The sequence below is a fragment of the Pipistrellus kuhlii genome, unplaced genomic scaffold (assembly GCF_014108245.1).
Source record: "Pipistrellus kuhlii isolate mPipKuh1 unplaced genomic scaffold, mPipKuh1.p scaffold_m20_p_15, whole genome shotgun sequence".
NCBI classification, from domain to species: domain Eukaryota; kingdom Metazoa; phylum Chordata; class Mammalia; order Chiroptera; family Vespertilionidae; genus Pipistrellus; species Pipistrellus kuhlii.
The window spans coordinates 15,225,737-15,514,094 of record NW_023425460.1 but is presented as its reverse complement, the minus strand read 5'-3'; the positions used below and the strand labels follow the sequence as shown (position 1 = coordinate 15,514,094).

The 288,358-nt window shown below is 37.6% G+C and overlaps 3 protein-coding genes and 3 pseudogenes across 18 annotated transcripts; 4 read left to right on the top strand and 2 right to left on the bottom strand.

Moving 5' to 3' along the window:
* Positions 1–59,538: 59,538 nt before the first annotated feature.
* NRBF2 (nuclear receptor binding factor 2) lies at positions 59,539–77,097 on the top strand. Of its 4 annotated transcripts, XM_036438370.2 has the most exons (4): positions 59,544–59,765; positions 68,356–68,440; positions 73,732–73,772; positions 75,769–77,097. In XM_036438370.2, exons 1-4 carry the CDS (start codon positions 59,736–59,738, stop codon positions 76,477–76,479), a joined length of 867 nt encoding a protein of 288 aa, XP_036294263.1. In that variant the 5' UTR covers positions 59,544–59,735; the 3' UTR covers positions 76,480–77,097. The 4 variants fall into 4 exon arrangements, with proteins under 4 accessions (XP_036294264.1, XP_036294263.1, XP_045437780.1 ...); XM_036438371.2 differs by lacking the exon at positions 68,356–68,440 and having other exon boundaries at positions 59,539–59,765; XM_045581824.1 differs by lacking the exons at positions 68,356–68,440; positions 73,732–73,772 and having other exon boundaries at positions 59,551–59,765.
* An 8,400-nt stretch (positions 77,098–85,497) lies between these two features.
* Positions 85,498–269,257, bottom strand: JMJD1C (jumonji domain containing 1C). 13 transcript variants are annotated; one of them, XM_036438351.2, is made up of 27 exons: positions 269,049–269,253; positions 239,262–239,309; positions 228,640–228,804; positions 170,092–170,205; positions 139,786–139,891; positions 136,203–136,327; positions 134,703–134,846; positions 134,422–134,608; positions 132,533–134,211; positions 128,950–129,122; positions 126,174–128,377; positions 121,328–121,529; positions 114,487–114,701; positions 112,248–112,400; positions 110,969–111,058; positions 109,971–110,098; positions 109,582–109,795; positions 107,054–107,268; positions 105,833–106,108; positions 101,726–101,894; positions 100,573–100,663; positions 99,743–99,873; positions 99,268–99,390; positions 94,420–94,559; positions 93,102–93,278; positions 86,745–86,876; positions 85,498–86,414 (listed from the first exon to the last, which is right to left on the bottom strand). In XM_036438351.2, the coding sequence occupies exons 1-27, from the start codon at positions 269,214–269,216 to the stop codon at positions 86,325–86,327; spliced, it is 7,659 nt and encodes a 2,552-aa protein (XP_036294244.1). In that variant the 5' UTR covers positions 269,217–269,253; the 3' UTR covers positions 85,498–86,324. The 13 variants fall into 13 exon arrangements, with proteins under 13 accessions (XP_036294244.1, XP_036294245.1, XP_036294250.1 ...); XM_036438352.2 differs by having other exon boundaries at positions 126,177–128,377; XM_036438357.2 differs by lacking the exon at positions 93,102–93,278 and having other exon boundaries at positions 269,049–269,257.
* Positions 152,688–153,021, bottom strand: LOC118719202 (annotated as a pseudogene).
* Positions 174,337–188,432, top strand: LOC118718982 (annotated as a pseudogene).
* On the top strand, positions 224,143–228,300 carry LOC118718981 (annotated as a pseudogene).
* Positions 265,588–266,098, top strand: LOC118719201 (60S ribosomal protein L27a). Its single transcript, XM_036438369.2, has one exon. The coding sequence runs from the start codon at positions 265,615–265,617 to the stop codon at positions 266,059–266,061; it is 447 nt and encodes a 148-aa protein (XP_036294262.1). The 5' UTR covers positions 265,588–265,614; the 3' UTR covers positions 266,062–266,098.
* Positions 269,258–288,358: the final 19,101 nt, after the last annotated feature.

The window sequence follows — 288,358 nt, the reverse complement described above, 5'->3', positions numbered from 1 at the left end:
CACCACCCCAGCCACTCCGGGCCTCTGAGCAGCATGGGAAGGCAGGAAGGTGGGAAGGTGGGAAGGCTGAAGGCAGCTCTGGGCCGAAGGGAAAAGATGGCTCAGCGGGAGTAAAAGCAGTGCTGGCAGCTAGGGTAAGGAAGGCCCATTCTTGAATGAATCTTCATGTATCAGGCCTCTAGTTATTTACTAAGCTACTAAAGCTTAGCATATGCTCGTGCTGTGGCCTAACAATTCTATATCTGTCCCTAAGAGAAATGAGAGCATACAGCTACCCAAAGAAATGTACAAAAAGTCTGTGGCAGCTTTTTCATATTAGCAAAATAACTAGAGCTAACATACCCAGTAATTATCAAATAAATAAATTTCAATATATTTGGAATATTCGTATAATGGAATACTCTACAATAATAACAAGACAAAACTATTGCCATGCATAACCACATGCATGAATCTCAAAGATATAATGCTGAGAGAAAGAAGCCAGACACAGAAAAGTGCATCCAATATTATTTCATTTTTATTAAATTCAAGAACAAGTCATTAAAGTTCAAAAACATATTTTAGTAGTGCTCTTTTTCCAAACACAGAAATAAATCTATTATGATAGAAATCAGAAGAGTGGTTACCTCTGGGAGTGGAGTATTGACTAAGAAAAGGCCCATAAGTGCATTCTAGAATGGCAGAAACACTCTGTATCTTGATCTGAGTGGAAAAGTAAAAAAAAATCTTCAGGCTGTACAATAAACATTAGTGCAATTTAGGTATGTTATATGACAATCAAAAAGGGGAAAAGAAATGTCAAAAGCTTACTGCCTAGTTGGACAACCAAGTGGCATTTCGAAAACTCTAAATGTAAGTGCTATGGGAGAGGGGCAAGCTAGAAGGGGTTTATGGGGAGGGGGGGGGGGCATAGGAGGAGGTGCCAAGTGGAGAGAAGAAGGTAAGATTGATTCAACAACCACATGAGCATGAATTGACTGCAGGATTCTCAGAGGAAGCTCAAGTAGGCAGTTAGAAATAGAAAGCTGTACTTTAAACAATAAAGAATTTTTAAAAATAAATAAATATATAAAAGGAGTCAGATTGACCTAATTATTTTGGCTTTTACTCTTACAAAGAAAATAAGAGCTCCTGAAAGTATAATCCTTGGTGTCTTTTAGAATAACTTCTTGATAAACTAGTGTTCCCTTCTTCCTGGGACTTTGTTATCAAAAAATATAATTTGTTTAAAAAGATGGAGATATTCAGTGCTTCTCAGAACTGTCAGCTCAAGGCCAAGTCTTCATAATTCCATACAAAATTATTCATATGTTTTCAAAGGGAAAAGCGATGAGAAATGGGATAATATATTAAAGGAAATCAAATAAATTTACAATAAAAGATCATTAGGAAATGAAATCTTGCCAGCCTAGACAAATGGGCTCCATTATTTCATTTAAGTCAGACTAAATTACTGTCCATGTATCTATTAACACATTTATAAGTGTCGAAAATTGAGATGTTAAGATCTCGACTGTAGGTGTAAAATCAAAGTGATTTTGCTAAGTTTAAACAATCTTTTATTGTAAAGGAAAAATTTTTTAAATAATATAAATGTCACAGGGAGGTTTTCATAATTCCTTTTTTAAAACAGTCAGTGATTCAGGAGGTTAAAGAAAGTTAGACACTATTTACACAATTAAGCATGACAATGACTCTGCCTCTGAACTTCTTGATATGCAAGCTAATTAATGTATTTTTTTTTATTTAAATGAGTTTTCGGATACTGAAAACATCTTATATGGTACAATGACTTCACAGGGCCCTAAACACTTGCAGAAAATTGAACAAAACTTTCTAAGAGAACTCTGTACTCTGCAACGCACATATACACTGATACCAAATGCACATATAAACTAATAACTCAAACACATTTGATAAAATAAACAAAAACACCTTTTTTTTCCCAAGTAAATTGCTAATACTGGGTAAAAATGAAGGGACATCGCCCTGACTGGTTTGGTTCAGTAGATAGAGCATCAGCCTGCAAACTGAGGCTTCCCAGATTCTATTCCAGTCAATGGCATGTATCTTGGTTGCGGGCACATTCCCAGTTGGGGATGTGCAAGAGACAGCTGATCAATGCTTCTCTCTCATCGATGTTTCTAACTCTCTATCCCTCTCCTTTCATCTCTGTAAAAAATCAATAAAATATCTTTAAAAAAGAAAAAGAAAATTAAGAGACATTAGAATTACTCCTTCATGGTAAAGGTCTTGTAGGTTTAACAAATCATTTATTAGAAAAGTTATTGATAGGTGAATGAACTGATTCCACTACTATCCTGGAACCTTTATAATAAAGTGCTTCCCAAATACCCACTTTAAAACTATAACCCAGATGAGCCCACCCTGTTTTTGCCCCAAGTCCTTTATTTTATAAACTCACTTTTCCCTTAAATATTAAAAAGTATATACGTTTTCATGGTTTTTCAATCTAAGTGATGGTAGCAGATCTTATTGCGGTTCTTGAATGTTTTCCCAAATTTCTATAATGAAAACAACTTCAAGTGCCATAACCTTTCAATCCCCAAGACTTACATGAGCAACTCTCCCTCTAGTTTTCTGCTCCCACTTGGTCTCACTAAACAGTCTTGTTTCCTGTGTTTCACATCATCCCAAACATTAGACAGGGTCCTTTTGGCTTAACTTCCCAAAGCCACTTCTAACACAAAGTTACTATCTGTAGCCTACTGTTAATAAAGGGATGGTAATAAAGACATGTTAACAGTTAATGTTAGGCATCCTTGTTTTTAAATTCCCTTGACTATCCCTGTCATTAATCATCCTTTCTCCTTGGGCCATGACCTCCCAATAGGCTTCTGGGCCCTCTCTCTCACCAAACCCGCTTCACAGCTCCCCACTGAGTTCCCCTTCCAGGCCCCGAATGGCCCTCTTTCCTGGGAAACTCAGGAATTCCTCTCACCTATTGAGCACAACACATTAGCACTCTCTTTGTTTCACCCTCTCCTTGGAGAACAGCTCCAATCACCTTTCAAATCAAATATGTCCCTCAGGTTATTTCCTTAAAAAAAAAATTTTAAAAAAATCATCCCGAGATAAACTATGGCATTCCCCTTATGAGATAAAAAAAAAAAAAAAAGAAGAAGAAGAAAAAGCAGAGGCAGGTTTTATAAATAGCAATATTTTTTCCCCACCATGCCAGAATGCAAACAGTTTGTAGTCCATGCAACAGGATATTAACATGAGAGATTTCTGCCTTGATTTGGGGTAAGACCTAATGGCAAATCAGTGCCAAAGCTTGTAGAATTCTAAATTGAAGCTGAGCCATCTAGGAAAGTCTTTCCAAAGGGGTAGCTAAGTATAGTGTGTGTACCCCTAACCCAAACCCCTCCTAAAGGCTATCAAGGAATTGAAGTTGCAAAAGGGGAGAGAATTTATTTGGAGGGAGTTTTTGGTGTTCTGTGCATTCTCTTCCTCCCTCCGTGGGAGAGGGTGGGGCAGCTTGTGTGCCAGTTAAGCCAAGTGAAGGGGAAGTTTCATGAGTAACACTCAAAAAGCCCAGTGTGCCTCCAGAAGATCAGGGAGCAAAAGAACTGTGAGGTTGCATTGGAAGAAAACTGTCCACCAATGGCAGGGCAAAAATGCACAAGTGTTTCTTGTGAATCAGATGGGATCAATGGAAGGGACTCATCCTGAGGCTGGTTGAACAGGACTTCCTCAAGGAGTAAAGTAACCAATGCGGAGAGAGAGGGGTGCACCATGGGAAGCCCAGGAGCTGAAAAAGGAATTCTGGGTGATCAGTCAGAAAAGTGGATTTTCTTATGCCAAACCTATAAACAGGTTTTCTCAGTATAAATATCTCGTGAAGCCCTAGCAGGTTTGGCTCAGTGGAAAGAGCATCAGCCTGTGGACTGACGGGTCCCAGTTTTGATTCCAGTCAAGGCCATGTACCTCGACTGCAGGCTGATCCCCAGCCCTGGTCGGGGCATGTGTGAAGGCAACCAATCATGCTTCTCTCTTACGTTGATGTTTCAATCTCTGTCTCTCTCCCTTCTGCTTTTTAAAAAAATAAATGGAAAAATATCCCCAGGTGAGGATTAACAAAAAACAAACAAAACCTCTTGTGAAGAACCCATGAAAACATCAAGTGGGAGGTGGGGGGAGAGAGATCTACATTGGGAATATTACTTAGCATAGCCAGTGGGCCCGATAACCAAGTTACACATGTGCCAATCATTAAAGATGTTTCATGGGCCTCACCTCTCTTCCCTCTCCCTGCAAGATCCAGTTAACCCTGGAAGATCCAGAAACAACCAAGTGAGTGGGACAGCAGAGGGGAAAAACAAGATAGGGATGAGTGCAAGAATTCAACCACATTCCACCTCCCTAGATACAGGTTTTTGAACGTTTTTCCAAATTTCTACAATAAAACAACTTCAAGTGCCACAACCTTTGTGAATTTGGTTGATACTTCTATTATAGAGAAATATAGATGCATACAATACAGCTAGAGAATAGGACTATCAGACAGTTATAAATAAAATTCCATCTCATGTTGAAACTGTTTTTTAAACGATATAGAATGGACAGGCTTATCCACTGCAAATACATCTGACTCTGAGTGTTCACTTGCACACATCTGGCTGATGGAAAAATTGAAAATGAATAAGGATAATTTTTTAAAATATATTTTATTGATTTTTCACAGAGAGGAAGAGAGAGGAATAGAGAGTTAGAAACATCAATGAGAGAGAATCATCGATCAGCCGCCTCTTGCACACCCCTTACTGGGGATATGCCCGCAACCAAGGTACATGCCCTTGACGGGAATCGAACCCAGGACCTTTCAGTCCACAGGCCGACGCTCTATCCACTGAGCCATACCGGTCCCGGCAGAAAATGAATAAGGATAATTAAAATGACCAAAAACATCTTTTAGGTAATTAAAACCATCATGTAATGAGTGGTCTTATAATTAACTTTCTAAAATAAAACTGTAATTAGTGTTGTTCTGAATAGGAAAAGAACTGGGCAAAAAGAAATAGATATTAATAACATAGCAGGGTTTTCACACTGAGAAATAAGTGTATCTAGAACACACAAATATTGATGATTTTTCAACCTTTGGGTTTTAATAATGTAATTTCAACCTCTGATGAGAGCTAGAAAAGCTAAACAATAATGAAAAAATATTACTTGAAAACAGATAAAAGCTAATGAGGATGTAAAAGTATATGCTTTTGTTTAAGTATAAACTGATAAAAAATATAAATAAAATAAAAACAAAATTTGTTCTTAGATTTAATCTTGTTAAAATTTGGTGTGTAACGTTTTTTATATGAATACGTGTTTGATTTGCTTTTGCACAGTAAACATACTTTTAAATATTTTATCTTGCATCTTCCTTTTGGGTTTCACTGACCAATATCAAGAGCAGTTTTTCACAGCTAAATAATCTCCCATCAGGTGGTAATATAATTTATTTAACCATTTATCAATAGACATTATGTTTCTCTTCATTTCTTCATATATTGTTCCAGCATTCATAATTCTGGAATGCTTCTTTGATTGTTAAAACAGAATTAAATTCCTAGAAGTGTAATAATTGGGTTGAGGGCATGAAAAATCTGGTATATGTTGTAAATCTGGTATATGTTATAAAATTTACCTTCAGAAGAATAATACTAATATAAACTGCTAGCAGCATTTTCTGAGAGTGTTTCTTTTACTATAGCTTTGCCAACACTGAGTGTTAACTGTCTCATCATTCTCAATTAATTACAAAATAATAATGTTCATTAATTAATTAGACAAATATTTATCAAGTGTCTATGTAGGTACACTGGCAAGCAAAACCAGGCCTAGTCTTTGATCTCTTGAAGTACATCATTTGGTACAAGACATAGATATTGAATAATTAATTATGCAAATTAAAATATAATTATAAACCAAGATAACTACACAAAAGGAAATTAATAGAGTACTAGGAGGGTGGTTTGAGATAAGGGTCAAGACATAACTGGAGAGTGTAGCATGAAGATGACATGATTGATTTTGAATTTCTAAAAGTATGTAAGATAGAGAATGTATTATTGGACGATCAGAGTGGATCAGGGAAAACCAGTTAATCGGTAACTGCAAGAAGGAGAAAATGATAGTTCCAACTAGAGTTTTACAGTAGAAAGTTGAAGAATATATCATAAATATCTTAATCTGAATGTGATAAGTATTAGTAAGACTGAATGCTCTTCCATGTGTTTATTGTCATTTTATGTCCATATGTGAGAAGGGGAACCAGTGGGCCTGGGAAAGCCTGTGAGAACTGTTCTTATATTTTGCTCATTTTCAGGTGATGTTTTGAGCATTTTCCTGATTGATTTGTGAAAGCCTTTTATTGTGACCATATTTCCATCATAATATCCTAAACAACCAAAGAAAAGCTAGTGGCTTAAACTACAAGTCCCTATTTCTCCTCTATGGGCCTGCAGGTCTGCTGCAGAAGATCTGCTTCAGGCAGCCCAGGTCCTGGTCTGGTCCACACCTCTCATTCTGGGACCAGTGCTGCTTCTGGGCATGCTCATGCCTAAGAGAGATGGCAGAAGCACAATCGGCCAAGCCAAACAATGCAAGCATAGGAAAGCCTCTGTGTTTCTTTTTTATATCTGCTTCCCATTGGCCAAAGCAAGTCAGGTGGCAATCACTAGGATGGGATGTTTACTCCACCTATTTTACTTGGAGGCTTCCCAAGTCACATGACAAACTGGGTAACGTGTAATCCTGTTACAGGAAGGAACTGGGAACCATAACCTGATCTACCAAAAAGACATTTGTCATTAGCTCTTTCTATATGTATCAATACTTTTTCACAGGATTTTGTTATCAGCCATTTTTTATGACATTCAAAAGTTTTGAAGTTTATGTAATCAAAGTTATAGATGATTCCTTTGCGTTTTTCTGCGCTAAGTATCGATTTGAAAATCTATGCCTATTCTAAGATTTGATAAGTATTTACTTAAATATATTTCTAATTGTTTTCATCATTTCATTTCTACACAGAATTATTTTATCCACCTGAAATTTATTTGGGGCATATGATGTGAAGTAATGATCTAATTTATTTCTCCCAAATAAGAAATTGCCCAAAACTATTTTAATTAAAAAAAAATTGTGTACAATATGAAGAAAACTATTTTGTTGGAGGCTATTAATGAAACAAAAATTAAATAAGTGAATACATGTAGCATACTCGTGGATAAGAAAGTTAAATATTGAAGTTAAATATGAAGTTGTCAATATTAAATTGCCATTCAAATTCAGTAAAAATTCCAATAGATTTTTTTTTAAGACAGGATAACTAGTAGATGTCTAGAAGAGTAAACAGATAAGAATAAGTCATGGAAAGCAAAATGTTTGAATTATAATTATTAAATATTATGATTTAGATGTCAAGAACAGAAAGACCAGTATAATAAAATAGGCTGTTGCCTAAAAATAAAAGCCTTTTAAAGTGAGGCAGCATGCATTTATTCCAGAGATGGACAAAATAGCTATTCAGGAAATCACTGATTCAGGCAGACCCCATTTAGGGGTCGATTAGGAGACAAAGGCAGAAGGTATTTATAGAAAGAGAAGGGGGCCGAAACCAATTTGGCTCAGTGGATAGAGCGTCAGTCTGAGGACTGAAGGGTCCCAGGTTCGATTCTGGTCAAGGACATGTACATTGGTTGTGGACACATCCCTCCTTAGAGGGTGTGCAAAAGGCAGCTGGTCAATGTCTCTCTCTCATCAATGTTTCTAGTTCTCTCTTCCTCTCTGTAAAAAATCAATAAGATATATATTTAAAAAAAAAAAAAGAAAGAAAAAGAAAAAGAAAGAAAGAAAGAAAGGGAAAGGGAACAACTACATCAGAAGAAAGAAGGCATTTCTATTGGTGCAGATAACATAGCATAGTAATACTAATTCTAAACAATTTTAATCTTCAGTCTGAAAACCCTCAGCACAGTAGTCTAAATATCTGCTTTCGTGTTATTTTGCACACAGTTCTTTGGGACAGAATTTTGTTTTAGGACTAAGCTAAGGTTATTTTGTCCTGTCTTAACATTATACCAAAGGTTTGCGGTATAAGTGGTGCAAGGCAGTTCCTCTGGGATGGCAGCTCTAACTCCATTTTATATGTTTTTATTCATTTCAGAGAGAAAGGGAAAGGGAAAGAGAAATAGAAACATCAATGATGAGACAGAATCATTAATAGGCTGCCTCTTGCATGCCCCAGACTAGGGATCAAGCCCCAAACCCAAGCATATGCCTTGACCAGGAATCGAATCATGACCTCCAGGTTCATGGGTTGATGCTCAGCCACTGAGCCATCCCGTCCGGGCTCTGACTCCATTTTAAAGTGACTTCATTTCTTACTTTTTGTCATTTCCCCTTTTTTGATCATGATCTTTTCTTGAAAGCATACGCTGATCAATCATTAGAAAGCAGCACTGGTCAGCTATTAAAAGTTGGTGACTCATTTTGGTGATGGCATGCCCCTGTGAATCAGGAAAGCTCACTCCTTGTATGGCTCTTATAGAAGGAAGTGGTTTTTGGAAGCCTTAGACCACATTTGAGCAACAAGAGCACCAGACCAGAGGAAGGATTTCCATCACTTCTTTAAGGGAAACCACTTTCTGTAGTTTCTTAAGGATTTTCAAATAAAGTCCCATAGGCCTTAGTGGTCATTTCAAACCATTGAATAAACCATATCTGAATGGTGTCTTTATAACATCAAGCTATGAAAAACAAAGGTTTATAAAAGCAAAAAACATCTTTTTAATTTTTTAAATCCAATTTAATTTTTTTTTAATTTTAAAGATTTTTTTAGAATATGTCTTTATTGGTTTTAGAGAGAGGGGTAGAGAGATAGAATCTTTGAGAGAAACGTGGATTGCTGCCTCCTGCATGCCCCCTACTGGGCATGTGACCTGACCAGGAAACAAACTAGTGACCTCTTGCTTCCTGGGTCGACACTCAACCACTGAGCCACACCAGCTGGGCCAAAAATTTTTATAATAACAAACAAAATGCTAAATTCAACTTGAAGAATCTTATCTAGCAGGCAGTCAGTTAAAGATATTAAAGAACTATGAAGTGCCAATGGACACTGTATTTACAGGATTGATGTTAACAGGCATTCAGCACCCTGGATTGTGTGTAACCTTTTGCACATTTTGACCTTAGAAGTAGGTTTAAAAATAATGCTAATGTTGATTTTTTTAAAAACACACACACAATAGGGCCATGGCCAGTGTTGCTCAGTGGGTTGGGCATTGTCCCATGCACCGAATGGTTTACCAGTTCAATTCCTGGTCAAGGCACATACTAGGTTTGTAGGTTTGATCATGGGTAGGGGGTGTGCAGGAGGCAGCTAACTGATGCTTTGTTCTCATGTGGATGTTTCTCCCTCTCCCTTTCTTTTTAAAAAAGAAAAATCAATTAAAAATATTTCAAAAATAGAAATAAATGGTAAAAGATCTAAAATCAAGATATAAAATTGTAAAGTCTCAGAACATCATTAATAAAGAGAAGATCTTTTAAGCTAAAGAATCAAGAATCCTAATATCAACAGCAGCACTGAAAGGCCCAATATAATGGAGCATTTCTGAAAAAAAAAAAACTTCTAACCTAGAAGCTGCACTGAGCTAAAACAGTGGGCTCATTAAAGACATTTTCAAAATTACAGTTGACCTTTGGACAAAACACCTGAACTACTTAGGTCTATTTATATGTAGGTTTTTTAAATAAACATATTGGAAAATTTTTTGGCAATTTGGAAGAATTTGAAAAAACTTGTAGATAAATCATGTAGCCTAAAAATATTTTTTAAAGGATAAAGAAAGTTAGGAATGTCATGAATGCATAAAATATATGCAAAGACTAGCCTATTTTGTACTACCATAAAATATACACAAATTTATTATAAAACATTACAATTTATCAAGACGTATACACACAAACACAGACTGTACCTCTATACATGGTGCCATTCACAGTCAAGAGAAATGTAAGCAAATGTAAAGATGAAGTATGAAGTCATAATTGGGTAAAATTCACTGTAGTGCATACTGTACTGCTGTAATAATTTTATAGCTACCTCCTGTTGCTATTGCAGGGAGCTCAAATGTTGTATCCACTCAGAATGCCATGTGACCCTAATCACCTCCACCTGAGCAGTTCATCTCTCCAGGTAATCATATCACAGCAAAAAGTAACCTCTTGTACTTCTCCTGTATTCTTTATTGTGTTTAGTGCAATAATGCTATAAGCTATAATAATGCTATAATGCTATAATAATACCGTGGAACCCATCCAAAGTGTCACTGGTCATGCTGAAAGTGCTCCCAAAAGGCAGAGAGAGGTCACCCCGTCACAAGAGTAAGTTGAATGGCTTGGTATGCACTAGTGATTAAAGATCTGCAGCAGCAGTTGCCTGCCATTTCAAGATAAATGAGTCCAGAGTAAGGACCATTCTTAAAAAAAGGGGGGGAAAATTGTGAAACCATCACTGTAGCTATACCAGCAGGTGTGGAAACCTTGCACCTTTTGCAAAAATACCTTTTTATCTCATATTGAAAATGCAGCTTTTGTGAGAGAGCAGAATTGTTATAAGAAAAGCATATGTATAGACTCTAACTGAAATCATTATATGACAACTTGAAACAAAAGGAAGATGAAAGCTCTAAAGCTGGAGAATTTAATGCCAACAAAAAAAAAAATGGTTTGATGGTTTTAGAAAGAGGTTTGGCTTCTAAAATGTCAAGATAAGAGAAGTAGCTCCTTCGAACCCAGAGACAGCAGGTGAGTTCCCAGATGCTAATATGAAAATCAATGAGGAGAAAGGTTTTTAATGCGAATGAAAGGGCCCTGGTGGGGGGGGGGGGGGGAGGGGGATATCACAAAGGACATTTATTAATAAGGAAGAGAAGCAAGCACCTGACTTAAGGCAGGAAAAGATAGCCTAGCTCTACTGTTTTGTGCAAATGGAGTCGGGCTTATGATCAGGAGTGGCCTTTCCTATAAAGCTGCTAACCCTGAGCCTTGAATGGAAAAGATAAGCATCCAACGTTCAGTCTTTGGGTTGTACAGTGAGAACGCTTTTTCTGGGCTGATTCCATCGATGCTTTGTTCCTGAAGTCAGGAAGTTCCTGGCCAGTAAGGGGCTGCCTTTTAAAGTTCTTTGTCTTCTTTAAATATATCTTGTCAGAGAGCATTGATCAGCTGCCTCCCGCACGCCCCCTCCTGGGGATCCAACCCACAATCCAGGCATGTGCCCTGACTGGGAATCCAACCATGAATTCTTGGTTAATGGGTGGATGCTCAATCCCTGAACCACACCAGCCAGGACCGAGGATTTATTTTTATTGACTTGAAAGAAGAGATCATTTTAAGGGGTAAAAAAAAAAAAAAAAAAAAAAAAAAGGAAATGAGAGATTACGTATGTATGTCCCCACCTAAAAGTAATTTATGGATCTGGTGGAGAGTTTTGAAAAGAATTAGTGATAGATTTTTAGAAAACTAAATATATTTTTAAAAGCCATTATATTCGCCGAAACTGGTTTGGCTCAGTGGATAGAGCGTCAGCCTGCGGACTGAAGGGTCCCTGGTTCGATTTCAATCAAGGGCATGTACCTTGGTTGCGGGCACATCCCCAGTGGGGGGGGTACAAGAGGCAGCTGATCGATGATTCTCGTTCATCGATGTTTCTAGCTCTCTATCCCTCTCTCTTCCTCTCTGTAAAAAATCAATATATATATATTATATATATATATATATGCCATTATATTCTAGAAATAATAAAATAATATTATATTTTAAAAAGGAAATGCCATATTAGTAGCCTACATGTATTATTTTACATAGTCATAAAAATCAAACACCAAGTAAGGATTAAACAAAAACTGATGGGTTTATATTAAAGAATGTGTATAGAGAGGGAGGTGTGAAAGAGTGCTAACTCATCCTCCTTAATTCAAAGTCAATAGGCAATTTCTAAAGTTGAAAGTCAAGAAATAACAGTATAATATTAATATCTAGAAATATGGAGGAAAATGGCAAGAAACAGTTGGCCAATTGAAAATTACTATTTTGAATGGGGAGGAATAAGGAACAGGTGTTTCATGTTATAAGCCTTTGATTTTTTTTTTTTAAGCATTTGACTTTTCAACATATTTAAGTGTATATAAGCATTCTTCAATTCATTTTTTTAATTTGTAAAGGATTAATAGCAGTTTTCATTTATATAGCTTCTGCTCCCCCAGTTAACACTTTATAAACTTTAATGTAAATAATAATCATAGAAACAATGATATATGGTTTATGTACAAAATCTGGATTTCCTTTAAATTTTTTTTCCTCCTCCAACTGAACTCTCTGACATTAGGACAAACGCTGGAGGGGCAACGCTCTCCCAGACAGAAGTGCTGGCAGAGGCCATTGTTCCTTTTCGGAGCCCTTCCCCCACAGAGCCAGCAGGGAGGTGACATACCTGAGTCCCCATCAACCAAGCTATTTCCTTGTCCAAGCACCACCAATCACCTTCACAAGCAACACACTCAAAGGACAGACTCACCAGAGTCTCACTGAAGTGAGTCCTGCGTGGAGGAATGGGCCCCTGCACAACTGATTGTCTACAATGGTTGCAACCAGTCCTGGCAGCCGATTGGCCTGAGGGTAAGTCCTCCCATTAATGTGCAAACTGCAATCAAGGTTCAACTACAACAGGCACACAGCCCACTTGAGGGGCACACGCTCAGCTCAGGTGAATGGGATGGCTGTGCCATGGAACCTACAGGACACCTGCTACATTAGGCCACTCTACCAAGCCCAGGAGACATAGCAGCTCTACCTAATACATAGAAACAAGCACAGGGAGGCTGCAAAAATGAGGAGACAAAGAAACATGTCCCAAATGAAGGAATAGAGCAAAACTCCAGAAAAAGAACTTAACAAACTGGAAACAAGCAATCTACTAGATGCAGAGTTCAAAACACTGGTTATAAGGATTCTCGATGAACTTAAGGGAAGAGTAGAACTTAAAGAGAATTTCAATAGCATAAAAGGGACATGGAGCCCAGCAGGCATGGTTCAGTGGTTGAGTGTCAACCTATGAACCAGGAGGTCACAGTTTGATTCCTGGTCAGGGCACATGCACCGGTTGCCAGCTCAATCCCCAGTAGGGGACATGTGGGACATGTGGGAATCTTAACAGAAATTTTGCAGGCCAGAAGGGATTGACAATAAATATTCAAAGTAATAAAAAGAAAGGACCTACAACCAAGATTATTCTGCCCAGCAAAGCTATCATTTAGAGAAGAAGAACATATAAAAAGCTTCCCAGACAAGAGCAAGCTACAGTTCATCAACACCAAACCAGTATTACATGAAATGTTAAAGGGTCTTCTTTAAGAAGAAGAAGGGGGGGAAAAGATTTTAAAAAAATATGAACAACAAAATGGCAATAAATATATATCTGTCAAGTGATTCTAAAAAAACCCCTCCAAAACACCAAAATAAACAAGCAGAACTGAAACAGATGCATAGATACCGAGAACATTTTGATGGCTACCATTTGGTAAAGGGTTGATGGGTATGGGTGAAAAAGGTGAAGGGATTAAGAAGTACAAATTGGTTGTCATGGGGATGTAAAGTACAGCATAGGAAATATAGTCAATAATATTCTAATAACTATGCATGGTGTCTAATGGGTATGTGATTTATTGGAATGACCACTTAGTAAGTTATATAATGTTTAATCACTATGGTGTGACCTTTAATTAATGTAATATTGTATGACAACTATAATTGAAAAAATAAAACATGATTTAAAATTTTTTATTGAATAAAAAAAAAAACATGTAGTTGAGCCTTGATTGTATATGGTGCCAAATAAAAAAATAATTTTAAAAAAATTCCCCCCTCCAACTATTAAAATCTTTCAAGATCTCAAATAACCTTAGCCCAGCTGGTGTGGATCAGTGGTTATTCTATAAACCAGGAGGTCACAGTTCAATTCCCAGTCAGGGTACATTCCTGGATTGCAGTTTCAATCCCCAGTGTGGGGCGTGCAAGAGGCAGCCAATCAATGATTCCTCTCATTATTGATGTTTCTATATCTCTCTCTTTCTCTCTTCCTCTTTAAAATCAATTAAAATATTTTGAATAAAAATAAAAATAACTTTAGCTATACAGGAAAACCTTCATTTAATATTTGTATTTCCTTTACAGTCACTTTATTTTGTTAGATGTCTTCCTTAATTGTCTCGTTAAAATTTTCCATTCAATCAAAGCCTATGAATAATTCATAACAGCTAAATACATGGGATAAGTGCTTCTAGCTTTCAGAGTCTACAAATGTCATCGGCAGGGAAGATGTAGTTTTCCAATGCCAGTCCTCCAGGAATAGCAATTCAAAAGTTGCAGCCAGCAGGTTCTCAGGCTCTTTGATCCAATAGTTTTAATATATGTAGGTCGTGTCATCAAACAGGATGTCACCTCGCTCATCATGTCATCTGGCTTCTTCCATGTCCCAGCCCTTGCCCTGTCATCACCTAACCTGTAACTTTATTTTCAACAGTCACAGCCCTAGAGTCTCAGATGCTTTGTAAAAACAGCCTCATTATCTGTAGTGTTGTAACAGCAGTTAGAAACTGAATGACATTCAATTAAAATGATATTAGCAGCTCAGGAGTGATTTTGTTTAATTTACTCCTACTCAGATGTAAAAACATTAGCGACTTTTTTAATTGGAACTCATAATGTCTAACTCCTACTCGAACGCAATGAAATTAAAGACTTTGGTGCCTAAATACCGCTTAATTTACTCCTACCCATCTATAATGGCATTAAAGATGCTTTAGGGTAGATATTGTTTCCAATCAATTTTATTCAAAAGAAATCTGAGCTCACAGGTACTATTATTAAGCATGTAATAAAATAACATAAGAAATATATCTTTACAATTGGGGATAGAGTGGTTTTCTGTAATATTAAAAAGTAATCATTTTCATTTTAATGCAAGGATATTAAAAAGTAATATCTTAAATACAAGATGTTGTAAAGTTTTTTTCAATTGTTTAATAAATATGTGCATCACAGCCTGTTAAACAAATGTGCATTATTACATATAAATATGAAATAAATTTTATTCAGTTATAGCATGTGATTGGCTCATGCCTGATAAAAATTTTTACCTTCCATATGGCTTAAAGAAAAGCATTTTTTTAAAGCTAATGTTAATAATTTTTAAAAATTGTTTTCCCATCATCAGTTTAAAGATTTTTTAAAAACCTTCATTTTTCCCAAAAAGGCTATTTTTAAACACAGTAGAATTTTGGGTCCATATGTACTTGGGACAGAATAAGTATTCAATAAATAATTGTGGAGAGGGGCAATAAAAATTATTATAAACTAGAGACCCAGTGCACAGATTCATGCACCGATGGGGTCCCTCAGGCTGGCCTGTGCCCTCTCACAATCTGCAAATAGACAATATTTATAAAGCCCCTACTATGTGCCACACATTGTTCTGAACACTTTAAATGTACTCACTTATTTAATCCTTTGAATTAAGTAATGCTAAATAATATTCTTGATTTACATATAAAAAGAATAAAATGATGGGTATTGCTGTTAACATTCTTTGAACTGCCTTTAGTTTGGAAAGTCTTTTAAGAACTTGTAAATTCTTACCCCATAATCCTTCCCCATACAATTAATTAGAAAAATTATATTAGAAATTAGAAAGTGAGCAATGAGTCCACAAATACCAATACATATATGCATACATATATAGGCTATTTCAGCCCAAAAATATGACTTAATTTACTTAGATAACTCAGAATAATTTCTCAAGATGTATCTCTTGGGCGGGGAGGAATAGTAATGTTTTAAAGGACCTAATGACCAATATTGGTGTATCCTAGTCACAGTTTCTGGTCGTGATCACTGATGGTCACAGAGTTAGAGGATAGACATCTTAGTCTCTTCAGTAATACTGCTTTGGCTGAAATGCATGGCTCCTCTCAGACAGGTAGGCAGGGCCTAAGGTTAAGAAATGTTTTAATAATAGATGTCAGGGCAGTTATGTAACTGCCTAGGATTGAATTCTCACTCTGCCACTTGTTGATTGCTTGATCTTAGGCATAATAGTTAATTCTCTAAGCCTCAGTTTTCTTATCTGCCAATGAGAATAATAAGCTCCATTGTTTTCCCCCAAAACACTAGTCACTTCATATTTCCTATTTAGGTGAATATCACTCAATATATTTGTAATTTTTAATCCAGACTCTGAAGAGTCATTCTAGATTGATTGATATCTTTCTCTCTCTTTCTTCCCACTTCCAATGAATCACCAAATATATTTTATCTTCTAAGTATTACTCATTCAGAGCATCCTAGTTGCAATGAGACACAGTAGATATTCATGATAATAGGATAAATACATGAGCATTCATTCACCAAACATTTATAGAACTCTGGGTTTTTGCCAGGAGGTGCTAGGCTGCCAAAGATGCAGAGGTAATAATCTTTGTACTCAAGGAGCCTCCTGTTCAATGGAAGAGATTAACAGTAAAATCCTGGTTTTAATATGGTATAGCTCTTTACAGCACTATGGGATATGGTCATGCCTTATTGCAGACATACCAATTAGGAGTGCATCTGGCCCAGAAAACCCAACTACAGTGGTTATACCAAATATGGGTGTATGAGAATGGCAAGCACTTAAAATTGAAGGGGTAGTTTGGAGGGAATCAGTGTAATCTGGAATCTGAATAATAAATATTGATTTTTTTTCTTTATTTTAATGTCTGAATTCCAGGCATCAGTCTGCTAGTGAAAATTTTCACTCTTCTAGATTAACTCTCATATGACTTTACCAATGAGCAGCACATCTCTTGCTCAGTCTGCAAAGGTACAAATTCTAGGTTGAAGCTCAACCACTGAGCCATACCAGTCAGGCCAAATTCTAATTACTCCTCAAACCACACCTTGCCAAGACAATTTTAGTCAATTCATTTCAATCAAGTCTCCAAATTTTATGGGAATCCAACAACCCATTTTCACATAAACCAAAAAAAAAAAAAAAAAAAAATTACAGAAGCAATCTTCTTCACATAGATAAAAAATGTATGTTATGGTAAAGATAAAATTTTAAAATATCAAAAAAATAATAATTAGAAAAAAAATCAAGAATTAGTGTTGGTTCTTTTAAGAGAAATTATTTACTATTTTTTAAAAAGACCATGATTAAGAGTGTCAACATATAGCACTGACTGAGCTTGACATATAATTTTCAGTGATATAATTCTGTTAGTCAATGTGTTTCCTTGAGCCTTCACAGACAAAACGATAAAAACAACAAAAAGAAGAAGTAGTAATTAATAATAATAGTAGTACCAGCTATGGTAATAAACCACATTGCAGTAGGAACAGTATTTCTCCAGCTCTTAGCTCATTCGTTATTTTAATACCATCAGCACTCCCTGGAAAGTTCAAACACAATAATTTCCAGGCATCCCCAAGGGGTTCTCACAGGCTCTTAGCTCTGGGGAGTCACCTTCCATTTCCCTCCTGTTATGAACTGAACGTTTATGTCCCCCAAATTCATATGTTAAGACACTAACATCCAATGTGATAGTATTTGGAGATGCGGCCTTTGGGAAGCAACTAGGTTTAGATGATGTTATGAGAATCAAGTGCTCATGGTGGGATTGGTGCCCTTATAGAAGAGAGAGACCAAATAATCAAATCTCTCTCTCTCTCTCTCTCTCTCTCTCTCTCTCTCTCTCTCTCTCTCTCTCTCTCTCTCTCTCTCTCTTTCTCTCTCTCTTTCTTTCTCTCTCTCTTTCTTTCTCTCTTTTTCTCTCTCTTTCTCCTCCCCCTCCCCCCATGTGAAAACATAGTGAGAAGTTGGTCTAATAGCCAGGAAAAAGGATTCACACCAGGAACCAAATTGGCTGCCACCTTGATCACGGACTTCCAGAAATGTGAGGAATAAAGATGTCTGTTGTTTAAACCGTCTATGGTGTTTGTGAAAGCAGGCTGAACTAACACATCTCTTCTCTTGCTCCAGCTCTCTATGGCCATGAGTGAGGCTCCTGAAAATCCCAAAGGCCCTACTGAGAGCTGCTGTCCCTACTATGGGTGGGGGCACTCATGGTCCTGAAGTCAGGTCAAACTCTGTCACAGGAATGGCTCCCAGGAGACCATGAGGATATTTTTCAGATAGACCCTCTCTCTAGGAATCAGGCACAAGACGACACAGGACAGGCTAAAGAACGTTCTGCCTTGCTTTGCTCAGGTAGACTTCGGTGTATAGAGCATTGCTGTGTCCCCAGAACTGTCCAATACTCTACAGAAGGTCTTTGACACAGTAGTGTTGGTGGAATAAATGCACACACAAGTATTCCTTTTGGAAGGGCCCTCATTTTTTTCCTGGGAGACTTCTTGGTCCCTCGTGTAAGTAACCTCCTGGCAGAGAAGTATGTGTGAGGTAGGAGGATGTGTATTATTATCTCCATTTCACGGATGTAAAAACTGAGATGCAAAAAGGTTTAGTAACTTGCCTAATAGCCCACTACCTCACTATATTTGCTAAGTACCTCTCATAGGTTTGTTTTTTATTTTGTTTTACCTTATATGAGTAATGCCTTGCCTTAAACAGCTTTGCAGCTCAGTATTTATTCAAGGAAATGGCGGAGGAAGGGGGAACAGGGACTGGAAGGGGATTAACAAATAGATTCATGGTGAAAAAGCCCAGTTTCTGAAAGTCTGTGATCACACTCCTCTCAAAGAATGCCCAAGGGCACTCAAGCTATTTACTTCTCCTTCGAATAAGAAGAGTGTGAGCCTTTAAAAATTTCCCACACTGCCTGACCCAGCAAACTTTTGGGAGGAAAAAGGAACTCTCTATTAGCTTCCAGTCTGACTTCTATGCTTCTGCTCTGAATGTTCAATTGTCAGGCAGGATCCTGGGGTGTATGAGTATATAATTATACTGTGCAGCCAAAACCAAGTAGGTCAGATGTTGGGGTCGTTTCTGTTTTATTATGATCTTCAATTTTTAGTCAAATGGTTTAAACTTTGAATTTCTTATGCTTTTTGGAAATATAAATTTTACATTCCCAAATCTGTTCTCATGTAAAGTGTTTAAAAGGGGGGATGGTTTCAGTATTTTATTTTACAATTTTATAAATTTATTTTCCTATGTGGTACAAACAACTGCATTTTACGATTAGCCTCCACAAATGTTTAATGGGTATATTTTTCTATGGGTATTAAGCACATAGCACTTGTATAAATACCAGACATTTAAGAACTCCAGGAGCAACTGGTAGCAGCCCCACCAGTGAGAAGTTTTGCTTCCCTTCTATTAACGGAACCATTTACAACAATATCGATGGATCTGGAGAGTAGCATGTAAGCAAAATAAGTCAGTCAGAAAAAGTCAAGAACCATATGATTTCACGCATGTGTGAAATCAACAAATGAACAAATAAGACAAACAACCAAATAAAAACTCATAGACACAGACAACAGTATGGGGATTAGCAGAGGGAAGGAGGGTGGGAAGATAGCAAAGGATAGAGAGGGTCAAATATATCGTGACAGAAGAAGATTTGACTTTGGACCGTGGGCACACAATGCAATACACAGATGATCTATCATAGAATTTTACACTTAAAAGCATCATAATTTTATTAACCAATTTCATCCCAATTAATTTAATTTTAAAAAATAGACTTTGATATTTTACTGTCAAATGTAGTCCTATATTGCAATGGGTTTAAGGAGAATGCTTTGGTCAGAGAGTTAAAAAAAAAAAAAAAAGACCTTCTAAATATATATTATCTTCAGAAGTTATCACTTGCATGTAAAAGACATAAACCAAGAAGGAGGGGTGGACAGAGAAGTTAATGTCAGCCAGGCAATGGCATTTGTTAAGCTGGAAGTCACTTTCTGACTCTTTGATCCATGCTACGGGGATAAAGTTGAGTGACTATTCTGGCACGCAAGGACATTATGTTGATCTATATGATATATATATAATATATATCATAGTGCTTCAGTACTGTGAAATACTAAAGTGTTTAGTATGAAAAGTCTTATTTTCATAGTTACCCCATTTGAAGTTATTATAGGTCGATGGCCTTTGGCCTCCTACTGTGGGTCTTCAGAGTCCTCCCACGCCCTCGCTTCCTTTCTTTTCATCTCCTTCCTGCTTGAAAGTCAAAACCCTCATCTTTGAAGACCAACACTGGCACTATGCTGCCCTGAACCTCCGGAGCCTCCGACTTACAAATGCAGAGAGAGGCCAGGCGGGAGCAGCCAGAAGGCAGAAGACTGTAATCTGCTGTAGTTGGTCAGGAGAGCAGTTGGGAGATCAGAATTTGGGCATTTTGGACGCATGGAGATAAAGCAACCAGCAAACCGTCCTTATACTTTTGTGGCAATTACATTCTCTTCATGACACAATCATTTGTACATGTTGTTGACTGTAAATTCCCCGAGGGAAAGTACTGGAGCTTTCAAACCTTTGTGTTCCCACATCACCAAGCCCAAGACCATATCCATAAATGAAAATGAATAGTTGATGGCCGAAACTAATAGTTTGGCTCAGTGGATAGAGCATCAGCCTGCAGACTGAAGGGTCCCAGGTTCAATTCCGTCAAGGGCGTGTACATTGGTTGCGGGCACATCCCCAGTCGGGGGTGGGCAAGAGGCAGCTGGTCGATGTTTCTCTCTCATCGACGTTTCTAACTCTCTATCCCTCTCAATTCTTCTCTGTGTAAAATCAATAAAAAATATATTTTAAAATAAAAATGAATAGTTGATGAATTGGGGTTTGCTGAGTTGCTTACAAAATATGCCACCTGAGCAGTAACCTTGATTTAGCAAAGTGTCTGTATTAAGTGCTAAGAAAAATATATTAACTATGAATTTAAAAACTAAATAATTGTACCTGGCAGGCATGGCTTAGTGATTGAGCATTGACCTATGAACCAGGAGGTTACAGTTCCATTCCAGATCAGGGCACATCCAGCGGTTGTGAGCTCGATCCCCAATAGGGGGTGTGCAAGGAGACAACTGATCAATGATTCTCATCATTGATGTTTCTATCCCTCCCTCTTCCTTCCTTTCTGAAATCAATAAAAAAAAAAAAAATAATGAACAAAACAGTTGTTTACCTGAAAATAGGGCTCTTAAAAGAGAAGAATTTTTAGAGTATTATTTGCCCAATGATCCTGAAACAAAGGTGATTAGAATTTCTCATAAACGTAGATTAGTGTGAAATTTGTTCTACTTTAAGCTGCTAGTTTCAAAGATCTGTAACCTTCTCAACGGCAATTAACTTCCACAGCGAGGAGCTTGCAGTCATGACAGGCATAGTGGGGACACTTGCCTGGAGGAGGGTTCACAGGCGTTAATGTGAGTGCACATGGCCCGAGATCTTATTGAAATGCAGGTTCTGGTTCAGAAGATTGTGGGGGAGGGAGGGCAGGGCTGAAACGCTACATTTCTCACAGGTGAAGCCCACCCTGGCCCACCAACCACACTTTAAGAAGCAAAGTCCTAGGACACAAAGTACTTACTTCGGCGACTTCACATGCTGACCAGTGGTGTTCAGGTACTAACTGCAGGGCCAGGCAGCTCCTAGTGAGGGCCATTTCCTAGTTCACTAGATTAGGATTAGGGGCCCACGATCCCTCCAATGGCATTGTCATTAGGAAGCTGTCAATCAGGCAGACACAGTGACAGAGGGAAGCTGGAATCCAGAGATAAATCAAAGTTTAGGAGGTAAAAACGCAGTGGATAGAGGTCCAGAAGACTCTATTAGAGGATGTCTCATAGAAAGATCAAAAGAAATAAATAGATGCATGTAGGTAAAATCGGGCAATTCTACGCTAATCCTGTGTTCTTTAGATCTCCATGGAAACATGAGTTTTATGTGCAGTTTACCTTATTTCTCTTGCTAATAGCCTTTTGAAAGGACTCCAGCTGGTTAGACAATAGTGTGGACATAACCTGGACAGTACAAAATATTTAGTATGTAGGTTTAGTGAAATCATTGGGGCCAGGTGTTGTTGTTTTTTTCCAGAATTTAAACTTTTTTGGATTTTGTGCATATAGTGTATGCTACTTCACATCCCCAGCCAGGGTCTGGGGAAAACTGCCTCCCAATAATATTCTACAGCAAGACATATGGACATTCAGTCACACTGAGTGGGAGAAAATGAGGAATCTAAATAGTGTTACATCCTTTCAGGACAGGTTTTGTTGGCAAACAATTTACTAAACTAATCTTGTGATTTGAAGATTTGGGGATTAACAGTTTAAGAGAATATGGACATCTTCACAACCCCTCAGCATCCTATTTGGGGTGTTTTGTCTTCTTCAGACAGGCTGTGCCTATATTACCTTTCCTTACCTTCTCAAAATCAACTTCTTAATGTCTTCTCAATTATACTAAGGTGTAAGTGACTAATAGCCAGTTCGGTTATACTTGCATTTTAACAGGGTAAAATGTTTTGAGTTGAAATTTCAAGTATGAACCAATGTTTTGAGTTGAAATTTCAAGTATGAACTAATAATTACTTTCACCTAGGAATTTAGAATCCAGGAAAGTCTAATTAAGTGGGAAAAAATTAAGTAGTTCAATTCATCAAAATAAACTTTACCTTACCAAAAGTTGTTCCCTGCCTTTAGCTAAATTGACTTTGAGTTTTTTAATTTACTATGCCATTCACTTGCATAAGGCATAGGGCTCTCCAGAATTAAAAGTGCTTTTGTGATCGTTATCTCATTCCATGTGTATTAATCTTTCTCTCTCTCTCTCTTTCTCTCTCTCTCTCTCTTTTGTTTTTTTTTGTTTGTTTGTTTTTTTTTGTTTTTTTTTGTTTTTGTTGTTATTGAGGACACTGGTTTAAATAAGTGACTTGTCCAAGGTCACAATGTTGAGAAGTAGCTGGAAATCAGGACCAGAACTTCGATCAAATTAGACCATCTCTAAAAAATATTGATTAGAAATTAAGGTGGCAGCGTTTATTCCCTCCCAGTTAGTGAAATGCAAATGTGATCTCCGGTGCTGGGATTCACTGTAGAAAAATAAAAGACATAAGAGAAAATACATCTGTTCTTTATTAGAAGGACCCCATTTTATCTGACAGTAGCTCATAGACCAACTTTAAGCAAACGGTCAGCCTGATATTCCTTGAGGTGTTACCGTCTCCTTGATTTCTAATAGCCACAAGGTCTTGGACTCTGGGTCCCCAGGCCACATTTGTTTAGTTCTCATTTATTTCAACTCTCTGAGCCTGGAAGTCTGGGTGTCCTAGAAATGGCACAAGATCGATTCCACCATGTATTGCACACATTGCCCAGCTCACAATAAGTACTCAACAAATGCTAAGTGAATGAATAAATGCCCTGTAATTACAAGATTCCCTCCTGTCATTTTGACTGAGTCAGTAACTCCCCTCCCTCCACTGCCTCAGTAGATACAATTTTCCCCAAAACAAATGTCTGAATCAAAGCGTGGGAGGAAGGTTAATTTGCTTCAAAGAATGGATCGGGGAGTTGCTTTAAAAAATAATGCAACTGTGTCTATGGGAAAAGCTTCAAGAGAAAATATAGTGTGTACACAAGCAAAATGGAAGCTAAAGCATATTGTATATTTATCTTCCCTAGGAAATGTCTTACACTCGTATTTTACTTTCTCTGGGAGAAAGGCTCCCTTGACTACACACCACTTGCCTTCCTCTTTTACGTTGTAGTAAAAATTTGCCAGGTTGCATACCTCTTTCTCAGCAACGATATTCCTTTTTATGCTTCACTTAACAAAAGGTGTCCGTGAATCAGCTCGAAATCTCAGTTCATATTTAGATGACGCATTTTCTTCAGCGAACAACAGTCCACAGTTAACAAATGCCAAACAGGAAGGGCACATCTGTGAAAAACAAGCCGAAGCTGGAAGAATGAATAATGATGATGTGTGGGTTGTGCTTTCTATACAGCAAACGCTGGGAAGACCTTTCTGTGAAGAGCCATCTGATCACAGTTGAAGAGGCTTTGTCCTCCTCACCTCCCACACCCTTTGTATCAGCAGCTCCACGGGGGGAAGGAGATCGCTGGTAAAGATTCCTGGGTCAGTAGAAACTCAGGTATCGACTCAGAATCAACAAAATCCCAGGGCAGAGCGTCTCATTCTCACCACTTGTGGCTCTTAGTGAGCAAATCCTAGAGAGGAGTGTTTTCTTCAAAGATAGGAAAGCTGTTTTCACTCTGTGCTTCAAATTGACAAATAGAAGCTTCTAGGTAATGAACTAGATACTTACATGGAATACTGGCTTAATTGGCATTTAATGGAGATTTTTATTATAAAACAACTTCATTTTTACCACAGAAGTCTTATATGGGGGCTCCCAGTTTTAGTCAGCATACATTCCTATCATTTTTGGAAAATGTGTAAGTTTGCTTCTAGTTTGAAGTGTGTGTGTGTGTGTGTGTGTGTGTGTGTGTGTGTGTATGTGTGTGTCTGTGTATCTGTGTGTGTCTGTCTTTTACTAAATAAGCTCTGTGTTCAGTAAAATAATAAAATTTGAGTTTGATTAGGAAGTCATCAAATTAGCATTCACTTTCTTGCAGTTTTTGATTCTTGGCAAAATTTATAACTAACTTTTCTTGACTATTTAGATCCTTCTCTGTCATAAAATTGTCATAATAATAAAACCCCTCCTTTCCATATGGAATTCCATTAACAGTTTGGCTGTTTCATCCATCATGAGAAGAGTTTGCTACTGAGGAAGAAGCTAACAGTATTAACCCTGGAACCTCCCACCTCCTCTCCCCATCCCCAAACTCAATTAAACCAGCATCACACCAAGACACACACACAAAAACTGCCGCCTATTTACATAACACAATGATCGGGTAATAAATCAACATTAATCATGAATGTTGCAACAAGTCACTGAAAATGATGTTTGACCTCACCGTGGACCGGGCTCATCCATCCATGAGCAGCATTCATTTCCAACTGGGAGCAACTTCCCACTCCCAAGGACAGGGTCAAGCCTTTCGGATACATACAACAAGCAGGTCTGATCTTTCCTTCCGGGTATCCTTTCCTTTTTCCCTAACTCAATTACCTCCTTATTCTGAATCAGTTTTTTTCCTAGAAATGATTCCAATTCCTGTAGCCAATCGTCCACGTGTCCATTTTCTCTAAAAGCCCTTCTTAACATCTACCTTCTCGTGGTGCAGTCCCTGCTAAGGTAGAGGTTAGCTATAATGAACAGCATAGTCCTAGGCTGCCTGATTCCATCTACAATTATTCTGTACTACATTCAAAAGAAAAATTAAAGTTTTGGGCTAATTTCTGGGTAGTGTTTTATGAGTTACAATATTTAGGAGGAGTTCTTCAAACCCTTTACAGTATGAGCTGCATGGTGTCACCTCTGTCTGCTGTCCCATAGCCTTGTCTTCCCTGTAGGTCTCTAGTTATAAAACTACTCCGGTCCAAGGCTGGTCAAACAGCAACAGCCTCACCCTAGAGCTCAGAATGAAGTCATAGTCCCACAGGCGGCACCCTGACGCAATCTTGACATCACATCACACTTATTAGTTATGTATTAACTAGTAAAGGCAGGTTTGTTGGTTTCTCTTCTCAAAAATGCTTTCTCAAGACTCTGAGCCTTTGCACATGCTGTTTGGATTTTTTTTCTAGAAGCACTGACTCTTACCCCGCACTCACATTCCCACCCCCAATGTGTATCTGGGAAACTGTTATTTACACCTCCAGTCTCCCCTGAGGACTGCGGGCTCCCCACCGTGGGCTCCACCACTCTGCTCTGTGCTCCACTCACTTTGTTCAGACTCTGTTTTGAAGCCTGTCCCTGCTTGCCTCTGTGTAAGCTTCTGCCCATCATGAGACTGTGAGCTACAGGGAACTAGGGACCATATCATTTCATTTCTGTAGCCCAGGACTCAGCCCAATGCCTGTTACGAGAAGTGTTCAATAAAAAGTGTAATGAACTGCCCAGCAAGTGAGACTCAGTGGCTGAGCATCAACCTATGAACCAGGAGGTCATGGTTCGATTCCTGGTCAGGGCACATGCCTGGGTTGTGGGCTCGATCCCCAGTATGGGGCATACAAGAGGCAGCTGATAAATTATTTTTTCTCATCCTTGATGTTTCTCTCTCTCTCTCGCTCGCTTCCTCTCTGAAATCAATAAAAAAATAATTTTAATGACATATTTAAATCGGTATTTTACACAGTCATAGGTTAAACATGTGCCATTTCCCCCATGGCAAGCTGATTAAATAACTTAGATAATGTTTTTAACACACATCATTACACACAAAAATTAGAGTAAACTATGAATTATTCTGTCAACTTATGATTCAATGGAACAATGTATATTTTTCATAGTTATTAATATTTAGTGTCTTTAAGCAAATTAAAAAATCAAGCTTAACAAAGGTTAAAAATATCTGATGATACACAGATAATTGTAAAAGTAATACATATTAATGAAGTTTGTATGACGGATTTTTTTTTTCTTTTTTGGTTAATCACTCACAGAATTATGTCAAACATATATCAAGACTTTGGCTCCTTTTTCATCCAACCTTCCAGCATTTCATTACTATAGTTACCTGATTAATGGATGCAATAATATATATGGCATGATATGATATGTTCACATTAAGTTTTAATCAAATATTACTAAATTCAGAAAACATTAAGTAAATCATGACTGATGAGGCAATATTGCTGTACTGTTATATTGATGACTCTCAAACTTCACTACTGAGAGTAACAGATTAAGCACAAGAAGTGAATTTTATGAGGAAATATAAGGATCTCGACTTCCACAGTTGTGTTTGGTTAATTGCTTTACAGCCACCAGAGGAGACGCTAGATCCATCACTTCCACCAGTGGCACAGATCCTGTAATTCCTTTTCTCAGTTTCAAAATTTATATTTGCATTGAAAGACGGGTCCATTCATTATCCTTGGGGATTTGTTGTTTTCTAATCATAGTTTTAAACTAAAAGTTGTTGTTCCACTTACATGCAGTATCACAAACAGTCAAATTAATAGAAACGGGAAGTAGAATGGTGGTTCCCAGGGGCTGGGGGAGGGAGCAATGGAGAGTTGTTGTTCGGTAGGTATAGAGTTTCCATCCTACATGATGAAAAGGTCTGGAGATGAGTTGCACAACAGTTTGAATATACTTAACACCATTGAACATGTTTCATATGGTAAATTTGATGTTGCATTTTTTTTTTTTACCACAGTCTTTTAAAAAGCCATTGCATTGTAAATAGAATTTAGATCAGTATTGGGTTCTTTAATCTTGCTAAGGAGGGGAAGAAATGAGAAATATCATTTGTTGGATGACAGATGCACATAGATGGATACACTGTCAAACAGCAGCAGCCTCACCCTAAGGCTTGGAATTAAGTCCTAGTTGAGCATGCAGCAATCTGAAGCAATCTTGACCTCTCTATCATATCATGCTTCCTCCCCCCCGCCCCAGATTAACTAAATAGATATTATATAATAAAACCCTGAGTACTTTATATGTAATGCCTCATCTAACCTTACAGCAAGGACACAATATGGGCATCCTTATTCCAGGTTCATGTGAGTGGCAAGACAATTAGGTTCCAAGAGTTGTGTTCTTCTTATGGTAGAGATTCGCAGCCCTCATCCATATCCCATTCTCCTCCTTTACCTGGACTCCCAGAGGAAAGCAATCCTGGCCCTTCCTGCGCTAAGTAAGTTCATAAGACTCATGCAAGTCCCATTGGGGCTAGGGCAGTGAGACATCCCTGTGCGACTCTCCAGGCCATTTTCTGCTGTGACAACTCTGGCAACCAGGCCACAAGATGGGATGTCTGAGTCACCTTGAAGGAAGATGCCTTAGAGCAGTGTTTTTCAACCTTTTTTGGGCAAAGGCACACTTGTTTCATGAAAAAAATCATGAGGCACACCACCATTAGAAAATGTTAAAAAATTTAACTCTGTGCCTATATTGACTATATACAAAGTAATTCTCTTGAATAGGAATCAAATAAACATAAAGAAAGTATTTTATAATTACTTTATTATGAAATATTAAGTAAACAAAATAGTGAAAAATTATAAAATTCTTGTCTTGTCTGCACCTACGGCACACCAGGCAACATCTCGCGGCACACTAGTGTGCCGCGGAACAGCGGTTGAAAAACGCTGCCTTAGAGAATCCACTTAACTTGGTTAGGCTTTGTGTGAGGGAGAAGTCAACTGGTATGTGCTAAGCCACCAGGACTTTGAAGACTCATGTTATTTCGGGATTGCCTAGCTTGGCTTGCCTATGACACTGCTGTAGATGAAATATGGTTGGTCAGGGATAGAGCTACAAGCTGAAAGTATTGGTTTATATGATCATCAAAATGTTTTCTTACCTTAGCCTTGTCAACTGAGTTCATCTTTTACAACTACCTAGCCTCCTATTCACCTAACTTCTCCTTCTTTTCTTTCTCCTCTCTTTGCTCCTCCTCCTCCTCCTCCTTTTCACAGAAGAATGGAATTTTGAGTCTCATGTCAGAACAATCTGGAATCAAATCAGTTTAAACCTCCTCACACTAACAGTAGATGCTGTTCTTGACCAAGTGGTTCCTATCCTCCAAGGCCAACATACCATATTCCAGTTTTCCTAAAATGTGGTACTACAAATTCTTTCAAGTGTTTCATGAATTAGCACTTGTTATTCTATTTTCATATTTTTTATTTTTTTGGCAGTTACATATTTTATTTGAAAGTATATTAGAAAACATCAAACTGGTGACTTCATGGACAAGGTTAATGGAGATATTGATGTTTCAAAAGTAGACAGATGTTTTTAGGAGCTCACCAGTATACAACAGGGCAGCCTGTGTAAAAATAATAAAGCTGAGCCCTGGCTGGTTTGGCTCAGTGGATAGAGCATCAGCCTGCAGACCAAAGGGCCCTGGATTCGATTCTGGTTAAGAGCATCTACCTCAGTTTCAGGCTCTTCCCCGGCCTGGGCCCTGGTCAGGGCTCGTGCAGGAGGCAAACAATTGATGTGTTTCTCTCACATCAATATTTCTCTCCGTCTTTCCCTCTCTCTTCCACTCTTTCTAAAAATCAATGGAAAAATATCCTCAGGTGAGAATTAAAAAATAATAATTATTGAAATAACAATGAAGCTGAGAAAATGCTGCCGGATGGTACCCCAAGCCATGGTGGGAACCTTCCAAGTAGGGTTAGTGCTAGTCATGCCAGGTGGCCAGCTATGCCTCCTCCCTGCCAGCCTTTGGACAGAAGGAACACACCCAGTGGTGTTTCCCATACAACCAGGCCAGGTAGGCATGTCATCCAACTCTGCCCAAGGTTTTCCTTCCAGCCTCAGTCAGCGTCAACGAGAGTGCAAGAGGCTATCAGACAGGGCGAGGAATAGTGTTTGATCGCTAATTTCCATCTCCTTTTCTTATTGGAGCCCAAAATCTCACTATCAGAAGCAGATCTGGCTGCTGGTGGGTGCCATAAAGGACCCAGCTGCTCTGAGCTGGCAGGAGGAGGAAATAAAGGGATGGCACCTAGGCAGGGGCGGGGCCTCTCTTGCTCAAATAGCGCTGTCATGTTTGGCCTGGGCCCCCGCCAGGTTTTGGGGAGGGGGCAAGTCATTCACCTGGGCGCAGCCTCAGCACCTGGGTTCTCTGGTAAAAGGTGGTGTAGAAATGCCGACATAGGCAGATTGAACCAGCCTCCCACGTGCTTAGGTGTTCAGCATAAACTGAAATACGTGAATAGCTTGCCCTGATCAGAACTCCAAAGACTGCTTAATGTTAGTAACACTGCCATAGTATCACTGTCTGTGCTGTACTGTATTCAGATAAAGGCTTCCCCTTGCTTCCCTCCATCCCCACCTTTTCTGCATCCTTCGCCTTCAGTTTGACCCAGGGTGATTCACAGTCCATTCTGGTCCTTATCTCCTACAGAGGGAGTTGCAGTTTTCTCACCACCATTGGGCATGTTGCCTCCTCCCTCAGCCAGGGATTGTCACGGAACACCAGGCTGAATCTTGGCTCCGTCTCCTTTCCTTTGGTCTCCAATAACAATTCCACAAATCATCCTTCCTGTGGCCCTAAGTCAGTTATCAGGCCCATATGGAGGAGAGGGAAAGGAATCATGGATGTGGGACATTGATTTCCTTTCCTCTGACACCAGCCTGGCCCGGAGCATGGAAGACAAGGCCCATGACCTGGGTCCTCAGGGTGGGATGTGGGCAAGGAGGTGAAGGTGGCCCACTCAACCTGTGAGACATCATGACCCAGTGGTTCTCTGCCACCACTTCACAAACCATCTGCGGGCCAGAGAGTCCACGGGGAGGGTTGGGAAGAGGAGTAAGGGACACAGCAGGAACTAGAGGCATTTTTTTCCAAAGAGATTTTCTAAGAACAGAAAAATAAATCAAAAGCACACCACTAGACTGCCTGGGAGCCTTAAGCTGTTTGTGAAGGGAGCTGTGTGAGCAAGGAAACTTTGAATTTACAGGTGAGTTAGAGGCCAAGGTGAAGAACATGTGACCCAAAGCAGGGGGAGGAGAGGAGGGAGAACAAATAGAGATGTAAGATAAAGACTTGGAAAGCTGAGCCAGTTTAGACGACAGATGGAAAGCCCCCTGCTCCCCAGCGAGGGTTTGGGCCTGCCGGGGCAGCACAAACTTCTGCCCGGGCCCTCAGGGACTCTCACCCAGCACCCTGCGCTGCTGTAGGACATGGGTTGGGCCTCCTATTGTTGTCTCAGTCCACACAGCAGAGCCTCTGTGGGGCGAGGGAAGCCAGCAGAACGTGGGCTGACATGCTGAGGAATGCCAGGGGGACATGGCTTCCTCTTGGCCTCACACCCCAGCCACAACTCACTCGGTTCCCACCTGGACTTGGGGTGACGGAGCAGATTATCTGAATTATCTCATAAATATTCCATGCACTAGCCAGAGCTATTATTACTTTGGGTGCCGGTCTATTTTGTTTCTAAAACACAATTAGGCCGAAACCGGTTTGGCTCAGTGGGTAGAGCGTGGCCTGTGGACCAAAGGGTCCCGGGTTCGATTCTGGTCAAGGAAATGTACCTTGTTGCAGGCACATCCCCAGTGGGGGCCGTGTAGGAGGCATCTGATTGATGTTTCTGACTAACTATCCCTCTCCCTTCCTCTCTGTAAAAAAATCAATAAAATATATTTTTAAAAAATAATAAAAATAATAAAAATAATAAATAAAACACAATTAGTCCATTAACAAACGTGCAGTTGCATCTTTACAATTGGACCTTTTAAATGATTTGAAGCCAGAGCCTAGACATGCAAGACTTTTATTTATTTCTTTGCAACACGTGGCTTCATAAGTACAAATAGCCTTCGATCTGTGAGTTCTGCCCGTTGTGGTGGGAAAGGAAGAATCGTCAGGCACACCAGCACATAGGGGAATCCCTTTTGTTTAAGAAATGCTTCTTCAAAGGAATTGGCACCCCTGCCTCCCTTTGAGGATGTGGCTGTGTGGGAGGCTCTGTCGGTCTCCCTACAATGACAGAACTGAGGAGCCTGTCTTGGGTTGGTGCTTCCCTCAAAATGCACAGTCTGGGCAAAAAATACAGACACAAAGCATGCACAGAGGAGAAGTCAGTGCCGAGCAGAGTGTGGGCTGAAGAATCCTGCCTCCTAAGGAGGTGACAGTCAAACGACGCTGGCTCATCATGTGTGTCAAAGGCAGCGCTAGGCAGGTAAATAGCAATTAAGCATTTCCCTCCCACACACAAATTCCATGCTGGAAATGCTGGTTCTGCAGGAGCCTCTTCCACTATTGGGTCCATTCATATCCAAGCCTTTCTGAGAAGGAAACAAACAAGCTTCTGATGCAGCAGGCACTGTTTCGGAATGTTTTTAACAGCGACCACAGGAAATCTCTAACCTTTCCATCATATTCCCTGGCATTTAATCACTCACACTTGTTTTATTTTGTTTTCTATAACATGAAGTGAAAAGCCCATTGTCCCACAGTAAGCACAGAATCATTGGGCAGTGACTAAATATTTATTACAAGAAATCTTAAGTGAGCAAGACCTCACTTGAATAGGACATGTGCTCCCCTGAGTTCTGCATTATTATCTAATGCTTTTGTGTTCAGAAACGCAGAACCAAAGTATTCTCATTTGGACAAAGTATGAAGTTATATAAAATCCTACAAATAAATGGATTCTATGAGGTAATATCAAATAAATTAAGACAATGTATACACACACACACACACACATATATATGATTTAAAACATATATATATATAATTTAAAACAATTTCTATCAAGCAAGCTACAACTATATTAAAACTGTGATAAATTTCAAGTGGTAGTTCCTTAAGGGAAGGAACGAAGAGCTGAAGCAACAACCATAGAGGCTTTGTCAGTGAATGATGAACAATAAGGAAGACCTGATACAGTATGGTTTTTATACAGGCATTGCTTTCTAACTTATCCTTAAAATGTAATGCAAATAATACTTTGAATGAGTAGAAGATGTACCCAGATTTGCCAAGTGCTACTTAAAATGCTGTCTTTCAAAGTTGCTGCCTGTGTCAGTCAATGACATGCATAGCTATGTTACCCAATGTTATGACCTATGGGAAAATTTAGCCTTGCCTGTGTAGGCTCCTATCTCAGATAATGTTACCTCTTATCACAGTAAGACAACATAGTAAACAACCTCCTCGTCTTCCAACTACACCAGGAGTAGTAACTGCATTTTTATGTAAGCCAATTATGCTCTGGGATCGTTTACCGGTGTGAGGGAGGGAGGGAAAGAGGAAGAGTGAAGATAGTGATACAATTAAATAAAACAAATTGTGGTTTGTCTGGGGTTTTGGTCTACAACCTGCCAGGAAGTGAGTGAAGGAGATGTCACTGGCAGGTGGCAGGTCTTGGAAGAAGGCTTCTCTGCAGGCTGGGTAAGTCAGTGCAGTGCCAGCCTTATATGTATAGGTAAGCAGGGCAGCCACCTACATGGCATAATTGGAGGATACAACAAGGCCCTCTGGCCGTAACATCGCTCTTCCACTAGCTTGCAACAGCCAGTACTCTCCTCAATCAATCAATCCATATTAACCACTCAATATAGCACATAGGTAAAATCATTAACACTTATTCCATGCCCGATGTTTGCTGAGCACAACAGCAAATACGAGATATTGTCCCTGACTTTAAGACCTAAACATTAGGTAAGAGAGACAAAAATAAAGTAGGTAAGATAATATCAAATACTTTAAGACAATATATAATTAAAACTTTGTGATGTCCTATCTGGTTTGGCCCAGTGGCTAGAGCGTTGGCCTGCAGACCGAAGGGTCTCAGGTTTGATTCCAGTCAAAGGCAAGTGCCTGGATGGTGAGCTCGATCCCCAGTAGGGGGTGTGCAGGAAGCAGCCGATCAATAATTCTCTCTCATCATTGTTGTTTCTATCTCTCCCTCTCGTTTCCTCTCTAAAATTAATTTTTAAAAATATTTTTAAAAGTGAAAAAAATATTTAAAAAGAATAGCTGTGACCCTGGCCTGGTGTCCTGCAGTAACTTGGAGAGCAGCCAGGGCATCGGAAGGTATATAAGAACTGAAAGGTGAAAAGAGGTGAGGAGTTACTGATGAAAGTCTGGAAGGAGTTCTTGGTGAAGGGAATATCACTCGAGAATGTCTGCACTTTAATTAGACAATTGCAAAACTAACTCAGTCATGCTAGAGTTATCTTTTCATTCATAGGATGACTTAATCCGCAGAGTTGAAAGGGCGTTGGGGATAGATACTTTTAATCAGCCATCAGCCTTCAGAGAGGTTTTTCCCCCAGAGTGTTTTAAACTAAAGGTAATCTAATCTCATTTTTTAAATGCGGAGAGGTAAGACCACCCTAATTTACTTTCAATCATGAAATAGCTTTTTGTTTTCAAGAAATTATTCCCTGACTCAGTGCCCCCCAAAGTCTAGCTTTGACTGAGGTGTGTGCCTATCTGTATTGTTCTAAAACTAATTTGCAGAGAGCATACTACTAGGCTCTGTTCTCATAACCACCTTCAAGCACCAATTGTCTTTCCCCAGAGGTTCCTGGCTTCCTTCTTGACCCAGTCTCTTCTTCTCTCTGTCCCAGGTCATACTGGAAAGCATTTGACGGACATTGAGTCACAGAGGGCAGGAAGCTTAAAATCCCACCCCGTCCTGCATGGTGCAGGGCAGCTGGCTACTGTTTGGTTGGTTGGTTGGTTGCTTGGTTGGTTGGTTGCTTGGTTTTTAAATCTAACTTGAACTGCTTATCCCATTCAACCCACTTCCAATTTTTATGGATCATATGAGATCAAGAGCTGTAGATTTATAAAGTTCCTAAGCTTGACTGAACAATATTTTTCCAAGTTTTCCTTTTTTTTTCTTTTTCAGTTTTGTCCGATAAAGTGGGTGAAAAATTGCCTCTGCATTATTCTTTATTGTATACATAACAAACTTTTCAAATATAACTGTCTTCTGTGAGTGGAGCATTATATGGGAGCTTAAAAAAAAGCACTTTGTAGACAAAACCGGTTTGGCTCAATGGATAGAGCCTGTGGACTGAAAGGTCCCAGGTTCAATTCCAGTCAAGGGCATCTACCTTGGTTGTGGGCACATCCCCAGTGGGGGGGTATGCAAGAGGCAGCTAATCGATGATTTGCTCTCATCGATGTTTCTAACTCTCTATCCCTCTCTCTTCCTCTCTGTAAAAAAATCAATAAAATATATATTTTTTAAAAAGCACTTTGCAAATGAGTAAATAAATGGATATTATTGAGAGTCATGGTTCTCATTGTGGAAGACAGAATATACATTATGAGATGAGAGAAAACAAAAAAGAATCTTAAGAAGAGATTACTGGAACTAGAGATATTGGTGTGCATTATGATTTCTAAACTATGTTTGTGTATATGTATGTACTTATTCACTTTGGCACATCACCTATGTAGTAATCTCATTGAGAATACAGAACCTCAATTTAATCACAAGGAAGCCTCAAACACAAAATAGCAATGTTATATTTATTTTTAAAAGGGGAGGGGCAAGTTATATATATATATTTAATGTAAGTATCAGAGAAGACAAGGAACAGTTGTAGGATTTGTTCCAGATTAGAGGAGGCCAGAGAGACTTGACAACTAAATGCAATACCTAACCTTAGACTGGATCTACTGGAGAGAAAATCTATGTATATAAAAGCCAAGCTACTGGAATACCAGAACAACTAGTCACTATGATGCACACTGCAGTGGCCAACCAGCCTGATCAGGGCTCCAATCACCACCGCTCCCTCACTATCTGGCCCAGCCCCAATCAGCCCCTATTGGGGCTGGGCCAGATGGACCCCACCCATGCACAAATTCGTGCACTGGGCCTCTGGTATATTATAAAGGACATCACTAGATAACTGAAAAAATTGAAATATAGATAGTAGATTATTGAACAGCCTTTTATCAGTGTAAAGTTAAAAGGCAAATGATGATATAATCATTCTTGGGAAATACACACTGGAGAATTTATGTGTAAAAGGCCATGATATTTGTAACTTTCTCTAAAAGAGTTTAGAAAAATACAGAGAGGGGAAAAAAGAGAGTTCAAGGAGCACAAATAATAGAGCAAATGGCATAAGTGTTAATAAAAATAGGTTAATCTGAATAAAAGGTCTAGAGGTGTTTCTTGTAACTATTTTACTTCTGGAACTTTCTTTCTTTTTTAATATATTTTATCGATTTTTCACAGAGAAGAAGTGAGAGGGATAGAGAGCCAGAAACATCAATAAGAGAGAAACATCGACCAGTCGCCTCCTGCATGCCCCCTGCCGGGGACGTGCCCGCTACCAATGTACATGCCCTTGACCGGAATCGAACCTGTGACCTTCCAGTCCCCAAGCCGACGCTCTATCCACTGAGCTAAACCGGTTTGACTGGAACTTTTTTATTATAAGTTTAAAAGTTTCCATATAGAAAGCTTTATTTTTTAATATATATTTTTTTATTGATTTCAGAAAGGAAGGGAAAGGAGAGAGAGATAGAAACATCAATGATGACAGAGAATCATTGATCGGCTTCCTCCTACAAGCCCCACACTGGGGAATCGAGCCTGAAACCTAGACACGTACTCTTACCAGGAATCTAACTGTGACCTCTTGGTTCATAAGTCAATGATCAACCACTGAGCCATCCTGGCCTTGCCAAATAAAAGCTTTAAAAAAGGCTTTGATATTCTGTAGCTCTAAGAACACAAAAATAAAGGAAGTAATTTCATGGGATGTTCTATCATCTTTTAATTATAATTGCAAATTAAATGTCTTGTTTACTTATTTGAATGTAAGAACTTACTTGAAAAATATTTAAAGAAACCTTATTTGAAAGTGACATTTTTAGGTGTTGCAAACCTCTGCTGGGTCATCAATATCTTGGACTAAGTGCCATGAAGCCTTGCAGAGAGAGAGAGTCAATAGATCTTCCAGCTTACAACAGAAACTCCCTACCCCACTGTACATTCACTCCACACACATTTATCAGTGTCAAATCTCACACCACGTGCCCCTCCTCAAACTCTTTCCCTTAGGTTGAAAGGACAACCCTATCTCCCCACCTGGATTACTTTTAGACTTTCTTCCCAAGCCGGGAATCACAGAGAAAAACAGATTACAGTTTGGAGTTCAAAGCCTGGCAAACTAAGTGCACTACAGAATGTGGTTGGCTCTGTCTTCTGTGACAACTCTAATTTGCATAATACAGACGAGAGGGGCATATTTCCATTATTACACCTTTCATTTCCTAACAGTATCTCCCACTGCCAGAGATGTGCTTGCTTTTGCCCCTCAGGGTTTTGTTTTTGTTTTTTGGTTGTTTGGGAGTTTTGTGTGTTTTTTTTACAATTTAATTTTAAACCACTTATGTTAGAAGAAAGTTTCCTTGAGCAGTCACATTGTAGAAATATATGATCAGTATTTTACCTAAAATGAATGTGAAATATTTTTTAAATGTTTAGAGAAGATGAATGTGAAAAGTTGTGTGTATGTGTGTGTGTGTGTGTGTGTGTGTGTTTAGAAGTATTTATTTGCACAAAAGACAGACATGGACTCCAAAAGACTTCATTCTAGATTATCAAAATGCTCTAAAGAAGAGACTGAAGAACTTGTTCTTTCACACTGAACACCTCACTTGAGGCTCACGTGCAGGAAAATCTCCCTGAATGCTGGTCACTGAAGACACCTAGAGGACTTTCTTAGAAACTACATGGGAACAGGACAGCAAGTGTTCGGAGGATACTGTTGTTGCCCCTGGTGTTTCAGGAGCCTGCTGGGGAGGAGGGGAACAGAACTGGGAACCAGGCTTTTGGCTCTGAAATCAGGAATTAGATCCTCAGCACATGCAGGAGGAATGTCTCTCGATGCTTAATGTGCTGCACTAGCTCCATAGGGCATGTTCTGTGATATTCCTGTTGAATAGATAAGGCTGTCATCGACTAAAACAGAAAATCAAATATCCCTTACATGTGGAATCTAAAGAACAAAACAAACAAATTAGAAACAGACTCATAGATACAGAGAACAGATTGATGACCACCAGAAGGGAGGGAGGTTGGGGGGGCTTCGTGAAAAGTTGAAGGGATTGAGAAGTACAAATTGGTAGTTACAAAATAGTCATGGGGATGTCAAGTGCAGCATGGGGAATTGTCAATGACACTGTAATAACTGGGTACGAGATTTATTGACGGCATTGCTTTGTAAATTATATAATGGTCTGACCACCATGTTGTACACCTGAAACTAACATAAAATGCTGTTGAATGTCACCTGCCATTTAAAAATGCTACTTGTGCCTGTGGATTATGTAAATTTTAAAACATGTAACACTCCCCTTTCACTTACCAAACGCCTGAGCTTTGCATGCCCTGTGGTAAAAAGGAGCGATGACCCATCTTATCCCTTTGGCCCATCGATCTCCCAGCGTTCTTTCCAGTTAGGAGCAGGCTGGTGGAAACAGGGTCTTACTGCTTTGGGAACCTGGACTGCCCTATCTTGGTGGGCAACCACATGCGGCTACAGCAAATGTACAGGCCTGTTCAAACACCGCTATCACTGTAACAAGAACAACTATTTTTAACACAAAATTCCATGGCCCAGGGAGAAGTTTACATATTTCAAACAATATTTATTAACAAGAAATGCAGGCCGTGTCTGAAACTCCTTTACAATGGATTTTAACAGGGCCTTCCGGTGGAGGTATCACATTACTTTATGAGAAATTTTACTTTTCCTTTCTTATGAAGGGATCAAACTACATATTGATCAAGGGTATTACTTCAGGAACAGCTGCTTTACTGATCCAAATATTGATTACAAATACTTGAGCTTTCTGCCTGAATTTTTCCTTCTTTTTGGGGGGATGATGCTTACCAGTGTCTGGAAGTACTTACCAACAACAAACCCAAATGCGAGGCTGCATTTTTATGTCCAGACAGGGTGTGGTTGGACATGGACTTGGAACTGGGGGAAATGTGCGTTTGGCAATTTTCAATGTCTTTTTCAGGGAGGAGAGCAATGAATAAATTTCCACCGAGGTCAGGAGGACATATGGGGATGATGTTATTGCTCCATCTTGCTTGAGTACCTATATGGAATGGGTAGAATTAAGCTGTGTGAATAATTGTGATGTCCATACATAATGTATTTCAGTCTGGGGCTTGAATGATACAATTCATTTAAATCCGTGTAAAAAAAAATAACATAGTGAAATGGTTTTGGATGGTTAATTAAGAACAAATGCTATTAAGAGATTTTGAATTAAAGTGGGACCAAGCCGAAACCGGTTTGGCTCAGTATAGAGCATCGGCCTGCGGACTGAAGGGTCCCAGGTTCGATTCTGGTCAAGGGCATGTACCTTGGTTGCGGGCACATCCCCAGTAGGGTTGTGCAGGAGGCAGCTGATCAATGTTTTTCTCTCATTGATGTTTCTAACTCTCTATCCCTCTCTCTTCCTCTCTGTAAAAAAAAAAAATAAATAAATAAAAATAAAAATCAATAAGATATATATTTAAAAAAATAAAATAAAATAAAGTGAAACCACGTGACCATTACAGGAATATTTAATACGAGCACGGTGATTCAGAAGACTCATAAAGGTAGAAGAAACAAAGGCTTATTTCAAATAAATAAAATAATTTAAAAAAATTTTTCTTAGAAAGTATCCTGCATGCCTAAAGCAGCTAGGATCATAGATGCTTTTTTTCTCTCTCTCTTTTAAGTAGTCTAAGAGATTTTCTCAATCTTAATTTACTTATTTTAAATACTAGATACTAGATCATCATGAGTTCAAATTTTTGGGAAAAGAATAAGATTTATTATAAAAAGCTTTCTTCCCATTCCTGTCTCTTAACAGCCAGTGTCCTGACTCAGAAGCAATCAATGTTATCAATTTTTAGTGTATTTATTTTATGTTATACACACACACACATACACATCTTTCCCTTTCTTTTTGCACTTGCATGACATTCTAAACATCATATTCAGTACCTTTCTTTTTCCACTTAAAGTATCTTTGAAAACATCAAGTAGTGCGGAGAGCTCTCATTCTTGTTTATAGCTGTATAGTATTCCTTGGTATGGACATAGCATAATTTACTTAATGAGCCTTGGAGTAAAATTATGAATCAAATGACATGTACATTTGTATTGTTGGTAGATACTGCCAAAGTTCTACCAAAGAGGTTATACCATTTATATTATAGCAGTATTGTATAGAAGTTTTCCTGACCTCCCCCTCCCCACCAACATATTGACTTTTTAAAAATATATTTTATTGATTTTTTACAGAGCGGAAGGGAGAGTGTTAGAGAGTTCGAAACACTGATGAGAGAGAAGCATCAATCAGCTGCCTCCTGCACACTCTTCACTGAGGATGTGCCTGCAATCAAAGTACATGCCCTTAACTGGAATTGAACCTGGGACCCTTGAATCTGCGGGCCGACACAATCCACTGAGTCAAACCGGTTACAGCCAACATATAGACTTTTAAAAAATACCACCATTGCTTAGCTGGTTGAGCATCAAGCTATGAACCAGGAGGTCACAATTCAATTCCTAGTCAAGGCACATGCCCAAATTGTGGATTACATCCCCATAGGGGGTGGGCAGGAGGCAACTGACCAATGGTTCTCTCTCATCATTGATGTTTCTATCTTTCTTTCCTCTCCCTTTATCTCTGAAATCAATAAAAATATATGAATATAAATAAGTACATTATAAAAAACAAAAACACCTTCTTCTCTGAGCCTGAATGTGGTGATTTTCTAGGCTTTCCCTATTCTCAGTCTAGTCTGCAAAAAAATCCCACTGCTTTTCTTTTCTTTTTTCTTTCTTTCTTTTTTTTTAAAAAAATACTTTTTATTTCAGAGAAAGGAAGAGGGAGAGATTAAAACATCAATGATGACAGAATCATTGATGGGCTGCCTCCTGCATGCCCCTTACTGGGGATCAAACCTGAAACCCTGACATGTGCCCTTGACCAGAATCGAACCAGGGACCCTTTAGGCCACAAACCAATGTTCTATCCACTGAGCCAAACCAGATAGAGCCCTACTGCATTTCAACATCGACCCTCTACTGCCATCTGTCAGTGTCTCCACCTCCCCCAGGACCCCAGTACCTTGTGTTCACCCCCACACCTCTGTGCAGGAATGTCTTTTCCCATCAATACCAGCCTTCCAACCTAGCACCTTTCAAAGCCAAGTTTTACCTTCACCCCCTCTATGAAATGCTGCTCAGTCATCTGGCCCTCACTGAGCACTTCTGAAAGTGTCCCAAAATAGCCCTAGCTTGTTTGGCTCAGTGGATAGAGTGTCAGCCTATGGACTGAAGGGTCCTGAGTTCGATTCTGGTCAAGGGCACATGCCAGGGCTTCAGGCTCGATCCCCAGTAAGGGGCATGCAGGAGGCAGCCCATCAATGATTCTCTCTCATCATTGATGTTTCCATCTCTCTCTTCCTCTCCCTTCCTCTCTGAAATCAATAAAAGACCTATTTTTAAAAATAAAATAAAATAAAATAAAATAAAATAAAAAAGAGCCTCCCAGAATAATTACAGGCCAATGGAGCAATGGAGCTCTCTCAGCTCTCAGGACAGGCAGGGTCTGGGGTAAGAGTCCCTGGATTGGTCCTACTGGCCAAGTCTGTGTTATCAGTTCACCATAGGGTTTACACAAAATTATTATTCTCTATGCATGCAAGACATGGAAAATGAAGGGAAGTTTTCTAGGTTTCCAAATTCTTACTGGGGTTTTTCTTCATTTGCTCTGTATTGGGATGAGAAAGTTGACTCTTGACTATGGCAGCTGGGTTTTGCTCAATGATCTAATGGGAAAATATTTTTCTTTAAATAATATATATATATATTTTTTTAAAAATATATATTTTATTGATATTTTACAGAGAGGAAGGGAGAGAGAGACAGAGAGCCAGAAACGTCGATGAGAGAGAAACATCAACCAGCTGCCTCTTGCACACCCCCTACCGGGGGATGTGCCCGCAACCAAGGTACATGCCCTTGACCAGAATCGAACCCGGGACCCTTCAGTCCGCAGACCGACGCTCTACCACTGAGCCAAACCGGTTTCGGCTCTTTAAATAATATTGACCTAGACTTCCAATCCTATGTTAAATAGTAGTTGGTGAGGTTCATAGATGGGAAAACTGAGACCCAGAGTGATGAGTAACTTGTCCACGGTCACCCAGAGGAGCTAAGAGTACAGCTCAGCCTGGACCATCAGAGGATGTCATGAACCAGACACTAGGATGAATTCCATCCTGTGCACTGAGGTGCACAACACCAAACTCCAGTCTATCTAACTCTGTGCCTGACCAGCTTGCCACACTGCTCCAGTGAAGGCTTGCTGACAGACTGATGGGGTCTGTTGAGCCTAGAATGGCCTTGCCTCATGCTTCAGTGACAAAATAGGTGCCATGAGGCAGCCGGCATCATTATAGGGCCCGTCTCTCCCCACCACTGTATCTGTGTTCATCTTTATTCATTCCTTCCTATTCCAGGAAGGAGGCTAGGGGACCTCTCTTCTCTAGGCCCAGTGCCAGGATACCAAACCCTCCTTTCCCATGACTATTCCCTCTCCTGTGTCTTTGTCCTCTCCCTCGCAGCAAACATAATCCAGTATCTCACACCTTTAAAAAAAAAAAAATCATTCTCTGACCTCCCCACCCCCTTCTCCCATCTTCTATCCCTCTGGGCCCTGTTCTCCTTCACAGCCAAGTGTCTCAGGGCAAGTGTCTCCACACCCAGCTCTGCTCTGATGAAGTCTGAAAAAGCTCTTCTGTTCCCTCTGACCCCAGAGAGAGTCTCACAACAATCTACACTTCCACAGGCACTCCATCCAATTATTCCTGGGTTTTTTAATGAACTAATTTTATTTATTTTTCATGATATACTTACCTCTGACTATACATATTTGTTCAGTTTGAATGAATAAAAAAAGAAAGGAAATCCTTACCCATCAAAAGAAAATAAGCGCCTACCAGAAGCACCAGGTGAGCACATGATTGAACTGGTTAATGTGATTTGCTTCAGGTTCCTTGTTTTTTTCTGTGGTCACTTCCGTTTTTAGCCACTCTCAGCCATTGGTAAATACTATCACTGCTTTTTTCCTTCTACAGTTGCCATAAATAAAACCTACCCTCCTACTTCCTAAACATTCCTGAGACTGTAACCACCACCTCCACCTTAGGTAACCTGTTAGGTAATCAGGAAGATTCTCCAAACCCTCCATGGAGCATGAGGGAAATAGGCTAAGCTCTAACAGCACTGGCACCCACTGCAGAGATGGAAATGGAAAACCCCACCAGAGATGGCGCCCTGATCACAGGCCTCCATGGATGAACCTTGGCTGGGTGGTGTCAGCTGTGTTGGCAGTAGAACTTGGTAGGCAAGGACACCATGCATCAGTATCTTGATATCCGGGATCAGGGGCTGTGAGAGGAATCTTATTGGTCAGTACTGCTTTTTGTAAATATCTCAAAAGGGAGGCACTATAAGAAAAGGGAACACCTTAATAGTTCATTTTTCCCATAGGTTTATTGTATGTCAGACATCACACATATAATTAATTCATTTTAAATCTCACAACTGTAATAAGGAAATATTAATATTATCCTCATTTTTTATCCTCCTTATTTTTAATTGGGGGAAATTAAGGCACAGAAAGACTAAATTACTTGCCCAAGGTCACACAGCTAAATAGTAGAGCTGGAATTTGGACGTAGGTGATCTGAATACCATTTAGCAAGCATTTCCTATACCAGCTCTCTTTTAGCATGTGCTGGTGGTGAATTTTCCCCTTTGGCCTTGGCTGAGCTTAGAGACATCATCAGAGAGACTTTCAGATGAAAACTGACAGAAGAATTAAGGCAGGGAATTAACTAATAAGAATTAGTTCACATAAACATTTTGTGCAAATAAAATATGCCCCCACTAGGTGGACCATAATCCCAAGACTTGTTGAGGAGACAGTATTTGTGTGTCAATTATGAAAAAGTACCTCTCAAAGGAACCCTCATGCACTGTTGGTGAGAACAGAGATTGGTGCAACTACTATGGAAAACAATATGGATGTTCCTCAAAAAATTAAAAATAAACCTGCTTTATGACCCAGCGATTCTACTTCTGGGTATATATTCAAAAAAAACAAAACACTAATTTAAAAGAATATATGCACCCTATGTTCATTGCAGTATTATTTACAATAGCCAAGATATAGAAGCAACCCAAGTATCCACCAATAGACAAGTAGATAAAGATGTGGTACATACAATGAAATATTACCAGACCATAAAAAAGAATTAAATATTCCCATTTGTGACATGGATAGGCCTAGAAAGTATTATGCTCAGTGAAATAAGTCAGAGAAAAACAAATAGCATATAATTTTACCTATATGTGGAATTAAAAGAACAAAATAAATTAACAACCAAAGTTGACTCATAGATGTAGAAAACAAACTAATGATTGCCAGAAGGAGAAGTGTGATGGATTAGGTGAAAAAGTTGAAGGAAATAAGTGCATATTGACAATTATTAAATAGTCATGAGGATGCAGGGTACAGCATATGGAATATAGTGAATAATATTGCAATAAATATGTATGCTGCCATGTGGGTACTGGAAATATTAGGGGAAATGCTTTGTAAAGAATGTGATTGTTTGCCTGGTTGGTGTGGCTCAGTAACTGAGTATAGACTCATGAACCAAGAGGTTAACAGGTTCCATTCTGGGTCTAGGCACATGCCAGTGGGGGGCATGCAGAAGGCAGCCTGTTGATGTTTCTCTCTCATCAATGTTTCTATCTCTCTATCCCTCTTCCTTCCTCTCTCTCTAAAGAAGTCAATAAAAGCAGCTGAAACCAGTTTGGCTCAGTGGATAGAGTGTCGGCCTGCGGACTGAAGGGTCCCAGGTTCGATTCCGGTCAAGGGCATATACCTTGGTTGCGGGCACATTCCCAGTGGGGGTATGCAGGAGGCAGCTGATGATGTTTCTCTCCCATCGATGTTTCTAACTCTCTATTCCTCTCCCTTCCTCTCTGTAAAAAATCAATAAAATATATATTTTTTTTAAAAAGAACTCTGGTTTTAAAAAATTAAAATAAATAAAAAAGAATATGACTGTAAATAAATAAATATGATTGTAGCCCTAGCTGATTTGGCTCAGTAGAAAGAGTATAAGCCTGCAGACTGAAGGGTTCCGGGTTTAATTCCAGTCAAGAGGAACATGCCCAGATTGCTAGCTGGATCCTCAGTAGGGGGTGAGCAGGAAGTAGCCAATCAATGATTCTCTCTCATCATTGATGTTCTTTCTCTCTCCCTCTCCATTCCTCTCTGAAATCAATAAAAATATATTTTTCAAAAAAGGAATATGATTGTTTAACCTCTGTGCTATACACCTGAAACCAATACAAAACAATATTAAAAATAAACTGTGATTTTTTTAAAAAATCAAAAAAAGAAAAAAGAAAAAGTACTTCTCCATGCAGAAGAAGCCCATGTCAGGGCATAAGGATTGGCAAATATAGCAAAGGTTGGATTTCAATGCCCACAGGATCCCTCAACTGTGGGCCCTTAACATTCACAACTACAGGTAGTGGTTCCAAATTAACGGCAAGAGAAAGAGACAACACAATTATCATGTAGCTCAGTACTGCCACATAAAACTATATTTACAGATTATGTCAAAGATCTAGAGGAATTAAAATGAAGTCATGTGTCTTCAATCTGTACCTTGATGGCCGCATCAAACTATAAAGTCAATAAGAGGTCAAAGTTCATTTTGATGCTCAAATGGCCATAACTCTAAATACACCCTCTCAGCCCTCTTCAAGCAGAACTTATCTCCCCCCAACACAAGTAATTTCTGGAAATCCCCAAAGGAGAGCCTCACATGTGCCTACAACCCAGATGGCAGTTCTAGGCACCACATGGTGCTCCATTACCTCCTCCTCTGGCTCCCATTTGCCAACATTATCGGCTTCTCTGAAAACTACAGAAGAAGCAAGCCTTGCCAAGATTTTTTTGGAAGCCACCAAAGCTACCAGTCCTCGAGTGCCATAAGAACACTGGGATGCCGAGACTGGTTTGGATCAGTGAATAGAGCATTGGTCTGCGGACTGAAGGGTCCCAGGTTCGATTCCGGTCAAGGGCATGTACCTTAGTTGAAGGCACATCCTTCATGGTGGGTGTGCAGGAGGCAGCTGGTCGATGTTTCTTTCTCATCGATGTTTCTAGCTCTCTGTCCCTCTCTCTTCCTCTCTGTAAGAAATCAATATAATATATTAAAAAAATGAAGAAGAAGAAGAAGAAGAAGAAGAACAACAACAACAACAACAACAACAACACTGGGAGCAAGAGGGTAAAAGAGTGATCTCCTTCCAATTCTGCATCACATCTTCTTACCTAAGCCCCAAAGAGCTCTGACTGCATCCAGAATCCCCTCCCCTAAATACCCCATGCTCAGTATCTAAATAAGCCTTTCTGTCAGTTTCTAACCTTCACTTATTAAATTAGAGGGTCTCCATCAAATCCAATCTGAGGAACTGAACTGGAAACAGACTCTATCAGCATCCTCTCCACTTCATCCATCTATTCCTTCATCCATCCATCCATTTAATTGACATTGATTTAGGCCAACTCCCTGTCTGACACTGCTCTAGGCACTGAGGATAAAACATTAAATAAGACAAATAAGGTCACTAGTCTCACAGAGTTTGCATTCTTGAGTGGGTAAGCAGAAAACAATAAAATCAATTAATCGATTGATTATTAGCTAGTGCTGATTGCCATGATGAAAACAAAACAAGGTGATAGGATAGGGAGAAACCAGGGAGCAACTTTGTTTTAATTTAATTTATTTATTTTTGTTTTTCAATTATACTAGTAGTTGACATTCAGTATTATTTTATATTAGTTTCAGATGTGCAACATAGTGGTTAGACATTTACATAATTTAATAAGTGATTTCCCCTCCCCTTCAGCAAGTCTAGCACTCACCTGGTACCATATGTACTTATTACAATATTATTAACTATATTCTTTATGCTGCACTTTACACCTCATGACTATTTTGTGACTACCAATTATACCTCTTACACCCATCACCTTTATCATCCAGCCTCCAGCCCAGTTTTTATCTGTCAATTATAAGTCTATTCTCTGTATCTATGAGTCTGTTTCTGTTTTGTTTATTCCTTTATATTATTCTTTAGATTTCACATATAAGTGAAATCAGATGGTATTTGTCTTTCAGAGCTACTTTGGATTAACTCAGTATTTTTTAATCCTATCAAACCCAACAATCTCTATTCATAACAAATATAACAGCATTTATGGTTTTAAAATAAAATCCACATTATATATATTCCTAACTGTAATAAAGAGGAGAAATAAAAGGATGTAATTTGTAATAAAATATGCATTTCAACATTGAAATGACTGAGCCTGACCATACTTGAAAACATAATGAGGCCATCAGATGTTTGCTTCTATACACTGAGTCATCATGAATACAATAGCCACAATGTCCACTGATTACAGGAGTGTTACAAGTGACTCAAATTTTACCGGTGATGTTGTCTTTGGTGACATGATTTCTCTAAATAGGGAACAACTCCGGCTGATGCTTCAAACAAAACAAAGGAAAAAGGCCTCAGGAAAAACCTGCTAACACCTTGATAGGGACTTGCAGCTTCTAGAATTCAGAGAAAATAAATTTCTATTGTATAAGACACCCAGTCTGTGGTTCTTTGTTAAGCAGCCCTAGAAAACTAGTACACTCCCTTTTGGAGTTGGCCTGAATTAGAATGGAGCCAGGTCAACAGGCTATCCTAGTAACAGATGCCACACCACACTTCTCCCCATGGATCACCAATGCTTGTTACTCCTAAGTCAGATGTGTTATGTCTGGATTCTCAGGAGAATACATGGCCCCTCATACACAAAAATGGCTGATAAGTCCATCTACAAGATCTTCAGACATGCTTAGATGTGCAAATTTAAATATTAGTCTCAAGCTGCAATTACGTTCATTGGATGGGGGGAAAGGATGTGATAGGAAGAAGCAATTAGAAACACTGAAAATGAAAAGATGAAACTTGTGGTTATTTAGTATAAATATCTTGATAACCCTGAAAAAAACTCACATGTTATTTTATTAATTTACTATTTATCCAAAAATATTATATATATTTATTGAGTGCCTATAATGTGCTAGCTGCTATGTGAAGAGCTAGTGCTACACTGGGCAACAAGGAAGACAAGTTCTGCTCTTGAATGCTTCTAGTCAGAAAAGGAGGCAGAGAACAAAACAGATGAGTACAGTATCATGTGATGACGACTGTTAAAAAACAAAATTCAAATAAGATCATTGAAGAGCTAATTGGCTTTATAAATCAATTCATGATCAGGCTGCATCCCATGGAGTAACTAAAAGAGGGCTCCCAGATGTTGGACAAAATAGAGGGGTTTTATAGGGAAAAGAGTAGGGCAAGAGACCTATGAAAGAAGTGAAAAGAAGGCTAGCCTGGTAGCACAGTTGGTTATTGCAGGCCTAGTGGGTTAATGCATGATCTTCCCTCTGTTTCCTCACAGCATGCTACCGCTCTTTCATTACAGTCTTGTTGTGAGAAAACCACAGGCCCAAAATGTGTCACTCATGCTTTTAGTCCAAGATACCAAACCTAGACTTACTAGCTGATCTAATAATAGCAATTTCAACCTTTCCCAGAAATATAATCTTAATTAACCAGTCTGGAATTTTCTGGTCAAGTATGGTAAATCTACCACATGAGCCCTTTCCATCCTCCCTCTCCAATCTGTGTGATAAAAACACTTCCTGCCGAAACTGGTTTGGCTCAGTGGAAAGAGCGTCGTCCTGCAGACTGAAAGTTTCCAGGTTCGATTCCAGTCAGAGGCATGTACCTCGGTTGCGGGCACATTCCCAGTAGGGGGTGTGCAAGAGGCAGTTGATCTATGATTCTCTCTCATCGATGTTTCTAACTCTCTATCCCTCTCTCTTCCTCGCTGTAAAAAAACAATAAAATATATATATACATACATACATATACAAACACTTCCTTCTTCTTCAAATAAAAATATATCCAGGCCTCCAAATAATCTCTTCTTTTTATTTTATTTTTTATTGATTGATTTTAGAAAGAGAGAAATATGGAGTTGTTGTTCCACCAATTTATGCATTCCCTGGTTGATTCTTTTTTTTTTTTTTTTTAATCCTCACTGGAGGGTATTTCTTCCACTCATTTTAGAGAGTGGAAAGAAGCGGGGAGGGGAAGAGAAGACAGAAACATTGCCTCTCACAGGCACCCTAACCAGGGTGAGGAACCTACAACTGAGGTTTGAGCCCTTGACCAGAATCAAACCTGGAACCCTTCGGTTTGGGGGCCAGCACTCTAGCCAATTAGTCACCCTGCTAGGTTGATTTTTTAAAAATATATATTTTTATTTATTTCAGAGAGGAAGGGAAAGGGAGAGAGAGATAGAAACATCCATGATGAGAGAGAATCATTGATTAGCTGCCTCCTGCACTCCCCCAATTGGGGATCGAGCCCACAACCCAGGCAAGTGCCCTTGACTGGAATCAAACCCAGAACCCTTCAGTCCACAAGCCAATGCTCTATCCACTGAGCCAAACTGGCTAGGGCTAGTTGAATCTATGTGCTCTGACTGGGGATTGAACTGCAACCTTGACATATGGAGATGTTGCTGACTTCTCCCTGTGTCTTTTTTTTTTTTTTTAATATATATTCTTATTGATTTCAGAGTGGGAGAGGAAGAAATATTTTAGAAAGCTAATATGATACTTATACTCTATATTATATGATAGAACAGGGGCTGGGCAGTCTCTCATAATAAATATACACATTAAAAAATCTCCAGTGACCCATGTGAATATAGCACTATAAACTGAGTTTTTATAGTACTAATTTGGTGGCAAAATCTAACCTAATGGTCACGAGACTATTCATTATCCCCCTTAATGATATATTCACATGGTTCACACATGGCAGTCAAGCTGTAAAACAGTCGGAGTCCTGAGGACTTTAGAACTGGAAAGGGAGAATTCAGTGTGAAATAACCTAAGTGTCTGGCCAAAGCTGACGTCTGGCCAGCCTCCACGTACACTGTGAAAATTCTCTGGCCACAGTCCTGTTGTCCTAACATCTGAGGTTGCATCATACTTCCCACAGTTGCTTCTGGACCAAATGTCAACAGCATGTGATGTAAACAAGTCAGGGTAGAGAGTATAAGGTGTCTGTCCTATTCTTTCTTCCTTCCCTTCTTTTCTCTCTCCTTTTTCTACCTCCTTTTCTTCCTTCCTTCCTCTTCACCCCCACCCCAAGGGTTTTTCAGTTCCCTGAAAGGTAGAGAAGGCCTTGTGAAAAGACCGTCTTAGAAGTAACGAGTATAGTGAAACGAGAAGTAGGTAGAAGATTCCACGAGTGGTAAATTTCCATGTTTTTTTTCCCCCCTCGGGCTGCTTTGCTGCTGCTCACTTTCCTGAAGCCCTCACATGGCTTCACAGGACTCAGTTGGGAGTCTCCTGTGCTCCCGGTGGGATGGCAGCAAGGGGCGTGGAACACTGGGGGACTGAGGAGATTAGCAATGGACTTAAGAATCTTGGCAACTGGGTGCTGTAGGCAGCAGGAATGGCACCAGGTGTTCCATCAGTGGGGTCAGATGGGACCTGGGTTCAGCAACCTCAGCACTTGAGTTCTGGCTAAACAAGAATTCAGAGCCAAGACCCAAACAACAAGAGAACACTGAGTAATAAATTCACAGAGATAGAAGAGGTAATTCCTAGAAGAAATGGGTTTAGGAAACAAGTTATAGAGGCAAAGGAAGGGACCTTGGAGCTTGGGAGTGAAGAAGCCTATGGTAACACTAGAGGCTCGGTGCACGGGATTCATGCACTGGTGAGTGGTGTGGCCTACAGGGATAATAGGCCTGCTGTGGGAGATCGGCTCACACTGGCTGATTGGCTGTGGACTTGCCCTCTGAATGGCTGCTCCCTGGTCTGGCATCTTCTGTGGAGCCCGAGCGCTCGCCTCACCAGGGGACATGGTCAGGGCCTGACCAGGGACAATAGCACTGAGAGGAGGTGGAGTAGGCCCCAGTCCCACGGCAGCCACGAACTCACCTCCCAGCCTCCAGGGTCAGCTCTGTGAGCCCAGTGGCAGGGCTGCACGGCCTGTGGGAATCTGAAGGAGGTGGCAGGGAGTGAGGAGGAAAAGCCTGTGGTGATGAGGCAATGATCACAGCCCAGGTTCCTGCCCATCAGCCCAGGATTCACAGAGGAAGCATCCACTCATCCCAGTCAGCCAAGTGAGTGGCGCTCCTGCTCCTGTCGTAGGTTCTGCCCCCTGATGGTCAGTGCATGTCATAGCGCCTGGTCAACCAGTTGTTCTGGTCATACTGCCATTCAGTCACTGGGCTTTTATTATATGGGACCCCTGGGGTAGGGAGGGGAAGGGATGGAGATTTTAGGGGAGGTCCCAAGGGAAGATCTCAACAGAATATTCAGCAGCTTTCTTGGTGTGACCTTTCAGGATTGTGGTCTCCAGTGGCTGGTTGATCAGTGTATTATCCTATGTAGCTGACATGGGGTCTCTGGTCTGGTTTTGTTGCTTTTCTGGACCTGGAGTGAAATACAACTAAGTGGGGAGAGGGGAAGGGGCTGGTAGGGGATCACTGGGTGGAGGGGCACATATGTAATACCTTAATCAATAAAGAAATTTTAAAAATAAAACAAAAACAAAACAAAAAATGAAATACAAGTGAGGCCTAGATGCTATCTCTAGGGAGGAAAGGTCATAGGGCCCAACCTGCTGACCCTTGATATGCTAGGGGAGGAAAGGTCACCCTGGGGCAAGGTCCCACCCCACAATTGTTCTTTGCTAGAAAACTGGGGCTTTCTGCCCTCATGACCTTCTGTACCTTGCTCGGCTAAGATCTGTCTAACTGCCTGCCGCATGTGGAAAATACTTTTTAAAAGGAGGCTGAAGGCAAATCTCTCCTAGAAAATTTAAGGAAGAACAGTCTCTGCACTTTTCTGCCTTATAACCGCAATCATTCCCCCCCTACTATTCCATTTCTAAGAAGAGTCTACATTTATTTAAGGGTAACCAAACCCTTTCATCTTCCAATATTTCAGGATTCCCTTGATCCCTTCCCAATATGTGACCACCCTGTTGGAAAAAAAAAGTCTAGATGGACTAGCATTATTTGCATCAAAGGGGCAGAGCAATAGGTAGGGCTGAAAGTGTGGGGTCCTGTGTAATTGGGGAGAGTGCATGAAAGGATTTGATTAGGGCTGTCATGTGTTCTGAAATACCTAGAAAGAAAATATAGGTGAAAAGGGAGTCCTTCATGCTTGACAGATCAACAGGTTAGTTATTTTTTTACAAACGGAAACAGGCAGCCTTGCTGGTGCACTAGCAGATTCGTGGTTCTGTTGTTGGCAGTCAGACAGACAAGAAGAGAGCAAGGACAATGGGCCAGCAACAGAAGGTCACCAGCATAGAAAGCCCCAGGTGCCTAGCAATGGACAACCATTGTAGGGTGGGACCTTGCCCCCAGGGCAACTTTTTTCTGCCCCTCGCAGATCAAGCTGGTCCTGTGGTTTGGATCCTCTGACCTTTCCTCCCTAGAGATAACATCTAGGCCTCAGTTATAGTTCTGTTCCAGGCCCAGATAAGTAACAAAACCAGCCTTGGCTGACCTCAATGCCAGCTGCACTGGATAACGACCCCCCTGCCCTGGTGCTGGCCAATCAATCAGTGGAGACCACAACCCTGAAAGGACACACCTGGAAGACTGCTGAATATTCTATTAAGATCTTTTCCTGGGACCTTCCCTAAAAATCCCTGCCCTTAGAACGCTTAGGGCTGAGGATTTAGTGTGTCTCCCTCCAGAGCACGCCCCTGCCTTCCCCTTTTCTCCCCCCTCTTTGCCCCAGGCACCTTACCATTAGCTTCCCCACTCCCAAGCTCCAAGGGCTCTTCTTTAACCTTCAATTGCGTGTTTCCTAAGCCCATTCCTTCTAGGAATTTCTTCTTCTACTTCTGTAATTTACCAAATGAATGTTCCCTTGCCTGGAATTGTTTCCCAACCAGAGCCCAAGTGCTGAGGTGCTGCTAAACCCAGCTTTGGTCTGACCCCCACCGGTCAGACACCTGATGCCATTCCGGCCAACAGTTCAAGGACATTTGGGATTCTGGAGAACTCTCTTCTGCTCCCTCACTTGTGAAACTCTGACTTAATACAAAATTGATTCCATCATTGCTTTTCTGCCTTTATTTGACTAACTTTCCGCGGTGTCAGCTTACTGGATAAGAAACCTGCCCTGAATTTCTACTTTCCTTGGCCTCCCCTCTGTTGAGCTTTGTTGAATAGAATGCCTGACTCCTGCCTAGCTTGGCTCTCTTCATCCTGGCTCATGCTGAAGCAACTGGACAGCTTGGCTCAGAGTCCAAGGAGTTGGAGCCTGCGACCTTACGCCAACCCCTGTTCCTCCTCTGTGCCTGCCCAGTCTGGTTTTTGAATAGTTCTTGGCAAAACCCCCAGAGGAGAATAGAGCCACTAACAATAGCCAATTCCCTTTTTAGCATGAAGCTCTTGATACCCAGGACTATGAGTTTAGGAAAACCCAAAATAACCTATGTAATTATAGTGGGTTACCCTGACAGTCTATTTCTGCTATTACCAACATTAGAGTCACTCCAGTGGATATTTAGCTGCTGGTAGTGGAAAGAGTGCTGGGCTTATAGCCAGACAGACCTAAATTCAAGACCTAGCTTGACTATTTACTAATTGTATGACACTGGGCAAGTCATTAATTTGAGCCCGTTGAAATCGAATGACCAAATGTATACATTAAGTGCTTGGAAACATGCAAAGTGTTATACAAAGTTGAACTATTGCTATTGAGAGATGAGGATAACTTAAAGTTTCAGAAAAAGGAGAAATTTAAGTCTTCAGCCCTAGCTGGTTTGGCTCAGTAGATAGAGGACTGAAGGGTCTCAGGTTCAATTCCAGTCAAGGGCACATGCCTGGGTTGCAGGCTCGATCCCAGTAGGGGGCGTGCAGAAGGCAGCAGATCAATGATTCTCTGTCCTCATTGATGTTTCTATCACACTCTCCCTCTCCCTTCCTCTCTTAAATCAATAAAAATATATACAAAGAAAAATATATATATTAAAAAAATTAAGTCTTCAAGGAACACTTGAATCAACCTGGAGCAAGACGTTGAACACCATACCCAGTCTTAAAACCAAATGATTTAAAATTATAGTTTTCATTTCAAGTTAAAGGCTGTCTTTCCTTTTGTTCATGATGAAATTGAAATGGGGAAAGATTGAGTGGTTTCTTTCATGTGAAAAAGAAAAGCCACAGGCCAAAATGGAGTCACTTGTGCTAAAAGGCCATGATATCAAATTTAGATGTAATACCTAATCTAATTGGAGTTTCAACCTCTTCTAGGAGTGGAAGTTTACACCCTGTCACTCTGGAATTTCCTGATCCTTAATATTGAGGTAATCTGCATATAAAACCCCACCTCGCCCCCACCCCTGCCTAGGGAAATTGTCCTTGCCTTACACATCCAGTCTTCCTTTTGTTAATCCTCACCATTGATGATTCCATTGATTTTTAGAGAGAGGAAGAGAGATAGAGAGATTGGTTGTCTCTGGGCGGGAATTGAATCTGTAACACAGGAGGGTGACCTTGACCAAAAATTAAGCCCCAGACATTAGATGCTTGGGCCAAAACTCTAAGCCACACCGGCCAGGGCTCCACTCTTCATTTCTTAGCTCCATCTTCTTTCTGCCATAAGGACCTTCCTTCCATTTTGTACAATCCCTAAGAGTACCCTTCTGTTTGCTAGATGGGATGCTGCCTGATTCATAAATCACTTAATAAAGCCAAATTTACTTGGCTGAATTTTGTTTTGCAACAACATCAAGAAATGCTATCATCAGAAGATAAATCCTCATATTATTAAGTACAGGAAAGAGGGTCATCTGCTTGCACGCTAATGGGTGGTTTTCCCTGTAGTTAATCCATTGTTTTTGTCCCTTATGTTTTTTAAAATATTTTTTTATTGATTTCAGAGAGGAAGGGAAAGGAATAAAGAAAGAGAAACACCTCTGATGACGGAGAATCATTGATCGGATGCCTCCTGCATGTCCCCTACTGGGGTTCGAGCCTGAAACCCCAGGCATGTGCCCTTGGCTAGAATTGAACTCGGGACCCTTCAGTCCGCAGGCTGACACTCTATCCACTGAGTGAAACCGGGTGGAGCTGTCCCTTACATTTTTATCTTACATACAATGAAAGAGGTTGGCTATTCAGACTTAGTCACATTTTTGTCCTATATCACTCTGTGCATACATGAAAAGGGAATCATAGTAAAAGACATTGGTTAAAGGTTTCCTAAGGAATCCTGGCTGGGTAGTTAAGTTAGTTAGAGCATTGTCCTGACATGCCAAGGTTGAGGGTTCGATTCAGGGACAGGGCACATACAAGAATCAACCAGCCGAAACTGGTTTGGCTCAGTGGATAGAGCGTCTGCCTGCAGACTGAAAGGTCCCAGGTTTGATTCTGGTCAAGGGCATGTACCTTGGTTGTGGGCACATCCCCAGTAGGGGGTGTGCAAGAGGCAGCTGAACCATGATTCTCTCTCATTGATGTTTCTAATTCTGTCCCTCTCTCTTCCTCTCTGTAAGAAATCAATAAAATATATATATTTTTAAAAAGAATCAACCAATGAATGCATAAATAAGTGGAATAATTTTTCTCTCTGTTAACATAAGAAACATTCAAACCTGTAAAGAATTTTTGTGAGTTTATTTGAGCCAAAGTGTTGACAATTACCAGGAGGAAGAATCTCAACAGATTGAGATAATGTTCTGGAGAATGGCAGTTTTGTATATTGTTTTATACCTTATAATCAAAAGAGGAGACCTGCCCTAGCCGGTTTGGTTCAGTGGATAGAGCATTGGCCAGAGGACTGAAGGGCCCCAAGTTGGATTCTGGTCAAGGGTCAAGGGCATGTACCTCAGTTTCAAGCTTGATCCCCCACCCTGGTTGGGGCACATGTGTGAGACAGACAACCAATTGATGTCTTTCTTACATCAATGTTTCTCTGTTTCTCTCTGTCCTCTCTCTCTCTCTCTCTCTCTCTCTCTCTCTCTCTCTCTCTCTCTCTCTCTCTCTCTCTCTCTCTTCCTTCTACCCTCCTCTAAAATTCAATGGAAAAATATCCTTGGGCAAATACCTTCATGTGGCTCAATGGTTGAACTTCTAGCTATGAACCAAGAGGTCACCATTCAATTCTCAGTCGGGGCAAATGCCTGGGTTGCAGGCTCCATCCCCAGTACGGGACATGCAGAGGCAGCCAATCAATGATTTTCTCTCACCATTGATGTTTCTATTTCTTTCCTTCTCCCTCCTCTCTGAAATCAATAAAAACATAAAGAAAAAAGAAGAGGAGACTAAGTGGGTTACATGAAATCCACTGGTGACAGATTAGGGAGGCAGGAGAAAGCAAAGCAGGGATTGGATAAAAAGTAAAATGATAGACACATACTTATTTTACTTAGGTGGGTGCAGGCTAGTTAACAGTCAACAATTAACTCAATAGCCAAAACCGGTTTGGCTCTGTGGTAGAGCGTCGGTCTGCGGACTGAAAGGTCCCAGGTTCGATTCCAGTCAGGGGCATGTACGTTGGTTGCAGGCACTTCCCCGTTAGGGGGTGTGCAGGAGGCAGCTGGTCGATGTTTCTCTCTCATCGACGTTTCTAGCTCTCTCTCTCTCTCCCTTCCTCTCTGTAAAAAATCAATAAAAATATATTTAAAAAAAACAATTAATAACAATGAGGGGATTTGTGGTATCTGCAGAGCTATATTTGTGCTTTGAGGGGTCCGAAAAAACGGAAATTACTTTGACATTCCAATGATGAATTATTGTAGATGCAAAAAGACAATAGATTCAGTTAAGATAAAGATTGACCTTTGTAAGGGAAGATACTGGGCTAGGGCAATGGTCGGCAAACTCAGTCAACAGAGCCAAATATCAACAATACAATTGAAATTTCTTTTGAGAGCCTAATTTTTAAACTTAAACTTCTTATAATGCCACTTCTTCAAAAGAGACTTGTCCAGGCCATGGTATTTTGTGGAAGAGTCACACTCAAGGGGCTGAAGAGCCGCATGTGGCTCTCGAGCTGCAGTTTGTTGACCACGGAATGTATGAATTGAACCTCATGGCATGCCAGGAACTTCTTCAATGTGGGAAGTCCCTCAGTGGTGGCCCATTTAGGTATGGATTCTTTCACATGGGATGCATTTTCCATATTTCAGAGAATACCAGGACCAGCTTTTAGATGTTTTCTTAGAGTTCTCTGGGTCTATCTTGCTGAGTCACAGTGGAGATTTAGCATTAACTGGACATTTCTCATCTCTGATACAGTAATAGGAATGTCCACTGTGCCCTCAGCTGGGACGGCCTGGTGATTTCTGTAACCCTCCATTGATGGCCTCAGAAGATAAATGTGCTTCTCCAATAGGTAAAGAAGTCTTCCATGTGTCTGAAAAGATACACACCTACAAGTAGAAAAAATAGCCAGCAGCAAGCTTTGGGTCTTTCTGCTGTTTCCTAAACTTCAAGGAAAGCATCCAAAATAGGCCTAAAATCTTTGTATGCTTGTAACCTCTTCCTTTGATGACCTGGCTATGCACAGCATGCATGCTCTTCATAGCCTGGAGCTGGTCAGACCAACAGCTTGACAGGCAAGTGGCAGAGAAGAGGGTTGGCAGATGTCATGTTTGTGTACATTGGACATGGTTGTGTACACCTATCATGCCTTCTCTTTTGCTGATCTGGGTGAAATTGATCTCAAATATTGGTGTGTGCTTGAATATGTGGACGAAAGGGGCCACATGCTAACTTGACACCTTATAAAGGATGGCATTAAATAGACTTTAACTAAAAGCAGTTATGGTCTGTATCTTCTCTGACAAGGTCAACCTTTACCTTAACTGAGCTTATTGTCTTTTTGCATCTATGATAACATACCATTGAAATGTTTAGGGTAACTTGTAACTTCCCTTTTTTTGGACCCCTCAGGGCACAAACTAATGTGCTGGGTGCCAGGACAGATTACACAAAATCCTTCATTGTTATTGTTATAATGTTAATTGTTGACTGTTAGCTATCATGTACACATTTAAGTGAAAGAAGTATGTGTCTATCATTTTATTCTTTATCCAGTACCAGAGGTTCTCTCCTCCCTTTGCTTTCTTCTGCTTCTCTAATCTATCACCAATGGATTTTGTGTAACCCACCTATGTCTCTTCCTTTGATTGCAATGTATAAAATCTCAATCTGTTGAGATTTTTGCTTCCCGGTAATTGTAGACCATTTGGTTCAAATAAACTCAGAAAAATTCTTCACAGGTTGAATGTTTTTACGTTAACAAATATACCATACTCTCCTTTTTGTCTAATTGTCATTGAAGTTTGCCTTAGAGTTATTAAACACAATTACTGTGGATTGATTAGTAGTGACATGAATTCACTACTTCTGGTTATAGTTTTATCAAGAAAATTCTGCCTCCGGATTTTACCCCGAAAGGATTGGCAATAATTTTCTTGGCCACATACCAAAGAATCACAAGTGTAATGACTTAAAAGCAACACATATTTATTACCTTACAAGTTACATGAGTCAAGAGTCTGGCTTTTGATGGGTCTTCTGCTCAGGCGCTCAAAAGGCTGCAATCAAGGCATAGGCCAGGGTTGGGGTGTTACCTAAAGAGAGGGGTTCTCTTCCAAGCTCACACAGCTTTTGAAAAAAAAAAAAATTCATTTCCTTGAAGCTATGTAACACACGGTACCTCTATCACATCTCTCTGTTTCCTTCCAGCATAAATCACAATTATTTTTTACTAAAGGTCTGGTGCACAAAATTTGTGCACTCAAGGGGCATGTGTGGGCAACCCCTCAGCCTGGCCTGCACGCTCTCCCAGTCTGGGAACCCTCATGCGATGCCTGACTGCTATGGAGGCAGGAAAGGCTTCTGCCATCACCTCTGCACTCACCAGTCATGAGCCCAGCTTCTGGCTGAGCAGCACTCCCCCTGTGAGAGCACACTGACCACCAAGAGGCAGCTCCTGCATCAAGTGTCTGCCCCTGGTGGTCAGTGCATGTCATACCTAGTGGTTGAGCAGTCTTAGCATACATTCGCACATTATGCTTTGATTGGTTGAATGGATGACTGAACACTTAACATATTAGGCTTTTGTTATATTGATTGCCAGTGAATTTTTTTTACAGAACCCAGCACAGTGGTTTGGCGCATAATTGTTAAGTCAAGTATTATATTCGGCTATTTGTGACCCATATTATTTCTTTTATTAGCTTGTCAGCAACTTGAGGGCAGAGCACTGATTCATTCATGTTTGTCTCTGGGAAAAGGGGTGATCTAGTCCAGCACATGGTTTAGCATTGCTCAAATCTGACTTATAAATAAGCCCAAGCAAGATAGAAAAAATAAAAACAAAAACAAACAAAAAGTAAAAATAAGTCCAATTAGAGTGAACTTGGGAAAAGTCAGGCTGGAAGGAAACTGGGAGAAGCCAACAGCCACTCAACTCCCCAACAACACCCATGTGCCTGCAGAAGAGACAGCAAAAAAGCTGAAGATAAGCATCTCGCGAGAGGAAAGACAGAACGCGAGAGAGTGCACGTCAGCCCGCGACCCGCCTACCCTGAACCCCGCCCACCGGCCGCCCTCACTCCCACCTTGAACCACCGCATGTGACGTCACGACGCGTGCGTGGCCCCGGCGCAGGGGGCGGGCCCGCGGCGCCGGAGGAGGAAGTGGCGCGGTGGTTGGTCCCTCTGCTCCCCTCGGCTGGCTCCCGGGGCGCGGAGAGGAGCCGCGGTCCCGCTCGCCGCCCCACGCTCCCCGGCTGCGCTCCTCCATGTGCTTCGGCGTCGTCGCTCCGCTCCCTCAGGCCGCCTCTTCCGCCGGGGTCTATGGAAGTGATGGAAGGACCCCTCAACCTGGTGAGTGGCTCTCCGAGGGTCGCGTCCGCCCTCGGCTCCTGTACCTCACGGGGCCGCTCGGGGCCGCCGCCGACCCTGGGTGCACGGGTCGCGGGGTTTGGCGGGGGTGGCGCTGGAGGCTGGGGGGCGCCGGCGGGCGTGGCCCACGGCGGCTCCGGGGCGAGCCGTCCCCCGGACGTGGACCCCCTCAGGGATCCCCGGCAAACTCCCGCGTCCCGTCCCCGCCGCCTCCGGGCGCCCCCTGCCGCGGGGCCTGAGCCGGGGGGCGCCCGCCCGCCCGCCCGCCGGGGCTGCCCCCTCGTGAGGCCTGAGGAGCCCGATGCCTCCGAGCGCCACGTAAACACCGCCCTGCAGCCCCGAGAGGCTCCGAAGCCGGAGGTCGGGGCGGCAGTGGGCTGTGAGCCTGGACGAACTTCTTCATTCGCAGACTCTGAAGTCCGAGCCTCTCCTCCGCTTTGGAGAGAGGGAGCAATGCGAATCCCTCTTCTTACCCCGTCTATCCCCCTTATTCCATTTCTCATCCGTATCCAGATGCATAAGCTGAAAGGCTCCCTTCCCGAGTGAGTTGGAGACAGCTGGAGGGGAAAAGCAGCAACACACACACAGGGTCGTCCTTGTTAGCTCAGGTTCCTCACTTCAGTGTTTCCCAAACTTCTGTCATGATGAGAATCACCTGGTGGAGCTGTTAAACTACAGATTCCTGATTCCCAACTAAGAAGTGCTAAACTAGAATATTGGGGAACCTATAGGTAAAATTGTATACTTAACTAGTGCTCTAGCATTTTTGGGGGGGATTTTTGGGAACATATAGGTAAAAGTGTATAGTTAAGTATACAATTTTAGGTTCCCAAAAATTCTACTTTAGCACTTCTTAGTTGGGATTCAGGAATCTGTATTTTAACAGCTCCGCCAGGTGATTCTCATCATGAGAGAAGTTTGGGAAACACTGACTTTAGGCATCCTGACAATACACCCATGTTTGCCTTTCTCAGAAAAAGGACTTACGTTTTGAGGCTTCTCAGGTGTTGAGGTTTCAGCAACAGCGAGAAACCTGTTCTTTTCTGACTGGCCACTACATCCTCTGGTTTCCCAGAGAGAGTGCCTGTTTTGGGTACTTGAAGGTTGTAGAGAGACAGAAGGGACTTTTTTTAAGAGTCACAGGTGGGAGATTGAGTTGCAGTGGTGAGCATAGGGAGAATTAGTTTCTCACGTTGGGACCCTGCAGCCTGGAGTCGTGGAAGAGCCCTGGGCTGGATTTAAAAACCCCTCCATGGAGAAGCGGCAGGACCTGGTGGTTTTAAGAATATGGGTTCTGGAGCTGGACTGCTTGGATTTGAATTCTGGCATTGGCACTCAAGAGGGCGGATTAGTTGACCTCACCGAGGGTTAAAGTAACTACCCTGTTTCCCCAAAAATAAGACAGTGTCTTATATTAATTTTTGCTCCCAAAGATGCGCTAGGTCTTATTTTCAGGGGATGTCTTATTTTTCCATGAAGAAGAATACGGTCCACATTTATTGTTAAATGAAAATAAAGGAAATTTATTACCTGTATACTGTACGGTAGTTCAGTAGTTGTCAGCACAAACCAGACAAACTGAATCCTACAGTATCAAGAATTTACTCCTTTATTCAGTGACAATCATGTCATCATCTTCTGGAACATCATCATAACAATCCAATTCCTGAATTTCCTGGTGAATTTCTTCTGACTCTATTTCTTTCAGAATCAGTGGACCAAATATTTCATGTTTAGCCTAGGGGGGCCTTATTTTCGGGGGGATGCCTTATATTTCACTCAGAAGGAAACCTGTAAGTAGGTCTTATTTTTGAGGATGTCTTATTTTTGGGGAAACACGGTAGGTGTAAAGGGCAGAACAGTATGTGGTGCATAGGACTGTGTAAGAGTTAGCAATTATAGTCACCAGAATGTAAACCCATAATTTAAATCTTCCTTGTAAAATAAAAGATTTGGGCTTGTTGAACTTGAAAAGTTTAAAATTCTAGGGCTGGAACTAAAGCAATGGTTTCCAAATGACTGGTGCCAGGTTAGCTCCTCTGAGAAGCACCTCCCAGTTTTATTAAGTCCATCCCTTCCCCCATTGGTAAGAGTTGTTTACACATAAAAACAATTTGACTAGATTTGTGAGTGGTTTTTTTGGTTGTTTTTTTTTTAAACACACAATGGGAAAATGTATTGCCCTTGTTTTTAAGGTGACATATAGTTTGCAGTGAAATATAATGGATGGTTCAGTATTTAAACGTAACAGGAATATTATTAGAAATAACCAGCAGTTTACAAAGTGCTCCAAAGTTCATGTCCTTGCAAAATGACCATTGGCTCAGTTCCAGTTAGCTTTACTTTATTTGGCTGCAGGCTCCAGCATAACCCCTGCCAAACTCCCACTAGTCTGTGGTAGTTTACCAGAAGACTGGACTTGGGTGAGAGTTGTAGATGGAGCAGGAGAATCACCAGTTTAGGAAAGTTTAGTTTAGTGGTGCTAATAGTATTATCTTTTTATGGAGAAGTTAAAAAAAAAAATTTAAATGTTTTTTTTTTTTATTGATTTCAGAGAGAAAGGGAGAGGGAGAGAGATATAGAAACATCAATGATGAGAAAGAATCTTTGATCAGCTGCCTCCTGCACACCCCCAACTGGGGATCAAGCCCACAACCCGGGCATATGCCCCTGACTGGAATCGAACCCAGGACCCTCCAGTCCAACAGGCCGAAGCTCTATCCACTGAGCCAAACCAGCCAGGGCGAGAATTTTTAAACCCAGTCTTGTTAAGCAGGCTAGCACAATTCAGTAACTTTGTAGTCAAGTATTAGAAATTTTTGCATCTTGAATTTTTAAACCAAAAAAAAAAAGAGAGAGAGATCTATAATGTATTTGTGTCACTGGTCTAAGTAATTACTTAATTTCTTAAAAATGTCAGATAGTTTGTAGTTTTTGGTTTGTTTGCTGCCTATGTAGGAAGTGATGTCAGACCTTAATTTATACATGACTGTTGCTCATGCTTTGCTTACCTACTCGGCACACTCAAAGGACACAATTGTATTCTGTGTCTTTGGCCTCAAGAGTGCTGAGAATGTTGAGTAACTTAGCTTCCCTCTAGAGTGGTTAGCTTTTCTCATCTAAGAAAAGGAATCAGATAAGATTCCAAAGAATGGCCTTGTACATACCTAGAATCTTTGTAATTATTCCATGTTAATTATATTGGCAATAAGTTTTTAGTTGTTAATCCTCACCTCTTTCATTTTTTTTTTTTAGAGAGAGTGGAAGGACTTACCCTAGTTACTAAGGGCTAGGGTTGATATCAGACACTTTGTTATTTATTTTGTTTTTTAGTACTATGTAAGATATTCCCCATTTTACTAGTATGGATGAAGACATTGAAATGCAGAGTAAGGGCCCTGGCCAAGTAGTTATGTTGGTTAAAGTCTTGTCCTTTTTTAAAAAATATTTTTTATTGATTTTTCACAGAGAGGAAGAGAGAGGGATAGAGAGTTAGAAACATCGATGAGAGAGAATCATCGATCAGCTGCCTCTTGCACACCCCCCACTGGGGATGTGCCCGCAACCAAGATACATGCCCTTGCCTGGAATCGAACCCGAGACCTTTCAGTCCGCAGGCCGACGCTCTATCCACTGAGCCAAACCGGTCCCGGCTAAAGTATTATCTTAATATATCAAAGATTTCGGGTTCAATTCCCAGTCAGGGCATATATGAGAAACAAACAAACAAAAAAATCAGCCCAGCCTGCATGGCTCAGTGGTTGAACATTGACCTATGAACCAGGAGGTCATGGTTCAATTTCCAATCAGGGCACATACCCAGCTGCAGGCTTGATTCCCAGTTTGGGGTGTGTAGGAGGCAGCCAATCAATGATTCTCATTGTTTCTCTCTCATCCTATCCCCTCTGAATAAAAACATATTTTTTAAAAAAAATCAGCTGATGAATGCATAAATAGAATAAATCAATGTTTCTCTCTGTCTCTCCCTCCCTTCTCCCTTCTTCACTTCCTCTCTCTCTCTCTCTCCTCACCCTCTAAAAATAAATCAAATTAAAAACTTTTTAGTCTTAAAATACACACTACTGTTTATTTTTAATTAAGTCTTTATTCTTAAAAGTATTACATATCCCATTCTCTCAAACCCCCCCCACCCCCAATTGACCCTTTCTGGCCCACCCCCAACCCACACTACTGTTTAAAAATAAGTGCAGAGTAAGGGATAACAATGGGATTTGAAAGCAAGTTTCTAAGTAAAATACTGAACTTTCTCTTAGATCAGTGCTTGCCCATTTTCCCCCCCATTTGTTTTGACTGTGATTCACAGAAAATTTTCATAATTACTAGTACACACATATGTGCATGTTACTTCAGAGTTGCTATGCTACCTTATGAATGTATCTCCCAGAATTGTGTAAAACACAGGGATCCTCATAAATGTCACCCAAAACAACAAAAAAATTGAAACTGTATGATGCCATGTATGTGCATATACACATACATGTGTACGCATGGTGCTATATTTGATATACAGTAATATTTACTATTGGAGTTAAGAAAATGCTGTTGTGACCCACTAAATTGATTTCACAACTCACTAGCGGGTTGTATCCTGTAATTTGTCTTCACAGCAGATGGTGATGGTTATGAAAAAAAGCTAGGCTCAGTGGATAGAGTGTTGGCCTGGGAACTGAAGGGTCCCAGGTTTGATTCTTGTCAAGGGCATGTTCCTTGGTTGTGGACACATCCCCCAAGGTGGGTGTGTAGGAGGCAGCTGATTGAATCTTCTAATTCTCCCTCTCCCTTCCTCTTTGTTTAAAAAAAAAACAAAAAAAAAACATATATATATATATATATATATATATATATATATATATTTTTTTTTTTTTAATAAATAACTGGAAATTTAAGAAAAAAAGATGCAGCAGAGCTGTGTTTGGGAAAAATTAATCCTTACACTTAAAATAAAAAACAGGTGTTCCTGGACTTATTCTAACACTTGAGCAGTTATCTTAAGTATAATTATATATATATATTTTTTTTAAAATATATTTTATTGATTTTTGTACAGAGAGGAAGGGAGAGAGATAGAGAGTTAGAAACATCGATGAGAGAGAGTCATCGATCAGCTGCCTCTTGCACACCCCTTACTGGGGATATGCCCGCAACCAAGGTACATGCCCTTGACCGGAATCGAACCTGGGACCCTTCAGTCCCCAAGCCGACGCTCTTATCCATTGAGCCAAACCGGTCCCGGCTTAAGTATAATTATATTATTTTACTTTGGCATCCAACTCAATACTTGACTTTTAGGAGCTACTGCTTGCCAGTGGGAGACTCAGTGAATTGGTTAAGAAAGGGGGGGGAAATGAAATTTCTCTTTCTCTGAAGACCCTACCTACTAAAAGGTTCAGGAGTATATTAGATTTTCCTCTATTACCTTTTTTGGTGTTCTTTCTCTTTTCAATTTTTACATACAGCTTTCCCCTAGGGACACAGAAATATATGAAAAATAAAATAAGGTAAATACTGTTTTCTTTGGGAAAGAAGATAATATAGAACCTGTATTTTTAAAGGAAGTAGCATATAGAAGTAGAATGTACTTTTTGGTGAGGGCTGTCACTTAGTTGTAGGTAGGATTTTTGTCAGTTGGAGGTGATAGCAACCCACTTCACATTTGCTTAAATTAAATTGCCATATTTTCTAGGTCTAGCCTGCATTTGAGGAAGGGTAATGACAAAGGGTGTGAATACTAGGAGGGCAGGGACTTTGGGAGCCATATCAGAAGCTGTTTATCACAACTGTTGATAGAGAAGCAGAGAAAATAAGTACATGCCTTAGCTGGTTTGGTTCAGTTGGTTGACCTGAGGACTGAAGGATCTCAGGTTCATTTCCAGTCAAGGGCACATATCTTGGATGCAGGCTAGATCCCAGGCCCTGGTCAGCGTGTGTGGGGAGGCAACCAATCGATCAGTCTCAGCAAAACCATTATTACTTGTTTCATTTTTGATTCTTATAAGTATATTTCCAGTAGGACATGATCTCATTTAGGGGAAATGGTGAACAACCTAGACTGATGAACAAGAACAGATCCAGAGATAAGGAGCCATGGGTCAGAGTCCCACATGTGTCAAACACGAGGCCTGCGGGCCAAATCCGTCCCACCAGGCCTTGCAATGTGGCCCGCACCGCGCTGTCATCACTGCACTCCGCTGCGTTTCCATCACAATGACAGTTTATGACTGTTCAGTAAACCATTCGGCCCGCGATTTAGGCTGGATTTTAGATTTTGGCCCCTTCTCTGATTGAGTTCGACACCCCTAGGTCAGACTGTTGGACCTCAAAGGGAGAGTGGGGATAAAAGGGAGAGATCAACCAAAGGACTTGTGTGCATACATATGAGCCTAACCAGTGGTCAAGGACAATATGGGGTGGAGCCATGAGTGGGGAGGGAGGAGATTGGAATCTGGGGTTGAGGACAAATATGTGATACCTTAATCAAGAAATGAAAAAAAAAATCGATGTCTCTCTCTCACATTGATGTTTCTCCTTCCCCTCCTCTTTCTCCCCTTCCCTTCTTTCTAAAAATCATTGGAGCCTTGCCAGTGTGACTCAGTGATTGTGTCAACCTCAACCAGGCAGTCATGGATTTGATTTCCAGTTAGGGCACATGCCTGGGTTGTGGGCTTGATCCTCAGGGTAGGGTGTCAGGAGACAGCCGATCAATGAATGATCCTCTCATCATTGTTGTCTTTATTTTTATGAAATCAATAAAAATATATATATATTTAAAAGAATCAGTGGAGAAAAATACCCTCAAATGAGGATTAACCAAAAAGAAAGAAGAAAGTACAAAAAAATCCTCACAAAGATATTAAGAAAATATCCTGTGGGATTGCATCAAACTAAAAAGCTGTACAGCAAAGGAAATTATCAAATGAAAAGAAAACCTACCGAATTGGGAGAAAATATTTGCAAATCATGTATCTGATAAAAGGTTAATACCCAAAATACTCATAGAGCTCAATAGCAAAAATACACACAGCAAACAATCTAAAGAAAAAAATGGGTAGCCACACAAGAAAAATCTTGCCATTTGCAACACGAGGGCATTATTCTGTGGAATCAGTCAGAGAAAGACAAATAACATGTGCTCAAACACTGAATCATGCCAGTTGGGCCAGATTTTACTTTGTTAAAAAGTAAATTGAGGTAAAGTACCCATAACATAAAATTTATCATCTTTATTAAGTGTCCAGTCTAGTAGCATTAAGTATATTTAAACTGTTGTGAAACATCTTCAGAACTTTTCATCTTGCAAAGTTTAATCCTATTAAACAACTCCTCACTTTTCTCTCTCCTCAGCCCTTGGCAGCCACCATTCTTTCTATTTCTATGAGTTTGAATCCTTTAGATATTTCATATAAGTGGGATCATACAGTTTTTTCTTTTTGTAACTTATTTTATATTTCATTAACTTAATATCTTCAGAGCTTATTCATGCTATAGCATGTGTCAGTTTCCTTTAAAACATAAAATAAACACAAACACACACACACACTCTCACACACTCTCACACTCACACACACACACACACACACACACACACACACACACACGAGAGGGCCCGATGCATGAAATTCATGCAAGAGTGGGCCTTTGCAGCCTTGGCTTTGTCCAGAAAGTCGTGTGGAAGGTCTTCCAGATGGCACGTCAGTTAATTTGCATATTATGCTTTTATTATTATAGATTTTTATTGATTTCAGAGATGAAGATGGAGAGAGAAAAATCAATGATAAGAGAAAAATCATTGATTGGCTGCCTCCTGCATGACCCACAAAGGGAAATCGAGCCTGCAACCCAGGCATGAATCCTGACCAGGAATTGAATTGTGACCTCTTGATTCATAGGTCAACTCTCAAACACTTAGTAACACTGACTAGGCAATTTATTTCCCTTTTAAGGCTGAATAATATTCCCTTGTATGTATATACCACGGTTTATTCATTCATCTATTGGTGGACATTTGGGTCGCTTCCACCTATTGACTATTGTGAACAATGCTGCTATGAACATGGTACAATGCTTTTCACTTTTTTAAAATAAGTTTTGCTAAATCATCTGTGAGTTTTTTAGTGAGGAAACATTACGTAGCTTTAAGACTTGTTGATTATTTGTCTTTCTCTTTACCCGCTAACTGTTTAACTTTATGTGAGATATAACCCATCTGGATCTGTTGGATCTCTTAAAGAGAAGGAAACACATTTACGAAGTTGTGGTAAATTTTAAAATGTAACAGAGAGGTAAAGAGCCCAGTGACTACTCACTTAATGCATTTATCTTTACATTTGGGGGCACTTTAGTCACTTGTTTTCAGAACTGTTGCATTTGTCTTTGTTGCTTTGGTGACTTGTACCTAGAAAAATTTCCACCATAATATTAAATATAGGTATTGTAATTACTCAACTGTCCGATGTATACATTTTATATTTTTAAAAACATAAATAGTAACTTTAAGGTTGAAAGGGGAAAATGAATTATAGAAGAGAAGCAATTAGAAATGTTTGTCTTCTAGGCTCATCAACAGAGCAGACGAGCAGATCGTTTATTAGCTGCGGGGAAATACGAGGAGGCTATTTCTTGTCACAAAAAGGCTACAGGTGAGTATCCTCTTTAAGAAGTACTGAGTCTAAAACTGTAGGACAGTTATTTCCTCCAGTATTTCTCAACACTTTATTTGGAATGAAAATAATAATGATGTGCTGTGACCCTTAGACCCCCTGAACATCAGCTTGCATTTTTTAAAATATATTTTTATTATTTTGGAGAGGAAGGGAGAGGGAGAGAGAGATTGAAACATCAGTAATGAGAGAATCATTGATCGGCTGCTTGCTGCAAGTCCACTACAGGGGATCAAGCCCACAACACAGGTATGTGCCCTTGACTGGAATTAAACCTGGGAACTTTTGGTCCACAGGCCAATGCTTTATCCATTGAGCCAAACCAGCTAAGGCTGCTTGCATTAATTTTTAGTGTGTTGGATTTCCAAGTTCCTTCCAACCCAGACTTTTCTTTCTTTTTAAAAAATATTTCTTTATTGATTTCAGAGAGGAACATCAATGATGAGAGAGAATCACTGATCGGTTGCCTCCTACACACCCCCTGCTGGGGATCAAACCCGCAACCCAGGCATGTTCCCTGATTGGGAATCAAACCGTGACCTCCCAGTTCATAGGTTGACGCTCAACCACTGAGCCATGCCAGTCAAGCCAGACTTCTTTCTAAACCATGAAAGTTATACGTTCCATATTGGTAAATGATTTTAGGACATGGCTTTCTGAGCCCAAAGATCCCTAAAGTCAGATGTCTGCCAGTATATCTTGGTTATATTATAGAAAAGGAGTCTGAGTTTTAAAGCTAGCCAATTTGGGTTCTAAAAGTACAATAATAATTAGTTTGACTCCAACCAATTTATTTGCACTGAGTTTCTGTTTCTAAGATCTTGATAATGCAAGATGCATCAAACTCTTTCCTGATTTTTCTTTTGCTTCTCTTCTGAATATTTCATCCATATATTCATGTATATTCATGCTTGTAACATTGTGCTGGTGATTTAGGTGTAAAATTTATAGTATAACTGGCTTCTTATTCAAACACTTAATTTTATCCTAGTCAGGCATACAACCTAGCATATGTTGAACTCAAATAGATCTTTGGGGTGTGTTTTGTACAGGTTTTTGTTGGCTGAAGAGCATACATAAAAGCTTTGGGGAAAGGACTGTTTTATTCATGTTTCATCCAAAATAGTATAGCTACCTTTCTTAGAGCAAACTATCACCTGTCTGCTAGAGGAAGTTACTCTCCTTTCCCTTTAGGCCAGCACGATAATCAGAGCAATGTTATTTCCTGGTAGAGTCTGCCTCTCCTGTATTACCTTACTGCTGAAAAACAGACCACATTGTGGACTGGTTTGGATAAGTCTTATGTCAGTAATTTTTGCCTATAAATCAGTGATTTTCAGAGAAAATTTCAAGTAATTTTTTTTTTTTAAAGAACTAGTTTTGTTACTAAAGTTACCACTTCAGCTATATAGCTAAGCACATAGTATGTACCCCATAAATCTTTGTGACTTTTTATGGTGAGTTTTATGGGGGCTTTATACAACATTTAGACTTGATAGCTGGCTCTCTCTAAGTCTTCCATAAACCCTACTGGAGGCCAGTGCGTGACATTCATGCCTGGGTAGGGCCCCTAGCGGCTTCCTGCCACTGACGGGGGCCTCCCACCGTTTGCCAGCTGGCCCTGCCCCCTGGTCAAAGTCCTGGTCTAATTCCCAGTCAAGGGGACAATTTGAATATTAGGCTTTTATTACATAGGATTTTGTTTTGAATAGATTGTTAAATTTGTATTCACTATAAAGAAAAGATAATGAAAAGATAATGTATTATACTACCCTGTTTCCCCGAAAATAAGACAGTCTCTTATATTAATTTTTGCTCCCAACGTTGCGCTAGGTCTTATTTTCAGGGAATGTCTTATCTTTCTATGTGCTGGGTCTTATTTTTGGGGAAACACGGTAGTAGCCCTGCGCACGAATCTGTGCATCAGTAGCTCGCTGTTACCCTCTGATAGCTCTCCGCCTGCTGCCCTGCCTTCCTGTAGCTCCCTCTGTATCCGTGTGTGTGTGTGTGTGTGTGTGTGTGTGTGTGTGTGTGTCCCGCTTTCCCCTCATAGTTTGCTGCCCTGCCCTCTCCTGCAGCTCTCTGCTGCCCAATTGTAGCTCGCTGCCCCACCCTCCTGCAGTCGTTATGCAGTTGTTGTTATGCTTCATGGCGTAACGACCATTTGCATATTACATCTTTATTATATAGGATTTAAGAAAACCGCCGAAACCCATTTGGCTTAGTGGATAGAGCGTCGGCCTGTGGACTGAAAGGTCCCGGGTTCGATTTCAGTCAAGGGCATGTACCTTGGTTGTGGGCATATCCCCAGTTGGGGGTATGCAGGAGGCAGCTGATGGATGCTTCTCTCTCATCGATGTTTCTAACTCTCTATCCCTCTTTCTTCTTCTCTGTGAAAAATCAATAAAATATATTAAAAAAAGAAAAAAAAAAGGAAAAGAAAACCATGTTGTAGATGAATGCCACAGTGAAATGACAATTTTAGTAAAATAACCCAGAGTGGTCATGGTTACACATCTGTAACATATTAAGATGGAGTGACTAGTACATGTTAGGTGTTGAACAGTAGGATGTTCTGAATATATAAAAGGGAGAAAAGTATTTTTTTCCCCCTAACCTATATCCATGTCTTTATTAGAAGACTTAAAACTAATGGGCTTTAAACACCTCTTCCCACTTTGTCTATATCTAAATTCTGTGACATTCTCAGGAGTAGAAAGATAAAGGCAGCCTATTGGATCCCATTAACTTTAATTATGGAGATAGACTTATGAGCCAGTTTGATTGGGAGTTTAAACTTGGTAACTTACATACTTACATGCATAGCCCGTGGACACAGGCACAGGATGGTGAAGACGCGTGGGCAAGGTGGGTTGGTAGGGGCTGGGAGGAGGGAGGTCAAGGAGGGTAAACAAGAGACATCTGTAATACTATCAACAATAAAAATATATATTAGAAAATAGCCTTGTGTTGCATTTCTGAGTGGAGTTGTCAATGTACTAACTAATAATACTAGTTTAAAACTGACATGGTTGGAATGAGCTCAATTCAATGTTTTGTAAGTTGACATCCAGGGGTTATAATAGCAGTGTTTTGGGAGGTGTGGATGTAGATGCATTTTGAGAGGAGGGAATGTAATGTTTGGAAATCATTTTAAAGGTATGACAGGGAAAGGTTCACCTGAGAAAGACTCAGAGGAAGGGAAGCCAGAACTGAGAGAACTTAGGGTAAAAGAAGGGGACTCTGTTCAGCTGTCAAAGATCGGAGGAGATTCTGAGACTAAAAATTTACCTTGAGGTTGCATAGCTATGGACTCAGAGCCTGTATACTATGATGTAGAGTTTTGATAGTGTTTGTTTTGTAAATGTGTTGAAATAAAGTGGTAACTTGATTCACTTTCCTTTTTGGAAAAGGTAGGATCTACTCTTGAGGTGGACAGTAACTAAATTAGATGAAATGAGCATTCATCGGACAGATAAACTGAGATACCAAATCTCAGGAAGAAACAGAGCTGTCTAAATGTGGCAGGAGGTCGAGAGAAGTTGTTCACTTTTTACCATGTAATATGAGAAAAGGAAAGGTTAATTGGCTACAAACTCCCAAGGATTTGGTCTTGTTAGAAAAATTGTTGCTTTAAACTAGGGGTGTCGAACTCAATCAGAGAAGGGGCCAAAATCTAAAATCCAGCCTAAATCACAGGCCGACTGGTTTACTGAACAGTCATAAACTGTCATTGTGATGGAAACGCAGCGGAGTGCAGTGATGACAGCGCGGTGCGGTCCACATTGCAAGGCCTGGCGGGACGGATTTGGCCCGCGGGCCTTGTGTTTGACACATGTGCTTTAAACCCTTGATTAACAGCTGTAACTGGATTGGTGAATTCTTCTTTATTAGCTTTCTGCAGTCCAATTCCATAAGTGAATTTCATTTCTTTCCCAGATAGCAAAAAGAGCAAAAGCTTAAGTGGGAAGTTGATAATATCCATTGACAATGCTTAGAACTCAGAATGTACATTTGAGATGAGCAGACCTCAGAGTGGAGTATTTCTGTGTATTTGGTTGAAAACAAGTCTTTTTTTGGAAAGGTACCTATCTTTACTCCTGCAGGAGGGTGCACACACACATGGTCTGGGAGCACAGGCACATGAGCAGGCAGTCCGCCCCGCTTTTTATTCCGGATGCAGCTGACCTGTCCCTTACTCTTGATTGGAGCTTATGCTCAGTCTTTCGTGATTGGCTAATTTAAAGGAAGGGGTTCACTTTTGCCAGAAAACAAGTCTTGACCTACCTTCCCATTAGACTGTGGTGACTCAGAGTAGATTAGTCTTTGTCATTAAGAGGCAATATTTTGTTCTGTGTGCCCCAGATAAGTTGTACAATTTGTACTTTGGTACCGAATTCATGATAGAATAGTAAAATATGTATTCTTCAGATTTTCTTAGTTTCTTTCCCCCATCATTTGTTTAATATTTCCTTTAAATATTAGCCTAGTGTTGTAATTGAAGCAAGCATTTTAACCAGATTTGTTAGGTTTTTGTAAGATAAATGTTTCTTAAGTTTCTGCCTTGGTGGAGTCGGAGCATTTGTTCCTTTTGTGACTCTGGAGCAAATCCATGACCATGCAATCAGATTAAAATGTTTTCCTTTTAAAAATAAAATATTTTAATTGATTTCAGAGATGGAGAGAAAGTTAGAAACATCAGTGATGAGAGAATCATTGATCAGCTGCTTCCTACACCTCCCCTACTGGGGATCAGGTTCAAAACCCGGGCATGTGCCCTTGACTGGAATTGAACTTAGGACTCTTCAGTCCGCAGGCTGACATTCTATCCACTGAGCCAAACCAGCTAGTGCTAAAATAACCTTTTTAAAGGCCAATATTTAAAATCTGGGAAATACTTTAAATCAGCGGTCACCAACCTTTCGGACCTCATGGACCACCCGTTGGCGACCACTGCTTTAAATGACAGTGTGGCTGCTGTTGAATTCTTTGTGCTTTGGCGGCTCAGTGTCCTTGGGTTTCCTTTTCTCTCATGTTACAGTTTTAATGTTCTACAAAGGGAGGCATTCCAGTTGTTAAGTTTGGTTTTGCCAAATTGTTTGACATCTTTTTTTCTTTTCAGGAACAGGGTAACTATATAATAAATAGCAGAGTTGCCTCCATGATCATTTCTCTTTGTCGCATGAGGAGTATTAAAACTCTTCTTTGCCCTGTTAATTACAAAATGACAACACTCATATTAATGTGCCTCTTTTTTTTTTTTAAACCAGCATATCTTTCTGAAGCCATGAAGCTAACACAATCTGAACAGGTGAGACATTTTCTTAATATTTACAAGGGTAAGAAGGATTTCTTGTGAAGAGTTGACTTGTGTATAAAACCAAGCATTGGGCTCCTCTCAAAACACTAATCAAAATACATTGTGGGGCAAAAGTAGGTTTGAAAAATAATATAATCATTAATAAAAATGCAAGAATAAATTTGTGTACTCTCAACTGTAAACCTACTTTTGCCACACCCCGTATATAAAATAGGCAAAAGAAAAGTATTTTAGAAAGGAAATGAAAAGTAAATGAACTGTGTTGATGTACCAGACATATCAGACATTGTATTCAGAAACTTCTGTCCTTTTTGTGGTTACTTATGGATCTCAGATTGCCACATGTGTCCTCGAGATGCCTCTTAGGGCTTTTCCTGATCATCAGCTCATTTGACCAGGAGATCACAGTAAGTTAGCTGGCCTGGGCAATGGGACCAGTTGGCCTCCTTGCTTCTCAAAGATAATTTAAATCTGAACTTAACCTTTTCCCGAGTTCCTAAGCAATTCTGGTAATTTTTAAAAAATCCTTATTCAAGGATCTTTTTCCCATTGAGTTTTTTAAAAAGAGTGAAAGGGAGAGAGGGGACAGGGAGAGAAACATGGACGTGAGAGAGATACATAGATTGGTTGCCTCCTACTTGCGTCCTGAATGAAGCCAGGGATCACACCTGTCATCAAACACACGGCCCTTTGGTCTGCAGGGTGATGCTCTAACCACCGAGCAACCAGCCGGGTTTTGTTTTGTGGCTGTTCCCCTGGCCCCACCCTGCCCTGCCCAGGTTTTTTTTGTTTTTGTTTTTTTTAGTTTTCAGGTAGAAGCCTAGAAGAGGGATTGCTGGGTCATGGGCCTATTTTTAATGTTTTGAGGACCCAGCATCAGTTTTCCACAGTGGCTGTACCAGCTTACATTCCCACCGGCAGTGGAAGAGGGCTTCTTTTTCTCCACAGCCTCTCCCATAGTTGTTACAGGTGTGAGGTGGCATCTCGTAGTCTTTTGGTGTTTTTTTGTTTTGTTTTGTTTTGTTTTGTTTTTTCACCGGAGGATATTTTCCCATTGATTTTTAGGGAGAGTTGAAAAGGGAGGGAAAGACAGAAACATTAATAATGTGAGAGAAGCACATTGATTGATTGCCTCCTGCGTGAGCCCTAATGAGGGCCCATGCTGGGGGGATCCTGAAACCAAGGCATGTGCCCTTGACGGGAATTGAACCTGGGACCCTTTGGTCCACTGGACGATGCTCTGCTCAGGGAGCCACACCTGCTTGAGTTGGTTCTGGTACTTTTTAACTTTGTTTCACCAATGGCTTTAAATTGTTTTCTGTGTTTGGGGAGGGCTTCCCTAGGTTTTTAAATTACCGTTACCTTTATACAAAGATGATTTCCTGATTATATAAGTAGTAGATACATAGGAGGTGTTTGGTAAATGGTTTGTTTAATTGAATTAAGGAGATCCTTTCTGAAAGAGATATCAGTGGCAAAGAAAAAACACAGAGCTCCTCAAACAACCAAGAGCTCCTATCACACACACTTCCCTTTGATTATAGAACTGCTCCTGTTAGCCATGTAATATAGATGTGCACCGAACGTTCTGAGCACCCTGTCAGTGAAAAGACTTTAGCTAGTTATAGAATTGATGTCTACAGAGGAAAGTTTTCTGTTTTTAAGCTGAGTATCAATGGGATTGCAGAGAGTTAAGGCACGATTAAAAAAAAAAAGTCTTGATTCAGTATGTTGATTAGGAATAGTACTTCTGACTTGCTGAGTGAATGGTGTTCTGTTTATATTCATAAGGTATCGTAAGTGTAAACTTACCTAGAAAGAACTAGCTATTTTGAAAAACTTTTGAGGTTTAATTAAAACGCAAACGTAGTATATAGATTTTAAGTGTTATCAGGCTGTTCAGAAAGGTGGGTCTTGGAATAGTATTTGCTGGACATTACCAAAGAGACTCAGAATGTTAAATGGTGCCTTTCTTTCTTTGTAACAGGCTCATTTATCACTGGAACTGCAAAGGGATAGCCACATGAAACAGCTCCTCCTCATTCAGGAGAGGTGGAAGCGGGCGAAGCGGGAGGAGAGGTTGAAAGCACAGCAGAGCACAGACAAGGATGCCGCTGCCCATCTTCAGGCGTCACACAAGCCCTCTGCTGAGGAGGCAGAAGGCCATAGTCTCCTCCTCTCTCAGAACTACAGCCCTTCCACGGAGAAACACCTGCCTGAAATTCAGAGGGTCTTTGACAGGGATCCAGACACACTGCTATTTTTACTTCAGCAAAAGAGTGAGCCAACAGAACCATGCATTGGAAGCAAAGCCCCGAAAGATGATAAAACCATTATAGAAGAGCAGGCAACCAAAATTGCAGATTTGAAGAGGCATGTGGAATTCCTTATGGCTGAGAATGAGAAATTAAGGAAAGAAAACAAACAACTCAAGGCTGAAAAGGCCAGACTTCTAAAAGGCCCAGTAGAAAAGGAGCTGTATGTAGATGCTGATTTTGTAGAAAAATCAGAGTTATGGAGCTTGCCGCCACAGTCAGAAACTGATACAGCCTCTTCAACCTGGCAGAAATTTTCAGCAAGTACTGGGAAAGCCAAGGATATTCCAATACCCAATCTTCCTCCCTTGGATTTTCCTTCTCCAGAACTGCCCCTTATGGAACTCTCTGAGGATATTCTGAAAGGACTTATGAATAATTAAAACGGAAGGCCATAAAAGAGGTGAGAAGAGGAAATAATACAGTTAATCCAGAAGAAACAAAAAAGGGAAAAAGCACATACAAGGGTAATCCTGGAAATGCTTCATTACCCGGCACCGGCGGAGAGGAGGCAGTGCAGGGCTCCGGAAGTGGTCACTGTGAAATACGCCGCGTATCTGACTTACTGACTCAAGCTAATGATTCCAGACTTGGCAGACACTAAACTCTCGGAGGTTCACTTTCTCCTAATACAAACCAAATGGCTACCTGGAATAATTTTTTCAAGCAACAATTGTTTTTCTTATCTTCAGGGTTAAAATGTGTAAAAATATGTTATGTGTAATTAATCTGTAATGCCATAAATGATAATGCAAAACAAATAATTTGGTGGCCTGGGAAGCTGCCTTGTATTTGAAACATGCTTTCTATCATGCATTGACTGTATGCATTTTGTTATGCACATTTCATTTGTTCAGTAAGGTGTGTAAGACACCTTTCTAGATGAAACTGTGTGTGCCACACTTTGCACTACTCATAACATAATGATAACCTCAAGACTATCAGGAAAAATATTTAAATTTCCATTTTATGAAGAACCAAATTATTAGTTATGCTTTTTTTTTTTTTAATTACCAGTTTACATAATTAATCAGGGTGCATTTTAAGTTCTAACTTTTTTTTGTTTATTGTATAATGCATCATTTGAAAATACCAAGGAAATAATCCTTTGTTTTTAATGATGCATGAGTGGAAGTAATGCTAGTTGGCAGTATTTGATTGTAAGAAATAATAAAGTAATTGTATTTTATACCTTTGGTGAATGTGGTTGGTACTTGAAAAGCAAGTTTTATATGGTTTCTATGTTGTAAATTTTGAATATGAATTTGAAGAGATTCTGTCAAAGGATTACTTTGGTGTGTTACAGATGTCCTTCAGTGTTTTGTAGTGCAGTTCCTCTCCAGGGAGAAAGAACAAGGAAGTTCCTGAGTTCTAAATGTGTTGCCAACCTTCTCTTGTCCCAGCACACGTGAAAAACGCTCAGGTGGGAGCCGCCATTCCTGGGCACCTACCCCCCAGCCACAGGGAGTGAGGTGGTGGTGAACCGCTCACATGGGCATTCTTCTCTGCAGAGTCCAGGGGCTCCGGGATGAGAGGCAAAGAGCATAGAAGGGAAACACATTGGAGTGTAAGCACTGAGTTTGTTTAAAGCATAGTCTTGGCTTATTGTGTGGAATTGCGGACGGGACAGACATAAGGAGGAATAGCAAACTGCCTCCCCTGAGGAAACCAGGGACAGTGGGGCTGAGAGGTAGGGTTGGCTTATATGTTTAGTGATGAAGCTAGCAGAAACAGGATGACATGAAGTGACCATGCAAAAGTCATTTTATTTTTCTTGCTACAGATGAAACCAAAAGTAAACTGACTTCTTAAAATATCTTAAAATGAGTTCCACTCTCTGTTAAAAGTTATATTAATTGGTTCTTCTCAGTGTTGTTGCCTATTTTGCTTGCCTAGCCTTATAAAACTTCAAATTTAACAAGTTTGTGCCAAAAATAAACTATTAGCCTAGCCACTTCTTGTTAAAAAAATATTTATTAGGGCGACACTTTCAAATCACATTCCTTTTCTGCCACTACCTTCTTCCTCTCCTACCCTGGCCTCCCATGACTGTTAGCATGATGTGCGTTTTGCAGGACCTTGCTCTCTGCATTTCCACTAACAACTGCACATTAGGTGAACTAATCTTTTTCTTTGAAGTTCTTTTTCACACTATTTAGTATTCTTGTTATATCTGGTTTTTAAGTTTCGTGTTTGCCTCTTAATAGAATGTATGTGCCTTTTGACCAAGGTGACATGGTATCTTTTGCAGCATCCTAACACAGGGTCTTCTGTAAAGTAGATTCTTAAAAAACAAACAAAAAACACCTGTTTTCCTCAATTGTAGGTCCTAGTCTCTGGGTTTGTGGCCCATCTCTGATTTGGGGTTTTTGGGTGTTCTTGTGTCTTTTCTGTCTAGTTTAAGGCTCTGAAAGGGACTTCAGAATAGCTTGCTTCCCCGTAAGGAATGCATTATTCATACATAGCAAGTTTAGCAAGTCTTGTCTTTCCTCATCAAGTGGTGGCCTCTGCCACTGGACCCAGATAACTGGGCATTAAAAAAGTCCAGGAAGCCTACTCCTGAGTTCTTCAGCTTTTCACAGAGTGACACTAAAACACTGCTTTCAGAAAGTAAGTGGAATGTAGTAAGCATCTGAGCTGTGCCGCTGTGGTGACATAGTAATCCATATTTCCTTGACACCATGCTTAAGAGAAAAGGGAATCAGAAGAAGGTATTTTCAAATAGTCCCTTCAAAGCTGTTCACATTTTATCAAGGTTATTGAAATAATGAAAATATTTTGTCTCTAGGTGAGTCAGTTAAAAATGTTAAATACATCATCTTTCTGCTTAGTACTCTTTGTTTTAATGTATTTTGGATGTTGTAATTTTTAGGGCCTTTAAGACCTGTTCTACAAAGAAAAAAAATTTAGTCCCAGAGAGTTATGTGAAGTTTTATACCAGACTGGGAGTAGAGCCAACAGGAAGGTGGTCTTACTAGCAGTCCCGTGCTGTTTTTACTGGGCTACACTGGAGCTCAATTGTCTAGTTTTCCTACTGTGGCCAAGGGAACTGGTCATTCAAGTTTCTCCTCAGCTACTGATCATTTGGAAAAGTTGAGTTCATCCTTACTCTCAACTGTAAGAAACCTAATGTGCATTTTCTGTTGTATCCCTTTTTGTTAATTCTCACCCCAGGATATTTTTCCATTGACAGTCTTCCATATATATATATATATATATATTTATATAATTTCAGAGAGGAAGGGAGAGGGAGAGATCCAAACATCGGTATGAGAATCATTGATTGACCGCCTCCTGCATGCCCCCTACTGGAGGTATGTGCCCTTAGCCGAAATCAAACCTGGAACCCCTCAAGTCCACAGGCTAGGGCCAAATCAGCGAGGGCCGATTTTTTTTTTTTTAAATATATTTTATTGATTTTTCAGAGAGGAAGAGAGAGATAGGGAGTTAGAAACATCAATGAGAGAGAATCATCTATCAGCCGCCTCTTGCACACCCCCCACCGGAATCGAACCCGGGACCTTTCAGTCCGCAGGGACGCTCTATACACTGAGCCAAACCGGTCCTGGCTGATTTTTCTTTTTTATAGAGAATGGAAGGAAGGGGGAAGGAGGAGGAGGAGAGAGAGAAACTTTTGTTGATGTGACGCATCGATTAGTGGGGAATCAACCAATTGATCAAGGTATGTGCCCTGAACCAGAATGAACCCAGGACCCTTCAACTCTACCCACTGAGACAAATAAGCTAAGACGATATCCCTTTTCATTTGTGGGGAGTTGAGATTCAAGTTTTGTTTTAAAAGATGAATACTAGTGTGAGGCAGTCTGCCATATATTATAACTTATTTGCAGGGTCAAGACATGAATTGTAATAATAGCTAGTTATTGAATCATTCTAGACCGGTAGGCTTTATATGTAAAGATCAAAGTGACCTTTATTATATTTTTGTCATAATCTTAGTGTTTTGGAGACCTCTGTGGGAGCAACGTGGCATGGCTGTTTATAAAAGGTTTCTTCAGATTTGTCTCATCTCAGATGGGCTCATGTCCTTTTAATAAGCACGGATGAACAGTGCCATCTGGTGGGCAGTGAGGAATTTCTCTTGGGTTAAGGAGGATTTGGTGGGCCACAGTTTAAAAGTCCCTAGTCACTAATACTTAAATAGTAAATATTCTAATATTCAAGAGTGGTTTATGGACATGTATAGGCAAAAAAAAAGTAAATAAAAAATCTCAAATCAGTGTAATCTGGCTAATGAACCATCATCTTCTGCCTCTAAAACTTAAAGCATTGCCCTAGCTGGTTGGCTGGTGGATATAGAACTTTGGCCTGCAGACGAAAGGGCCCCACGTTTGATTCCAATCAATGGCACATGCCTGGGTTGCAGGTTCGATCCCCAGTGTGGGACATGCAGGAGGCAGCCAATCAATGATTGCCACTTACTGATGTTTCTATCCCTCTCTAAAATCAATAAAAAATATATTTAAGAGATGATGAGAGAATCACTGATAGGCCACCTCCTGGATACCATACCCCTCCTGGGAATCAAGCCTGAAACCAGGCATTTGCCCTGACCTGGAATCGAACTGTGACCTAATTCACAGGTCAACGATCAACCACTTGAGCCACATAGGTCAGGCAATACTCAATAAGAACTGAGATTTTTTTTTTGTAGTGATTTTTAAAATTTATTTTTTATTAAATTATCTGTGTACATATTTTAACATTGCTCCCCCCTCCCACGCGTGCCCTCCCTCCCCAGAGTTTTGTGTACATTGGTTGTACTTATATGCATGTATACAAGTACTTCGGTTGGTCTCTTATCTCCCCCAGATCTCCCTACTCTCCCCGTTGTAATTTTACAGTCTGCTTATTGCTTTACTGTCTTTAGAACTGAGATTTTTAAAAGAAGCAAACAGTTTGAGGTCGACTCGGTGGACATCCTTGTTTACCTTTCAACATAATTTATGCAGAAAATGACTTTCTCCCCAAAGTCCAGTTGCCAGTAGTGGCTCCAATTTCACTGAGCCCACAGAAAACACCAGGAACGCTAGTCATGTGGAGGAGTAAATATTTCACTTTAAAATCTCGATAAACTGCTGCTGGTTGGGAAGATGTGAATGGAATACTTAGAAGCAAGTGTGGGCTCCCAGCTCAGAAAGCACTGCGGTGTACCAGTATGTCCTGTGCAGTTCCTCGGAAGTTCCACTAAACAGCAATGAACAGCAATTTCCCATGACTATACGATTTCTAGAGTTGGTACGCTTTAGAATACATAACCATTTGCCATGGAGCTCAATGTAAATGAACTAAATTGCTGTTTCCATTTCCCCTCTGGGAGGGTGAGATGATGGATCAAGTCATATGATAACCAACAGATGTGCCAAATTTTTAACGTCTTAGAATTTTGTTTCTGAAACCCTATGGTCCACTGGTTTTAGAAAGCTTTAATTTGAAGACTATCTGGTGTAGTTCAACTGTAACAGTTGCTTTGAAAATGCAAATTTGTTCCAACATGATTAATATGTAGAGAACAATTTGAACGTAAGAATTTTGTGTTTGCTTAAGGGGTGATTTTGTCTGCAAGAAAAACCATGCGGAAAACTGCACCTCCTTAATCCTCATGGCGGTACTGAGACAAGCCCATCTACATCTGGTGCTAAACTTTCTAATTTCAGACAACCTTCCTTCCACCACTTCTCAGCCTTAGTCACAAGCTGCAGCCCTTCCGATGCCCACTTCCAGAGCAGACGCCAAGGTAAAGTGTCTTATTTATTTGTAGTGCTAATCCATTGCTTAAACATGGAACGTGTAAAAACCACTATTTTATTTTTGTCTTTGATGCATTACTGATAGTTTTTCAATGTTGGACCCAAACCCTGGCTTGTCCCTCTTTAAGTGCTCTGGTGTTTACTGGACTCTGCATAGTGCAGTGATTTTTTTTTTTTTTTTTGGCGGCCTATACCTTTTCCTTTCCCCTTTATACGTGGAGAAAGTTTGCTAACACAATATTAAAAGTTTCTGTTCAACATAGTTTCCGCAGAAAGTTAATTATAGTTATAATTTTTACGTTACTATAATTACATAAGTTATTTAAAAATTTAGGTGTAGAGTTCCCATATATGCCACATATGGTTACCCATTTCCAAACATTAGAAGACTCATAAGTATATTAGGTTGGCTAAAATTTCATTTAAGAAAAGCACCTGAAGCTAGATGCTGATGTGAAAATAATTTATGCTCTTCATAGAGAGTATATCATACCTATGACCTACCCTGGAAGCCATCAGTTGAACTTGATCCTTGATAGGGATTTGTCTACTTAACATTCCTTCACCTTTTATAATCCTCACCATGCTGGCAGGGGACTTTCCTGACTCTCCTTGGGAAAAGAGTCCCCTTCCGTTTGGCACTACATTTCGTATTTGTTCACTGAAGCAGCTGTTCAAATCTTTCATCGTCTCTCTAATCTGAAGTCATAGTCTAGGGGGCAGGAAAGCAGTGACCCACACATCCTTGCTATATACCTTCCTTGACCTGGGGGCCAAGTTCCTTTTCACAGACCAGATACAGGAAAGATAAGCACTCCTCCAGTTTTAGCTGCAGCTGGTTGGCTCACTTACAGAGAAATGTGAGCAGCTGAAGTCAGCTGTGAAAATCTCCCCACTCAAGAAAGGGAACTCACTTTGCATGCAGCCAGAAACCCAGAGCTTGCCAAGATTTCATTTTTGTTTCAGACACTGCTTTCGTGAAAAGAGCCAGATTCTGTGAGAGCCAAAGTACTTGGTATACTACTAAGCCTCCTGTATCTTCGATACGGTTTCAAGGTGTTAACTATCGAGGTGTCATAGCTTTTGTAGTAAGGAAAAGTCTGAGTCTGAATCTCAGGGACAGACCTGGTGGCATATAGCTTTGTATCTTGGCCACTTGCTATACCCGATACATAGTGCATCGTGTACTGAATAGCTGTAGAATACGAATTAAGCCATTCTTTTTCCTCCCACGGCTGACAGTCCTGATCTGGTCTGAGAGAGCCTATGTGATAGGTTGTTGTCAAGAAATAGAACATTCTGGCCGAAACCGGTTTGGCTCAGTGGTAAAGCATCGGTCTACAGACCGAAAGGTCCCAGGTTCGATTTCGGTCAAGGGCATGTACATTGGTTGTGGACACATCCCCGGTGGGGGTGTGCAGGTGGCAGCTGTCGATGTTTCTCTCTCATTGACATTTCTAGCTCTCTATCCCTCTCTCTTCCTCTCTGTAAAAAAATCAATAAAATACATTTATAAAAAAAATCAATAGATGAAAAAATAGAATATTCTGAATCCATGACTAAAGTTTACACACACAGCAAAGTAAAGCTATGAGAACAACTTCTGAAGCTCACTTAATCTTACCCAGATATCATTAAACCATATCCCTCTACCAGAAGGAAGTAACAGGAAACTAGACAATGATTTTTATGGGTGCTACGATCCCAAAATGTGTGGCAGAAATGTATTTAGACACATATAATTTATTTTTTTTGAAATATATTTTTATTGATTTCAGAGAGTAAGGGAGAGGAGAAAGACAATGATGAGAGGGAATCACTGACCCGCTGGCTCCTGCAAGCCCCCTACTGGGGTCCTACAACTCAGGTATGTGCCCTGACTAGGAATCGAACTACGATCTGGTTTATGGTTTGACACTCAACTACTGAGCCAGGTAAGTTGAGGCATATTTTGAAAAAATGGAATTTAAAAGTAAAAAACTGGGAATTTTCCAAAACACTCAGTGATGAGAAGTGGAGGGCTGCACACACGAACACATTCCTTCCTGCTTCCGCACACCTGCCTCACCTGCACATTAGCCGTAGAAAATGGTAAAAGAAATAGCTGTTTTGGAGGTCAAACCCAATGCCATCCAGGAAGAAGTGATAAAGACTTCCCATCAACCCTGTGCCAGGTGGGGCATTACTGTGACATGTAATTGTCCCACTTCTGGCTGAACCTTGCTTGGAGTGGAGGGTGGTGTAATAGCCGACCAGGAGCTAAAAGATGGAGGATATACCTGGATAAAAATTAAGTAGCCTGCAAGGTTACAATGTGGATTTACTACTTTTTTCTTTTAAAGTAATGTGCTTTCCAGTTGGGGAAAAAAAGGCTGTGGGAGACTTGACTTGGGGTGGTGAACACAATATGTTGTACAGATGTGTTGTAGAATTGTGCACCTGAAACCTGTATGATTTGACCAGTGTTACCCCAATAAATCCAATAAAAAGGGAAAAAAAAAAAGGAAAGGCTGTCCCTTAATATTCTGCCAGTGCCAGTGGAGAGCTACATATTTCAAATAAAATTCAAATAGGACTATGTGAACCTCAAGCAACTAAGTGATTAATAGTCACTATTAAAATCAAGACTCTAAATCAAAGCAACTTATCAGGGTCACACAACAATCAGAATTATATTCTATCCAGTGAACCGACTTCAGGTTCTTCCAATCCCCAGAAGTTATTGGCAGGAATCTCTGCTATGATACTTATATTTGAAATTGCGTACTTTTCCCCTGGCCAGTGTGACTCGGTTGGGTGTCGTCATATGTATTGAAACATTGCTGGATTCCAGTGGGGGATGTGCAGGAGGCAGCCTATCGATCAACGTTTTGCTCTCACATAGATGTTTCTCTTTTGCTCCCCCCCTTTTCCTCTATAAAAATTGTAAAAAAAAAAAGAAAGAAAAAATTGCATACTTATAATCATAGCTTTTAAAATTCATGTATAGATTCCCTGCTCTCCCCCCCCCCCTTTTTTTTACTAAATGTTTGATAAGTAAATGATAGTTACCTGCATTCTTGTTTTGTTGGGACAAGTAAGCTGAGGACACTTGTTTAATATTAGAGACCAGATGCACAAATTCATGCACTGGGGGTGGTTTGCCCTTCAGGCCAGTCTGTGCTCTCTTGTAATCGGGACCCCTTGGGGGATGTAGTAGCAGAGCGCCAAGAGGCAGGCGGCCAGGGAGGAGCCAGAACTGAGCCTGGGTGCCATGCCACTTGTGCTCATTCCAGCCTGCTGCGCCTGCCACTGCCAGTGGGTAGTGCCACTGCAGAGTGGGGACAGGCTTCTGCCACCGCAGCTGCTCACCAGCCGAGCCCAGCTTCTGGCTTTTGGGCACTCTCCCGTGGGAGCACGCTAACCAGGGGCAGCGCCTATATGGTCTGCCCTTGGCGGTCAGTGTGCATCATAGCAACTGTTGACCGGTTGCTCAGGATTTTATATATATATAGATGGCTAATAAAGTTGGAAGAAAGCTGGAAAAAAAAAGCTTACAAGGATAAAAGGTAAGGGGGAAATGTTTCAGAAAAGAACACAATACCACAAGAAAATGCTGTTAATCACTTTGATACGGATGAAGCAAGCCAATTTTTGATAAAGTCCTTTTAATGGAAAATGTAAAACCCCTTTCAACTTCCATGTACAAAGCCATATGTAACACTTGCACTTAACAAATAAAAGCAAGCCAATGTTTAAAAAAATACATCATTAAATGTATATATGTATATATTTACATAGCATATTAAGTTTAATATTTAGCTTTAAAAGTCACATAAATTTTACCAAAATGAGACAATTTTAAATAAATTACACCTTTTGAAAATGTTTAATTGTACAGTCAAGAACTTCAACAAAATATCGAAGTGTCTGTATTTAGTATCTGCTTTATATACTTTATATTTTACAATTTTTACAATTATTTGGCAGTAATTTTCTGATTATGACACGAATGCTGTGCGATTCAGCAATTTCCCAAATGCAGGCAATAGCTGGTGTTTTGTCCTATTCTCACAGTAACTGTCTCAATGTAGTGAAAAATATCAGTTATTTTAGTAAACTGTACAAGGTCACATTTACACTTGATCAACAATATAGCATAGAATTTTGTATTTTTTTTTCCAAAAATAAATACATCATTTTAAATCTGGCATTTTCACAAACATCATATACACTATAATACAAAAGCAGCTATGAAGTGCTGCTTTTTAAATGTAGCTTGTTTTAATAACTAACATTGAATCATAGGAGCTGTGACTTACGCTATACCGCTGTGATGTCAGTAACAAGTAATTACTACAAAGAGAATTTCTTGGCACTGATGGTTTTATGAAGCTCAAGTCAGTGTGCATACATATCATTGTTCAAGAGCAAGTAATCCCACTTCAATGGCCTAAAAACAGCAAACTGGAACACACCTAATTTTCTTCCATATCCTCTGCTTCCTCTTCATGTATTTTCAAAGCTCTTACCACTTCCTTGACTGCATGATACAAGATGTTTTTAACCTGAAACAGATGTTTTGGAGTTATGCTAAGATTTAAAATTAACAAATATTAACTGCTATATTAAAAACTTTTAAAGGAAAGCCAAATTCAAGGGAAATAAATGTCAAAGATAATAAAAAAATGTCAAAGTTAACTTCTGGTTGTTAAACCAAAAGTTAAAATCAGGGCCACTAAAAGTTATACAATTAAGTGCATAGTGGGGTTAATCTTTGGTCATTACCCAAATGTGAAAAACTAGGCCATGATGGCCTATACTGTTATGCATGTATTAATATTTCTGAATATAAAAAGTCTGCAGAACAGAAGCTAGTTAGAAAATTCATCTCTTACCTGTAATTTATCATCATAATTGATTTCATCCTTCAAAAGTCTCAATTCCTGTGTTAAATGAAATGATTGTACGAGATGTTCTGGAGACACAAAGTCTTCAGTTACCTGAATACAGCTGTGAAAATTCTGAACCTATCCCCAAAACAAAAGCAGTGAAATGTAATTTTAGGAGGTGAGGATAGCGAAGTTATCTGTTAATAACAATGGACAATTCACCAAAATATAAATGCATTTCAAAGCAGAAGTCCACACTTTCTCAAAAAGTTCTGCCACTGAACAACTTCATGTAAAATGACTGTAATTGGAATGTTTTTAAAAGATGAAAAGTTTTCCAGGAATCCTTTAGAGAGGCTGATAATCAGATCTTAGATCACCAATTTTGTTAAGGCAGGTTTTTGGTTACCTATAAACAAACAGTGCAATCCATCTGGATGTTTGTTGTTGCTCCTTTGGCTGCTAGCCTTTTCAGCACTTCAGTTAAGTTTAAGAACAGAGAGTAAAGAAAATGAAACTTAGTTTATTTTTTTTAGGAACTGGGATGGAAACTGTAGTTTCGGATAGATTGATAAGAGTTTTAGAATTTATGCTAGTATTTTGTAGAATTGTGCCGTTTTTCCCAAATTAACCAATTAAAAATATCCTTCAATCTTTGGTGGCATCAGTACTATAACTGCTTTTCAACAGTTGTCTCTCTCCTGACTAAATTGTTTTCATAAGAAGCAGGTAAATGTTCTGTTACTTGTCCAACATGTACAAAGCATACTTCACTCTTCATAGAACTCCTTTTTATTAAGGATCAGTATAATGACAAAGGAAGGACCAAGTTGATCTAATCTTGAATTTGTGATGTTTCTTGGTTGTCTTCTCAAGATTATTAAAAGATGTAAGATTCACAGGAAATGAAAAATAAATGCGAGCTGAACACTTAAGACATTTCATTTTTAAAAAAATATATCTTATTGATTTTTTACAGAAAAGAAACAAGAGAGAGAGTTAGAAACATCGATGAGAGAAAATCATCGATCAGCTGCCTCTTGCACGACCCCTACAGGGGATGTGCTGGCAACCAAGATACATGCCTTTGACTGGAATCGAACCCGGGACCCTTGAGTCCACAGGTTGACACTCTATCCACTGAGCCAAACTGGTTTTGGCTATTCCATTTTTTTAAAGAATAGAAATAAATTTAATTAGGAGGAGTGAGAAGAGGGAGATAGTAAGAGTGAGAATAGAGACTGTGGAAAAACCTAATTAATGATAGGGAAATGGAATTCCAATTCCTCCTCTGGGCATAATGATCATCTGAATAGCTGCTGAAGTGTGCAGAGTTCTTTAAAAACTAGCACTGTGCCCCTATTGGTAACTATGTAGATAGCATATAGATCTATGAATATAGTAGGTTGCTGGTTCCTTAGTCTGGAGGATGAACATAGAGGATGCCTCACATTTTCAGCATTGCTGTTTAGTTTCACTACACCTGCAGTATGTATCTGTAGAGTAGAAGCTCTGTATTTCAGAGCATGAAACTATGGATAAGAGGTTCAGCATCTGTTCCAAGATTTAAATATAACAAAATTTTTTTTAATCACAAGTGAAATTTGCTCTCTATAATCTAAGTGAAATTTCTACATATTTCAAAACAGGTTTTCCTATGTTCTTACGTGTACAGTCAAAACTGGAAGTTAGCCTAGCAAGTTTGGCTTCATGGATAGAGTGAGTGTTGCCTGTGGATTGAAGGGTCCTGGGTTTGATTCTGATCAAGGGCACATGTCCGGGTTTCAGGCTTGATGGGGAGGTGTTTAGGAGGCAGCCAATGGAGAATTCTCTCTCATAATTGTTTTAGTCACTCCTTTCCTTTCCTCTCCTTTCTCCTTCTCCTTCTCTTTTTCCTTTTCCTTCTCCTTCTCCTTCCCCTTCCCTTTCTGAAATCAATAAAAAAAATATTAAAACAAAAAAACCCTGGAAATTAGATTCCATTCTAGGTAAATATTCTAAAGTAGCCAAAGACACATAAGGAAAAGGCCAAAATTTGCGTATTTGTACCAAGAGCACACACAATATATATAAAAAATGGAAAGTCACAATTTTCATCTATATTTATGTAAAAACTATGTTGCATTTTCAGGCCTTCAGGCCTCACAAATACTTAAGTGAATTATTCTGAGTATGAGAGAGAGCAATAAAAAACAACCCAGAAATCCCTGTTCTCATGAAGCTTATATTCCTGTAGGGAGTTAAAAGCCAATCAAGAAAGTTAAGTAAAATTATGAAGCATGTTAAAAGGTAATGACAGCAATGGAGAAAAAGCAGGGATGATGACTGGTAATTGGGGGACATAATTTGCAGTTCTGTTTTATTTATTTATTTTTTTTAAATATATATTTTATTGATTTTTTTACAGAGAGGAAGAGGGATAGAGAGTTAGAATCATAGATCAGCTGCACTCCTGCACACCCCCCACTGGGGATGTGCCCACAACCAAGGTACATGCCCTTGACTGGAATCAAACCTGGGACCTTTCAGTCCGCAGGCCGACGCTCTATCCACTGAGCCAAACCAGTTTCGGCAATAATTTGCAGTTTTAAACTGGTGTATTAGGTAAGACCTCACTGAGAAGGTGATATTTGGGCAAAGCCTTAAAGAATGTGAAGAAGTGCCAAAACTGGTTTGGCTCAGTGGCTAGAGCGTCAGCCTGTGGACTGAAAGTCCCAGGTTCAATTCCAGTCAAGGGCATGTACCTTGGTGACCGGCACATCCCCAGTCGGGGGTGTGTAAGAGGCGGCTGATTGATGTTGCTCTCTCATTGATGTTTCTAGCTTTCTACCTTCCTCTCTGTAAAAAAATCAATAAAATACATTAAAAAAAATGTGAAGAAGCAAATTGTACAGATATTGAAGAGGAAAAGAATTTTAGGCCAAAAAATAACAAATACCGTGGTCCTGGGGTAGGAACATGCAAAAACCACAAAGAGGTCAAGGTGGCAAGAGAGAAGAACAACAGTGGGAGAGAAAGTGAGGGGTATGTGTGGAGTGTGTACCCACAAGTGTGAAATAGGATAAATGTACAGATTAAGGCCTGTGAGGCTCTGAGCAGAGTGATGTAAACTAAAAACTAGACTTTTTAACAATTCTTTTTGCCTATTTTGAAAAACTCTGACTCTTCTCCCAGCCCCACCCCCAAAGGAAGCAGATATATCAGAAAGATGTATATTCATGGAATCTCCGTGGTAACAGTGGTTGCCTCTGGAGGAGAGTTCCTGCAGGTAGAGTTGAGAAAAAAAACTGGATTTAACCATGAACTCTTTTGTAATGTTTAAATGTTTAAAAATCATATAAAAGTATATTTTCAAAAGAAATATATTTTAGAACTGAATGTTCGTATGCAAAAAATTTGAATCTTGATCCATACTTTATACTATATATAGAAAAATTAATTAAAAATGGACCATAGAACTAAATGTAAGAATAACAACTAGAAAAATTCTAAAAGAAAGTGTAAGAGAAAATCGTTATGATCCTGGGCTAGGCCAAAAAAAAAAAAAAAAAAAAAAAAAATACAATAGATACAATATTACATAAAAGAAGAAAACTGAGCAATGAACTTCGAAATTTAAAATCTGCTTTTCGGAAGACACCATTAGGACAAGTCACATAATTGGGAGAATATACTTGCAAAGCACATAAGAACACTCAAATCTCAGTAAGAAAGAAGAAAATGCAATTATAAAAATAGACAAACTATTTGAACACACATTTACCAAGATAAATACAGATGGCAAATAAGCACAAATGAACAGATGAGTAATATATTTAGTTATTAAGAAAATGTAAATTAAAGAGATACTAATGCACATTTATTCAAATGCTTAAAAGCAAACTGACAATAAGTAGAGGAAATATAACTTATACATCTACTTTGGGGAATGGAAAATGGTACAACCACTTTGGAGATCAGCCGGGTGATTTCTTATCAGTTAATCATACATTCATCATGACCAGGCAATCCCACTACTCAGTATTTACCAAACTGAAATAAATCCTATGTGCATGCAAAATCCTTATGTGAAGCTTTATAGTGGCTTCCTTTATTATTGCCCTAAACTGGAAACAACCGACATGTTCTTCAATTGGTTAATGTATAAAAACCACTGTGGTACATTTATGTAATAAACAGTTAACTATAACTAGCAAGAAAAAGGAAAAAAATACTGATATACACAATATGGCTGAAACTCAAATACATTATATAAAATGACTGAAAGGATACATATTATACGATTGAAATTATGATAGTCTTATATAGGCAGAACTACAGGGACAGAAAACAGGTAAGCGGTTGTAGGAATATCAGGCGAGAGGAAAGGTTGACTAAAAAGGTGCACGAGGAAATTTCTTGGACTGATTGAAGTGCTCTATATTTTGTGTTGTGACCTATTTATTTGTCAAAAAGTACAAAACACTACACTAGTAAGAATCTATTTTATTATAAACAAACTAGAGGACTGGTGCAGGAAATTCATGCTCTGGGAGTTGGGGGGGGCTATGTCCCTCAGCCAGCCTGCACCTGCTCCCAGTCCTGCTTGCTGCTCCTTACTGTTTGGTACACTGCTCCTTAGTGCTGCCTTGGAGTGTGAGCCTGTCTTCTGGCTGAGTGGTGCCCCCACCTGTGGGAGCGCAATGATCACCAGGGGGCAGTTCCTGCATAGTGTCTGTCCCCTGGTGGTCAGAGTGCATCATAGCAACCAGTTGTTCTGCCATTTGGTTGATTTGCATGTTAGGGTTTTATTATATAGGATTGGAACTTAATGAAAAACAAAAACAAAACAAAAAACACCCTGCACCCTCCAGTTCAACACAGAAAATGGACATATAAGAATTTTCAAGGAAACTTGTGTTATCTTTTTCTGTTTTCTTTTTTTACTGTTTGAAGCATTACAAAGAGTAGATATGTCTCCTCCCCCTCTCCTCCCTTATCTCCCCTGAAAACTTGTATTATCAAAGAATTATTCCTACTTAAATATTTACTATACTTTTATCTTAAATAAGCTACTCCTTTGAGGGCATTTCCCCTTTGGATACAGATTAGCCATCCTATATAATAAAAGGCTAATATGCAAATTGTCCCCTCAATCAGGAGTTCGACCAGGGGCAGGGCTGGCTGGCCAACTCCTGTAGCCCCTCCCCTGGCCAGCCCAGCCCCAGGCCCTCTAGTTTTCTGATAAATGATCCAACATGTCTGAGCTATTCATGTAACTTCAGGGGAAAATAAAACAATTTAATATATTTATATTTTGTTATAAAAAATGCTATTTGAATAATAAGAGTGATAAATCTAAATCTAACCTTGAACCAGATCTCTTAAAGACTAAGCACCTTTTACTTGTTCCATAACAATAGTGTCACAGATGCTAAACAGACAGTAGTAGCATATATAGTTATAGGAAACTCCTTGGTAAAACTACACATAATATATATCCCAATTACGAGGTGGTGGAAGGGTATGAAATCAATTTTGAGGCAAACTAGCTTTTGGGGTTCTTGGTTTTCTTTGTACACTTTTGTTACCGCATGGCCTAACCTCATCTGTGGTAGCTCCAGATAGTTAAGGAAACCTAATGGATGCTTCCAATCTGTTCTGTACCAGGTGCCACACAATCCAGCCACAGAGAGAAGTATGTGTTTAGTTTTCAAGTTTCGTGGATCAATAGTTATAAAATTTACATACCATCTTTCTTTGGATGTCATTGCTATGTTGGCGACCTTAAAAAGTAGGAGGGACTCTGAAAGCCTGAATTTGGAAATAATTTAGCCAATAAAATTCATTCTACTCATACTGGGCGTGTTAAAAAAATGTATGACCTTGCCCAGAGGCATGGCTCAGTGGTTGATTAGCGACCTATGAACCAGGAGGTCACAGTTCGATCTCTGTTGGGCTGTATGCCCAGGCTGTGGCTTGCAGGAGGCAGCCGATTCTCATCATTGATGTTTCTATCTCTCCCTTCCTCTCTGAAACCAACAGGAATATATTTAAAAAACATGATCTCTAAGATTTAATACACACAGTCCTCCACTATTAAGTTTCAACTATAGAGAACCAAATATATAGTAAAGTGTTGAATTAATGTTGTCAATAGGTCCAATGACTTTAAAAGTGAAACCACATATAATGAAGCCAATTTTACCAGCCTAGTTGATATAAACAAGTTAAATTCCTATGGCATATGAATCGTTATGTGAGGAACTGCCGTATTTCTTTTTCCCTTAAGTCTTAAAAATTGTATTTCAATCCATTAAATCAGAAATAATACAAAAATGGAAATATGGCTGATGTTTAAGCAAGTTAAAGGTTTATCTATACCTGATGAAGTGTTCCTGCTGGTAAGACAATGGCATCACCAAGGAACTGAACAAGAGTGCAGGTTTTAACTCCATATTCCTCAAGCAGTCTTTGACGGAGCTTTTTGTTCACATACCAACTTTGATCACGTATTGGATCATGTTCTGGTAGAACTTCAAGTCCTTGCTCTTTTGAAATCTGAAATATGGATTGAAATTAAAATATGCACCCCAATTTCAGTAAGGGAAATGGTAAATCCACTTCCATTAAATTTCAATTTTCTTTACAAAGTCTTTTGTTCTTACAATCATATGGGATGATTGAGCTTAAGTTAGAGAAAATATTCTACAACCATTTGAAAAGCCAGAGGATATTAAGACATTGCACATTGATAACATTTATGCAGTGCTCTAAAAAAGGCACATTCCCTTCTCATCTCCTTCCACTGTGAAGTTTAGATTCCTTCCTTATAACTGTTTCAAGAGTACAATGTAGAGATGAGAAAAAGCTTAGTTCAGAAGCTTTTCCTGAAAGTCAAATAATTAATAAGTATGGACTTCATAAAAATTTCTTGATCTGCTCTTCTCTTAAGGTACTTTTTTCCTTTTAAGATAACCTTTATCCTATTAACTTCCTAACTCTTGACAAATCAACTTAAAAGGAACCATTTACTAATCACTGAATACCTTCTTTTTTAAAAAGCATAATTTGTAATATTTTAAATTAAAATACTGGTAAGTATTCTGGTATAAGATAGTAGATACAGGGCTATAGCCCTCTGCACTGACCAGAGCCCTATGTCCAATCAGAAGGAAAATGAAGTACTATAAGAAAAGCAGCAATTATGGCCCCCTAAAAAAATCTCTATAATTAGAAAATTTAGAAAATATTTGAACAAAGGGTGTTACATTCATTTAGAATGTCCAACAACCAAAATAAAGGTACAATTACTAAAAGTTTCAGTCTATTCAAGTAAGTTATATCTCAGCAATCAGATATGACCTGCCCCCGGTGAACAGCAAAAAGAAGTCAATACACAATAAAATAAAGACAGACCCTACGTTATTTAATGACTAGAAGCTCAGTGCACTAGCCTGGCCGGTGATCAGGGCCGATCTGTGGGGCGACCAACGGGGCAATCTGGGGGCAGCTCCTACATTGAGCATCTGCCCCCTGGTGATCAGTGTGTGTCACAGTGACCGGTAGTTCTGCTATTTGGTAAATTTGCATATTAGGCTTTTATTTTATAGGATCTTATTTTGAATGCCAAAAAAGTTTTATTAAAAATTAGTCTTTGCTTAAGGTGAAGAAATAAACAAAATTGCGAACTAAATTATACCTTCTGAAGAAATTCCCTTATCTTGTCAATGTCTTTCCCAGCATAAATATGCCACAGAGCACCAGGTATTTCACTTGAGTCCTTCAATCGTTTTCTTAAAATGTCATCCAAATCTTCTTCTTCAAATTTCTTGAGTACTCCTAAAACATCAGAGAATATTTTCAAATTGGTCAGCAAAGGCTACCAGCAGAAAGCCAAGTCTCCTAAAATTGACCTAGCAGAGGCAGCACAGTGCTTGATAGACTGGGACTTTTAAAGAGGAGACAAACCTCAAATGTTTCCTAATTCCTGGGAGATCTCACATATTATTTATCTGTAATCAAATGCAAATGTCCTACATGCTGTGGTTTTGAGGAAATAGCAGATCATTCTTTTGAAATGTTGGCAAACCAAAAACTGTACACACACACACACGTCTGGACAGAAAAGAAATGATAACTATGGTTATCTCTGAGTCTTCTTTTCCAAATTCCCAGTTTTACTATACTGACACATTTTTTAAAAAAAATATATTTTATTGATTTTGTACAGAGAGGAAGGGAGACAGATAGAGAGTTAGAAACATCGATGAGAGAGAGTCATCGATCAGCTGCCTCTTGCACACCCCCCACTGGGGATATGCCCGCAACCAAAGTATATGCCCTTGACTGGAATCGAACCCGGGACCCTTCAGTCCCCAAGCCGACGCTCTATCCATTGAGCCAAACCGGTCCCGGCTATACTGACACATTTTAAAGAAATGTTCTTTGAAGAAATCTAGTGCCTGCTACAATGAATACATCAGATGTTTCCTAATTTGTGACTGCAGAAATAAAAGCATTTTTATCTTTAAAATTATCTGTAAGGATTTCTTAACTCAAACATTTATTGTATGTTTACAAGTGCCAGACTCCGTCCTAGAATGTTGGGGATTATAGTTAAGACAGTCAAGACCTCGTAGAGTAAAAGAGGGTATTAATAAATGTAGACAAATAAACAAGAATATCATTAGTGAGTGCAGTCACAAGATGGGTTGGGTTCTGTTCTCAAATATAATTCTGATAATATATATTTATAAAATGCCAGTTAATGATTTTTTTAGTTATTCCTTATCTGGATATTTTTCCAATGATTTTTAGAGAGTGGAAGGAAGGGAAGGAATAGAGAGGAGAGGAGGGGAGGAGAGAGAAGCACAGATATGAGATAGACACACAGATTGGTTGCCTCCATTCACATCCCAACTGGGAGTCAAGAACGAAACTGCAACCCAGGTACCTCTCTTGACTGGAAATCAAATTCTTCAGTGTGGGCCAATGCTCTAACAACTGAGAAAACTGACCAGGCCCAGTTGATTGTTTTTAAATATAGTTTTAAGAAATATATATATATTTTATTGATTTTTTACAGAGAGGAAGGGAGAGGGATAGTTAGAAACATTGATGAGAGAGAAACACTAATCAGCCGCCTCCTGCATACTTCCCACTGGGGATTACCTGCAACCAAGGTACCTGCCCTTCATTCTGCGGGTATATGCTCTATCTACTGAGCTAAACCGGTTAGGGCTTAAATGTAGTTTTAAAAAATAACTATTTAAATTGATTTTTTTTTTTTTTTAAGAGAGGAAGGGAGGGATAGAAAATTAGAAACTTCGATGAGAGAGAAACATCGATGAGCTGCCTCCCGCACCTTCACCCCCAACCAGAGACGCGCCCGCAACCAAGGTACATGCCCCTGACTGGAACCGAACCCAGGACCCCTCAGTGCGCAGGCCAACACTCTGTCCACTGAGCCAAACAGGTTAGGGCTAAATTGATTTTTATTTGATTCTTTTTATTTTATTTTATTGATTTTGTTACAGAGAGGAAGAGAGAGGAATAGAGAGTTAGAAACATCAATGAGAGAGAATCATTGATCAGCCGCCTCTTGCACACCCCCTACTGGGGTTGTGCCCGCAACCAAGGTACATGCCCTTGACCGGAATCAAACCTGGGACCTTTCAGTCCGCAGACCGACATTCTATGCATTGAGCCAAACCGGTTTCGGCTGATTTTTATTTGATTCTTGTAAGTGTATGACTGGGGATCAAACCTGCAACCTTGGCTTATCAGGATGGTGCTCTAAGCAGTCGAGCTACCCAACCAGGGCTAATATGTTTCCTTTAACCAAATTATAATTTAACAACCTTAGATAAAAGTGTTTCAATTACTTTTTCTTTAACTTTTATTGCTCTATAAATTAAAATAAAATCATAAGAGAAAGTTTATTCTGTTTAATGAAGATCTCTAGTGGGAGATGATAATAATCAATGAAGTAGCTTTAACCGGTTTGGCTTCAGTGGATAAAACATCAAGAGTCCCGAGTTTGGCCGAAACTGATTTGGCTCAGTGGTAGAGTGTCGGTCTGTGGACTGAAAGGTCCCAGGTTCGATTCCGGTCAAGGGTAGGTACATTGGTTGCGGGCACATCCCTGGTAGAGGGTGTGCGAGAGGCAGCTGGTCGATGTTTCTCTCTCATCGGCTTTTCTAGCTCTCTCTCTCTCTCCCTTCATCTCTGTAAAAAAATCAATAAAATATATTTTAAAAAAAAGAGTCCCGGGTTTGATTCCGGTCAAGGGCACATGACATGCCTGGGTTGTGGGCTTGATCCACAGTGGAAGGCATGCAGAAGGCAGGTGAACATTGATTCTCTTTCATTATTAATGTTTCCATCTCTCCCTTTCTGAAATCAATTAAAAGAAAGAGAAAAAAAGAGTACAGTGAAATACAAAAGAGATAATTAACCCTGTGGCATCTCTGGCTTTGAAAGGATAAGTAATTTCAACCACAGGTCACACATTTCTGTGCTGCAGCTGGGACTATAACTCAATTGTCCTGACTCTTAAATCCTTGGGTATGGGAGAGGCAAAGGGTTTTTATCTATTACTAGAAGCCTGATGCATAAAATTTGTGCATGGGGGGGGGAGGGAGAAGGGGGAGAGAGAATCCCTTAGCCTGGCCTGCACCCTTTCCATCTGGGGCCCCTCAGACCTAAACTGACAATCAGACATCCCTCTTGCAATCTGGCACCACTGGCTCCTAACCACTCACCTGCCTGCCTGCCTAATGCACCTAACTGCTCCCATGACTGCCTAGTCACCCCTAATGGCCCTACCCTGATGGCTTGGTTGCCCTCAACGTGCATACGGCTGGGTTCCCTCAGCCCGGCCTAAGCCCTCTTGCAGTCCAGGAGCCCTCAGGGGATGTCCTTGGGGGAGCGGGCCTAAGCCAGCAGTAAGACATCCTTAGCTCTGCTACGGAGGCGGGAAAGGCTCCCAGCCACTGCTGCTGCACTTGCCAGCCATGAGCCCAGCTTCTGGCCGAATAGCACTCCTCCTGTGGGAGTGCACTGACCACCAGGGGCAGCTCCTGCACTAACTGTTTGCCCTCTGGTGATCAGTGTGGGTCACAGTGACTGGTTGTTCTACCAATTGGTCAATTTGCATATAGCCTTTTATGATATAGGATAATTGATAATCAATAGCAAAGGGACCTGAGAAACAATGTAAAAGTGAGTTTCTATAGTTTTGGGAGAATTTAGGATAGAATGTATTATAGAAGCTGTCAAATATACAGAAAAGTTTAGTGTATACTATAATGAAACTCTTGGCCACTAGCCACTAAGCTATACAAGCATTCTGGGCTCCAGATATAGATATGATGATCTAAGTCAGCGTTTTTCAACCGCTGTTCCACGGCACACTAGTGTGCCGCGAGATGTTGCCTGGTGTGCCGTAGGTGCAGACAAGACAAGAATTTTATAATTTTTCACTATTTTGTTTACTTAATATTTCATAATAAAGTAGTTATAAAATACTTTCTTTGTGTTTATTTTATTCCTATTCAAGAGAATTACTTTATATATAGTCAATATAGGCACAGAGTTAAATTTTTTAACATTTTCTAATGGTGGTGTGCCTCGTGACTTTTTTCATGAAACAAGTGTGCCTTTGCCCAAAAAAGGTTGAAAAACACTGATCTAAGTGATAGCTGGATGCCACCCATTTCACAGGAAGTGCATATAAACTAGAAAATGCATAAAATTAAATCTATAACTCTATGAACAGTATTAGGAGTCAGGGAGTAGTTTCATAGGAGTCAAGACCAGTATCTGAAGGTGACATAGTGATTAAACAGTGCCATTTATTTATAGAGGTGGCAAGTAATGAAAGGACCAGAAAGAAAAAATTTGCCAGATGTGAGAGCCACAGCACAAGTAATTTCAGTGGCGGAGCAGGTACAGAGCCCTACCTTATTCAGATGAAATGTGAAAGGGAGGCAACAGACACAGCAAAGAATTTGTTATGACAGCAAGAGTAATAGGATGATGGCAAGAACGACATGGTTTGGAAGAAGTTTTCTTTTGAAAAGGAAGGAATGGTCCAGAGTGCACTCCTACTCTGAAGAAAAGAAGCTAGGTAGTGGAGAGGGAAAATTTAAACGCCTATTTCTATAAAGAAGGGAATAACAGATAAATAAAGTTTCAGAAAGAAATCCAGAGGATGGAATCTAAAACCTATACACTGGATAGAATGTTATTTCTACTTTAAAAAGTGAGCTTTAACAGTCTATTTTCATTAACACAATATTTAATGCAAAGGGAAAGAGCAAATAAAAATATCCTTTTTTTAAATTACAATTTCTATTATGTAAAATAAACAACACACGGGTAAACAATCCCTTTTCAAGTAAAAAAGATTAGAATATCCCTATATCCATTGTAATTCTTTTTGTAATCTTGGCTGTTAACTCACAGGCTGACATTCTGGATAACACTATTGTGTGTGGTTATTCAACTGTTATTCCAAACATCACTATTCTTTAAGTTTCATTACCTGCTTTTGAGAGAATGCCATTTCCTTTTGCTATGCCAACATAGACTAGAATATTTACAACATCAGAAACTTCGACATGGAGATTTGTTGTTCCTATATCATGATCTTTAGCAGCAGCTACACCTGTATATGAAATAAAATTTTACTTGACTATTTTACATATCCCAAAACAGCTTTATGAGGAAAATTTAACAGTTAGTTTTACTCTCCATGATTCAAAACCTCCCCCCAAAAGTCACAATCCTGAAATATTACATAAAAAGTTAAATCAATAGAAAATGGAAATATTTTGAAAGGAATTAGCAGGTACTTATTTATATATGGATATTAACTCCTAATATATTGATTTAGAAAAATATTTCAATGAGTCATTAAAAGGATATATTTAGTGTAACCTAAAAATTATTAGACAATTTATCTATGGAGAGAAGTTAGTTAAAATTCCAAGTTGACGGAAATGCAAATATATACCTACCATAGGCACTGCACAACCTTGGTCCTAGATCAGGGCGCACAAAAAATGCTGGCAGATGAGAGGCCAAATTGAATTTTCCTTCTGGATTACAATATTCTGGCAATGGCAGGCTTTTAAAAAAATCTTCATACCTGAAAAATATTGGCTTATTTTTAACACAGACATATTTTTAAGTGCTTCCAAATATATAACTTTCACCTTGTTAAAAAACTTAAGGCCTCTGATAGGTAACACTTTTCCTGTTTAAATGAGTGTATAATACATCCGCAAGCAAAGAACAGAAGCCATACTGAAATGGCAATGCTGCCTAATCAACACAATTAAACACCATGAATAGGGAAGTCCCAAAGAATGCATCCTTGCCATGAGCATTCTTTCCTTTACTGTCCTAAAATAGACTCTTCCCTGCTGAGACTACAGAAATTCAATTTCTATTTTATTTATAAAATCCCCACTAGAGGATATTTTTTTCCATTGATTTTTAGGGAGAGTAAAAGGGAGGGGTAGAGACAGAAAGAAACATCAATGTGAGAGAGACATCAATTGGTGGCCTTCTGCATACGGAGATTGAGCCTGCAACCAACGTACATGCTCTTGAACAGAATCAAACCCACGACCCTTCAGTCCCAAGGCCTATTAACTCAACCATTGAGCCAAATCAGTTAAAGCCAGTTTTGCTTTTTAGTTTATTTTTAATTGAGGAAGAAAATGCTTAACAGTCACTTTTTTTGTTGTTCCTTATCTTCTGGGTATAAATCTCAGCTCAACTTCAAAAAGCTAAGTCAAAAAAATTTAATGAAACAACAAAAAACAAACTTCAAAAGATATACCTGGCTGGCATCATACTCTTGAATTCTTCTCCTGAAGGGCAATCTTTTAATTTTAAAATAACTGTTTCTCCACTTTTCGTTTTTTGCCGTTCTATAAAAAAATACAATTAATTACAAAAAAGGTAATCTTTGCCTTTTTATTTTTATTAATGTTTGGAGAGGAAGAAATGTAAAAAGTGAATGAATACATCAATTGTTGCACAGTAGGTATTTAATGAATGCGTGCATAATTGGCTTTTATTTCTTATGTACTTAGTTTTAAGACTTTTGTTCCTTATGCATATAAGTTCTTTAAAAAATACTACTACAATTTTTATTAAAATTACCTTTTTTTAATTTTCAGTGTTTTATATAAATTTCATAACTCAACTTCCAAAGGTTTATGAGGTTGCCAAATAATATTCCTCATGTGATATAAGTAACCATAATTAAAAGACTTGTTTATGGCCAAAAGAAATTAGATGTGGAATCAAGAATAGGATTCAGTCTCCTTTTTCCAAGCACAGCTGGTTCCTGACTTAGGATGGATCAACTAAACCATTTTTCAATGGTGTGAAAACTGGCATTCACTAGAAACTATTTTTCTAATTTTGAATTTTCCTCTTTTCCTATACTAGCTATGTGGTATTTTGTGTTTATTTTGCCCACTGTATGTAAGCTAATGTAACACTTACGGTAGTCTAGGCTAAAAGCTTGACATTCTATAGGTTAGGTCAGTGTTTGGCAAACTCGTTAGTCAACAGAGCCAAATATCAACAGTACAATTGAAATCTCTTTTGAGAGTCAAATTTTTTAAACTTAAACTTCTCTTAATGCCACTTTTTTTCAAAATAGACTCACCTAGGCAGTGGTATTTTATGTAAGAGCCATACTCAAGGGGCCAAACAGCCGCATGTGGCTTGTGAGCCGCAGTTTGCGGACCACGAGTTAGGTGAATGCATTTTGACTAATTTCAACTTACGACTTTATCAGGATGTAACCAATTGTAAGTTGAGGAACATATGTACTTGTTTCTTTTTATTAGACAACAAAGTAATATAGAAGTTTAAAAGATTAAAAATCTGTTAAATTGTATTTACAATTTATTGTTTTGGGGGAATACTAGTATGTTTAACAAAAAAACAGTAAACAAACAAAACAAAAATCAACGTACTTGAAACTTCTTCAAAACCATCCCAGAATTCCTTGACATTGCCATTTGAAATAATGCTGTCTTTGCAGTTCAGAAGATCAGCTTGGTGGTCTCCAAAATCAAGACTAATTGATTCTGACTTCCATAAGCTCATGTTCATTTTCTTATGTACACCAGAAACCACTGCAGGCTTATAAATAGATAAATAAAAGTTGAAAGATACATGGACACTTCCAAAATTAGACTCCATAAACACATACAACAAATGTTCAGTTTTAGTACTAATGACAAATTGAGAGAATAAGTGCTATCAAAAATGGGCCCTGACTTGGAAAGGGGTTCACAATACAGAATATGATTAAAAAGAAAAAGTGATAAGGGAATTCTGTGTATAATACAGTAAAAATTTCACTTCTAGACAGTATAAATATGATTTTTGGTTGCTTTATTTACAGATTAGTTTTTAGACACAATATAACCTACTCATTTGTATGTATGTAATATATGTATTAAGATTTTTAAAGCAAATTATATAAAAAAATCCTTGAGCTTAAAAGTTGATATACAGTTGGGACTAAAACATTTTTTGTTATTATATGTTTATTTCTAGTCTGCAGTTGCAAGATTTTTCAAAGAAAAGAAATGGGAAAAAAATAGTTATAGAGATAAAGAACCATTGAACGGACTATAGCGGGAAGACAAGGAAGGTTGGGTTGATGAATATAAATATAACCAATGGATACAAGGCATGGGAGGGTGGGGTAAGGAAGGCTAGAGGGAGATCAAGGTGGGGGAGGGAAAGGGAGACATATGTACTATTTATAATTCTTCAAATAATAAAAAATAATAATTAGTAATAATTTAAAAAGTTGATATACATTCTAAGTTTCCATTACTTAAACCACAGTTACATTTTTTTACCTTGACAAGGATCATAATAAATAAAAATATTAAACTAGGCATAACATTACATCTCAAGCCTAATGACTATTCTCTGAAAGTGAATCCCTCCTTTGAAATCCTATGAATTAAAAATCCCTCAAGGCTCTCTAAACTAAAAACCAACAATTGAAGCTTTATAGCTTTTAAAACTCCAATGCTGATGATTAAAAAACAAAACACAAAAAACACAAATCTCTTAGGCAACATGATGTATTCTCAGCCTGCTCCCTCGCCCCCACCTTAATTCCTTTATTATAAATGAAGATGAAAGTCTGGGATATAGAGAACACAAAGGTGTGACTTAAAAAGTCTTTTGTAAAAGAAGTTTAAGTACACTTAAATTAATAAAATAATTAAATTTAGGGAACCACAGAAGAATAACCTCTAGCTAGGGCTCTTATAACAATAGTCATCTCAAAACCAAAGAAAATAAAAAACCACCCTAAAATCTGGTTGACTACATGGATGACTGCTCCATTAAATTTACTTTAATGGGCTTAATGATATGTCCAACTATTATTAAAACAGTTCAGCAATTAGATAATTAACTATTGTTGGCAATTCACATATTAATTCTTAGCACCAATTATGCATATTCAATAACTCTTTTATCCAAACCTATGCCATTTTATCTGATGGTAACCAGCAGCTTAAGAAAAGATTTCTTAAACTTATAGGGGCAAGTTACTTAGACTATTCTGAAAAAGAACCCTTAGACTGCCATCATCCTCATCTTCCAAAAATTCTGAAAACTCCATGCCTCTCATTCCCCTCTAATTCAACTATCTGCTTGATGTCATTTTTAAAAAATAAATCTTTATTGCTCCTGCTTGATGTCATTTTAAAATGTCAGTTTAATTTGATTACTGAAGTAAATCTATTGTCTGTAGGATAAAGTACAAATTTTTTAAGTATGATATATAAAGGCCATTCATAATCTGAAAAATCAGATTCATAATCATAACTCTCATTTCTTTACCATTACTCCAAAGAACTCTTATATTATGTTCCAGACAAACAAAACTACTTACTAACACTTCTCCCAAAACCTGATGCTTTTGTTTAAAGCATCTCTAGCCTATTGTCTATCTAGAAAAATTTCACTTAACTCCTAGGGCATTAATTCAGATCAGCCTTTTTGAATTAGTACTTTAGTTTAGTCATTCTCTATTTTGGTTTGTATAGTTACCTTGAACAAACTTCTTAGAATATTTAACATGTTTATAAAAAATACTTGTGACTATTTCAAATCCACACAAAATTAAGTGGTCTAAACTATAACCCAGCAATGGTGTTGAGCTTTGAGAGACAAGCCTTGCTCTTCAAAAAAAGAAAAAAAAAAAGAAAAAAAAAAAGAAAGGAAGCTAAATATTGTGTGCTAACAGCCTTCTTTTATCCATGGCTTTTGAATTAGCAGATTGAACCAACCGTGAACAGAAAATAGTAGGAAAAATAAAAGATGTTCTGTTGTTGCTGATATGTACTATGTAGTTAAGGCTTACGATGGTTTCCTTTGTATTAAACACATAAAAATACTTTTATCTTTTCATTATTACCTTAACAGTATCATATAGGAACTATATACATAGCATTTACACTGTACTAAGTATTTTTTTAAAATATATTTTATTGATTTTGTACAGAGAGGAAGGGAGAGAGAGATAGAGAGCTAGAAACATCAATGAGAGTCATCGATCAGCTGCCTCTTGCACACCCCCCACTGGGGATATGCCCGCAACCAAGACACATGCCCTTGACCAGAATTGAACCTGGGTCCCTTCAATCCCCAAGCCGACGCTCTTTCAGCTGTACTAAGTATTATAAGTAATCTAGAGATAAAGGATGTGAGATACGACATCAAATGTATATAATGTACAGGTATGTATTTTTTCTGGGGAGAGAGAAACTAAACTGTCATTAGATATTAAAAAGAATTACTGACCTAAAAAAAGATTAAGAACTGTATTAAAACAGTTCTTATTCATATCTTACTAATTTTTATAGAACTTACTCATATTCTTTTTTTTTTTTTAATATATTTTATTGATTTTTTTTTTTTTACAGAGAAGAGAAAGGGACAGAGAGTTAGAAACATCAATGAGAGAGAATCACCGATCAGCTGCCTCTTGCACACCTTCTACTGGGGATGTGCCCGCAACCAAGGTACATGCCCTTGACCAGAATTGAACTGGGACCTTTCAGTCCACAAGCCAATGCTCTATCCACTGAGCCAAACTGGTTTTGGCAACTTACTCATTTTCATATCCTTTGTGGCAAGCATAAAGAATGGCTTTTATTAGGTGCTCAATAACTCTGAGGAATGAAGAAAGTGAAGCAAAATAGCAATGATGTTTTTCAGAAAGCAAGAAAAAACTGAAGGTGGTAGTCCTAAATCATGCAAATTCTTAATTTTGTTCATAATTTGTGCATTGATGTCATATACTGCCATTTGAAATGTGTATCAAACATTACAACAAAACTTGGTTCAAACATTAATGAAAATTATATAATGAAGTTTGTCATTTAGGACTAGATGAACTAAGTTAAAAATAGTCTATGGGTAAACATTAAAGGCAAAAATACCTATACTTTTCATCAGTTCAAGAAAAAAATGCTAATATTATTACCACTTTAATAGCAGATATGAAATCTATTAAGTAGACTAAAAGAGAAGTGTCAAAAAAAGGAGGTACCAAACTATGAAAATACATTGGCTTTTTTTTAAAAAAATAAATGTATTTTATTGATTTTTTTTAGAGAGGAAGAGAGAGGGATAGAGAGTTAGAAACATCGATGAGAGTGAGTCATCGATCAGCTGCCTCTTGCACACCCCCTACTGGGGATGTGCCCACAACCAAGGTACATGCCCTTGACCAGAATCGAACCCGAGACCTTTCAGTCGCAGGCCGATGCTCTATCTATTGAGCCAAACCAGTTTCGGCTACAATGGCTTTTTAAGTCAGCTGACAGACAAAAAAATCAGCGTTTTCCTAAATTCATATAAATCTGGCCAAAAATAAAAATTCAGAAACAATCAATCTGGTAATCTTGTTATATCTTACTTCTACTCCAACTGTATTAAGTACTATCCCACCCTTTTTTTCTATTTCAAAGAAGAGAACCATTTTGCCTCTTTAGCTTCAGTTCCTCTATGAGTGTGCACTAAAATCAGCTTAAAATACTCACTTGTCCATGTTTCCAACACTCTTTGAAAAGCTTCCAATTATTAGTATTTTTATGATCCTTAAGCCAAAGAATATGCTTCTCACAGATCCAAGAATGTGGTATGTCACTGTACAATTTGTTTTCATCCGTGGCAAATTTTCTGCTTTCTCTAGGCTCTTCTTTAAGATCTGGTTTTACATTTATCTTAGCAGCTTTATTTGGTGGAATTTTGTTTTCAACAACTGAAGCAATTATGTCATCAAGAATGTTTGGCATGGTCCTTCCACTTTTACCACTCTATAGGGGGGAAAATTATATTTTGAGAAGAAATGCAAATAGTTTAAAATTATCTTTTTTACTCTTCACCAAAGGACATACTTAGAGTAAGATGGAGAGAAAGAAAGAGAGGAGAGAGGAGAGAGAAGAGAGGAGAGTAGAGAGAAGAGAGAAGAGAAGAGAGAAGAGAGAGAAAGACATTGATGTGAGAGAGAAACATTTCATAAGTGCCCCAACTGGGGACCCAAGTGGCAACCTTTCGGAGCACAGGATGACACGGACCAACTAAGCAACTCCAGACAGACGAAACTTTCATTTTGATTTACTAACATAGCACACAACTAACACACATAACTTATTTGTCCTCAAGAATATGTAATCATGTCACTGAATATGGATCTCTAGTCCTTACACTGTTCCTGCCCTTTGAGGTGGGAATCAGAATTTTGGTGGTCTCCATGTGAGGCCAAGTCTGCAACAACTGGAACTGTGGCTTTCCTACTTCCTATATTGTTTTTAGGATTGGGGCAGAGGAAACAAAGAGGTAGAATTTCCAATATACTTTTAATGGCCACTAAAAATGTATGCCTATCTATACAGTTATCTGTATTTTTCTCTGGAGAACCATGAAAGCAAAATTGATTTTTGAATATTTTACTTTAACTAACCAAACATTTACCTCCATGTTCTCCCCTCTCCCCTCATTAGATATATCATTTTCAGATTCTGCAGGAGTATCTTAGGGCTCTTCTGGCATCAAAATGCCACTTATCTAACCTTATTCATTCATCTTGGAAAAACCTAAATCTCCAACTTTCAAGTTTTGAGTTATAATGCAAACAGGAACATGCCAAATAATTTGGTGTATTTGATCTGACTCTATTTACTATGTAGTTCAAAGCTGAGTATCCAAATCATCTAATCGTAAGGCCCATATTAAGGTAAAAAATGTAGCATTTCACTCACTGAGGTTCCCATCGAATATACTGGTGCAAAGGCAATGCCAGCATCTGTAGAACCCACACGTAGTTTGCCAGCTGTTGTGGTCAGTAAATCCCGTAAGGTTGAGCCTTGTTCATTATTCTGGGACACTGTAGGTGATGTTCTGCTATTTGGAGAATCAGGACTGTCTTGTTCTTCCTCTTCTTTAATTTGCTTTTCAAGGGCAAATTCTTTATTTTCTGAAATAAAACATTTTATAAAATTAAACATGCTGCTAAAGTATCGAAAAAACAGGCACTCTGTATTTTATAGTGATACATAAAAACTATACACTAGTAATTTATTCACCTCAACACACACCAAAGGATGGGCTGGATCCTTCAAAACCGAGTCAAACGGTTTGAATATAAAAAGGCCTTCCTCAAAATCTTAGACATGAGTTTATACTTGCCACAAATAAGAACACTATAGCTGAGAAAGGAAGGAGGACTAAGTATAACAGCTAATAATGTGGATTTTTTTCAATAGATGGAGTTACACATATGATGATATATATGCAATTTTATATGTATGCTATTTTGTTGTATTGACAGCAAGCTTCAAAAGTTCGTATATCAAATTTTCTGAAGGTGTTAACATAGATATTTTTATGCTTAAAAATGTTGAATTTTGTGCCAAAAGAAAAGCATTTGCTAGAAGTTATAATTCATTATTTTGAAGAAAAGTGCTGCTTAATACTTCACAAAGCTTATGGTGAACATGCTCCATCTCAAGATACTTGTGAACGCTGGTTTAAATGTTTTTTGTTTTTTTTAAATATATTTTATTGATTTTGTACAGAGAGGAAGGGGGAGAGATAGAGAGTTAGAAACATCGATGAGAGAGTGTCATCGATCAGCTGTCTCTTGCACACCCCCTACTGGGGATGTGCCGGCAACCAACATACATGCCCTTGACCGGAATCGAACCTGGGTCCCTTCAGTCCCCAAGCCAACGCTCTATCCATTGAGCCAAACCAGTTTCGGCTTAAATGCTTTAAAAGTGATGATTTCTATGTGAAAGACAACGTCCAGGTCAACTGAAAAGGTTTGAAGACCAACAATTACAAGTATTCATGAAGAAACTCAAAAACAACTTGCAGAAAGATTAAACGTTGCTCAGTAAACAATTTATGATCTCAGTAAACAAGCAATGAGAAAGATTTTAAAGAAAGGAAATGGGTGCCACATCAACTAAACAAAAAACAAATGGAAAACCAAAATGTCATCAGTAAAACGTTGCTTCAACAGCACAAAAGAAAGTCTTTCTGCATTGAATTGTGACTTGAGAGGAAATGTGGATTTATTTTGAGAATCCCAAATGCACAAAATCATGGGTTGATCCAGGTCAACCATCAACATTGGACTGCAAGGCCAAATCGCTTTCTATGCGTTTGGTGGGATCAGGAAAGTGTGGTGTATTAGAGCTTCTAAATCCAGGTGAAAGTGTTAATACTGATCACTACTGACAACAATCAATTTGAACCACGCTTTGATCATGAAACTACCAGAATGTCGCAGAAGACACACAAAGTAGTTTTGCTTCATGACGACGCACCATCACACACTTCAAAACCAGTTAAAGATACGTTAAAAGATCTTGCCTGGGAAGTATTAACCCACCCACTGTGTTCACCAGACCTTGCTCCTTCAAGATTACCACTTGTTCTGATTGATGGCACATGCACTTTCTGAGCAGCACTTCAAAACATACAAAGAAGTGGAAAATTGGGTCTCTGAATGGTTTGCCTCAAAACAAGAAAAGTTCTATTAGGACGGTATCCACAAATTACCTGAAAGATGGGGAAATGTGTAGCTAGCAATGGATATTACTTTGAATAAAGCACTTTTGATGTTTAACTTGAAATTACTGTGTATTCTTTGATTACAAAATCCACGTTACTAACCGGTACACCAGTTATATGTGAATAACAAATCTACTGCCCAGAGGCTTTATTGATATGCTCATCCCAGAAATGATTTTACAACTAATTTTGATGTAATCACAGGAAGGTGAGTTCCTAATAAGAGAAGACAAAGGTTTTACTGAAGCTAAGCCATAATGGGGAAAAAAGACAAAAAAGTAAATTGTTTTATGTGAATAGTACATTAATGTATAAAAGTACATTATTGGTTATATTATAATACTCTATTATACAGCTGACCCTTGAGCAACATAGTTAAGGGTACCCACAATACCCCGTGCTGTCAAAAATCCACATATAAATTTTTATTTCCTTTGATACCTATGGAAGATTGGTCCCAGGACACCCCACCCACCACGGATACCAAAATCCATGGATGCTCAAGTCTCCAATATAAAATAGCATAGATTAATGCATATAGTTGGCATTCCACATCAGTGGACTCCCAATTGTGAATCATAATTCACAATCAAAATTCACCTGAACAGTACAGGTACTTATGGAAAATAATTCATGTTAGTGGACCCACACGTTTCAAATCCATATTGATCAAGGGCCACTGTATACTTAGATAATTAATGACATTTACCTTTTTTTTCCTCTCTGGACTTTTGTTCTGCAAGATCTGCTAACCAGTGTAGTGGTGACTGGGATTCTGGGGGACTTAACTTGCTGTCTGTGCTTACATCACTCCCTGGACTGCTACCGCCATTACCCTCAGACTTCTGAGGAGTATTTTGCTGCTGAGATTCAGGCATGCACAGAGAAATTTTATTATTGTGATTAAGAACATTCTGTAAAACCTGTAAGAATCGAACAGCAGAATTTTAAAAATTCTATCTCCTTAATTAATCCTTAATTAAAAGGAGTCAGATTTTATAGTAATAAACAATTTAAAAAATGTGTCTTAAATTGAATATAAAGTGTCAAAGCTAATTAACCATGCATTTATTTAAATAATTAGAAATTTATACTCACTTGAGACACACCATTCATTGTAGGAAAATTACCAACTTGTATATTCTGTTTGTTAGTACAATGACAATGGGATTTAATACCATACTTTTCTCTAACGGTGTGCATCACATCTAGAAGATCTGTCAAAACTACAAAATATAATGGTGGTTAATTAAAAAGTTACAACTAATGTTAAAAAATTATACATTCCTCCCTCCTTTTTTTGGGGGGTGCCATTTAATTTTTTTCTTCAATTCTCCTATCTAGTACAGGTTTGATCATTAAACCAAATTCATATTCTCCATTCTTTACTCTCTTACAATTCAGTATTCAAAAAAAGTAGAATAACTTTTTATTATAAATCTAATAAATGTTTCATTAAACTCTAGATTTCCCCTTCTAAAAAATAGTTCATCTGTGATTTACTTAGTTATGGCTGGGCTTATTAGCTTTATTAAATGGAGAATTCTAAGAACAGAGCACAAACAATTTAATATGAAATAAACACTACCCCTTTCTGGCCGGTTTGGCTCAGCATTGTGGACTGAAGGGTCACAGGTTTGATTGATTCCCAGTCAAGGGCACATACTTTGACTGTGGGCTCAATCCCCGACCTCATTGGAGAGCATGTAGGAAGCAACCAATGGATGTGTGTCTCTCACATCTCACATTACTTTTTCTCTCTCTTTCTGTCTCTCCCTTTCCCTTCCACTCTCCTTAAAAATCAATGGAAAAATATCCTCCATTGAGAAACAACAAAAACAGAAAAAAAAAACACATTACCTCTCCATTCCATTTAATCTTACATATGCCCAAATAATCTTGAGCAACTAAGTGCTATTACACTAAGTAAATACCGTGTTTCCCCAAAAGTAAGACATCCTCCGAAAATAAGACCTAGCATATGGAAATATAAGACATCCCCTGAAAATAAGACCTAGCGAAACTTTGGGAGAAAAAATTAATATAAGACACTGTCTTATTTTTGGGGAAACAGGGTAATGTATATTTATACTTACCAGAACTGGGTATAATTTGAGTTGGCATTAAATGTTTGTGATCATGAGGCTGTCCCTTCACACACTTTATCCAAGCATATAGTTCTTTATCTGTAAGATCACAACATATGTACTTTCATATCATTCACAGTTATACAAGTATAGAATTGATGGCTTATATACAAAGACCTTAACAATTATATAAATGTCAATGGTAAGATTCAAATGTACGGTACTTAAAAAAAAAAAAGAAAAAAAGATAATTCCACCATTCGAAGAATTTTATAAAAATAAGATATTTAGCTTTTTCTAAAATGACCATTCTTTATTATCATTAATGTGTTAGTTACCTCTTTCTACTCTGTCTGATTCTACCTTCTCTGTACCTAATCTCCTTTGATCGTTTTTTTTCTGTGCCAAACATGGCTTTTGCCCAATCTTAGTACATTAGACTGATATACGTTCATCACTAACTCACTTTTCTTTTATGCTTCAAAGACATGGAAAGAAACCATCATGAAACATGTGAAAAAGCCATTACTTGATAGCTACAGAAGAAAAACTGTGACGTCTTAAATTGCAGTGCATCGGAGAGTAAGATAAAGAGATAAGTAATTAATGAGTTAATAGCTGTGGGCCAACTGATAGACTGCTCACATTCTGAATGTAGTTGGAGCTTTGCATCAATTTCTGTACTGATCATCAGCTGCCACTGCCTCCTGCTTATGAAATTTCAGAACTGTTGCCAGTAACCAATCAAAAGGAATAACTATTTCTTCTTTACAAACTATGTACTTACTCTAAACTGTCCCCCATTCATCTTCCCATGGTTGGGGCACATGCAGGAGACAACCAATCATTATGTTTCTCTCACATCTATATTGTTCTCTGCCTTTCCCTCTCTCTCTTCCATTCTCTAAAAATCAGTGGAAAAATATCCTCGGGGGTGAATTTAAAAAGTAACAAAATAATTTTTAAAAATCTGACCATTAGTAAACTGTGGTTACTCCTATTAAAAACTTCCTAATGTATTATGGAAGAACGGAAAAACACCCACACTTATCTAATTTCCAGATTCATGATCCTAGAGAAAACATTATAAAAAATTTAACTTAAAGAAATCAACCAATGAACCTGTATGCATATATGTATAACCCATGGAAATGGTTAAGGGCTTGGGGGTAGGGGAGAGGATGGAAGAGGGCAGGATAAGATTAAAGAAAATAGGAGGACCTATGTAATATTTTCAACAATAAAGATTAAAAAAAAATTTTTAATTTATATGAAGTTATGAACTGACCTCTAGAACTCTTCCTTTCCTTTGCCTTGTAACAATCTAAGCAAACGACAAATCCACATTTTTGGCAGACCCAATGAATGTTAAACAACGTTGCTTCACATGCATCACACATCTCTCGAACTCCTCGCACTGCCCTTTTCCAGGCAATTTTGGCTGAAATACAGAGCAACAAAAATATAAGGGTAAACATACTCTTTTTCATGCAATTTTTGCTGAAATACACAAAAATAAAAACATGAAGGCAAATCAAGAACTTTGAAGGATATACAATGTCCCAAAAACTGCTTAGAAACTTTATAGCTGATAGGTCAATTGATGTTTCTTTCTTTTCAGATTTAACCCATTGAAATTAATAATTCAAAATGTACATATGTTTTTGGGGGATACACCCTATACTAAAAATCAAAGGCAGATTTTTTAAAAAAATGTTTTTATTTATTTTAGAAAGAGAGGCAGATAGAGAAACATCAATTGGTTGCCTCCCATATGCACCCCGACTTGGAGCGAACCCGCAAACTGGGTAAGTCCCCTGACAGGGAATCAACTGGTGACTTTTCAGTGGATGGGACATGGAACGATGATCAATTAACTGTGATGCACAAGCCACATTGGCCAGGCAATAGCAGATTTCTTGAAGTAACTAGTAATTAATCTTGACATATTTGACATTTTGTACTACAAAATTCTCTGGTGTGAAGGATTATCTAATGGAGTGGGTGGCAATCTTTCGGACCTAACAGACCACTAGTGGTCTAGGGACCACCGGTTGGCAACCGCTGATCTAGTACACTGTAGAATGTGTAATACTTATGTACTAGTACTCTAACCCCAGTACTTTTTAGTTACTGAACCAAAAATACCTCCTGGGGGTGGGAGTGGGGTAAACCACCAATTTAAAGGAAGCCAAAGAAGCTAACATTTAGAGCTCTTACTATTGTAGGTACTTTACATAAGTAAACACAATTAACCTGACAACTTTCTAAACAAATCTATAAAGAAGTTATTCCTATTATATAGTCATACAGTTAATCAGGGAGTAAAGTTGAGTTTTAAATATACATCTAACTCTAGAGACTAAGATGAACTATACTAGATTAAAAACTTAAATAACTGGGATGAATTATTTTTTCATTTGGCAAATGCTGTAACTTCCCAATTTCATATCCAAACTGTCTTTGTCAATGGTAAACTATGTCATAATGGCAGAAACAGTAAAATGCTATTGTGATTTCACAAACTGCTAATCCATTCATTTCAACCCTAATTGGAAAAAAAAAAAATTTATATATATATATATATATATATATATATATATATATATATATATATATATATATTTAATATAGTCATAACCAGTTTGGTTCAGGGAATAGAGCGTCGGCCTACAGACTGAAGGGTCCCAGGTTCGAATCCGGTCAAGGGCATGTACCTTAGTTGCGGGCACATCCCGAGTAGGGGGTGTGCAGGAGGCAGCCAATAGATGTTTCTCCCTCATCAATGTTTCTAACTCTTTATTCCTCTCCCTTCTTCCCACAGTGTTATACAAATGCCAATGATAAGTAGTACCAATTTTAGGTTATTTCAAGAAGTAACAATTTCCCGGAACTGGTTTGGCTCAGTGGTAGAGCATCGGTCTGCGGACTGAAAGGTCCCAGGTTCGATTCCGGTCAAGGGCATGTACCTTGGTTGCGGGCACATCCCCTGCAGGGGGTGTGCAAGAGGCAGCTGGTCGATGTTTCTCTCTCATTGACGTTTCTAGCTATCTCTCTCCCTTCCTTATCTCTGTAAAATATCAATAAAATATATTAAAAAAAAAAAAGTAACATCTTCCCTATTACTCAACTTATCAACTTAGCTGTTATTAATTTTTACAGAGAGAAAAGGGAGAAGGAGAGGGAGAGAGAGAAACAGCGATGAGAGAGAATAATTGATCAGCTGCCTCCAGCATATCCCTTACTGGGGATTGAGCCTGCAACCCAGGCATGTGACTTGTTCGCAAATCGAACTTAGGACTTCCTGATTCCTTATGATGCTCAACCACTGAGCCATAACGGCCGGATTAGAATGTATCTTTTACCCTAAGTATGTATAGGTGCACTTGTACATAAAAAGTGTTATCATCAAAATTAAAAGTCAACAAGACTAGGCAGGATTAGAGACTTCTCCCAAATAAAACATACTTCAAATTCTTAAAATCAAATTTATACAACTTCATGTTCTAAGTATATAATTTCCTTACCATCTTTTTTCACCCAGGACAAAGCTGTTTTTTCAGATGTTACTAATTGACAGAACTTATCACCTATTATATCCAAGATGTATTTAGAAGTTTCTATGTCTAGTTCATCATCTTCATAATTTTCGTGTGTCCATAAACTCATAGCTTCATCATCATATTGGTCAGGAGAAGAGAAACCATCTATTCGAACAACTCCATTTTTACTAAATGACAATCTGAAATATTAAAGCATAAAAGAATTATTCACCAAGATAGAAGTCTAGGTATTTTAAAGTTGTACATTTATAATAAATTTATATTTTTATATTAAACTAGAGGCCCGGTGCATAAAATTCATGCATGGGTTGGGGTGATGTCCCTCTGCCAAGCCTGCATCCTCTCCAATCTGAGACCCCTTGGGGGAAGTCTGACTGCCAGTTTAGGCCCCATCCCTGTGGCAGTCAGACATACCTCTCATAATCCAGGACTGTGGGCTCCTAACCACAGGCCTGCCTGATTAACCTAACCACTCTGCCCACCAGCCTGATAGCCCTCTAATCGCTCCCTTGCCAGCATAATCATCCCTAACTGCCCTCCCCTGTTGGCCTGATTGCCCCCAACTGCCTTCTCCTGCAGGACTGAGGGTACTGGGGACTCCAGCTGGATGAGGTGGGGCTGAGCGGACTGAGGCTGGATAAGATGGGGCTGAGGGGACTGGGCACTGCCCATCTTGTGAGGGTGTGATGGTCAATTAGCATATCCCTTCTTTATTAGATAGTATATTTATAATTTAAAAAGAAAACACAGTAGTTCACATACACACACTTTATTTATTAATTAAATTTAACCAACTTAGATGATTCCCATAGTGTTATACAAATGCCAATGATAAGCAGTACCAATTTTAGGTTGTTTCAAGAAATAACATTTTCCCTATTACTCAACTTATCAACTTAATTTTAATAAAACAAAAACTATGTCCAAGTATTTGATGAGAAAAAGACTTACAATGATAGCTAAATGTTTTCTAGAGCACTGCAGTTATTTTATACAAAATCTAAATCAGGAACCTCTCAAGTTGACAATGCTAGAAATTACTTAAGACTTTACTTGGAGGATTAAAAAACAAAAACAAAAACAAAACAAAACAAAAAATAAAACAAACAAAAACGCCAAGTACCTACACAGGTTGGGGCAAAATAGGTTCAGTTGTGAGGGCACTTAACAGTCTATTCTTGTACTAACTATTGTATTTTTTTTCCATACAACTACCTGTAAACCTACTTTAATATTTTTCAATAATTAAAATGACACTTTATTAACCTGATTTCAAGGAACAAGGGTGAAACTTTTTTTTAAATAAATCTTTATTGTTCATATTACAAATGTTCCTCATTTTTCCCCCTCCATTGCTCCCCTCCACCAGGTTCCCACCCAACCCTCTGCCCTTTCCCCACCCCGCATTGTCCTCATCCATAGGTGCACAGTTTTTGTTCAGGCTCTTCCCACACCTCCCACTCCCCTTTTACCCTGAGAATAGTCAGTCCACTCCCCTTCCATACCTTTCATTCTATTATATTCACCACTTAATATTGTTCATCAGGTTTTTTAATTCACTTGGCTTTTAGTTTCAATTGTTGAGTTATCTATTTGTTGATCATAATTTTTATCTATATTTTCTTCCTCTTCCTAAAGAACCCCTTTCAGCAATTCATAAGATTCTGGGTTGGCGGTGATTAACTCCTTTAGCTTTTTTTTTATTTGTGAAGCTCTTTATCTGGCCTTCGATTCTGAGTGATAGCTTTGCTGGGTAGAGTATTTTTGGCTGTAGGTTCTTGCTATTCATCACCTTGAATATTTCTTGCCATTCCCATCTGGCCTGCATGGTTTCTGTTGAGAAATCAGCTGACAATTGTATGGGTGCTCCTTTATAGGTAACTACCTGCTTTTCTCTTGCTGCTTTTAATACCGTATTTTCCGGCATATTTTCTGGCGTATGACTTTTGAAACGAAAAAAAGTCAACCGAAAATTGGCCAGAGTCAGAGAGGCGGTCTATTAAAAAAAGAACTGGTGTTGCCTCGGAAGTGGGGGGTAGTCTTATACAGCGAATATAGGCCTAAACCTATGTTTTAACTGTAAAATTAGGTGTCGTCTTATAAGTCGGAAAATACGGTATTCTGTCTTTTGCTCTTGGAATTTTAATTATGATATGTCTTGTAAGTCTATTTCTTTCCCCAGGTGGGGGAAGTTTTCTGTCACTATTTCTTCCAGTATTCTTTCGGTATCTTGCTCTCTCTCTTCTTCTGGGACCCCATAATTCTGATGTTGGTTCGTTTGAAATTGTCCCAGAGGTTTCTTACACTATCTTCAACTTTCTGGATTCTCTTATCTTCTTGTTTCTATGAAGGAGTGTCCTCTGGCTCTTTGTGTTTCAAATCTTTGACTTAATTCTTGCGATCTTCCATTCTGTTTTTAGGACTCTGAATATTTTTTATTTCAGACAATGTATTATTTCTAGTTGATCCCTTTTCATATCTCCAAAGGTCTCGTTTATTTTATCAGCCTTTTCTAGGAAGTTCTTGAAAAACCTTATAAGCGTGGTTTTGAACTCTATATGCAGTTGCTTCTTTCCCTCCATTTCTTTTGTTTGTGATCTGTTTCCTTGTCTCGGCATTTTCACAGCTTCCTTGAGTCGGTAGGGTGGCTAAGGTGTCCTATATGATTCAGTGAGTCAGCCTCCCAGTTACCTGAGGAGGACAGTCTTGGTGTAGCCCTTTGTGGGCTGTGTGTACAGTCTTGTTGTTAAGCCTTGCTTGTTGTTGGTATCACTGGGAAGCGTTGATCTCCAAGCCAACTGGATGAGGATCAAAAGTGTCTCAGCTAGGAGGGTTTCTGTATTCCACTTGAATGGGGCGGAGTCTCAGGGTGGCACAAACTTTGTTGAATCCCGCACGATTGGTTGCATGCACGTGCACCTCTTTGGTATAGCCAGGGGTCCTCAAACTTTTTAAAGTGGGGGCCAGATCACGGTCCCTCAGAGAGCTGGAGGGCTGGACTATATGAACTACTAATTCCTACTGTAGCACCTCGGCTGCGCTCACTGCCCAAAAAACCTGGCGGGCCGGATCAGACTCCTCTGCGGGCCGCATGTGGCCCGCGGGCCTTAGTTTGAAGACGCCTGGTATAGACGCAGACAAGCTTTGGATTCCTGTCTGTCACTCCCTAGGAGAGTACTATTCACTGCAAACGAGAAAGCTAGCCACTGGAAGGGCTTCTGTGCTCCGCTTGGATGGGGCGGAGTCACAGGGTAGTACAGACAAGCTTTATTCAGCCCCTCCCTATGAGGGTCTGGTTTCTGAGTCGCACAGTAATGGCTGCTGGCTCCACACACCTCTGAGAGATCTCTGCCCACTGCCTGACGGTCTGGCCTCTCCCTGTCTGGGGCCGTCTATCAGAGCAAAAGGGTGGTTCTGATTTCCTCCTGAACAAAAAAGCCAGCCACGCTTTAGCTGTTCGCCCTCTCCATGAGCAGGAGTGAGCCAGTAGTGAACTCAGCCCGCCCTCTCCGCACTCTACAAGCAAGCAGGCAGCGAAGTCGGGTGGCCGCCTTTTCGCGCGCACAGTTCTCTGTACCTTCACAGTTCCTGAGGTTCAGTGTACCTTCTCTCTCATTCTCAGACGGTAGAGCCTCCTCTCAGCCAGCCGTCCTGCGCTTCAGGGCAATGTTTCCCCTGTTTTTCAGTTATAAATTCAAATTTGTTGTGGTAGGCTGCATTCAGGTGTCTACCCTATGCCGCCATCTTGGTTTTTCCAAGGGTGAAATTCTTAATAAGTTTATTAGGAACCCATAAGTGTGTTCACTGCCTTTTAGCTTCTGACACCCAATTAATGTAACTACTGTAAGTACTCAGTACAGAGAAATTTAGGATAAATGGGAGGCAAAATTGCCTTTTCTTATAGCTGGTGGGGATTATTCAATTATTTTTGTAATTAGTCGCAAACATGGGATACTGAAAGTTCATTACAAGTCATTCTGTACTTTTCTAATGATACCAACGTCTTTGCTTCTTTTACACATTCTTTTCTTACCTTACCCTTTTTCCTTTTAAAAAGCCAATATCTCCCTTTATTTTAACCCATCATCTTATTTCAGCTTGATATTATATTTACCTATATATTACATTCCAAACTTTCTACGAGTTTATCTTTTCAAACCACTTTCCTTTGATTCCTTTTTTGTACTTTCATGTGTATTATCATCTATAACTATTTTGTTGAGAATTATTGGGTAGAAAGATCATGAAGTAAAGAACTAAGAAATAAAACTTGTCTTCCTATAAATACATACTTTAGGGATCTCTACTGAGTTATCAGCACTGAATACTTGCAAAGCAAAGTACCTCCTAATTTCTTTAGGAAGATGATGCTAATGATTAGAAAAATAACTGCAGCTAACATTAGAGTATACCATATGTGCTTGGTATTACATTAATGACTTTGTGTATTTACAATCTTCATGAAACCCTTCTGAGGTACAATACCTCTATCATGCATATTATGCAGATGAGTGAGGCTTAGCCATAGTCCTACCTACCATTATAAATCATACAGGAAATAAGAATGATTTAAGAATCTGAGATATTAGTCTCTACTTCCTAGGGTAAACCAGCTATTCTTCATTCACCTCTTACAAATCTACCTGTGAGATTCAGTATTAAGGTATTATTGGAAATGTTAATATTACCATTATTTATACTTTGGTTATATAGTCATGTAATATTACAGAATAATAGTAACAATATCAGGTGTTAACAGTTAATAATGTGGATTTTGTGATCAAAGAATACACGGTAATTTCAAGAGAAACATCAAAGTGCTTTATTCAAAGTAATGTCCATTGCTAGCTACACAATTTCCCATCTTTCAGGTAATTTGTGGATACCGTCCTAATAGAACTTTTCTTGTTTTGAGGCAAACCATTCAGAGACCCAATTTTCCACTTCTTTGTATGTTTTGAAGTGCTGCTCAGAAAGTGCATGTGCCATCAATCAGAACAAGTGGTAATCTTGAAGAAGCAAGGTTTGGTGAACACAGTGCGTGGGTTAATACTTCCCAGGCAAGATCTTTTAATGTATCTTTAACTGGTTTTGAAGTGTGTGATGGTGCGTCATCATGAAGCAAAACTACTTTGTGTGTCTTCTGCGACATTCTGGTAGTTTCATGATCAAAGCGTGGTTCAAACTGATTGTTGTCGGTAGTGATCAGTATTAACACTTTCACCTGGATTTAGAAGCTCATAATACACCACACTTTTCTGATCCCACCAAACGCAGAGCATTGTCTTCTTTCCAAAGCATTTGGCCTTGCAGTCCAATGTTGATGGTTGACCTGGATCAACCCATGATTCTGTGTGTTTGGGATTCTCAAAATAAATCCACATTTCCTCTCCAGTCACAATTCAATGCAGAAAGACTTTCTTTTGTGCCGCTGAAGCAACATTTTACTGATGACATTTTGGTTTTCCATTTGGTTTTTGTTTAGTTGATGTGGCACCCGATTTCCTTCCTTTAAAATCTTTCGCATGCTTATAAGTGATCATAAATTGTTTACTGAGCAACGTTTAATCTTTCTGCAAGTTGTTTTTGAGCTTGACATGCATCTTCATCCAATAATAGTGGTAATTTTTGGTCTTCAAACTTTTTCAGTTGCCTTAGACATTCTTTGTCTTTCACATAGAAATCATCACTTTTAAAGCATTTAAACCAGCGTTCACAAGTATCTTGAGATGGAGCATGTTCACCATAAGCTTCACGAAGTATTAAGCAGCACTTTTCTTCAAAATAATGAATCATGACTTCTAGCAAATGCTTTTCTTTTGGCATAAATTTCAACATTTTAAGCGTAAAAATATCTATGTTAACACCTTCAGAAAATTTGATATACGAAGTTTTGAAGCTTGCTATCAATACAACAAAATAGCATACATATCAAATTGCATATATCAACGTATGACTCCATCTATTGAAAAAATCGCATTATTAACCAGTTCACCTGGTAAATTTTTAAACTTACACTATAAAACTTGAGAAATGATACTAATAATTCCTTTCTGTCCTATTACAACTTATAATTTTATAGCTACATATATGTTTAACAAGATAAAGGAATGGGTATTCCAATATAACGCACTGACTTTAATTTCATGTCTACATTATTTACCTAGATTTATATAATATTTTGATTGTTAGCTAATGCACAGATATAAATGGGACATTGTTTTGGCCAGGTATATACTAGTAAATGTTTAAAAATCTTTATATGACACAAACTGTTTCCTATCACTTAAAAAAAAAACAACAAACTAAACATTTCTCATTAGGGAAGGATAAATCTCTCAGTAGCAAAAGGCCATGAATACATATAAACCGTGTAAATATGAATTTATTCCAATAAATAGCCATTTTTAAATTCAGTAATAAGTTTAATATCCTATATAATAAAAGGCTAATATGCAAATCGACTGAATGGCTGGTTGCTATGATGTGCACTGACCACCAGGGGGAGTGCCACTCATCCAGAAGCTCTGAGCTCCTGGCTGGTGAGCGCAGTAGTGGTGGTGGGAGCTTCTTCTGTCTCTGCTTCAAGTGGGCAGTAAGGAGTGAGAGGTCCCAGACTGCAAAGATGGCACAGACTGGGCTGAGGGACCCCTCCCAAGTGTACGAATTTCGTGCACCGGGCCTCTAGTTCTTCTATAATGTTTCAGGAACATGGCGGCTCCTATCTCCAAATAGGATCCTCCGAATGCATAATTTCCAATATCCATAAACATATTTTCCCACAATTACATATTTTTTAACTTACCGTCTAAAGTAGTAAAATCTACAAAACACCGGTGAATGGGTTGGTTCTTCTTCTTTCTTACTCCGAATAAGTCTACATTCTCGGCACTTTTGCAAATTAGGCCCTATCTCACAGCAGGAATCATCCTGTAAAAAGGATTCCCCAGTTTGCTTCAGCTTCTTGACTTTACGCCAATCTTTTAAAACTGAACGAGGGATGCCAGCTGTAAAACCAATAGGAAAATATTAGCAAGATTATACTTTAGCAAAGTATACTCCTTTAAGTAAGATTCAAGTCAATTATATAATTGTGATGACATATTAAAAAAATATATATTATAGAAAAGTAAAGACATTACAGTTCCACTCTTAATAGCTATAATAAAAAAGTCCAGAGCAACACTTTATATTTGGTTAGTATTTTACTAACCAAATGAAATCTTCTGCCAGTATACTCTAAATGCAGATCCTGAGTAAATCTTCTAGTTGATTCATAAAGCTAAAAATACAACACTTCTACACAAAATATTTGGGACATGTAGAAGGAAGCTCCTTCAAGATTCACAGGAAGAAGTTAAAGACTAAAGGCTAATACTTTTAGAAACAATAGGCTAGTTTCAGCATATTTAAGTTTTTGTGTGGTTTATTTTTAAAATCCTCATCCAAGGATATTTTTTTCCCATTGATTTTAGGGGAGAGTAAAAGGGAGTGAGGAGGGGAGGAGAGAAAGAGAGACATCAACACGAGAGAGACACATCAGTTGACTGTCCCGCATGCGCCCCTACCCAGGCTGAGAAACCTGAACTCCAGGTCCATGCCCTTATCAGGAATCCAAACTACCACCCTTCAGTCCACAGGTCGATGATCTATTAATAATCACTGAACAAAACCAGCCAGGGCAAAATACTTATTTTTGCAATAATCTGATTCTCGAAAGTATGGTTCATTAAGTCAAGAAACTGATAATTTCCTAACACCAATATTTAGGAGAAGAGGCACTAAGTTATTCTTCCTAATAGCTCTCTCTCCTTATTATAAGGTCCTCCATTTGTTATCAATGTATTGGTGAATTTTGTAGAAAAAGAAAAAGATTTGAAAGAAAAAAGCCAACATTAACTTAGCTATCTTTTTTTTATGACAGAAAAAAAGGGTACCACAACCCTAAAGAAAAATAAAACTGCAGAAAATTCATAATATATATTGTTGTTCCATCACCTTTATTAACTTGAACCTAATTGTTGTAATAAACACTGGCTCAAGTAATCAATCATCTGTAGAGTAGGAAGAACTCAAAACATTATACACTAATTAAAGCCTGCCTACTTGCCTATTAAATTTTTACTAATCTATTAACTTAATAGCAACCTATCTTGGGACAAGCAGTATTTGTTGACTCTTATGTGTTTTTTACTGTGCAAATGTATAATGCATCTATTACATCAGACATAAGATTTACATAGCTTACTATTTCTATCATAGTAAAGGAATAAATTTGATTTCCTATTACGCTTTCTAATCATGCCTACTTTGTGAATCAAAGGCAGTACAACTATTCTGAGACTGTATTCTTCTTGCTGAACTTTTTAGCAGAACCCTGGTCCTGAGTTTGCACTATTGCTTACCTGTTAACCTCTACTGTAGGCAGCACAAAGCAAGACCACACATCTTAAAATAGAAAGTATTGTGTTTAAACTCAAGGGCGGCACATTTAAAATCAGCATGTCATTAAGCACTTCTATGATTGATACCAGATTCTTTACAATTATAAGTTCTCCTATCTTCTGTCTTTAATTTAGAACAAGGAGCAACTTGACTAAATCCACTAGACAGAGAAATGCATGTGTGTACACATATACCACTCATGGAATAAAATGTTTTCCAGAAGGCTTGTATAAAAGGCTTTTGTACTTCTTTCATTGTGTATAAGACAGATTTGTCCTATGGACTATATAAATAGTCAGAGCTTTCAGAAGTCAGAAAGAACAACAGAAATGGTACACTGTTGATAAATTTTTATTTGGTACACTTGCTTCCAATCACTTACTTTTAAAAGTGCAATCTACTTTTATTTGACTGGAAAATAACTATTAAGCAAATATGCTTTCTTTTTATTGTTAATCCTTACCAGAGTATATTTTTTCCATTGATTTTTTATTTTTTATTTATTTTTTATTTTTAGAGAGAGTAGAAGGGAAAGAGGAGACAGAGAGAGAGACAAAAACATACAGAGACAAAGACATACAGAGAGAGAGAGAGAGAGAGAAGGGGGGAGGGAGAGGGAGAAACATCCTTGCCAGAGAGACACATTCATTGGTTGTCTCCCGCACATACTCTGACCACGAGATCAATACCCTCAATCTTTTGGCATACAGGCTGACACTCTAACCTCTTATCTACACCAGTCAGGGTCCAATATGCTTTTACATTCCAAATAATGGAACAGTCAGAGTATGGATAATCATATCTTTGTGAACAATTTAAATAGTATTATAATAAGAAGCCAGAAATTTCCAATCAAATCTCTATGCTGTGAAACAAAATAAACAATAAGAGAGTTGTTGTTTTTAAATGAATTACAAAGACACAAAGATCCAAATCAGACCAGTTGTTTTGTATTACATTTTTGATTATACTTAAGCCATTGATTTTATCACAGGACTTAGATTTATTTATTTATTTATTAATTAAATATATTTTATTGATTTTGTACAGAGAGGAAGGGAGAGAGATAGAGAGTTAGAAACATTGATGAGAGAGAGTCATCAATCAGCTGCCTCTTGCACACCTCCCACTGGGGATATGCCCGCAACCAAGGTACATGCCCTTGACCGGAATCGAACCAGGGACCCTTCAGTCCCCAAGCCGACGCTCTATCCATTGATATCCGGTTTCGGCAGGACTTAGATATATTTAAATTTGATGGGCAATTTCAGTTCATAAAATTGTTGTGTTTAAAGATACATTATCTACTCAGGTTGAGAAACTAGATTTATAAACTCCCAATTTAGAGAACTTTCTAGATAGTCCAGAACAATAGCAAATCAACTCTGCCGATAATTAAAAGATGGCATTTAACAGTCATGTAATTGTATTTTGGACTTGGGAATAAATGGGACTTAACATAGCCTCTATGATTAATTTCACTAAGCATAACAAATCGGGGTGGAGAGAATGCTGATTCTAGCCTTTGTCTTAGATTTCTTACATAGGAAACAAGTACATTCAATCTCAAAAATGAAACCAGAATATGTACTTCATTAAGAGTTAATTTTATAAATTTAATTTCATTAAGAGTTTTCTAATAGGAATCCTGGAAGGTTCCTATTTTTGTTTTTTGTATGTTTAAGTATTTGACTACCTAACACCAAAGTAAATGTTTTATGAAGAAAGAGAAACAATATTGACCACATTTAGCCTCTTAAGAATTAATTGGTGGAATTAAGTAGAACACATGATATAGAAAAAGCAAAACTATACAATCCAATACTCAAATGGCAAATATTCTTTATCAATTTCCCTATCTTCGTTTTTTTCTGACTATATTTGCATTTCAGTCTCTCAATCTCTGTCTCTAGTTGAGCTAATTTTTCTTTGTTCCTCTCTTTTTGAAAGTCCATCCTTTTCTCTGATTCCATTTTCCTGCTTTTCTCTTTCACTTTGCCTCTGATTTCCACAAAGGCATGTGGGAAAACCTCATTCATGTGAAAAGGCCCAAATAAGAGCCTTCAAGCATCCAAATGCTCGTGAAAGAACTTCTTGAATGTCCACACTGTCACAGATATTTCATATACTGTATGTGGATTAATACATGAATACAGTGAGACCATTATATGCTTTCTGCAATGTACAACTGACCTAAAAATAAATAAGCAAACTGAGAAAAACTATTACAAGAGAAAAAACAAACAAACATATGGAAACACTTTATAGTGAATATTACTAGTATCACTTATTTTGCTATTGTAGCCACAAATGAAACAAACATCAGTTTTGAAAGTTTTACTTATTATGCACATTCTTCTTGAATACAAAAATGAACACAGAAAACCATAATGACCCTCACACCCCACTGTTAACTTTTAGCTATTGTTAAGAACTGCTTGAATGAGTGGCATTATTAAATAGAAGATAATTTCAGTATGGTTTTAGTTTTGTCATCAGTGAGAGAAGCCAAAGCTAAGAGGCCACATCCACAGTACTCTGAATTCTCTTCTAAATATGTGACTTAGCCCAGCCAGCGTGGTTCAATGGTTGAGCACCGACCTATGAACCAAGAGGTCATGTTTCAATTCCTGGTCAGGGCACATGCCTGGGTTGCAGTCTGGATCACCAGTGCAAGAGGCAGCTTATTAATGATTTTCTCTCATCATTGAGGTTTCTATCTTGCTCTCTCCCTCTCCCTTCCTCTCTGAAATCAATAAAAATATCTTTTTTTAAATGTGACTTAAAGAAAGCATGTGTAAATAAGATTTATTTTTCAACTACATATATCTTGTTATAGGTAAATACTTAATATTTGAAATCCACTTTTGATGTGGCAGCTATAAATACAATTTGACAGTTTTTAGAAATGTTCAAAATTCTGAGTAACTGCTAGATTACACATTAATTTTTTGCCAGTATAAGTGCTAGGTAAAACATATTTCTAGAAGACTCTTCAAAATGGAGAGATATATATTCTCTCATTTCCTCTTATAGAATACTTATAAAATGTAGAAATGAGCTCAGTGAGCACACACATAATGCTAGAGCATACAAATAAAGTCAAAAGATGCTTTTAAGCTCACTAGTCTTTAGAAAACCACACAATTATTCCAAGAACATATAGCATATTTTATCTGAGATTAAAGAAAAATAAATGTACTTACCACCACTACTATTGCTCTGCAATTTCAATTTACTTTTTTCTTTAGCACTCCTGCTGAGAACCCCATTGGGTTTTATATCTTCCTCCATTTCACCTTTTCTCTTCTGCAAATCATTCTGCTTCTTTTTGTAAGTTGGCTTAGGTTGTCTTTTAGTCCTTTGTTCTGACTTGCTTTCACTTTCATCTGAGTCTCCACTTTCAGAACCAGATTCATAAGTTCTTTTGGCTTTTCTCCTAATGACTTTATCATCTTTTATATATTTATCAACTATGATCTTACTATCTACACTATTTTGTATATCATTAGATGTAGAGGCTATTAAATTAACAGAACATGGCTTAATAATTTCTGAAACCGAATTCCCTGAATTTTCAATTTTATTAGTATTTTTATCTTCTTCTGAATGTCTAGTAAGCCAGGCTTTTTTAAGTTTAGTATGGTAGTTTGGTTGACTTGCCTGGGATGCTTGCCCATTTCCTACAGAGTTTGCTTTGTTTATTGTATTACAGACTACAGTGCTATCCAAGACAAGGGAGGCTGAAGATGTCTGATTTTTCACCGCATTAGGCTCAGTCTCACTAGCATTACTACTTTTATACTGAGCTGCAGCCAATGCTGCCTTGTGCTTTTTTAAATGAATAAAATCAGTTGTGCCTGAGAACCCAGAACTGGGCTGAACAGCGCTTCCTGTCTTACTACTGGCTGGTGTAACTGGAGCTGTGGTGCTGACCTTGCATTCTTGTGTGGGAGCCACTGAATGACTGACACTTTTTGAAGAGGTACAGTCTGAGGATTTAGAGGGCAAAATGGTATTTGATAAAGAGTATATTATTCCGGAACCACTCCAGCTGGAAACACTGGTGGTAGTGGCAGATGTGAATATATCCATTTTGGTGTTACACATTGTATTTACAGCAGACACAACTGAACTGGGAACACTGCCCTGTGAGACTGCCTGAAAGTTTTTTGCAGATTTTATGTGAGCACTGTCTGAATTCACACTTGGCAGAATTATTCTTCCAATTTCTCCAGCTTCTGATGGTTTGAGGCAATCTGTTTGATTTGCCTCAGCTGAAGATCTTCCGCTAAGTCGATCTTTGGATGTTAACTGCATTGCCGGCACACTGTCAAGTTTTGTACTAGATGGTGGACGTACAATGACAGATGCCATAGCAGCTTGTGACTTTCCGCTGCTTTTCTCTACATGCCATTCAGCTTTCTCTTTGCTAAGGTTATTATTAGATTTCCACATTTCTGTCAAACTCTGTTCAGAAGAACTCTTAAAATTTGCCTGAGATTCTTTTGGCTCAGGAATTAGAGTTGGAGGCTTTTGTGATTCTTGAACTTTCCCACCAGCATTTACAGGCATCACTGGAGTTAAAGTTGGAGGGGAAAGGCTACTATAGCTGCTTTCCTTTCTATCCAGGCTGTGATGAATTGGTGGATGAAATACTGGTGCTCTATGTAAAGCAGGCATACTCCGAAGTGTATTTGTAGAAGAAACTGTCAAATGGGTAGGACTTCTACAGTCATTTCTGAAGGTTGTCACTGAGTGAGAAGCAATTTGATGAGAAAGGTGATCTGGTATTTTGCCTACTAAACCTTCACTTTCCGGTTGGTGTTTAATCAAAGGTGGTGGCTTTGAAAGAGATGATATAAATGAAGTTAGAGTTTGAGGATTAGCAGCCGATACAAGGGTATTATTCTGTTTTTCTGTGTAAATATTTGAAACTTCTTTGGATGGGTATGACCTTGGTGGTTCATTGACCACACTATTAGACAATGTAGTGAAATAGTTACTTTGGGGCAAACTCTGAGGCACTGAGTGCTTCATTTTATAAAGATCTGATACTGAGCATTCCACATCTTTGTCTTGTTTGATGACATGGCTTTTAGGGCTAGAAGATGACGATGCTACTCTGGGATAGTTCTCTCTCTCACCCTCAAGCCCCTTGATTTTAGTTGTAAATGGAGCAACATCAATACTTTCTTGAAGAATTCGGCGGTGTTCCTCCTTATATTTGTTTAGTCTCTCTCCAGTCTCCTGGGGTAGTCTCTGTAATGGATTCATCACAGGATCCACAAAATGTCTATGCAAATGACCATCTTTTCCAGTCTGTGACCTAGTTAGTTCTAGGTCATTTTTTGCTGATGTAGATGAAATAGAACGTAATGGTTCAATAAAAGCTTTCCTCTCCAATTCTCTGTAAAGAAAATACACAACGATATGATGTCAGATAGTTATTAGTTTTATTAGGGTGATCACTTCATAAATTGTATAAATGTCTAATCATTGGGATCTGAAACTACTAGTGAACACATCAAATATAATGAAAAAGTAAAAATTTATTTTAAAAATACACAGGTTTCTGTAACAACTTTTTCTTGGATGATCTAAAGATAGGTTCTATGCAATATCATCTATAATAATAAAAGTGTAATATGTTTATTAGACCGACATCCTTCCAGATGACATTCCGGAGGAAGCTGGGGCTGCGAGGAAAGCCGGGGTCCCGGAGGGAAGCTGGGGGAAAGAAAGCCCACTCTTACACAAATCTTGTGCATTGGGCCTCCAGTTCTATTACACAAGTGAAACACGATTTTCTATGTATTCTAATATTATCAAGTAAATTAGAGTGTATATTAAAACTGAAAGAACAGTACTTATTCAAAGCCCAGTTTTTAGAGATTAACTTAAAATAATTTGCTTAGAAAGTGAATTAAGAAATCGATAAAAGATAAGGCATTTGTAAATTTTAAGCATTGGTGAACTTACTCTTTATGATGATCTACTAAACTTTTTGTCAATGGTGGACTGGAATGTGTTGCAATTTTAAGAGGCCGATGAGGCTCTGCACTGGAAGGTCTGACAGGAATGTGACTAAGTAATCCAATACCATCTGCTGAGGTCACAGGGGTGGGTTGATGTAACCAAGAGCTGGGAGAATTCTATTTAAGAAAAAAAGTCAGACTTCAGTTAATAAAAAAAGCTTAAAAAAAAGCATCACAGTAGGACTAAAATAATGATATACTTATGAAGCAAGTGACTTTATCTAAATCCACCTAATGAAAAATATTCAGACAATAGGTAACCAACATAACTATATGAATATTTCCATATGTCAAAAGTAACCAGCGTTAAACTAGTAATTTCTAGAAATTTATTATTGAATGTAGATTTTAAAAAAATATATATTTTATTGATTTTGTACAGAGAGGAAAAAAGAGAGATAGAGTTAGAAACATCAATGAGAAACAGTCAACGATCAGCTGCCTCTTGCACACCCCCCACTGGGGATTTGCCCGAAACCAAGGTATATGCCCTTGACTGGAATCGAACCTGGGACCCTTCAGTCCCCAAGCCGATGCTCCATCCATTGAGCCAAACCGGTCTCGGCTGAATGTAGATTTTTAAATTATTGCCTTTAACATATATAGAGAACACTGCTTATACGATTGCCTAAGATTCTATCAAAAGAATATATTGCTAATAAAACACCAAAATTTGTTATTCCTAAAATACATTTAGTCACAAACAGAACTTCTAATCAAGTTCATTTGCCAACTCTGTCATGAAAACAATAAACTTTTTCAATGTGATAATTTATTTAGAATATATGGCAGAAAATTATATTTTAAAACCCAATTATAATCCATCCCATCTAATAATAGAGTAATATGCAAATTAACCATCACTCTGCTACACCGACAAGCCACGCCCATCAGACAATCAGAGGGAGTATGCAAATTAACCCCAACTAAGATGGCTATGGCTACAGAGAGCAAGAAGTTAGGGTTAATCCCGAAATGGAGGAAGCCAAGCTCTCCACACATACTGGCGGGCCCAGGCCTCCAATCAAGGGTACAAAGTTTCACTTATAGAAGTTACATAAATTCCAACTGAAATGGCTTCTGCAGAAGGCTTGGCTCCGCTCCAGGCTACAAGGTTTCAATTGTATAACAGAAGATAAATAAACCTCAGATACCAGGGCCTCCGTTTAGGTCACCAGGGGGCGTGACCAGCCTGCAAACCACCACAGGCCTCTCGCCCAGGCAGCTCCACACCCCAGGGGAACCCCCACCCTGATCCGAGACACCCTTCAGGTCAAATCAGCTGGCCCCCACCCATGCGCTAGGCTTGTAATAAAAGAGTCATATGCAGATTGAACAATCACTCCAACACACAAGATGGCTGCCCCCATGTGGTCAAAGATCCTTCCCCCCATATGGACAACATGGCTGGCAGGGGAGGGCAGTTGGAGGGGCGATCAACTCTGCAGGGGAGGGCAATTAGGGCTGACCAGGCCGGCAGAGGAGCAGTTACACATCTATCAGGCTGGCAGGGGAGTGGTTAGGGGGTGATCAGGCTGGCAAGCAGAAGCGGTTAGGGCCAATCAGGAAGGTAGGCAGGCGAGAAGTTGGGAGTCAGCGGTCCTGAATTGTGAGAAGGATGTCAGATTGTCTGTTTAGGCCTGATCCCACCAGAATTGGATCTAAACGGCAGTCGGACATCTCTCAAGGGTTTCCAGATTGGAGAGGGTGCAGACTGGGCTGAGAGATACTCCCGCCCCCATGCATGAATTCTGTGAACTGGGCCTCTAGTTTCACTATAAACTGTCAGTTGTTGGGTCATTAAACTTGGACATGTGGAGTTATAAAAAAATTGTTTTCTCATACTGAATATGTTATAACATTGTTCTCTATGTTAAGAATTACAACTATCAAGAGATATAGTTAGAAATTTTTTATACTATAACTCATTGGCATTTCTTCCAGAACATGATTTGTTGAGTCAAGATACCGGGAAAATATAATCCTTTGATTTTAAAATAGAGGGAATAAATTTTATATCTCTAAATGATAATGTTAAAGTCATATGATATAATGCCAAAGATATACTGCTGTCAAATTACTTCGATTAAGAAATATTATCATATATAATAAAAGCCTAATATGCAAATTGTCCCCTCAGGGAGTCATTCAACCGCTCGCTAAGATGTGCACTGACCACCAGGGGACAGTGTGGAACATGGCGGGTGTCAGTGACACAGCGCTGGCAGGTAGTGGCAGTGGAGCCACTGCCAGCCCGAATGGGCCCTGACGAGAGCAGGACCGTGGCTAGATGTGGAGCAGGTGAGCGGGCACCAGGCTGTGTCTTTCCCTACCTCTTCTCTCTCTCTTTCTCAAAAATAAAAATAAAAAATTTAAAAATCAATGGAACAATGTCCTTGGGAGGATTAACAAAAAAAGAAAAAAGAATTGGGCTTAAAAAGGAAAATCCTATTACATTCTAACAACATGGATGAACTAACTTTAAGATTACGCTATGTGAAAAAAAAAGCCACCAAAGGTCAAATACTGCATGATTCCAATCAAAGGTAGCATCTATCTAAAGCACTTTGAATCACAGAAATAGAATGTAGAAAAGTGTTTGCGAAAGACTGGGGGGACAGTGAAGGGGAGGAAAATTAATGTTTAATGGATATAGAATTTCAGTTTTGCAAGATGAAAAAATTACAGCAGTCTGGTTGCACAATATTATGAATATACTTAATAGTACTACTGTACGCTGTTGTTAATGACTAGGTTGGTAAATTTAATGTTACCTTTTTACCACAAAGTAAGTATGGAGGAAGATAGCTAGGTAGAAAAAGTTAAAGAAAATTCTGGAGTATTTTTGAAGAGCATCCTTGGCTGCCCCAAGGACTAAGTAGTCTCCTGAAGTTTAACAGGGACTCCTACTCCCCTTTTTTACATTGGGGCTGGTAATGCCCTCAACACTTTCTTAGTATAAAAATGAACTGGATAGAGAAACCACATAGTCCATGAAGAAATGAAATCATTAAACTATTACCTTCAGCAATACTCTATTAAGTAGAAGGAATTTAAGCCCCAACTTTACTGCCTAATATACGGACCCTTTAACTTTGGCTGCCTTTACAATACAAGGAAATTAGAGTCATAGCTTATAATATAGCATTAACATAATGCATACAGCTGGGGAATATAACAATTTATCTTTTAAAATTTGATAATATATATAAAAATCCTAACAACTATATATAATTTTTATTCCAGAAACTCCACTTATAGGAATTTAGCTTTGCCAAACAATTATGGATATGTACCATAATTAATTTTTGAAGATAATCTTCATAATACGCATAATAAAAACAATCCAAGAAGTTTTACTTCAAATTGGCTTCTTAAAAAATAGACTTTGAAGTTTCATTATAATTAGAAAAATAACTTAAAAAATGTTAATGAATTATATAAAGAAATCTAGACAATTAATGAAATGTTTAAAAAGCACTTGTACTTATATTCATGGATATGTGGCTAACTACAATATAACTTACCCTTCTTAATGAAGATTCAGCATTAACTGCATTTTCTGGGTGAACCCACTTGGAAGAAGGCAGACCAAGTCCTGAGTATGCATGTGTTCCATTTGGATATTGCCAAATAATTGGATAAAGACCAAGCTGACTATACGAAGCAGAAGGATGGGCTTGTCCAAGAAGATGAGGTGACTGGTGCTGTAACAACTGTTGCTGCTGTTGGTGTGCTAGTGCTAAGTGGCTCAGGCTGCTGGCATGAGCAGTCTCTAATCGTGGGTGGCCACCAAGTAAGGAGGCAGTAGGCACTCCAGGTAACACAGCAGGTAGTAAATGAGGGTGATGAACAGAATGATGTGGACCACTGGTCAGAGGGTGAGAGTTAATGGTAGGCAATGGAGTTTGACTGGATGATCCGGCCAATAAGTGGGTTGCAGGAGTTAAGGCAGGGTGATGGGTACCTGGATTTAAACAGGTTCTATGAGATGAAGAATGAAGAGAAAAAGGATGCTGGTTTAAGAAAGGTGAAATGTGATTAGCTCCTGTTTCTGACCCAATAAGTGCAGGATCTCTATAAACTGTGAAATGCTCATTTTTATCAATAATAAGAGGGCTCTTCGTAGTTTCTAATGTATTGCCTCGAGTAGGAACTGGATGAAAACTGCATCTTGATAATTCATGTTCTATCTTATTTGCCAGTCTTCTTTCACCAGTGGTATGGCTGTTGACATAAGTAGCCTTAGATTTAACAGAATCAGGAGAATGGGTAATTTTAGGTTTAACAACTTCAGGTGAGGGATTAGATTTTGTTTTGTGACCATCTACTGAAACATTAAATTTAGATTTTATAACCTCTGGGGGCGGACTTCGCTTACGTGGCTTATCTTCTATTACAGAACCTACACTTACAGAAGTCGTGTAAGAGGCATGCTGATTTTTTTCTTTTTCCATATTTAAATGATCATTTCCTGAAGGAGCATTCTTAACATTTGATTGGGTTATATCTACTTTAACTACATCACTGATCCAGCTATGGTCAGAATCTTGTTTTGATGCTTCCAAATATTTTGCATTTACAATCAAATGTTTTGAATCACTAACATTAGAATCCATTTTCTGAAGTGTCTGAAGACCAAAGGTATTTGAATTTTCCTGAACCACCTTTTCAGAATTAGTGTCACTTGTAATATCAATAACACATTTTGGTGTGGATGGTCTGGATACAAACTGCTCCTTTGGCAATTCCACTGTATGTGTTTTATCCGTTTTTTCCTGAAGAATTAAATCATTAGGATTATGATCAGAAAGTGTGGTGTGTTCTGATGAATGGATAATCATTTTTTCTTGAAGCTGAGAGTTAACAAACGTCTGCTTCTCCACTTCTTCATGTTTTGTATCTCCTTGTATTTGATCCCAGGGAGGCTGGCTATCTATTAGTGTCTCCTCTCCTGTCTTCTCGTTATTTTGGAATTTTCCTTCTTCTCCATTAATCTTCGAAATGTTCTTATTTTTTAACTCATTCTCTGGTTTTGGCTCTAAGGAATTATTTACTATCCTCTTATTTGAATTTTCTGAGTCACTGTTCTCAGAAAAGTCTGAAACATTGTCGGTTCGTAGTCTTTTCATATTTTGCTTCTTTTCATCCTCCTCAGGTTTCCTTCTTTTGTTCACCAACTGTTTGTTTTTACCTTTAGGATTTTCTGCAAGATTAAAAAAAAGAGGTTTTCCTTTTAATACTAATATTAAATAAGTATACTTTAAATGTATTTTGTTTTATTTGTTCTCATTCCCTAAAACACACACACACACACACACACACACACACACAAACACACAAAAAAACAAATAAAACACAAACAAAAAACAAAACAAAAAACAAACACACACACAAAAAAACACCCAGGTCCTACCTCCTCGCCCTATATAATCATATTTTTCCTCCTTCATCTTCTCTTCATCTGGTATACTGCTATCAGAGCCCTTCCTCTTATTTGAACGAATACTTCTTTGTTGCTGGTGTGTATTTTGTTTTGGTACAGCAGCTTGGGAGTTCATTGTTGGTCTGGGACTATTTGCCTGGGCACGTGTATAATGACCCTAAAACAAAACAATTAACAACGACTTGTTTACCATCTTATCCTAAGCAATCTACGGGAAATTTTTTTACAGTAATCTAGAACAACATACATACGTGAACAGCGTTGCTATTTTGACTAGCACGAGACCTTCGTCGTGATGTAATGCCAATATTTTCACCTTTTAACAAGGAGTGAACAACATCATCTAGAAAGGTCATTTGAACCATAGAAGGGTCGACATTCTGTGGTTCTAGTACCTAATCCATAACACAAAAAAAGAACAAAAATTAAATCCAGTCAGCTAGCCAATGTGTTATCAGGCACATTCGTCAAGGAGTAGAAATATCTAGAAATCAGTTAGGATTTCTTAATTTATAAGATACTGCTATACTTACAATAAGCTAATTTTAATCATCATAGATAAAATTACTTCAACCTTCTTCTCAGACCTACTATTATATCTGCCAAAATTAAAAAGCAAATATATTTATTGCAAGTATACCTTGAAAAACAAATGAGTATGATGCCAAGTCATAAAATGTATTTTAAAAATAATTTTCAAAAAACGTATAAAATAAAACTAAGAAGATAGAGCTTAGAGGAAAAGAACAAAAGTGTAAATAAATAATAATAAATTTTAAAAGACAGGTTAAAGAAATAATTTTAAAAAAAATTAAGGGTGCTTTTGTTCTTCACTGAGAGGTGAAAGTTCATCACCTTTTCAGGAAAAAAATACCATTTAAATAACAGTATTTTGACAAGATTTTTACCAAAGCTTTCAAATTGTTTATAAAGGGGCTCTCATTAATTATGATACCCTCTACAGGTAAGAAGGTGTAAGTATCTTTTTTTTTTCCCCCAGGAAAATAAACTACAGCTTTAAAAGATTTGAAATTAAGACTTTCAGACTACTATTGTATTTACTTACTTATTTAAAATCTTTATTGTTGAAAGTATTACATATGTTCCTTTCCTTCCTCACTGACCCCTTCTAAATCCCGCCCCATAATTCCCACTCCCCTTTCTTCACCACTTTATTGTCTGTGTCCACGGGTTATTCATATATGCACACTAGTTCTTTGGTTGATCTCTTCCCACTCACTCTAGCCTTCTCCTCTGAAATTCTTCAGCAGACTGCTATTTAAAAACTTCATTTGAAATTTGTATTCTTAATACTCACCAAAAAACTTAAGGTAGCATACCAATTCTGAAATTTAATGTGAAAAGAACTACAGCATACATTAAAAGTTTTCATAATTGAAAATAAAACATTTAGGAAAGATTTTTATTTCTGGAGAGACGGGAAAGCTGACTTTACAAAATATTTTGCTGACCTAAGCATTAAAAAATATCCTACACTATTCAATTAAAATAATCTGATGTCTCTATTTAACAGACTGATTCTATCAGTGTTGAAATAAATTTGGCATCATTATCTCCGTGACCTAAAGACACTTCTATGTAACATCAATATATTTAAACTTACTAGGATTATATGACTAAAATAACAGATGAAAATTATATAGTGTCAGCCTGTTGATCCATTTTTGGGGGAACATTGAAAATTTGAATTGAATATATCTGTTTCCAGAAATATTAGTTGTACTATTTACCTGATCATTCATAACGATCATGGTGCGAGTGAAGAGATCATGATGAGTAATTATGCCAGTAAACCACTGGGTGGCAGAATCTTGTCTATATACTCTCACTCTGTATCCATTTAAGGAATAAGGACCTAAAAAAAACAAAAACAAAACAAAAAAAACCCCAAAAACAACACAAATAAAAATAAAAAATAATCCAAGAAATGGGGATATCTTAAATGGAGACATTTTCATTTAAAAAAAACTATCTTTTAGGAGAAACATGAGTTGTGACATAAATGGGCACTACTCACTTGGATATAAGTGAGTATATATTAGAGACAGATCATTATCAAGTTATTATTAAACACACTCTCCTAGACACAAATACTTCCTAACTCAATGGAAATAAAATACCTTTAAGTCAAAAAGAATGTCTCTCGGATCGTAAATTAATAAGAAGATTGTACAAAATGTAAAGTTATTGTGATCTAGAAAGTAGTAAGGTTACAAAGCTACTGTAACAAGATTGGGGTACATAGCTACATGGCTAAAATGGAATGGGTAATGTGGAACTTGTTGCCTCAGTCTCCTAGTTGCCAAACTTTACTATAAGAAACTATAAATTTTGAATTCTCTGTGATAAATAGGAAAACCTGCTAACAGTCTTAAAAACATGGAGAGATTGTTAAGTGAAATTTATAAATATGGAACTAAAATGCTTTATAAAAAATATGGCATACTTTAGTATTAAACTCACTTCTTAAAAAGGTATCTACATGTAGATATACTATTCTATATGAAAGTAGGCATATTAAAACAAGTCAATCCACAGAATATACAGGATGGGGGCAAAAGTAGGTTATATTGTGAGCATACAATATACAAAATTTATTCTTATATTATTATTTATCGATTATTGTATTATTTTCCTTATGGACAACTGTAAACCTACTTTTGCCTCCTCTTGTCCTATCTAATAAAAGAATAATATGCAAATTGACCATCATCCCAATACACAAGATGTCTGTCCCATGTGGACACAAGATGGCCACCACAAGATGGCCAGCAGGGAAGGGCAGTTGGGAGGGACCAGGCATATAAGGGCCTGCAGGGGAGGGCAGTTAGGGATGACTAGGCTGGTAGAAGAGGGAAGTTGGGGGCTACTAGGCCTGCAGGGAAGGGCAGTTAAGGGGACCCAGGCCTGTAGGGAAGAACAGTTAGGGGGCCAGGCCTGCAGGGGAGGACAGTTAGGGTAGACCAGGCCTGCAGGGCAGGGCAGTTAGGGGCAAACAGCCTGGCAGAGGAGCAGTTAGGCATCAATCAGGCTGGCTGGGGAGTGGTTAGGGGGTGATCAGGCTAGCAAGAAGAAGTGGTTAGGGCCAATCAGGAAGGCAGGCAGGCGAGAAGTTGGGAGTCAGCAGTCCTGGATTGTGGGAGGGATGTTCGACTAAATGGGCAATCGGACATCCCTCTAAGGGTCCCATATTGGAGGTGAAGGTTGGGCTGAGGGACACACACACACCTCCATGCACGAATTTGGTGCATGGGTCCTCTAGTACCTATATTATGGAGATTAAAATTTCTCCAATTCACAGGTACCAGTGCACTTTAGGAAATAACTAAATAATGACCAATTTTCAATTCCCATTAGCATACCATCTATCTTAACTACTTGTTCCCACCACCAAACAATTTGGAGTTAGTCTTACTTTTTATTTTTTATAAATATGGTTGTAAAAATTGATTTTAGAGCAAGAGGAAGCGGGGGAGAGAGAACAATCAACGTGAAAGAGAAACCTTAACCTGTGTTATGTGCTCTGACCAGGGATCAAAACAGCAACCTTTTGGTGCGAGGGATAAAACTCAACCAATTAAACTGTATCCATCAGGGCACTGCCTTAATATTTTCACCTCTAAGAACATGATAAGGAAGAAAGGTTATTTAAAAATATTAGCCTGGTTTCTCCATTAAATAAATTTAAAAAAATAAGACAGGACATAACAATCAATTTGTGGATTTTTTTCAATCTCCTTATTTTGAATCAATCCTGTTAAAAATAATTTAAGGCATTTAAGAAACGAATGGAAGTTTTAACCCAAGTATTTATTCAGTACTTGATATTAAGAAAACATTTTTTCCCCAGCATAATAATGATGTGATGGCTTTAAAAACAGAATGTGGTGATATCTAAAATTTTATAAAAGTAAAATAAGAGTATGGATGTGACAGGATCTGCCATGGTTTTATAATTCCTGGGGCTCGGATATAAGCACATAAGTTCACTGAAATATTATATTAATGTTTGTTTTAAATTATCCATATTAAAAGTTTAGAAAGTATTTAGCTTAAGAATTTAGTAAGTAGATGATCTGTTGCCATACCTACACAAAGCAAAACAGCCACAACTTTGGGGTTATCTCTCTTAATAATTAAATGGCATGGAAGTTGAGGGCTGAGATAAATATGGAAATTTGACAACAAAATTCCTTTTATGGACATTAAACATAATATAAATACTTGTCCCTGTTTTAATTCAATTCCACAAAAGCTTTAAATTTACATAATGATTTTTCTGACAGAAAAAGTAATCACTGGGAATTATAAAACCTCACTGATTTAAAAGTCACATGTTGTAGACAAACTTATTTCTATGGGGGGGAAAAAGAAAGAAAAAACTAAGTAGTGTTATAGTAATCACCGAGGACTGCAAACTGAAATAGATCACTTTTATCAGATACCAACAGCATTCTTCAAAGGAAATCAATTGTGGCTTTGGGCAACCCTCTACTGCAAACAATGCTTCCTTTTCCAGGAAGGACACACCTAAAGCATTCTGTAAATATGGAAATTTTTTCTATCAACAAAACATCAGTGAGGCAATAATTTCATGCCAGGCAGTTATCTCAAATTGGTTAACTGGTGAAATTATCAACTTTCTATTAAACTTATTATGATTTTGCTATTATTTTTCCTGGATTGTATACAACTCAAAATATTAGACTGGGCTTTCTATTTATATTGCACATAAGTGAAACAATCAAAACCTAACATCAGAAAATGTCCAGTTTAAAACAAGACCTAGCCAGTTTGGCTCAGTGGATAGAGCGTCAGCCTGCAGACTGACGGGTCTCAGATTTGATTCTGGTCAAGGGCATATGCCTGGATTGCAGGCTCGATCCCCAGTGGGGGACATGCAGAAAGCAGCCAATCAATGATTCTCTCTCATCATTGATGTTTCTATCTCTCTTCCTCTCCTTTCCGCTCTGAAATCTTTAATAAAAGATATATATTTTAAAAAATAAATAAAATAAAACAATAAAAACAAAATAAGCCCAACCACCGTGGCTCAGTGGTTGAGCATTGACCTGTGAATCAGGTCCCCAGTTTGATTCCTGGTTAGGAAACATGCCTAGGTTGCTAGGGCTTGATTTCCACTGGGTGTGTGCAGGAGGCAGCCTATCCATGATTCTCTCTCATCATTGATGTTTCTATCTCTCTCCCTTTCCCTTCTTCTTTGAAATCAATAAAAATACATTTTAAAAAATAATAAAATCAAAAAGAAACAAAAACTCCACACAAAGAAATACAAAACTTTAAAATAGTTACCTTGCATAAAAATCTCCTGAACCTTTTGTTCCTTTACCCAAATTTTCACTTCTTCCTGAAGTTGTGGGTTGTCCCTGAGAACTGGGTTTAGGCTGTCTATGTCCTCCTAGAATTACAGATTAAAAGGTCCATGTTATCCTCTTATAACATTAATGTTACCAAATTTTCCTCCTACATATTCTAAAGACGGAAAATTTCCTTGATCTAAGTGTATGAAAAAACACAAGTTTTTAAGTAATAACAAAACACCAAAATAAATTAATCCATGGTAAAATTTGGTCCTTGACAACCATGTCATGTCCTAAAGGCAAAATCTGAAATCGACTCATCTGTTTTTAACTTCAAGTATGGCCTTATACAATCATCTTTTTAAAGGTTTTCACTTTTAGAAACAATATACAAATAAAACAGCATCAGGTCATTTAAGGTTGTCAGCAAAAGAATTAAGCTGAATATTTTATTGACAATATAAACATACATAGTTGAGTTACCATTATTCCCATAATGCCTAAAACGTTGGCTTTAAGTGACAAGTCATTTTCTACTATCTTGATTTAAATGTCATTAGTTTAGTTCTACTCAAATACAGCTGACCAGTAACTTCACTGCTAAAGGTTTTCAAGCCAGTGCCAAAGCATCCAGGCAATTAAAATTAAGTTATAATATCCTTATAACAAGGTGGATCTAGACACAAAAATAAAAGTTCTCTCATTAGAGATGTGAATTACACAGTCACACCGTTTCCCACAAACTCTTGGTATCCTACTGGACTCTGACATTTTGTTCTCTCTTTTTCAAAGCACCTCTGCTGCTCCCCCATTTGGGATCAGCAGCAGGAGCCCTAGGGTAAAGTTGAGAAGAACAACAAAGCAGCACTGCCAATTGGCAGCCCTTTTAAAAATGGACTGGCAGAATATGGAAACCAGTGAACAGAAGGAGCTAAATGAAGATAATTATATCTGATAAATAAAAATAATTTTCTGGAAGAGCCAAAAGTGGCTGAAGAGTACAAAAGATAAATATCCCTAATCAAGCAGGTAGGTCATACTTCACTCTTCTGCTTTAAAGTTTTTCTAAGTAAAACTTTTCCTTCTTATCTCATCACTGCTTTCAGGGACTACTCTGAATTTTTGGAGTAATACTGTGGTAGATACTGTGATTTCATTTGTACCAGTGACCACTACAGGTGAAATAAAAGCCTTAAGTTATCAGCTATGTTCCTTGGAAAAGATACAAAAGTGCTGCTACTTTAAAGCAAAAGGAAATACTATAATGAAAAGAGTCGCACAAAAAGGTAGATAAAATGTGTCATTTTGAAAAAAAATAATTGCCCATGCTAATAGTCTTCCTTTTCGTTAAAAAAACACACACCACTTTTTAGCAATCCCTTTTGCACACTAGTTAACATTGTTTTAAGAATAGAAAACACCATAGAAAGCTCAGGCTTGGATCCTCTTGATAAACACCAGGTGATAGACTGATCTATGACAGACAAAACACCGGAAACTTTCTGTTTCTCAAGGAAATCCATTATTATTTCCAGACAGCCCTGACAGCTATAAAGATCTTTTAAAATATTTCTTACTCTAACTTCAATACACAGGTCCAAGCTTATCTCGAGTAAAACACAAATCTAATCGCTTTCCTAAGCTGATAGTCTAATCATTCAGACATTTCAATTCTGGTTTTAGGAATCCATAGACTCAGGTCTCTAGTTTTAAACATCTACCTACCTTTATAACAATTGCTCTTGTCACTGTTATCCTAGACATTTAACTGGCAAGAAGATGGGTACTCACAATCACCTGGATGTCACTGCTGACTTTATACAAAAAGTTTACTATGACCTATCACTACCAAGCCTTTCTTTTCTTCATATATTTTATTAATTTTTCACAGAGAGGGAGGAAGAGGGATAGAGAGGTAGAAACATTGACCAGCTGCCTCCTGCACACCCCCCATCGGGGATGTGCCTACAACCAATGCACATGCCCTTGACTGGAATCGAACCTGGGACCCCTCAGTCCACAGACCAACGCTCTATCCACTGAGCCAAACCAGTTTCAGCTCCAGCCTTTATATTTGGGATAGAAATAGGGTATAAACTGCTATTAAAAACAGCAATGCCATATTCTGTAGATAGGTTTAACATCAGTTCCTCTGTATTGAAATTTTACAATTTAAGATATAAGAATATAAAATTTACTTGCTCAAAATTTATGTATATTTTATTTATTCAACAGGTTAAAATAATAGGCTGAATTTCCAAGATTAAGACACCATACCAATATCCTCTCAAAAATGACCCATTCATTTTCTACCATGAAAAGCATACTATTAAAAACTGATAACTCCAGCCAAAGCCGGTTTGGCTCAGTGGTAGAGCGTCGGTCTGCGGACTGAAAGGTCCCAGGTTAGATTCCGGTCAAGGGCATGTACCTTGGTTGCAGGCACATCCCCGGTAGGGGGTGTGCAAGAGGCAGCTGGTCGATGTTTCTCTCTCACCAACATTTCTAGCTCCCTATCTCTCTCCCTTCCTCTCTGTAAAAAATCAATAAAATATATTTTTTTTAAAAACTGATAACTCCATTTCCTGAAATGACCTTATTTAAGTTCAAATTATTGTATATCAAGTTCCTCTTCTATAAAGCAATATCTGCATCTTTGCATCTTAATATTTTTATAAGATTTAAAAAAATACTACAAGCAGTTTCCATAAAACATCCAATTCTGAATTATGCATAGTACCGGATGACAAGAATTACTAAATTAAAACCCATGAAAATTATCCCAATACAATGCCTGGTTGACTGTCATATTGTTACAGAAGTTCTCCTCTATGTATAGTCTCTGAAAGTGACAGGTATTTCTTTCTATTAACTAGTCATCATTCCCTTTGTGAGTTTTTTAAAGAGGATCAAAAAAAGATAGATTATAAGAGTTGCCAATGCTAAGGGAGAGCCAAATGAATGCTCCCTTCCCCCTTTTTTATTGAGCTGAACAATTAATTCTGTGAAAGTGCTAAAAATCAGATACGAGGCGGGCAGACTCACAAGATGAGAAACTAAGGATCTGGAAATTAAAAATGCTATAAATAGTCTTGCTGATTTGGTTCAATGGATGAGTGTTGACCTATGAACCAGGAGTTCACAGATCAATTCCTGATCAGGGCACATACCCAGGTTTTTTGCTCAATCTCCAGTAAAGGGTGTGTAAGGAGGCAGCTGATCAATGATGTTTCTATTTCCCTCTCCCTTACTCCCTGAAATCAATAAAAATATATTTTAAATAAAACACAAAAACCATAGCTTTAAAAAATGCTATTTATTCACTATATTTCACAGTATGCAACTGACTAATATAGAATTTTAGCTGTGCCTTGAGTGAAGATTAAAAAATAATAATAAAACCCCCAAGAACAGTGTAGGGGAAGGCCCAATCAGGGAGACAAATACAGCTTATATGAAACTTTGAAAAAGAAAACTATTAGGGTTAAAGAGAAAGGAAATGTCACACCACATCCTACCACAAAATTGTCTTCATGTATTACTGGGAGAAATATACAGTATTTCAAACATTTTACCTGATATTTTCTGCTACATAAGGTTAAGGCTATGGTTATTTCTAAAATGTTTCTAACATAATTCTGAATCTACTAGTATAGTCAGTTTTGGATACCCTCATTCTTTCTTCGTAACACAATCTATATCTATATCTATATCTATATCTATATCTATATCTATATCTGCCTAAGTGACTGAACAAAGGAACAATGGACCAGTTGCTATGACATGCAGTGACCACCAGGGGTATATGCTCAACACAGGAGCTGCCCCTGGTTATCAGTGCACTCCCACAGCCAACCTCCCGTGGCCTGCGAACCGCCTATGGCCCCAATCACCCTAAATGACCAGCCAGGCCAAGGGACCCCACCAATGTATAATTTACACACTGGGCCTCTAGTTTATGATAAAACTTAAAAGTTTTCCAGATTTACACAATTGCTAAAGTTTTACGTTTTTGGCAGAATTTTAAATTATAATTATTTAGAACTACTAGATTTCCTGCATATAAACAAACACCAATATTTTAGAGTCAATAGTGTTATAGATTTATGTATTCACACTAAAAAAAATTAAAAACCTGCAAGATGTTAAGGTACATGAATCAGAATTAAGCTGGAACATAGGATTCATTTACTCACTGCAATCCTTAATCTGTGTGATTTAAAAATAAAAACAAAACTGTCATCAATAGCAATTAAGCTTCACTTTTTAAAAAGCAAGCTTTAGAAGCAATGACCTGTTACAAATAGCCTGGGTAGCCTTAGCAAGTTCTTGCAAAACAGAATCAAAGGCATTGACTAGCTGTAGAAATCAGTGAGCAAGCCTGAGGTCAGCAATGAATCTAGAGGCAGCAGTAAATCTTGAGGTGGGGCCTATGCTTTGGATTATAAACAAGTAGAACAAGGAGATATAATTTGTTGTTGCTGTTAATTCTCACCCAAGGATATTCTTTTCATGGATTTTCAGGGAGAGTGGGAGAGAGAGGGAAAAGCAGAGAGAAACATTGATGTGAGAGGAACATATCAACTGGTTGCTTCCTACAGGAACTTTAACCAGGCCATCAACTAGGTTTCTAGCCGTGGAGGAGTCTGCAACCAAGGTACAGTGTCCTTGGCCAGAATGGAAACTGGGAGGGACCCTCTGGTTGGACACAGGCCTATACTCTATCCACTGAGCTAAACCGGCTAGGGCAAGGAGAAGACTTTTTACTTATATGTTTTCCTTATTTATTTATATTATGGACTTACCTCTTACTGTTTCTTCTAAAGTCTTATCACAGTCTTCTTAATTAATTTGTCAATATATTACGATAAATTGAAAACATCCCTCTAGAACAGAAATTTTCAACCTTTTTCATCTCATAGCACACATAACTACCAAAATTTTTCAGCGCGCTAAAAAAATATATTTTTTTGCCAATTTGGGGAAAAAAGTATAATTTTGATTAATTTACACCAGACAGTTATTACTGTGTTGATGTGTTGGCTGCTGTAAAAAAATAAAATAAAATAAAATAAAATAAATAAATAACAGAGGTCAGTGCCCCTGAAAAGTCAGGTACGGCATGTTTTAAAAATTCTTGCAGCACTGGTTGAAAATCGAGGTTCTAGAATAATATCACCCCTTCTCACATTTTCCTAACTAAAATAATCTACCAATCTTTCTAAATTGTTTTATTTACCATATTTTATGGCTCCCAGTTTTAGAGAACAATCTTATAAAGGATATGAATGTTAAAAAAATGTTTCTCACTGAAACCGGTTTGGCTCAGTGGATAGAGCATTGGCCTGTGGACTGAAAGGTCCTGGGTTCGATTCCGGTCAAGGGCATGTACCTTGGTTGCGAGCACATCCCCGGTAGGGGGTGTGCAAGAGGCAGCTGATCGATGATTCTTTCTCATCGATGTTTCTAACTCTCTATCTCTCTCTCTTTCTCTGTAAAATATTAATAAAGTATATTTTTAAAAAAATGTTTCTCACCCAGCCAGTACAGCTAAGTGGTTGAGCATTGACCTATGAACTAGGAGTTTACAATTCAATTCCTATCAGGGCACATGCCCGGGTTGTGGACTTGATAGCCAATCAGTGATTCTCTCTTACCACTGATGTTTCTATCTCTTACTCCCTTCTCCCTTCCTTTCTGAAATCAATAAAAATATTTATTTTTTAAAAATGTTTCTATCTCTTCCCCTTTCTCTCAAAAAAAAAAAAATCCTCAGGTGAAGATTAAAAAATAAAAATTGAAAAATAATGTTAATTCATTTTATAATCACTATAGCTAAAACCTGGTAGCTTTGTCCCAGAATACTACAGACAAGTATTCCATCATCCTCAGAATTCTAACTTGAAGCTTATTGCCACTATAAGCAACTGGCCATTATATATACATCCAAATATTTAAGGAATCTCTCCTTGAAACTTACACTTGGTATTAGTTGTCATTATTTATATCATTAATAACTAAAACAAAAATGGTTATATTAATTTAATATACAGCATGAGAAAATATGAAAGCAGTAAAGTTACTAAATTTTCAAAGTCTCAAAGAGTTTTAGGTATTTTAAAGAGTTCTAGGTATCTCCGAACACCTGGTAAACCCTACTTTGATAGTATTTTTTCCAATTTACAGATGCGCAAACAGTCAAAGATTATGTAAATTACCCTCAATTACATAGCTGGGAGGGAGGAAAAGCAGCAAGCATTTGCCTACGGTCAAAACCCTTTCCACACATCTTTAACCAATCTATGTACTTGCAATATCAAGAAGACTACAAATTTTGCTTTATTTGTTCATTTATAATCAAGGTTACATTAAAGAGTTAAGCAGGTTATTTTTATTCATTAAAAATAATTGCCATTTGGGTTTTCTGCTAACCTTTCTACTGAAATCAACTTCTCAAAAAATATTTTCTTGAATATACTTTATGTAGACCTAGAATATTTCTGCTTTTAAAAAAATCCTCAATTGAAAATATTTTTTTCTGTTCATTTTTTTCCGATAGAGAGGTGAAGGGAGGTCCAGGAGGGGAAGAGAGAAACACTGATGTGAGAAAGGCACATACATTGGCTGCCTCCCACACATAACCTGATCAGGGCCGGGACAAACCTGCAACCAGGATACCTGCCCCTGGCCTTGACCCTTTGGTCTGTGGCCCGTGCTCTAACCACTGAGCAAAACAGGCAGGGCTATTTTTTCATTTTAAATATATAACTTGCTTAGTGTCTATCATTGGTAGATCTTCTTTCAATTACCATAGAGCAAAAATCAAAACAATTAAGTAAAACTTTTAAAACCACTTGAAGGAAAATGTATTTCCTTCTAAAGCCACATATCAATATTCTTTGTGATAACTTTAATAATAGTTTTGAATTTTTATGGCAGTTCAAAAGTCTGGAAGGCAATTTTTCTTTCAAGTTATTTATCAGCATGATTTTTACAGAGTTGAGTCATCATGAGTTCAACCTACTGAGTCACCTGCTTATAACATCTGCCAACCACAATTTACTAACTGCAGCTTCCTCAAACTTAACACTGAACAAACTCAGGAAGGCCTGGTAACTGTTTAATGTTTTCTAAAGAAGCAACTGAAATTTTCTTTCAGAACAGCCGAAGTTTAAGAAAATAAATAAGAAACAACTCCCTTGCACCGGAGGAGCACTCTACCTGTGACAGTCTCACCCTGCCCTTCCCTCCCCTCTCCTGGGGGCAGGAGTTCAACCTAAGAAATAAAATTGTATAATTTTACGTTTTGGAAAGTACTCTACTAAAAATAATTCCTAGATAGGAACACATACAAGCTAGAGTATACATATAATTGTGTCACAAAATATTCTGATTTTAAGAGTTAACATCTATTTTTTAAAAGTATTTTTAAAATATAAAAATGCAACCTTAAGGTGGTTTGGCTCAGTAGATACAGGTCAGCCTGCGACTGAAGGGTCCTAGGTTCAATTTTGATCAAGGGTATATGTCCAGCTTTTGGGCTTGATCCCCAGTAGGGGGTGTGTTGGAGACAGAAGATTCACGATTTTCTCTCATTGATGTTTCTATCTCTCTTACCCTTCCTCTCTCAAATCAATAAAAATATATTTTAAAAATACTGTTAAAAAACATAAATATAAAATGCAAAGGATATAATTTTAAAATGACTAACACACCAAATACTTTGGAGGCTAATATTTTCAGTGTATTATCATAACCTATAAACTTGAACTATTATACCATAGTTCTCTCTTCTCAGAAAGCATTACTACAATCTAGTGAAAACTGAAATAATCAATAAATTCCATAACTTGATTATTGGTGTGCTTGGCACACCAATAGTTGTTAAATGAATAACAGTACAGCAGGGAGGTCTGGACTAGAGTTTTAGATTCAGAAGATAAGGTTTTAAATGGATCTGCCAAAGCCTTATTTAAATCTTTTATCATATGATCCATATTTCAGACTAACTGTTCCCTTTATTGGGGTCTATGCAGAGGAAATACAAATACACAAGAAATACATTTTATTCATAAAAAAGGAAGAAGTTACAATTCCAATTCCAAAGTATCATAATACAGGAACAACTTCATTACCTAGTACTGTTAAGGAAGATAGTAGGAACCATGCACTACACAATTATTTAGTCATTATTTCGCTATTCCTATGAAGTTTAACTTATCTAGAAGAGCGATTTTCAACCTTTTTCATCTCATGGCACACAAATTACTAAAATTCTGTGGCACACCAAAAATTATATATTTTTGCCAATCTGGAAAAAAAGGTATAATTTTGATTCATTCATTTCGGAAGGCTAATGTTGTGTTGGCTGCTGTCATTTTTTTGTTTTGTTTTTGGACAATCTAAGAGAAAACAGGTCAGTGCCCATTCTAAATCATCTAATTAGAAAAAACAGAAGAGAACATAAACTGAAAGAGATATGATATATTATAGTTTCTATCTACAAAAAGTTTTTTAAGAATATATTTTTATTGATTTTAGAGAAAAGGGGAGAGGGAGAAAGAGATAGAAACATCAATTATGAAAGAGAATCATTGATCGGCTGCCTCCTGCACGCTTCACACTGGGGATCAAGCCTGCAACTCATATATGTGCCCTGACCTCCTGGTTAATATGTTGAACTCAACCAGTGAGGCATGCTGGGTAGGCTATAAAAAGTTTTTAAAGGTAACTTATAGAAGTGAAATCTAGAAAATCCTAGCAACTCTGAATAAAAACAATCATAATTATTGATAAATGTCAAGTGTTGCTACCTCTATACCAAACTATGCCAGAAAGACAAAGTTTGGAGTTTTAACTATTTTTAGTTTCTTTTGTAACCTCTTGTGCTGTCAAGTGCCCAATATGCCATTATCACACTTTTTAAAAAATTTTCCTTTTGGCTTCTCTCATGTTGTAGAGGAAACCAGATTCAATAGCTTGTTGAAATTATGTCTGAAGTAGTCTTTGTATATGGGACCAAGAGGTACTTTTATAGGTAAAGTATAGTAGGACTATTTTTTTTTTAAAAGATGTTTTTATTGATTTTAGAGAGAGAAATGGAGAGGAAAAGAGAGAAACACCAATTGGCTGCCTCCCATATATGCTCCAACTGGGAACTGGACTGGTAACCCTTTGGTACATGGATAGGGAAGGGGGAGCAGGGGAATTCAAACAATTGAGCAAACAAGCCAAGGCTATATTAGGACGTTATTTCATTCAACAAATTTTGAACACCAGATGTCAATTACTGTGCCAAGAGCCTGGTAATACATGTAAGAGGTTCTGTCCTTTAAGATTTTACAACCTGCTGAAATACACTCACACACAAATCAATGCAATACAGATTAAGTAAACTTTTATAAAGGATATGCCTTCTCAATGCAATCTACTGTGACCATTCTATTTAATACTCTAATTTGCCTCTACCCTCTCTATTTCTAATTGGTCTTACCTTGCTTTACTATTCCCTTTTGTCTTAGAAGTAATTCAACTGTCTTATATGTATCATTTACTTATTAAATATATTATCTACTGTGCCTCCTATAGATGTTAAGCTCCAATGAGGCAGGGTGTTTTGAACATGCCTGGCACACCAATAGTTGTTAAATGAATAATAGTATAGCAGGGAGGTCTGGACTAGAGTTTTAGATTCAGAAGATAGGGTTTTAAATGATATCAACAGCATTGGAAAGAGAACATTGCTTAGGGTGAATTGTAAAATGAAGACAAAAAGACTCTGAAAAACCACCCAACATTAAAACTAGAGAGAAGCAATAGTTAGCAAAAGAGGGTTGATAAATAGAAGGGAAAGCTGAATAGAAATGTCATAAAAGCAGTAAGAATAAAGAATTTCCAAAATTGGAAGCGAAGCAGAAGTCAAGCTGCAATAATTGAAAATGTTATTGGAAGCTAAGAAAATAGAGATATGAAAGTTCAGATAATACTTTTAATAAATATGGTGATGGAAGATTAAAGAGTGAAGAAAGGGAATAAATGGATGTAAGAGATAACCTTTTAAATTTTAGAATGCAAATAATTGAGTTAATTTATATAACAAAAAGGAAACAACAAACAATACATTTAAGATTTGGTAAGTGGAGCAAGGTATCTGTAAAGATAGATTCCAGACCACAAGGACAAGGATAAGCCTTTTGAAATACAAGAAAAAGAGAGAAAAACCAAGACTAAAACAAAAAAATCGAATGAGTATAATCCACTAGGGATATATCCTAAAGATAAAAACAAATAAACATAAAAGAAAACCCTGCCACAAAAAGTTTAGACTGTTTTTAGCTACTATACTGTTGGTGGTAATGTTAGTGATGTTATTCTAAGTCTGATAGTTGCTTAATGCAGAATAGAGCAAATTAGTAAACATATGACATTTTTATTCTTTCATTCCTGAAGCTGCTGAGAACTTTCAACTATTTAGAACATGACTACTATGAATAATTAGAATTGACTACCTACAGTTAATTCTAACACTTTAAAAATTTATGCACATATGCAAACAGAGAAACATCTAGGGATGAAATAATACAATTAGTGGGATTTGCTTTAAAGTAATACACAAGAATAATAAGACAAAAGAAATACTGGCTATGCACTGTTAATTATGAAAACTGTATGATACAGGTAACATGGGAATTCACTTTACTCTTTTATGTATTATTTATTTTTTTTATTTAAAAACTTTTTTACCCTTTAATTATTGGGGAAAGGGTTATCACATCACACTTCTGCTCAAAACCCTCTATAGGCTTCCCCTCTAATCTTAATCTGAACAAAACCCAGTTTTTACAACTGACTACACAGCCCTATTTAACCCACTTACTATCTTACTACAGTTTTTGGTAATTTCCATATATTTGTCTTTTTGCCATTCTTTGAATGTTTTCACTTTAGGGTCTTTCCTCTTTTCTGTCCCAGCTAACACTTTCAACCAGATTTTACTTTTCTCTGTAGCACTTACAGTTGTCTAATATACTACAATAGTTTGATTGCTGTCAGTCCCTTCTCCCTAGAAGGTAAGCTATATAAAAGCAGGTTTTGTTTTGTTTTGTCTTGTTCATGGTTGTTCCTTAAGTATCTTGATTTTTGCCTGGGACATCGAAGGTGTCCAATTATTGCAAAATTTAATTAGTCATAGAAAACAGGGGTATACATGACACAAGGAAAAGAGGAGGTAAATAAAGATACAAAAATAGGTATAAGGACAGGAAGTTAGGGGGGTTCCTGCTTGAATCTCAATTTCCTGTGCTGCAGGTCAAAGGTCATCTACTAAGAGAAAGAGAGGAAACTGAGTAGAGAATTTGGAATTAACTGCTTTAGAAATGGAAGCTAGAAAGGAGCACAGAAAATGATGCCAACTGGCCCAGGCCAGGTGGCTCAGTTGATTATAACATTGTCCCAATAAACCAAGGTTGCAGGGCGGTCAGGGAACATACAAGAAGAAATCAATTAATGTATACATAAATGGAACAACAAATCTCTCTTTCTCAAGTAAAATAAATAAGTAAAATAAAATGATGCCTACTAATATTTACATTGAGAATGGAGACAATACCAAAATAAATGAGTATAATATTCTCTTACAATGTTAAGCATTTAAGGGTAAGGCTTTCCAAAAGAAATTTTTGCAATGATAAAAATGTTACATATATATCTACACTGTCCTAGTTATTTCAGTATATGAAATGTGGCCGGCCGTGGTGACTGAGGAACTGGGTTTTCAAATTTACTTTTATTCTAATTTATTTAATTTAAATAGCCAAATGTGACTAGCGGCTACCAATAAAGAGGAGTGCATTTTTAGGGTGTAAGAGAAAATAGCTCTGGCCAGTGTTGCTCAGTTGATTAGGTTTCCCATGCACCTAGAGGCTGCAGGAGGCAGCCAATCAATGGTTTGGTCTATGGCTCCCTCACTCCCTGCCTAAAAAGCAATTTAAAAATTGTAATAAAATAAAATAAATTGTAGTACATTTAAAGGCAGATTGACGAAGACAAAGAAGTAAAGGAATTAAGGTGCTGATAAGAATGGTTGAAATAACGTATTATAGGAGAGGTACCTTGGCTGAACAAAATAACAACAAAGAATAGGAATAGGCAGGAAGTTCACCAGTTACGTGACTCACTAGTGAGGTGGTAAAATCTGTGAAAGACATCTAGTTTAACTGCTCAGGGCTTACAAAACAATTACTTCTAATCGGTTTCTTGGAAGTATATGAAATAAGATTTACCCGACCAGATCTATTTATTTTCTGAACTCCTCCCATATCCTTCTGTTTATCACAAAATTTTATAGGTATAAAGTTCTTTCCTACATACTATCTCATAGGCAATGGCAACATTTACATAAGGCAGATATTGCATATACCTAATTTTATGGATGAAAAAATAAAAAACTGTTATGTGCATATGCCTTGCTCAAGATTTCAGACAGTAAGCAGCAGAGTTGGACTCAGCATCTGGGTCCAAGTTGACCTGTTGTTCTACTAGCAAATTCTGATACCTTCAATAGATGTAAACTTTTGCCTACCCCCAAAGCGCTAATATTTCCTAAAACATTTTATGTGTGTACGTGTATAGATATAATGGTTCTGTTTCGGGTTTTTTTAGATTCATATTTTATTTATAAGCAAATGAAGACTATCCCCTATAAATAATTTAGCATAAGAGCATCAGAAAAGTTGCTGGCTCTACAGTGATATGTGAACGGAGTCCATCCAGCTATTTATTTAAACAATGATTTTGTTACTAATAAGGGGGGAAAAACCATATGATTTCTTTATGGTTACAGATATAAAAGAATCCAAAAGAAAAATCTAATCACATGTGTAAGGTGACCAGAATGTCACTTTCATTGAGAGCCCATTTTCCTAAAGAGCAATAGCCTCCAAGCAAAAGAGTTAATACTCATTAAGAGTGTCTGCTGGAGGAATGGAGAAACCTTGATCTTTAAGAGCCTGAACCTTCAAGTTCTCAGCTTCCAGCGTGGTCTGCTGATCTACCTTTTGTTCTTCTGGGATTTCTTCAATGGACACTTGCTGAAAGGGTGTCTCACTCTCCTTTTCCAAGTCCAAATTGGTTAATACTTCTCAAAAAGAGTCCTTCCATCTTGCAGCAGGACCAAGTGCTTTTTGTTGATGTCCTCAATGACACTGGCAGTACAGGGCATCTAGTTCATTTTGAGCTGAGATAAGACTGCAATGTAAAGCTGCAAAGGGCCTTGAGGTCACCCACTACTTCCTTCCTCCTATCTTGCCGCTGCCTTGGTGGGCCTGGGAGGGAAACCAAACAGGGAATTGCACTTCTCTATCAGCTTTCAGCCGACAGGCCACCCCTTTCTCTATTTTTAAATGTGATTAATTTGTATTAACTATTTAATTTAATTATTTCAATACTAAATCAGACACTCTGAAATCCTGGAGTTCTGGGGCAAAAGGCAGAGAGAGTTAATCCAAGTTGTGCCATCATCCAAATTGAATTCATAAAAACTTAAAGTACAAATGTTTGCTTATACTTATTTATGTAATAAGACAGAATGGCAAAGATACTTTGGGAGTGATCAAGACCAATAAAACAAATTAGTAGTTCACCCTCTTCTTTACAGTACTGGTAGGGAACATCATTAACTACACACTCTTGGCCAGATGAGTCAGTTATTCAAAACACTAACATGCCAGTCAGATGCTACCAATTGATTCAAGTTTGCCTGACATAACATATATGAAATAAACATTAAGAAAAATTCTTAATAGGCTTTATAAAGGACTGGAAGGGATTGTTAGTATGTGATGGAACTTAATTACTTGAAACCAGGAGTGGATGTGGGAGAAAAAATAAATCCCATCCTTCTGAGGTACTTTAAGTATGTACTACATTTTGATACTTTATATACTGAAAAATGTTTTAAAGGTCATTAAGCCTAAAAATTATATATATACATGAGAGGACCTTATGCATCCAGATATTTTATTCATCCTGGTTGTTACACAGAATTTTCCATATCCAAAAATGGTATTGCATCAATGGCAGAGGGGAGCAATGACATGTTATTTCCCAGAAAAAAAAAAAAAATCTAGAAAAGCACTGGATTTAAAAACAAAATTACCTTACACTACTTGTAAATTTGAGATATATGGATATCCCTATTTAAATGCAAATAAGATGGAAATATATTACCCATTTAGAATTAACTTTTATCAAGTAAAGAGGCCTAAAAACCTCACACACACAAAAATGAGTGATATAAAAAATTTGATCTGGAATTAACCTGATTAGGTAAGGAGTCATGGACAGCCAGGGAAAAAAAATCACAATATCAAGATTAAAGAGAAAGTAGAACTGGTAGGCCACTGTCTACTGGGGGCCTCTCTTCTATGCTGACTTCACAAGCCTGCTTTGAAGGCTTCCACTTTTTCAATTGTCTTAATCTACATCCAATAGCTCTAAATAAAAGGAGAGGAGGGTGCACTAAAAATGTGTGGGGATTTTACCATTAGCATAATTACTGGGAAGCAAGCTACAGGCATTTAAATGTGCTAAAGACAGAGATGTCTACCATCCTATCATACACTACAAAGCAAAGAATAAAATATCAATAGCACCTATGACTTAATTTTGTGTGTCAGTTTTGCCAGGCTATGATATCTACTTATCTGGTCCAACACCAGTCTAGGTGTTGCTGTGAGGTTACTTTTTTATGTAATTAACATTTCAATCAAGAGACTTTTAGTAAAGCAGATTACTCTCTATAATGTGCTTGGGCCTCATCAATCAGTCGAAGGACTCAAGAAAAAGAATGAGGACCTGCAAAGAAAAAGAATTCGACCTGCAGACACTCTTGCCAGACTTTCCATACTGCTTCTCTGCCCTGTGGATTTTACATTTGCCTGCCCCCAAAATTACATTAGTAATTTAAAACTACCCAGCCTCACACCACTCCCTTTCCTTGACACAAATGCTTGCAGGCACACACATCTTTTTTTTTTTTAATGATTATTGCTCACATTTTACATGGTCACTTATGTGACACACTCAGTTCTTTTGTTAACACATTTGATTTCCATGAGATCCGCTAGTGGAGTTAGTGTAAGTGTTCCCATTACTTATTTATTTTATTAGAGAAGAAGGGAGAGAGAGATACAAACATCAATGATGAGAGAGAATCATTGATTGGTTGCCTCCTGCATGGTCCCTAATGGGGATCTAGCCAGCAACCCAGGCATGTGCCCTTGACCAGAATCGAACCAGGGACCCTTCAGTCCCCAGGCCTACACTTTATTCACTGAGATAAACCAGCTAGGGCAGATACACACATCTTAATGGTTTTTACACTATTAGCTTTCCTTATCTTTTCCCCATGTTCTAACCCCTTGCCCTTCGGAGAAAAATAAAGCCAAGAAAAGGAAAAAGACAAAAATATGTGGTATTACTACATTAGTTATTCCAAAGTATAGGACACTATGAATATACCTCTATTTTATAACTTTTGTTAGGCGAACGTGATAACCACTACACTACGGAAACCAGTTATTTTATAACTTTTGGCATGTTGCTATAACTATATTTTGTCTCGCCCCTGGTCTGAAAGAGGCTCAAATATTTTAAGTCTTTAAGTCTTAGGATCTAGCAAAGTTACTGGCACATAGCAATAAATGAACGTCTTTATGTTATAGTTCAATAATCACTGCCTCTTTTTTCATTGGATCTTTAAAAAAAAAAAATATATATATATATATATATATATATATATATATATATATATATATATATATATATATTTTATTGGTTTTTTACAGAGAGGAAGGGAGAGGGATAGAGAGCGAGAAACATCGATCAGCTGCCTCCCACACACTCCCTACTGGGGATGTGCCTGCAACCAAGGTACATAACCTTGACCAAAACCAAACCTGGGACCCTTCAGTCCTCAGGCTGACGCTCTATCCATTGAGACAAACAGGTTAGGACTCATTGGATCTTAAAAATGTACCTCTAAAGGCAGGTCTGTGCCCATTAATTTACATGACAAGAGTTACACTCCAAGACTGTATACTTCCACATGATTTATCTTAAGATTTAACAATCATTTAGACAAATTATGAAATTGTAGAAAAGTGAAATAAAGTGGTACCCTAAGTCATTAGAACAGTGTGGTATTAGCTTAAGGACAGTCATGTAACCGGAACTGGTTTGGCTCAGTGGATAGAGCATCGACCTGCGGACTGGAAGGTCCCAGGTTTGATTCCGGTAAAGGGCATGTACCTTGGTTGCAGGCACATCCCCAGTGGGAGGTGTGCAGGAGGCAGCTAATTGATGTTTCTCTCACATCGATGTTTCTAACTCTCAATCCCTCTCTCTTCCTCTCTGTGAAAAATCAATAAAATATATATATTTTTAAAAAGGACAGACATGTAGACTAACAAAATAGAATAGAGAACTTAGAAATAAATTCTATCCGAAACTGGTTTGGCTCAGTGAATAGAGCATCAGCCTGCGGACTGAAGGGTCCCGTGTTCGATTCGGTAGAGAGTTAGAAACATCGGAAATAGAGAAACATCGATCAGCCGCCTCCTGCACACCCCCACTGGAGATGTGCCCATAACCAAGGTACATGCCCTTGACTGGAACCGAACCCGGGACCCTTAAGTCCGCAGGCTGATGCTCCATCAACTGAGCCAAACTGGTTTCGGCTTTCATCGATGTTTCTAACTCTCTATTTCTCTCTCCCTTCCTCTCTGTAAAATAAATAAATAAATGAATATTTAAAAATAAATTCTAGAATAAATGGTCAACTGACTTTCAACAGGGGCACAAATATTATATTCAATAGGAAAAGGACAAATATTTTGAACATATGGTGTTGGAAACTTGGATATCCACATTAAAAAAATTAAGTTAGACCCTTGCCTTATAGCTATATTAAAAATTAATTAAAATTGGGAAAAGCTTAAATGTACACAAGCACTAAAACTATGAAACTCTTAGGATGAAATTTTTCATGATGCTGAAGTTGGTATTAATTTCTCAACTATGATACCATATGCATATGCAACAAAAAAATAGATAAACTGGACTTCATAAATGTTTAAAAACTTTATATAAAAAAAACTATTAAGAAACTGTAAAGAATTCAGTGTTTTTTAAATTAAGAGAGAAAAGAAAACCCAAAGAATGGGAGAAAGTATCTGCAAAGCATCTATTTGATAAGAGATTGATAAAACTCCTAAACTCAACAATAAAAATAAACAACTAGCCGGGACCGGTTTGGTTCAATGGATAGGGCATCGGCTTGGGGACTGAAGGGTCCCGGGTTCGATTCTGGTCAAGGGCATGTACCTTGGTTGCTGGCATATCCCCAGTAGGGGGTGTGCAAGAGGCAGCTGATCGATGACTCTCTCTCATCGATGTTTCTAACTCTCTATCTCTCTCCCTTCCTCTCTGTATAAAATCAATAAAATATATTTAAAAAAAATAAAAAATAAACAACTAAAAAATGGGCAAAGAACCCATTAGGATGGCAATTATTAAGGAAATGAAAAACAAGTATTCTTAGATATTGAGAAATTAGAAACCTTATTGGTGAAAATTAAAATAGTACAGATACTGTAGAAAACAAGTTTTTGGATCTTTATCAACAGTTAAAACACAAATTTCCAAATGCTTCAACAATTGCATTCTCAGCTGTATGTCCCTAAGAATTGAAAGGCAACTGTGGAAAACAGTATAGTGTTTTCTCAAAAAATTAAAAATGGAATTTCCATTTGACCCAGTAATCCCACTTCTAAAAATACACTAAATGGCCAGATTATTATGATCTCTGAATGCACAATAATCTGGCCACTCAGTGTATATTCTATATAATAAGAAGCTAATATGCAAACTGTCCCCTCGACCAGGAGTTCGACCAGCAGGCAGCACAGTGAACTACCCATGTCTCCTGCCCCTGGCTAGGCTGGTCATACCCCACCCATCACAAATTCATGCACGGGGCCTCTAATATATGTATACACACACACACACACACACACACACACACACACACACACACATAGTGGCCAAATTATTATGCATTCACAGATCATAATAATCTGGCCACTCAATGCATATCACAAGAAAACAGAAACACCCAAGAGAAAGGATATATGCACCCCTATGTTCATAGCACAATTTACCATAGCTAAGATTTGGAAACAGTCTAAGTGCCCATCAGCAGATGAGTGGATTAGAAAACTGTGGTACATCTACACAATGGAATACTATGCTGCTGTAAAAAAGAAAGAGAGAGAAAGAAATTCTTACCATTTAAAACAGCATGGATGAAACTTGAGAAATATAACAGTAATAAAATAAATCTCACTCATTTGTGTAACATAATGAATAACATAAACTGAGGAACCAAAATAGAACCAGAGTCATAGAAGCATCGAACAGACTATTCAACTTATGAGGGAAGGCATGGGATGAGGGGATAAGAGATCAACCAAAGAACTTGTATGCATGTATAAGAGCAAAACCAATGAACACAGATTGGAGGGTAAAGAAGAGGGCACACACTGAGTGGTGGGGATGGCCAGGGAGAGGTCAATAGGAGAAAAAAGAGACTTATGTAATACTTTAAACAATAAAGAATTAAAAAACAAAACAAAATAAAACTGAAAGGCAAGACTGAAATTTATATTTGTATATCAATGTTCAGAATAGCCTTATTCATAATAGCTAAAGGTGGAAACAAACCAAATGTCCACCAATAGATCTATCAACAAAATGTGATTCATACATAAAATAAAATATAAAGCCATAAAAAGAAATTCTGACATGCTATAACACAAGCGAAACTTAAAGACATAATAGGTGAAATAAGCCAGTAAAAAAAAACAACACAAAACAAAACAAAAAACCAACCACAAAAAGATGAACAAGTATTATATAATTCTACTTATATATGGTATCTAGAATAGGTAAAGAAAGTACAGACCAGAAAAGTAGAGCAACAGCTACCTGGGGCTGTGGAGAAGAGAGTATTGAGAAATGGGGAGTTATTATTTAACTAGAGGCCTAGATTCATACACTGATGAGGTCCCTCGGCCTGGCCTGCGGGGATCGAGCCAAAATGGCAGCCCAACATCCCCCAAGGGGCCCCGGATTGCAAAAGGGTACAGGCTAGGTAGAGGGACCCCACCGCTGCATGAATCTGTGCACCAGGCCTCTAGTATGCATATAAAGATCTTTGGTTAATCTTTCCCCATCCTCCCCCTCCCCTCTAAGATTCGTCAGTCTGTTCCATGTTTCCATGCCTGTACATTGAGCATCTGCCCTGTGGTGGTCAGTGCATGTCATAGCTACTGGTCAAATGGTTGGACACTTAGCATATTAGATACACACACACACACTAGAGGCCCAGTGCATGAAATTCGTGCATGGGGGGTGTGTCCCTCAAGCCCAGCCTGCACCCTCTCCAATCTGGGACCCCTCGAGGGATGTCCTACTGCTCATTTAGACCTGATCCACACCCAGGTGGCTAACCCAACTAAATATGATTTAAAAGGCTCCTTCATCATCATTTCACTTTTGCAGGCTCGGGCCTAAACGGGTCGTCGGACATCCACTTTTGCAGGAAAGGTATAGTTAGGGTTTCTGCAAGGGGACCATCGAAACACACATTCTGCTTATTATTTTGATTCCATGTACTTAACTAGTCCTTCCTGTTGTCCTAGTGGCTTAGCTCATTAATATTCATTCTGAGATAATTTAGGAATCACTTATTCTAAAAATACAAACCCCTATTCATTTGTAAATTACACATCTCCCTTTATATTTCTCCCACAACCAGGTTAGATATACCTCCTTGGTATCTGCTACTTAACTACATTTGCCTCTATATTTTTATATGTGTGTTTCCCCCATTAGATTGTAAGCTCTATGAAGGCAGGGTATATATAATATCTTCCTGAAAATAAAACAGGAGGCCCTCAAATATCTGAATAAACAGCCCCAAGACTTATTAGTTATTGACTAAGGCCTACTGCTCATGTTTTGCCTTTAGTCTACAATATAGGAAGACTTGGATTTCAGAAACAATCCTTATGGCAAGACACGGCTTCATTTTAAAGTAATTTTTTTTTAAACTTTGAGCAAATCTAGGACTACAAAATAACTACCTATATGCCCAACAGAAAAAAAAAAAACTAGGCAGCTGAGAAAATAGGGAGAGTGCAAAACATCTTCATCTGTTTGGATTCTCTGCCTAGGGCAGTGTTCACCAAACGCGGCTCATGAGTGTAGTTTGCAGCTCTGTTGACTAATGAGTTCGTCGACCACTGCTTTAGGGAAAAACACTTAAACATTTTAATAATGTACTAATGTCTTTAACTTGAAGTCAAAACTTCTGGGTAAGGGTAATGCCTTACGCAGTGGTCGGCAAACTCATTAGTCAACAGAGCGGCAAACCTCAGCTCAGGAACCGCAGTTTGCCGACCACTGGCCTAGGGAACAAATGAGTTTGAAAATAATACACAGATTTGGAGTACAGATTGATGCCAGTGATTGAAAAGTCTAGAGAAGTTGTCCAGGCATAAAATTAAGTAAAGAAATTAATTTTATATTTAGGAAATATGTCAACTCTAAAAAAAAAATAAAGTGGCAAGCAAAAGAATAATGTGCAAATAAAAGATACTTTCTGTTTGATGGCATAAAGGCAGAGTGGTATAGAACTAATATCTTTGATTCTAAAGTTTTTGTTACAAGTTCTGTTTAGGTTACTACTAGCTGTGTGAACTTAGATGCCAAGTCACAATGACCCTAAATTTCACTTTCTTTGCCTATAGAAATTGCTATTGTATATTTTCCCTACCTCGTATTTCTTACTACTTCTTTCAAAGCCTTCCATTCCCCTTTACTCTATCTCTAGTTTTACTAAGAAACACAAATATTAGATCTTATAAGGGTGGGGTAGGTGGGAGAATAAACACTGACACACACAAGTCACATGGAAACTAGTATTATGAGAAGCAAAACTTATGAGTAAGCAGAAGAAACCTGTCTGCAGAAAGGAGATTGAGGAAGGGGATAAAAGAAGGAATAGAATATGTGACTCGAGTTCCTGACTTTCTAGTTCCTAATTCCATTTTGAATAAGCTTTAGTTGTACTTTCCTGCTATGGATGTCCATGACATTTCCTGTTAATATTTATAATATCCCACAACCCTTTTTAATTTAAGTGAGCTTCTATTTCTGCTACCCATTTATTTGTAAGTTATTTACCAAAGACTTGTATAAGTTAAATAAATTTATATAACCCAAAGGCATTACACAAAACTAAGATAATAAAATAACCTGTTCTCATGGGCTAACATAAAAATCAATCAAAATAATGAACATGAAAATAGTCTGGAAACTATTCAACTTTACAAATGTAAAATGTTAACAAACTGGGGGAAAAAGCTTTTAGTTTTCAGATTTTAAATAATATGGCTGTGAGGGTACAGAGAAGATAGATGGTGGAAATAAATAAATAAATAATATGGCTGTGTTTTAGCAAGAAAAAAAAATATTAATACATTTTGACTGGCAGAAACAAGAAAATCCTTCTAAATGGTAACTAGTGATAGCTTAGAATATTTGAAATCTGATGTCTACAGCATAATTTCACATACTTTAAATTCCTAACAGCAGGCACAAAAAATTAAAAAGAGTCTGGCAGATTTTTCAGCATATGATCGTAACAGATTTGGTACTAAGAAAGAACTATTGCAGACTGTGACTTATGAGTGTTTTTAATCTGAATATTGCAGAACAGCTCACACTTGCGCCAAATTTCAGTCAAAATAACATGTTCTTGGACTCCATGGGTACATCTTCAACACGCAAGTTTTGCAATCAATTTTTAGAAATTAAGAACTCCCCTTTTAATGGCAGAAGATATGAGTTTGGGAAAAATCAACATACCTGGATTTAATGGGACTTTAGTAAGCATATTTATAACTAACTTTGAAATTATGCCTATATAAAATCTGCAGATGGGAGACAAAGGAATATTTAAACAGAGTAAGGGCAAAATTACTAAATATTAAAACATGATGTACCAACTTCAAATTTTAAAAAAGCCCACTTAAATAAGGAAGTACAATGACTGTTTTAGCTACTGGTTCCCCTTTTCTTATAGTTCATTCTACTGTTTAGGTTTCAGCTTGGTTCCACTATTGCAAGCTGTCACTTTTGATTAGAAATGGAAAAAAGCCAAGTACGACACAATAGTAGCTTCCTGCTCTGGCCTCATCTCCTAGACCACCCCCAGGCCATTGCCTTCTGACAGATGCTGATCCTACCAATATTCCACCAGCAGTCAATTCATAGCTATGGCTATGATCCTTTATTTTTCACACTCATGATACAGTGTATTTTCATGCTACAAGCTCACAGTACTCATTTTTAATGACTTTATGGCAAGAAGGCATATGTAAATTTCAATCAAATGCTAATATGAAGGTAAAGTGAAATAAAAGAATGCATATAAAAACTCAGGGACTAATTGAGAATGTGCTCACTTCTGTCAAAATACAATTCAGAAACAAATCTACAAAATACAGAATACAAAGCTGTCATTAAGTAATATTAATCCAAACAATACTGCTTAAATAAAAACAATTATTTTACATAATTGTGATTTGCATTGGCACTGCCTAAACTCATTAGTCGCCTCTTTAAAAATAAACCTAGATTTAGGTTGAATGTCTCTCATCCATGAGACTAAAATAAGCCAGACATTTCTTATGGCTCCAAGTGTTCTGAAAGGAACCTCAAAAGTCATTTAGTTCAATTCTTATTCAAGTTTTCGAGAGGACTTCCAAACTTATAGTACTTATCTACATAGCATTATTAGCCCAAAGCCAAACAAACTTACACACACACGCGCACACACACACCAACAAATAATTCTGTTACTTGCCTAAATTATCACTTACACTTTTTGAAATACAAATAACTATCGGCAGCAAATGGAGCTTATAGCTATATTTCCCTGTGGGGGGAAAAAAGTATGCTTTGTGGAAGGTAATACCACACAAGGGTTCCAAATTCTTTTAAATATAAGTTTCTTAAAAGAATTGTTTAAGAAACCACCATGGAATCTTATAAATTAAAAAAAAAAAAGGGAGAAGAAAAAACACTACCAAGACATGGTCTGTGTTTTATATTGACCATAGCTTATACTGAGAGTGATAGTTTATCTAGCACCAGCTACAGAAAAGAATAGTAAGAACCCCAGAGAAGACAAATAAGATTGTTAAAAGTAAGAGGGGCAGAATAATGTCCAATGGTTGTAGGAAGAGTTTAAATATCTAGCAAAAAGGTTTAAGATAACATCTACAAAAATGGAAATTTAGGGCATGTATAAATAGCTACCTTCTACTGAACAGTTTCTATGTAGTAATAAACTCTTTATCATTTTATTTATTCTTCATAACAACCAAAAGGGAGGTAATATGGTTATCAAATAGATGAAGAAACCATTTATTTAGAATGCTTTAGACTTTCCCAATGTCACAAACTAACAAACAATAAAGCTTGAATTTGAAGCCATATTTGCATGAATTGACTTGAAAATTCATGGTCATCAAAATTATGCTAGACTGATGATTCTCTAAGACAAAAGACTAGTAAAGACCCAGTTAAGTAACTGCTTCTGATATATTACAAAACAATGGAGATAATTTTTTTACTCTCTTGCTTTAAAACTTCTAATAATTCATATGGCCTATAAGATAAAAGTAACTGTATTTAGTGATCATTTTCTTCTGGCCCCAGAATACTTATTTATTTAGTATGATGCCTATTTTTAAAATAAACTCTTCTCTAGCTAGGCTGTTATTCTACTTTCCCCTAAATCTTCCTTCTCTATCACCGAGCATGCTGTCCTTTCTGCCAAATGTCTGCATTAGGCTCCCTTTCTTGCACTTCCATCTCTGTTACGATGAATTCCATTCCAAATTTTACCTCCTTCATGAGACTTCTTTACAATTGCAATCTTTACTGACTTCTTTCTTTGTTTTTACTACGTATTTATTTCTTAAATCAAGCTATTTCAAGGAAATTGTTTTTATATAAGTTCTTAGCATAGAATATAACAAACTCATTGGGGGGGAAAAAGGACTTACACTTTTATCAACTTTTTAAAACATTAAGCAACCAGCAGGATGTTGTGAATGGGAAAACCACAAAATTTAAATAACTGTTAAATGAATCAAGTCAGCAAAATACTTCCAAGGCCAGACACTTAAAAAAAATAGGAGTAAACCTAAGCATAAAATTTCCATTTAAAGACTTATTTTTTGGGGAAAAACCAAGTATCAAAAGTCAGTGGAACACCAAGAGCTCTCTAGTCCCTACTTCTCTAAATCACAACTACAATGCAGATGCTCTCATTTATGGTGGTATGCGGGTGTGGGTGGTTCTACTTCCATATCCAGTGTTTCAAATAATTCTTACAAAACATTTCTCTTAAAATCAAGTTTAATTATCATTTCAAAATTTTTTAAAAACCTAAATTTTTATCTTAACAAATAGCAACAGTTTGCTGGGTGTTTCTGGAAATTAATTTATTTTTTTCTTTTAGTAAAATTAATAGGGATATAGCAATTTTTAATACTAGAAAGAAAAGGAAACAAATCAGAGGAATTCTGGGACAGAACCATTTATATAATTACACTAATAAATCCTGGACCAGGTCAAATTCCCATTTCCTCTGTAAGAACGTTATAGTTTTAAAATACTAAAGTAATATATCTGAAGTGAGAGTAAAGAAAAAGTTTCGTGTTTTTTTTTTCTTCTACCCACCCAAACAATACTAACACAAAATTCTGTCTATTTCCTCTGTAAACTATTAGCAGTATCATCTTAGTACCTGCAGGAGGAAATGTGCTTATAAGACATGTTACTACCAACAAGATTTTTAAACTTGTCAGTGGTTGTCTTATGGCAAACATTTAATTTAATTCAAAATATAACATTTGACTAGTAACAACCAGCTAACTGGTTTTTAAAAAAATCCTCACTTGAGGATATTTGTCCATTGAGAGTGGAAGAGAAAGGCAAAGACAGAAATACCGATGAAACACATTGATTGGTTGCCTCCTGCAGGTGCGGAGCCTGCAACTGAGGTACATGTGCTTGACCAGAATCAAACCCAGGATCCTTAGGTCCCAGGCTGATGCTTTGTCCAATGAGCCAAACCATCCAGGGCTCAAATAATTGTTTACCTTATTTGACTAAGGGCTAAATTTCACCCTCAATCATATTATCTCATCTTGGTTGTGAAGCAATTTCGAACTCCATAGGATAAAAACAAAAATTTGGGGGAGGGGGAAGAAATCTCTGCTACACTCCACTGTTTAAACTACTAGTAACTTCTCCTGGACAATTGAGTTATTTTTAGTAAACCAGGTATACTGAGCAACAACTATCTCAGGGATATTCTGAAACCCAAGCCAATAAATTTATACAAATCAATGATGGGAAAACTGTGGACCAAAATGGACTCAAAAGGGGAAATGAATTTTCTCATTGAAGGACTACAGAATGATAGATATACAGATCTGTTAAAGTCTAGACACATCCATTAACTAAATAATGTAAGACTCTTCTCTGTTCAAATTTTTAGGTAATATTTAGTCCAGGTAGTAAGAAAATACTCAGGGTTGTTCCATCCATTTTTTCCCCTTTCACCAGCAATTCACAGTACAATAATATCTAATGTTTAATAAGGTAGTTCAATGTCTATATTCTGTGATGACAGACACTATAGTATTAATAATCTTTTATCTAAACTTTGATCAGTTTATTATAACCCAGAACTTCAGATAGAATCATTCCTTCAGGTCTAGGATGATTCTACCCTATTACAGTGAAAAATGTCTAACAACAATTAATTTTAAAAATACAATAAAATAAACATAAAGCATAATTTTGAACAGGCACATTCTGCTTCAAATCTCTAATAGTTTTAAATTAGTACTTTTTGTATTATTCCTCCATTACCAATAAAAGCAAAGAGGATTGTTATCCCTGGAAAATTCTGGACCAATAAGGCAGACAAAATCCAGATGAATTGGTATCAGTCATGTACAATTTTCAGGTAAAAATTAATTTTTATATCCTCTCTGAAGCAACCAATATGAAACTGTAGGTGTTAATGACCAGAAGCCAAAATCCAAGGCAAGATGATTTCAAAATCATGCTAAAAGTGCAATGACATACTTCAAACTAGTTTTTATATTCATTTGACCATAACTTTACTTTTTAATGGAAACGTTTTTAAACGTTTGTAATCACCCTCCAAAGTAAAGTAACAATACTAAAGAAATCATAACTCAAATGACAAAACAAAAACAAAAAAAAAAACCCAACAAACCCAAACCTATAAAAAGCATCTTTAAAAATAAATTGTTCGTTTTTTTCCCCCCCTTCTTTCACAGGCAGCTAAAAGACAGGAGAATATGCAGAGTTCCCTCCTACTTCCTCTCTTTTCCCCTTACCCCTTTACTTCAAAGTTAACTTCAGCCAAGCAAGATCAGGAAATCTAAAAGGGAGAAGCCAAAACTAATTTGTGTGCAAAAGGAACGAAAAAATAGAATTAACAACACCATGGTATGCTGCTTTAGTAAATTTAACATACATCCATTATACAGTCTATAAGATGTTGGTTTGACTTTTCTGTTTATTTAATTTTCTTTCCAAAATATTAAAAACTATAATCTATGATGGCTGTATTGCAATCTTCCAACTATAGGTCTCTTAAAAAACTGACTATATCCACTAACTTAATACATGCCATCTGATATTTAATGCATTGAGATCATTCAGAGAGGTAAGTGTAGGACTCAAACTGGTGACCTAAAAGTGAAAATATCTGTATTAATTCAATGTATTCTGTTTCCTCACCATTATCTTACAATATGTTATCACTGTGATATACTAAAAAAAATAGGAACCCAAAAAAAAAAAAAAAGAGTTATGCAACTATCAAAGAAACTAAAGGGAGCATATTATTACAGAATAAAATGCTGAGAACTCGCCCGGCCAGAATGGCTCAATGGTTGACCACCGCTCTATGAACCAGGAGATCACATTTTGATTCCTGGGCAGGGCACAGCTTGGGTTTTGGGCTAGATCCACAGTGTTGGGCATACAGGAGGCAGTGATTCTCAGCACTGATGTTTCTATCCCTCGCTCACTCTCTGAAATCAATAAAAATATATTAAAAAAATAAAATGAAATGCTAAGAACTCAAATGGAAAGATGATGGAAATTTCCACTACAAAAAACATTTCATTAGATTCACAGCAAAGCATCATTTGTGGGAATTTTTAATACATTACTTTTATGTGCTCATCATTGTTCAGACAAAAGCCATTTTCAAAGACTTTCCCTCATCACATTAAGTCTATAAAGGACAATTAACAATTCAGAAGAAATTGCCTCATCAGCCAATCAATGATTCTCTCTCATCACTGATATTTCTAACTTTCCCCCCTCTTCCTTCCTCATGAAATTTAAAGAAGAAAACAAAGAGACAATTTAAAAACCTGTTCAATTTTCCCCAAACTATTTTGACTTACACAGGTTATCCTAAGATTAAAGTATGTCAAGACAACAAAATCTATGCCAGTAACAGTTGCCATGTTTAAGACAAGGAATTTAATGTACTGTTTGGACAACTGATTGGAGAAATGTATTCTGGGATAAAGCTATTCTAATTACATTAACTCTAAAATTGTTTCCTTTACCCAGAATATGTCTATATTTTCCAAATTCATTTAAATATTTTTAAGAACTACTAAACCATCATAGGTCTCTGCAGTAAATTTTCATTCAAAATATTACAGCAAGTCTACTATGTACATATATTTTTAATCCAATTAAAATACTAAATATAAAAATTAAAACACAAACAAAAAGCTCAATAGTAAACCATCTATTACTTCTAAAACTAATAAATTCTAAAGATATGCTGGATCCTAAAATCAAGTGCTCTTACTCCTTCCAATTTCTAATAACTGCAAAGTTACATAATTCCTGAAACACAAATGGTTAAATGTCAAGTGAATCACTTTACTTCTGGAAGAAATAGCATTCTTGTAGGACAGAGGTCAACTTATCTATACTAGCAGAGCAATATAAGTAGCTTACTAATAAAGATAATCATATGCTTCACAAAAACAAATAATACTACTCTTATGCCTTTATTTATTTATTATTATTTTTTGTTAATCTTCACCTGAATGTATTTTCCTCATTGATTTTTAGAGAGAGTGGGAGGGAGGGAGGTGGGGAGGGAGGAAAGGAAAGTGAAAGAGAAGGATGGGAAGAGAGGAGAGAGAGAGAGAGCGCGAGTGGGAGGGGGGGGGGGGGGAGATGAGACTGAGATAGATTGGTGCTGGGGATTCAACCTGCAACCCAGATATGTGCCCTTGACCAGGAATCAAACTCAAGACTTTTTCAGTGCTCAGGCCAACACTCTTACCACTGAAAAACACCAGCCAGGGCTTGTGCCTTTATTTTTAATAAAACAATAGAATTATTAAACTCTAAAACAGTTTTAAAAAGGAAAAAACAAAACACACCCACAAACCTATGAAATGTTAGCACATTCTTTCAATCATTATAACTTTTAAAAGCACATACTGTGGAGTATTAGGCCATCTGGCAAAAGGTTTAGCTTTTTAAAGTAATTTCTACATAATGATTTCACTTCTCTAAATCAAATCCAAGCTGAAACTTCCAGAGTGCTTGCTAATCAGAAACCACAGATTTTTACCTAGACTCGCCTAGTTTAATTCCCACTAAAATAAATAAAACAAATATAGTTAAGGTGTATAGTAAGCTAAATGGCATTCACAATTAAGAACAAAACAAAATAAAACCCAAGGGAAAAGCTCTAACACCTCCACTATTAAACTGGGACTTGCTATGAACTTTTGGCTACACACAAAGTGCGAAAGGTAACAAGGACAAAAATGAGGCCTTATTAATGAAGTAATGTGAAAAGACCAACACACACCTATGAGGAGTTTAAAATAGGAAATGAGCCGGGACCGGTTTAGCTCAATGGATAGAGCGTCGGCTTGGGGACTGAAGGGACCTGGGTTCGATTCTGGTCAAGGGCATGTACCTTGGTTGCAGGCATATCCCCAGTAGGGGGTGTGCAAGAGGCAACTGATCCATGACTCTCTCTCATTGATGTTTCTAACTCTCTATCTCTCTCCCTTCCTCTCTGTACAAAATCAATAAAATATATTAAAAATAAATAAATAAATACTCTTAATTCTAAATAAATAAATAAAGTAAAATAGGAAGTGATATTAAGGTAACGATCTCATTTTAGTACTAGATCTAATAGAAGCTGCAAATAACTAATTCCCTAAGCATTATAACTCCACACACAACAAATCGCTGCTCATTAACTCAAGCTCATGTTCTTCCCATAGAAACAATGCCTCTAACATTTTATTACTGAAAAAAACAAACCATATTCTGAAATGAATTAGTACTTTCAGCCCTATGTAAAAAAAAGTCAAACTAGTTCACTTATCTTTCCTTTCAATGCTATTGCTACATTGTTTTAAACATATTAAGAAAAACCTATAAAATATACAATTAACCTAAAATCCAAATATATAGAAACTTCTGTGAAATTCTACCATAAAAAACTGTTAGAATGTTATAGAAAACTTAACATGTAGCTTATACGACTTTTGATGAGTTTCTTCACATGATTTAAATCAAAAAGCCTACGAGAAAATGTTTTCCCAATTAAATGTATTTGTATTTTAATTAATCACAATCTAAATAAATATGCCCATTTTAAAAAATGAATTATTATGCTAAACTGATATGTATGCATATAGTAAACACTAATTTCATTTAATTACATTAATTCATCCAATTTTTTAGAGCTGGAGAAAAAGATAATTTATACTAATATCTAATGAGTTATTTTCTAACAATGATTACTTAACACAGCAGGTACTTTATTTTGTTCATTTGTGTATTCCCAGTGACAGAATGCTCCCTGCATCATAATAAATTCTCAGTACATATTGGTTAATTGAATAAATTAATAATTTGTCCTATAATAAAACTGAATTGGATTCCTTGCAGACCTCTACATGTTAGCTGAAATTGAGTATTAAAAGAATTTCTGAATATCAGTGAAGTTTAATGAAGATTTAACTTTTAAAAGAAACCTAAAATTTCTTACCTGGTAGGGCTGAAAGGCACTATCTTCGGTTAAAAAATCCAGTTGTTTATCTACAAGGAATTCTACTGCAGTGATTGAACAGGGTACATGCTTTTCAAACAGGGGTTTGAATATCTGGTAAGAGAAAAAAATTTTTCTAATGGTTATTTTCTGGGTTTTACCCTAAAAACATGAAAGGTATTATAGATACATTGTAACTTATTATAATGTATTACTGCCATTATAATGGTTTTAGGATATCAATTAACATTAGTTTTTATAGTATAATCTAAGGTAATGTTTTTATTCATACAATAGATTTTGTATTTATTAAAAAGGAATCAAACAGATTTACAAAATATGATAAAAAATTTTAATATATTAAGCCCCAGTTTATTTTTTATGGGGTATAATTAAACACAATGTGTATAAAAAATTTCTGCTAAGATTAAAAAAGGAAAAATTGCTTCTGAAAAAGTGAACTGGGTAAAAATATTTATCCCATCTCATTTAAAATTTTTTGAGTATTATTCTTTATAAAAGAGAGTAGTTACAATTTTTTCCCAACTCACTTACAAGGATTTTCAATGATCAGGATGCATCTGGTCTTTTAACTCCACCCTGTGTTCTAGCCATTCCCCGCCCCTGTCCCTACCCAGAGCACAAAAATCCAGCTGCTTCAGTAAGAGCCACATGGGGGAGGGGAACCGGAAAAGAAAAGAGATGTAAGAAGTATTACACAAAACCCACAATTCAGTCAAGTCTTTCTAGATCGCCACTACTTTAAAAGGTGAAAGGCACCTTGGGGTTAGGGGGTGAGGGAAGGGAAGAATTCATGTTCATTTGATTAAAGACTCATCTTTTACATAAAGGATTTCACTCATACCTTGAGGTGGGGGAGGGAGTGAGAAAGGCAGGAAACGAAAAGGAAGGAAATAAAGGTATTATGCATGCATTTTTTAAAATGACTATAACACTCACTTTTGAAGTGGAAGCAGAGTAGAAACCAAGTGTCTTATATCCATGATACTATTCTAAAATTTACAAACCATGGCTTTACTATAATAGAATCTAAATTTGGAAAATGGTATTAACAACCAACTCAGTTTTTAAATTACTTTTATCAAGGATAAATTTTTCTTGCCTACAAGGCAACTGTGTGACTGTTTCTATGTAAACCAAAACTTTTGGCACAGACAGTAAAATTCCCAAGGAGATCCAAAAGCCATAGTATTTCCCCCATCTCTTATTATATCTTAAATCTTACATCGTGACAATCACAATAAACACTCTGAGGGAAAACTTTTCAAGATTCTTAGCTCAGAATGGCTCTTAAGGAGTTAATTTCTATATTTATAAAATTCCTTTTACTAGTAAAAGCTTTCAATTCAATTCATTGAGGAGCCTAACAAATATGTAATATGAGAATAAGCATTTAAAGCATGCCTTATTTCTACATTAGCCACACCATGAATTTGTAAGTAATATCCTCTTTCCTAATTTAAAACATGATAAAAATTCTAACATTCCCACTTAAATGTTCAGTAGTTATGTTTAAAAAATATAATCTCAGTAAGATTCTTCCTCTCTTGTCCTAGGGCTGACCTTTTAAGGAAATGTACTACATATATATCAAAACTATTTTTATTTGGGTTAGAATTACATTTCAAAACAGACATTCCCCCATTATTTAGCTATCTCTTGCTACTACTGTTGCCATCTAACACTTTCATTTACCAAGACTAAATCCCTAAAATTATCATTTCATTAAGTCCTATTCCAAAGAAATGACTAAAGCTTGTAACCTAGGAGTATTCTTTTATTTAGACTCTAAAATGTCTACCAATATATGACTGATTAACATGAAATACGTAACACTTTCATATTTTATTTTTGTTTAGTTTTTAGTCAACTAGAAAACACTGGAACCTTCTACAGAACTTTTAATCTTTGAACTTTAGCAAATGCTCTATTTCTTTTCAAATAGTACCAAGTTAGGTCACCACATGAAGGTTAACAAAAAGGTCTACAAAAGGTATTATCTAAATGACTAAGGAAACAATTCAATTAAGTAGGATTAAAAAAAAAAAGCAAACTTCTGGGTGCCTTTTTTTTAAGCAAATGATACAGGTGGTTTGCATTTCCTATGCGACTAAGTAATTTTATAATATGAAAAACATTCTTGTGAAGGAAATCTCTCAGAATTCTTGTTTTTCAAGGTACATCAAGAGTTCTAAGGATACATTTCAATAGGCCAACTTATAATTTAAATTACTGAGTTATGTAAAAAGCTTAGTTTCTAGACCAAAATTAAAAACAATTTCTCATTTTATGTTAGCATTTAGCTACCACAAATGTTAAAATACTACTTTTATAATGTTCTATTTCTAATATATGAATACTTACAATCATGTACAAATGGAGGTCAAAAGTATGCTATATATCTTAGATAGTAAATAGGGCCACAATTTGCAAAATTTAAATGTTCACTTATATTTAAACTACAAATATGTTCCCACCAAGTACCAAAAAATATTTTTATATTTTTAAGTAAATATTTCAATAGATACTAAATGAGAATATTTGAAAATGTGTGACTGTCCCTACTTTATGGAAAATTAAACAATATAGAAAACTAAATTGTTAAAATACATACTGATTTTTAAAGTGATAAATCAACGATGTATGTTATTAATTTTTATGGCCGAATCTAACTTTTAGAAAACATCATTAACTTAGAAATAAAGAAATGAATCCTACAGCTTTTATGAATCTGTACTAAATATTTCATGGGTATAGGTGCACTGGAATGTAAAGAAACTAGAACTCATGCATAACTAAGTAATTCAAGATCTATCATTCTATGAGGAACTTCCATAGCCTAAGGGGAAGCAATGAGTTACCATCAGATGAAAGTCACAGTAGAATATAGCCCTAAAAAAAAACCAAAAAACACAAAAAAACCAACCTATTATCCCATCTGATAAAAGCCTTCAAAAATCTAAATTAAATTAATTTAAAATTTATACTTTTTCAATTTTATCATTGAATTAAGTGTCTTTTTAAGGTTCTCTGTCAGTGTTAACAATAATTTAAAGAATAGTCTGCAGCCAAAATAAATAACTTGGTTGAGAGCCTGCATTTCTAGTAGGGCCTACCACGCTATAGGAAGAATGCTTAGAACAACTGTATCCTGTTTGGGGCTCCATGCTGCACCACATTCCATTCACATGAGGAAGAGGCAAACAGATGAGCCCTCCTCGAAAAAACATTTTTAAAATAAATCAGCTATACTTCTCCAGCATAACTCAGCTGGTCAAACAACCCATGTTAAAGCTCACCATTTAACATTTAACTGGAAATTCATGGAGTTTATGTCTGCAGTCCGAGTTTTTAACAAGCGCCGGTTAACATTTAATTTCTTTTCCAAGTAAAAAACTTGGGCTTTTTAACTACAAAAGTCTGATCTATATCTAGCTAAAGAATATACTGAAGCAGAAAACAATCTAAGCAACATTTTAGAAGTTAAAAAAAAAAAAAAAAAGCGGGGGTGGGGGGGGGGCGGCTGGAGAGACTTGAAAGAACAAAGTCCAAATTCCCACCCAAGCAGGTCTATTGAAAAACACGATACTGTTAGCAAACAAGTTGGGGGTGGGGATGGGAGTACATCACACACAAAAAACCTCAGAAAACATCCCCCACTCACTTAAAACATTATATTCTGAAAAACATAATCGGAAACATTTTTTTCTGTAAACAAACTCGTTTTTAAAATAATATTTTTACAGTTATGAATTTACCACACAATAAACTACTTTCTAAACAAATGAAATAGTTAAAAATTCTTAAAAGAACACTAAGGCTAGATCTATAAAGGCAGTGACCTTAATACATAAGACCGAGAAGCAAAACCAAATGTAAATTAAGACAAAAGAAAAAGGAAGCAGAAAAATACAAACCGTACTTTGTTCTCGGTAATTTTAAAATATCTTTAAATCTCAGAAATCCACGACCCGGCTTTAAAGGTCAAGAAGTACAGCTGGTATTTCCATTTTGTTTTTGAGCAGTATTTTTTTATCCAGCCTAAATACTATTTCAGTCTTTTAAAAAAACGAAACAAAAAAACACCCAACACAAACTCACAGGCAAATGGCTCTCGAACCAAGCATTTCTGAAATCACTTGAAGCGTCGTCATTGTACAGGAGGAAAAGCCAAGACCACAAAACGAAGCAGAGGCTGTAACCCAACAAATCTCCGACGAGCAAATGACGATTTTCTGTCTGCTCTGGCTCAACCCCGGCAGTGATGAGGATTACAACTCGCTCTTTGTCGTCGGCGGTGTGGTGTTAACGACTAAGAAATCCTGCAGCTGAAGCACTACTGCATCCTCCGATCTGGGTCAGGATAATTTCTCTTGAGGTCGCTTACATAACCAGTAAGATACTCCAAATAGAGAGAACAGCCATCCACCAGCTAGAGAAAGCCTTTCCCACTGTACTGTCTGCGTGGAAACAAACTGCAGCAGCTTCCAACAGTGCAGACACCCAAATGAGAACGACTACTTGGCTGAGGGCACACAGAGAAGGGAAGAGGCGGTGCTCTGTAAACTGTAACTAATCCCCGTCACAGGTGCTGATGGAGTCACTTCCAGCACGAGTCACATTACTGGTGATTACTCATTTGGCTGCGGCCATAGAGACTGGCTCATAATTTTAACAACAGACAAAGACAGACTAGTGGCTAGACTGAAAGCTCAAGTTTACTGTCTCCTTCATAAAGCAAATACAAAGTTTTTGCTTTCCAGATCTAACAAGGTGTGAAAGTGCAGAAAACAAATACTATATAAATCTCTCTCAAGTAGACAACAATTAAGCATAACTTTAAATCATCAAAAATAAGTTCAGTGTTTTCAAGTAAAAGATTTATTAGTATAATCATTTTTCCTTAAAAATATACTAATATAAACAACCTCAAGAAAAGAAGTTTAAAATAGTCTAAGTGAAATCAAATGATATAACCAACAATCCCAGAGGCACTATACTCAAAAGAAAAACCTGATAATATTAATTTTGGCAGATTTTTAAAAATATTCCTGGAACATTTTCATTCTTTATAAAAACAATTTAATATAATTTACAATTATAAATAAACCTTATAATTTGAAAACATAAAATATATTTTCTGATGTCATTTAATATGTATTTTTTAAAATTTATTTTTATTGATTTCAGAGAGGGAGACAGAGATAGAAACATCAATGAGACAGAATCATTGATCAGCTGCCTCCTGCACACCCCCCACTGGGGATTGAGCTCACAAGCTGGGTATGTGCCCTTGGTCAGAGTGGAACCTAGGATCCTTCAGTCCAACCGCAGGCTGAAGTTCAATCCACTGAGCCAAACTAGCTAGGGCTCTAATATGCACTCTTAATTTCTTTCTTTCTAAACTGGAATTATACCAGATTGTCTAGTGTGGTAGCCACTAGTTACATAGCTTCTGAGCCACAGAAATGTGATTAATCTGAATTTTGAGATGTTTGCTGTTATGTGTAAATACACATGCTAAATATGAAACATAATTCAAGTACCTGCAAGAGCCAGAAATTTTTAGATTTCTTAATGATGTGAATTGTATTTTATTATAAATTTGGCCTATATAGGTACCTCAATTTCAAGAAATCTAAAAATTCACATTGATATTTTTTAATACCACATATGCAACCAGTTCATCAAGTCATGTTAAGAGAAACACTTCAAACCACCAGTCCTGTCAGTTTCTTTTTAAAGAAAAACATCAAGTTAACTATTGAAGATATTTTGAATTTAGTATATAATGGACTTACACTTATAAAAAATCTTGATCATACATTTTGTTATAAATGCAAAATATGCATAATGGCTATTCTAAGAATGTTATTAATATATAGCTTTAGAACACCAATGGTGCTAAAATACAAAACTTAAGAAAGAAGTATTTTTCAAAGAATGAGTCCAATAAATATTAAATCATACACAACAGCCAAAGAAGTTATTAATAAACAACTCACGTAAGACATGACTATAAAACACTATATGGGGAAAAATATAATTTGCAATGTCATATAAGTTACCAAAAACCAAAAAACTGCATAAATATGTCAGCCTTATTATGATCCCCAAACAAAAAAAAAAACACATTTTATGCAGGTTATTATAAGCTACTAAATTTTAAATACATTTCATACTACTTTTCTACCATTTATTGTATATTAGAGAGTGAATTTGTTGGTTTACAGGATTCACCTTACAATCTCACATAAATTTAGGTTTGATATAAATTTGAAAATAGCTGTTTTTGTTCCTCAAGTATTATCAGGCCCCTACAGACAAATAGCACACAGAACTACAATTAGCTAACTACTGTCATAATATTTATATTTCTAATGACATAGAATGCAATACTTTTTATAAAATAAAAATAAATACCAATACTGAAAAATCATTTATTTTAATTTCATTCTACATCAGGGCTGAAATAAAATGAGATACTTCATTACTATAAAGAAACACTAGCCTGCGGAAACCGGTTTGGCTCAGTGAAAGGTCCCCGGGTTCAATTCCAGTTAAGGGCATGTACCTTGGTTGCGGGCACATCCCCGGTAGGGGGTGTGCAAGAGGCAGCTGGTCGATGTTTCTCTCTCATCGACATTTCTAGCTATCTCTCTTTCTCCCTTCCTCTCTGTAAAATAACAATAAAATATTTTAAAAAAAAAAAAAAAGAAACACTAGCCTGACTGGTTTGGCCTAGTGGATGGAGCATAAACCTGTGGACTGGGGGACATATGTCTTGTTTGCGGGCTCATCCCCAGTGGGGAGTGTGCAGGAGGCAGATGAATCGATGTTTCTCTCTCATCGATGTTTCTGACTCTATTCCTCTCCCTCTCCCTTCCTCTCTGTGGAAAATCAAGGAAATATATTTTATAAAAAACAAAAACAACACTATACAGTCAATTCTTAATGCAAATGAAGGTGAACAGAGGTATAACTATTTGAAAATCACAAATACCTTTTTTAAGATAGATTTTTTTTTTTGAGAGAGAGAGAGAGAGAGAGAGAGAAACAGCGATTGATTGAACCCACAACCTGGGCTTGTGCCCTGACCGGGAATTGAACCAGTGACCTTTAGGAGCACAGGACCATGCTCAGCCTACTGAATCACAGTGGCCAGGGCCACAAATATCTTTTTAATATTGAAGTTGAACTTGACATATTTTATAAATATATGAATTTGAGTTTGACTTCTGGTAAATTTCTAACACAAACAAAAGGAATGAACTAACAATATACTAGTAGAGTACCTACTTGGTAGCAAGCATTAAGTTGCTCAGCTTTCACATCAAGTCTCTTCATTCTCTCTGGTCCTTACAACTCATTCGGGGTGATAGATACCATCTTTTAGACAGTAAAAAGCACCAATTTAAGGACAACAGCACTTCAGTTCTTTAAATTGGTTGTCCTTGTGGTTGATCTGTACCTTCCTTAATGGATTAAGGAAGAATATTGAAGAGTTACTGATAATTTTTCTTTCCTTTTCCATTTTTTTAGGTGGGGGGAGGGGAGGAGAAGGTCTTATCTGACAGCTAATGGAGGCTAGAGGAAGAGGAAACTACTCTAGTTACTGCCCAGAAATACACATCTCTTACTTCCTTCCTTTTTGGCTGGTTTCTAGGTTACAAGCTGAATAAATCAACAGAGGTGAGAAAGTAAACAGAGGCTAAAAGGAAGGCAACATTGTATGACTATCTTAAGAAAATATGTTCCTTCCAATAATATAAGAACCTTTTTGTGCAATTGAAAGTTAAAATAAATGAATATTTTGGTTCCATCTGTCATAGGCCATAAAAGAAATAAATCCTCATCTTAGAGATACAGAAGCCTAAACAAACAAGTGGATTTCTGTAAATATATAGACTTTACAAAAATAAAAAAAACTAACTGAAAACAAAAACAGATCCAGAGACAGAGAAGCATTGATCAGACTGTCAAACTTCAGAGGGAAGGTAGGGGAGGGTGAGGAAGGTAGGGAAGGAAGGGGGAGAGATCAACCAAAGGACTTGTATGCATGTACAATATATAAGCTTAACCAATGGACACAGACACCAGGGGGGGTGAGGGCATGAATGGGTGTGAGGGGAGGAGGCAATGGAGGGATAACGACACATACTATGTAATACCTTAATCAATAAAGGGAAAAAATTGCAAAAAATAAAAAAGCTCTAACTTCAATGGCCTACCATTCTATATATATATTTTATATGTAAGGGTAGGAAAGGAAGATGAACAATGGTAGCTAAGAGGATTTCAAACTGATATGGTCTTATAGGAAAGCTAAACTAGATTTAGGAAAATATTTAATATGCTATACTGTACTAGAAATCTATGCCATTTTTCAATATGCCATATTGTACTAGAAATCTATAAAAATATATAATCAAACGTGTAACTCCTGAATCATGGTAATATACAAAGGATTAACTTCTTCACATTAATGAATACCTGAAGATCTTCCAGGTACTACCAAGATTGTATACCACAGTTTCATACCTTCCACAGACTATGAGTTCTATAACAATTTCCACATGATAGGAATTTAACCTTACTGATTTTAAGAACTCTTTACACATCCCTAAAGCACGGAGCACAACCACATCAACCAATATGTATCAAATGTTTTATATGTGCAGGACACTGCTTGGCCCTGAGGACACAATGGTGAGGAAAACACAACTAAGTTCCTACCCTAGCATGCTTTACAGACTTTTAGAAGGAAACAGACATATAGAAATATCAAAGAAATAAAAAATTACAATCCGGTTAATGTATTCAAATAATACATGAAGAACTAGGGCTCCTTTAATTTCTTCACTATATCCTTGAAAACTGCCTCAGGCATCAGAGGAGGGGAGTGCAAAACAATGTGTCCTTTTTTTTTTTTTTAACTTTGCAGATATGTCATTGATTTTAATGACATAAGTTTAGCTAAAAAAAAAAATCAATGCTGAGACTATGAAAACGTAATACTTTCTATGGAAATAGTCACTATATTTTCCAATAAGCATGATGGCTGACCTCAGTGTACTTTATTTTTTCATTCTAGACTTTCTGAATACTAATACAGGACATATTCTAACTCTAGAATAGTTCCCAGAGTTTATCATCTCTTTGACGTCACTTTCAGAATCTCCCTGATTAGTCCTTCTTTCCTCCCAATATTATGAGGTTTTACTCACTTTTCTTTCTACAACTTTGCAGATGTGTGCGGCTAAGATAACCATATTTCCTGTGTACAAATAAATTAATAATTAAAAACTGTGTTTTGAGATCTGAAATTTAATGGTCTCCCAACTTACTAGGACATAGTCATATTTATATCCTGTTAGCACATAAAGCCAAACATAACTAGAATTAAATGCTTAAACAACTTATGTTATTTAATTCTTTCAAAACACTGAAGTATCACTACTTCAGAAGTAGATATCTCAAAATTCATTAATATAATAATCCTGCTTTGTGATTTACTTTGTTTCCCTACTCATATGTAATATTCTGATTACTTAATATTTTTCCTTTAAAACTTTGTCAATAATAAATATGTAATTTTCCTACAAATTATTCCATAACTTTAATATAACTTTGATAAATAATTCCAAAAACATTTTGGATCCAGACAAATCAACTTCATGAAAAAGCAAATATAATCAGGAGTGTTCTAGGAAGGAAGGAAAAATAAATAAATGATAAGAAACTAGCCCTAACAAATACTACAATATATTTCAATGTTCCAATTACTTATAAACATTGTGTGAACTTGCAGTATAAATTAACAGTCATCAATGTACAATTTAGAAAGTCTTAAAATATAGCATCACATGAGCATGGAAATTTAGCGGAAGGTAAAAGGTGTTTTCAAATCAGAGGAAGAAAAAAAAAATGAGGAAAAAGTTTGAAAAGAAGGAAAAGAAAAACAGGTCGGCCCTAGCTGATATGGCTCAGTTGGTCATTGTCCCATGTACCAGAAAGTTGCTAGTTCCATTCCTAGTCAGGGCATTTCCCTGGATTGTGATCTCAATGCCCTGGTGGTCAGCATACAGGAAGCATCTGATAGATGCTCTTCCCTCACATCAATGTTTCTCTCTGCCCCTCTCCCTTCCTCTCTCTCTTAAGAAATAAGTAAATAAAAATGTTGAAAAGAAAATCAGGCTGTTAGTTGAATGATTTTTACATTGTAAAATAGCGTCAAAAAACTGTATTGTTTTCATGCTTATTGGCATGAAGTGACAAAGAGCAAAGTATTTTGCCATCTGCTGAATAAAACTTTAAACTTTGAACTTAAAATGGAGGAAAATGAAACCAGTCTAAAAGAAACTGCAAAATTATAGATTAACAAGGAAAAGCGGTAGAACATAATAAATTTATATATTTTTAATATGCTTTACTGACAGTTATGTCACCTTTCAGAAAGAAAAAAATAAGCAGAATTAGGAAAAGAAAGCAACTTGAGTAAAGATTTTTTGTTTTGTTTTTTTATGTTTCAAATAAAAATGTTTTAGAAGTTATGTTCAGAAAAAGAACACATGGAAAGATGATAAAACACTAATAGTTAAAAGAAAAGTTTATTTAATTCCTATTTTGTTCTTGTTTTTTTCTCAAGAAAATTTTTTAATATATTGTATTTTGTTGATTTTTTTCAGAGAGTAAGGGAAAGGGATAGAGTGAGAAACATCAATCAGCTGCCTCCTACACACTCCCCACTGGGTATGTGCCCACAACCAAGGTACATGCCCTTCACTGGAAGCCTTGAGTCCACAGGCCAATGCTCTATCCACTGAGCCAAACTGATTAGGGCAAGAAAAAATATTTTTAATATGTGAACGGTAAACTAAAGATTAAAAACATACTAAACCATAAAGGACAGGTAGAGAAGCCTTTTTTGTTTAAAAAAAAAGAAGAAGAAGAAAAAAGAAAGACCAGAATTAGTTTCCCTTATAAATAATAAAAGTGTATTAAATATGATTTGAAAAACAAAATGAGTCAAAAGAATCCCATAGTTTTAACCAAGAAGTCAAGCAGTTAACCATGTCATTCATTGCAGTTTCAGCTTGTTTTCAAAAGTATATTTGTTACCAAGTTTCAAGATACATTCAACTTAAATCACTCAATTTACTTGGTGCTTTTTATCATATTATTATATTGCCATCATTTCAAAGAGCTACTTAATAAATACTTTAGCCCTAACCGGTTTGGCTCAGTTGATAGAGCGTCAGCCTGTGGACTGAAAGCTCCCAGGTTCGATTCCAGTCAAGGGCATGTACCTTGGTTGTGGGCACATCCCAGTAGGGGGTGTGCAGGAGCACAATGTTTCTCTCTAATCTAACTCTTTCTCCCTTTCCCTTCCTCTCTGTAAAAAATCAATAAAATATATTTTAAAAATATATTTCAGGTTTTTAAAAAAATAAATACTTTATCAAGTAAATGTGCATTAAGTTTAATTACGTATTTTCTAGTGTTGGATATTTAAGGACATTTTTACTTCCCCTAATATTACAAAAAATATTAAGAAAATCTTCATACTTATATTAAAGAACTAAAAATCAACTTTAATTTGCAGATGACATGATATTGTACATAAAAAACCCAAAAGACTCCATTAAAAAACTACCGTACTTTTCGGACCATAAGACGCACTTTCCCCCCCCCAGAAGTGGGGGGAAAAAGTCCCTGTGTCTATGGTCCAAATATAGCCTACACATATACTGTAAAAAAAAAAAAAAAGTTTTTGTACTTGCCCGGCTCTGTGTGGTCTCTGTGTGCTTGCCCGGCTCTAAAATGGTTCTAAATGCTGCTGTTTACTTTACAGGGTTGATTACATGTGTTTATGACTGTGATGTTGGGTTTTAATGCACATAAAATATTTTAGGACACTATTTGTTTCAGAATCTTTTTTTCTTCATTTCCCTTCTCTAAAAACTGGTGCATCTTATGGTCCGGAGCGTCTTATGGTCCGAAAAATACGGTAATTGACTTAATAAATGAATTTGGCAATGTAGCAAGATACAAAATTAATGCCAAGAAATCCATGGCATTCCTATACACCAACAGTGAAACTACAGAAACAGGCTAAAAAAGCAATTCCATTTACCATTGCACCAAAAAATTAAGACACCTAGGAATAAATTTTACTAAGGAAGTAAAGGACCTATTTGCGGAAAACTACACGACACTGAAAAAAGAGATAGAGGAAGATGTAAGGAGATGGAAGAACATACCATGTTCATGGATTGATAGAATCAACATCATCAGAATGTCTATAGGTTCAATGCACTCCCCATTAAAATACCAACGGCATATTTCACTGACCTAGAAAGAACTCTCCAAAAGTTCATTTGGAACAATAAAAGACCCCGAATAGCCACAGCAATCCTGAGAAAGAAGAGTAAAGGAGGAGGGATCTCAATACCAGACTTCAAACTATATTACAAAGCCACTGTTCTCAAAACAGCCTGGTAATGGCACAAGAACAGACATATAGATCAATGGAATAGAATCGAGAACCCAGATATCAACCCAAATCAATATGCTCAATTAATATTTGACAAAGGAGGCACAAATATACAATGGAGTAAAGACAGTTTCTTCAATAAATAGTGTTGGGAAATTTGGACAGATACATGCAAAAGAATGAAACTAGATCACCAACTTACACCATTCACAAAAATAAACTCAAAATGGATACAGGACTTAAACATCAGACGGGAAACCATAAAAATACTAGAAGCATCCACAGGCAGCAAAATCTCAGACGTAGGCCAAAAGAACTTCTTCACTGATACTGCCCCTAGGGCAATAGAAGCTAAAGAGAAAATAAACAAATGGGACTACATCAAAATAAAAAGCTTTTTTACAGCAAAAGAAACCATCAACAAAACAACAAGAAAGCCCACAGCGTGGGAGAACATATTTGCAAATAATACCACTGATAAAGGTTTAATCTCTAACATTTACAGACAGCTTATACAACTAAATAAAAGGAAGATGAATGATCCAATTAAAAAATGGGCAATGGACCTAAATAGAATATTTTCAAAAGAAGACAGAAGGAAGGCCAAAAGGCACATGAAAACATGCTCAAAGTCACTAATTGTCCGAGAGGTGCAAATCAAAACAACAATGCGGTACCATCTCACTCCTGTCAGAATGGCCAACATCAAATCAACAAACGACAAGTGTTGGCGAGGTTGCGGAGAAAAAGGAACCCTCGTGCACTGCTGGTGGGAATGCAGACTGGTGCAACCACTGTGGAGAACAGTGTGGAGTTTCCTCAAAAAACTGAAAATGGAACTCCCATTTGACCCAGTAATCCCACTCCTAGGAATATATCCCAAGAAACTAGAAACACCAATCAGAAAGGATATATGCACCCCTATGTTCATAGCAGCACAATCTGCAATAGCCAGAATTTGGAAACAGCCTAGGTGCCCGTCAGCAGATGATTGGATCCAAAAACTATGGTACATCTACACAATGGAATACTATGCTGCCATAAAAAAGAAGGAATTCTCATCATTTGCAGCAACCTGGATGGAACTGGAGAACATCATGCTGAGTGAAATAAGCCAATCAATGAAAGAGAAACACCACATGACCTCACTCATTTGTGGATGATAAAGAACATTATAAATTGATGAACCAAGAGACAGATATAGAGACAGTAAAGCAACAGGCAGACTGTCAAATTACAGTGGGGAGGGGAGGAAGATCTGGAGGAGATAATAGATCAACCGAAGGACTTGTGTACATGCATATAAGTACAACCAATAGACATAAAACTCTGGGGAGGGAGGGTATGTATGGGAGGGAGGGAGGGAGGGGGGCAAAAAAAAAATCAATAAAATATATTTTTTTAAAAATCAACTTTAGATGGCTTAAATAAGTTACAGGTTAGAGTATTAAATTGATATAAACTCAGAGCCATTACTGGTAGTCTTTAAAAAAAAAAATACCATGTCATTAACATATTAGAGATAGGCATCTATTAATATTTATAAAGCAGAAAAGGGGCAAGTTACAAACTACACCTAATAAATTTGAGTTCAAAACAAAATCTGAAATGGATGATTAGAATCATAAAAACAATAGTGATTACTAAGAGCAAAATACAGGGTGGGACAAAGGAGATTTTAGTTGTTCCTATGGAAAAGAATGCTAGAATAAATAACAAATAAGCCCTGGCTAGTTTGGCTCAAAAGGCAGCTGACTGATGTTTCTCTCTCATCAATGTTTCTAGCTTTCTATCCCTCTCTCTTCCTCTCTGTAAAAAACTCAGAACAAACAAACAAAAAAATAAAACAAACAAAACCCCAGCATTGTACTGGCAAAAAACATATCGATTAATGGAACAGAAGAGAGAGCCCAGAAATAAACCTAAACCAAACTAATATTTGACAAAGGAGGCAAAAAACACACAATGGTGTAAAAGAGTCTATTCAATAAATGATGTTGGAAAAACAGATACATAAAAAAATAAATTAAAATACCTTCCTACACCATATTCAAGAATAAACTCAAGATGGATCAAAGACTTAAATGTAAGTCTGGGAACCATAAAAACCCTAAAAGAAAACATAGGCAGTAAAATCTCAGACTTTTCTCTTGGCGATATTCTTTTGATATATCTCTTTGGACAGGAGATACAAAAGAAAAGATAAACAGACTGAACTACATCAAAACTAAAAAGTTTTTACACAGCAAAGCAAAAAAAGAAGACAACACACTCATTGGAAGAACATATTTGCCAATAATACATCCGAAAAGGGGTTAATATTCAAATCTCTGAATAACTCATATAACACAACACCATAAAAAAAATCCAAATAAAATATGGGCAGAGAACCTGAATAGACTATTCTACAAAGAAGACATAAAGATGAACAATGTAAACATGAAATTATGCCTTAACATAACTAATCATCAAAGAAATGCAAATTAAAACCATAATGAGACATCAGCTCATATTTTTAAGAATGGCTATCATCAATAAACAACAAGTGTTGGCCAGGATATGGAGAAAAGGCAACTGCAGTGCTCTGTTGGTGGGATTGCAGATTGGTGCAGCAACTATGAAAAACAGTATGGAGGTTCCTCCAAAAATTAAAAATGTAACTGCCTTATGATCCAACAATTCCATTTCTGAGTATATATCTGGGGAATTCTAAAACATTTGTTTTAAAGAATGCATGTACCATTATGTTCATTATAGCATTATTTACACTACCCAAGATATAGAAGCAACCCAAGTGCACATTAACAGTGGATAAAAAAGAGGTAGTATTGTACATGTACACAATGGAATATTACTCAGCCATAAAGAAGAAGGAATCTTCCTATCTGCAACAGCATGGATGGATGGACCTGATGCGTATTATGCTAAGTGAAATAAGACAATCAGAGAAAGACAAATACCATTTGATTTCACTCATATGCGGAGTCTAAAGAACAAAATAAACAAAAAAACAGAAAGAGACTCAAAGAGAATAGACTGATGTTTGCCAGAGGTGTGGGAGTGGAAGACTGAGTGAAAAAGATAAAGAGATTAAGTATAGGTTGATAGTTACAAAATAGTCACAGGGATATAAAGTACAGCATAGGGAACATAGGCAATAATATTGTAATTACTATGTATGGAGCCAGGTTGGTACTGGAAATATTGTGGGCAACACTTTGTAAAGTAAATGATTGTCTAGCCACTATGCCTGACACCTGAAACTAATGAAGTATACTGAATGTAAACTGTAATTAAAAATAAATTTAAATTTAAAACTAACTAACTAACTAACTAACTAAAGATAAAAGGTTACTTTTAGAGTGGTTCTCAATCAGCCAGCTACAATGGCAGCTCCATGAGTTGAGCGAAGGGAGGGGTAACAGCCACAGGTGCTGATTCCTGTGGTCACTGTATATGGAACTTTATCTAATTTACTCTCTGTGGCCAGCAGTAAACTTGGCATAAAAGCCACTAGTGTATATAATGGGAAAGGTAGACTGATTGATGATATTGCTTTGATGAAGGATGATAATGTTTTGTTTGTGTGTGAAGGAGAGCCATTCATTGATCCTCAGATAGATTCTAAACTACCTGAAGGGTTGTCAGGATCTCACACAGACTGGCTTACATTAAATGTCGGAGGGCGGTACTTTTACAACTACACAGAGCACTTTAGCGAACAAAGAACCCGACAGTATACTGGCCCACATGTTTAAGGACAAAGGTGTCTGGAGTAATAAGCAAGATCATAGAGGAGCTTTCTTAACTGACCAAAGTCCTGAGTACTTTGAACCAATTTTGAACTACTTGCATCATGGACAACTCATTGTAAATGTTGGCATTAATTTACTGGGGGTGTTGGAAGCAGCCAGATTTTTTGGTATTGACTCACTGATTGAACACCTAGAAGGAGCAATAAAGAATTCTCATCCACCAGAGGATCATTCACCAATATCACAAAAGGAATTTGTCTGATTTCTCCTAGCCACTCCAACCAAATCAGAATTGTGTTGCCAGGGGTTTAGACTTTAGTGGTGATGATCTTTCTTATTTGGACCTTCAATACATTAACTTCAAGATGGCCAATTTCAGCTGCTGCAATCTTGCACATGCAAATCTCCGCTGTGCAAATCTTGAAAGAGCTGATCTCTCTGGATCAGTGCTTGACTGTGCAAATCTCCAGGGAGTCAAGATGCTCTAATCTAATGCAGAAGGCGCATCCTGAAACTGTGTAATTTTGAAGGTTCTTCTGGTCTTAAAGCCAATTTAGAAGGTGCTAATCTAAAAGGTGTGGATATGGAAGGAAGTCAAATGACAGGCATTAACCTGAGAGTCGCTACCTTAAAAAATGCAAAGTTGAAGAACTGTAACCTTAGAGGAGCAACTCTGGCAGAAACTGATTTAGAGAACTGCGACCTGTCTGGGTATGACCTTCAGGAAGCCAATCTGAGAGGTTCTATCGTTAAGGGAGCTATATTTGAAGAGATGCTGACACCACTCCATGTGACACAAAGTGTCAGACAAGACTTTAGGGCTGGAGAAAGATACTCAAGATGAAAATGTTTTCCTTATCACTTTTATTTCTCCACTCAGTTGTCTAGAAGAAAAACACAAAAAGACAAAACCATTTAGAGGATTATGCTTGTTCTTAGTGGTGCATAAGGAAAAAAAGTGGCTTTTCCCCACATTCTGGTTTTAACAGAGAAGCACTCATTTACCAGCTATAGGGAAGCCAATTAGACTGCTGCCTTTAGAGTGGAGTAGGGGGTTCGCCTGGCTTTATGACCAGGAATGGTATCTATCATGTTTGCTTTAAATAGGCATGATGTGGCATTACCATCTTGATTTGAAATGCATTTGAGGATTTTCTTTTATGAGAAGCACAACATATTAAATTGTATTGAGTCTAAAGATGCATATGGATATTTAAGTTGTTAAACTTAAAATTTCAAGAGGTTGTTCAGGTTATAAAAAGCTTTCGGGCTGCCTCTCTTTACATGTCACACCATGTGAATATGGTGAGATCAGACTCCCAAAGGCTCTCTTTTCAGGTTCATTTTAATAATGGTTATTTTTTTTTTTAGAACAAAATAGTAGCTGAATTAAAGAAATCCTCCATTCTTACTGGTTGAGACAAGAGTTGAAAGAAAGACATCATTGTCAGCTGAAGCTACAGTGGAGCTCTATAGTAACAACCTATAGCAACAACTTTTAAAGGAACACTCCTCAGAATTTCATTCTAAGCAAGTTCCACTCAATGCAGACCAGGCAATTTTTTTATTTACACTATCAGCCTAGTTTCCTCCTGAACAGTCAAAACAAGCATAGGAAGATACTTCAAAACCAAAAAACCAAGGTGTTACTAATATTTAATTCAGTGACCAAATAGTTTAATCAGGGCCAGCTTAGATCTAGATACTAAGTCTCAATCAACTGTAATCAACCCTGCAAAATATGAATGGGTATTGCAAAGTCATCTTTTAGATAGCTACACAATAGATTGCAGCTAAAACTCTACAGCGGAGAATAAGAGATTTTAAACCATTTAATTATAGCCACCGAAAAACTTGAAAATAAAAATATTTGGCTGGTCCAAAATGTAATACCAGTCAGTCAGCACTCGTGGTTCTTTAACTTTTATTTTCTGGTTTGGTTTTCTTTTAATAATTTTAGCCTCATTTTCTTAAGTCATTATCTCTCTACAGAAGCAGAGAAGAGGCCTGTACTTCCTCACCAATAAACGGTGTCTTTACATCTGCCTTAAATGGATTCTGAATTAAGCAATGAATTATTAAAACCCACTTTGTATTTTTTTGGAGGATGACATGTCTTGAGTATTTACATAGCTTATTCTATATATACATACGCAAAGCTTTCCTTACAGTGAAGGTTATATGCATAGTGGGAGGAGATAAGGCCTTTACAGGTAAAAGAAAGCAACCTCAGAAATGAATTATTATTTTTACCAGAGAAGTACTGTACTGAAAGATAACTATTGTATTTTCATAATCAATTTGTGCCTAAGTTATATTTAAACCATTTCACTCTGTAGTATATTTTCAACAACTATAGAAAATGTAGTTCAGTTAATTAAGGGTACCTCTTGTAGACATAACCTAAAAGTGCAAAAGAGTCTGAAAGAGGAAACATGATAGTTTTAGAAACTGCATAGTTCGGGTCCAATGTATACTGCACTAATAAACAATGTGAAATGTTGGGGGGGCGGGGAAGGTTACTTTTATCAAGACAACCTGTGGTATGTAAGTCAATGAACTATGGGCTGGATGACAGTTCTTGATGCATTTGTACCTGATAAAGAATACTGAATAATTGTATTGTTTTTAACTTATAACATGCTATCTTTTCATCTTTGTTCTTACATACTATGACTTGAAGGCTGTCTTTATATGACAACTAATGACAAAATAATTCTGAAATATATCATAAAATATAATGAAGAACTACATTTTTAAGTGATCAAGAAAAGCTGGAATAAGGATTAACCCCCAACGTTAACAGTGAAAAAGTTAGATCCAATTTTTAGGTTTAAAAAAATCACACCGTGTTTCCCCGAAAATAAGACCTAGCGCATGGAAAGATAAGACATCCCCTGAAAATAAGACCTAACGCAACTTTGGGAGAAAATATTAATATAAGATACTGTCTTATTTTCGGGAAAACAGGGTAGTAGAATATAATGAAGATCCAGCTCCCTAGAAAACCATGCAAAAGAATCTCAAAGACACAAAATCAATACAAGCTATATATTAAAAAGTGCGGGTAAATTTTTGACACAAAGTGCTAAGACCAAGGGAGTAATAATAGTCCTTTCATATTTTGCATGTTTATACCATCTTCGAATGACTTGTTCAATTTGGGACATCAGAATATAAGAGAAACAATTATAAACTAAGGTTGTGTCAAAGAAATGTAAAAATCATGAAATACTAGGATCATTAGAAGAAATAGATATGTCTTGCCTGGAGATGAGGAGGAGGACAAACAATAATTATGTACTATACTACAGGCCCAGTGCAAGAAATTCGTGCATGGGAGAGGGGTGTCCCTCAACCTGGCCTTCACTCTCTCCAATCTGGGATCCCTCTCACAATCCAGGACTGCTGACTCCCAACTGCTCGCCTGCCTGCCTTCCTGATTTGGCCATAACCACTTCTGCCTGCCAGCCTGATCACCACTTAACCACTCCCCTGCCAACATGTTTGCCCCTAACTGCCCTCCCCTGCTGGCCTGGTTACCCCTAACTGCCCTCCCCTGAAGGCCTGGTCCCTCCCAACTTCCCTCCCCTGCTGGCCTAATCGCCCACAACTGCCCTTCCTTGCAGGCCTAGTCCCAACCAACTGCCCTCCCCTGCTGGCCATCTTGTGTCCACATGAGGGCAGCCATCTTATGTGTTGGAGTGATAGTCAATTTGCATATTACTTTTATTAGATAGGCTAGAGGCCTGGTGCACGGGTGGGGATCGACTGGTTTTCCCTGAAGGGTGTCCCAGATCAGGGTGGGGGTTCCCTTGGGGCATGGGGTGACCTGAGAGCAAGGGGTCTGTGGTGATTTGCAGGCTGGCCACTCCCCCAGGCGACCCAAGCAGAGGTCCTGGTATCTGGGACTTATCTATCTTCTACAATTGAAACTTTGTAGCATGGAGCGAAGCCAAGCCTCCTGTTTGCTTCTTGGGGCAGCCATTTCTGTTGGGATTTATCTTCTATAATTGAAACTTTATAGCCTTAAGTGGAGGCCTGGGCCGGCCAGGATGTGCGGAAAGCTTGGCTTCCTCCATCACTGGGGAAACCCATGCCTCTCTCTGGCTCTCTCAGTTTCCACAGCCATCTTGATTGGTGTTAATTTGCAAACTCGCTCCTGACTGGCTGGTGGGCGTGGCTTGTGGGTATGGTGGAATGATGGTTAATTTGCATATTATTCTCTTATTAGGATTATTTAAAAGGTTTGGAAAATTGAAAAGGTAGAGCCTCATAAGAAAAATTTCTAAGAACGCCAATTCTAGCTTCACACAAAGAAGGAACAACATTTCTAATAAACACTACCAAAACAAGCAGTTATTCACAAAGTAGTGAGCTTTCAGCTTCCAATAACTAGAAACTATTCAGAAGAATCTCAATGAAAACTAACTTGACAAATCTGTCATTGAAGGATTCCAATTCTCCTGTTAGCAAGGGGTAATTTATAAAATATTAAAGATTTTTTTCAATTCTAAGACTCTAATACAGCTTTCTTTAAGCCACTTCAAGTTTAATAGCAAAGTGAAGCAAGTTTAAACCAAATTTTTCATCAACACTGCTACTACTTTTGCATATATGAAAGCGTAAAAAAAAAAGTACTGCTGAATGTTCATGTATTATTCACATAAGGTGGAAGAATTAGAAATAAAACATGTTATCTCCCACCTCAGAGTAAATTAACCAAGGCCTATATAGGTCAGCAGAAATAAAACTACATGGGAGACTTCTGTAGCATGGGATTACTATAATCTACAGATTATATCTTCTGATGAAAAAACAATGTAATTTCATGGGAATAAAAAATATTACATAACGAGTTGCCTGAAATGCATACATGGGTAGAGTTCCTAGACCTGGCCAGCAATCAGGGCCTATCAGGGCCTTCTGACTGCTGGTCAAGGCCTTTCTTCTTTCCATGCTGCCCCCTGGTGGTCAGCGCATGTGATAGAGAGTGATCAGTCTCCTGGTTGAACTCCTGCATGGACAATTTGCATATTAGGCTTTTATATATAGATTACATCAACCCAATCATAATTAAAGGCACGTGTTGAAATAATTTTAAAAAATCACAAAACAAAAAGTTAAGCTAAGATAAAATGTCTTACAGACTAAGGACCTGTCAACCATACCATCCTTAGAGAACAGAGCATATGCCTTTGTTTGCATATGAATGTTTTCTTGGCCTTTTTTGTTCTAAAACTAATTTTAAAAATCTCTTTTCCAATTTTCCTTAATAATTTCACTGTTTATAGATTTGTAAAGTTGAATCAAATCTCTATTTCTTTACTGGTTTTGTTAATTTCTGTCTGGTAAACATCTGTTTCTTGTGCACCACAGCTCTACAAGTCAACAAGGCTCTACAATTATTTCCCCATTACCTACTTGTTTGTCAAAAACTCTGATGATGTCAGCAACAATCTGGAAGCTGGAATGTTTCAATTTAAAAAGGGGGATTCACAGTTCTCCCTCCAGGGAGCACATCCTTGCATTTCCTTTTCCCTCTTCTTCCCCCCAGGTTTGTATCCCCTAACATCTAAGGGACCCCATGAGACTTGTGACCAGAGGAGCAATTGGCAGCAGAAGCTCATCCCAGGCTAACCCCTGAACCTGTTTCCAAGGTCGCCTTTCCCCCCCCTTTCCCAGTGAGTCAAAGCAGCCCAGCCTAAGCTCTCTTGTTGCTTCTTCTATGCCTTTCCTTGTTTTACTGCCCTAAATAAGTTTTTGTTGCAGTTAATAAATTCTTGCTTGATTTTCTAAAAGAAATGAAAAGGAGAATTTACAATTTCCATTAAGTATGATACAGTAGCTATTTTGATTATCGTAAGAATTAATACATTTTAGGTGACAGTGATCACATGTGCTAAGTAGTATTTAAATTAAAAATATAGTAAGGTACTGACAACCATAGTTTTCTTTGTGTATTGACAATTTATACAAACATTTTGGCAGGTATGAAATATCAAAGTACTGCTGCACCAAGTAAAAGGAGTACAATGGAAAAGAAAACTTTACATCACACTGCAGTGTTTTATTTCACTTAGAAATTATTATTCATTTAAATAAACATTCCTTCCCTTCTAATATCGATATGTTGTAGGGCAACTGAAAGTTATATTTAAAAAATGTACAGAGAAAATGAATACCCATAATCTACTTTCAGGTCAATAACCACTAATTTAATTTTAATACACTTCCTTTAATCAAAGTCTCTCCCCTCTATGCTTAGTTCAGGTCAGTTACTGTTTCACGGAGGACAACTTCCTGTAAAAGGCATGAGGCAACAAAAGTTCCAAGGTTAACTGAGAAAGGAAAAAGTTGAGGCCCATTAATGATACCCAGAAGCCTTACTTAAGTTTATCTCTTTAGAGAGAGGAAGGTTTGACAATTAGACTCTTCAAGGCTAATAAAGATTCCACCCAGGGTCTTAGTTTCCTCCAAAGTTTCAGCCAGCCTGTAAGTAGTCTGGGCAAATACACTTTAAGACTCCTGTGGATTTAGTAGTGTTTTTATAGCTCCTGAAACAGTTGTTTTGTCTTTGGGGATCTAAAAGCTTCTCTGCATTTGACCACCTGTTTAGGAGCTTTTTAAAATAGAACAAATTTTCCTAATTTCAGGAGCCCTTAAAATAATCTTTCCTGCTTCCTGTTACATGTAAGTCAAACTATACTGTATTAACTTTGAGCTATATTTTATTTGGCCTTGGAAAAATGAGCACTTAAAAAGTTACATTTTAGCGCTGGCCAATGTGGCTCAGTTGGTTGGGCTTCATCTCATGCACTGAAAGGTTGCCAGTTAGATTCCCTGGTCAGGGCACATGATGAGCTTTCTGCTCAATCCCCAGTAGGGGACATGCAGGAGGCAGCCAACTGATGTTTCTCTCTCACATAGATGCTTCTCTTTCTCTCCCACTCCCTTCCTCTCTCTCTAAAAGAATATAAATATTTTTTAAAAAGCATGTTCAGAATAGTATTAATTTTTTTTAAATTACATTTTGGGTCCTAGGTAGGTAGTTCATATGGTTAAAACATCATCCTGATATGCCAACGTTGTGGATATGATCTTGGTCAAGCCACCTACAGGAAGCAGACAATCTATTATATACAAACTTGATGCTGATGGCACAGTTGTGTTAGCCACATCCTAGATCAAAGGCTAGCCCCCTGTCCAGAAGCATCAGCAACACCGAGGGCTAAATAAAAATGCAATTTCTTAGGTTTCACCCCAGACTACTTGAAGCAGATTCTGGGGGTGGGACCTAATAACTTGTATTTTAACAATCCTTATGTAATTCTGAAGCACTGTAAAATTTAAGAACCAGTAACAGTGTTCTTATTCTTAACTTTTTGGGAGTTGAGGAACTCTCAATCTGATGAAAGCTGTAGCTCCCAAAACATGACATGCATAATTATTATTTTTTCAAATGATTTGAGAGAGGAAGGGAGAGGGAGACAGGGATAGAAACTTCAATGATGAGAATCACTGATTGGCTGGCTGCCTTCTACATGCCCCCCACTGAGGAACAAGCTAGCAACCCAGGCATTGCCCTGATTAGGAACGGAACAGCAACCTCCTGGTCTATGGGTCAAAGCTCCACCACTAGCCACAGGAGAACTGAAGGGTCCCAGGTTCAATTCCGGTCAAGGGCATGCACTTTGGTTGCAGGCACATTCCCAGCAGGAGGTGTGCAAGAGGCAGCGGATTGATATTTCTAGCTATCTATTCCTCTCTCTTCCTCTCTATGAAAAGTCAATAAATATTTTTTTTAAATATTCGTTTAAAAAATGTTTTCCCTGCTCTCTTAACGTGCCCACAAGTTGGCTGTAAGCAGCTTGCCCTTATGACCAGGTGAAGAAGGTAGGCCTCTGCCACAGTTCTCCTTCCTGCTCTCCCCTGACTTTAACTTAGTAGCATTCAAATGCACCAATAAAACCCCATCTTCCTTTTCTAGTTTATTCCAACCAAATCCCCAACAAAGCCCACATGTCCTTGTGCTGCCTCTTGGCTCTTCACCTGCTTGGCTGAACCTGCTTCCTTGTGGCATGCAATGACTATTTCTAAAGGACTTATGAGTATAATAAACTTTGTTTCCATGTGCCTCTCTCTCTTTCTCTCTTTTTTTTAAAAATATATTTTATTGATTTTTTTTTACAGAGAGGAAGGGAGAGGGATAGAGAGCCAGAAACATCGATGAGAGACATCGATCAGCTGCCTCCTGAACACCCCCCACTGGGGATGTGCCCGCAGCCAATGTATTATATATGCCCTTGACCGGAATCGAACCTGGGACCTTTTAGTCCGCAGACCAACACTCTATCCACTGAGCCAAACCGGTTTCGGCTTCATGTGCCTCTCTTGTGTCTCCTCTGGTGGCTTCATGTGACTGACCATCACATAAAGAACACATAGGGCAGGCCTAGGAATACTTAGTTTTAAATGATATGTCATTTGAATCTGAGGTTCAGTCAGCTTTGTGAACCATGAATCTTAATTGAAAACACATGACCTAGATTGACTATATGTCAGAGAGAGTGCCCCAGTTCAGGACTCAGACATTCTCTAAACAGATGAGTCTCCTTGTCACTTTGCTACTTCAACTTCCTACCTTCTCAGAAAGCACAGAACTTTGAAATAGCTTACCAACAGCTTAAATTGGAAAGCTGCACATTCACAATGTGGGTATATCTGAACCATGTAGCAAGGATCAATTTCACACACTGGATTTTCAAATTCAAATAATCTAGTGCTAGCAGAGGATAAGCTCTTTCATATAATGTAGAGAGAAACCTATTTAAAGATGCTTTCACTTCCTAAAAATATGAAGAAGGTAATGCAGCAATCTCAGAAAGTGGCAGTGGTGCTTCCCTAGATTATGTGGAAAGAAAGATCACAGCCCAAATATAAAACAATATAAGATATTGTTTTCTCTTGAAGCTTAAAAAAGATAAGAATCCCAGCCCAGGCCAGTGTCTCAGTAGTTAAAGCATTGGCCCACACACTGAAGAGTCACAGGTTTAATTCCTGGTCAAGGGCATGCACCTGCATTTCAGGTTCACTCCCTGCCCCACTTCAGGAGGCAACCAGTTGATGTGTGTTTCTCCTGTCTGTCTCTCTCTTCTTCTCTCCCCTTCTTCCTTCCCTTTCCATTCTTTTTGAAAAGCAATGAAAAAAAATCCTCAGGTTAGGATTACACAAAGAAGGAAGGGAGGGAGGGGAGGGGAGGGGAGGGGAGGGGAGGGGAGGGAAGGGAAGGGAAGGGAAGGGAAGGGAAGGGAAGGGAGGGAGGAAGGGGACTACAATCATTGTTGTTCCCTACTTTCTACTTATAGGAGGAGAAACAAAAAGGAAGTTCTTCAAGAGAAGACATAAAGAGCCAGAAGTGTGGTTAATCATTCAACAAAAGATTTCAAAGCTGATTAAAATTGCCTTTAAAGCAGCAAAAATTTCCCAGATCACATGAACTATGAACTCAGAATGAATTGGTAAAAGATTGTGGCCCAAAGAGGTGAAGGCCCGAAATTTATATTACAGATTTTTCAATTATAGCAATTCACTGTTGTTGATTTTGTGTGTGGGAACGAGAGAATAAGCTTAGGTATCCTATGCTGACATCTAGAAAGAATATATAAAGCTATAATTTAAGGTGCTTATCTTTAGAAAAATACATTCAAGTTACTTATTGAAATATAACACATAAAATATTCACTAGTAGTGAATCGAGCTTCCAAAGTACATACTTTATAAACTATAAGTTCATGGCATTAATTATTCATTTAGTTAGCAAACATTTATGAAGCACCTACCCACTGTGCATACATAGTATTATATACAGGAAAGTAAAAGTAAACTAACTTTGTTTTCCCTGGCATCTCTCCAGATAACAAAAGAACTAAATGCTCTTGTCCAATGAAATTTAGCAAGAGTAAAAATGTTCAATATCCAGTTCAGGTTCCAAAAAGTCAGAAACTACTTACTTAAATATGGTGCAACACACACTCCTACCCCATCCCTCACAGGCAACACATTACTATAATATGTGGTAAAACTTGCTTGACAACTTTTGATGCAAAAAGGATTAGGAAGTTTTATTCATTCTACAACTATTCAGTGGAAAATCTACAATGTCTTAAATATTGTCCCAGTGATTTTAGATGATATAAAAATAAAGCTAAACAGAAACTCAGTATAAGGCAACAGCCCCAATATATTAGGATCCCTTCAAATGAAAACTGAAGGCACCCATTCAGAAAATCATAGACATTAGAATATAAATAAAAGTAGGTAATCTTAACAGTGAAGGTCTGTGTGTAATCAAGTCATGTTAGGACTGGTTAAAGGAACTGGAAATATTTAGCCTAAGGTTTTTAATTATACTTTGATACACAGAAAAAACTTGATGTATCCTGTTCTAGAGCAAAGGATCTCAACCTGGGTTTAAAACAAAGAAACAAATAACAAACAAAGCCTTTAAGGAGTCCATATAATCCTTGAAATTATTTATAAAAAATTACGAATGTGAGCATTTTTTTCCTAGGAAAGGGGCTATTGATAAGTTTCTATCAGATTTTCAAAGAGTTCCTGACCTAAAAGATGTAAGAAACAGTGACCAGAAAATAAACTGTGGTCAATATATAAAAGTTATGTATAGCTAGATTTTAGTTCAATGTAGTTGTAATTGTACAGTATATGGCCTCTTCAGATCTGCTTTTTTCATTTAGTAAAATATGCATTTAAGGTTCTATGTGTTTTCATGGCTTTATAGTTCATTTCTTTCGGTGCTTAGTAATAATCCAATGTTTGGATGTACCATAGTTTATTTATTCATTCTCCCAATTAAAAAACTCTTGATTGCTTCCAAGTTTTGGTAACTGCAAATAAAGTTGGTATATATACTGAATGGCCAGATTTTTTTTTAAACATATCATATTTTATTGATTTTTCTTGCAGAGAGGAAGGGAGAGGGATAGAAAGCTAGAAACGTCGATGAGAGAGAAACATCGACCAGCTGCCTCTTGCACACCCCCTACCGGGGATGTGCCCGCAACCAATATACATGCCCTTGACCGGAATCGAACCACAGACTGATGCTCTATTGCTGAGCCAAACTGGTTTCGGCTGAATGGCCAGATTTATATGATCTCTGAATGCATAATAATCTGGCAACTCAGTGTGAGTGTGAGTGTGTGTGTGAGTGTGTGAGAGAGTGTGTGTGTGTGTGTGTGTGTGTGTGTGTGTGTGTGTGTATTAGAGGCCCAGTGCATGAATTTGTGCCTGGATGGGGTCTGGCCAGCCTGGTAAGGGGGAGGGGACATGGGTGGTTGGCAGGTCTGCCTGCTGATCAAACTCCTGATTGAGGGGACAATTTGCATATTACATATTAGTCTTTTATTACATAGGGTATAGACTGAGTGGCTAGATTATTATGTGTTCAGAGATCATAATAATCTGGCCACTCAGTGTATATCCATGTGTAGGTTTTCGTATTTAAAAAGTTTTCAACTCATTTGGGTAAATACCAAGGAGTACAATTGCTGGATTGTATGATAAAAATATGTTCAGTTTTGTCAAAAACTGCCAAACTATCTTCCAAAGTGGCTGTACCACTGTGTTTCCACCAGAAATGAATGAGAGCTCCTGTTGCTTCATATCCGCATCAGTATTTGGTGGTGTTGTTTTGGACTTTTTTTTCACTCTGTAGCTGAACAGAAAAAGGATTTCTACCCAGCAATAGCAGAGCCAAACACTGAATACCAAGAATTTGCAGCAGAGAAATTAGGGTGGCTTTACTGGTAATGCTATGTAAGGGGAATGGGAAAGCTATTGTTTAAAGGCCCCAATTCCCCAACTCCCCATCTGTTTATTGGCACTTGGTTTTAAAGAGTAAAATTGGGGTAGTGCTGTTGAATGCTTGATCAGTTTCTGGTTATCTTCTGATTGGTTGAAGCTGGAGTTAGATGTATTTTAAAATTTCTGGTCACCAATGCTCTGGCGCCCTCTAGTTTAGGGTTTACGTGACTGTAGGTCAGCAGTTTTCCATCTTAAGTGAGTACAGTATGTGTAGGGAAGAGGGTAGGAGGTTCATATTCCTGTAAAAGTAACTTGAGGTATACACAGTATGTTATCTGTGATTACAGAAGGGGAACTAGTGAAGACCCTGATTTATGTCTGAGAAAATTAACTTAGGTGAATAAGGAAAAGAAACTTCATCTTGTTTTTTTTTTTATAAGTAAGAAACTGGGAAGGAGGGTGCGGTAGGAGGCGGGGCGGGGTGCCAGTTCCCAAAGGAATTCTGGCTTGGTTGCAATTCTAGTAGGTGTATAGTGGCATCTTTTTGTTTAAATTTGCAGTTCTCTAATGACATCTGATGTTGAACATCTTTTCATTATACACATTTTTTCATATGTAAGTCATTTTTAATGAGATGTCTGTTCAAGGTCTTTTGCCCGTTTTTTAATCAGCTGTTTTGCTATTGTTGAGTTTTAAGAATTCTTTATATATTTTGAACAACAGTTTTTATTCAGATGTCTTCTGTAAATATTCTCTCAGTCTGTGGCCTGTCTTCCCATTTCCTTAACTCCTCCCCCTTCTTTGTTGTTATAAATTTTTAAAATGATTTAGTAACACTGTAATTCCAGTATTTTAATAAGCTTCCTATGGATCTTTTTGTAGCACAGCCTCTGCCCCTGGGAGACTGTGCCAGTTAGTGTATATGGAAGGGACCACTTTATCATAGTAACTTCCTACACAAAACTAGTAAGTTTCAGCTTAGCCATCAAAAATTCTAAATTATTTTGAAGTTTAAATCATTGTACTTCTCCTCAGTTCACTCTTTTGGTTGTCATGTAAAAAAGTTTTCACTTAGTTATTCATGTAAGAATTTCAATAGGAAAACTAAAAATGGTCTCTCTTGTAGAACTAGCAATTTATGTCTAATTATTCATTTTGCTAAGCACATTATAATATTTATAATTTAAATTAAAGAAACAAAAACATGAATGTAAATTCAAAGCAAAAAATGTTAATTGAAACAGCAAAAAATAACTGAATAGTAAAAACCTTTGGGAATATTTCTTCCCTTTTTTAACAAGGGCAGCAATGATCTGGCTTATAAAATAAAATAATGAGCAGTGACTTGCTTTTCATGACTAGTGATTGTGCTATTTGATGGATAGTATTTACACATTTAGAGTTTAAGTTTATAATTCCTTAAAAGTCTACGAATTCCCAATTCTACAGTTAATATTACTGCAACTGATAACAAAGTTTGTGAGATACTGACTGAATCTTTAGCACTTACTATAATAAAATATTACATGGATATAAAATCATATCACATTTTAGAAATATCATTCATTATTAAAAAACATGATTACACAGCAAAAAGTCTAAGATGACTGCTACTTACATCATAAAAAAATTAATAAAAATGAATATGAAGTCACAGAAAAAAAGCTAAAAGATTCATGACAGGTGCACAAAAATTAAACATACGCAATGCAGTTTTCAAATAAAGAGATAATAAACAAGACAATACTTTGAAAATATGTGAATTACATGAATGTTCTAAGAAGCAGTAAAAGCAAGTTTAGGCCAACAGTGGGAAAATACCCTTAATAAAGGTCTACAGGCAGGAATTATACTACTGGGAAACTTCAAAACCTTATGTAAATTTCTGAAAACACTGAAAACTGGTCGAGAAAAAGCTCCTGAGATTTTCCTATAGGGAAAGGCTCTATACTGGAAATATACAAACAAAATAACCTAGTAAGACTTGTTCATCTCTAATGCATACAATTCTCAAGATGCTTATTTATAGAAAAATATTGATAGTCAGAGCTGGAATTCATTTTGCAATAAGAATCCAAAAGTGAATAAATGAGGGCTAGCTATAGAAGTTTATGTTACTTAGTACACAAAACAATATTGACAAAGTAAAGAATACTATCGTCTGTGAGATTATTTCCAAATATTACCGTATTTTTCGGACCATAAGACGCACTTTTTCCCCCCCAGAAGTGGGGGGGAAAAGTCCCTGCGTCTTATGGTCCAAATATAGCCTACACATTTACTTAAAAAAAAAAGTTTTTTTACTTGTCCGGCTCTGTGTGGTCTCTGTATGCTTGCCCGGCTCTAAAATGGTTCTAAATGCTGCTGTTTACTTTACAGGGTTGATTACATGTGTTTATGACTGTGATGTTGGGTTTTAATGCACATAAAATATTTTAGGACACTATTTGTTTCAGAATCTTTTTTTCTTCATTTCCCTTCTCTAAAAACTGGTGCGTCTTATGGTCCGGAGCGTCTTATGGTCCGAAAAATACGGTAGTTCTTTTGTAAAAGTATTCTGATCAGAATTATAAGTTTTACAGTATTTTTAACTACCCTTTTTCATATAATAAAGACCCTTTAAGAACTAATCTTTTAACAGTTTTATTTTGTATTGTATAACTTCACTTCCACAGGTTTGATTTAAAGCAGGGGCAGGGAATGTCCAGCCTGCGGGCCACTTTATAAGGCCCACAAAATCTTTGGTTTGGCCCTGCCAAGGCAATTGGAGTGATTAATTAAATGTTTGACCAAACTCAGTAGACTAACTTTTAAGTTGATAATTTGTATGGCCTGTGAATGGTCATATAAATATCCAAATGGCCCTTGGCAGAAAAAAAGTCCCCCACTCCTATTCAAAGAATTGTTTAAAAGTCATCCTAGCATTCATTCCCACAGACTAGATTACTACTACTAGGATCTATTTAAGGTCTGTGAGAGTAATTAAGACAGGACAAAGTAATCACATCATACTAATGTTTTACAAATATTCCAATGCAAATCCACTTCATAGCCCCTCATTATTAACATGATACAATTCACCTACCATTCTTAATCTTTCTCAGAACCATAATCCATTGCCATTCTAGCCAAGTATTTCCTCTAGCATGGTCACACAGTACAATCCTTCTAAACAGGAACAACCACTTCTACTATTGTTATTTTAGAACCTTTTATTAAATCATTTCCTTGCCAACAAACATTTAACTAAAATGAAACCTGGCCACCCTATCATATTCATTCATCTAGCCATCAAATCAACAACAAATATCTGGGTAATAAGCATTTGTAGAATTAAACATCTTTTGCTCCACAGGGGTGGATAAACAACAATCACTACTTTCCTAGCCATATTCTTAAGAGAAGACCTTTTCTGTTTCTTTTAGTTACCACTATGGGCATGCTACCATGCTCTCAGGTGCTACACAACATAGATGACATTTGGTTTCCTCCTTCGTGAAAAATACTTTTCATAATCAATGCACCACCATTAAGATAGGGCCTAAATTATTTTAAAGTCTATCATAATCTACCTTATTATTTCTGCATTCTCCTGAATTAGTTTTCTCACAGTAATGGCCTACTTACTGATAAATTCTAGTCTCTTTTTAAGTCTTCACCCTACTAAAATTCAGAAGCATTTCACATTACTGTTTTTAGAAACTTACTGCTCCCTTCACTGAAAATACTAGATTTTTTTATACATTGTCTCCTATCTCTTGGATATAATTTCCATCTTCCCAGCTGGCCCCACTTTTCAACCCTTAAACATGGATGTGGCTCAAGATTAAGTCTATAACTTTAATGTCCAAGAGTCTCATGGCTTTAAATATTATATAGAGAGAGAATTATGAGGCAGAGACCAACAAGAATACATTAAAAGCTGACTAAAAATTAGGTAATAGTCATATTCCATTACTATTTCACATGTACCACTCTTCAGGCTGGACGCTTAATGTGTTAAATTTGATTTATTGGCCCCCAAACTTTTGATCAATAAAGGAGAAACACAACATGGTCTTGCTATTCTTTTTGAATATAAATTTATGTTCAAACTAGCTTTAAAAAAGAAAGCTTTAATTTTTTTAGATTTAGGAAAACACACCTAATTTGGCTTTCACTTTAATAAATCAAGTTATATCAATTTTATGTTCTTTGAGTTATGATAATAATAAACACACCTTAATATAATCTATAATTATATATACAAAAAGTACATTTCAAGAGTTTTTTTAATTTAATTGTGACTTTTGTTTTTAAATCTTGTTCTCTAGCTAGAGTCCCAGTTCTTCACAAAGGAACTGACCCAGAAAAATGGAGACACTACCTCACAAGAAATAAGGTCAGACACAGCAGTCTGACAAAGTGCCTCTGAATGTTGCTATCAGACTGTTATTATAGGTACTTCAATCTTAATAAAATCTGTAAGACAACCAACTTGGAGAACATATCCAAAAATAGTGATGATCTAAGGGTGAGAATAATACAATGCCAAGAAATGTCTTCCTACTATAATATACTAGTAAAGCTAAATATACCATTTAACATTCAGTTAAAATAGACTTGATTTCAAATGCAAATGCTCTTAAAAGCTTGCATTTTCATTGTGTATGTAAGTGGAACCATTATACCTGCCTAAAAAATTCTTATTTAAAACCAGCCTAGCCCTAACCAATTTGGCTCAGTGGACAGAGCATCAACCTATGGACTGAAGAATCCCCAGTTCCATTCAAGCCCCAGAACATGACATGACGGTGAGCTCGATCCCCAGTAGGGGTGTGCAGGAGGCAACCAATCAATGATTATCTCTCATCATTGATGTTTCTATCTTTCCTTCAACCTCTCCAAAATCAATAAATATATTTTAAAAAATAAAAATAAATAAAAATAAAACCATCTTAACATCTTTTTTTATTTTTAAAATATGTACTGTTTAAAGTATTACAGATGTCCCCCCTACACCCCATTCCTCACCTCTCCCCAGGCCTTCACCTCACTACTATCCATAGATTTTGCATATCTATTTATATAAAAGCCTAAGGGATTGTTACAACTAAATGACTTGAATGACCGAAAAGACCAAAAAGACCAAAATGAGCGAAATGACTGATCATTATGATGTGCACTGACCACCAAGGGGCAGACACTCAACACAGGATTTGCCCCCTGGTGGTGTGTTCCCAGATCCAACTCCTGTGGGTGGGTGGTGGCAGAAGCGGCCCCTTTCCCAGGAGGACCATGAGACTGGCGGCCAACCTCCCCTCGCCCTGTCCCTCCCCCCAACCAGCAGACTCTGATAGGCACACCACCTGCTCGCCATGGTAGCAGCATAGCAGCGAGGGAAGGAGGAGGAGGGAAGGTGTGAACTGTGCAGTGGAGGAGGGCAAACGGGGGCGTTGGCATTCATTCCCTCTGTGCCTGGCCCATTGCCTCTTCTCCCAACCCCGTTGGGGCTTTCAGGCCCTGGGTTGGGATAGGGAAATAGGGGTGGGTAGTGGAGGATGTGACCCCTTTCCCTGGGGGGCCAAGGGTCAGCTCCCTCCTTGGGGCCAGTGGCCCCTTCCCCATAGCTGGCAAACCTCCCATGGTCCCTCCCCCAGTTGGCAGGCTCCGTCCCTCACCCCAGCCAGCGGGCCCCAGTAGCGGTGCAGCAGCAAGGTAAGTAGGAGAGGGAGGAGGCGGGGAACTGTGTGGTGGCAGGGTACTGAGGGTGGTGTCAGCATCTAGCGTCTACTCCTTCCGCTCCCAGCCCAGTTGCCTCCTCTCCCAAACACGCCAGGACCTTTAAGCCCCGATTGGCCTGATCACTAGCCAAGCCTAGAACCCCACCTGTGCATGAATTTCGTGCACCAGGCCTCTAGTGTGCATATAAGTTCCTTGGTTCATCTCTTCACATCCCACCTCCCTCGTCTCTCTGAAATACATCAGTCTATTGCATGCTTTAATGTCTCTGGATCTATTTTGTTCATTAGATTCTACATTTAAGTGAGATCATGTGATACTTGTCTTTCTCTGACTGGTTTATTTCACTTAGTGCAATGCTCCCCAAATCCATCCATAATGTTGCAAAAGGTAAGAATTCCTTTTCTTTTACAGCTGTGTAGCATTCCATTGTATAAATGTACCATAGTTTTTTACTCATATACTGATAGATACCTGGGCTGCTTCCATATCTTGGCTATATATATGGCTAATATGTAAAGTGTCCCCTAGAGAGTTTGACCAGGATAATGGGAGTTCCATTGCTCGCTATTACATGCGCTGACCACCAGTGGGCGGGACAGAACATGGTGGGCAACCAGCAGCAGAGGGGAGCTGAGGGAATGAGAGGAGGAGGAGGTGGGGAGGGGGGAACCTGATCAGCTCTGATCTTCAGCCATGCCTAGGAACTCTACCCATACATGAATTTCGTGCACCGGGCCTCTGATTATAAATAATGTCGCTAATAACATAGGTGTGCATATATTACAAGGTTTTTTAATACCCTTCCTTTCAACTATTCATGTATCTCTGGGTAAGTGGATATTAAATATAAGAAGGTAAGAGCCAATAATTAAATACTGTGAATATGCTATAAAACAAAGTAAAGCAATGTTATTTTCAAAATTAACTACCCTGATTTCAATGCAAACCATAGATTTGTTCACTTATCATTGGCTTCCACAACTCAATTCCTAGAGCTATTTCCTGGAATACTTTAATAAAATCCAATGCACAAAGAAAAAATAATTAAAATTCAACTGAATGATGTTTAAAATACAATGGATAAATACCATAAAGGCTGTCAGCACTCATTATGATGTCTCATCAAGGTGTTATTATGGTTCCTCGGTTTCACATAAATCTATCTAGTTAACAGAAAATAAAACTTTATAAAAAACATTATAAAGTAGCTAAAATAAAAATTAACAAAATATATGCAAGCCTGTTATGTATAAAATTTTTGAAAGGCATCAAAGAACACAATACAGAAAATAGCATAAATTTGAATAGGAATAGCAACAGAGTAAAGATGTAACTAAACTGATAGAATTAGAATAAAAACACCAACAGATAATCTATTATTAAACTGGTATTTTGAGTTCTAGAATGTCACCTTGCTTCAAACTAGTTTCTTAAGAGAGGTCCCTCAGCCCGGTGTACCCCCTTTCACAGTCCAGGAGCCCTCAGCGGCAGGAGGCAACATGGCAATTAGGGAAGGCATCACTCCCATCACATCTCTACTGCTACCATTGCCAGCAGTGCAAGCCTTGGGCAGCCCTAATTATAATACCTGAGCCTCAGGCCGACCTGGGCGGCTGGGCAACTGCCATCTGAGGCTTTCCTGAGCCTCAGGCCGGCTGGGGGGCTGAAGGGACTGGAGGACTCCAAAGGCAGGTGCGCAGGGTGGCCCCAGCCATGCTATGTGCCTGCTGCCTGGGCGAGGCTGAGGGAACTGGATGCTGCCATCTTTGAATCAATTAGCATATTCCCTCCTTATTGGCTGTGGACACCACCATCTTTGAGGGCATGGTGGTCAATTAGCATATTCCCTCTTTATTAGAAAGCATTTTTAAAATATATTTTTACTGATTTCAGAGGGAAAAGTAGAGAGATAGAAACATCAACAATGAGAGAGAATCATTGATTGGCTGCTTCCTGTATGCCCCCTATTGAGGGCAAGCCTACAACCCAGGCATGTGCCCTTGATTGGAATTGAACCCGGGACCCTTCAGTCCACAGGCCAACAATCTATATAGAATAATGAATAAAAGTGTATGGTAGTAAAAAAAAAAAAAAAAAATCCAACTGCAAATTGGACAAATGACAATAGGTAAACATTTTACTGAAAAGGACACACAGATGGCAAATAAGCACACGAAAAGATGTTCACATCATTAGCCATCAGAGAAATATAAACTAAAATTACAATGCCATATTACTGCACAAAAAAGGGTAACTAATATAAAAAAAGTGATGACATCAAATCTGGCAAGAATGTGGAGAAACTAGATCATTCACACATTACTGATGAGAATGTAAAATGGTATATCCATTCTGGTAATGATTATGTCAGTTTCTTAAAAAACTAAGCATGTGCTTACCGCATAAACTAGCAATTGCACTCTCAGACATTTATCCCAGAAAAAAAGATGACTATGTCAACACAAAAACCTATGTGAATGCTCACCAGAAACTTTATTCATAATAGCAAAAAAATAAAAAAATAAAAAATAAATAAACCAAATATAATATCCCTTCTCACTTCCATACGATAATTTAATTCAATGAAAGAGCTTAGGTGGATGTATGTGTAGCCCAAGGACATGGATAATAGTGTGGTACAGGACGTGTGTGGAGCAGAGTTAGGTGGATAGGGACAAAGGGGATGGGGATGAGGGACATCTGTAATACTGTCGTCAACAACAACAACAAAAAAAACATTTTAAAAACTAGTTTAAAATTCATTTGCTAGTGAGAACTTCAGTTGTGGGGAAAAGAGGGAGTTGAAAAATTTCAGGATTTAGGTGTTCATGCATGATATGGCATACCAACTGTGTTTTTACACAAAAAAGTCACTTACCCCTGAAGCATGGCATTTTTCAATAAACTTTTTCTATTCCACTGTATGAATTATAGAGGACAAATTAAAATTATATTTTATTATATAATTATTATTGAATCTCTGATTTAATTTTTCATATATGAACATTCAATTAGAAATAAAGGAAATGATGAGATCCAAGATGGTGGCGTAGGTAAACATCTAGACTGCTGCTGTGTACAACAATTTCAAAACTACAACTAAGAGACAAAACAACTATCACCCAGAACCATGGGAAAGCTGGCTGAGTGGAAGCTCTACAACTAGACTGAAAAGAGCATTCAGGGCACAAGCGCTAAAAAACTGAGGTACGGGGACATGTGAGTGGTACGGGCTGGGGGCAGATCCCAGCTGGCAGCGGGTGTTGCTTTCTTCAACCTGAAGAGAGACAAGCTCTCAATATCTCTGAAATCCAGTTTCTGGGGAGAAGCTGTACTGTCTGCCATCAGGTTGGAAAGTGAGGGTGGCTTGCTTGCAGAGCTGCATGCAAGAATAATTGTTTGCTGTGCTGAGGTGCAAGATGAAGTCAGAGAGGCAGAGATGGTTGACTGGCAGCCATGGCTGTTTGCCATGCCCTAGCATAGTGACGCCCCGAGACTCTGCCCTGCACAATCTACAAACACACCCAAGCTCCAGGCAGCAGCTTTTGCATATAAATGGCCTTCTCTATTGCAGTTTAACCTAGCAAACTTGCAACCTGGTGCAGACAGCTCCAAAGCCTCCAAGCTCCAAGCAGGGAGGAGAGGACTGTGGTCCTCACTGTAGCTCCTGCAGGGTGGCCTCAGATAGAAGCTGAACTGAACCCCATTGGAGATTCAGAAGCCAGGGTACCTAGTGGTCAGTGTGAGACACGAGATTTCAACTCCTCACATCCATAAGTGACACATTCAGGAAGCAGACTTAGTGAGCACCAAAGCCCCACTGAAACAAGGCTTGTACCATAAGCATGTCTCCAGTGCAGCAGTTCTTCCATTATAGACACAGCGGGTCCTCACAACCAATTGGCCTGGAGGTCAATTCCTCCCAGTGCACCAACGGCAATCAAGGCTTAATTATACCAAGACTTTGCACTCAGCCCACAAAGGGTGTACCAAGAGCAACCACCTGGGGTGATTGGGGAAGCTGAGCTACTGGCCTCTATAGGTCACTTAGCACACAAAGCCACTCCATCAACATAGGGAAGCAGCCAAAATGTGGAGACACAGAAGCATGTCACCAATGGGAGAGATGGAGCAAAGTAAACTACTGGATGACAGAGTTCAGAATCACATTAATAAGGTTACTCAAGAATCTTCTAAAAACTGCTGAGAAATTTGAAGAGATCTTAATGAGAATGCCAAAAAAATGGAAAAGGACCAGTCAGAAATAAAGCATATACTGTCTGAAATAAAGAATATACAGAAACTCGACTGTAGATCAACGTACCCCAAGAGTCCAACCAAAGATCTGGAATATGAGTAAACAAAAAACACTCAAACAGAAAGGTCGAAAGAAAGAATCCAAAAGTGTGAGGATACTGTAAGGAGCCTCTGGGACAGCTTTAAGCGTACCAACATCCGGATTTCTGGGGTGCCAGAAGAAGAAAGAGAGCAGGATATTGAAGGCCTATTGAAAGAAATAATGACAGAAAACTTTCCCTACCTGGTGAAAGAAATAGACTTACAAGTTCTGGAAGCACACAGAACCCCAAATAAGAGAAATCCAAAGAGAACCACACCAAGACACATCATAATTAAAATGCCAAGAGCAAAAGACAAAGAGAATATTAAAAGCAGCAAGAGAAAAACAGTTACCTACAAGGGTGTAACCATATGACTGTCAGCTGATTTCTCAATAGAAACTAAGTAGGCCAGAAGGGAGTGGTAAGAAATATTCAAAGTGATGAACAGCAAGAACCTACAACCAAGATTACTCTACCCAGCAAAGCTATCATTCAGAATTGAAGGTCAGATAAAGAGCTTCACAGACAAGAAAAGCTAAAGGAGTTCATCACCAGCAAACCAGGACTACATGAAATGCTGAAGGATATTCTTTAAGAAGAGGAAGAAGAAAAAGGCAAAGGTAAAAATTATGAACAAAAAGACATCAAACACATACCTACCAACAAGTGAATCTAAAAATCAAGTGAATAAGAAATCTGAATAACAGAATGGACTGGTGAATATAATAGAATCAGGGACATAGAAAGGGAGTAGACTGACAATTCTTAGGGGGAAAGGGGTTTGAGGGGTGCGGGAAAAGATTGGACAAAAATCTTACACCTATGGATGAAGATAGTGGTGGGGGGTAAGGGCATGGGGGTGGGTTGGGGTGGGGAATTAGGTGGAGGGGAGCTATGCGAGGGGGGAAAAAAGGAACACCTATAATAATCTGAACAATAAAGATTTATTATATTAAAAGAAGGAAGGAAGGAAGGAAGGAAGGAAGGAAGGAAGGAAGGAAGGAAGGAAGGAAGGAAGGAAGGAAGGGAGGGAAGAAGGAAATGAGTTTTCTTAACTGTAGCTAAGAAAGTCAGAGGTCAGTGAGTAAACAAATCCTTGAAAAAAAAATTTAACGACTATACATTCAAATGATTCTCAAAATACATAAAACAATATACAGAAAAGTCTATTCCTTTTCCCTCCTTTCCTGTATCTATCCTCCAAACAAAGACCCCAATCTGAAATATACACAGTGAAGGCAACTACACTTACTGGTTTCCTAGCATCTTTGTCAAGTTCCTTTACATGTCTATAAGTAGATAAAAACCTATGTATTGATTTTTCTCACCTGTTTTAAATGTTATTTTTTTTTACAAGAAAGGTAGTAAAGTATATGTAGAGCCCTACATCTTTTTATCACTTAATGAGATACATATTTAATGCCATATTTAATACTAAAATGCCAAATATAAAGCTAAATAAAAGTCCTACCATGAAACATTATGCACACACATAAGAGATTTAAATTTCAAGGCTGTCAGCAACACTGATGTAAAACTATATAAAGAAGATGTTAATGATTTACACAACTGTAAATGAAAAGTGAGACTGACTGGGAGTTAGCTGAGGCTGCTTGCCTATCTCCAGGAAAACATTAATCTCAGTAAGATCCTAAAGGCCTCTGTACAGTATGGCAATGCCAAGATTTAGCTTCCTTATGATTAGCAGGCAAAGATCAAGTTACCTAATTTAAATCAGGGACCTCCTTTTTCAACACAGCAGCTATTTTTAGGTGGAGTGGCTAAAAACATTAAAATAAATAAAGTGAATTTCATAAATTAACAATACCATTTCAATTCTCACCCCCTGTGAAATAAAGCAGCAAAAGAAAATACCAAAAACACCCAAATAAGAAAACCCAGAAATGGCCATGTAATTTTTCCTCTGTTTGCAAATTCTATCAAGGGATGGAAAAGAAAAACATTCTATTCTTTAAGCTATAATGAAGCCTGAAATCTTGTCATCTTCAACTTCATGACTTCTTGGAAAAAACTGTTTTCAATATGGAAACTATATTTGTTAATCCAAGCCTAACGCATCTACCCTGAAGTATATTAAAAATTGTGTAAAAGTTTACCAAAAACAAAATTAAGATCTAAAACCTACTAAATATTCTTCTTCTTTTTTTGTTAACCATTATCTGAGGATATTTTTAGATTGATTTTTAGAGAATGAAAGGGAAGAAGAGAGAAAGAGAGCAAAAAACATCTATGTGAGAGAGACAAATGGAATGAGTGCCTCCTCCACACGCCCCAACTGGGGATCAAGCCTGCAATCAAGGTACCTGCCCCTTGACTGGAATAGAATCCAGGACTCTTCAGTCTATGGCCTATGCTTTATTCTCTCAGCCAAACCAGCTAGGGCAGTATTATTCATTTTTAAGCAAAATAACCTAAGGTTGCTTACAAATGCTAACTATGTTAAGAAAACATTAAAATTTCATCAAAGTGCCAAGTGTTGGCAGATGAGCAAAAGACATATCCTAAGCAAGTGTCATTAGATCAGTCATGAGATTTCCTTCAGACCATGAGACCTTGTAGATGTACTAGCTGTCTGAACTAAGACTAGCCCAAAACTTACAAAATGACTAACAAAAAGCTTTATGTACTCCATAGGTATAACACAATTCTACAAATAGTTTATTGGGTTAGGTTAGCCTAACCTTTAATCCCATACCTGCCAGTCACCATAGATCCATAGGCAAGTTGCTTACCTCCCAAAGCTTGCTACCTCACCTGGAAATGTAGATGATAAGGATGTTGCAAAGTTTGAATTAGATAAAAAAGTGATTTAGACAGTGCCTGGTATGGAGCAAAAAGTTACAGATAATGGTTTTGTGCTTTCAGATACCATATGTCAATGATGTTCAAGAAGCTCTAATACTATGTAATATTTTCAACAATAAAGACCTTTTAAAATTAATATTTATTTATACTAAAAAAGAAGCTATAGTACTGGAGAAAGAGAACTAAACATATGAGGAAAACACATGAACAAAAGAATAGTGTGCAAAAATATGTAGTACTTCTGGAAGTGCTAACCATAAGCAGATAGGTATAGATAAAATATAGCATTGTGGGAGGGATAGTGGAAGGATAATAAATTTAGTGATATCCTAAATTCACTAAAAGAATAATTCACAAATTTCAGGCAGTAACTATTTATGGTACATAAAGAGTCTCTAAATAAACATTAAACAGTTTAGGGTTTTAAAAACCCTTAATATTCTGCTCTGCAAAAGTAAAAAGAGGCAACCTGGCTTATAATTTAAAAAGATAGCACTTATTACTTCTATATAATAAACACTCTATGAAGTCATTAAAAATGTCTGTCTATAAAATTACACACACACATTTTTTTAATTTATTATTTGAAAAGATTTCTCCATTTGTTTCAATGAAATTACACAAATACTTAATATTTTTGTAACTTTGAAAAGTTTATATTAAATGCTTTCATCTGTTTGTTTCATGTTTTAAGACCTTATTACCTAATCTGGTCTACTGACTTGAAAATCATTCTACCTTTTTACTTATGACAAATAAATAATACAATTGTTAAAAACTATTTTTCGAAGTCAATTAAGTTCTATATAATTAAATGCATTTAAAACTTACAACCATCCCTAGCCGGTTTGGTTCAGTGGATAGAGCACTGGCCTGCGGATCAAAGGGTCCCGGGTTTAATTTCGGACAAGGGCACGTACCTTGGTTGCAAGGCTCCTTTCCTGGCCCAGGCCCTGGTTGGGCAAGTACAGGAGGCAACCAATCAATGTATTTCTCTCACATCAATATTTCTCTAGGTCTTTCCCTCTCTCTTCCACGCTCTAAAAAAAAAAAAAAAAAAAGAAAAAATATTCTCGGATTCAATAAGTAAGTAAATAAATAAATCTTACAACCAATTATAATCCATGTGAATAATTCCAATACATATATGGATTAAATTAATACAATACTAATTTTGAGACTTAGAAAATGTTAATTTCACTTCGAAATCATCATTTTAAAAAATAGTAACAGCATTAAGAACTCTTATCTTGACAGCACTTACTGAATTGGGGGCAAACTTGAGCTAAAATTCTTAGAGATTGGAGGAAACAACAGAATGAAAAAGAGTCTGCTCAAAGACAGTACACTAACAAGAGGGACACTCCTCAGAACCCTGAGACGACAAAGGCTAACTAACCTTACGTTGAAATAAAAGGAAAAATATCCCTTTCTTTATAATTTGTGTGTCTCCAAGAAAGTTGGATTGGAATGGAGTAAATGTAGCTTCTAAAGAATGTCTTGAGAGTTCTAACACAAAACAGCCCTCATATGGATTCATTCATATCACCTTGGTGATACAAAAACTTCCAAGCTTTGCAATTAAAGTGGTCTAAGACCACTCAGAACATCATGATGGTATCATCCCAGACACATGGCAGATTCAACAGCAAATCCTCTATGGAGGAACCTACCATTTCCAGGCCTCAACATATTTTCACAAAACTCCCCCAACCATCTCAGCCTGGAAAAGGTATATGTGGAAGAGTAAAAAGTTATTAAACACAAGAAAACAAGGTAACATGACTAAGAACCAACAGAGACAGCAAACAGGACAATATTTAGAAATGAGTACAGAATAATTATGAATATTGTATGTTTAAAGAAATAAAAAGAGAAGTTTAGAAAAGTGTAGAAAAAGAGAGTATTATTTTAAATAAATAAGCAACAAATAAACGGGACAACATCAAACAAGATGTAGATGGCCACAGTCAGCCTCCCTCTGTGGGAGGCAACTTGGCCAACCAGGGGAAGGCACTGCCACCACCCTCTCGCCCTGCTAGTACTTGCTTCTTACGCTAGCCCCGCCCCCCACCAACTGGTGGGTAGGGGGCTATCTGGGGACAGGCCATGTGGGAGGTTGAGGCACAGCAGGTCACACGCCATCCAGCCTCTGCAGAGGTGTGGCGCCCCCTCCAACCCTCACCCCCTACCACTGCCACTGCACCGCTGCCTCTGTGCTGCCTCTGCAGAAGGGGCAATACCGAGACAGGACCACGTAACCCCCTCTCCCACTGTCTCTGCAGAAGGGGCTGCGGCGGTGGACTGGCCCACGCTACAGACTCTCCCACACTGCCGGCCCACAGCCTTGCAGCTGCTGCAGCTCTGTCTGGAAGGACGTCCAGTCTATCAGGTCTAATTAGCAATTATCTTTTATTAGTAAAGATCATTAGTATAGATATGCATAGCCCATAGACACAGACGAAAGTGTGGTGAAGAATGGTATGGGAGCTGGGGAAGGGGGAAAAGGAGGAAAAATAGGGGACATCTGTAATACTGTCAACAAAAAATAAACTTAGAAGACATATGTACTGCTATTTGTAATACTTCAAACAATAATAATAATAATAATAAAAAGAACTGGAAAAGAACCAAATAGAACTTTTAAGTAAAAGAAAAAGAGATTAAATTGGATCGTTTTTGGAAAAGCAATGGATGGATAAAAGCTTATTCGATACACCGAAAAGAAAAAGTAAACTGGAAGTCAGGTCATAGAAAATACATGTATCACAGAGACCAAGCAATAAAATTATAAAACAGTGTGCAAATATTCACGAAAATGTGAAGAATACTTTAAGAGTGTCATTGAGAGTTCCACTATTGAAGGAGAGGGGTTCTGATACTGAACAAAACCATTACTTTGTATCTATGGAATATACAATTTAGTAAAAAAGGCTGACATTCATCAAATAACCACATAAAGTATATAAAATTAGGAAAATTTACTAAGTACTTTCCTCAACTTACTTATTTTTCAAAATGTATTTTTACTGATTGCAGAAAGGAAAGGAGAGGGAGACAGAGATGGAAACATCAATGATGAGAGAATCGTTGATCAGTTGCCTCCTACACTCCCCCAACTGGGGATTGAGCCTGAAACCTGGGCATGTGCCCTTGATGGGAATTAAACCTGGGACCCTTCCAGTTTGGCTCTATCTACTGAGCCAAACCACCTAGGGCTACTTTCCTCAAATTAGATAATGAAGGCATGAAGTAATGAATAAAGTTATGTAGAAAAGTGTTCTTAGCAGAGAGAATATTATGTGCAAAGGCATGAGGCAGGAGAAAATGTTGTATTTTTTAAATACTCAAAGAAAATTATAGGGATGAGCTATGAAAAACAATAGGGCAGCAGAGGGTAGGGGTGGTTCTTAATGCTATAAGAGCAAGATTATGCAGTCTGTTAAATAGATAATTTGGTTTTCACCAAGAATAATGAGAAGTCAAAGAAGAACTTTAAGCAATTAAAGTGTAATATTAGATTTTGATTTAGAAAACATAAGTCAAAATAGTTGTTTCTTTTAGGGAACCAAAGGGCATTGGGAATTCTTTTTAAATCATTACCGAATTGACATCCTTAAAGTAATCACAACTACAACAAATCAATTAAGATCATCATAAATCAACTAGAGGCCCAATACAGGAAATTTGTGTACTTGGGGGGAAGGGGGTCCCTCAGCCTGAGCTGTGCCCTCTCGCAGTATGGGAGCCCTTGGGGATTATGATTGACAGCTTAGGCCCACACCTTGCTGGGAGCAGGCCTAAGGCATCAGTTGGACATCCTTAGCGCTGCCAGAGGCAGGAGAGGCTCCAGCCACCATCACTGCGCTTGCCAGCTGTGAGCCCGGTTTCTGGCTGAGCAGCACTCCCCCTGTGGGTGCTCACTGACCACCAGGAGGAAGCTCCTGTGTTAAGCATCTTCTCCCTCGTAGTCAGTGCATATTATAGCAACAGGTCTTTCTGCCATTTGGTCGATTTGTCTATTAGCCTTTTATTATATAGGATTGCCCTAGCAATGGAGAACTTCCTTCATGTCATTAAGAGATAAGAGAAAGGTAGTCATCAGATATCTTTTTATTCTCTTGTATACCAATAAAATTGTCATATATATATTTTTACTACAACTCTTATTAACCATTTCTTCATTTTAACCAATTTTTTTCATTTTTATAGTTTTTATATATGTTTCAGATCTCTGGATTAAATAATACTTTTCTTAATCCTTACCTGAGGATATGTTTTTATTGATTTGAATGAGAAAGGAAGGGAGAGAGAAAGTCTAACTCTAAAAGAACATAACCACCTTTGGAAAAAAACATGAAAGTTATCACTTGTAACCTTATTTTTTAAACTTTTCAATACACAGTTGATTCATGTCTCCCTCAGCTCACTCATCTGGAAAATAGGAATTATGGAAGCATTTATCTCAAAGGGATGATGTAAAACTCAGAAAAATGGGTGGAACTTGGTAAGCCTTCAAAAACTAAATAGTTACATTACTCATATTATCTATCACATGTAGGCCCAACACTCCATAAAAAACACCTCCATCCTGAGACAAGGAAGGCTATAGGAAGCTTATGTCCATTTTAAATTACACCTAGGTGTGACTATGACTCATTTAGAAATAATCATAATTTTGGAATATAAAAGATGTATCTTAACTGTACTTCATTAATACACAATGTATGTCATTGGTATATAATGGCAATAACATGTATGTTGAATTAAACAAAATGGAAGACAAAAGAGAAAAGGGGTCTAAAGGAGATTGATGCTGATTTAGGCATTCTGCGACAAAATAAATTTACTTTTAATAGGGAGCAATGTTCAGAAGAAAAAGACTTATTATCCAGAATGAGCAAATTAAAAAGAGTTTTCTTTCAGGAGAAAAGCAAGGGACAGGAATCAGCCTATGAAAATAATGAGGCTTTAGAAATATGGGTTAGGCAGATTCAACAAATAATGCTGATAATACTAGGAATTAGTATTGGAAAATGAGTCGTATTCTGACCCAAAAGGAACTCTTCACTACTTTAATACATATGGAGGACAAGGCAGCCATGGGACAATGACACTCCATCTTAGCTGCCAAGGCTCAAGGAGCACACCTATGAGAATCCTATGGATCTACAAAGCTATAGAAGTTCATCTAGGAAACAGTTGTGGGTGGCCAGGCAGGAGAGGAGGAAAGTTGGGGGCAAACAACCTGGCAGGGGAGCAGTCAGACATCAATCAGGCTGGCATGAGAGTGGTTAGGGGGTGATCAGACTGGCAGGCAGAAGCGGTTAGGGGCAATCAGGAAGGCAGGCAGGCAGGCGAGCATTTGGGAGACAGCAGTCCTGAATTGTGAGAGGGATGTCCGACTGGCCGTTTAACATCCCTCTAGGGGGCCCAGATTGGAGAGGGTGCAGGCTGGGCTGAGGGACACCTCCCTACCCTGTGCATGAATTTCATGCACCCGGCCTCTAGTAACTAAATAAAGATAAATTGTGACTAAGCCTATCCACAATAGTATTTGGAATATGGGTAAGATTTAATTCAGTTGAGAACACAAAACAAATTTCTCTGCAATTCTACCTGATATGTTCATCAATGAAATGGAATTATATCATGACCATACAGTCATATGGCATTACACTGGCACTGCTGTTAGGATTCTATTACTTTATGTAAGTTATAAAAAAAAATGATACTGATAATCACATGTATCAGGAGACTGAATTAAAGCCTTCTTGTGATGTAGTACTGACAGAAAAAAAAAAAAATGGCTTGAGGAAGAACTAGATTTAGCTAACTTAACCATCAACCAAATTCTATTCTAAATATTTTTGTACCAGTTTGTCATAAAGGAAAAATAGCAGATCATGGGGAAAACAAATAATAGTACTAGAATATGAAAATGTATGTAATGGCTTTATAAATCAGATTAGATATTTCTGTAAAATCTACCCCTATTTTACACTGGCTCCTCCAAATATAGGGCATATTCATACTGTTGCTATTGCTATGACTGTTATGTAAATGCTACAATACATGTAGTTGTTCAGACAAATATAGTCATTTTGCTGGAAGAGACCATAGGCCAATGGCTACACAGGCCTGTTTAGCCAATTGGCTACAGAAGCAACCCTACTGAAAGAGACCCAAAGTACTTGACACTTCAGCTATTGGGAGGTGCTCTCCAGGCCCCTAAAATGTCCTACTTGTTAGAGTGTTACTGTTTGCCTGGAATTGGTTATTGCCGTCTAACCAGATGACTTATGATGAGTACTTTGAGCACTTCAGTATCAGTTCCAACCTCTAGAGATATTAGTTAGATTTATGAGAGAAAATAGAGACTAAAGCTCAGGTGTGCAGATGGTATATGACTGTGCTCCAATAAAAACTGTGCACAAACTCCTCTGGTTGGCAATATTCTGCATAATGTCATATTGTACATACTGTCTGGCTGGAAGGACATACTGATGCCCATGACTTCATGGTCCATATGTGGACCCCTGCCATGCGTAGGGTTACTCTGTGCCCTATGCATTTCTTCCCTTAGCTGATTTTAATTTACTTCTTCTCTCTTTAGTAATCCATAAGTAGTATCATAGTTTTCAGTGAGTTTTATGAGTCATCCTAGCAAATCATATATCCTGAGAGTGGGACAACTGGTATCAAGAGAGAGGACAGTCTTATAAGGATTCTCATAAAACTGTACAGTTGGGTAAGATTGCAATGCTCTACTGAGAATTTTATCTTTCATTGCTTAACCTTCACAACTCTATATGGTAATTTAGATAGAGGGAAAATAAGTAACTTAAGTTCATCCAGATATCAACAGCAAATGGCAGAGCAGGAATTTGAACCAGAAAATACAACATGAAGGCTTATGTTCTTAATATATTACATTAGACGCCTCCCTAGATGACTGCTGAGGTTTTTCTTTCTCAGCAATTTCATTTCCTGAACCTATGACTAGATGACTTCTAAGGTCACATTAAGCCATGTAAATTTATGAGCAAACAGTGATTAATACAGAACTTAAAAAAAACATAACACCTTAAATAATCTTCATTATATTTTACTTTCCATTTTTATTATGTTTTAACTCTTTGTATTAAGGACAGATAATAAAATGCTATATTAACAATGACAACAAAAAAGCTATATTAACAAACATAAAAAGTAGCTGTTAAAATATATTAATGAGCCCTAGCAAGTGTTGTCTAGTTGTTGGAGAATAGGGCCGATTATCAAAGGGTGGCATGTTTGATTTCCCATCAAGGTTACATTCCTGCGCTGCACATTTGATCCCTGGCCCTGGTTGGGGCAAGTGCAGGAGGCAACCGATCAATGTGTCTGTCCCTCCCTCTTCCCCCACCCACTTGGTTCCTTTCCACTCTTTAAATTAATTTAAAAAATAATAAAAAGTCCTCGGGTGAGGATTAACAGCAACAAATTAATGAAAGACTAAAATAATCTGCTAATCTAATTAATTTATAAAAATCTATTTCTAAAATAAAAATTACAATATGAAGTTATTACATTAAAATTTCCAATTAGAAAAATTGTGTTTATTAAACACAAATCAAAGTCAGGCATAATCCCACTATTCTCAAAAATGATTTCAATTACTTTATAATATTTTCTAATTACATAATTTTGATACTGCTATATAATAAAGATCTGTGCTTTTTACTTGAATTTTATTTGCCCATATTTCCCTAAAGTATTGTTTTTAAAGCTGCATCTCAGAATATTAATTTAACAGCATTCATAGATTGTCAGACATCAGTGTTTTGTTTTGTTTTTAAATATATTTTTTATTCATTTCAGAGAGGAAGGGAAGAGAGAGAGGTAGAAACATCAATGATGAGAGAGAATCATTGATCGGCTGCCTCATGCATATCCCTATTGGGGATCAAGCCCACAATCTGGGTATGTGCCCTGTCTGGGAATTAAATTGTGACCTCCTGGTTCATAGGTCAATGCTTAACAACTGAGTTACACCAGCTGGACAGACATCCAAGTTGTTTTCCTCTTTTTTCCCTTCAGCTGGATTATAATGAATATCTTTCTATGTGTAACATTATGCTTTTCATTTTTCTATCTGCAATCCTAGCATACTGACTGGCTCATTTAAGATGCCTGATAAATTAAAGATAAATTAAAGATAATTTCCTAAAAGTAGAATTAATGAATCAAAGCATATAAACTTCTTTATGGTTCTTGCAACATAATGCTTCCCTCCAAAATCATGTCATTTTTATGACCCACAAGAAATAAATGAGTACTTGCTCATTACAATATTTACCAGTATTAGATTTTATCATTAGAAAATTTTAATACTTTCTATAAGTTGACCTCAGAAAGTGCTTTGCCTTGCAGAGAAGTCATAACTCTTACAGTATACTGTCTTTACCACCACTTCACTAGTTTCGAAAGTACAAAAACTAATAATTCTAATTCTGTAAACTCAATTGTAATTATGCAAAAACTCTATTTCAAAATTAAATTCATAGTTGGAATTTGGCATGTCTTCATATTTTAGTAACATCTGGTTGAGGTCATAATGTAAACCAAGTATATGGCAATAAAATAGCCAGACATAAAGGCAAATTTGTGTTCAAGAACAGTGAATTCTACTTTCACCAGAAACACACACACACACACACACACACACACACACACACACACACCCTCTATAAGGAACATATTGATAAAGGTTTACATGCTTATGATCTGATCACAATTCCTGTTGAAACCAGAATAACCTATCTCTGATGGAAATATTGCACTGAAAAGAAGAAAAAGTCTGAGCTTCCTAAAACTCACTACAGAAATTCAGATAAATTATTATAGATTAGCATATATCTAATATAGTTGACATAAAGAGGTAAGTTCTCTCCTTCTACATTTTTAAAGTAACTCATTTGGGTAATTTTTTTTTTCCCCATGACAATTTCAGGAACTACATTTGTGTCTGATTAGAAAAAAGGCATTGATCATAGCATTTTTATTATTTGTTTTGATTATTTGTAATGTTTCATATTGGTTACTTCCTTTTACAACTGGCTGTTTATGCTTTCCTGTCCTTTGATTTTAGCATAGAGTTATAATAACCAGGAAACCTGCTATAATTCCCAGTACGGTTCTTTTTAACTACCTGGAGTAAATTCATCATTTTAAAATAAGCAATTAATTACTATTTGAAATGGATAAGATACTGTGCTAAACTCCCAGGAATTATACAAAAACATCTAAAACATAATTCCTGTCCTCAAAGAACTTACAATCTAGTAGGGAAAGACAGACATACAAACATAAAAATAATACAAAGCAGAATGTGCTAGCTGTTAAAACAGAGGTGCAAACAAAGCTCTACAAGAGCACAGGATGGTGAGATTAATTCTGGTTGGGGTGGTCTGGAAGATGGGCCAGCAGAAAAGTAGTAGAAAATTCTGCCCCTTAGAAAATACAGTAGTGTTACAACCCAGCTGGGTTAGGGTCAAAGCTCCACTCCCCACAGAAGGTTTTCCTAAAGGAGATGGAGCCAGGGCCCTAACCCAGTTAGGTAGGTGATTCGTTGATTTCAATTATGAGTGCCAACACTTTCTTTCCCTGGTATAAATAAATGTGATTTCATGAATATTTTACTTTATTAAAAAATATATAATTTAACATTATATTAAGCAACTTACATAAAAATGTAAGTTACCTAGGCCTCCATCATCAAAATGGCCTCAGGTGGTACCCTGATCATAGAGAACCAAACAAAAAATAGACACCATTTGAGCATGTTATATATGTGGTGCTCCAATACATATTTTGCTATTGATATCCTGGGAAGAAAAATGAAGAGATGCCGGAGAAGTAACCTCTGCATTATACTATCTCATATTTTGTTAAAGTTTTATTTTTAAATTTAAAAAATGAATTTGAGAATAGGTTAATGAGTTTACATGATATTTTTGTTCTGTCATGATTTCAAGAACCAGCAGGCAGATAGTCAGTTTCTAATAATTTCTCAAAGATAATAGAACCAATATGTAATATTTAACAGGTACCACAAGAGGGTGAAATAACTAGAAAGAGGATAATATAAACATATGCAAGAACATAAAAGCAAGTATCATGTGTACAAGAGTTAAAACATTAAATTTGTAGAAAAGCAAAGAGTATTAATTTCCATTGTATTTCATTCTATTTGATACCTAATATAGATCCCTAAAATTTCTCAAATTTGTAGATATTTTGTTTTGCTACATATGAATTTAAAAATTCTGATTTCATAACTGCTGCTTGGAGATAACCTTAAATGAGCCTCATTTTAATAGGAAAATAATAGAATGTCATATACTATAAGTAAATGAATGTTTGCCAACTCTTGTAAAACTGAAAATGGTCATTTTCTAATAATTTTTAAGCATTCTTATTTCTTGTTCTATTATTTTTTACCACATTTTGAAACAAAGAAAGAAAGCAGGAAGAAAAAAAAGACACAATCTAATTGTCTAAATTAAGGAGCATACCCCATTACTTAGATTTTCTTTAAATATAAACATACAATTCAAAAAGACTTGCTATCATAAAATTAGCTAAGCAAACCGTGAAACAAATTGACAAGGTTTTTTATAATAGCTGCAATATAAAGAATGATCATAACAATTACTATAAAAACACAAAACCCAATTCATTTTGCTAATAAATATGAAAAATATTCATCACATTAAAGAAATGCAAATTAAAACAAGTAGTATTTTAAAATATCAAATTAGCAGATATAAAAATGGTATAACAGTCAATTCAATTCTGCCCTCCTCAAGTTGGAAAAATCCTCCTTTTGCATATGTTTGTTTGGGATTTAAAACAAGATGGTATAAAAATAAGTAATCAGCCCTAGCCGGTTTGGGTCAGTGGATAGAGTGTCAGCCTATAAACTGAAAGGTCTGGTCAAGGGCACATGCCCAAGTTGCGAGCTCAATCCCCAGTGCGGGGCATGAAGGAGGCAGCCAATCAATGATTCTCTCTCATCATTGATATTTCTCTCTCTCTCCCCCTCTCCCTTCCTCTCTGAAATAAAAAAATATATTTTAAAAAAATAAGTAAGTAATGCTTGCAGGCGAGGCGGGTAGAGGGACAAGGGTGTTAGGCCCCAGGTTAGATGAAAAGGCTCATACACTGAATGGAGACAATGCCAGAAAATACAAGATTTAAATAATTTGTGCATCAGAAGATTTTTAGATTTTTATTGTTTTCAAGTTCATACCCTCTGACCAGTAATTCTATTGTAATTCAAAATTCTAATATTAATCACAATTGTAGACAAAGATTTATCAGTTATTTACAATCACACAAAAATTAGAAACATCTATACTACCAATTATTAAAAAACTGAAATATGATATGATCAATTACTATGCAGCCATTAAAAATTGTTAGTTATTGCCCTGTGAGGAGAAATGTATATAATGTAAAACAGTAAGTAAAATAAAAAGGCAGGAGCTACAATTTTAATGCAGTCTTAATTAAAACTATGATTAAAAGAAAACAGATTTGTATCATGTTGCTTTACTTCGTTTATTAGTTTTCATATTTGTGTGTGTGCATGCGTTTGTGTCTATAATCTTTAAGGTTTTCTATATATAGGATCATATCATCTGCAACCAAATAATTTTATTGCTCCTTTCAAAATTAAATGCCTTTCCCCCCTTTTCTTGTTTAATTGCTCTGTCTAAAAATTTCAATGCTATTTTGAATAGAATGCCATCCCTCTCTTGTTCCCACTCTTAGTGGAAAAGCTTCCAGCTTTTCACAATTGAGTACGATGTTAACTAAAGCAGAGGGATATAAAATCAACATGTAAATCAGCTGCATTTTTTAAAAATAAAAATTAACAAAATGATTCCATTTACAATAGCATCAAAAGGAAAAAAAATTGTAGGAATTAACTAAGGAGATGAAACACTTGTATACTGAAAATTACAAATACTACTAAAAGAATTTAATGTCATAAGTAAATGGAAAGACATCCTGCATGGATTAGGAAGTGTAATATTGTTAACATGTCAATACTACCCAAAGGCATCTGCAATTTCAATGTAAACCCTATCAAAATCCCAACAACTGAAATAGAAAAATCCTGAAACTCATATGGGATACTAAGTAGCTACAACAATCTTGAAAAAGAACAAAGTTGGAGGACTCACATTTCATGATTTCAAAACTTTCTATAAAGCTACAGTAATCAAAGCAGTGTGGTACTGCCATCAAGACAGACCTATAGATTAATGAGAGGCTGGGAAATAAATTCTTGCATATATGTTTAAATAATTTTTGCCAAGGGTGCCAAGCCATACAATGGAGAAAGGACAATCTTTTCTTCAACAAATAGTGCTGGGAAAACTGGATATCCACAAGCAAACAAAAGAAGTTGGACCCTTACTTAAAACCATAAACAAAAATGAACTCAAAAATGGATCAAAGGCCTACATGTAAGACCTAAAACAATATTATTCAGCATAGCCAAGAGGTGGAAGCAACACAAGTGTCCACCAATAGACAAAAGGATAAATACTAGTACAAATAGATAAGTACTAGTACAACTAGGATAAATATTTGTATATACCTACAATGGAATATTATTTAGCCTTATAAAAAAACATTCTGACACAGGCTACAACATGGAGGATCTTGCAGACATTGTGCTAAGTGAATTAAGCTGTCACAAAAAAGACAAACATTGTATGATTCCATTTATATGAGGTACTTAGTCAAAATCATAAAGACAAAGTAAAATAGTGGTTGCTAGGGGCTGAGAAGAAGAGGGGATGAGTACAGTTTCCGTTTTGCAAGATGGAATAAGTTCTATAGATAGATGGTTATACAACAATGTGAACATACTTAATGCCACTGAACTTTATACCTAAAAATGATTAAAATGGAAAATTTTATGTTAAGCATATATTAGCATAACTAAATTTTTTTTAAATCTGTGGGGGAAAAGAAAGCAGACAAATATATTTTATAAGACGATATGTCAAAGTAAGTTGGCTATTTGGTAGTGAAAATAGAATGATTATGATTTTTCTACTTTATAACATTTTCCAAATTTTTACAGTGTGTACATTTTTTTGTGCACATTAAAAACACTAAGTTGAGATTTAAAAGGAGGTTTAGTGATTAAGTAGTTTGTGAGGTTAAAAGCTTTACAACACAAAACAAATTTCTAAAATTATGAAAGTCATTTTCTACAGAAATTTTCTTCAAAATACTAAATAACTTATGAATATACATTAGTAATTGACCTTGATTTTAACCCTAAGATTTTTTAAGGTTATGTTTATTCATTAAATATAATACTGAAGCATACTTTTTGGCATTACTGATATTACTGCTACACACTTTTGAGACTTTTCACACAAAATTCACACCCTATATAATAGAAATCCAATATGCAAACTGTCCCCTTACGTGGTCGTTTGACAGGGAGACTGGGAGTTCCACCTCTCGCTATAATGTGCGCTGACCATCAGGGGTAGGAGGGTGCAGAACATAGCGGAACAGGGCAACACCACCCTGGCAGCAGGCGGCAGTGGAAGTACCGCTGGCCCTAATAGGCCCTGACAAAAGCAGGAAAACAGTGGGATGGTGGAGCAGGTGAGCAGGCAGCACCAGGCCAAGGCAGGTGCAAGAGGAGCCCAATTGGCCTGCCAATGTGACCAGTGACCAGGGAGCCCTGATTGCCTGATCAGGGCCAGGCCCTATGCTGGAACAGGGGGTTGGCAGTGACCAACCTCCCACAGCACCCAGAAGGGGGAGTGCAACCTCTTGCCAGCTACCTGTGGGCGACGGACGGGGAGAGAGGTGCATTGAAAATGCGGGAGGGTCCACTGAACTTGCTCTCAGTTCCCTAGGATGCCAGTACTCAGGTGCCAGGGAAGTCCTTGCGCTCAGGTACTGGGCACACGTGAGGAGACTGCCCCACACCCACACAGCCTCTTCCATGTGAGCCAGGCTGTAGTTGCCAGGACCACAGAGTCCAGTCGGGCTCCCCATGGGTTCATACAGGAGCCAGTCTGTGAGGCCAGCAGGGGGAGAGCATACTGCCCACCCAGCTCCCGTGCAGTACCACTGGGCAGCCCAGAGGTTCACGCTGCACCCCAACTCACCCAGAAGGCATCTGGTCGTGCTCACTGCATCTCCATGTGGGGACTCATGGAGGCACAGTGACTCAGGTGGAGGTGGGGCACGTGAGGCATCTGGGGGCCCAGGTGCTGCCCAGAGCCCAGAGGTCACCTGGGACCTACCCTTCCATGCCAGACGCTCACACTTCAATCATCGGCCAGGCCTAGGGACCACACTCGTGCACAAATTTCATGCACTGGGTCTATATGTCATAATTACAAGTTTTAACCAATTTTTGAGTTAATGTTTGTAAAAAGCATGCTAGTCATGGTTTTAAAACTACATATTAGCCATTCTACATATTCATTCAACAAATAATTTTTAATACCAATCATGGATAAAATTATCTTCTTTATTTTGCTAAAGTATTAAAGGTATCCTATAAAAAAATCATCTTTTATCCTTCCATATTATATATATCTTTTTAAATGCCATTAATTCAATTTGTTGCATCTCCTTCCTCCATCCCTATCTTTTCTTTTTAAATACTTATCTCCACATACTTTTAAAATATTAACTAAAAAGAAAAACTTGTAAGTAGTATAATTATTAGCAACTAACACTGTCCTTATAAATAATTTACGTTTAAAAGAATCTGAAAGTAAATACTCTGACAATACTTATACTAAAGGCCTGGTGAACGAAATTTGTGCACGGGGTGGGAGGTGGTATTCCTTAGGCTGGCCTGCGCCTTCTTGCAGTCTGGGACCCCTCGGGGGATGTCTGGCTAAGCCAACAGTTGGACATCCCTCTCACAAATTGGGATCCCTCACTCCTTACTGCCCAACTCGCTGCTCCTTAGTGGCAAACTCCTTACCACTTGGCTCGATGCTCTTGCTAGTAGTGAGCCCAGCTTCTGGCTGAGCGGCATTCCCCTGTGGGAAAACACTGACCATCAGGGGGAAGCTCCTGCGTTGAGCATCTGCCCCTGGTGGCCAGTGCACACCATAGTGACCTGTCATTTCACCATAATGGTTGCTTAGGCTTTTATTATATAGATACCTGAAATACATTTTAATTGCTTTTAAAATATTTCCTCAATATTAATGTAAGAAAAAATTTTATACATATACATTGCATACTTATTACATGCTAAACAATGTCAAAAAACAGATAATAATGGTTAAACAGATGTGGCTTTTTTCCTCAGACAATTAATGACCTTACTAATTTAGCATGTTTCTTTTATAAAACTGAGAATTTATTATAATCTATTTTCTTAAATGAAACATTTCCTGATATGAAGTAATTTTACCTATTATTTGAACATACACTTTCACATTAAATATCTGCTATTATCTATAATCCAAGAAAACTATATGCAATTAAATGCTTTATAAGGAGCAGTTATAAAGTATCCTCTTATCCTCTTATTATTCACCTACAAAGTTTCACTTGGCAAAGTTGTTCCACACTATACACAAACCAGTCAACTTTTCGTATCTTTTAATCCAATTTATAATTCCCTAATGCACATAATAAATTATTAGGAGACTAAATATGCTGAAAGACTACTAACAAAAAGACATATAAAGCCTTTATGTTCTCTCTTCCTCTTTTAACATGGCAGCTTCAGCAAAAAGAAAAAGAATAAGACAGAAAAGACCCTAATAAACCTTCTGGCTAAGGATGGAGGGACTGGTGGAGGAAGAACCTCTGTCCCCAATCCGGTCAACTGGGCTCATGAAACTGCAACATGGAAGGAGATGTTTCAACCACTTGGCACAAAAATGATAATGCGGTGTACAGAGCACCTACAGACCGTTCTATCCTTCCCACTGTTCCACAGGCTGCTTGGGAACTCAATATTGACAGGAGCTGTTTCCCAAATTGCCACCGCTTTTCTAATCACCTGTCCTATGATGTGACAGAAGATTCCATTAAGGAATTCTTTACAGATTAAATAACAGTGTGGTCTCTTTACCAAGTGAATCCAGCAATCCAGCAAGGTTGAAAGGTTTTGGTTACGTTGAGTTTGAGGACCTAGATTCCTTGTCCAATGCCCTGAGTCTCAATGAAGAGTCTCTAAATAATGAGAGAATTCGAATGGACATCGATGATCAAACACAAGATAGACAGGGATGATGGTTCTTTTAGCTGAGATTAAAATCGAGATTCTGACTAAATAGATACACACTGGAGGACCCATCTGATATAGACAGCTTTCAAATTTATCCACCTAAGAAGAGGTGATGACAAGTATTGAGATCATTATGATTGAGACCAATACTGTGATAGCTATTGGCACAGTTTTCATTATGGCCCAAGCCAGAATATGGATCCATACAGGGGCCAGGATTACTATCATGATAGAGGCAGCAGAGACTATAATAGAGGCTATGATTTCAGGATAGGCAGTGACAGAAGAGCATTTGGTAGTGGGTACTGTAGAGATGATCACAACAGAGGAGGCGTGGACTGCTATGAAGACAAATATGACAGATATAATGATTATCCTTGGAATGATTACAGGTGTAATAATAGTATTCTCCCAAAGACCCAAATTGAATCTAAAGCCTTGGAACACTCCTAAAAAAGATAATTTCTCTACTAACACCTTCTAGTCCAATGAAGCAGCATCTATCTTTGGAGAGGCAAAGTCTGTTGACACAGCTGCTAGACAATGAGAAGAGGAGCAGAAAAAGTGGAAGACACCGCAATGTTAGCTGAAATGGCCTAAACTAGAACCATGGACTTGAAAGAGACACACAAGATGGATAAGTAAATACACTCAGGAATAGGAAAAGTTAAGGATTGGAAGTAAATCATCACAAACTGAGTCCTTAGCCACATCTGGCAGAAATTCGAAAAGGAAAGTGTGAGAAATCTCTAGAAAATGAAACACTCAATAAGGAGGAAGACTGTCACTCTCATCTTCTAAGCCTCCCGGCCTGGCCTGTGGGATTAGGCCAAAACTGGCTCTCTGACATCCCCTGAGGAGTCCCGGATTACGAAAGAGCGCAGGCCAGGCCAAGGGACGCCACCGGTGCACAATTGGGGCCAATGAATAATGTGGGAGGTTGGGAAGCCGGGAAGGGACCATGGGAGGGCTCCAGAGCGCATCTTGCTCAGTCCTGATAGACTGGACCCCAGCAGCAAGCTAACCTACCAGTTGAAGCACCTGCCCCCTAGTGGTCAGTGCACGTCATAGAGAGCAGTTGAGCAGTCTTAGCATATCATTATCATATTATGCTTTGACTGGTTGAACAGATGACCAGATGACTGAACACTTAGCATAATAGGCTTTTATGATATAGGATAATCAGCAAATAAATATAAACTTACATTCAATTCTTATTCTTTTAAACAAAATAAAAATGCTTAATAAAACAAAATGTGATCTTACCAATGCAGGCCACTGAATCTGCTTGCTCTTTGATCCCTGAGTCTGGCTAGGGTTGTTCCTCCTGGCCCAGATTAAGTGGTATTCCACCAAGAAGGTTGAAAAATCTTCATAAACTCTAACCCACTCTCGTTTATCCCATTCAAGATCATCAAATTCCACATATACCTATAGAAAAGAAAACATAAAATTCCATAAGCAATATAGACTATGATATTTTAAAATATGTATAAGCTATGACATTGAGAAGACATTACCAAATTCATTATTCAAATAAACATTTCTCTTAAAATCATTAAGTAACCTATCCATAACCATATTATAACCCCTTATTATATAAGGATATAAATCATAAGTTTATTAAGAAAAGCAATTTACAATAGACTGATCAATATCTAGTCAAGACATACAAGAGCACTCTATAAATACCGATGATTCTAGAAGCAGAGGTCGGAAAACATTTTCTAAAAAGAACCAAACAGTAAATATTTTAGGCTTTGCAAACCATATGGTCTCTGTCACAGCTACTTACTTCTGACTTTGTAGTATGAAAGCATTCCTAGATAATATGTATACAAATGAGCTTGGCTTTGTTCCAATAAAACTTTAATACAAAGATAGGCTGCAGTGCAAAGATAGTTCAAAGCATAAAATCAATCAATGCAATATACCACATTAACAGAATGAAGAAAACATGATTATCTTAATTGACACAGGGGAAAAAAAACACATTTGACAAGCAACACCTTCATGATTAAAAAACAAACAAACGTCAAACTAAGAATTGAAGGAAACAACCTTAACATAATAAAGATCATATTGAAAAACCCAAAACTATCATACTCAATGGTGAAAGACTGAAAGCTTTTCCTCTACACATGAACAAGACAAGGATGTTATATTTGGAAAACCAAAACTGACTCTTTTATATCTCACTAGTGGCCCGATGCACAAAATCCGTGCATGGGGTTGGAGATATGTGTCCCTCAGCCTGGCCTGCAACCTCTCCAATCTGGGACCCCTAGGGATCAAGATCAGGCCTAAACTGGCAGTTGGAGATCACTCTTACAATCCGGGACTGCTGGCTAACTGCTCGCCTGCCTGCCTGCCTGGTTGCCCCTAACCACTCTGTCTGCTGGCCTACTCACTCCCAACTGCCCCCTTCCCCACCCCCACTGGCCTGATCTCCCACAACTGCTGTCCCATCCTGGCCTGATAACTCACAACTGCCCTCCCCTCTTGGCTCCTAGCCACCTATACCTAGACCCCACGACCATGGCTTTGTTCAGAAGAATGTCCGGAAGGTCTCCTGGAAGGTCTCCCAGTCCAGTTAGCATATTACCCTTTTATTAGAATAGACAGAGGCTTGGTGCATGGTAGGGGGCCGCCGGCTGGTTTGCCCTAAAGGGTATCCAGAATCAGGGTAGGGGCTCCCATGGGGGGGCAGAGTGGCCTGGATGAGGGGCTTGTGGTGGTTTGCAGGCCAGCCACGTCCCCATGGGGTGAGAATCCCTGCTGGGGGATGTGGTCAGACTGGGTGAGGGGCTGAGGGCCGTTTGCAGGCCCCTCCCTTGGCGGCCTGGCCCGAGCAAACCAAGCTTCCTATGCGCTCAGGCAAGCTCTGTGGCTGCTGCTCACAGGCCCTTCCTTCAGCGGCTGACCAGTGCAGATAGAAAGCTTGGGTTGACCTGGGCAATGGAGGAAGCCAAGCCTCCCACCCACTCCAGCTGGCTCCATGACCTTTACCATCTTTGTCCTGCTTATTTGCATATTCCCTCCTGATAGGCTGCGGGTGTCGCAGAGTGATGGTCAATTACCATATTTCTCTTATTAATACAGAAGATTCAATCATTCTACCCCTTCTTGGCCCTCATTTACATCCTTTTTCATTCATTCTCTAAAATTATCTTGTCATAGAACTGTCTTCCCAATTAGTTCAGTTACATTGAAGGTAGTCTTTTATCTTTTTCTTCCACCCATTTTTTGTTACATTATACCTAAAGTGTTTTAGTTTCCCTATATTTAATTCTTGTTTCTACTGGACTCTTTTAAGTTCTTCAGTATGTATGTAACTCCCACATTAACAAACTTAGCTTTGAACTTCTATAAACAGTTATCTGTCACACAGATTATATTATCATAATCATATACTCTCCTATATTCTTCAAATATAATATCTTTAAATTATATATGCAAATTCATTGAGGGTAAAGCTGTTATAGTGTCCAGTACAATGATGCACATTTACTAAGTGCTTAATAAATATTAAATATCTTCTGACTCCTGCCGAAACCGGTTTGGCTCAGTGGATAGAGCATCAGCCTGCTGACTGAAGGGTCCTGGGTTCGATTCCGGTCAAGGGCATGTACTTTGGTTGCGGGCACATCCCCAGTAGGGGGTATGCAAGAGGTAGCTGATCGATGATTCTCTCTCATCGATGTTTCTAACTCTCTATCCCTCTCTCTTCCTCTCTGTAAAAAAATCAATAAAATATATTAAAAAATATATATCTTCTGACTCCTGTTATCATGTACTTTTAAACATGGAGATAAACTGGTAAAAGATACATTTGATTCTGAGGTCTTTGTGCTGCTGCCTGTTAGAAAGCTAGTTAGATGTGTTTACCTATTAGAACTGGTAAAGACAGGAATACACTGTTCAAGGAGTTAACATCTGTTTCTAGTTATCCACACAAAGTCAACAGGAGCCCAAGTCAAGGCTTCTTCTAAAAATGATCCTTAGGGGTTGAGATAAGGTCTATCTGGCGTTATGCAAAGGTTTCAAAGTATACAAATTCTCCCACTATTTAAAAGTGTATAAGATTCTCATATTTAATTATTTAATTGTTAAGCTATAGTATAAATGGGCTTCTGGAAACTCCAGAAAAACTAAAGTAGAGACAATGTTAAGGAAAACCTGAACACTATCTGCTTTGCCCTCGTGAACAATTATAATATGGTCTTATTGACAAACATTTCAGTCAAGTATCTAAAAAGCCAAGGTTTGTATACATTTCTCTAACCCAAAGGACATATATCCAATGTAAAGTCTTGTAAATGTCAAGACCTACTGCAGATCGAAAGTCATACCAATAACAGTCGATGTACACATATTTTGTGTTATGTATATTATGTACTGTATTCTTATAATAAAGCAAGCTAGAGAAAATATTAAAGAAAATAATAACAGAAAATGCAACTATAGTACTTATTTTTAAGAAATCCATGTATGAAAGGAATTGAGCAGTTCAAACCCATGCCAATCAAGAGTCAACTGTAGACGTGAGGCCCTCAGTAAACTGAGCTGCAGACAGAATTGGAACCTCCTGTTTCAGCAAGATCCTGTTTCTCCAGTATTACCTCAATGAACAAGGAGACTGGGTCTATACCCTGAAGAAGTTCAATCCTATGGGACAACAGATCTGCTCGGTTCATCCTGCTTGGTTCTCTCCAGATGACAAATACTCTCAACACCGAATCTCCACCAACAAACGTTTCAAGGTGCTGATGACCCAGTAGCTGCACCCTGTACTGTGACAGTCCTTTAAATTTCATGTCTTTCCTGCCACCTGTTACTCATCTGAGACTTTCCGAAACCAAGCTTTTCAGTCTGTGAGCCTCGAAGCCTTGCTCTTTGGAATCTGATATTCATATCATTACCTTTGATCATGCAGTGCAAAGCAATCATGATAGCACCACCACCTTTAAAGGGAACACGTTTGCGTCTGCTTTTCATATTTTGACTGCCACGTTATTAAACTTTTTTAAAAAAAAGTCAACTGTAATATTATGCTAGGCGAAATAAGGCAGACAGAGAAAGATAAGGATCACATGATCTTACTCATATGTGGAATCTAATGAACCAAATAAACTGATGATCAAAAATAGAGTGAGACATAGAAGCATGAACAGACTGTTGAACCTCAGAGGGAAGGCAGGGGAGGGTGGGTGGGAAGAGATCAATGAACTTGTATGCATATATGCATAGCCATAGACACAGACAATAGGTTGATGGGGGAGGGGGCAGATGGGAAAAGGTTAATGGGGGAAAAGGAGAACCTATGTAATACTTTCAACAATAAAGATTTGTAAAAAAAAATTTAAGCTAAAAGAGAGAAAATCAAGATGGCAGCATAGGTAAACACCTATACTGCGGCATTACACAACAATTTCAAAATGCAACTAGAAGACAGAGCGGACATCGTCTAGAACCACTGGAAAGTTGGCTGAGTGGAAATTCTACAACTAGAAGGAAAGAAAAAAGTAGAGACTCAGAGGAGCTGTGACGGTGCGGAGACCTGTGCACATGAAAAGGGCGGGCAGCTGAATATGTGGCTGGCTTACTCAAGGTGCACGGAGAAGATGGGCAGAAAGCTCATGGCTAGCTTTCTAATTCATGAGGGAAACAAAATCTCTCAAATGCACTGAAATCCAGCTCCGGGTGAGACTTTGGGTACCAAACTCATTCGGGAAGAAACTGGACTGTCTGGCAGTGGGCAAAACTCAAGAGCAGCTTTCTTTCAGAGGTGCGTACAGCCATTGCTGCAGGACACTGAGACACAGGGCCCTCTTAGGGTGGGGCTGATGGGAAACAAGGCTGTCTGTTCCACCCTGAGACTCCACCCCATCCAAGCTGAGCACAAAAGCCCTCCCAGTGGAGACACCACTGGTCCTCACAACCAATTGGCCTGGAGGTCAACTCCCCCCTGTAATACCAACAACAATCAAGGCTTAACTACAACAAGACTGCACACACAGCCCACAAAAGGCTGCACCAAGAGTGTCCACCTCAGGTAACTGGGGAGGCTGAGCTACTGGGCCCTGCTTATACACCTAACACACAAAACCACTCCAACAACTCAGGGAAGCAGCTAAAATGCAGAGACAAAAAGGCAGACCATAAATGAAGGAAATGGAGGAAAGTAAAAGATTGGATATAGAGTTCAAAACCACGGTTATAAGGTTTTTCAAGAATTTCCTAGAAAAGACCGATAAATTTAATGAGATACTTGAGGATATGAAAAAGGATCAACTAGAATTTAAGCATACACTGATTGAAATAAAAAATACTATACAGAGACAAAAAGCAGACTAGAGGATTGAAAGAATCAAGTCAAAGATTTGGAATACAAAGAAGCAAAAAACACCCTTCTGAAAAAGCAAAAAGAAAAAAGAATTCATAAAGTTGAAGATAGTATAAGAAGCTTCTGGGACAATATTAAGTGTACCAACATCAGAATTATGGGGGTCTCAGAAGGAGAGAGAGAACAAGATACTGAAAACCTATTTGAAGAAATAGTGACAGAAAACTCCCCCCACCTGATGAAAGAAATAGATTTACAAGTTCAGGAATCGCACAGAACCCCAAACAAAAGGAATCCAAGACACATCATAATTAAAATTCCAAGAGCAAAAGAAAAAGAGAGAATATTAAAAGCAGCAAGAGAAAAACAGTTACCTGCAAGGGAGCACCCATAAATTATCAGCTGATTTCTCAACAGAAACTATGCAAGCCAGATAGGAATGGCAAAAAATATTAAAAGTGATGAATAACAAGAAACTACAACCAAGATTACTCTACCCAGCAAAGCTATCATTCAGAATTGAAGGTCAGATAAAGAGCTTCACAGATAAGAAAAAGCTAAACCAGTATTCATCACCACCAAACCAGAATTATAAGAAATGCTGAAATGTATTCTTTAAGAGAAAGAAAAAAGAGATAAAGATAAAAATTATGAACAACAAATACCTTTTTATCAACAAGTGAATCTAAAAACCAAGGGAATTAAAAATCTGATGAACAGTATTAACTGGTGAATATAATAGAATCAGGGGCATAGAAAGGGTGTGAACTGACAATTCTCAGGGGGCAAAGGGAGTGGGAGTACGGGGAGAGACTGAACAAAAAGTGTACAAATATGGATGAGGACAATGAGGGGGGAATAAAGGCAGAGGGAGGGTAGCAACCTGAGGGGAGGTTTTTTGGGGGGGAAGGAGGAACAACTGTAATAATCTGAACAATATTTATTAAATTTTAAAAAATAGTTAAATGTAGTTGGAAATCTTATTAGTTAACTTCTGATAATAGGTAATGGCTGGTTCATTATTTACTAATAAATTTCCCACTGTATTTTATACTCAGTGGAAACTATAAATGCATAATATATTTAATTTACAATATACTAAGTTTTCAAATATTTTGCTCATCCTATATTCAACACAATCTTACAAAGAAAAAAAGATGGGTGTTATTTTAACATATGATAAAATTGTTATCACAGAGGCTAAATTCCAAAGGTTCTTCACATAATAGGATTGGGACTAAAATTGAAAATTGTAGCACTGATGATTGGGACTAAAATTGAAAACTGTAGCACTGATGAAGAGCTGGGATTCCTTCTAGACTTAGTGATTCCATTTTTTGAAGCAATACATTACTTGAGCCTGTGTTACTAACTTTTTAATTAAAACTACCTATCCAGAGCTGGTGACATGGCTCATATGTCCCCATTTTCCCTCCCTTGGCTCATCTTCACCCTGCCCTTTCTTCCCTCTGGCCATCACCATTCTGTTGTCCATATTATATGAGTTATGCATATATGTTCTTTAATAGAACTCATGAAAACCTGTCACAGCTGAAACCGGTTTGGCTCAGTGGATAGAGCGTCGGCCTGCGGACTGAAGGGTCCCAGGTTCGATTCCGGTCAACGGCACGTACCTTAGTTGCCGGCACATCCCCAGTGGGGGGTGTGCAGGAGGCAGCTGTTCGATGTTTCTCTCTCATTGACGTTTCTAACTCTCTATCCATCTCAATTCCTCTCTGTGTAAAATCAATAAAATATATTTTAAAAAAAAGAAGAAGGAAGGAAGGAAGGAAGGAAGGAAGGAAGGAAGGAAGGAAGGAAGGAAAAGAAAAGAAAAGAAAAAACCTGTCACAGTGATCTCTAAATGCTAGTAAAATTCCACCATAATTTCCACTTCTCTGGATTGTATATCTTCTGCTTTCTTCCTTTAAATGAAATATGGATCTTCTTCAAAGACAGTTTTTTTGCTGGATTCCTCTCAAGTTATGTCTGTTTTCCCTACTATATCCCTTATACTACTGAGCTTAGAGATGCATTAGGTTACTCTTTATTCCTCATTGCAAAATTCATTCTTCTTCCTTGATCATCTATCCTACATGAACCACTCCTTCCCCTCCTCCAATTACAGTTTCTCCATAACTTCAATTTCAAACATTTGACTCCTGGAAACCACTTCCTAGGTTTCCAGCTCACTCTCTCATACTCTGGCCTCATCACTCACTCAGCCCAACACAGGACCTGCAACTTTTTACTGTTGTGCTATTATACTACAATTCTACTATATATATATGTGTGTGTGTCTGTGTATGTCTGTGTGTGTGTATGTGTGTGTATATGTGTATATAATGTGTGTGTGTGTGTGTGTGTGTGTGTGTATAAAATAAAACTAGACAAGCCACTTGCAAAATGCTAATGAAAATTATCCAAGAGTGGTATACTAAGTTTTCTTTAAGCTTTCCCAAATTTTCCAAGTACATGCTTTAAATTTTGTCTACTCCTCTGTATTGAGCAATAAATAAAATTGTGACTGTATATATAAAATACACCTGAAAAAAATGTTTTAGGAATATCTTAATTTTCTATTCACATCTGAATGAAGAAAATGGGTGTGGTAACTACCAGGTTTCAGGGTTTGTCACGTTGCTCCCAAGTATAAAATAGCTTTCAAGAGCTCCAGCTGTAGACTGGGAAGAATCTCTATACCTATCTATAATCACACAGTGACTCCACTATAAATTAGATTTGTTATATTGACAGCATTCAATTTACATTTTTTCAATTTAATGGGTATATTTTAGAGTCTTCCATTTGTTGTAGAGTAAGATATTAAAACCAGAAAAAGGATATCAAACTATCCCCCTTACTTTCAAACTTTCTATTAGCCTCCTATGGAACTACATTAAGCCTGAACTTAACACTGGTTGACAAGACCTGAAAGATCTGTTTTCTGCATTCTTCTGATCCTGCTACAATCCCTAGTCCCTTACTCTGCAGATTGGTACCTTGATTTTTTTTCCAGTTCCTGAAACATACCATGCTCATTCAGCTCTCATGATAGAAGAGAAGCATAAGATAATTTTTTATTGCACTGATTAAAAACAGGAATAAATAATGTTTGCAACCTAAAGCAATGTCAAGAAAAAAGGAGAGCACCAATCTCTGGAGCACCATTTTAACTCTTTAAAGAAAAAAAGGTCAGTGTCAGGGAGCTGGAAATGCTATTACCAGCAAACCCAAATGTTAGATTAAAAACTGCTGTCCTACTCTCAAATGTACAGTACTTATCCAAATTCTATGAACTTTTTAAGACACTTCACAAATATGCTTTCAAAGAATGTTCTAGACAAGAATCAATTTATGAAAAGCTTTTTTATTTTATTTTTTTATATTTTATTGATTTCTTACAGAGAGGAAGAGAGAGGGGCAGAGAGCTAGAAACATCGATGAGAGAGAATCATCTATCAGCTGCCTCTTGCACACCCCCTACCGGGGATGTGCCTGCAACCAAGGTACATGCCCTTGACCGGAATCGAACCCGGGACCTTTCAGTCCGAAGGCCGACGCTCTATCCACTGAGCCAAACCAGTCTCGGCTAGACAAGAATCAATTTAGCAAGACCAACAATGAATAAAAGAGTACTGAGAATTATTATTTATAATCTAAGATACTGAAGGTCTTAAATTCATATGAGAAAGTTATATAAGTGATTCCATAAAGCTATTATAGACTGGTTGGTAAAGTGGTATTCAATACTCTGAATCATTACTTTTCAGGTCATACAATATAGCACAAAGAGCACATTCTCTAGAGTTAGAACACTGAGATCATGAATGAAAAAATTTCTGATCCTTAGTTTTTAAATTAATAAAATAGAGGTAATTAGTACTTCAGAGTGTTGAAAGAATTAAACCTGATAATATAAGAAAAGGACTCAATATGGTAACTAACACATGCTGGCTTCACTATCTTTTTTTTTCTTTGGTCTGAAAGTACAATACACTTCATATACAGAGAAAATGTCTGGCTAGACATTTGTCACAATGATTAAGATTTCATTATATTAAAATGTTATAACAAGAAAGCACACATAAAATGCAATTATTCAGAAAAACAACAAATTTAATTTAAAAGGAAATAGGTCAGTTTCATTCTAAAATGAGGGAAAAACAAGAATATACATACTAATATTTTTAATCTTCGTTTTTTAATTACCCAATGTCTAAACCACACTAATTTTTAAGATATTTAATATTTTGACATAAAGAAATAAAAATGATCGATCTCTTCACATAAACTAGAAAAATGAAATTTGCTATTGGAATAATAACATACATGTATATTTATTTTTAAACAAATAAAGAAGAAAAATTAAGTAACGTAGACAGCATCCAGAAATCCACGAATCCAAGGGTGACAACATGATAATTTTGGAAGGAGAATAATCAGAAGTAATAATATTTATAAATATGTAATAGAAGTTATCTGTATAGAATGTTTTCTTAACATTAAATTTTAAAGTTACGTAGATGGAATGAATACATAGCAGTGGGAAAAAATGTCAACCACGCTATACTTGTTTTTAAGTCTATTTTTTTAGGAAATTAAACCCAAAATTGTAAGACTTTGCTATTTACCAGTTGCAATGATAAGAATCAATATATATGATTCAGTTTTTGTTCCCAGGGAGACATAAATCTTATTTTAAAAGAATTTCAATAAATATTTATATAGCAATCCTTATAAAATAAAAAAAAAGTAATACCATCATACAGCTTTTGAAATTTAAGTTTTATGTAATACATGTATGTATATTCATTTTTAATTTCTAAATTCTGTCAACACAAGTCTATAAAGTAGATATTAGACACTTTTTTTTATAGGTGAGAATGTAAAATCCAAAAAGATTTATCTAATATAGATAAATAACTTTTAATCTAACATAGATATAACATTTTTTTTTAACATTTGGCAGAGCGAGAACTCAAACCTGAGTCAAATTTGATAAAACCACATATAGCCCTAGAAGGAAATACTAATACATATAGCCCCAGAAGGAAACACTAATCAATAAGATGGACTGGAGATCAAGAAAGCTAAATTTTTAATTATTTAGATGTCAATAATTCTAATAAGAAATGGAAAGAGATAGTCCCTAAGAAAGTATGGACTTCAATAGTAAGAGAAATAACAAAATTTTATTTCCCAGGACCTGATATACTTTAGGAACTTACCTAATAAATGTGAGTGAACTGAATAAAGGTGATGAATGAGAAACAATATGGTTATATAGTTTCCTCATGTCAGATTTTAAAAGGATATAAGGAAGAAGGGAAACGTAACTAAGAATATTTACAAATTGGTATCATAAACCTTATAAGAATATTGTCAGAATAAACTAAACTTTATAAATAATATTAAAAAAAAAATACTAGCCCATTGGCTGCCTAAGTGTAAGAGGATGAACTAAGAAGAAACAAGAATATTGCATGGGAAAGATGATGTAATGTTAACAGATGCAGAGAGAATAAAGAACTACTCACACCTCCTCTTTTGCATCCATCTTCTCCACCAAGGAGAATTGAGTAGAAAACTGGAAAAGGTAGAAGAAACATAGTTATAAAGTAAATGAAGTTGAAATGAGAAAAGAAGACAGTAAGAGAACACCTAGACACTTTAAATTAGTTTTTGTCTCATGACTCTAAATAGTCACAGACCCGAATTAGGCATGCATCTCTAATGTAATCTGTAAAACATAATAAGAAAGGAAAACAATTTCTAAAATGCACTGATTCTGGAAACTGGGAAAAATTTTTAAAGAAAATTATATATTAGCCCAGCCAGTATGCTCAGTGGTTGATCATAGACTTATGAACCAGGAGGCCAAGGTTCGATTCCCGGTCAGGGCAAATGCCTGGGTTGCAGGCTCGATCCCCAGTGTGGGACGTGCAAGGGGCAGCCTATCAATGATTCTCTCTCCTCGTTAATGTCCGTATCTCTCCCTCTCCCTTCCTCTATGAAATCAATAAAAATATCTATAATAATAAAAGCATAATATGTCATTAGATCAGATGACCTTCCAGATGAAGCAGGAATTATGAGGAAAGCCTAGGCCCCAGGTGCCTGCCAGCTGTCCAAGAGAAACCCGGGTCCCAGAGGGAAGCCAGTGCCGGCAGCTGGGGGAAGGAAGACCTATTCTTGTACGAATTTCGTGCAGTGGGCCTTTAGTATATTATAAAAAGAAAATTATATATTAAAGAAACATAATTTGAGTTTAAAAGGCTCTTGACAATCCATTTATGTCAGTTTATATCTAGAATATAGAAACTATTATTTGCAATGTGTCTTGTAAGCACTACAAAAGAAAAAGATTACACCAAGAGCAAATTTTATTTCACTAGAATTAACCCTAAACTTTGTTTAAAATACATTTTATTGATTTTTTTTACAGAGAGGAAGGGAGAGGAGGGATAGAGAGTTAGAAAAATCGATGAGAGAGAAACATCGATCAGCTGCCTCCTGCACACCCCCTACTGGGCATGTGCCCACAACCAAGGTACATGCCCCTGATCAGAATCGAACCTGGGACCCTTCAGTCCACAGGCTGATGCTCTATCCACTGAGCAAACTTGGTTAGGACCTAAACTTTTTCTTTAGCAAGAAATTTATTCTTTTTAGATAGACTAGTGTAACTAATACACTAAGAAATTTTAAAAATTATGAAAGAACTGAAAATATTCTTAGGAAGAAAATGAAAAATGTAAGCTCATTAATAATATAGCACACCAGGATACTCAGCTGGTAAATAACTAAAACTTAAAGTCTTAACCAAGAACTAAAGCAAAACTTACTGAATCTCTTCTAAAGTAATCAATAGGACTTTATCCTCATAGTCAAGATATAAAGATTTAAGAGCCCTAACTGGTTTGGCTCAGTGGATAGAGCGTCAGCCAGCAGACTGAAGGGTCCCAGGTTCGATTCTGGTCAAGGGCACATACCTTGGTTGCGGGCACATCCCCAGTGAGGGGTATGCACGAGGCAGCTGATCAATGTTTCTCTCTCATTGATGTTTCTAACTCTCTATCCCTCTCCCTTCCTCTGTAAAAAAAAAAAAAAAAAAAAAAAAAAAAAAAAATCAATACAATGTTTTTTAAAAAAAGATAAGTCAATAGGACTCAACATTAAAAGAATAATTCAACATGTTGGGTAATACGATGAAGATTGCAAGAGATTTCAATAGAGCCCTAGCTGGTTTGGTTCAGTGGATAGAGCATCGACTTGCAGAATGAAGGGTCCCAGGTTTGATTCCAGTCAAGGGCACATGCCCAGGCTGCAGGCTTGATCCCCAGTAGGGCCCATGCAGGAGGCAACTGATCAAATGATTCTCTCTCATCACTGATGTTTCTATTTCTCTCTCCCTTCCAATAAAAAAATATATATTTTAAAAAGATTTAAACAGATTGGTAAAACGGGCAGAATAAAACTATAACTAAAATAATAGCAACAGCAGTGGCAGGTGACTTTATGCAATAAAAGAAGCTTAAGCTAAAGCTAGAATTTGGCAAAAGTAACGAACACTCCAATTTCCAACAGAGAAGCCCCAAAGATTAAAACATGAGGGGCAAGCCGGGACCGGTTTGGCTCAATGGATAGAGCGTCGGCTTGGGGACTGAAGGGCCCCGGGTTCGATTCCGGTCAAGGGCATGTACCTTGGTTGCGGGCACATCCCCAGTAGGGGGTGTGCAAGAGGCAGCTGATCGATGACTCTCTCTCATCGATGTTTCTAACTCTCTATCTCTCTCCCTTCCTCTCTGTATAAAAATCAATAAAATATATTAAAAAAAAAAAAAATGAGGGGCAAGTAGGGCTAATAGTTAGACTAGTCTGTTTCTTTTCCTGGCTTCAGTCTCACTTTGGCAGAAAATGTGTGTTTTTCCCCTCGCCCCTAGAAAAGGTTATTTTTGGGTCTCTGGATCAGGGAGCATATTTGAAGCAAGCTGAATGCAGACATTACTACTGAAACAGCGGATTAAGTGAAAGTTTACATAATGAAATGATGTTGAAAACCAACACCTTTCTCCCACTTCTAAGTCTATTTTTACCTCATTGGGTGAAACTTTTGAGAATTGGGGGGAAAGACTAGCAGATTTTTCTGGGAATCCTGACCAGTTTACAATAAAAGGCAACTAAATACACAGATATTGGGTGTTCCCCAAAGCAACGACCTGATCTCTAAACAGACAAGACTATAGCCAACAAACCCTGTCCACATGCTCAGAGCTCCCAATGTGCTTTAAAATATGAGCAGTCAGAATCATCAGTTATGTACTCCAAGTAAAACATCAAATATAAAACAGACAAAATAACAGGGGGAAAAAAGTGACTTCAAAGAAAACAAGACTATCTAGAAAACAAAAAAGTTTTTAAAAAAATTGAACTTTAATATGAAAAATGAAAAATACAATAGAAGCTTTAGAATATTAAGTTAGAAAAAATTTCCCACTGTTAGAAAAGAATGTAAATGAGAAAAAAATAAGAGGACCATCATACATACTCTCATACCAATACAAAAGTTCCAGAAAGAGAAAAATAATTAAAAATTAGAAAAGAGAAGAAACAATTTTAAAAAATGTCCTAGAACCTAAACTCAAAGTACCCAGATTTAAAAGCAGCTCCTCAAGAGCTAATAAGCACCATGGATGAAGAGATCTACATCTAGGAATGTCATTGTGAAATTTCCAAACACAAACAACAAAGAAGATTCCACATGATTCTTTCAGATGACAGATCAAAAAGCAGAATGGCATGACTTTTCAAAAGCAAAACCAGTATCTGGAAAACATTAGATCAATACTTTCAAAATTCTTAGGAAAAATAATTTCCAATCTCTAACCCAGAATTCTATAACCCCAGTCAGAAATAAGTCAAGTTTAAGAGTAGAATACAGATACTTTCAGATGAACAATCATAAAAAAATGTCCACACAGTCCTTTTAAAATAAATTACTGAAGATATATTCCACCAATAATACAAGAGACTGTGTAAACCAAAATATGGAATCTAAGAAAAAGAGTTAAATAAAAAAGACAAGGGAATCACCAGGATAATGGCAAAATAAGACCACAAGAGTTCTTAGAGTGTCCAGATATAAAAGCCCAAGATTCTAAAGATTAAGATAAAATTGCCAGGTTACTTAATATACATAATTGAGTGTACTGAGAGAATTTTACATAACTTGGGGAGTATCTAATTAAATCTATGACAAGTACATAGAACACTAAATAAAGGGAGAAAATGCAAGGCAATTATTAACTCCCCCCAAAATAATTTTTCAAGAAATTAAAAGTTAGTATATAGGCAACCAAAAATACTGTTTATAATATATATAGTCACGATAATATAAACATTAGGTACCCATTTAACCAAAACTGAAATATATTGTAAGCACATATGGAGGAATATCAGTTTATCAGGTTTTTACATTTTTATCTATTCTTGTTTGTTTTTATGTTCTGTCTTTCCTACCAAGTATTAATATAAAAGAAAATCACTAAAGTTTAATAAGTATCATTAACATTTCAAAAGCATGATCATTGAGGAACCACAGTAAACCCTGATTTTTCAGAACTTTGGATTTAATGGACAAAATTTCTGGTCTGTATGTCCTATGTGAAAATTAACACCCTGTTAATTTTAAAATGCTTTTAAACAAGATTTGCTTATAATTAAAGTAACTGTTTATTGTTATTAATTCGCTTTTTATTTTGAATACATTTTAGCAAATAGGCAATATGTTTGGAAAAAACACTAGTAATTTTGCCAACATAGATATTACATATCTACACTATAATCTATAGATGTAAATCCAATGGTACACAATTTTCAGTGAATGATTAGCACATGACCATTCAGTATCACTTGAGGTAATTGGTTCTATTGTCATATGGCATGACTGTAGCAGTTTTAACTCCTGCCGGCCTACGTTTCAACATGTGTTAAGCCACACCCTAGCCATGTACAATTGTTTACTCACAGTGATTGGTGAATGCACAAATTTACTAGACCTATTCAGTATAAATTTTAAGTTACAGTAATACATATTGAAATCTTTTCTACAAAATTAAATTTTTCACATATAATTTTAATTACACAAACATGTCTACATAATTAAAAATAGGCAAACTAATCTGCCAATTTTTAATATACATATTCGGAAAAACAACTTTATTATATAACTTAGAGGTCTGGTGCACAAAATTCATGCACGAGGCGGGGGGAGGGGGTCTTCCTCAGCCCAGCCTGCACCCTCTCCAATCTGGGACCCCTGGAGGGATGTTAAACTCAACATTTAGACCCGATCACACCGGGGACATCCCTTTCACAATCCAAGATTGCTGGCTCCCAACTGCTTGCCTGCCTGTTCTGTCTGTCAGCCTGACCACCCCCTAACCACTCCCATGCCAATCATATTGATGTCTAACTGCTCCTCTACCAGCCTGTTTGCCCCCAACTTCCCTCCTCTGCTGGCCTGGCCACCCCTAACTGCCCTCCCCTACAGGGTTGGTCACCTCCAACTGTCCTCCCTTGCAGACCTGGTCCTTCTCAACTGCCTTCCCTTTCAGGCCTGGTGCCTCCCAACTGCCCTCCCCTGCTGGCCATCTTGTGGTGGCCATCTTGTGTCCACATGGGGGCAGGATCTTTGATCACATGGGGGCATCCATCTTGTGTGTCTGAGTGATGGTCAATCTGAAAATTACTTTTATTAGATAGGATAGAGGTCTGGTGCATGGGTGGAGGCCAGCTTGTTTGCCTTGAAGGGTGTCCTGGATCAGGGTGAGAACTCCCTTGGGGTGTAGGGCAGCCTGCTTTGCAGGCTGGCCACGTCCCCCAGCAACCCAGAGGCCCTGATATCTAGAATTATTTACCTTCTGCAATTGAAACTTTGTAGCCTGGAGCAGAACCCCCTGCTCGCTCTGGCTTACTTATCTTACTTATACAATAAAACAGCACTGATAAAGGGCAGTAAACATTTAAATACTGTTCCACACTTAACAGTGGTGTGAACTTGGGAAATTATATAACTTTTCTATGCTTCACTTTCCTTATCAGTGTAAATGGGTTATATAGTTTTTGTGAGGATTAAATAAATTAACATATATAATTCAATACTGTGCCTTACATATAGTAAACTCTATGTAAGCCTAAATGTTTCAAACTATTCTCTCTGCCTCCAATCACGGCCTCCCTGGCCCCCCCAGCTTACCTACTACTGACAGACTCATTTTCTTAGAACACTTTCGTCTTCCCGTCTTTCATGTAAGCTATAATTCCTTCTGAATCAAGATCAAACTTCTAAGTCTCAGATTTATAGTTTTCCATTACCTAGGATAGGAGTCAGCAAAATATAGCCCACAAGCCAATCACCTGTTTTTGTATATAAACTCTTAACACAGCCACCCTCATTAATTTATGCATTGTCTATGATGCTTTCTCCCTGATACCAGAGTTGAGCAACTGTGGCATAGTCCATAAGGCCCACAAAACATAAAATGTTTACTAATTAGATTCTTTACATAAAATGTTTGCTGATCCTAGAACAAGTTCAGTCTCTTATCTGTACTATTCAATATATATATATTCTACAATGTCTAAAATAAAACTCATCTCTTTTTGTATATTTGCTCTTCTCAAATTCCTTATACAGTATTATTGATATTTAAAAGTATTTATTGAGAAATTATCACACGCAACACACTACTCTAGTAACTGAGTAGACAGCAGGGGACAAAAAGAAAGCCCTAGCTTTCATAAAGCATATCTGCTTTTGGAGGGCAATAAACCAAGTATTTTAAAAAATCATACATATAAATACATGTCAGTTGGTAAGTACTTTGAAGAAAATCAGAGTTGTCTAGGAAAACAGAATGTCAAAAGACTGGTGTGCTATTTTACTTTTTATTTACTTTTTTGGCATATTATCTCTGTTTTTATATATGAATACTTATTTCTTGGTTAATATAATTTTGTTTTTTCCATAACCATTTATTCCCCCATACTCTATCTCCATCTCTTCCAGCCCCTCCAAACACCATGTGCCCATGAGGTTTTTTTTTGTTTTTTTGTTTTTTTTTTTTGGTCAATCCCTCCACCTCTATCCTAAACAGAGCTATCTGTCTGGTATGAGCCAGCCTCTATTTTGCTTGTTAGTTCAATTTGTTCATTCACTTCTAAGGAGTGAAATTTTAAGTACCATGCTGGTTTTTGTTGTTATTAAACCTCACCAGAGGATATTTTTTTCACTGATTTTTGCTGAATCTGTAGATTGCTATCGTGAATGTGATTATTTTTTTAGTTTCCCTTTCTGATAGTTCATCATCCTATATAATAAAAGCATAATATACAAATTGTCCCCTCGACCTGGAGTTGTCCAGAAGAAGGGAGGGAGACACCAGCCAGAGGCGGCGGGAGATGGCAGGGGGAAAGGAAGGAGTACCCATCCGGCCGGTCGCTGCTAGGTACCCTACCAGCACACAAAATTCATGAACTGGGCCTCTAGTTGGTGTATAAAAATGCAACTAATTTCTGGATATTTATTTTGTATCCTGCTACTTTACTGAATTCATTTATCACTTCTAGTAGTTTTTTGGTAGAATCTTTAAGGTGCTCTATAAAGAGTATTATATCATCGGCAAATAATGACAGTTTTACTTCTTCCTTTCCAATTTGTATACCTTTTACTTCTTGTCTGATTATTGTGGCTAGGACTTCCAGTGCCATGTTGAATAAGAGTGGTGAATGTGCACACCTCATTATGTTCATGATCTAAAGGTGAACACTTGTAGTTTTTGCCCATTGAGTATAATGCTGACTGTGTGTTTGTTATATATGGCATTTATTACATTGAGGTATGTTCCCCATATTCACACTTTTGCTGAAAGTTTGATCACTAATGGGTGCTGGATTTTATAAAATGTTTTTTCTGCCATTTATTGATATGACCCTGTGGTTTTTATTCTTCACTTTGTTTATATAGCATATCATGTTTATTGTTTTGTGGATATTGTACCAAACTTGCATCCCCAATATAAACCTCACTAAATCATAGTATATCATCTTTTTAATGTATTGCTTGGTTTAATACTTTGTTGAATATTTTAGAATCTATATTTACTAGGAATATTATATTTGCCTATACTTTTCTTTGTCATGCCTTTATCTGGTTTTGGAATTAGGGTAATTCTGGCCTCATAAAATGAACTTCCCTCCTTTTACTTTTTTTGAAATAATTTGAGAAGGATAGATATTATGTCTTTGAATGTTTGATAAAATTCACTTGTAAACTTATCTGATCCAGTGCTTTGATGGGATTTTTAAAATTACTGCTTAATTTCACTATTTGTAACCTTTCTATTCAGATTCTCTGATTATTCCTGATTTAGTTTTTGAACAATGTATATTTCTAGAATTGATCCATTTCATTTCAATTGTCCAATTTGTTGTTCACAATATTTTCTTACAGTCCTTTGTATTTCTTTGGGGTCAGTTGTTACTTCTCTTTCATTTCTGATTTTATTTATTTGGGTTCTATTATTTTCGATAAGTCTGTTTAAAGGTCTGTCAAACTTGATTATCTTTTCAAAGAAGCAACTGTTTCATCTTTTTTTGCGTTGCTTTTTAAAAATCTATTTTATTTCTGCTCTGGCCTTATTATTTCCTTCCTTCTACTCACTCTGTTTTTGTTGTTGTTGTTGTTCTTTTTCAAGTTCCTTTACATATAAAGTTCAATTATTTATTTCAGCTTTTCTTACTTATTGAGATAGAACTGTAATGCTATGAATTTCTTTCTTAGGACTGTTTTCTCTGTGTTCTTACAGATTTTAGTTTGCTGTGTTCTCATTTTCATTTTTTGCAAGGTATCTTTTGATTTCTTCCTTGATCTCATTGTTTAGTAACATGTTATTTAGCCCCATGTCTTTGTGTGTTTTCAGTTTTCTTCTTGTGATTGATTTCAAGTTTCTAGCATTACAGTCAGAGGAGATGCTGAATATGATTTTATTTTCCTAAATTTATTGAGACTTGTTTTGTGTACCAATATGTGATCTATCCTAGAACATGTCCCATAAGTACTTGAAAAGAATATACACTCTGCTGCTTTGGGGTAAAATGCTCTGAAATATCAATTAAATTTATTTGATCTAGTGTCATTTAACACTACCATCTCCTTGTTGATTTTCTGTCTGGAAATTATACCCATTGATAGTTAATGGGGTGCTGAAATCCCCTAATGTAATGGCATCACTGCCAATCTCTCCCTTTATGTCTATCAAGATTTGCTTTACATATTCATCAGGTGTGCCTATGTTGAGTGCATTGATGTTTACAAGAGTTCTATCTTCTTAGATTGCTCCCTTTATCATTATGTAGTGTCCTTCTTTGTCTCTTACTATAGCCTTAGTTTTAAAGTCTATTTCGTCAGTGTATTACTACCCCAGTTTTTTTTTTCCCTTCCATGGACTAGGGTGCTAGTTTAGATATGGTGGCCTAAAATGAGGCAACATTTTAATAAAGTCCTGAATTAGTGAACCACAAAAATGCTTTGGGGAAATGCAATCTAGGAGCAGACGAAACTTAAGCCTCCAGTGGAGTGGATGCTATAATAAAACTGCACTCTAGGTGCCTCCCTTGCCTCACTCGGACTTATATTCAGAATTATAAAGACCCTAGACCTTCCATTAATTGAAAAGCAAAGACAATCCAAATTTTTAAGTGGACATAAAAATTGATCTGGCACCACAACAAAAAGAGTATATATCCAAATAGCCAATAAGCATATGAAATGCCAGCAACTCAACAAATAACTCATCAACTAAATGCAAACTAAATATGAGAAAATTAACAAATATCAAAATAATACTGCCCTGGCCGGTGTGGCTCAATTGATTGGAGCACTGTTCTGTGCACCAAAACGTGGCAGGTTTATTTCCTGGTCAGTGCACACACACAGGTTGTCGGCTTAATCCCTGGTAGGGAAGCAGCCAATTGTTTTTTTCTCATATTGATGTTTCCCTTTCTCTCATTTTCTCTCTCTCCCGATCTCTCTCTAAAATAGATTAAAATCAATACATAAGCGCGCGCGCACGAGCGCAAGCTGCCTTAGTTTTTCTTATGAATTGAAGAGATCAATTTTTGAAAATTATCTGGGAATTAAGAATAAAAATATCTTTGGATAAGGTATATTAATACTCTGAATCCTTAATTTTGAAACTTTGTAGCTATAATTAGACAATCACTTGCCTCCTTCATAAGAACATCGACATAGCAAGGTTGTTTTCCACAGACATGTGACCAGGCTTATCTCATGCTGAAGCAGAGGCAAACAGGCAAATTTAAAGACAGGCAAGTAATTTTCATCTCCAGTTTTTGAAAGTAATTACTGAATTTTGTCCACAAAATTCTCACTTTATAGGTACTTGAGTATAGAAATTCAATGTAAATATATTTAGAAAGTATTTTGAATTTCTAATTTGTAACAGGTCAAGATATTAAGAATAAGTAAGAGTTCCATATCCTTTTATGTAGAGGAGAATTCTATAGCTTATGTTTTAATCTTTTAAAATTTCATATAAATAAGTAAATATCCAAGTATTATTCTAGAAAATTTGCATATTTAGATGTACTTACATATTGGTTATATTCTCTGGCCAATCAGTCTACATATATTTATTTACTCATCTTGGTTGTTACTATACATCCTGTCAGCACTTTTGCAAAATGTTTCAAAACAAGTAGGATTTATTTTAAACATCCAAAATTTAAAAATACATAACCAAATGAATCATATAATTTAATTGGGCATCCAGTTTGATATTGACATAATTCTCCAGTAATAAGTTCACTAAGTAGCACAATTAGCATTTTCATTCAGCAAAAATTAATGAAATGACAATAGTGCAATTATTGTTTAAGTGTAAGTATAAATGTAAGTATAATAGTACAATTACTAACTTTAATATATAAATTGATTAATGCTAAATGCACACTATTTACTACAAATTATAGCCTTTATTTAAAAGAACTAATTCAGTATATAAACCTATGCAATACACAATTACTTCAAAACCACAAAATGGAAATATATAAGATTATAATCTTTAAACTTTCTTTAAAATAAACAATTTTTAGAAATTCTACATCTGATACAATGGAAAGCAATTGGAATGCCCTAAGGAACAGCAGCACCTGCAGGAAAAGATCCAGTCTCACAACTACTGGTACTATCAATTCATCACTTCATTCTCAAACATTAAGGCACTCCTTCTCTCTCTTCCTGTGCACTCAATCAACGAAGTTGAAGCAAACAGAGCTTAGTGTTCATAACGACTCCCACAACTACACAGCTGGACCTCTTACATCCGCTAAAAAATACTGTCCTTTAGAGAACATGCTTTATTTTAACACAAATTCATTCGTGTTGCATCCTGCCCTTAGCTAGGAGTTCCAGATAGGATAACTTGTCTGTGATACATTTAACCTCAATAAAAAAATCTTTACTTAAAAAACAACTTATAATTAAATAAGAACACTAAAACAAATGACACCTGCAATGTTTAACTTACAGAAGGAAAAATATGACCAAGGCAGAAAATAACATATGTCAACCCTTCATGAGAATTTCATAGGCAAAAATATTTTCAATAACAAAGTAAAATATTATTCATGCAACAATCAGGATTTTCTTAGTTGTTCTTAAAAAAAAAAAAGTAAACATTTAAAAATTACCTACAAAATGAGATAGATTATTATCCTCAATCCAAAATCATGGATTACAATCTATCTCATTTTGTCAATATTTTTCACAGTGTTCTTAATATTTTAGAAAACTTTTGATATAAAAAACAGTTTAAAATTTCCTTGACATGTTCCTAACCACTAAAGGCCTGTCAAATAACAAGGGGAAAACTGTCTAGTTGGCTGATAGTGCTGTGCTGGTAATTTCTCAAACATCTGCTAAAGGTCAGATTTCCATTGCATGGAACCAATCAATGGAACTACACAATCCTCCTTGTGTCATAAGAAGCTGAACAAAGACTATTTTATGTAAGTAATGACACATAAACCATAGTTTTGTGATAAATTATAGCGAAGTCTATCCCTCTCTTCACAGAATACATTTAAAATACGATTATAAATTCTATTTGTATTTTATTCTAAAATTATGTTTATTATGTTCACAAGGTATATATAAAAAGACTCTTCCTTCGATTTCATAAAAAACAGTCAATTTTTAAATTTCACACTCCAAAAAAGTGTATCTCAAATGAAATTTTAAAGGTAATTTAAACATAAATATTTATAGATATGGTTTTTTTAAGTATGAAAACTATAGCACAATACCATTTAAATTCAGAGAATGATTCATTCTACAACTAATTCACATTAGTAGATAACAGTTAATTTATAAGATACATTATTAAAACTAAACTTGTCATTAGGAACATTCAGATTTTTCTAAAATCATGAGACTAATCTCACATACATATCATTTTTAATACATTCTGTACCCTAAATCTCTGGGAACTTGATCAATTATTAAAACAAGTAATGAAACACAATAGGTTACTGAAGAATTATAGCTAAATGTTATAAGAAGCATTTTCATTCAACACACATACAGAGAGAGGTACTACTTTATGGGGTCTTCATTTGTTTTTGTTTTTAAAAAGAGAAGAAGGGGGAGAGAGAAAGAGAAACATCAATGCCAGAGCATAACCTCACAGGCTGCCTCATGCACACACCAGGGACTAAGCCAGCAATCCAGGCCTGTGCCCTGATGAGGGATTCACAAACCCCTGGAACATGAAACAAGGCCTAACCAATTGGGCCACACCAGCCAGGGTGGGTCTTCCATTTTTTAAGAGCAGAAATATTAAAACTAAATTTAAAAGTTAAAGTATTCTTCCCTTCAAAGTACCACTACTATGTGTTAAATACTAAAACTCTTGTCAAATTTTGGTAAACATATTGTGGCTATCAAGTGATGATAAATACAAAAAATCATGCCATTTTATATAAACTTCCCATTTATGAATGGTTTTAAATCTTTTAACAAAATACCTTGCAAAATTTAAATGATCAAATAACTATTTGAAAAGCTTTTTAAAAAGAGCCTAATGTCAGCATTTTCATGTAACTGAAATCTCTCATTTAAAAATATTAAAGCTACTATGAAATAAATAAATCATAAAGCTCTGATTATGCCATATACTAAGGAACTTTCACCATATTATAGATGTACATTGTTTCCTTCCAAAGAATGAAAGAGAACTTACTTCTAATGAGACTATCATTAAGTCGTAAAACAGTCCAATTCTTTGGCAAGACAATTGAAAGAAACCAGATATTGTCAAGTTAGAAGCACATAATTTTCCTGTGTAATACCTACATTTTTTTATTTTTCAGTGGGCCCTATCATTTATTTACTTTTGTAAACATCAGCTTTAAAAATATTTTTTATAGATTTTTTTTTTTTTAAAGAGAGAAACATGGATTGGTTGCCTATGGGGACTGAATCCAAAACTTGGGCATGTGTCCTGACCAGGAATTGAACTGGTGACCTATCAGTGCCTGGGTCAACCAACTGAACCATACCAGCGAGGGCTGGACCTAACGGTTTATAATTTTGCTCTAATAACCTTCATTAAAGCTAAAGAAACATAAGATTGGGTAATATTCTATATAATAAAAGCCTAATATGCTGTCTGGTTGTCTGGTCATCTGTTCAACCAACCAAAGTGTAATATGCTAATGACATAGTAAAACTGCTCAACAGCTTGCTATAATATGCACTGACCACTTGGGGTCCAGCCGATTGGGACTGAGCAAGACAGGCCAGACACACCCTGGAGCCCTTCTGCAGTCCCTCCAGAGCTAGCCAACCTCACACATTTCTCCCCAGCCCAAATCGTGCAATGGTGGGGTCCCTTGGCCTGATCTGTGCCCTCTAACAATCTGGGACCCTCAGGGGATGTCAGAGAGCTGGTTTTGACCCCATCCCACAGGCCAGGCTGAGGGATCCCTGGCAGGGGTGCACTTGGTTTCTAGCGTTAAACATTTTCCACGATTATCATCATCACAGGATATAATGAGTTCCTAGGTCACACGTGTCAAACACAAGGCCCGCGGGCCAAATCCTTGATAGCATGTGAGTTGGTTAACAGCACTGTTAAGGAAAAGATTGTTCCACTCATTTTAAATTCACATTTCTGGTTAACATTGTCAGTTTATGACTGTTCAGTAAACCATTCGGCCTGCAATTTAGGCTGGATTTTAGATTTTGGCCCCTTCTCTGATTGAGTTCGACACCCCTATCCTAGGTAATGCTGATGCTACTGGTCTGAGGACCATACTTTGAAAATGATCATATTAAAGAACATCTGTAACATGCATCCTGACAAAATACATATTTTATGCAGTACACTGTTTTCAATTTCCCTTTAACACTTAAGCACAAATGGTTGTTCAGAAATTTCCTCACTGCTAATAGCATAAAATCCAAATCAGGACTACTAAAGGTATTAAAAGAAATAAAATCATTAGGTTTTGATTTTTCTTTGATGACACAAGAGAAAGTCAGTCTGCTTATTTTTTGGCAATGCTAAAACCATTGACTATTTTCTATATACGTATGTGTCAGAAACTGTCAGGTGCTGAATCATCTATCTAATAAAAGAATAATATGCTAATTGACCATAGCATCACAATGCCCACAAGCCAATCAGGAGTGAGTATGCAAATTAACCCAACAACGATGATGGGTTAATTTGCATACTCAGGCGCCCAGCGGCTCCGGCCACACTGGGTCTCTAGGCAACATAGAAAGGCAGAAAGGCGGCTCTGGCCAGAACAAGATTCTGCTGGCAGCCAAGGGAAGAAAGGCCCATTCTTTCACAAATCTTCTGTGCATTGGGCCTCTAGTAAAAAATAAAATCTACATTTATCTAAAAGATATATGTAAACAAATACAGAGGATCCCCTACTTATTATGGCTCAAGTTACATGACTTTATGGTGGTGTGGAAGTGATATGCATTTATTAAAAAACATACTGCAAATTATTTTTGTTTCTGTATTCATTGGGGTTTTTAGTTTTGTTTTTTGAAGCCAAGGATTAACAAAATAGAAACTATTGACCCGAGAACCCTAAGAGACAAAAAACCCAGAGATACTGTCCCCTGAAGTTGAGTCGTCAAACAAACATAGCACTTACTTGGTAGCCTTCATAGGCTGGATCTAACAAAATTAACCCATGTGCTTTAAGAAACTAAAGGTTGGGGGTACACTGAACACCTGAAAGAATTAGAGAAATTCCTGAAGCTCACAGAGCTTAAACCAGTTCTTCTTCCCAACAGTTAAAAGTGATTGACCTGCCCCTGGCGGGGGAGCTCAGTTGGTTAGAGCACCATACTGAATGCACCAAGGTTTCAAGTTCAATTCTGAGTCAGGACACATACAAAGAACAACCAATGAATGCATAAATACGAAGAACAACAAATTGATGTCTCTCTTTCCCTCCCTCCCTATTTCTCTGTCAAAATCAATAAATTACAAAAAGAATAAGACTGACTTCATACTTCACATGGCAGTAACAGAGTACTTAGAGAAGTTTGTAATGGAGATTAAATAGCAGTAAACTAACAGATGCTCTGGTTGCACTATAAAAATAAAAAACTAGAACCTCCCCCCGCAATCAAACTACAAGTAACTTGACTGCATATCAGAGAAAAAAAAACAATATTTTAGGAATACTAAAAATCAACACAGTACATAACAAGGTAACATTAATAGTATCTGGAATTCAAACAAAGATTACGAGGCATCTAAAGAAATAGGATTTATGAACCATAATGAGGAAAAAAAACCTATTTAATCAAAACAACCCAAAGAGACACAAATAATATTTAAAAAAAACAATTAGTAAACAAGAAGATTAAAACAATTATTATATTCTATGTGTTCAAAAAATTTAAAGATCAAGCACTCTAAGTAAGCACAGACCTGGAAAATATTTTCTTTAAATATATTTTACTGACTTTAGAGAGGAAAGAAGAGGGAGAGTGCGATAAAAACATCAATGATGAGAGAGAATCATTGATTGGCTGCCTCCTGCACACCCCCTACTGGGGGATCAAGCCCGAAACCCAGGCATGTACCCTTGGCCAGAATCGAACCTGGGACCCTTCAGTCCATGGGCCAACACTTTATCCACTGAGCCAAACCAGCTAGGGCTGGAAGATATTTTAAGCAATTGACTCAAATAGAAATTGTGGAGATGAAAACAATGGTGTTTAAGATTAAAAATAACACTAACTGGGACTGAGAGCAACTGATATTACTAAAGAAAATATTAGTGGAACTGAAGATCAAGCAACATCAATTAATTGTTCTTCCTATTGATGCATTAATGTAGGAAAAGACTGAAAAAAAATAATGAAGAGATTATCAAAAGTTGTAGGACAATGTAAAATCGATAAAATACATATAATTGAACTTCCTGAAAGAGAAAGCTAGGGGAGGAAAAAACAATTTTTAAAACTAAGAACCAAATCTCTTACTAATTTGATGCAAATTAAACCTGCAAATAAAAAAAATCTCAAACTCAATCTCAAGAAACATGAAGAAAATGGCACAAAAGTCAATCATATAACCAAACTGCTTAAAGTCCCTGGTAAAGTGAAAAAGAAGACATGCTATGGATAAACAAATGTAGTTTGTTTTCTAAAACACTGAAAGTCTGCCGAAACCGGTTTGGCTCAGTGGTAGAGCCTTGGTCTGCGGACTGAAGGGTCCCGGGTTCGATTCCGGTCAAGGGCATGTACATTGGTTGCAGGCACATCCCCAGTGGGGGGTGTGCAAGAGGCAGCTGGTCGATGTTTCCCTCTCATCAACATTTCTAGCTCTCTATCCCTCTCCCTTCCTCTCTGTAAAAAATCAATAAAATATATTTTTAAAAAGTAAATAATTAAAATAAAAATAAAACACTGAAAGTTAGAGAACAATACAACACTAAAGTACTTTAGAAAAAAATAACTGTCAGCCTAGAATTCTATATCCAGTAAAAATATACTTATTTAAAAGGTGAAAAAGTACTTTTACAGATGTGCAGTACTTTTACAGATGTGCAGATCCAAAAAAACAAAACATGAACCAATGACTTCTGCTTGCTTCTACCTTTAAAAATTACAGAAGAAATTTTAATAGAAAAATAGGAAAGTACCAATAAAACCAGAAGGTAGTAGAGAAAAATCAATAAACATCATAAGCCTATAATTAGATTAATCAGAAAAATATGAAAGAAAGAATACATATTACGAATTCCAGGAATGTGTATCACTACATTCTATAACTATTAAGGGAAATCATAAAGTAATAACAATTTAACACCAATAAATTCAACAAATTGAGTCAAAGGGATAAGAATTCATGAGAGAAACAGACAACGTTACTAAAAAGAAACAGCACAAATCCTATATAATAAAGAACTAATACACAAATGGATGTCACACCCTCAAGCCGCCACGTTTTAATGGTTCAGACACTCGACACTGGGGATAGAGGAATGGGGACCAGCCAGGCTGCAGCCCAGGAGAGGGACAAGCTGCCCGCCCCATGGTCCCCTGTGGCTGTGGCTGGCCAGGGTCCTGGGTACCTGCAGCCAGCCAGAGGGAGGAAAGCCCAGGTCCCAGGTGCAGTGCAAGGCAGAGGCAGTGAGGGGCAAGCAGGCCAACAGGGGAGCAGTTAGGGGTGATCAGGCAGGAAGGCAGAGGTGGTTAGAGGCGATCAGGCAGGAGGCAGGCAGGCAGAGGGGTTAGGGGCGATCTGGCAGACAGGCGAGCAGTTAGGAGCCAGTGGTTCCAGATTGCAAGAGGCAGTTGGACATCCCGAGGGGTCCCAGACTGGAGAGCGTGCAGGCCAGGCAGAGGATCAACCCGTCCTTCAGGCCTCTAATAAAATTATATTTATTGAAGAAAGCAGAGTACGTCCTTTTTTAAAAAAATCAACATATTTAGACTTCATCAGGAATAGTAACTTCTGCGCTTCAAATAACATGAAAAGATAAACACTGGGAGAAAATATTTTGAAACATCTCTTGAGCCAAAACCGGTCTGGCTCAGTGGATAGAGCATTGGCCTGCGGACTGAGAGGTCCCTGGTTTGATTCTGGTCAAGGGCATGTACCGTGGTTGCTGAAATATATATTTTTAAAAATCTCTTGATCATACACTATGTATAGTCTCAAAACTGAATAACAAGAAAACTAATAAAAAATGGGTAAAATATGAACAGATACTTAACTAAAGAATACATATTAATGGCAAATCCTATGTAATAAAAGGCTAATATCCAAATTGACCAAATGGTGGAACAACCAGTCGCTATGATGCACAATAACCACCAGGGGGAAGATGCTCAATGTAGGAGCTGGCCCCTGGTGGTCAGTGCACTCCCACAGGGGGAGCGCCACTCAGCCAGAAGCAGGGCTCACGGCTGGTGAGCGCAGTGCCAGTGGCAGGAGCCTCTCCCTCCGATGCAGTGCTAAGCCATCAGGGAGCAGGCCTAACCCATCAGATGAACATCCCCCAAGGGCTCCCAAACTGTCAAACTGTAAAAGAGCACAGGCTGGGCTGAGGGACACGCCCCCACCCTGAGTGTATGAATTTTGTGTACCAGGACTCTATTATGTATATAAAAAGATGCCCAATAGCATTAATCAACAGGAGACGGACAAATTAAAATTTCAGTGAGAGGATTCTAGGAAGGTAGCAGAATAGAAATCATCAAGAATCTATCTCCATGCTGAAACAATTGATCTGAATTATTTCAACCTGAATCTATTTTGAACTTGCAAAGTCTATTGTAGGCTTACAACTTCCATGGGAAGTCTTGGGTTGTAAACTGGCTTAATATTAATCAATTGCAGCTCTTACCATTCCCAGTAGCAGATAACCATTCCCAGTCCCCAACCAGGTGGCAAGCATCTGTGCATACGTTCCTAAAATAGCCTGCACACAGCTTGCAGAAGCTAAGGCAGGCAAAAAGGACCCTGTCCTACAAATATCAAAATTGTGCTCTGATCATTGATTAATAATTCTGATCACAAAGGTGCAGACTGAAAGGCAGACAGCCATTGGTCCACTGTGGCAAGACCGTACTCCTCTGGTTGAAGTAACTACCTGGGTACCTGAAGGGCCATAACAATTCCAATCACCCCTTCATGTTTCTTCTTTTCTTTTTTGGGGAAGCCAAACTACATTAACTAATATACTTAAGAACACTTGCATATAAAAGATTAGAAGTGACTGCTCAAGCACAGGGAAAGGCACTTAGCAGATCCTGGACAAAACAAAACAAAGCAAATAAAAAAACACCAACTGCCCCCCCCCCCCCCCACACACACACACACACAAATAACATAAAAAGCAAATGCTGGGGAAAAGAGCACATCTAAAAGTATTGATTCTAATGCCAATATCCAAGAAAAATATACAAACATACAAAGAAACAGGAAAGTATGGCCCATTACACACACACACACACACACACACACACACACACACACACACAAATTGTACCTAAAAAATACCTAATGACAGATATACAAGATAAAGACTATTTTTTTTTTCAATTACAGTTGACATCCAATATTATATTAGTTTCAGGTATCAGTATAGTGGTTAGACATTTATATAACTTACAAAGTGATCTCCATGATAATCAGAGTAAGACTTTAAAGACAACCTTCTTAAAATGCTCAAACACACATACACACACACAAACCAAACAAAAGAAAAACATAAGCTGGAAGTATTGATGGAGAGAAAACCTAAAACTAAGAAATTCTGAAACTGAAAAGTGGAAGACTGAAATGAAAAAGAAACTGGAGGGATTCAAAGGTAGAAATAAGTAGTAGAAGAAAGAACAGTGAATTTTAAGAAAGAATCATATAAATTAGTACATCTAAGGAGCAACAACAACAAAACAGATAGAAATGAACAGAAACTAAGGAGTTGTGGGAATCCCAGAAGGGGAGAACGGGTTCCATACAAGGAAGAGAAGTCCTCATAACTTCTGGCTGTAAAAACCAGTGGGAATGGAGGCTGAGGGAGAATGAGGACTGCTGGAGCCCCAGTGCTAGGGCAGCAGCTTGAAAGGCACTGGAGACACATGGGAGGAATTAAATTGTTATGTAATGTCTAATCACTAGGTGTATAATGTATTCCTGAAATATAATAATGTAAATCAACTGTAATTGAAAAAGAAAATTCTGCAATATGCTACAACAGGAATGAACCTGAGATTATGCTAAATGAAATAAGCCAATCACAAAAAAACATTGTATAATTTCACTTATATGAGGTAGTTTTGAGTAATTAGAGTCATAGAAACAGAATAGTGATTTATCAAGTGATAAAAGGAAGGAGGATTTGGGAGTTATTCTTTACTAGAGGCCTGGTGCACGAAATTTGTGCACTGGGGCAAGGGACCTCAGCCCAGCCTGTGCCATCTCACAGTCCTGGAGACCTGAGATTGATAACCCCATAGAGGTAGGCCCTGCCTACCCAGCAGGGGCCCCAAGATTTAAAGGCTATGCCAAATGTTGGTGAGGATGTGGAACAATTGGAACTCATGCACGACTGAAACCAATGGTGCTGGTGCTTTGAAAAGTATGGCACTTCCTTAAAAAGTTGAAAATAATTGGTACATGACCCATTCTCCTGCTAGGTATTTTTCCAAAAAGGAAAGTACATTTTCATAGCGCATTTATTTGTAATAGCCCCAAACTAGAAACAACACTGTTGTTCACAGATAAAATGATAAACAAATTCTGGCATATCTATGATGGGATACTATCCCTAATAATAAAATATATATCCCCGAATAAAAGCAGCCAGAAAACACACACACACACAAAAAATATATACTATATGATTAACTTGCTTTTTCCAGAATTCTGTATAAATGTAATCTATAGTGACAAAAAGCAAATCAGTGGTTGCCTGAGATTTGGGGTGGGTAGGGAAGGTAGGAAGTGGGAGTTATGCAGAGTTTCCAAAGAAACTTTTGGGATTAAGAGATATGTTTAATTTCTTGATTATGCTTGTTTTGCATATATTTATACAGTTAATCCTTGAACAACACAGGGGTTAAGGTGTCATCACCCCCCTTCATATCCCCAATTCTATGAATAACCACTGACTATCCCTCACCCCCAAAACTTAAGCTGTCCCTCAGTATTTATGGGGGGATTAGGTCCATTCTCCCTATAGATATAAAAATCTGTGGATACTCAAGGCCCCTATATAAAATGGAGTAGTCAGCCCTCCCCATCCAAGGACTCGTAACTTAAAACTGAAAACAGCACAGGTATTTACTGGAGAGAAAAAATCATGTTAATCAAGGTGGACTGCATATATCAGTTATATACTATGTGCAGTTTATATTGTATGTTAGTTATACCACAACAAAGCTTCCTCCACTAGAAGCATAAATTCCTTTAGAACGGTTTGTTTTTTAAGAAATGGCAAATTTTGTATTAGCTTACAATGCTGATCACATGATAGATGCCTACTGATTCATCCAACAAACATTTATTAAGACCCAATGTATAACAATTGGAAAGCTTTCTGATTTCATATATATGTATATTATAAAGTTCTCTTCTTATTTTTAAGTCTTTTTTTTACTACAGAAGTATCTCAAAAAATTAGTATTAAATTTCAGAAAATTCTAGGATATTGCTTTGCATATCAATTAAACAAATAGCTACTAGATAGAAAGCAATGGTCTAGGTGCTGAAAATACAGCAGTAACAAAATAGGCAAAAACCTATTTCATCACTCTTACTTCTAGTGTAGAAAAAAATTTTTAGTCTGATAGAAATCATATACAACTCAAGGAAAATGGGATAGGAGATTCAAAATGTTGAGAAAGGAGGAAAGGATTAATTTTATTTTTTTATTATTTTGATAGAGAGACAGAGAAACATCAATTGGCTCCCTCCTGCATGCCCCCACTAGGATTAAGCCAAATAAACACATTTACCTGAGGGAATGAGTCATGTTGTATCTTGGGGAAGAGCATTTTATCTAGGCAGAGAAACAAGTACAAAAAAACCAGAGGGGAGGACAATACCTGTAATATTTAAGAAATGGCAAGGATACCAACATGGCTAGAAAAGAAGACATAAATCAGGGAATAAGAAATAATGAGGTTAAAGTAGGCTAATGGGGAACAGCATATAATGTAGAACCTCTCCAGCCATTGTAAAGTCTTTCACGTCCTTGGATGCCTTTAGAAGCACTTGATCCTTGGAGTGACATGATCTGAATACTTTCTGGAGGCACTTTATGGACTAAGGAGAACTGTAGTTAGGCTAGTTAGGCATCTAGTTATTAATAATAACTAGTTAGGAGGCTACTGCAACTAAGTAGAAGCTACTAAAAAAATTGGCAAAAAATGATTATGTCTTAGACTACCGTAGAATGGTAGCAATAGGAGAGGGATTCTGGATGTATTTTCAATGTACAACCAAAAGACTTTGCTAACAGTTTGGATGTGGAGAATGAAAGTAAGTAGCCAAAGAGGACTTCAAGGGAACTAAACTGGGAAGATGGAGCTGCCATTTACTGGATGATGAAAACTCAGAGCAGTGCAGGTTTAGGAGAATATATCAGGAGGTCAATTATGGACATGTAAATTTTGAAATGTCCATTAGACATCTGAATGGAGACAATGATTGGTCTGTTTCATTATAGGTCTGGAGTTCAGAAGAAAGGTCCAAAGTAAGATATAAATGTGAGAATCACCAATTCTCAAAGTTAGAAGAACAGATTTGATTATCAAGGACAAGAATGAAGATATAAGAGAGAGAGATCTCTCAGCCTCTAATAGGTTGTAAATATGAAAAAAACAAAACAAAACACAACAACCACACAATAAAGAAGAATGCAAGGGAGAGATGAAGGTAGAAAGAAAAATCAAGTGAGCACAATGTCCTAGAAGCAAAGTGAACACAATATTTGAAGGAAGAGAAGATAATTAGTTATATTAAATGCTGCTAATAGGTCAATTAAAACAAAACTAGGAAATGACATTTGATTAAAAAAAATACACAGATCATTTGTGACCGTGATCAGAGCAGTTTCCCTGGAGTAATTGGGCAAAAGCCAGCTAGAGTGAATTTAAAAAAAAATAACATGAGTCAAGAAACTGGGGGACAGTTTTGATAACATCAAACATCTTCTATGTCAAGGGTCCAAAGATACAACAGACACCACTTTCTTTACAATGCAAATAATTCCAACTTCCTTCCAATCACCAGGAAATTTCCTTTGCAACACAATTTTTGTTATTATATTTATGTTTCAGGTTATTTGTAAGGGATTGGTATAACCCAGGGAACAAAATATAAGCATTTTATAAACAGAGAAACGCAAGATAAATCAACTTTTAAATAAAACTCAATCTACCCAAGAGACTAAAATAAAAACAAGGCAGTCTAAGTGTAAATGGTTTCATTCTTAACAAGCAAATTTCTCAAGCTTGACCTTATACAGGGCCTCCCAGAGAGCTCAGCACATCACAAAAGCACTCAAAGGTTTATAGCTTCCCTGACCTCATCTTAGTTCTTCCCCACATTCCCACATAATTTCTACAAAGCTCAGAAACCTTTTTCACCAGAGTAAAAAGCAGCAAAGTCTTCAAATGAAGACTTTGAAAAAGAATGAGAAAAATCATCTAATTTTAAAGGGTACAAAACGGTAGTGCATTTAGATATCCTCCTCATTTTTCTTATAATCAAATTCAACACATTTCTGACCTCTTTCATTTCCTTCTGCACCACTAAGAGAGTAGTCAAATTTCACTGAGTCTGTACATTTTCCTCTGAACCTTCAGGGTACTGTAACATAAACCATATTAGTAATATTCCATATTATTTAAAGGACAGAAATAATAAAAATATTAGCTTATAATCTGAAGAGATTAAGTCTTATTTTCTATAACTCTGGCATTACTATTGCAAATAAAAAGAATCAGCAATGTAAATGCACTATCTAAAATTCTAAAATGTTAAGTATGAAGGAAAAAGGAAGGAAAAAAAACATTGTTTTATTAAAATGAAGAAATCATATGGAAGACTTGTGTGTGTGTGTGTGTGTGTGTGTGTGTGTGTAATTTGATTTCAGGGAGAAATAGAAACATCAATGATGAGGAGAGAAAAATCATTTATCGGCTGCCTCTTGCATGCCCCATACTGGGGATCAAGCCCACAACCCGTGCATATGCCTTATACCAGAATTGAACCAGAGACCCTTCAGTCCACAGACAGTTGCTCTATCCACTAAACCAGACTGGCTAGAGTTCACGTTTAAAAAAAAAAGATATGGATATAAAATGTAAAAAGAGCACCTACATGCTGAAACTGGTTTGGCTCAGTGGTAGAGCGTCAGTCTGCGGACTGAAGGGTCCCAGGTTCGATTCTGGTCAAGGGCATGTACATTGGTAGCAGGCACATCCCCAGTAGGGGATGTGCAGGAAGCGGCTGATCGATGTTTCTCTCTCATTGACATTTCTGGCTCTCTATCTCTCTCCCTTCCTCTCTGTAAAAAATCAATAAAATATATTAATTAAAAAAAAAAAAAGGAGCACCTACAGATCAGTAAGGAAAAGAAATCACAAAATGGATCAAAATATAAACAGATTACTTGTACTTAAAAAAAAAAATAAGGCTAATAAATACATGAAACTCAAAACATAAGTGCAAATCAAAGCAAAGTACAATTTTTTTGGCCCGTCAGGCAAAGATTATGACTAACATTCAATACTGTTAAGTGTGGGAAAAATGGTGTTCTCATAAACTGCAACTAGAAGTGTAAAAGGTACAATTTCTATGGATATGTGTCTGTTGTTTCAGCTATTAAAATTAATTATGTGCATGCACCAAGGCCCTTCCATGTACCTTCAGAAATATTCATAAAGGTGGGGAATGGCACAATCACTTTTATCATTTCACCCAACCATTCCCTAGACATATCACAAATTTCTCAGTCTGATATTACAATTAAGCCCTGATTTTTTAAGTTATTCTTACTATTTCTCCAATATAAACTCTATTCTGAAACTGACTAGTTTGCCTTGTCTCATTCTATTTTCCCTACCAAAACCATTTCACCCCTTTTCTCATATTCTAATTGCCAATTACTCTTCAGGATTCAAAACGTCCTATTTCCTTCATAAATGCATCCTTCAATTCTGTACACTCACCTCTGTGAATATGCATAGCTATCACTATCATACACTAAGCATTTAAAATTAATGATTAAACTATACATGACAATATCTTACATTGGATTAAGGTTGTATACCTTACAATATACACGTTTTAACAGTACTTGACATAAAGTAGGTGCTCAAATATTTATTGAACAAAAGCACTTCAATATTTACTGAATGATAGTGTATTTATTGACTATACTATATCATTCACACAACTATCAGTGAGACAGTTCTAAAATATTGCAAATCATCTATGCACTTTTGCAGCTTCTCTGATTTGTGAGCTTTTCTCTTTCCTTCTAGTTGTAGAATTTCCACTCAGCCAGCTTTCCTGTGGTTTTTGTTGATATCTGTTCTGTCTTTTAGTTGTTTTGAAATTGCTGTGCACGGCAGCAGTTTAGGTGCTTACCTAGGACACCATCTTGGTTTTCTAGGAATTGATTTTTAATTTTATTAAATTTTAATTAATTTAAATTGCCACATGAGGCAAGTGGCTACCACATCAGATTGTACAGCTTTACAATTGCCCAAGGTGGATGTGGCTGACTGCATTCTCAAGGTCTAAATTTCAGATGCTTCTCTACCCTCTTATGTTCTGCAAACTAGTGGTTATATATAGAAGCTTGATTATACGTGCAAGTTCAGTAATTTTCAGTAAATCTTCAGTTGTGGACTATGTACTCCCTACTATATATTATCAGGTGACTCGTATGTATGGTTGTTTTTGTCTTAGTAATGCTCAAATTGATCATATCTGAATGGGAGAAATGCAATATACACTTGCTTATGTATTTGTAAAGAACCTCTAAAAGACAAGGTAAGCTTAAAACAATGCTGCAATCACCCTAAGAATAAAGGCAAGGTAGGTGGGTAAATGAATGGATGGATAATATATGGCTGACAGGTTATGGAAGGTAAGTAAAAAAATATTTGAGTAAAGACACTTTTGCTCTTTAATAAGTATCACAATATTTTAAAATAGTACTTCTCCATTTTTAGCTTTCCTTCTATAATACTACCAAAGTTCCAACAAAGTTCCTCAAAAAGTAGGGTGCTGTAGTAATGATCAACATGTATACCAAGGCAAAAACCTCCCTAAGTAATGGGGTTAAAAAAAGAAATCAACATGCTGAGGTCTCACAAAATACTTGCAATATATTCTCACAATATACTTGACAACTTTTCAGAAGTCACCACAACACAATAGGTGAAATTATCCAAGAATAGTTTAGTAAAAATTCTACATTAGGCTCATTTACTTAAGAGATCAGATAATGACACTGAAACTGCTAGCATGAAAAAATACACTTTTAGTCTTATCTTATTTGCATCAAATAATATATGATCTTATTGTAAAAGAATGCTTTTCTACCAGTGTGGTGAGCTGAATAGTGCCATCCCAAAGATGTTCATTCCCTAATACATGAAACCTGCAGCTATGTGACATAACCTGGCAAAGGGGAATTAAGGTTCAGGTGGAATTAGGTTGTTAATTAGCAAATGGATTATCTGGGTGATCACAAAGGCATTTAAAAGTGGAAGAGGCTCTTGCAGCTCGGCCACCGACATGCCATCCAGACTCAGGAAGACCCGAAAACTTCGGGGCCACGTGAGCCACGGCCACGGCCGCATCGGCAAGCACAGGAAGCACCCGGGGGGCCGCGGTAATGCTGGTGGCTTGCATCATCACAGGATCAACTTCGACAAATATCACCCAGGTTACTTTGGGAAAGTTGGTATGAGGCATTTCCACTTAAAGAGGAACCAGAGCTTCTGCCCAACTGTCAACCTTGATAAACTGTGGACCCTGGTCAGTGAGCAGACGCGGGTAAATGCTGCCAAAAGCAAGACTGGAGTTGCTCCCATCATTGATGTGGTGCGATCGGGCTACTACAAAGTTCTGGGGAAGGGAAAGCTCCCAAAGCAGCCTGTCATTGTGAAGGCCAAGTTCTTCAGCAGAAGAGCTGAGGAGAAGATTAAGGGTGTTGGTGGGGCCTGTGTCCTGGTAGCTTGAAGCTACATGGAGGGAAGTTCCATTAAAATGTCCAAGTACCTTTGAAAAAAAAAAAAAAAAAAAAAAAAGTGGAAGAGGAAGAAGGAAAGTCAGAGGGAGGTGTGCCTGGAGAACAGTCAAAGAGATACAATGTTGCTGGCTTTTAAGGAGGAAGAAAGCTGATAGGTAATATGGACTGCTTTTAAAAGCTGGGGATTCTTTGCGCTTCCTGGACTTGTTAAGTCTATTTCTTTCACGAGGTGGGGGAAGTTTTCAGTCATTATTTCTTTAAATAGGTTTTCAGTATCTTGCCCTCTCTCTTCTGGCACCCTCATAATTCTGATGTTGGTACACTTGATCTTCAACTTTTTTTTTATTATTTTTGCTTTTCTGGTAATCCAAAGACACATCATAATTAAAATGCCAAGAGCAACAAAGAGAGAATATTAAAAGCAGCAAGAGAAAAAGTTACCTACAAGGAATTGTCAGCTGATTTCTCAACAGAAACTATGCAGGCCAGACCAGACGGGAGTGGAAAGAAATATTCAAAGTGATGAATAGCAAGAACCTACAACCAAGATTACTCTACCTAGCAAAGTTATCATTCAAAGTGGAAGGTCAGATAAAGAGCTTCACAAATAAGAAAAAGCTAAACCAGTATTCATCACCACCAAACCAATATTATATGAAATGCTGAAAGGAATTCTTTAAGAAGAGGAAGAAGAAAAAAGTAAAGATTATGAACAAAAAATACATATCTATCAGTGGATAGAGTGTTGGCCTGTGGACTGAAGGGTCCCGGGCTCAAGTTAGTCAAGAAGACATGCCTGGGTTTCGGGACAACCCCCAGCAAGAGGCAGTCAATCAATGATTCTCTCATCATTGATGTTTCTCTCTCTCTCCCTCTCCCTTGCTCTCTGAAATCAATAAAAATATATTTAAAATAAATATCTAGCTTAATATCTTGCCTTTTAACAACATAGTATATGTAAATACCTCTCTTTATATCATTTAAATTTCCATGTAAGATAGTAATTGTTTTTCATTTTTATAACTTGACTGTCATCAATAATATTCATAACTTAAAAATGCATTTCCTAATTTTCATGTGTGTACTAAGATAAAATACTGTGGAAAACACAAAATAGCACTCCATGTTTGTCTTGAAATAATATTAAAATGCTCAGCTTTAATTCAACTATCTTATCTAATAAGAGATATGCAAATTGACTGTCACTCCAACACACAAGATGGCTGCCCCCATGTGGACACAAGGTGGCTGCCTCAAGATGATCAGCAGGGGAGGGCAGTTGGGAGGAACCAGGTCTGCAAGGGAGGGCAGTTGTGGGTGACCAGGCCAGCAGGGGAGGGCAATTAGGGGCAATCAGGCTGGCAGGAGAGCAGTTAGGCATCAATCAGGCTGCCAGGGGAGTGGTTAGGGGATGATCAGGCTGGCAGGCAGAAGCGGTTAGGGGCAATCAGGAAGGCAGGCAAGCGAGCAGTTGGGAGCCAGCAGTTCCGGTAGGATCGGGACTTAACCGGCAGTCAGATATCTCTCGAGGGGTCTCAGATTGGAGAGGGTACAGGCTGGGCTGAGGGACACATACACCCATGCATGAATTTCGTGCACTGGGCCTCTAGTCTTCTATATAAAAGCCCAATTTCATATCATAGTAAAAGGAAAAATATAGAACATGTCTTTTACACAAACAAGTTATTGAATTGTCACAATTGCAGATCATGATCAAATTTCAAGGTCCATTATTTTACTTTTCAACCAGAATAGCAATGAAAACCTTCAAAATTACTCTATTCTGCTTATTTCCAAATCAGAACTACCTATTAGCAAAACAAATGTATTTTGTAATATGTGCCTTAGTGACACATCATTGACTATGGAAATGAAACAAGGTTTACAAAAACACTCAAACTCCAACAGAAATATTAAAATAGGTTATGTACATGTATAGCTATTAAAGTGAATTTGGAATTGTGAATCCGCATATTTATATAAAAGGAAGAATATTCCCAAATTTTAAATTTCCAGTGAAAATTAAGTGCCCAGGACACTTACCAATAAATTGCATGGATTATGTATTCCTAAACCAACTGCCATATTCTGAAAGAAAATACTGGCAGTGTCATATGTAAGGAAAAGATTTCACGTTTTAATACACTTTTTTTTTTGTTTCTCTTAAAACAGTATAAAAACCTAAAACGGATGATCTTAAAAGCACTTGACTTCTAACAAAACACACACACACAATGGTGTAAAAAAGAAGAAGAAAAAAAAGGAAGGAAGGCAGGAAGGAAGGAAAGAAGGGAGGAAGGGAGGGAGGGAGGAAAGGGAAAGGGAAGGCAACGGGAAGGTAGAGGTTAATTTTTATGGCCCTCCAAACCAAAACTTTTCATTTTCATCGTTTCCGGTTAGAAATACAAGCATCTACTGTGGAAAGGGGTGAAATCTGGGTACCACTGTCGCGGCCTTTGCCTCAAAAACATACTCCAATCCCAGGCCTGATTGGAAAGCGGCGGTCTCTCTGTCTCTCCCTCCCCTTCATTGCCCTGCGGGCCAGTTTCACGTCCCCAACCTCCGCGCGGTGCAGACTTGGGGAGAGAAGAGGTGCTGGTAGACCTGACCTCACAGCCACGGGTCCGCCCGTCCCTCTCCCCCGCCCTCCCACCAGCCGGCAGACGCCTCTCAGGAAGGTCTGGGCGGCCGCCGGGAGCCGCCCCGGAGCCTCGGCCTCCCCTCCGGGACAGGGGCCGCCCCCTCGGGGACAGGGGCCGGGGACCCGGGCCGGGGCCTGGCGGGCGCCAGGGAGTCCGACTCGGTCCGGCGCCCCTCGGGAAGCCACAGGCAGGGGCGGCGGCGCCAGGGCCGCGGGCAAACCCGCCTGGAGCCGCCAGAGGGGCGTGCCCGCCGCGGGCCGGAGAGCGCGGGGCCGGGGCACCCAGGTGTGGCTGCGGGACAGGGGCGCGGGCGCGGGGCGGGGCGCCGCTCTTACCGCCAGGTCCGGGTGGCGGCAGTCCCGGTGGGACACCGCGCGGATGACCCCCGCTCGCCAGCCCCGCCGGCCGCGGCCGCCCTCCCGGCGCTCCAGCCGCGCCTCTTCGCCCGCCGCCAGGCACAGGAACCGCTTCCCCACCAGCTCCGGCCGCGTCTCCGCCGCCATGGCCCCGCCGGCGCCGCGGGCGCTGCCAGGTGACCCACGAACCGCCGCGGCTAGCGGCCGCCCATGCCGAGGCGAGCGGACCGAGGACGGCGGCAGCCCCGAGCGGACCGAGGAGCCGGGGGCGCCCGGACGCTCCGCGCGGAGGGCACCGCGACCTCGGCGGCTGCTCACACCGTCCGGGCTCCCGGCCCGCAGCCCGGCCGCGGGTCCGCACGGACACGCGCCCCGGACACACACACGAAACTGACAAACCCCGCGGCCGTGCGGCCGTCCGTCCGTCCGTCCGTCCGCCCGGAGCGCCGCGCAGCCCGGCCGGGAGCGCTCCGCCTCCGCCCCCCGCGGCGGCGAGCGCCGTCTCCTTCCGCGGCGCGGGCGGGAGGGCGCGGAGGGGGTCCCGGGCCGCCGCCGACGCAAAGTAGTGCCCGGCGCCGCGGCGGCCGTTGCGGGACGAGGCGGGCTAAGGAGCGCGGGGGGCGGAGGAGGAGGGAACGCTCTCCTCCGGGAGCACGGAGAGCGTAGGAAGCCCATCTTCCCACTCGTCGCTCCTAGGGGAGTGGGAGTGGGGGTAGGGGGGTGTAAGGCGAAAGGGAAGCGCGCCGGCTTCCACTCTGGATCACAAAATAAACTCCGGAGCGGGGCTCTGGGAGCACAAGGTGCTCGCCTTAGGGGTGGACCAGCTTTGCCTGGATTAACAGCCCTGGGGTCCCAGCAGCACAGCACAGCTACATACACTTCCAACCGAAAACTAAGCCCGCAGTCACTGCAGTTATTGCACAACAGTCCACGACTTTAAAAGAAAATGAAGAAAACACTGTCATCCTATCATTCCTCCCTTTAGCGGAGGCAGCAGTTCCGAGTTTGAGCTCCTCAGAGATTTACACCTCGCTACCGCTTTGTTGTATGATCGCCAGACGAGGCGCCCCGTGGAGCGCTTTTGTCAATGACCTTAACATTCACAAACTGTCTGAGCAATTTGAGTAGTTTAGTACAGCACTAGTGCATAGCTCAAACTCACTGGTCAGATAATAAAAACAGGGAGATGCTCCGGATTCAGTTATTAGAAAATACCGTAGAAAGGAAAGGAGTTTGGCCAATCGCAGCTCAGAAAAATAAATTGTTTACTACCCGTCCAATCGCAACAAGACTGTGTAACCGATACACATACAGATCTCCAACCCTGGAATCCTTGTAAATCAAACGGTACAGATTTTTATTTCTAGTGTTTTTAAAGAGTAGTTTTAAAAACCCTCTTTGTTGTTTTTAGGGCCTTAAGGATTATAATCAATTCCAAAAATCTAGCCCAATAAAAACTTATGCTAAATTTTGGTTTCTTAGAGATTTTCCTAAACATGTACTTTTAATAAAGAAGTTACCTTTCTAAAGGAATTTACACTAATAATCTGAATGTTTAAAATAAACATAAGGCTTTTATCTTTCTTAGAAAGCACAAGCTGAGCTGTTTGAGGTGGGGAAAACATGGCGACTTCTTAATAGGTTAGAAACCAAAATTACAAAAATATAGATTTTGTTTTTTTAATATATCTTATTGATAGAGTTATCGATAGAAACATCAATCAGCTGCCTCCTGCACATTCCCTACTGTGGATGTGCCCGCAACCAAGGTACATCGCCTAGACCAGAATCAAACCAGGAACCCTTCAGTTTGCAGGCCAACATAACACTGAGCTAAACCGGTTAGGGCACAAAAACATAGATTTTAATCATAATGGTCTATTTTTGCTCATCTTAAGGCCAAATATAGAATTGTAAAGGAAAACCTTTTCCACAATGCAAGTTATGAGAAAAATTTAATTTTACATGTGCAATTTTATTTCCAAGTTCATTCTTTTAATATCTAGTGTGTAATACTTGGCAAATCATCTTGTGAACTACAAACTTACATTTCTAAACTCTCAACTTGTATTAAGGAGTCAGTAAAATAATCTGGTGAAAAAAACAACATGTGGAAAGAGAAAAGACAGAAGATCTATATTCAAATACCAAATTATCAATGACTTGCATTGTGATCTTGGGCTTGACACAACTCCTACAGTGGAAACTGCCTGCTTCCTAATCTCAGTGATATTCTATGAGCAAGTGAAAAATATAAAGTAGTTTGAGAGAAGAGATGCAAACACTATTATATAAATCTCAGTTACTAAATTATATTTTTGGAGTATATGTTATCAGATTGTATATTACATAAACTTCAAACTGACTTCAATCTGATAGTCAAACTCCTCTAAATGGACCCCTAGGAACCCTCACTACATGAATTCTTCTTCTTGAATTTACTGGGGTGACATTGGTTCACAAAACCATCATAGAGATTTCAAGTGTACAACTCAACAAAACATCTGTATACGGCACAGTGACACTCACTACATGTTGAAAGCTGTCCTTTTAAGTGCTTTAAAAAGCATGTAAATTCACTAAACTCATCAAAATATTTCAAGTGCAAAAACAAAGTTTTCATAAAGTCATATATCCTCACAATATTTTCCATCAGATGTCTTCTATGCTTAGATAGTATTTTACTTATCCCTTGATTATAGCCAGTGTGCCTAGAATATACAAGAAAAAAAAATCACCAATTTGTGGATATCTTGCTATTGGAAAAACTTGAAATGCAGTTTTAAAAATGTAGAATATAAAGGTCTTAAAATGTTTGTTTACTGGCACTTTTTGCTTTGTTTTAGGGAGTATTTATATTATTTTTGAGAGCAAATCATCACTATACATAACATGGAGTTCAAATAAATTTTAAAGTCAGATTTGAAATCTTAAGACTATTTGTTCAATAAGTTCCCTTACATCCTTTGATTTCATTAAGATCCTCAAAAAATGACAGTATTAGTCAATGTAAAGAAAAGAGTTACAGTATTTTTGACTATGTAGGCAAAGAAAGTTCACACAGGAGTATTTGAAATGACATAGTTTACTTATAAAGCTGAAAAATTAAAAGTACAGACTAGATTTTGTATTTCTTCCATTCTCACATCTAAATATGTGAAGCATCAATCTTATATAAAAACTGCTGTTTGAAATTTTAACCCTGCTATTTGGCTTCTGTAATTGCTTACTTACTTAATAAGACTATTCTCACTTCAGAGAGGCCATTAAACCTTCCCCCGATAGGGTTATGGGGTTACCAGTGCTGGCACCAGACCAGGCCTTTGGTTGAGGTCTCTAGGCCCAAACACAGAGGGGCTCTTTAAGAACTTGCAAAGGGGGCCGGAAACACTCCATATTTGGGAGACAAAGAAGGTAAAAACATATATAGGAGTAGTTCCTCTATGGTAGGGCCCAGAATTTGAGACACATTTTCCTCTGGATCCACGTGTAATAAATGTAACTCTATCTCTCTTAAGTATTGCTTGGTTCTTCTCTGGTTTTCTGTAACATGTACATTAAATATATATACACACACCAATTCAAGCAAATGTCTTATAATTTATATAAAAGATACATTAGGAAATCATTTTTAAAAGGTATTCATTGCAATTATAAGCCATAGTTATCCATTTAATTATCAATGATTAGTTATTCATGAAGTTTAACAAATGGCCTACCAGCTATAAAATTATCACTTTTTGACTTCATGTAATTATAGGAAGGGCAAATAATCTGCTCTCATTCACACCAGTATTTTGTGTTACTATAGGTGCCTATTTTAAACATCACAAATAAAACAAATTGATTTAAAATTTCAGTGCATGTATATTACAATACTAGCCATCATTTATGAACACTTACTAGGTGTCAGACACTATGCTAACTACTTCACACATGTAATCACTTTATTTTTTAAGATGAAGAAAATTAAGTTTAGAGTAGTTTAGTTCTTGCTAAAAGTACACATTAAGGAACTGGGATTCAAAATTTGGCCTTCTGATTTCAAAGCCTCCTGCATTACACTAAAAAGTCACTAAAAGGAAATCTAAAGTTAAGTCACCTAGTTTCCTCCTCTTTATGAACACAGATCATTCATAATTGATTTGTTTACTTAGCATTTATTGTGTGTCTCATATCCTGAAAGGTTCTGGATATAGGGCCTTGTCCTTGAGAGGTCTATTTGGAAAGATAAAACAATAGAAATGCCTCGGTTTGTTTATTTAAGGATGTGTCTGTAGAATAACACACAAGGTAAGTTTAGTGCATTTTAATAAATAATTTTCAAATCTATTATATCTTGGAGGTTTTTATCAATTATCAAATGTACATATTTATGGATGCATTTATGCACTGTGGGAGCCAGTATCAATATTAAGGAATCCAAGAATTTAAAATGAATTATGCAAGTGAAAGACCAAGAATAGAATGGAAAAAAATTTGTCAACATGTTTATTTTTAAACCTTAAATACTTTTCATTTTGATATTTCCTTAAGCTCTTAATTAAACTGAATTGCTCAATCACATTTATGATAATGATAAAAAACTCAAATGTCACCTCCTCAAAGAAGCCATCTCTGATTCCCAGACTAGGTCAAATTCCCAATTATGGATTTTCAAACCATTTCCTATTTGTCTTATCACAAGTGTATTTATAACATTTATTGTGTAATTGACTGTTTTATATTTGTCTTCCTTGATAGAATGTAAGCTTCATAAAGGCAAGAAAAATGTAACTTGTTCATATTTATAGTCCCAGCATCTACTATGCCTTGAAAAGAGCATACACTCAATAAATGTTATTGAATTAACAAATGTACCTTTTGCTAATTCGAACCCAACTAAGAGAAATTTATTTTATTTCTAAATCAAGAGTCCTAAATAGATTTCATGTTCTTCCTACAGGGTTATTCATCATATTCAAAATAATGTCTTATGTACATTATATCTTTTCACCATGGAGGTACAATGGAAAGCCTTCAAAAAAAAATTGAGCTTTACCCAGCTGGTGTGGCTCAGTTGGTTGAATGCCATCCCATGCACCAGGAAGTCATTGATAAGATTCCCAGGCAGGACAAATTTTGGGAGTTGTGAGCTTGATCCCCAGGGTGGGTCGTGCAGGAGGCAGCAATTAATGTTTCTCTCCCTTCCTCTCTCTGAAACCAATAAAAACATTTAAAAAATACAAAACAAAACAAAACCAAAAAATAAAACAAAACTTGAGCTTTACCAGAAAGCAAAGCTGTTCCTGAGAATAATTTCTAAAGAACACATAGAAAGAGTTACAATTCACAAGAAAAACATTCATTTTGTTACCAAACTACCAATTTAATGCAAACTCAAAAATGATCCTATGAGTATATATTCAAAACACCAATCTATTCTTAGTATTCTAAAGAGAACTGTCTCAAATAATGTATTTGATGGAGCCAAAACACAAACATAACTTTCTGACTGTCTTCTTGATGCCATGTGAACTGAGCAAGAGAGATACAGGAGGAAACTAGAATGAAAGGAAGGAAGGAGAAAAGAAGTACTGGGCCTTTTAATTGTACACTCTCCACATCTGTTACCCAGGTTCCAATTTAAATTCTGGCTGCACAAAAACCTACCACTTCTTTTCAACATTTTCTATTACAAATGAGACTATGAATCCAATTTTTAATTATAACAGACTTAAAACATTAGCAGAATGTACACAGCATTGGATATTTCCTAACCTGTTGAAGCTACAAGAAACAAATGGAAAGTTCCCGTGAGCATTCAGGAAGGGTCTTCCCAGGGGTCCCCACAGTACTTTTTGTTTGCTCATCACCCCTCTCACAAATGCTTCAACTAACTACCACTAAAATATGCTAGATGGCTGCTTGCATTTTGTATCTTCAACAACTTACTATATTAGCTCCTTGACTTATGAACAAATTAAGGTCCTAAAGGATTATGTTCCTGTTAGTCTCACAAACTTTCACTATTGCCACGTGTTAGTTGTGGCAGAGCCAGAAGTCCTAAAGAAAAAGAGCTTCTATAGTTGTATGTAAAGCTATGAGGGAACGTCAAAGTAAAATCTAAGCTAAAAAGTAGTATGTACTGACTAAAAAACCTCAGCCTGCTAACTATCTCCCTCAGATGAAGCTGGATTCTACACAAGGAACTTTTACAACCAAGAACACACAGTTTCTGAGGCACATTTCTCAAATTAGTGGCATCTGGCTTCAAAGAAACAAAACTAAACAAAACAAGATCTAGCAGTGAAATATGGGGGATCTAGTCATTCTTTTCTTTGGCAAATTCTAGAAAAAGCCACATGATTAAATATAAGATTTATAACATACAACAAAACATATATGTATTAAAAATAAATTATTCCATATAAAGGAAAGCACTGTCTTTTGGCTCCACATGTGCTTCACTACCATAGATAATTTATTTATTCAATTAAAGAGTGTATATTATAGTGCTCCAATTCCAAGGCTTGTTTTTACAGAAGCTCAGTATTTTTCCTTTGAAAATCACAATCAATACATATGAAAACCAGACCTCAAAAAAAGACTTTAACTACAAACTTAAAATTCAAACTAACCTCCCCAAAACATTCTGCTACTCCAGGGCACATTTTGATAGTATCTAAGATTAAATGTCTAAGAGAAACACTCAGAAGGCTAACCAATTTCTCTTTTTGCAAAATATGCAAACACTTAGGTTACAACTGGTGAATCCCCATTCCACAGAGCCATTTACAAATGTATGTTTTAAGATATGTATCCCAAATTTAACAAAGTAGAAATTAGCAATCACATAATGCAGTGTATGAAAGAGCGGGAATCTGGGAAATCTACATTACTTCTACCACTAACTACTGCATAGCTTGAACAAACCAGTTTGCTTCTCTAGGAATAATATGTAAAATGTACAAGCTGATATAATCCTTAAAGATTCTAAGTTTGCTCCTAAGGCTTCTGAATAATTCAGCAAGTAGCAAAACATACTCTCCTATCACACGGTGGGGGTTCAAACCTGAAAAATGTTAAAGGGTTGACAAATGTTAAAGGATTATCTGAAAAGTCTTGGAGAAGATATTAATCATTAATACATACATACCAAAAATACATACCAAAAAACTTCCCAGTTTACCACCACTGCAGAATGGCTTCTTTGACCTGCTTTCTAAATTTGCTCTTAAAACTAGCATATTAAAATAATCTATCAGAACTAACTTCAAATGGAGGATTTTTTAGACACTATTCATTATAAATAACCTTTGTATTTTAAATTTTTCCTTGTATGCCTTCATGTTTTTCTGTGTTTATAGTGGCTAAAAATCCTCTTTTCAACTATTCTAATTATAAAATTATCTTACAACCAATTTATTTGCTTTTATATCTAAATTTACATGAATGCTTTCTTCCACTTACAACTTGTTTTTTATATTCACAAGTTTTAAATTTAATACAGTCAATATGCTAATATTGATATCTTTATCTTTTAACCTTAGATAACATGTAGGTATTCTTTTGTATTTTCTTCTAGTAGTCTTATAATACAATTATTATAATCACTTTAAAATTAGATGATAATATCTACCCCTGAGGGAGGGATAAGAAATCATGCTGGCCCCAACCAATAAAGGTCTACTGCTATGGGAGAAAGGTTAAGCAGAGCCTGTCCGCAAGAGTAAAGATGGTCTGACAAAAGATAAGGCCTCATCCTGTGCCCACCACTAAAAAGAGTCAATTCTCCCCAAGTTGATCTATAAATTCAAAGTAATCTCAATCAAAATATCAGCCAATTTTTTTATGTTGACATTGATGAGTTGGTTCTAAAATCACTAAGGACAGGCAAAGGAAGTGAAATAGTCAAAACAATTTTATAAAGAAAAAATTGAAAGACTCATATTATCTTACCTCAGGACTATACTCTAAAGTTAGTCAGCATGCCATTAGCAAGAGTCAATAGACAAATAGAACAAAATGGATGTCCAGAAATAGACCCATATATAGATACAGATACAGTCAATTGATTTTGACAAAGGTAAAAATGCAATTCAATGGAGAAAAAATAGTCTCTTCAACAAACAGTGCTAGGGCAATTAGATATCCACATACCAAAAAAATTAAAAGATAAATAAATCTTTACCCATATCTCACACTTATACTACTAAAATTAACTCAAAATGGATCACGGACCTAAATTTAAAAATAAAACTAAAAAACTTTTTTTTGTTACTGAGTTCAATAACAATCCTTTCACACCTGTAGCTACTCAAAGATGGGTAGGTATAGTTCAATGTAGAATAATGAGAAGTGATATCTTATCCTAAAAGTAAAATTCTCACAACCAACAAAAAGGTATTACAGATATAACCCAATTTACTAAAATTTCAAATTAGTAGAAATCACACTCTGAAAAGCATCACTGTGCATGATTTCTTCCCACAACTGAACCAGAGGTACTTTGAAATCAAGGACTGAGGATTTTTTAAACCCTCACAGCAATTTTCACAATGCCTAGCACACAGTGAACATTAGGTAAAAATGTTATATGGCCGAAACTGGTTTGGCTCAGTGGATAGAGCGCGGCCTGCAGACTGAAAGCTCCGGGGTTCGATTCTGGTCAATGGCATGTACCTTGGGTTGTGGGCACATCCCCAGTCGGCGGTGTGCAGGAGGCAGCTGATCGGTGTTTCTCTCTCATCGATGTTTCTAGCTCTCTATCCCTCTCCCTTCCTCTCTGTAAAAAATCAATAAAATATATTAAAAAAATAAAAGTGTTATATGGATGAATTGTTTTTCTCAATTTAACAACAAAATCTGTTAATTTATTCAGCAAATAATTGTCAAGGCTTTACGATATGCCAGGTACTGTACTCTGGTGTGTAGATCCAAAAGTGAATGGGAAAGACATGACCTTTGCTCTCACCAAGTTCACACAGTAGTAGACATACAGACGAGTAAAAAGATCTTTATAATTTGGTGTTAAGAAGTGAGCAATCCAAGAGAAAAATAATAAATGGATGGATGAATGGACAGATGGCAGCACACAGAAGGGGAATCTACTCCAGGCTTGAAGTTGGGGCAGGGATGAGGAAGAAATGATAGGTTTGATGAAGCCTGAAGAATAAATGAAAGTCAGCCAAAGGAAGAAGGTAAAGGGTTCCAGGCAAATGTAAAAACTAGAAAGGCTGAAAGAACATGCCATGTGTGAAGAAGTGAGAGAAATTCAGCACAGCATGACTTAAATTTGGAACACTTAATGGCACAAGGGTATCTGGGGACAGAGGAAAGATGGAGGAGTCCAAAAAAACAAAATGGTGAGAGCTGAGGGGCATATGTTAGCAGGAACCAAGTGGCCATACCTAGCTAAAAAAGCCCTTTATGAAATTTGTATTATAGACTATTGGCAAATGGAAGCATTTAAGGACTTGAAGAGAATAGAATCAGATTTGCATTTACAATGATTAATCCAGTGCAGCATGGAAAATAATTAAGAGGTTGTTGTAATAAGTTAGCTTATTCTATCTCTTCTTCTAATTGCAATGCTTTTCTAATGGCACCTTACTACGTATATGGGCATTTTAAAACATTCATGTCTCTCCCACCTGAAAAACAAGTCCATCCACTTCCTTAAGTGCACATAACCCTGCAGTTACTGTTCTTTCAATTTATCCTATTTAAAAAAGAGGGAATATGCTAATTGACTGTCACACCCTCACTAGACAGCGGCACCCACAGTCACAAGATGGCAGTGCCCAGTCCCCTCATCCAGCCGGAGTCCCCTAGTCCCCTCAGGGGAAGGCAGTTGGGGGCAATCAGGCTGGCAGGGCAGGGCAGTTGGAGGCAATCGGGCTGACAGGGGAGCGGTTAGGAGGCTATCAGGCAGGGAGGCAGGTGAGTGGTTAGGAGCCAGCAGATTTGTGAGAAGGATGTCCCAGATTGGAGAGGGTGCAGGCTGGGCTGAGGGATACCCCCCTCCAACATGAATTTTGTGCACTGGGCCTTTAGTATATTATAGTCACATTTCTTAAAAGTCCTTTATCCAAAAAACTTTGCCTGGTTCACTCCTCACTTTTCCTAGGCCTCTACTCAAATATTACTACAAAGTGGCACTTTCTCTGCACCCCCTAACCCCCACCACCCTCTGACACTCATGGGCAAGGCATTATGCTAAATTCATGACAGCCATTACATCAGTAAAGATGACACTTAAAGACTAACTTGCCAAAGCTCACAAAATTAGTTAAATGCAGGTAAGCTCATGGTTGGTATCAAAAAGTTGAGGTAGAACAAATCTAACAATTCTGTCTTCTTTTCTCTTTGAAGAGAAGACAAGGTCACCTGCTAAGAATAAGAGGAAGACAATGAGATGGAAAGTTTGGGGACAGTAAAGAAGTAACTGTATGAAAGTATTAAAGGACTGCCAGGCACAATTAAGAATCTGGCTGAATCAGAAAACACAAATTTATGGATACATGATCTGTGTAATTTTTCATCAAGAATACACGTGAAAATAGATAAGGCATACAATTAAACTAATGGTTCTTAATCAAGGAGGGTGGAGTTTGGGGGAGAGGGGAGAGGGCCTAGAAGACAATTATGGCTGTCTCAACCTGCATCTAGCTGCTATTGGACAGAGGCCAAGGAGGCTACTAAACCTCCTATAGTGGACAAGACAGACTCCCACAACAAAAAATTATCTGGTCCAAAGTGTTTACAGTGCTGAGGCCGAGAAACCCCAGGTGAGAAGCACCTAAGTTAGGTAATTTCCTAGATACATCAATGGAAAGATAATGAGACAAGGTAATTGAAGGCAGGGATTAGAGTTAAGGTGATGGACCATGAAGGCAGGTAAAAAAAAAATTTAATACATAAGGAACCTGAGAAGGATGGGCACAGTGGCTTCTGTATTTAAAATGCCTTAAATACTCACCTATAGTGGCCACCTCCGTTATTTTTCCTTCCTCACCTCTCTATTTCCTTTTTAGCATTCAGCACAACCTATAACTATTTGCTAGTTTATATCTGTCATATTAACAAGAATGGAAGCTTTATGAGGCAGCTTTAACTTCCAATACAGTAGTCCAATAAACATTTTTGTTAAATACATGAATAAAGAAGGTATTAATAAAAATAAGATGAGTGGATAAAAAAAACTATGTTACATAATGGAATATTACAAGGCAATAAAAAAGAAAGAACTCTTACCATTTACAATAACATGGATGGACCTGGAGAGTATTATGCTCAATGAAATAAGCCAGTCAGAGAAAGATAAGTATCACATGATCTCACTCATGTGGAATCTAATGAACCAAATAAACTAATGATCAAAAATAGACTCAAGAGTCATAGAAGCATAAACAGACTGTTGAATCTCAGAAGGAAGGCAGGGAAGGGTTGGTGGGAAGAGATCAACTTGTGTGTATATGTAATATAACCCGTGGACACAGTCTATGGGGCAGGAGGATGGGAGTGGGCTGGAAGAGGTTTATGGGAGGAAAAGGAGGACCTATGTAATACTTTCTACAATAAAGTTTTTTTTAAAAATAATAGTGATGCTAATAACAACAGCTAACATTTATCACCTGCAAGGCACTCATATTGAGTGATTTACAGATAAAGTACTAGTTTATCAACCCTAGAAATACCTACAGGGTAGCCCAAAAGTTGGCAAAGAAGAATTTACTCATTAGTTGAAGAAATCTAGAGCCATTCTTTTTCTTAATTACTCCACTTCCATAATTTTTCTTACCTTTCTCTTTTTGCTTCACGATTACAGCTCCTCTTTTTCATCACCACCTTAACCTCCCCCCACCATTATTTTTCATTACTGACCTTTTCTCCACTCCACTCAATCTGATTGAAAATAATTTCAGGATGTACTTTGATATTTATTTATACTATTCTAACCTAAGGTAATTAGTATTCACTAAAATATTATACAAAGACCTATGATTTTACTTTTTTTTTTTTAAATATATTTTATTGATTTTTTACAGAGAGGAAGGGAGAGGAATAGAAAGCTAGAAACATCGTTGAGAGAGAAACATCGACCAGTTGCCTCCTGCACACCCCCTACTGGGGATGTGCCCACAACCAAGGTACATGCCCTTGACCGGAATCGAACCTGGGACCCTTCAGTCCGCAGGCTGACGCTCTATCCGCTGAGCCAAGCCAGTTTCAGCTGATTTTACTTTTTATATGAAGATCTGCATCTACACTTCCTATCCTCCTTTTTCTGGCATAGTGGTTCATACAGCAGTGAAATTGGTTGTGGACAGTTTAAAATTTTAAAAAATGAGAGAAGAACTTCCTTTTCTTTCCTTTCTCTTGGTTTCCTAAAAAGGTGGATAGGAATATAAAAACTGCCCAAGCCTATCTGTACCATAAAGAGCCCCTTCTTTACTGTGTCTGAAAATTTGCTTTGGAGTACAAATTTTAAATTTATGCCCCACTTCACACTGTCACCACAGAATCTTTCATAGTTGTTCCCACATCAGCTTAGAGCTACAATCCTCCTCAGGGGAAAAAGCAGATCTGGGCTCCAGACTCTTTCCAGACAAATAAGGAAACTTTCAGAGAGCTTTCTAAGCAGTTGAATCAGATAGCTGCCACAACACTTCTATGGGAGTCCCAAGAGGAAGTTTTCTTGCCAACTTCAGAAACAGCTATTTGTTACCACAAAAGAGAATTCATTCTAAAAAAAAAAACCTAAATTAAAAAGAAAATGCAACTTAGAAGAAATTCCTTGCCCTTATAGAGAGTTTATTTTTAAATAATGCATAGAGTAATTACACATTTTATTTGAAAGACAAATAAAAAGTTTCCTTCTAATATGAAAAGAAACCTGACAAAATTAATAAAGGGAAGCTTCTCTTCTATAATAAAGAATTAAAAGATCATTTTAAAAAAGTTAAAATAGTAAAATACAAATAATCATTAAAAATACAAGAAAGAAATCTATACTTTTTAAGCTCAAAATGGCAAGTTCAAAGGAGGTGGGGAGGGATCAAAGCAATTAAAAATAGTTCAGACAAATAACCCACCACAGTTTTGCCCAATAATACCAATACTAACTAAAATCACCACATTGTTTTAGCTGTGAGTTTCTGACTAAAATATGAGGCTAGGTAACAGTAACATTTTAAGGGATGCGTCAGATAAAAGTGTTAGTTTTCTGTTTAAGTATGTGTGTGGAGGGGAGGGGGGAGTTGATTTTAAAATTGTCTGGATTTCTGCCGAAGCCAGTTTGGCTCAGTGGTAGAGCGTTGGTCTTCGGACTGAAGGGTCCCAGATTTGATTCCAGTCGAGGGCATGTACATTGGTTGCGGGTGCATCCCCCGTAGGGGGTGTGCAAGAGGCAGCTGGTCGATGTTTCTCTCTCATCGACGTTTCTAGCTCTCTATCTCTCTCCCTTTCTCTCTGTTAAAAATCAATAAAATATATAAAATAAAATAAAATAAAATAAATAAAATTATCTGGATTTCTTTCTTTCAATTTCGTTCTCTTCTTTATTATTTCCCTACCTTTTTTTCAATACCATCCATAATTCAAGAAAATTCTCTGGGCATGGGGAGCTATTAAAATTATGTATTTATAGAAGAAAATTTTAAACAAAATCTAGATTGACACCTCTGTAAAAATCACAGGCTATTTTTAAGTAGAAACTAAGTTCTACTTTCTGAAAGTACAGGTTTTTTTTAATAATAAACTCAACAGCACCTATAGAAGAGAACATAAATGCTCTGCTCTCACACATAAATTAATTTATGGGCTAGCTATTTTCATAGACCACATACGTGACCACTACAAAAGGAAGTAATAAAGACATATAAAGGTAAAAAAGGCTGTCAAGCTTAGAAAGCTTCCAAACTACAGTAGGGAAAAAATATACACAGTAATTGGAGAAATATGGATACTGGATAGTTGATATTATTAAAAGGTTATGATTGTGTTTTGATTTTTTGGAAAGGAAAGGATAGTTGTACCAAGGAAGGACGGGAGGGAGGGACAGAGGGAGGCTAGTCTTATCTTCTAGAGAGAGATATTAACATATTCACAGATTAAGTTATACAATTTGCTTCAAAATAATCTTAGGCAGGGGAGTGTCAGAGAGGAAGGGAGAGGGACAGAGAGTTTGAAACATTGATGAGAGAGAAACCCATCAGCTGTCTCCTGCAAACCCCCCACTGGGATGTGCTGGCAACCAAGGTACATGCTCCTGACCGCAATCAAACCTGGGACCTTTCAGTCCACAGGCCGACGCTCTACCCACTGAGCCAAACCGGTTTTGGCATAAGGTGACTTCTAAAACATCATCAGCAGCTCATTATGGCACCTCAGTAATCCACTCACTACTAAAATTGAAGTCTGTTTCCTCTCACCCTATGCTCAGTGAATGGAAAACAGCTGTTTGTTATTGTTGCTGTTGTTGTTTAGGACAGAGGCTTTAAAAACTTGTCAGCTCTTCAATTCTCTCTCTACCTACAATTGCCAATACAATAAATTCTTTGCTCAACTCTATCTTTCTTGGGGTTAAAGAAGAGGGAATCAATACTTGGTGATAAAAAAGATCAAACTTAGAATCCAAACTGTGAAATACAATTTCAGGAATATGAGCAGCATAGCTCTAAATAGCAGTAACATAAAAAGAGAATAATGGTTAATAATCATTGAGGTCATACTATGTATCAAGCTATATGCCAATGTTTATTTCCCGTGATCCTCAAAAAACTTCCTGAAGTAGGTACTATTAGTATACTCACTTTGCAGGTGGGAAAACTAAGTCTAGAGCTAAGTAACCTATGCAAAATAACATAGCTCTTAAGAGACAAAGATTTGATGTCAAGGGGCCTGAATATTTCTTAGTGACATGAAAAAAATTATTAACGTGTGAATGTCCACAGTCTTCCTCCCTCCACTTATTTTTCCTTTCCTAATAAGGAATGACTTCCTGATACTAAATTGATCAATAAGACAAAGGAATCAGTAAGGAATGTTAGGGGGAGGGCAACCTTGTTAACGGGGATTTGAGGAAAAAGCTTTAAGAGTCTGAGCTACGAGAAGCTCCCGGGCAGTAAGAGAAATGAGAAAAGGTCTTATAATAATTATTAATCTGGTTATGAATTCCTCTTAATGCTCCTTAAGAACAAATGGAATTCCTTTTTAATAACTTTTGGTGCTGAACTATGCTTCTCGAACAAGATCCAGTTCTGAATTTGGACCATGTATTAGCTCTAGTTAGGAATAGTATGACCTGCCACTTGTACTACTTTTTGTAAATTGCCTTTGTGCATTTTTCTGAGATTTATTTTTTCATTAATAAACTTAATTAAAAAATTTTTTGTAAAAGTTTATTGGAACTAAACAAAGGATGCACCTCAATAACTCCATTTTTTCCTTTCAGTATGCCTTATAATTTTTTGTGCCCTGGAGCCCTCCAGCAGTCCCTCTCTGGCTGGTCAACCTCCCACATCCCTCCCCACCCTGATCATCACTGCTAGGGTCCCTCAGCCTGGCCTATGCCCTCTAGCAATCTATGTAATTAGGGACCCCTCAGGGGATATTGGAGAGCAGGTTTCAGCCTGATCCCACAGGCTAGGTCAAGGAACTCCACTGGTGCACAAATTCATGCACTGGGCCTCTAGTTTCTCTTATAATTTGATTTTGATATCAGATGCCATATGTGACCTCTGTGATAACCAAAATACCATAATGCTGACTGGCCAAGACAGAAGAAATATTCATCTAGCAGCAGGTGGAAAAAGAACAGGTTTTGTCTTATAAGTCCTTCTCTTTAAGATCCCCTCCCTCACACTAGTTTCTAAACAACTATTAAAGGTAGACTCATTTAGTAATTTTTGCCTTTTTCCAATAAAAATACTTTCAAGCACTTGAAAATACTCCTCCACTAAAAATGGGAAGGTGACCCAGTATCTAGTCTCATTAGCATACTCATTAATAATTACATAGATTAGATACAATCTCTGTGCCCTGTAATTCTGCTCTCACTACCTACTCATCTAGGTAATTTCACACTCTTTTCTTTTCCTAATAAATGAACTCCTTTAACATGTAGAAGATGCATATTCCACATACTCCCCCAGGAACATTGTTAAATGAAGATGTAAAAAAAAGGAAGCAATTCTCTTAATATGATCTAATTACTTTAGGTTTTAAAACCCTTGGCAATTGATTTACATAACATTATCATCCCCATTTAACAGGAGACAGATTGTTACTGGTAGAAATACCTCTCCTTTTGCCCTAAATATGCTTGCTACTTCCCACCATAATTCAACTCAATACCCAATGAAAATCATCTTGGCAGAACACAATGAAGGAAGCACTTCATAGCACAAATGAATTCTAGTGGTATATGAGAAGTTTAATATTTAAAACAAATAATTTTTATCTTGAATTCAGGAAATGATCTCAAGAACATCAATGAGACCACACTTTAAAAGCTTCTGGGCAGCTGGTAATGTATTTCCTTTTGTTCCATTGTCTCTTGAGCCTAGCTTTGCACCATGAAGCACTTATTTAATGGCCACCTATGAGTAGATCTCAACTATTCAAGGCACAGCCCAAGTATACAAAGATTAGAAACACTATTAAAATCTAAGTACTTTTCATGACAGGTTCCTCCTCAGATGAAGTTACTCTTGGTTTAGACCAACAATACTCAACCAACATCAGACTTGATTCCTCCCTTCCAAAAAATATTTTCCAAATTCTGCTTTGTCACCCTGACATGAAATTAATAACAATATTCCTATAGACAACTTCAAAAAAATTCATATACCCCAAATAAAATATAAATGGAAAAGGGAAATGGAAATAATTTATAAGATAATATGTATTTCAATATTAATCCTGAAACAAAACTGAACTAGAAGACAAATGTAATTAGTAGCTACACGTGACAGCTACAAATGCAAAGTTGTTTGTGATGCAATTTTTCAAAGCTGTCAACTTTTGGTCAAGTTGTGAAGGAAATAAATCTTCCTTTCACACATGGGTTGCATGTGGAAATAATGGAAAATTCAGTCTCACTTAAAACCAAGAGTTTATATGTAAAATGGAGGTTCTAAGTTCACATAATTACAAATAGTACACAGATGTCAGGCAGGATATTCCTAAACCATGCAGGACATTGTGACATTCTTTGTTCAGGATAGCTCACAGACTGCAAAAAACTATAGCATCCCTGAAACCTGCCCATTAAATGCTATTGATTACCCCCTGTCATTCCAACAATAACCAAAATGTCTCCCAACGTCCCCCTAGAGGGCACTCCCCAACTGGACCCACTGCCTTGACACAATTCAATATATATATATATATATATATACACACACACACACACACACACACACACACACACACACACATATATATATACCTAATATGCAAAGTGTCCCCTTGTGAGTTCAATCATTCGCTATGACATGTGCCAACCACCAGGAGGCGGTGTGGAACGAAGGAAGACCCCAGGTAGCAACCGGCAGCCACTAGGGACCCTACCTGTGCATGAAATTTTGTGCCCTGGACCTCTAGTCAGAGTATAACGTAAAGAATGCCCAGGAAGCATGGACTACAGTTTCAGTTATGTTTCCTATGAGATATGAGGTCACTGGCAGTGAGCTATCTAAATCTCAGTTCCCAATGTATCAAAAGGGAATAAATAAACATTACCTAGGCTTTTTGGGGTGTAGAGGTTGACTCAACAACTTAACAACTTGAGTGTAGGTGGATTCCAACACATGGCATATTGAGTTGTGAGTAAGAGGACTGGATATTCCAGATTGAGTGCGGCAAAAGGCAACATGAATGTGGAGGAGACTGAAGTTATAATAAGCATACAAAATGAAATTTAACACACAGCAACCCAGGGACATTTCAGAGAGCAGCCAGCAGTCCTAAATATCTCAGCAACCCCTGAAGGCATTACTATATTACAATGCAGTGAAATAATTTATATTCAGAATGATGACCCCCAAATTAAGAAGACAAGATAGACTTAGATCTTTAAGAGACTTACATTGTACATAGCTGAAATTTTGTCAAGTTGTGATACTTCAGAGAGTAACTAATATTATTCAAACTTTTATTGGGCAATTACCCTATTCTAGACACTGGGAAAACACAAAGATATTTAATCTACTGTATTTTGCCCTCAAATATTTTACCATCCAGTAGCTTAGACATTAGTAAAACATAGCCATAATATAAAGCAGATTGGCACAGGCATTACATAGAAACTCAAGTAATAAATTATGGGAGCCTAGAAAAAATATGAATAATTCTTACTGAGAAAAATCAAGGCCATCACCACGACATAGAACATGGGGGGGGGGGGGGCGCGCCTGGATTCTGAAAGAGAATGGGGAGAAAATCATTTGGGGGGAAAAAAAAAAGTCACTGAGGATGAAAATACAACTTGGCTCTGAGAAGTGAGCTAGGGAAGGGTATATTAGGGATTGAGAAGACAATAAAATTAAAGCTATAAAAAAAATCTCAGGGCCTGTTCATGGAGGGATTTGAATGCCATTCAAATGATTTTGAGTTTTTATTGCACAAGATTTTTCAGAAAACTGGTGCTTATGTGACACACCTGATCCCCAAATAATGCTAATGACCAAAAATAGGATTCTGAACACAAATTTTCATTAGCAAGACCCCTCAAATCAAAACACATTTTTAATATGAGAAAAACAAAAAGAACCCAACTTAAGAGTATAAAACAGCTTCTGAGCTCATTTCTTAAATAATCAAAATATTACTAAATCTATTGAACCCCTGGGAATTTAAAAGAACTCCGGATAATCTTAATCTTATGTGTCTTTGATTTTCATCCAAGCAACTCTGAGAACTTCTTAAACATGTTATTTAGCATTGCCTCATGTCACCCCTAAAAGGCCAGAGGTAGGCCACAGTGTTATTAGCCTCTTTTTACCATGGGGAAACTGAGGAACAAAAAGAGTAAATTACAGTATGGCCACAAAATAAGCTATTATATTTTCTTGGACTTTAATTAAAGACTCGGGGCCCATGTATCACCCATTTTTCTTTGTTCCACCTAAATATTAGAATTATCTTTCCTTATCTTGACTGAGAACAACAACAAAAAAAAAGGCACGACTAAACTTTCAGATTATTTTCTCAACTTGGCACTGCCACCAAAAAAAAGCTTTAAAATCCTACCTCCTGGATTATGCTATCTGTAAGAACTGCAAAGTGTTCTAACAGCATAG

What these genes read in the sequence shown, in the direction of transcription:
- JMJD1C (XM_036438351.2), bottom strand. Translation starts at nt 269,216, where the DNA reads ATGGCGGCGGAGACGCGGCCGGAGCTGGTGGGGAAGCGGTTCCTGTGC. An exon ending in GTGCCTTTCAGCCCTACCAG is followed by an intron (nt 139,892 to 170,091) that starts GTAAGAAATTTT and finishes CTGTAATTCTAG; the next exon opens with GAGGACATAGACAGCCTAAA. An exon ending in AAGAGTATGATGCCAGCCAG is followed by an intron (nt 99,874 to 100,572) that starts GTATATCTTTTG and finishes AATATTTTTCAG; the next exon opens with GTATGAAGATTTTTTTAAAA.
- NRBF2 (XM_036438370.2), top strand. Translation starts at nt 59,736, where the DNA reads ATGGAAGTGATGGAAGGACCCCTCAACCTG. An exon ending in TGGAAGGACCCCTCAACCTG is followed by an intron (nt 59,766 to 68,355) that starts GTGAGTGGCTCT and finishes TTTGTCTTCTAG; the next exon opens with GCTCATCAACAGAGCAGACG. An exon ending in AGCTAACACAATCTGAACAG is followed by an intron (nt 73,773 to 75,768) that starts GTGAGACATTTT and finishes TCTTTGTAACAG; the next exon opens with GCTCATTTATCACTGGAACT.
- LOC118719201 (XM_036438369.2), top strand. Translation starts at nt 265,615, where the DNA reads ATGCCATCCAGACTCAGGAAGACCCGAAAACTTCGGGGCCACGTGAGC.